The sequence below is a fragment of the Pan troglodytes genome, chromosome 5 (genome assembly GCF_028858775.2).
Source record: "Pan troglodytes isolate AG18354 chromosome 5, NHGRI_mPanTro3-v2.0_pri, whole genome shotgun sequence".
In the NCBI taxonomy this organism is placed as follows: Eukaryota; Metazoa; Chordata; class Mammalia; order Primates; family Hominidae; genus Pan; species Pan troglodytes.
In genome coordinates, this window is record NC_072403.2 from 13,623,895 (window position 1) to 13,912,252 (window position 288,358).

General features: G+C 43.4%; 2 protein-coding genes across 2 annotated transcripts; one reads left to right on the forward strand and one right to left on the reverse strand.

Moving 5' to 3' along the window:
- Positions 1 to 54,293: 54,293 nt before the first annotated feature.
- Positions 54,294 to 208,426, forward strand: BMP6 (bone morphogenetic protein 6). The gene is made up of 7 exons (XM_003950711.6): positions 54,294 to 55,812; positions 172,191 to 172,383; positions 188,213 to 188,361; positions 189,059 to 189,256; positions 205,780 to 205,856; positions 206,694 to 206,804; positions 206,897 to 208,426. Exons 1-7 carry the CDS (start codon positions 55,152 to 55,154, stop codon positions 207,044 to 207,046), a joined length of 1,539 nt encoding a protein of 512 aa, XP_003950760.3. The 5' UTR covers positions 54,294 to 55,151; the 3' UTR covers positions 207,047 to 208,426.
- On the reverse strand, positions 208,225 to 237,511 carry TXNDC5 (thioredoxin domain containing 5). Its single transcript, XM_016954874.4, has 10 exons — positions 237,211 to 237,511; positions 231,275 to 231,424; positions 226,275 to 226,380; positions 221,807 to 221,903; positions 218,286 to 218,401; positions 216,165 to 216,251; positions 215,363 to 215,506; positions 212,616 to 212,698; positions 211,047 to 211,176; positions 208,225 to 209,956 (listed from the first exon to the last, which is right to left on the reverse strand). Exons 1-10 carry the CDS (start codon positions 237,471 to 237,473, stop codon positions 209,834 to 209,836), a joined length of 1,299 nt encoding a protein of 432 aa, XP_016810363.1. The 5' UTR covers positions 237,474 to 237,511; the 3' UTR covers positions 208,225 to 209,833.
- Between the last annotated feature and the right edge of the window lie 50,847 nt (positions 237,512 to 288,358).

Below are 288,358 nucleotides of genomic sequence, written 5' to 3' on the forward strand. Positions count from 1 at the left end.
ATTGAGCATTTTCTAAATAGCTCTGGCTCAAGGTAAGGTGGTGAAGGAGTTGTTAGTTCTTTTGGAGCAAAATAAAGCTGCTCTTCCTTCATCCCCAACCACACTTCAACTTCATCCTAGGACAAACAAGAACTCCTCCAAAGAAAGAAAATGAAAATGCTGTTCTTGACTGGATTGCTTCAGAAATATGCTTGGACTTGAGAGTTCCAGCTTTTCTGGGATTCATTCTTACAGAGTCTAACCCTTGTGGTTTTTTGGTAGGAGGCAATTTCTGTGCTGGTTATGATTTGAAGGAGCTGGCCCACAGCTCAACCTTGCTTAAATTGGAACAAGATGTCACCAGTGGTCTTGCTCCCATAGTAGGTACTAGAAAATAGATTCTTGACGGATGAATTTGAGGCCATTCCGGGGACTCTTGTTAGTTTCCATGACTAGAAATGACACCACCATTCTGTCACTGCGTTTCAAGTGCCTTGTACCACGCAGGGAGTGTGAGTTGTAGTGGGTGTTTTTTTTTTTTTTTCTTTTCAATTTTTTTTTTTATTTCAAGCAATGAAGGTAATGGCAAAGAATTTTTCATAAAAACAAGTGACAAATTTCACTCGAGTTACTGACACATAGAAGGAAAAAATTAGTTTTTGCTTTGAAGCTAACCAGAAACAAATGGGACTGTTTCTCCAAAGGAAAAGTTGGAGTTTAGTTATGATACATCCCCTCCCAGAAATCTAGGAAATTATACATACTGTACCCTCTGTTTATAAGAATATGAATAACATGATTGTGTGCACAGGGTCAATTGCAGTTCAGATGAGAATTTACCGCTGCTGAGCTGCAAATGGATAAAGACAGAGAGAGCTGCTGTTAACCCCTTATTAACACAGCCCAAATGCCTTTCTTTAAAGGAAAACTTAGACCAAAGGCTCCCTGAGGCCAGGAAAGATGTCTTCAATATCTTTAGATATTTCCCCACCTCCAGTGTGGGTCCCGGTGGTTGGCACACAGTAGCTGTTCAAGTGAATGAATGAATCACTTTTGATCAAAAGAAGAAGCAGGGCTTGTTTTTCAAATTGAGAAATGGGAGTGGTTGTATTGTAGCTGCATTGTTGAGTCTCCTGTGTGCCACGTGATCGAGCAGGAGAATCATAACCGGGCTGAGCCCACTCTCTCCCATGCTGACAGTGCTCTTAGCAGCCGCGGCCACAACATGACCTCAGTGACAGCAGCCACGGCGGGCCAGGATCTGTGCTAAGGGTTTTCCATGCCTCCGTTGCACGTACCCTAACAATCACCCAAGGAGGCGGTGTTGTCTTTGTATCCCAGAACGGTTAAGCAGCTTACTTGGGATCACACAGTAAGTAGCGTGGCGAGAACTTGCACTCAAGCTTGTCTGAGTCCAAGAACCACTCCAGCACACTGCTCACCATGGTCTTCCCAAAGGGATCGGGCTTGTTCAGAAAGCCGATCAATTGGAAGGACCATGTAATCACCGTAGAAGAGCTTGGGAAGAGTGTCAGGCAGTCTCAGGGGTATTTAGGGTCTCCAGGGTCCACTCCCTGGCATTCCTGGAGGGCTCTAGTGAAAGCGTGATTATCCCGGGCAGCCTTCAGCAGTGGAACAGCAGGGAACGCCAGGGTTAGGAAAAGCCGTGGGAGGGAGGAAGAAGCTGGAAGGGAGGGCATGCCCGCCTGAAGCCTGAGTAGCCTCGGGGTGTGCAGGGGTGGGGAGTGGTGTTTTGGACGCCGGCCTGGCCCCACCCTGCTGACTGCCCCTGTGGGAGGAGGGTGGGGCCGTGAAGGGAGGGTTGTTTATAAGCACCTCTGGCCTTTTTAAAACACCAGCTGATGGCGCCACTTCCTTCACTTCTAGTGTAAGGCCCCTCGGAGTCAGTGTCACTCCAGCCACCTGCAGTCCCCAGCCCAGGCTGGGGCGGAAACGCAGGGCAGCAGAATGAGCGCGGGTTTTGAAATCCAGCTGTGATTTGGACGAGCTGTGGGCAGATTACTTAACAGCTCTGTATCCTTCTTGGGAGTAATAATACCCACCTTATGCAGTTCTTGTGAGAATCAAAATGAGTCCAAGCACGTGAAATATTTAATGCCTGGCATTTGAGAAATGTTCAATAATAGTTTCTATTCCAAACTCGCCCATCCTCAGCCCACAGTCAGGGTGGCTGTTCCCCATTGTAACCCTCTTGAGTGCATTACTGATATGCTCTAGGGTGTGCTTGAGAGAGGATATGGGAATTTTCCTGCCACTCTTCACCTAGGTTTTTACACATGATCCTTATTTGTGGAGTGGTAGCAGTAAATCCTTGAGGGCATGCATGCCCACGGTTCCGCTCCATGTTTATTAAAGACCTACTATGTGCAGACACTGCTGGGGACAGAAAAATGAATATGACATAGCCCTGCCCTCAAGAACCTTATAGTCCAGCTGAAGAGATAGACATACAAATAAGCAATTTAAATATTAGGCGTTAAATGCTGTGATGATGGTGTGTACTGAATGCTAAGACAGCACAGAGGAAGGACAATGAGCATAATCTTGGAGCTGAAGATAATGTCCCCAGGAGGGTACGGTCTGAGATGAGTCTTAAAGGACTCAGGAGAAGTTAGCCAAGGTGGTGACCTTGGACTTATCCAATGAACTAAGCTGGAACCGCATTTCCCAGAATTCCCTTCCCTGTGTGGCTCTGGGCTCAGACTGACCCCATGAGAAATGTGCACGAGGTCTGGAGGGTAGAAGGAAGGCAGCAGCTGTGTAGATGTTCTTTGTGTCAATGTGGAGCCGGGTAGCTCACGCTTGTTTTTGCAGATCCACAGACTTCCCTTGTTGAGGTGAGGCAGCGCCTTCGATGTCTCTGACTCCTAGGCCAGGTGTGTGTCTAGCTCCGTGATGGAAGGTGCCAGCTTCCCTTGTAAGTGACCAGCATGGGCTCTGCTTCACCCTTCCGGGCTCCCAGCTTACCCAGGTGAGTTCTGGTTTGCTCTGGCTCTCCCCACTTCAAGCCTCTTTCCTTCCTAACTTCCTGCCCTGCTGACTTCAGGCCCAGAGCCAGATGCAGAAACAACAGATGTGTGTAAACTGTTGAACCAGCTCCTACGATTGCATGGGTGGGGGTGGGGAGTCAAATCCTGTAATAAATCCTTTGTTTGAGATCATGTTGAATGATTCTACTTCTCTGATTGAATCTCTTTTTTTTTTTTTTTGAGACAGAGTCTCGCTCTTGTCACCCAGGCTGGAGTGCAATGGTGCGATCTCAGCTCGCTGCAACCTCTGCCTCCCAGGTTCAAGTGATTCTCCTGCCTCAGTCCTCCAAGTAGCTGGGATTACAGGCACCTGCCACCATGCCTGGCTACTTTTTGTATTTTTAGTAGAGACAGGGTTTCACCATGTTGGCCAGGCTGGTCTCGAACTCCTGACTTCAGGTGATCCACCCGTTTTGGCCTCCCAAAGTGCTGGGATTACAGGCATGAGCCACTGCCCCCGGCCCTCTGGTTGAATCTTGATGGATGGACCAGTTAAGGATGGCTGAGGAAAAAGGTCCACGCAGGAGGAATAGAACGAGCAGAGTTATGAAAGGTGGGGCTCATGCAGGGAACCACAGGTGGCTTGGCATTTCTAGAAACAGAATGAGAAGCAGAGAGAGCAAGAAGAGGCTAGAGAGGGAGGAAATGGCTGGGCCGTGGAGGAACTGAATGGCATACCGAACGTTTGGCCAGTGCAAGATACAGCTGAATGAAGGCGGCTTCTGTATGCGTGGCAATGCTGCTGTGAAGTTTACGTGACCTGTTACGGTATTTGCTGTTCTCTGAATAATGCCACATGACAAATTTACTTCAGAATACAGTCCTTTTAAAAATGTTGATTCCTTTCTACAGTTAGATAGCAAGAATTAGGTGATATAATCTATCAGGACAGGGTAGGTTATACTGTCTAATAAATAAACCACCTATTTCAGTGGCTTAGTGATAAAGGGTTTGTCTTCCTCATGTCATGCTGGGCAGATGTTTTTCTTTGGTGACTCTTTATCAAGCAGTGTCTCAGGGCTCCAGGGTCCTTTTATCTCGTCACATTGCAATCTTAAATGTGTGGCCTTTGAGACTGCCAAGAAAATGAGATCGCAGATTGTGGACAATCTTGCCGGTCGGGGTGGGGTGGGTCACTGCTGGGCCTGAGTGTGGCTTCTGTAACTTCCAACAGGTCCTCACAAGTAGCAGCCGGTCACCCGTCCCTAACTGCTAGCAGGCTGGGGAATGTGGGCTGGAAAAAGGAAAATAAAATGAGATCTGATAAATACATAGCATTGTATCTGCCGCTATTATCAGTTTGGAAGCTTTTCTTTACGGCTCCATCCCAGTAAAACAGTAACTGTGCTGGTGCATAGTTGCAATGTGTGGGCTTCCTTTTCCATTACACCATTTAGATCTTCTGTCCTTATTTCCATGCTTTTAGGTATTCAAAGACAAAAAACAACTTGAATTTTTCACATCACAAGTGAGTGCTTCTATTCTTCCATTTTAAACTACTCCTCTACTTCTATCTAGACAGGTGGCCCTAGCTTAACAAAGAACCTTTATATGAAAACACATGGTTGAAGGTTCTCTTTTTTCTTTTCTTTTCTTTTTTAATTGAGACAGAGTCTTGCTCTGTTGCCCAGGCTGGAGTGTGGTGGCATGATCTTGGCTCACTGAAACCTCCACCTCCTGGGTTCAAGCGATCCTCTTGCCTCAGCCTCCCACGTAGCTGGGATTACAGGTGCGTGCCACCACACCTAGCTAATTTCTGTATTTTTAGTAGAGACGGGGTTTCACCACGTTGGCCAGGCTGGTCTCGAACTCCTGATCTGAAGTGATCCGCCCATCTCGGCCTCCCAAAGTGCTGGGATTACAGGCGTGAGCCACTGCACCTGGCCCCAAGGTTCTCTTTCTAGAATGCTTTTCTTTTGTGCCCTGGGATGAATACTTGGGTTCCAGGATTGTTTGGATTACAGAATATTAGCTAATGAAAATGTAGAGTGGTTGCTTTTTATAATTATGCAAATATAGAGAGCAAACAAGCTACAGGTGACCAAGCGCATCATCATCACCCTTCCTATGTCTGTTTGTCTTGAGTCTCCCCAGTCAAAACTCATTTACGGGGAGACCAGCACAGGCAGGATATTACTGGTGTTTTGATTCATGGTTTAGAATGTATTTCCCCTTAGACATAGGGTTACAAACAATGATTAGGTGTATCTGAAAGAGAACCACAAGTCTTATCATCTTCAGGCACATGATGGATTAAGCAGGTGAAATAAAACCATTTGTTACATTAACTGTGGCAATTGTATTACAAGTTCCAGACAAAGAACCTAAACTTTTGGAAAAGGTTCTTTATTTATTTATTTTTTTCAATTTCCAAGAGGTTCTAATTGCAGATTTTCAGGCCATAATGTTTCAAAGATCAAAACAATAATGTAAAATGCTTTGAATTATAAGATATTACACAAAAGATAATTCTGTTCTAATTTTTTGTAGAGAACCTCAGATTGAGCATTGTGATATTGTGATGGTTAATTTCATGTGTCAACTTGGCTAGGCCACGGTGCCCAGATAGTTGGTCAAACAGCAGTCTAGATGTTGTTGTGAAGGTGTTTCATAAATAGATTAACATTTAAATCAGTAGAGTATGAGTAAAGCAGGTGACTGTCCATGACATGGGTGGGCCTCATCCTATGAGTTGAAGTCCTTAAGAGAAAAGACTGAGGTTCCTCGAGGAAGAAGGATTTCTGTCTCTAGGCTGTCTTCAGACTCAAGCTGCACTGTTATTTCCTTTCTGGGTCTCCAGCCTGCTGGCCTTCCCTGCAGGCTTCAGACTTGCTAGACCCCACAGCAGTGTGAGTCAATTCCTTAAAGTTATCTATCCATTATCTACCTATCTATCTATCTATCTATCTATCTGTCATCTATCTACCTACCTACCTACCTACCTACCTATCTATCTATCTATCCATCCACCTATCTACCTATCATTTTCCTACATTCTATTGGTTCTGTTTCTCTGGGGAATCGAAATAGAGACATATTTTCGAGCAAAGGAAAACAGCCAATATTTACTAATTTGCATCTAAAAATGTTAAAAATTATGCATCCACATACAAAATGCTCTGAGAAACCCAAATCCAATTGATGATGGAGTTTGTTATTTCTTTGTCGTCAGCCATCTTCCATCTTCTCCTATTTTCTACAAGTCCTTTCTGAGGTCCCCCCTGCCCCCCACTTCTGGGTTCTTTGCTTGAGCGCACAGCAGGCAAACACTTTTCGATGGGAGAACCCATAGTCCAGTAATGAATTTAGGACTGTTCACTTTCAAATCTATGGAGAGGATTATTCTCACTTCCTCCTAACTCTTATTTCACCTCTGATAAGGAAGTCAGTTCACGTTAGGTACACATTCAGTACCTTCCCAGAGACAAAGGAAATTGGTGCTAACAAATATTAAATAGCATTTAGGACACAAGCCGATGGAAGAAATGAAAATTTAAAATATGACTGACACCGTCTCTGACCTACCCCTCTCCATCCAAGTTTGGCTGGACTCCTGACGCTCTGTGTGATGTTCCACACTTGGGATATGGTTGGATATTTGAACAAGTAAGGTTGCACAAAGAATAAAATGTCAGCTTTCTGAAGGTGATTTGTATTGCGTGAGGTCTTACCTCCTAACGAGGTACGTAGGAGAAACAATGTCCTGTGAAGAACTAACGCTGCTCATGTAGCTGTCCTTGTGGTGTGTCAAAAAGCGCTCATGTCTGTTGAAAGAGTCCAAATGAAACAAAAGGAAGAAACAGTGAAGAATTACACATAACAGAGGTCAACTTGCAGATGTCCAGTCTAGGATGCGTTTTAGGAAGCGTTCCATTCTTTTCCTTATTATGTTGGAAGACAATAAATGAGAAGATTAAAAATGAGGGGATGTGGGGGAGGCTAGATTAGGAGTTCAAATCGTTCTTGCTACTCCTTCTCTTTCCTTGTTTTAGAAGCTGGGAAGATAGTGTATATCTTCTAAATTGAAATGGCCCATCATAAACCTCATAATGTTAGAAATTCAAGTCCTATTTATCATCCACATTAAAGACAAAAGATATCGAGTATGCAGCTGTCACTTGGGCCAGTGTTAAAGAAGTTAAAAGTAAAAGCAGACGGCAATGTAGGCATTGACTTGTGTTTCAGAAGGCACAGGAAAGAACAATTAGGGGAATGAAAATGAAATTTGCCTATACAGAAGAAATATGGTTAGTTAAACCATAAACACTGAGTAACACTGAATCAGGGAATGAGGATCTCTAAGGTCCCATGCAGCCTTGCAGTGCGGGATCTTGGGAGAATGACAGTCTACTTTCTGCTTTCCTACAGATAACTGTCTCAATTTTTTTTTTTTTTTTTTTTTGAGACAGAGTCTTGCTCTGTTTCCCGGGCTGGACTGCAGTGGTGCAATCTCAGCTCACTGCAGCCTCCACCTCCCAGGCTCAAGCAATTCTCCTGTTTCAGCCTCCCGAGTACCTGGGACTACAGGCTCATGCCAGCACGCCCAGCTAATTTTTATATTTTTAGTAGAGATGTGGTTTCACCATGTTGGCCAGGCTGGCGCCGAACTCCTGACCTCAGGTGATCTGCCTGCCTTGGCCTCCTAAAGTGCTGGGATTACAGGCGTGAGCCACCGTGCCCAGCCAACTGTTTCAATTCACATGTTTGTAAGGCAGGAGATATCCAGGGGTTCTTGTGGGTTCCCACCCCTGGAGCGCAGTGCCTGGGACCCAGGAGGCTCTCCATATATTGCTGAGAAATCAATTCCTCAATAGATATTCTAAAATTAACATATCAAGGTTGTGCCTTAATACGCAATAGGATTGTCAGAATTAAGTCCTAGGGAACTTGTTCTTAGTCTCAGGTTTTTGTCTCTAATTGTGTGTCCTTGGGCAAGTCAGTAATCTCCCCAGGCCTCAGTCTCCTCAGCCGCACAATGAGGTGTGTCAATTACATGGTCTTTATATTGTCTCTGGTACAAGCATTCTATGACTCTGTGAAACTAGCTTAGGTTACCCAAAGCTTAAACCACATAAATCCTACTTTACAATTCAATCCAGTTCAACCATAAACATTTAAACAAATATTTATTAAGTACCACCTATGTGCAAGACACACCATCATCTGCCTGAGGTACGTGAGGATGAAGGCTGCCGTCAGCTCTTGTCCTCAAGGAGCCTACCCTCAGCAAGGGTGGAAGACAGGACATGAAGTGAGTACTGGAAGGTTCCAGAACTCCTCCAGGGCAGCACTGTGTCCTTCATATTGGGATGGTCATGTTCTTAGAACTGGGGGAGGGGCTGTGAGCTAAAAAAAGGAAAGTCGAATGACATTCAAAGGGTAGTGAATTCACCTATGGCCAGAGCAGGAGCAGAGCTTCTCCACAGAGGGAAGCTCAGTGTGTGTTCAGGAAAGAGCAAGTGTTACTCTCGAGCTGAATTACAGGGCATGTGTGGAGAAAAAGGGAAGGCAAGATGGAAATGATAAGTGTTGGCAATTTGCAGAGGGTCTTGAAAAATGCAGAACACAGAGACTGTACTAAATCGCTGTAAACGTTTCCCAGGAAGGGCAGGAAAGGATGTTACATGACAGATCAATCAGAAAACAGAGGGAGGGGGATGGGGGCATATCCATTCAGTTAGACAGAACTTGGGGATGGCTGGGGATAGGACAGCTTCCTTACTCTTGACCTGGTTCAGCCACAAGGTCATGCTGTAAAAATGGCAAATGGTGATGAATGTGTTACTGGAAAGGGGTCCAGACCCAGACCCCAAGAAAGGGTTCTTGAATGTCACGCTAGAAAGAATTCGGGGTGAGTCTATAGAATAAAGCAAAAGCAAGTTTATTAGAGAAGTAAAGAGACAAAAGAATGGCTATTTCATACACAGAACAGCACTAAGGGCTGATTGACTGAGTACGTTTATGGTTATTTCTTGATTATATGTTTTATGAGTTTTCTGGGAAAGGAGCAGGCAAGTCTCGGAACTGATGGTTCTTCCCCTTTTTAGACCATATAGGGTAACTTCTGGATGTTGCCGTGGCATTTGTAAACTGTGAGGGTGCTGGTGAGAGTGTCTTTTAGCATGCGAATGCATTGTAATTAGCATATAATGAGCAGTGAAGATGACCAGAGGTCACTTTTATCACCATCTTGGTTTTAGTGGGTTTTGGCCTGCTTCTTCACCGCTGTGTTATCAGCAGGGTCTTTATGACCTGTATCTTGCGATACCAGTCCTGCTGACCTATCTCATCCCATGACTAAGTATGCCTGGGAATGCAGCCCAGCAGGTCTCAACCTTATTTTACCCAGCCCCCTTTCAAGATGGAGTCACTCTGTTTTGAATGACAAAGGCGGTGATGGGACGTAGCTGCTACTCAGACCCTGTGCTTCTGAAGGTGTTTCCTCGTTTTGCTAAGGTCTCCCCTGGAAGTGGTTTTCCAAGCCTGTTATTGATGCAGCCTGTCGGGGGGAAATTCGGCTCTCCTCCTGGCTGATTGCCCATTGCTGGGATTTTGACCATCCAGCAGCGGTTTGGGACACGTCGGGGTGAAATGGTTCTGAAGGGAGTGGCCGTTGATGATCCTTTTTTTAATTTTGTTTTTTTGTTTTTTGTTTTTGTTTTTTTGGCTCCAGCAGGGCATATCACATCATAAGGCAGTGTTGGAAATGGGAGAGCCAGGATTATCTCTGGCTTTAATTGTTAACTTAATTGCTTTTTCATTTTTTGGCTAGCCTAGATGGTGAAGCAAATGGAGTCGAAACATATATTCTTTGCCATTTATTAGAATGGTGATAATGAAACGTTCATTACTATTAGACCAGAAAGATAATGCTACAAGGAATTTCATTTCCTGGTTTCTTTATTTCTTTTTAACCTGCCTCCTGCCTGATTTGTTCTTTGTTTGTTTGTTTTAAGCAACTCCTAGCATTTTGTATGCCTTTTTGACATGGCAGCCCCAGAAATTTCATATAGCAAGCAAACTTCACGCAGGGCAACAGTCCTGGATAGTGAGACTTACGCTGCAGCACACTGAATAGTACTGGGGAGTGGCTCTGGTAGGGAGACTATGAAAGGTTACCGTCCTCCTGTTCACTCCTGGCTGCAGAGCTCCTTGCCAACTCCGTCAGTTTAACTGATCCCTCCTTCTTTTCTATTTTTGTTTTTGGGCAATTGACCCACTGAATGGCCTTTCCTCATCTTGCCGCTTTCTTCCTCAGGATTTTTGTTCTCTTGTTGATCTTTGGCAAAGTCTCTGTGTATATGTTTGAGTTTTTATCCAAAGATTTCTTTTTTCCTGCCTTTTTTATACCGTATTTTCATTTACATTACAAAGGAGCTTGCCCTTTTGCCGATTAAACAATGGATCATTCATACTTCAGTTTTAGATGTTTGGATATCTCGACACACATGTAAGAACAGATGTTTTCATGCAAGTATGACTGTCAAAGTTAATTCAGCTTTATTTGCAACTGCTATTTTAATAAAATTTGGATTTTTTTCGACTGTCACTCCTTCCCACTTGTGGCATTTTACTTATTTGGAAATACAATATTCACTACATAGTAGAATTATATGTTATTCCCTTGTGGTTGATATCTTTGCCTCTAAAGCAGACTTTCTAAGTTTTCAGCATTCTTGAATGTAATGCTTCTGCAGTAGGCAGGAAAGCCCAGTGTACGGTAGTTATAGTCTTCTAAACAGCTGCCCTAGGAATGATGTACCCACAGTTTTCAGTAAGGTTAACATAGTGCTTTATCTGGTGGGTCTCATGCACACACACACATATACCACAATGCAAACCTTATGCTCAAGAAAGAAAAAGTTATGGTGCACAAGAAAACAAAACCGAAGAGATAAAAGGCAGAGCAAAAACCTCCTCAAAGTAGGGTATTTGTTTAAAGTTGCTAAATTACACATTTTGGACCCTAAAAATGTTTGTGAAAAGTGCTCTGAAATGATCAGACCACAGTACTCCTTTTGAGTCTGAAAAACATCTTGAGGTTGGGTGACATGGTGCATGGCAGCTGGGCTAGCCAAAGAAGGATGTGTAGTCAAGAGTGTTGATGGGAGACAAGAGGGTGATGGAGAACTGAGGATCTGTCCCTGCGGGTTTACAGACTGGGCATGATGGAAGCAAGGGGGCGACAGGGCTCACAAGATGAGCACTTTGGTCAGAGAGAGGAGATGTTGGCTATTTAATGCTTCAAAGGAATCTCAAAGTCTTGTGTGTGACATTGGGTGTGGGTAGAGTTGGCAGGGAGTGAAGTGGAGGTGAAGGTGGCTGGAACTGAGGTGATGAGGGACCAATGAGGTGGGCAGACTTCTAGATGGTCTGTGTGGATGCTGCTGTTACCCATCACGTTAGCAGCTCAGGATAGAGGGCAGAACTGTGAGCCGAACACTGTGCCTTTTCCCATTGCCTTCCTTAACTAATTGTCAATCCATCATTCATTCAACATTCATTCAAAAATGAATGTGCATTAATTGTGGATCATATGGCATTGTTCATTACTGAAGTTACAAAAATAAATCTGGCCAGGCACGGCGGCTCACATCTGTAATCACAGCACTTTGGGAGGCCAAGGCAGGCGGATCACCTGAGGTCAGGAGTTCAAGACCAGCCTGTCCAAATGGTGAAACTCTGTCTCTGCTAAAAATACAAAAAATTATCTGGGCGTGGTGGTGCATGCCTGTAGTTTCAGCTACAGGCTGGAGGCAGGAGAATCGCTTGAACCTGGGAAGTGGAGGTTGCAGTGAGGTGAGATCACACCATTGCACTCCAGCCTGGGCTACAAGAGCGAAACTCCGTCTCAAAAAAAAGTAAATACATTTAAATAAATAAATAAAATAAATAAATCAGACGCGGTTCCAGAGCATGGAAAGCTTACTGGCCGACTGATAAGGGTGAGCATGTACTAGTTATCTCAACCAGAGCCTGTAAACCCATAGGGCTGCAGGGGCCAGGTGGGGCATGGAAGGATGAAGCCAGCAGGTGGAATAAGGAGGAAACGTTTGGCAACTGTAGTGAACCGGAGAGCTCATAGCTCACTTAAGGCAGGCAGCCATTATCCATGTTGGTGAATCTTTCAATTTAAAAAAGAAAAAGCCAGACACAGTGGCTCATGCTTGTAATCTCAACTAGGCTGAGATAGGAGAATCACTTGAGCCCAGGAGTTTGAGGCTGGAGGGAGCTATGTTCATGCCACTGCACCGCAGCCTGGCTGATAAAATGAGAGCCCATCTCTTAAAAAAAAAATAAATTTAAAAATAAAAGAAATGCAGATTTCTGGGAATGAAATTTCCCAATTTAAAAACTTTAGCAAGCAATTAAACAAATAAAAATATAGTTAGTATGGGCCAATGGTTTGTGTCTTCTGATTTAAATAACTGGAGCTGCAGGCCAACTTCGGTTCTTGTTCTGATTCTACCCCTAACTTGCTAGTCAATCACCTAACATCTCTGACCCCAGTGACCTCTGAAAGGGGCAGGAAGCTGTAGGGCATGAGCTCTAGGGTCTTTCCCAGTTCTCTGATTGTAATTTCAGTGTCCAAAGAGACTGCTGATTAATTTCCTTCTGTCAAGAAGGGTGAAAAGTATGGGACCATATCTTTTATGTTTCTTCCTCTGAAATGTGCAGTGTCAACAGAGGGCTGTCACTCTGGGGGAGTTCATTACAGTGACTAATATTGGCCTCACTGGACTCTGAGAAGGAGCTAGGTTTGGAAGCCACCATGATCAACTTCTGTTTTCCTTTCTCTCTCTCATGCCTGTGGTCAAGAAGGGAGGCAAAGGAATTGTTTAGACAGACATATACTGGAATCCCAGGTCTGTAAGTTAATGATCTTTGTGATTGGGCAAGTCGTTTCCCCTGAGCCTTAGATGTCACTGGCTTTAGAGCTAGAAAAGAGAATGCCCTCCCATAAACACGTGGATGCTTCCCTCTTCCAGGGGAGAAACATATCACCATATGTCTATTTGTTTTTTTGTTTTGCCTCGACTGCTAGTAAGTTGACCAGAAAGCAAAATATCTGGAACAAGTTAGTTTGATTCTCTGAAGAATTGCTTTGACTAAATTATAATTGAATGTCATCTCAGTATGTGTGTGTGTGTGTGTGTGTGTGTGTGTGTGTGTGTGTGTGTGTGTGTGTGTGTTTTCTCCATATTGTCTTCAAAATTGCAGTCAACGGCATTTTTCAAAATGGTTCAGCCTGGTCAACGTGACAAAACTCCATCTCTACAAAAAATAGAAAAATTAGCTGGGCATGGTGGCATGTGCCTGTAGTTCCAGCTACTGGGAGGCTGATGTAGGAGGATCACCTGAGCCTGGGGAGTTTGAGGCTGCAGTGAGCCATGGTGGTGCCACTGCACTCCAGCCTGGGTGACAGAGGGAGACCCTGTCTCAAAAAACAAACAACAAACAATTAAAATGTTTGCTCAGTATTTCTTACATGGTAAGATAAACAGAGAGCTCCTGTGAAGGAGGCTGGTGGAGTTATTTGGTGGCCGTCTGGCTCCCCGCTGAGCTTTTGTTTTGCTGAGTGAGGTCTGCAGGGGAGCGCACTGAGCTGAATTGCTTGGACCAATAAAGAGGATTTGTGGAAGCTGTGTGAAGAGTGGAAAAACAGGAGGAAAAGAAACCTAGTTAAGGGCCACTGGAAAAGAAGCCTTGGGATGGATAAGGACAGAGATACCTATTATGCAGTTGGATGAGGTTTTGCCATGTGGTATGTGACATTATCCCCTTCTTCATCTCCTCACAAAAAGACACCACTTACCAGTGACTTTTGGTGTTTTTTGATGAGCCAACCTGAAGGCATGCTGGAGATGAACAGAGGCCACCTAAATGGTCCAACCACCCTTGGTTTACACTGAGAGAGGGCTACCATAATATCTTCTTGCCAAATAGTGTTACCAGGAAACAGTATGTCTTACCAAATAAAAGTATATGCTTCCTTCTGCCTAAAGAGAGCTATGTGATTCATTGAATGTTATGTTTGTTTGTTTAGCTTTGGCTAAACAAGGTTAGAACAAGATGTAGTGCTCAATTGTATATCAGATTTCTTTGTTCTCTCTCATATAATTTCTGATCTCTCTTTGCTATGTTTTTTAAAACTGCATATTTTGTATGTTTTCAAGACATCTTATATTTGGGTGTTCTAAGACACCCCAAATGGTTTGTGGAAGCCAAGGAGGGGCTAACCCAGCGCTATGCAATGGAACTTTCTGCGTGATGGAAATGTACTGTATCTGTGCCATCCAATATGGCGGCCACCACCACACGCGGCTCTTGAGCACTTGAAATGTGGCTAGTATGACTGAGAAACTAAATGTTCAACTTTGTTTAATTTTAATTAACTGAAATTTAAGTTTAAATAGCCACCTGTGGCTGCCCTATTGGACAGCACAGTCCTACACCATTTATAAATAAACAAATGCTTCTGAACACCTGGAAAGGGTTTCTTCTCAAGTTCAAATGTTCTTTACATGATGGATTTATTTAGAAAAATCTTTTTGTGTAATAAGAAACAATTATTTGTATTTGTATAATGAGGAATGATAAGGAAGTTTAAACTCCATTTACTTATAAAAGTAACAAAATTAACTGAGTACTTTATATTCACTGGAGCTTTGGTAGTTTCATTATCAATTTACATTCAAACTTTTACTAAATAACTAAAAATAGGGTTGCCTAACCATCAGAACTAGATGATAGCTCTTATTTTAAATAGGAAGTCTGTGAGAGACAACTTTAAAAAAATAAATTTTAGTTCTATTGCTTGACCTGGGTGGTATTTACCCAGGTGTCCGACTTTATAACTATTTGTTTAAATGTTCTTACATATCATATGCACTTTTTCTGTATCTGTTAATTTTCACAATAAAATATAAAAATGACAGTCTCTTCCAATTTTAAAAGTATAATGTGTTGAAATTGTAAAAGTATTCATGTCATAGGCTGATTAAGGAAAAATCATAGAAAATCTAGAAATAAACCAAGAACAAATGGGAACTTAGTATATAATATATGTGGCATTTCAAGTTAGTGGAGAGAAATATGAATTTTAACAACTGGTGATGGGAATATTTTTATCTATTTTATAGAATAACACTATGCATTGGAATTTATATTTACTGGAATCAGGTTGTTGCCATTTGAATTTGTTTTTCTTAATTAAAAAAATGGTGTTAAGATATTGTTATAGCTATTAAAGATCAAACTATGCCACTTACATTTAAAGCCAGGAGCAGTGGCTCACACCTGTAATCCTGGCACATTGCGAAGCCAAGCCTTGAGGATCCCTTGAGGCCAGGAGTTTGAGACCAGCGTGGGCAACATATAAGATCCTGTCTCTAAAAAAATTTTTTTTAAATAAATTTACATTTACATTCAAATATGTAAGTTAAGAGCAGGCATTGATATCACATTTCCCCAGCAAGTCTGTATTATGTTCAGTTTTAATTAAAACTGAAAAAAGTAAAAGATCTTAAAAGACTATAAAGTTGGAATGTGGCATCATATGAAAGTGATTTTACAAACCTAAATTTAAATTATCCCTTTGTTAATCTTAAAAAAATGTTTTTCAGCTGTTACCTGCAAATTTTTTTCTTACTTAATTTTAATCTCGTTAGGTTGAGATTCTTACTTTAATTAATTATGAATCCCAAATTAATTCTAGATAGAAAAGTGTTTACACAGAAGAAAGTGAAGTCATAAGAAAAAAAAAGGAAATATTGGTGAGAACTTTTGAATAATCTTTGAGTGGAAAACAGCTTTCTACCATACTACCAAACTCAGGAACGACAGTGGAAAATAATCATAAATTTGACTATAGACTTAAAAAAACTCGTTGTAGCAGGAATCTTCATAAAGTAAAAGCACAAACAAATGTATTTACAACATAATGGCAATAAACAGTCTGATTTCCATAAACTATACAAAAAGTTCTTTTAAATTTGTTTTTAAAATAATAGAAAAATGGGAAAGGGAATTCATATATGAAGAAATACAAATGGCTAATGAATATAAGATACTCAGTATCAATTATTAAAGAAAATCAGATTAAAGCTTTACTTTTGAAAATAAGTTAATTATTTACAAGGAAGTGTAATACTTTCAATCAACCAGCCGAATTATTTTATCTCTTCCTGAATTTTCAACTTGCCATGCACACCTTTAGCAGAATCTTCAGGAAACGATTTCTGTGAAAATGACCCCTTCAGCAATTAGAATGACTAAAAAAGAGAAAAGATGATCTTATAGGTTCACAAGGGTGCAGAGCAACTGGAAGTCTCATTCATTGCTGGTGGGAACGCAAACAGCTCAACGACTTTGGAAAACACTTCGGCAGTTTCTTGTGAAGTTAAACACACATTTACCACACAATGCAGCAATCCCACTCCTAGGTGTTTACACAAGAGAACTGGGAACTTTTGTTCATATAAAAATTGTGCGTGAATGTTTCTAGCATATTTATTCACATTCATCAAAAGCTGGGAACAACCCAAATATCTTCAACTGTTGAGTGGGTAAACAAACTGTGGCATGTCCAAATAATGGAATACTGCTCAGGACTAAAAGGGAACAAATTACTGATTAATGTAACAACATAGATAAATTTCATACTAAGTGATAGAAGCCAAACTTAAAAGACACATTTTGTACAATTCCGTTTACATGACATCCTGGAAAACACAAAATTATAGGAACAGATCAGTGGTTGCCAGGAGTCCAACATGGGGGCTTGGGTTGATTACAAAAGGGCAGTGTGAGGAAATTTGGGGGGTGATGGAACTGTTCTGTCTTGATTATGGTGGTCTAACTGCACGCACTTGTCAGATTCACAGAAATACACACCAGAGAAGTTAATTGTATTGTACATAAATTAAGTGAATAAAAGGCTGATGTCTTTCTAAATTATTGTATTAGATTGAGAGCAAAACAGGTTGTTATTTCTCCATTTTTTGACTTAGATTTGATTATCTTTGTTCCTTTGTTTCTGAAGTAGACTTCTACATTGATGTATAACATACATACAAAAGTGCACAGATCATACCTGTAAAGCTTGATGAACTATTACAACTGTCATGTGTTTAACCAGCTGCCACCCAGATCAAGAGACAGGCTGGGCACAGTGGCTCACTCCTGGAATCCCAGCACTTTGGGAGGTGGCGGTGGGAGGATTACTCGAGGCCAGGAGTTTGTGACCAGCCTGGGCAACACAGAGAGACCTTGTCTCTACAAAATACAAAAATTAGCTGGGCATCGTGACACATGCGTGTGTTCCCAGCTACTCGGGAGGCTGAGATGGGAAGATCGCTTGAGCTCAGGGAGGTCGAGGCTGCAGTGAGCTGCAATTGCGCCACTGCACTCCAGCCTGGGTGACAGAATAAGACCCTGTCTCAAAAACCAGACCAAAAAGGACAAAAAAAATAGGACATTACCAGAAGCCCCTCCCTTACCCCCTTAATCTTCCAGAACCAGTATTCTGACTTCCAACGCTAGAGATTATGTCTGTTTTTGAACTTGGTGCAGATAAAATCATATGGTATTGAATATTGCACTCTTGATAGGTTTACTTGTATTTCAGGTTAGTTTTGTGTGTAAAGCAGCATAGATATGCCAAATAACAATAAGGAGACTAGACTGGTCAAGCACTATGATTACTTCTAGGTCTCAAATGAAGTCTGAGAGTTGAGAGAACTCTGACATATTTTTTGTTTGAAATACATTTTTGGCCAACAAAATAGCCTTTTTGTTGTTGTTGTTTAAAGCTAATCTGAATGCATTTGGGAAATGCACACCATACTGTTTCTTTCTGATCTCCAGAATTATATTTTTCTCCAGTATTATTTTCCGTAGTGTGGGTAGACATCAGTCTTAAAATTGGCCTGACACCCTGATCCTGTCATATGATACATCCTTGGTACTTCACCCAGTGATGATCTATGAACTTTTCCTGCTTTGTTCTTTGGAGATCAGGCTTGACTTTTGCTTGGTTATATTTAAAGCTGTGGGGAGAAGAGACTTCTTGAAAAATATGGTACTGAAGCCTGCTGTAAACTTGAATATTTGGAAACCTCCAGTAAAAGTAAATCCATATGGCAAGTCGGGTCCCAGCTTGATTCCTGCATAATTGGGTCCAAGATCCTTCATGAACTTGTGTGAGTGTGTGCGCACAATCTTGTATATGCTCTTTGTTGTGGAAGTCAGTTATGCTGGTTTTTGTTTTTGTTATTCTTTCCAGTGAGAGAACCTGGAGTATCAGTTCTGAGTTTCAGGGTTGGGGCAGGTTTTATTTTCTTAACAGTAACCAAGCCACAAAAGGGAAAAACAAAACAATCTCTGACAATCAAAAAATGTCTTGAAAAATAATATCAATAACAAATACTAACTTTTAAGAGATCAACAAATTCAAAACCTAAATTAAATATTATACCCTTGGATCCTTTTTACAAGCCTGATGGACCGGAGTCAGCCCCAACCACACAGCTCAAGTGAAGGATGCCCTCAAGCTGGGTGTGACCAGCAGGGCCACCAAACCATGGATTCCTTGGTTATTGTAACTCAAAAATAAAAGACTGGCCTTTGTGAATAGGGCTCAGCCAGAAGATTCTTCATTGTATTCACTCATTTCCTCTCTCCACCTTTTGTTGTTAGAATTCCAACTCTAACACTTCTCACTCTTCACAGTGAGAGTTTTAATGCAAAAAACTTTTTGTTTTCTGTTGTTTATTGTTGTTAGTTTCCAAGTTGAGATCTTGGCAAGATTCACTGATGAAATTATAAACTACCCCTATGGGACTCAATACAAGTTGGCACTAAGGGTCTACAAATAAAGTCATAGAATGTTAGTGTTGGAAGTCTAATCGGTTTCATTCTGCAAAGGAGTGACTGGGCTCAAAGAAGGTACATGGCTGGCCTAAGGTTCCATAGGTAATTAGTGGTGGAGGAGGACCAGTATCTTGGAAGCCTCCAATTTTCCAGTCAAGCACTCTTTTCCTGTTTTATTTTTCATTCTCCCAGAATGTACTTAGGTGGGTTGGATTGTTGCAGTTGGAAGCATGTGCGTTGGAGTCGTGTCTCAGGGATTTTAGTTAAGATGTTTAGTTAAAGGGATTTATTGGATCCTGTAACTGAATAGTCTGAGGGAGGGTGAACTTTGGGATTTGGTTTGATTTGGCAGCTTCATGACATCTTCCAAGACAAGGCTTCTCTTTCACCTTGCCATTTAGCCTTCATGGTGTCATCTCTTTGTGGTTAGTATATGGCTGTCAGTAACTCTCTGGTCTGCATGCTTCTTCATGAGGACCCAGTGAGTGCAGCAGTCATTCTGGAAGCTTCCAGAAGACCTCATCAAACCTTTCTCCACATCCCACTGGCTTCCATGGCAGATGGGCCCATTTCTGAAACTTCAGCTGCAGTCGGGGGATCAGGTTATACTGATTAACTTAAGCCTGAGTAAATGTATTGTTCTGAAATCAGTCCCCTTCTCCTGAAGCATGTGAATGGCACTAAGAAGTGTGAATAACAGTGAAATCAAGGTAGTTGCCAAGAAAGGGAAAATAAATGTCAGAAGGCAACTCAATGTCTACAATAGTTGTAAGTATCAGAAATCAACTCGAACTAGCTTAAACAAGGGTGGGAATTTATTACACAGATACAGGTGTGTCTCATAGAGCCTGAGGCCAGGGAAGCTGCTGGGTATGGGGGGAGGGGTGGGAGTCAAGAACCAGAGAACCATCAGGAACCCAGATCATCACTCTGCCCTGCCCTCCCTGCTCCTTTTTCCCCCTTCCCTCTCCTCCCTTCCCCTCCTTCCTCTGTCCACTGACTAGCTGTCTCAGAATTCTTTTTTCCTTCTTTGAATTTTTTTTTTTTTTTTTTTGAGACGGAGTTTCGCGCTTTTTGCCTAGGCTGGAGTGCAATGGCACGATCTCGGCTCACTGCAACCTCTGTCTCCCAGGTTCAAGTGATCCTCCTGCCTCAGCCTCTGAGTAGCTGGAACTACAGACACCCAGCACTACCCCTGGCTAAGATTTTGTATGTTTAGTAGAGACGGGGTTTCACCATATTGGTCAGGCTGGTCTCGAACTCCTGACCTCAGGTGATCCGCCTGCCTCGGCCTCACAAAGTGCTGGGATTACAGGCATGAGCCACCACGCCCGGCTGCTGTCTCAGATTTCTGATTCCTCATTCCTATTTGGCCAGCCTGGGTCAGGTGTCCACCTTGGGATGAGCAGAATGCACTAACACAGATAAGGCTGCCTGCCAGGCCCCTCCGTGTGGTGAGATGACGGCCTGGTAAGCACGTAGTTCTTAGATCATTGAGGCTAAGATGGCCCCCACTGAAGGCACCGTGAAAAGGGGATTTTCAGCCCTGGGTCATGATCCTGCTCCAAGGTGCTCCGTCGTTCTGGGTTGCAGCCTACTGGGGAAATGCCTCCATGGGCGAGACATCTGTTGCCAGTGCCACCCCCAGCTCCTCCCATGGTCCTCAGGTGTGGAGTGTGGAGGGAAAGATATCAGGAGGGGGAGAAGCAGATGACATGGGTAAGAAGAGAATTCTTACTTCTACGTGGCTCCAACGGAAATTTGCAGCCATAAAACCCAAAGGAGGTATTTGCTGAATCACAGGCACATTTTTCTGGCGTTGAAAGCTGAACTGGGCAAGGACGTTAATGAGAACTAGTCCACAATGATCTCTTTCAAACCCGAATCTCTGTGCTGATGATCTCCACAGGAGCCAGGGAGCCGCCTCCCCGAGACGAGATAGCACATTCCCAAGCTTCTCAGACTCAGGTGCCCCGTCTCTGTTGACTCTCCGCATCCCCACCCTTTCCTCCGGGAGGGTGACTCATGGTGCTGGGGCGGCAGTGTCTGAGGTCTGAGAGCAAAGTCAGAGATGACTCTTTTGGGGGCTTGAAACTGTCTGTTGCAGCAAGGAGTCCTTTCGGTCTCACCCTTGAGGGTGCATCTATCAGAGCTTTTGTCTGTTTTACAACTTCCTCCTAAACCTAGAACAATGGATTTAGAAAAGGGCAGGAAATCTATGCGTGTCTACTCCAGGGAAGGGGGCGTGAGTAGCATGGTTGGTGCCTTTTAGGTTAGGTCATTTAATACAGGCTGGGGCTAGTGGATTTGAAAACTGGAAAATTTCAGGAGGGTCTCACCCCAAGTGCCCTCAAACTTCCCACAGGAGCAGGATCATTTTGAGAGACTAGCAAAATGTATATAGGAGAGAAAAAAAAGTAAAATAATAATAATAATAATAAAGTATATAGGGTAAGTGGCTCAGGTTAGCCAAAAGTTAAGGGCTTATAAGAAAATGAAAAACCACAAGGTAGACCTCATTAAAGAGTGAGGTTTTATTAAGGAATTTGGCTTTAGTGCTAAAACCCGAAGGAGTTTGACAGAAGAGGAGGAAAAAGATGGGATTGATGACTGGCATTGTTAAGCATAAACTATGGATTTATGGATTGGATACCAAGAGCAACAGCTGTGCAGTAACTTTTAATAGTACGTCGGACTTTACAACACTCTTTTTTCACATTCGCAATATTTTATCCTCAAAGCCACATTCTGAGGCAGGCATTATCTCCATCTTGTGGATGAATAAAATGAGGCTTGATAAGGTAAGTACTTTGTTTCAAGTCTCCTACCTGGTCAGCTTTGGAGCTGGGATACAGATTCAGGTCTTCTAATGCGTTATCCATCCTAATACTCTGTCATTCATCACAATTAAGAAAGCCCTTCAGTCTTCATTATCCCACTCTATTTTCACGACACAATAGCACAGATATGTTTATATCTCTTCCGGCTAAACGGCAATGATATTTACCATGTAGTGACTCCTTATTCCTTATGACGTGTCAGGCTGTGCACTGAGTTCTCCACAAGTATGATCTCCTTTGACTCCTACCACAATTCCATGATCCTTCCTTTTAAAGGTGGGGAAACTGAGGCCTGGAGAGCCTGGGAAATTTGCCCAAAGCTGCCCAGCTGTGGAGTGTTGCAGCCTGAGTTCTCACTCCAGACCCATTGGTCATTAGTTAGGTCTGCCAAGTTAGGTCTACACAGGATGGTACTGAACCTTGAGTCAAGGTTTCCGAGTCTTCCTACATCCAGCTTATTGGATTACACTTTTTTTTTTTTTTTTTAAAGATACAGGGCCTTGCTCATTTGCCTAGGCTAGAGTGCAGTGGGGCAATCATAGTTCACTGCAGCATCCAACTCCTTGGTTCAAGCCATCCTCCCTTGTCAGCCTCCAGAGTAGCTAAGAGTACAGGTGCACACCACCATGCCCAGTTAATTTTTTAATTTTTTTTTTTGTAGAAACGGAGGGGGGGGTCTTGCTTTGTTGCTCAGACTGGTCTTGAACTCTTGGCCTCGAGTGATCCTCCCACTGCACCCATCAGAATTATACTCATTTAATGGACACTTACTGAGTTCCTCTTTAGTGCTGGGCATGTTGCTAAGTGATAAGGAGGAAAATTAGCACAGAAGATGTTTCTGTGCTCCTAGAGCTCTCGGAATAACGGGGAAGTGCCCCAGCAACATTCACACTGTGTGACATTCACACTAAGTGTGACAGTGGTGTGTGTGGAGTCCTGGGTGCCCGGGGTCACCGGTACACCGCTATGTGGAAGCATGTTTCTGAGAGGCAAAGGCGTCGTCATAGTCAGGGCCTGCTTGCACACTGGGTACGGGAGGCACAGTGCCGAGGGCCCATGGTACTTGGAGGAATCCACAAAAGGGTTTTTCTTTCTTTCAAAATCAGAACAAAAGTAAATTTTTAGGCCAAAGGCTTGGTCTTCATATGTCAGATTCATATATTTGTCTACGCCAATGTGGCTGCAAAATATAATTTATACATGTACACTATTTCCTTTTTTTGGTGGAGGAAAGGTCTAGGAAGACAGAAATGCCCAACGGCCCAGTAGAGTCCTAATGCACCCCTGATGATAGTAATTTATTGGGAGGCAAACTCCTGCCTGGATTCTGGACCTGGTTTCATTCTGTGCTGTGGGACAGGTGACATGGGCTATATGCTCCTTCAGTCCAACTTCCAGGTTCATCAGGGTATTTACCTTCAGGCAGTGCAAAGGCAGCACTCAGAGACAGCAATTTTTTTTTTTTCTTTGAGACAGGGTCTCACTCCATCACCCAGGCTGACATAGGAAGACACAGCCTTTGGCCTAAAAATTTACTTTTTTTCTTCTGATTTTGAAAGAAATAAAAACACTTTTTGGACTCCTCCAAGTACTGTGGGCCCTCAGCACTGTGCCTCCTGCACCCATTGGGTAGAGCGCAGCAGTACAGTGGCGCTATCTTGGCTCACTTCAGCCTCAACCTCCTGGGCTCAAGGAATCCTCCCACCTCAACTTCCCGAGTAGCTGGGACCACAGGTGAGCACCACCATGCCTGGCTAATTTTTTGTATTTTTAGTAGAGACGGGGTTTTGCCATGTTGCCCAGGCTGGTCTTGAACTCCTGGGCTCAAGCGATCCTCCCGCCTCAGCATCCCAAAGTGCTAGGATTATAGGCATGAGCCACGGCACCTAGCCGAGAGCAATTTTTAATAGCAACAATGATGGTAATGATGGTAGCTCCATACCAAGTGCTAGGCACTGCGCTGAGAGCATTCCAGTCATTATCTTTTCAGCACTTGCTAGGTTTCGGGTGTTTTCCTAATATTTCACAGCTGCATCGGGCTCTACTGCAGGGCCTGGCTTTGTGCATGGGGGTTGAGAAGGAGAGCCTGGTATACCTATCGTCATCTGATAATAATATAGGGTATATAGAGAGATATGTAGTATATATACTCTGTATAGAGAAGATATATATATAGTACATATAATATATAGTCAGATGACTATATATAAATATATTTATATAATAAATATAAATATATATCTATATAGAATCAGATGACAATACATACAAATATATATATATTTGTGTATATATGTATATATAGAGAGAATCAGATGACAATATATACATATATATATATGTATGTTTTTAATTAGAAACAGGGTTTCACCATGTTGTACAAGCTGGTCTTGAACTCTTGGGCTCAGGCAATCCTCCTATCCCAGCGTTCCAAAGTGCTGGAATTATAGGCACGAGCAACCACGCACAACTGGCCCCCTTCTCATTCTTAAAATATTTTTAAAAATCTTAAAAAGCACTTTTTCCTTGTAAGAACTCTACTCACAGTTTTTATTATTATTTTTTTTCTCAATGGCAGGACATCTTATGGGCGTGTCTTGGAGGCTTTAGCTGGTAGGAGTTGGGCAAGGAAGAGAGAGAAAGGCACTCAAAGCAAACACTTCCCAGGTGTTGATAATAATCCGGATGCTGGGACCTGCACAGGTTGATTGTGGAGGTTCCTGAGGAAGTCTGCTTGGAAAGGGTGGAACTTAGAGGTCTGCCATAGCGAGCCGACTGTCTCACTTTAGAACATCTGAAGGCTGTTTCACACAAGACAAAACGAAGCACCTGAATGCCTTCGTCCTGAGCACCCACTAGCCTGGGCTCTGTGGACTTGCTCTCATGCTTGCATTTCCCTGCAGGTGTTCCATTCAGAGACGCCCAAGACCTGAGGCCGCTTGGGTTCATTGGCCTATTGATGGCCTTGGATCTGTCTTGCCAGAGCACCTCCACAGTGTTTTGGAAACATGTGGGTTGGGATTGACCAAAACTGACATGACTAATGGCAAAGTGACCACGGTTTGGGTCAACGTTCTCTGACCATGAAAAGAAGAATCGTTGTCTGTCCTTGCTAGGAACCGCACATGTGCCAAGTTTATTTGTAATGTGTTGCTGGGGATATTCCTACCAATAATGAATAATTAAGCCCAGAATTCATTTTTGGGTCTTTGTTGGGTTTTTCTTTTCTTTTTTCTTTCTTTTTGTGACTCAACCATTAGCTTGTGTGGCAAATATAAAACTGAAATCTGGTAGTCACCCACTACTTAAAACACCTTTAATGGCTTCCTTCTTTTCTTAAGAGAAAGGCTTAAAATAATTGATTAGTGGCGCCCAGTCCCTAGGTAGTCTCTGTCCTACCCAGCTCTCCAGCCTCACTCCTGGCCCTGTACCCACTCTGGCCTCTGCTTTGCCCCTTGGACTACCCAGATCTTCTAGTTCCACAAATGCACCCATGCTCTCCTGCGTAGGGTCTCCCCATCAGAAAAGAGCAGTCCTCCACCTAGATGGCTCTTCCTCCCTCTTCACTCCCAATTAATTCTGTCTCACCCTTTAAATCTCTGCTCAGATAATCCTTGTTTGGAGATGCCTTTCTTAACCTCCTTGGTTACGTGGTTAGGTTCAACCCTCTTAACCTTATGTTCGTTCTTTTTTTTTTTTTTTTGAGACGGGGTCTTGCTCTGCCACCCAGGCTGGAGTGCAGTGGCACGATCTCGGCTCACTGCAACCTCTGCCTCCCAGGTTCAAGCGATTCTTTTGCCTCAGCTTCCTGAGTAGCTGGGATCACAGGCGCGTGCCACCACACTCAGCTAATTTTATATTTTTAGTAGAGACGAGGTTTCACCATGTTGGCAAGGCTGGTCTTGAAATCCTGACCCCAGGTGATCCACCAGTCTCGGCCTCCCACAGTGCTGGGATTACAGGCATAAACCACTGTGCCAGGCCCCTTATGTTCTATTAAAGTGTGTTGTTCCCCTTTATTGGAACCTTTATCCCAATTGTTTTCTTAAGAGAAAGGCTTAAAATAATTGAAACACAAAATTGGAGTGTTTATCCCAATTGTTTTATCAAACTTATTTTGTGATTCTTTGATTCATGTCAGTCTTTCCTACTAAATCCCCTGCCACAAGGGCAAGCACTATGTCTGGTGCCACTGACTACCGTCATCCTATAGGATGACAGGCATTTCATCAATATTTGTCCAATAAGTGACAAAATGACAAAATGAACAAATGACAAAAATGAATGAAAGATCGATTAGGGCAAACCAAACCCTCGTTGAGAGATTACAAAACAAAAAAATTACTTGAATATACAAGTTATTTATTTAGAGAAAAATAGGGTTATCACCATGATACCTAAATTAGTCATAGAACACACAGAGTTTTCTGGTGGGGAGGGGAGAATCCCATAACCAAGCAGCCTCACATACAAGATGATAGATGGCTATTATGTATTTTTTCCTTCTCTGTATTTTTCTTCACGGAAGCAAATGGAACTTTCCAAATATCACTGTAGGATTGGAAAAAGTGAAGCAGTCCGTAGTGCCATTTTGGGGGAAGGAGGGGGAAGAAGGGGAAAGGAGTCTGAAAAGCGTTTATGTTTGCTAATGGAAGTCAGATGTAGTACTCATTTTATGTTGCTTAAGCAACGTGCTTCATTTTCTCCATTAGTGGTCTTGTCAGGCATAGGATGTTTACAGGAAGTTGCACTAAGATAAGTGTATCCTTTAAATTCTGTATCTTTCAGACCTTAGCAGTCTGCTGACTCTAGCTTTCAGCAGAGCAGAAACAACGCTTTGGGAAGACTTAAAACAACTTTGAATAAGAACCTGCTTGAGAAAGATTTGCCTTACAAGCTAAATGTTACATTTCCACTCAACAGAAAGGTACTGCTGTGTGGCCGTAAAAAGCCGGCCAAAACCCTGTAACCTTTGCAGTTAGTCATGTTATTTTTGGTTCATGCCAACATGGATCACAGCTGTGACTCAACAGAGCCACTGAAGCAAGAATTCAAAGAGTTTAAAGAACAGCAAACTCAGAAATGACTTTTTTTTTCTTATGGTGTCATTACGCAACATTTCTTGTAGTTTACCTTTTCTAATTTACCAACTCGGTACAGATGAGCTCAGTCGTTGTTTGGCAAATGAAAATCTGAGTTGCGTCAGCACACTTCCCCAAATCCCACTGCAGGCGGAGGATGATGAAGCTTTCCTTTCTGGGGTGTTTGTTTTACGTAAGTAGTGACTTACTTTTCAGAGGTAAAAAAAAAAAAAAAATCTGTGTTGATATATGTCTCCCTCAAACCAAAAATAGGACTGGGAATTGATGTAAACGTTTGCAGTTCCCCATTTGAAGATGACAGAAAGCCCATATCGACTGGTTCTGCTTTTGTTTTTGTTTTTCACCAATTTATATTCACAAAATGAAGCCATAAGCTTAGACCTCACCGAATGGAAAACAGGCATGGACTTCAGCAGGCAATATATTAGCATATTTATCAACATCCTTCAGATTTTTGCTTTCATTTTTAAATTACCATGTAAACTTGAAGATAACCCCAGTTTTCCCATTTGTGGGAACATAAGAAAGGGAGATGAAAAAAAATAATATTTGTCCCCTATCTATGAAGTGCTTTTATTTTTTAAATTTTTTTTATTACCTGAAGAACTACATTATCGTCAATATGAAGTGCTGTTTTTTTAAGCATTATGATTAGACTTAAGGATTCTAAGGACTAAAGTATTAAGGTGTTTTTTGTTGTTATTTGCCAATCATTAATCAACTGTTTTACCTGATTAGTTTTCTCTTTGGGAAAATAGATTGAGATTGTGATCTGGGAGACCAAAGTGGACATTCCTTTATCAATGAAGAAGGACCTTAAGGTTAAAGAAACAAAAAGTTGGCCAGGTGAGGTGGCTCACGCCTGTAATCCCAGCACTTTGGGAGGCAGAGGTGGGTGGATCACGAGGTCAGGAGTTCAACACAATCCTGGCCAACATGGTGAAACCCCATCTCTACTAAAAATACAAAATTAGCTGGGTACGGTGGCACACACCTGCAGTCCCAGCTACTCAGGAGGCTGAGGCAGGAGAATCACTTGTACCCAGGAGGCGGAGGTTGCAGTGAGCTGAGATCATGCCAGTGCACTCCAGCCTGTGTGATGGAGCAAGACTCCGTCTCAAAAAAAAAAAAAAAGAAACAAAAATTTTACCTATGGATTCAGAGCTTAGGGCCCAGCTGGCCTTGCGAATTTCTAAATTCCTGTAAGAAAATCCACACTCTTGCTAAACTCCCTAACAATAGGAGCTATTGGGCAAATTACCCTAACTCCAATTTGCAATCCAGACCACTACTATTCTGATTGGACAGAGGACAGGCCTTACAAACATTCTTTTCTGATGAGCAATTGCAGACCTTAAGCCAGTTTGAGCCAGCTTATAGAGGCTGCACACACATTGTCTTTGTGTCCTATAGTTCACCTTTTGTCCCAAAGTGAATATGGGATGTATATTACATGTTTGTTTATTCATTGTTCCTGTGCTTGGCTCTCCTCATAAATATGTATAGCTTCCCCCCAAACCTGCTGAATATGTATGACTCTATTGTGTAATACAGACTCTCAGAGGAATGAGACCCAACCTGTCCTTCCCCTGTTTGAAGAGAGAGCATCTTTGGTCCATGCTGGAGACTTTCTCTTCCAGCTTGCAACTGATATCACCAATAAAGCTCTTCTTTCTACTATTTAGTCATCCTGGTGGTCTTTTGGATTACAAGTTTTTGTGTCCCATAGTTATACCCATTGCTTAGGCTTGCCATATAGAAAATGCCATTCATAGACACAGCTCTTCATTTGAGTACTTAAAGGTAAGTTTAAAATGTGGAAACAGGCTGGGCACAGTGGCACATGCCTGTAATCACAGCACTTTGGGAGGCTGAGGCGGGTGGATCACCTGAGGTCAGGAGTTCAAGATCAGCCTGGCCAACGTGGTGAAAACCCATCTCTACCAAAAATACAAAAATTAGCTGGGCATGGTGGCACGCACCTGTAATCCCAGCTACTCAGCAGGCTGAGGCAGGAGAATCACTTGAACTTGGGAGTCGAAGGTTGCAGTGAGCCGAGATCATGCCATTGCACTCCAGCCTGGGTGACAGAGCGAGAATCCATCTCAAAAAAAAAAAAAAAAAAAGTGGAAACACCATTTTGGAGGTTTTCTTTCAATAACAAAGATGTTGCCCAAAAGGAAATACATTTCTACGATACCCTTTGGGTGTGATAGGGAATTTTATGCACCTCCATAAGGAAAGTGTATAACATTCTTGGGAGCTACCTTCAAGCATTTACTGTACAGGGGAAATGGAAGATGCTCTACTGAATGAGTGTCTCACTGTGGATTGGTCCAGGAACCAGTTCAGCACATGGTAGCAGCTATTCCTTTTTAAAGTAAACTGATGGAACTTCTGTTTCCTTTTGTTTCCTGAAACCTTTTGTTTCCTGATTCTCTTGTTTTTGGCAAATTCTTACGTGAAAATATTTTTGAACTAGAATGTTTTGAGCTCGGAGAACCTGCAGAAACCATCTTATTTATGGATGCAGAAGGTAGCACAGAGAGGTTAAGGAACTTACCTAAAGTTACACAGCTAATTTGTGGCAAAAGTGGGATTCACTTCCAGGTTTAGTATGTCATTTGAATCACGTCATAACCTGCTTTGGAGAACAAATTGATCTAAAGAATTGACTGTTCCAAAGAATTTGGCTCATAAATCTTAAAATCATTTAGATCACAAAAGGTCATGAGAGAAAACACTGAGAATATAGAGAAATGTTCAGAATATTAGAACAAATTGAAGTTGTACCTATTTCAAGAAAAATAAAATCTTTCCTATATCTTTATGTGTATAATGATTTTTAGATTATTTTTTAAATTGCCAAAATTCAATTTGGCAAAGCAATGAACTTTGAAACACATGTTAATAAACTGAAGTTTTATTTACTGATTTTCTATAAACAAATAAACACTGAAATGTTATCTATAATAATGAATATTCTTGTGTTCCTGGAACACATTGAAATATTGTGTTGTAATAAAATAAAAATTACAGTGCTATAGAGGTTAGCATTGGAGGTTAACGTATTATTTCGATGTATAAAATATAGTATTGAACAAAACAGACATAAATCAGCATATTGTGGGATTCCATTAATATGAAATGCAAAAATGGGTGTATTAGTCTGTTCTCACATGGCTATAAAGAGATACCTGAACCTGGATGATTTATAAAGAAAAAAGGTTTAATTGGCTCACAGTTTTGTAGGCTGTACAGGAAGCATGGCTGAGGAGGCCTCAGGAAACTTACAATCATGGTGGACGGTGAAGGGGAAGCAGGCTTATCTTATATGGACAGAGAAGGAGGAAGAGAGTGAAGTGGGAGGTGCTACCCACTTTTAAACCACCAGATCTCCTGAGAACTCACTGTCACGAGAAGAGCAAATTGGGAAATCTGCCCCTTTGATCCAGTCATCTCCCACGAGGCCCCTCCTCCAACACTGGGGATTTCGGCTCAACATGAGATTTGGGCAGGGACGCAAATCCAAACCCTAACAATGGGCAAAACCAATTTAGACTGTTACAAGTCAGGATGGTGGCTGTTCTTGGGATGGGTTCCCGGAATTGCTGGAACTGGGTGTGAGGGGCTGGTCATGTTTCTTGATCTAGGTTCTGGTTACATATGTGTGTTCAGTTTGTGAAAGTTTATCAGATTGTGCATTACTACCTATGTAGTTTTCTGAATATATATTATACTTCAATAAAATGTTTTAAAAATATGTATATCATTTCATCTTAGAAACAGAACACGTTAATAAGTGACTAGTTTTTGGAAGAAATTATTATAGCATAAGTTTTAAAAAAAGATGTTGGGGTGGGTAACTTTCCATAATGCTGTAAAGTTTGCAACACTCACACAGTCATAGAACAAATAGAACTTTGACTTTGGTTTCAAAATTTATGCAGCTGCCTCCATATACTTTTGACAGTTTAATCACATATTTAACAGTTACAAAGCATGTTTTAGACATCAAGAGGATACATGGAGATGGTGGTAGGGCTTATATACCCATGGTCATGTAAAACAGGAAAAATGTCAGCAAAAATAAACTATTATGCTGGTCTATTGAGTGACTCTGTCAGCTTTATAAAGCAATGAATACATAGTGTTGAAGGATAATCTTTCTGAAATAGTAAGTTATTTTTTAAAAAGCACATCTAAATCAATACCTTATTTCCTTATTTTAGAAGAAATGTAATGTTAGGCATACTAACATGTATAAAACATAGTTTTTGAAAGAAACAGCTGATACCCTTTAAAGCTTACATAAGACTAGAAATAATCTGACTTCCAAATGCTCCCCTCTTTGGTTGAAGCAGGAATATTCTATGAGGCATTTAAGGGAAGAGAAGCAGGGATTGTGAGTAAAAAGGGTGTGGACAATTTCCTCAAGTGAAACTTGCTTGGATAATCGGTGGCTGAACTAAAAAATTCACTTATTTAGACTTTTTACCAGTTTCATAACTAAGTTCTTCTCCAAGGGAGGCTGATGTATATTTATGTAACCATATTTTAGGGCTTAAAAAGTTTACAATTTCAAAAGACTCCTGCAAGGAAACAGGCCCTATTTTTTCTCCCAAATACCCTGAACTTTGGAGCTAGATAGCTTCTTAGTCTAACTGTAACAAAGGAATCCTTTTGTTTAAGATCTTTGTTCATTCGACTTTTGATATTTCTTGCTTCTGTCAACAAGTTAAATTCTATGTGAATTCATATCCCAGCATGATGTTCTCAATAAGCTGATCCAATTATTGCATCAAAAATGCTCCTTTTAAAAAATAGAGACCTGTCTCAATTTCTTCTCAATGGAGTGTGCAGTGTGTATTTCTAAATGAATTGAAAAAATAGATGTCAAGTAGAAGCAGGTGGCTGCTACATATTTTTGCAGTACTTAAGCAACTAATTGGCTTATTTCTTTTTAAGAAAAACTGATGAGGAAAACATCCTTTTCTAAAGAATTAAACAGCAGCAGCATCATGTTATGTTTACTTAGCACTTTCAGTTTGCAAAGCATGTTTCCTATTTTTGTCGTTATTCAATCATCACAATAATTCCATTAGTACTAGTTAGGTATGATTGTTACTCCTGTTTTACAAATGAGAAAACTCTGACTCAGAGGGCAGAGCCAGGGCTGTCTGCCTGTGTGTTTAGCTGGGTTACATCCTTTCCACGACATCATAGGGACTTGAGATCAGAAAAAGGAAGAATTTTTTTCTAAGTTTTTTTTCTGAAAACAAGAATTTTTGCAAACGATATGATAGAATATAATTGAATTTTAAAATTAGACAAGGTTTTTCAAAATAATTATTCACTTTATTCAGCAAATTAATTTTATTTCAAAATAGTAATTTCTTTTATTCGACAGGTATTTGTTCAGTAACTCCTGGGAGCCACAAATAATTCTGGCTTCTGGGGTGAAAATGCGCGTGGTATAAGTTGTATGAAAGGTATCATCTGCCCTCTTGAAGGTTATGGAGTTCTCAGCAAGATGCCCATTAAACAATCACACACAAATGGATAAATGTTTAAATCGATGGTACATACTAAAACAAACTTCAGAGGGAGCTGTGAGAGTTGATTACCTGGGAACTCAATTTAGACGGGGAAGGCCTCTTGAAGGAAGTGGCATTTAAGCCTTGAAGTAGGATACAGCTGGGTGAAGGGTTGGGGAGGCGAGGGAAGAGCATTCTAGATGGAGCAAACAAAGTGTGCCAAGTGACTGAGGCAGAGACATTGGGACCTCTAGGAGATGGAAGCAGCCCAGATGTGAAAACAGCACAGCGGATGATGAATGATTTTGAGGCTGCTGAATGTGGGGAGGCTATTAACATTTTTTGAGGAGGGGTACAGTTTACATTTTAAGACCATCATGCCTGCTGCTGGAAAAAGGAGGGGCGAGGAGTTGGAAGAAGGGATAGGATAGACCTGGAAGAGGAGGACTCCCTCAAAACCATGCCATGAGAAGCTTCCAAAGCAGCTCTTGGACCTGACAACGGGGGGCCAGTGATGACCCCACAGGGTGTGGGGTGGAAGCTAGTTGGGGTGAGTTGACCTGGAGACACTACTGGCAGACCCACTTAATAGGAATTTAGTTGTCAAGGGAACGGGAAAGATGGAGAGGGTGTTGGACCGTCTGAATGTTTATGTTCCTCCCTAATTCATCTGTTGAAATCCTAACCCCCAAGGTGATAATATTAAAAGATGGGGTCTTTGGGAGGTGCTTAGGTTGCAAGGGAGAGCCCTTGAGTGGGACTAGTAACCTTATAAAACAGGCCCAAGGCAACTTCTTTGTCCCTTCCACCGTGTGTGCTGGCAGTGAGAAGATGGAGGTCTACGAACCAGGAAGCAGGTCCTCGCCAGACACCGAGGCGTCCGCTGGTGCCCTGATCTTAGACCTCCTACCCTTCAGAACTGTGAGTTTCTGTTGTTTAGAAACCACCCAAGTCTAGGATATTTTGTTTTTTGTTTGTTTTTTTGAGACGGAGTTTCGCTTTTGTTGCCCAGGCTGGATTGCAATGGCACGATCTCGGCTCACTGCAACCTCTGCCCTTTGGGTTCAAGCGATTCTCCTGCCTCAACCTCCCTAGTAGCTGGGATTACAGGTGCCCGCCACCACGCCTAGCTAATTTTTTTTTTTTTGTATTTTTAGTAGAGACAGGGTTTCACCATGTTGGCCAGGCTGGTCTCGAACTCCTGAGCTCAGGCGATCCACCCACCTCAGCCTCCCAAAGTGCTGGGATTATAGGCGTGGGCTACTGCACCCAGCTCTAGGATATTTTTGTTATAGCAGCCTGAACAGACTAAAGACAGGGTGTACATAGGGCAGGGAATTGAAGGAAAGTGGTGGTGGTGGTGTTTTCTCGTTTTTTTTTTTGTTTTTGTTTTTGTTTTTTTTGAGATGAGATCTTGCTCTGTTGCTCAGACTGGAGTGCAGTGGCACGATCATGGCTCACTGCAGCCTCAACCTCCAGGACTCAAGTGATTCTCCCACCTCAGCCTCCTGAGTAGCTGGGACCACAGGTGTGTGCCACCACACCTGGCTAAGTTTTTGGTTTTATTTATTTTTTGTAGAGACAGGGTCTCCCTCTGTTGCCCAGCCTGGCTTTAAACTCCTGGGCTTAAGCCATCCTCCTACCTCAGCCTCTTAAAGTGCTGGGATTACAGGCCTGAGCCACCATGCCTGGCCTGAAGGGACGATCTTGAAAGTGGAGCACGCTGAAGTATCTGGGCACAATAATGAAAGTCATTCATCAGTGAAGGAGAGAGTGATGATGGTGGCAGTGGTGGTGTGTGAGAGAAAGAATCTCAGACAGACATACGCTGTCAGCTAATCAAAGAAGGAAAGCCCCTGGGCAGTCACAAGAAGATGTGGCCAGAATGCATGCAGAGCATTTTACACTGTTTTACGCTGCTCCTGGGATAAGAGAGACACTTCCATTGTGGTAACAAGAAGGAAAGGCGGAGAAGATGGGTTTCCAGATTTGGTTTGGGAGGATGAAGACATTTCATTCCAATGGTTGTTTTTTTTCCCCGCCTTTAGGAAGCATGAAGTGGGGTCAGAGTGAAGGGCAAGAGGAGAGCTGGGGTTGGGCAGACTGAGGCTGTCTGGATCGATGATATGGCCTTAGTGTGGAGATGAAGAGAAAGCTTGCTAGGCAGTGTCCTTGGAAATGGGTGAAGATGATCTTGACACCATTCCCCGTACTGGGTATTTTTCCTCAGCAGCATTTAGCTGTTCAGTGTATGGGGTTCATCTAGTTTTGGGAGACTATTGGAAGAGTTATTGGTTGATTCAGATGATTAATAATTGAGTTGGGCATGCTTTCCGAAATGCTTACGATTTCTATCAAAATATTCGATGTGAATATGATGCCACAAGGGGAACCCCTGGAATCCATGGCACTTCCACAGCACTGACATGGCCTTCCTGGCTTCTGTATTTCTTTTATTGGTAGCAAAGGTAGAGATGGAGACAAAGAACTGGAATTTAGACATTGGAGATTTAGTTTCTGGCTGCTAAATTCCACTGCAGTGTTACATAGTTCAGAAGGCTGGTAAGTAAAGTACAGTGAGTCCCATGACCAGTTTAGAAGTGTGCCTCTCTGGAACTCACCGTCATCTCAGAGCACACAGCTGCAGGAAGCTCACAGAGTCACTCTCAGGTCACTTCTCTGAGTTAAAGTGGAACCACCTGCCCACCCCTTGCCCACACACACCTTCCTTCCTTGACCCTGCACCCCTCCGGTTTTCTTATCTCTTTCTTCCCTTCACAGCAGGCCTTCTACTTCTTCTGCCTCTCTTTTCTTCCCTTTCCGTGAACTCTTCGGTGCCTTAAATGCCAGCTTCTACCTCTCTGCAGCTGCACCCCCCAGGCTCTCAAATGACCTTCTGGTGGCTACAGCCGGTGGAAACTCTCCAACTGCCATCTTACTTGATTTGTCCTGTATTATTTCCACTGCGCTCTCTCCTGCTTAGTGAATTCTGTGGGCCTATTCTCTCCTTAGTTTCCCACCTATCTCAATGGCAAATTCTTCTTAGTCTCTTTTGTGGGTTCCTCTTCCTCCTCTCACTCCTAAAACATCATAGGTCCCTCAAAACTCTGTCCTGAGTCAAATTCATGTCTCCAGCCAGGCTGACCCAGAGGGCTATTCCTGTCTAACTAGGCAGCTCCATGTGTGTGTGTTCTATAAAGGCCTCAAACTTCATATGTTCAAAGTTGACCTCATCATCTTCTGCTGAACTCTGTTTTTGCAAATGTCACTGCTGTTCACCAGGTTCCTCAAGTCAGAAACCAATGGATCATTGTCCATTTCTCCTTCTCTATTTTCCTGTACATCTAATTAATCACAAAGCCTCATCCAGTGTGTATCTTAAACACCCCTCACCTCTGTTTGCTTCCCACAACACAACTGCCATCACTCTAGTACAGGGGCTTCTCCCCTCTCACCTGAAACATTAGTAACACCCTTCTTTCCTTCCCTCCTGTTTCTAGATTCATCTCCATAATCTACCCGCCACAATGTCAATAGAATCACCTTTCTAGCATGCAGATTGTCTTGTCACCTCTTTGCAAGAAATTCTTCAGTGACTCTGTCTCACCTATGGCACATAATTTTTACCCTTTTAGAAGGACACAGAGGTGTCTTTACAACCAGGCCTACACTTGGGACCCAGGTCTTGGAGCCCTTGCCAATGAAGCATTTTTATCTACTTCTCAATAACCGTGATCTTGCATGCCTCTTGGTCTCTGCATATGCCATTCCCATCCCCTGGAATATCCTCCCATGCTTGTTTGTCACACTTGGTGAAACATTTGCCATTTTCCTGGCTCGGTACCTGGAGGTCCAAAATGGAGGCTAGAGAAACAATAAGTACCAGAAACTGCCCACATTTAGAGTCAGACACTCCATCAAGGATTACTAAAGAGTCTGCACAATTTCCTTACAACCCTCAGCCATGACTCTTATCCTTCCCTGTGTTCCCAAGGAGGGTAGAGAGAGGGAATCATTGGAGTCAGTTGTCACTGGCCTGGTGGGGGAATGCATGGCTTTTCCACTTCCTCACCATGGGGTAGGGAGGGCTGTTGCCCTTAAAGCCGAGTGTGTGTGGTGAGCAGCAAGAGAATCACTTGCAGAGATGAATCACAAGAGGGGAAGGCTGGTGTCACGCTCCCTGACTGCATGCCCATGAAGCTGGAAACCTATCGGCCCACTCTTGTGCTGCCAAAGAGCAGAGGGGAGCCTGGGGAAGGGATTCCTGGGGGAGCCTGACATGTGTCGTGGGAGTTTAGGAGTACACGTGTATGTATGTAGAAATGGATGCCTCCTCTGCCTGGAACTCTAAGGCATGAGTCTTTCTGGAATAGCCCTTGCCAGGAAAGGGAGTAAGAAACACACAGTTTAGTGTGTTTTATCAAGCTTGCCCAACCCATGGGCCACATGCGGCCCAGGACAGGTTTGCCTGCAGCCCAACACAAATTCATAAACTCTCTTAAAACATTATAAGATTTGTTTATGAATTTGTTTAAACTTATCATCTATCGTTAGTGTCGTTAGTGTTAGTATATCTTTTTTTTTTTTTTTGGTGAGACAGAGTCTCACTCTGTCGCCCAGGCTGGAGTGCAGTGGCGCTATCTCGGCTCACTGCAAGCTCCGCCTCCTGGGTTCACGCCATTCTCCTGCCTCAGCCTCCCGAGTAGCTGGGACTACAGGCGCCAGCCACCATGCCCGGCTAATTTCATGTATTTTTAGTAGAGACGGGGTTTCACCGTGTTAGCCAGGATGGCCTCGATCTCCTGACCTCGTGATCTGCCCGCCTTGGCCTCCCAAAGTGCTGGAATTACAGGCGTGAGCCACCGCGCCCAGCCCAGTGTTAGTATATCTTATGTGTGGCCCAAGACAATTTCTTCCAGTGTGGTCCAGGGAAGCCAAAAGATTGGACACCCCTGCTTTAAATGAAGAGATCTCATTTCAGTTCTCTTTGGCCTTCGGGGTACGTGGAAAATGACTTCAGAGACTTCTATGGGTATTGAGCACAGAAGTTAGGTGAGAAACAGAAAGGAGAGTAATTAGGAGACATCTGAGGCAAAAACAGGCCCAACTTTGAGAGGAGATTGAGAGTATGGGCCACTGTCAGAACCAGACACATGGCTGCCCCTTTCTGAAGGGGTCATCAAGGATGGGGAAGGCAGAGGTGAGCCTGAACTCGCCCCCTAAAACCACACATGCTGCGTTTGTAGAGACCACCATATCAGTAGAGGGCACCAGCATCAGATTGAACCAGAGTGGACCAGAGATGCATCCCATCACCATCACTAGTGGGACAACAGATGCTCAGCATAGCCTCAGGTTTCCTGTATGTTTCCTCCAGTCTTCATTCCTGCCAGAGGCAGACTCAGGAGAGGGAGGAGAAGCAGGTGTTCCATGACTAGATCACACTCTTCTGTCCAAGTCAAGGTGCTGGCATGGGAGGGTACAGAACGGAAGAAGAGGTTTAAATTGCACATGTGTGCATGTGCCCTACACCCATACAAACACACACACAGAGTTTTAGGCATCAAGAAAGGACTTGGAAAGATAAAATTAAATGATTCTGGTGCTTGAGAGTTTCTATAGGCCAACCTATCCTAGGCTTTCTTAAATCAGAACATACTGATATGATAAAATGATACAAAATTAGCAAGGACACACAGGATATTTTGCAAACTTGGACTAATGTAGTGAAATACTGGCTCACTGACTAGTTAATTCCTCTAAGAAATCATTCCAAATGTATTCATATCTGTGTTAGTTCTTTCAGGCTGCTATGACAGAATACCATAAACTGGGTAGCTTATAAACAATAGAAATATATTTCTCAGAGTTCTTGGGGCTGGGAATTCCAAGATCAAGGCACCAGCAGATTTTTGTCTAATAAGGGTTTGCATTTATCTAATGAGGATCATAGATGACACCTTCTAGCTGTGTCCTAAATTGGTCCAAGGAGTGAATGAGCTCCCCCGGGCCTATCTTACAAGGGCACTAATCCCATTTATGAGGACTCTGCTCTCATAACTGATCACCTCCCAAAAGGCCTCACTCCCAATTACCTTGGAGGTTAGGATTTTAACATAAAAATTTGGGGGGAACATGAACATTCAGACCATAGCAATATCCATTTAAACATAAGAGATATTAAAGGAAGAATAACATATCAAAAGGGTTGAAATTTTGAACAAGATATCTAATATAAACCAATGATCATCAAATCAAAATCAAGATGTACATCAAGGCAATAGTAAATTAAGAAACATCTATATTCACCAGTAAGCAGATGGAAAGCTGTGGATTCATGCACCAGCCGATCAAACTCAGTGATTCTCAGCATTTTCTGATGAATCACAGCATTTTTTAAAGGCAGGCTATCAAGAATTAAGAAACACACAACTTTATAATGCAGTTAAATATTTTTCTTATAGTTGTACTTTAAATGCCTTCTAGAGAAAATAAAAGTAGTGTGAGATTGTTGCTTTGTTTTGGCAGAATTTTAAAAAATAACTTAAGGAGCTGTACTATTCTGTGAGATACCCTCTGTGACCCATTGTGTGGTTTATAGCACTGATTACCCAAGTCGTGGCCCAAACAATGGGTTTGGGATATTCCTTCAAAATCTTAGTCAGATGTTTTAATGAAGAAATCAGACGGTTAAATAGTATGGACTTTTAAACTGAAAGCGAGTGGCAACTTACTAAATCTTCCCCAATGTGTTAAGAGATGGGAAATAGGGATTTGAGAGAGAGTACAGTTGAATGCACAGATTGGAGAAAAATATAACATGATTTACAGTTTGACCCCCCCAAGTTAATACTTCTAAATAAACCAGTTATTTAATACTGTTTGTCAATAGTTCTTTAGTTAACTGAATTTCTTGTTGTTCAAGATTTCTGTTCTTTGCTTTTTCCTCTATATTAGTTTTCTATTGCTGTATAACTAATCACCCCAAAATTTGACAGCTTAAAACAACAAGCATTTATTATCTCATGGCGTCTGAGAGTCAAGAATTTGGATGCAGCTCAGCTGAGATTCTAGGACTCCACGTCTCGCTTGAGTTTATGGTCAAAGTGCCAGCTTGGGCTGCAGTCTTATCTGAAGACTCAAGTGAAGGGAGATCTCTTCCAAGCTCCCTCATGTGGTTGTTGGCAGGATTCAGTTCCTCATGAGTTGTTGGGCTGAGGGCCTCAGCTCCATGCTGACTGTTGGCTAAAGGTCTCGCTCTGTAATAGGTGGGCCTCTCTACAGGGCAGCTCACAACATTGTGGCTAGCTTCCTTCAGAATGAGTGAGTGAGAAAGTGCCAAAGAGAAAAGTCACATTTTTTTCATAACCTAATCTCAAAAAGGACATCCCATCACTCCTACCATGTTCTATTCATTAGAAGTGAGTTAGCACATCCAGCCCACACTCAAGAGGAGGAGACTGCACAAATTCATGAATAACAGAAGGTGAGGATCACCGCAGGTCATCCTAGTGGCTACTAAATCCTCTCTCCCATACCACTCCCTTCCCTCCACTCTTTTCTCCGTAACTCCCAGTCTCACCCAGTGACCTGGCCTCCTATTCTTTAAGAATAGGAGGTAAGGTTTTCTTTTATCTTTTTCCAACTAAGTCTCAAATCTTCTTCATCTTCAGCCATTATCTTCTTTCCTGTTGTTATCACTGACAAATTGCCCTTCTTTCTGCCCTCACCTATCACAAATAAAAATGTCCCTAGGCCTCCTTGTTCTCCTTAAGCTATCATCTCATTATTCTGCTCCCTTGTATGTAAACCTCTTTGAGCAAGTTGCCTTTACATGTTCTCTCAACACCTCAATTCCTATTCACTCATTTGCCTTAATCATGCTTCTGCCTCATCACTTCATTGAAATTAGTTTTGTCAAGATCACCGATGATTTCTATGTTGCTGTATCCAAAGAGCATTCATCTGTCCTTGATGACATTCAACATGATTGGCCGTTTCTTTCCTTCTCTCTTGGTTTCCATGACACCACACTTACGTGGCTACATATTTTTTTTTCTAATGACTCTGGTCCCTCCCTTCTAGACTCTTTTGTTGGCTTCCCTTCTATCCACGTTCTAAATATTGGTATTTTTCAGGGCTCAGCCTGTGTCTTCCCTCTTTCCACAAGTGACCTCATTCATTTCTGGGGTGTTAAGAACCACTTAGATGTGGATGAACCTGAAGTTAACTTATTCAGCCAATACATCCTCTGAACTGTAGAATGGGTTCTTTAACTGTTTACTTGATAACTCCATTTGGATATCTGAAAGGGACCTCAGACTGAATGTCTATAATAGAACTTCCGGGTTTTCTAACTTCCCTCTCCCTAACTTGTTTCTAGAATTCCCCGCCTCCATAAATGGAGCTACCAGCCAACTTGTTTGCTCAAGTATAAATCCTTGGTTCCTCCTCTTCCTCAATCTTCGATTCCAATCTATCCACCAAGTCCTGTAATTTCCCTATTTTCTAAATATATGTCCAATATATTCCACTATTTCCGTCCTAATCTAAGCCATCTTCTGTCACCTGGCTCACTAGAGTAGCTCTCCATTGACATTCCTGCTTTTGTGCTCTGCAAAGAAGCCAATTAAATAGTTTAAAATAATTTATTGGCTTATATTTCTCTTGGTGAAAACCCTTTGGTGCCACCCCTCTATCCTTTGAAAATCTAAATTTCTCAAGGTCACATATGATACGTCTCTTGCTGATCATGCCAGCCTCAGATCACCCCCATTAACCCTGCACTTACTATGTGTTAGCTATATTAGCTTTCAGCAGTTCTGAAGCCCACCAAGTCTCTATCATTTCCAGGCCTTTGCACATGCTATTCCTTCAGCTTGAAATGCGTTGCCTCCTTATTTCCCCATGGCTGGCTCATGCATTTACCAAAATAAGTAATGTTAGATTTATTCATTGTTTATTTATTGCTCACCTCATTAGACTGTAAACCCCATAAAGACAGAGACCAAGTATGCTCTGTTCACACTTGTATACCCAGCACCAAGCACTTAAAAAGTATTCAAAAAATATTTGAATAGCCAAACAATCTCACAGTCTCACATTCATGCTCCAGGTCTCAATTCAAATCTGCCTCTTTAACAACCTTCCCAGCCCATGAAGCCTTCCCAGATTCCTTCCCAGACTGACCCACGGATTCCCCTCTTCTATATGTTATTTATATATTTTATGTGCCTCCACTGGAGCAGTTGCTATGGTGTTGAGAGTTCCTTGTACGTCCCTCTCCATGATAGCCTGTAAACTCATTGAGGTCAGGGGCCTTATCTTTTCATCACTAAAACCCCAAGCCTGCTTTATAGTGCCTGGGGTCCACCCAGCAGGTGCTCCACGCATGTTTGCCTAATGGTGTTCTGAGGGTCCTTGACAGCAGCCCTCTTCTGGCCCTTGGATGAGAAGAAGGAAACTCTTTTCCTGGCTCAGGCATGAAACCCAGGCCCCTGACTGCTGCCAGCTGCCTCCCTCTGGAACCTGCCGCAACCTGAAGCCAAGTCTGAGCTTCTCTGGGAAGTGCCCCTTTGAGGCCCTGAGATTTTGCTGAGTGAAACATACTTACAGTAGGAAAGAACATAGTCTTACAAAGAATGTTTCTTGAGTGTCTCTGCTAAAAGGTAAGAGAAAATAACCTAGGGCAAAGGTAATTATTGTAAATGGTTGACATGGAGCACACACTTTCCTAAACTTGTAAGTGATAATAACATCACTTTATTAATTGGATTCAAGTAGCATCTTTCTTTTCCTTTGGTTCATTTCAGATGACAGGGACAGACCCCACTCTTTCCTTAGCAAAGTGTGCCCTGGTGACCGCAGCCCCATCCTTCTGGCATCATCTGGAAGAGCTCCCTTTAACCAATGCTGGGGAGTCTGAATTTGAAGCAGGTGTATGAATGCATTTGAAAGAATCTCTTCCAGATGCCAGAAGATTCAGTTCTGGAGAAGGAAGTGAAGGAAAATTATGAGAACAAGTGTCCTATTCACATGCTAGGAAAATAAATGTTTTACTAATCCTTAAATAACATTTTACTCTGAGGTGTATTGGCAAATTTTAGTTTTATTTCGGTATGAAAGTCTCATTTTTAGGAGTGTGATTTATACACATTTAAGCAGTAGAGGTGACTCCTAAAATTAGCTTCTGTCATCCCATGCTAATGTCTGTATGGGAAGAGAATAATATAATTTTAAAGTCCTGACATTTTTGTTATGTTTAGTGGATAATTTACTATTTATTATCATTGGATACAATGTAGTTTAATCATTAAAAATGCACACACTTTCCTACGTTTCGCAGCCTTCTCATGGTAGAGGAAGTATGCCATCAGAAAGATGGCCTATGTGTTCTGTTTCTCTACTCAAGGCTTAATGAATAAAATTCCATCATTAAACAAATATTTGTTTAGCACCTTTTCGTGTGCCAGGCACTGTGCTATGTGCTGGGATACAACAGAGCTTACAGTCTGGATTTTTGGCTAGATGGAAAGTGGGGTGTGGTGGATTCTCACCTGTACAAATCAGACTGGATATCTGAGGAGTGACTTAAAAGTTAGCTATGTGTTACCTGTTCTACCCCATTCATTTGTTTATAGAGTAAACTCACAAGCCTCCATAGGAAATTTGGGAAAATAATACCATCTAAAAGCCCAAACAGTAGTTTCTATTTATATGGAATATACCATATGGATCATATTGGAGTAAATTTGGCATATTGAATGTATTTTATTCAAGTAAAAGGAAAAATCAGCATGTACTCATCAATGCAGAGAAATAGTGACTGCATTCATTACATAGTCATTAGAGGAAACTGTCCTGGGACTAAAATTTTACTGCAATTAATAATATGATCTGTAGATAGTAAATTCTCCCTGGACAGTAAATTATCTGGGTATTTAGAAGTTGACTCCAGGGAAGCCCCTCATCCCTGAGGGCCTGACTCCCCTCTCCTATCAAAAGACACCTGGTGGCCTGGGCTGGGGAAGGCCCTTCTGTCTCTTCAGGCAGCACCAGCAGGAATCAGTGGGAACCCCAACAGCAGCAGAAAAACCAAGCAGACCAAGATAACAACACAAAGCCTCTGGAAATTAAATTGCCTTTGGAACCATCACCCACAAAATTAGGCCAGGACCTGCATGCAGAACCTAAAAAGGACAACTGCCTGATAAAATACAATATGTAAATATAACTCCGAGACTGTTAACATAATAGACAAAACATCCAGGATACAATAAAAAATCACCTTGATACCAAGAACCAAAACTTCCCAACTTAAATGAGTAAAGACAATCAACTCTTCACATCATTAAGTCATCAAGGAAATGCAAATTAAAACAACAATGAGACACCACTACATCCCTGTTAGAATGGCCAAAATTCAAACAATGACAACACCAAAAGCTGATGAGGATGTGGAGCAACAGGAACTCTTACTTATTGCTGCCAACCACTGTGGCAGACAGTTTGATGGTTTCTTACACAACTAAACATTCTCCTACCATATGATCTAGCAATCACACTTCTTGGTATTTATCCAAAGGTGCTGAAAATTTATATCCACACAAAAACTTGCACATAGATGTTTATAGCAGCTTTATTCATAACTGCCAAAACTTGGAGTCAATCAAGATGTCCTTCACTAGATAAATGAATAAATAAACTATGGTACATCCAAACAATGAAATATTATTCAGTGCTAAAAAAATGAGCTATCAAGCCATGAAAAAACATGGAGGAAACTTAAATGCATATTACTAAGTGAGAGAAGCCAATCTGAAAAGACTATACACTGTATTGTTCCAACCAGATGACCTTCTGGAAAGGCAAAATTATGGAGACAGTAAAAAGATCAGTGGTTGTCAGATGGTGGGGAGGAGGGAAGGGTGAATAGGTGGAGCACAGAGAATTTTTAGAGCAGTGAAACTACTCTGTGTTATACTATAATGGTGGATACATGTCATTACACATTTGTCCAAATCTGTAGACTGTCCAACACCAAGAATAAACCCTAATATAACTACGGCCGTTAGGTGATTATGATGTGTCAGTGTAGGTTACTCAGTTGTAACTTCTGGTGCAGGATGTTGATGATGGAAGAGAGTATACATGTAGGGGAGGTAGGGAGTATATGGGAACTCTCTGCACCTTCCTCTCAATTTTTCTATAAACATAAATACTCTAAAGAATAAAGTTTAAAAAAAGACAATCATCTGACGTCAACACCAAGAACAATCAGATGTAGGCGTTATCCCACATTATCCAAATCATCAGGAATTTTAATGCAGCTGTCATAAAAATGCTTCCACATTTAATTACAAATTGTCTTCAAACAAATGAAAAAGTAGAAAATCTCGGCAAAGAAACAGAAGCGATTAAAAAAATTGAAATTATGGGGGGGAGGGGGGAGGGATAGAATTAGGAGATATAGCTAATGATAAATGACGAGTTAATGGGTGCAGCACACCAGCATGGAACATGTATACATATGTAACTAACCTGCACATTGTGCACATGTACCCTAAAACTTAAAGTATAATAATAATAATAAAAAAATGGAAATTATAGAACTGAAAAAAATATAATTACAGAAGGAAAAAAATCTTCTGGATAGGCTCAATCGTAGAGTGGGACAACAGAGAACAGAATCAGCGCACTTCAGAACATATCAATAGAATTCGTCCAATCAGAAAAACACAGAGAAAATAGATGGGAGGGGCAGTGTGTGTTGAGGGGAATCAATAGAAACTCAGGAACGTAGAACAATAACACAAGATGCAACAATTTACTGTCAGAGTCTCAGAAGGAGAGGAGCAAGAGAATCAGACTCAAAGAGTATTTGAATAAATAATGGCTGAAAACTCTGCACATTTTTTGAAAAACACACACGTACATGTTCAGGAAGCTGAGCAAATCCTGAACAAAATAAACCCAAAGAAATCCATGTGAAGACACATCATAATTAAACTTCTGGGAACTAAATGTAAAGAAGTCTTGAAAGCAGCCAGGGAGAAACAATTCGTTACTTCCTAGGGAAAAAACAATTAGAATGATGGTAGATTTCTCATCTGAAACCATGGAGGCCAAACAAAGTGGCACAACATTTTCAAGAACTGAAAGAAAAGAACTGTCAACTGCAAATTCTATATCCAGTGAAGCTATCCTTCAAGAATGAAGGAGAAATAAGCTAATTCTTAGACAAAAGAAAACTAAAAGACTTTGTTGCTAGTGTACCTACCCTTAAAGAATGGCTAAAGAGAATTCTTCAACCAGAAAGAAAATGATAAAAGAAAGACTCTTGGAGCATCAGGACGGAAGGAGGAAGAATTTACAGGGCAGAAATATTGGTACATACAATCGAATATGAATTTCCTCTTGAGTTTTAGAAATCATATTTAGGCCAGGCATGATGGCTCATGTCTGTAATCCCAGTACTTTAGGAAGCCAAGTTTGGGCAAATCACCTGAGCCCAGGAGTTTGAAACCAGCCTGGGCAACATGGCAAAACCCCATCTCTACAACAAATACAAAAATTAGCCAGGTGTGGTGGTGCATGCCTATAGTCTCAGCTACTAGGGAGGCTGAGGTGGGAGGATAGCTTGAGCCTGGGAGGTTGAGGCTGCAGTGAGCCATGAGCATGCCACTGCACTCCAGCCTGAGCGACAGAGAGAGACCCTGTCTCAAAAAAAAAAATCATATTTGATGATTGAAACAAAAATATAACACCATCTTATATGTAAGACAATGAGATAATAATATTCAATAATGGGAAAGTAAAGGGAACTAAGTGAATTGAACCTCAACTGAGGTAGAAATATGTAGAAATATGTTGATACCAATAGACTGTGATAAGTCACAAATGCATATTTTAGTAACCTGAGCAACCAGTATGAAAGCTATACAAAAAGATAACTAAAAAATGCTATCAATCAGTCAATTAAAGTGGAATCCTAAAAACAATGTGCAAGTAACTTACAGGAAGGCGAGAAAAGTTGACACGAAATTTAACATCTTTAGGTAATCCCATCATTTTGAGTTAAAAATGAATTATGGAAAAACTCAACACTAAGTGGCTTGAGACAATGTGTAAGGAAACAGTAAATTGGGAGCTAAGAAGCTTGGCTTTAGTAATAATTGATTTAATATAGATTAATAAATTCAATCCTGAGTAAAAACTTAGCGATATAATTTTGTCATTACTAATCTAATTGGAATAAAGGCATGTATTACTTTTTTTTTTTTTGAGACAGAATCTCACTTGTGTTACCCAGGCTGGAGTGCAATGGTGTGATCTCAGCTCACTGCGACCTCTGCCTTCCAGGTTTCAGCAATTCTCCTGCCTCAGCCTCCCAAGTAGCTGGGATTACAGGTGCCCACCACCACACCCGGCTAATTTTTGTAATTTTAGTAGAGACAGGGTTTCACCATGTTGGCCAGGCCGTTCTTGAATTCCTGACCTCAGGTGATCTGCCTGCCTCGGCCTCCCAAAGTGCTGGTATTACAGGTGTGAGCCACCGTGCTGGCCCAAGCATGTATTACTTTCTACAGCAAAGGAGGTAACTGAGCTTGAATTATTACATCCTAAGATTAAAGCTACAAGAATGCTTTTTAAAAAAATTAGCTTTAATTTTAGCATAATTTTAAATCTACAGAGAAATTGCAAAGATAGTACAGAGAGTTCCTGTATATCTTACACCCAGTGTCTCCTATTATTATAACATGACATTTTACATCATAATTAATGAATCAACATTAATATAGTATTACTAAGTAAACTCCATACTTTATTTCAATTTGATTAGCTTTTTCTTAAAGTTCTTATTTTTCCTTCAATAACTCATCCAGGATACCACATTTATAGGAGTCCTTTGAAAATGAATACTTAACCATCCTGGCTAACACGGTGAAACCCCATCTCTACTAAAAATACAAAAAATTAGCCTGGTGTGGTGGCGGGCACCTGTAGTCCCAGCTACTTGGGAGGCTGAGGCAGGAGAATGGCATGAACCCAGGAGGCAGAGGTTGCAGCGAGCCGAGATCACGCCACTGCACTCCAGCCTGGGCGACAGAGCGAGACTCCGTCTCCAAAAAAAAAAAAAAAAAAAAGAAAATGAATACTTAATGGCTAACCTTCATATCTTGGAAGAAATTTTTTGTTCAGAGATGGAGCTATTATGTTACTACAGAGGGAATCTTGTGGGAAGGCTATTAGGGGACTTGTCTTGAAGCTGTTCTTTCCTAGCAAGCCCTCTGAATGTTTATTATGAGTATTATGAGTGGGTTTTTGTAGTGTGGGCGCTGATGCCAAAGCTCCTCCAGGCCACTTTTTGGCATGGTCAGCATATTAACCCACAGTCATTAGAGCATGAACACGATCTTCCTCAGCCATAGTAAATTCACCCTAGTACCCCAGGCTTTGTGCAGTGGGAGGGACCTCTACAGAAGGAGAAGTTGTTGCATGGCTTGTTTTTCCATGCAACGTGCACATCCTCTTATCATCGGGGTTTGCCTTCAAATGTGTCCAGAATCCAACTACTTTTCTGTACCTTCACTATTTCCATATGAGGTCCCCTACGAGCCGTTATCATTTTTTGTCTGAGCATAAACGGTTTCCTGACTAGTGTCCCTGATTCTGCCCTGGCAACTCCATAGTCTGTTCTCAACACAGTGACCTGAGAGACTCTTAAAATTTAAGTTGGCTCCTGTCACTTGTCGCTCGAAACCATCTAACAGCCCTCCCATCTCACACTTGTTTGTTGTTGTTCTCATACTTATTTTTTTAAACCAAAGTTTTTATTGCAAAGTAACATACGTACAGAAAGCATACAGAGCCTCTGTGTAGCACTCATGAAATGATTAAAATTAACTACACCTGTATAACCACCACCCAGGTAAGGAAATAGACCAACTGTTGGGAAACCCCACGTGCTGTCATTCAATCAATACTCCCACTTGTCTCTCCAAAGGGAACCACTACGCTGTCTTCTAGATTAGGTAAGCCTGTTTTTGAATTTCATGGAAATAGAATTACAGTATGTGTTGTTTCTTATCTGGCTTCTTTTCCTCACTGTTATGTTTGTGAGATTTTTCCACGTTGTGCCATCCCACGCTTTTTTAAAAGCCCAAATCTCCTCCAAGGTGTCTGGTGTCCAGAACTCTATAGCACCTTGGCCCCAATTCCCACCCTCCCTTGGCTTTCTGATCCGATTTCCTACTGTTATTCCCTCTCATGTCCTCTGTTCTAGCCTCATTGGCCTTCTTGTTCTTCTCAAACTCACCAGGCATGCCCCTGCCACAGGGCCTTTGCACTTACCATTTCTACTGCCTAGAGAGCTCTGTCTGAAGGTATCCCCATGGCTGGCTCCACAGACTCTGTCAGGTCTCTGCTCAAGTGCTGTCTTCTCTGTCAGGAGGTGATGCCTTACCTGACCATCCACACACTCCCTAGCCCCCTCCCCTGTTTGAATTTTCTCCGCAGCACTTACCACCCTACTATATATGTGTTAGTTTCCCATTGTTGTCAAAGCAAAATATCACACATTTAGTGGCTTAAAACAACACAAGTTCATTGTCTCAGGGTCCCACAGATTGGAAGACCAGTAGGCTAGGCTCCCTTCTTCGTTCTGGGTCTCACCAGGCTGACATCAAGATGTCACCTGCCCTGGCTCTTATCTGGAGGCTCTGAGTAAGAATCTGCTTCTAGGCTTATTCAGGTTGTTGAAAGAATTCAGAATTAAGACTGGGGTTGCTATTTTCTTGCTGGCTTCCAGAGGTTGCCTGAATTCCCTGGCCTGTGGCCTCTTCCCCTTCAAAACCAGGGGCAAAAATCATGAGGGCCAACATCCTGCCTACCACAGTGTACATTCCTAGTTATTTTGTTTACTATCCATTTCCCCATCTAGAATCTATGTGGACAGGGATTTCTGTTTGGTATCCCAAAACCTAGACCACTGCCTGGCACATAGGCATGGAAAGATGTGTTGAATGAATGAGTGAAGACTGGGTAATTAGCCTTTCTCTTCTTTTTAAAAAGCTGTCAGAGACTTTCATTTTAACCTGATTTTACCACCAGTGCGCTTTTCCCCGGCTCCACGTGCCACTGGTTACGGCTTTGCTAGTTAAGGGGATTACTAACAGGATAATGTCATATTTTTATGTTACCTCCTAGTGACACAGAGACACATCCTGGACAGGAGGTACAGAGTGGGGTCACAAAATGGACTGAAGCTCAGAGGCCAGCACAGGCCAGGGAGCCTCATGCACCCCAGTTGAACTAAGTGTCCAATCATTTCTTGGAATAAAACTCTTCAGGGATAGTAAAACTAGTCATGGAAATGTGTTAAGCATTGTTTTGCTCAGAAAAAAAATTGAAGACTTAGTCTGCACATGTTAATTACTCAATGAAAATTTCACAAACAATTTAATCATCTGGATGTCTCGAAATATTCTGTTGCTTAATATTACGTAGACAGCCTAAATCCTAGGATCATAGAGATCTGAGCTTGTGTGAAAAGCTTGAAACACGTACAAGTAACAGATTTGCTATTTGGGTTATGGTGTGGAAAAAAATCTCTGGAAACAGATTTATGTATTAGTTTTTCACTTTGCCACCAGATGTCCTTCATGAGTAGGAAAATATGATGACTTGAATGATATTTTGAAGTGTGAATGCCCAGCATTTTTGAGTAGACAGTGAAAGCGGAGTGTGACTGAATGTAAATGTTACCACAGACTTTTGGGTGAGACACGACTTTTGAAGGCTGTCTTACAGGTGTAGCTTTCAGAAGCAATACTTATTTCACTTGCAAATTTTCATTTCTCATACTCTACAACCATTTATCTATTTTCTTTTCACTCAACTCTAAATCGATATTTTTAAAATTTGATCGAATTATTATACTTTGAAATTAACATTAAGAAGTACTCAGGTCCTTATGCTAATAGTAAAGATAAAAAGTTGGTCTTTGGAGTGGAACGTCTCAAGAATTCAAGGAGGCTAGACCTCAGTCTTTTAAACATGACAGCTATACAGTTTACAAGATTTTTTTTTTTTTTTTTTTTTTTTTGAGACAGGGTCTTGCTGTCACCCAGGCTGGAGTGCAGTGGTGTGATCTGGTGATCTGGGCTCAATGTAACCTCCACCTCCCTGGCTCAAGCGATCCTCCCACCTCAACCTCCTGAGGAGCTGGAACTACAGGCGTGCACCACCACACCCGGCTAATTTTTTTTTTTTTTTTTTTTTTTTTTTGTAGAAACAAGGTCTTACTATGTTGCCCAGCCTGATCTCGAGCTCCTGGGCTCAAGTGATCTGCCTGCCTCAGCCTCTCAAAGTGTTGCTATTACATACCTGGCCAAGATATTTTTATTAAGTTAATTCTAAAAGCAGCAACTTACATCTTCAGGAAATGCAGTTGAAAGGGACCAATGTAAAATTTAATATAAAATCCAAGACTGAAGTTGCAGTTTATTGCTAATAAGGTAATATAGAATATGTGTTCAATATGTCAAATTAATAAACAGCATGTTTACAAAATTGAAGCTATTTGGTCAAGTGTGTTATAAATGTATAACAGAAACCCTCAGAATATATAAGGAACAAGGACAACTACAGGTTTAAAGGATTTGTTGCGTGAATTACATGGTGCCTTAATAAACACTTGGAGACAGAATTCCCGTCCTATTCCCACTATCACTGGAAGTATGGGATGAACCTGTGCTTTTTGGTGAGGGCTCCTCATTTCTTCATTAAGTGGGGCAGGGAGATGGGACAGGCAACGTATTGCCAGAAAACTGAAGGCCATCTGCATGAAATGTCAGCCAAGCAACCAGATGTTTGATTGGATTGGCTCCCACATCCGGCTTCTTGATCGAATTCCTCCTCTTTCCACCCAGATGTTTTAGAAACACTCACAGAGAACTTCATGAAGCTTGTTCTGGGCCCACAGAGGAAGGGGCGGTAATATTTTGGTGTCCTGCAGGGGGCGAAGTTACCTCTAATTTTATCAAGTCGGTTCATACATTCCAGCAGACTTCAAAGCCAGATCTGCTCCTGTCCCTCCAACTCCACCCACCCCAGGCCTCCTCCTCTTGAATCACATGTGGACGTTTTCTAGCTCCCTGTCCTGAGGCTTCCAGGGGAGCACTGGGGCTGTCTAATGGGGAAGGGTCCCAGAAGCAGGGAGTAGACAAGGTGGGGGTTAGGGGATTTTTATCCACCTAGAGATCCAACTGGCTTGGAGAAAGAGTAGTCCCAATTTCAAGGTTATTAAAATCCTAGAACTGTATCTCTTCCTGTCCCCTTTGTCCCAATGGATACAAGGGCTTGCCTGCATGTGTCCCGCAAACATGATGTGCACATGTTGGGAGCCACAGCGGACAGAAGAGGAGCACATCCTCAGTTGGATGTCACTGTCCTTATGATCATTGTAATGTCTCACTGCACATCTTTTTTAGGAGCTTCTTCTGGCTCTTAAGGGAGATGTGCGTTCTCATGTTCATCACCTGGAGGTACTCTCGACACCTCCTCATTCTAGCCCCATTAGACAGAAACTGAGAATCCATCTTGGTGGGGTGAGGAGCCCGCAACAGACCTGAATCAGAGTTGCTGCTCAGATGTTTAGTTGATAGTCACTTTAGACTCATGTCACATGAACACATCTACTTCTTAGTGTCTAAGGAAAGGGAGAGATGGCGTGCGTGTGTGTGCGTGTGTGTGTGTGTTCTGCACTAGGTCCACCCCATAGATGCATACACAAGTTGAGTATCCCTTATCCAAAGTGCTTGGGACCAGAAGTATTTCAAATTTCAGATTTTTAGATTTTGGAATATTTGCATATACATAATGAGATACCTTAGGGACGGGATCCAAGTCTAAACATGAAATTCATTTATGTTTCGTATATATCTCATATACATAGTCTGAAGGTAATTTAATACAATATTTCAAATAATTTTGTGGATGAAAATTTTGACTGTGTTTTGACCATGTCCCATCCTATGAGGTCAGGTGTGGAATTTTCCATCTGAGGCATCATGTCAGCTCTCAGAAATCTTTAGATTTTGGAGCATTTTGGATGTCAGATTTTTGGGTTAGGGATGCTCAACCTCTACAATAGGTGGGTCACGCCTTGATTTTGTGTTTTAAATGACAGCCCCACCAAGGTGCCCTCATCCATGCTTGAAATGTTGAGTTTCCTGTGTCTTCCCCACTGCCCTCGTAGGTAGAAAGTCTTTTACTCTGCCTGCATCTCACCAGAAGTCTTATGAAGAAGGTGCAACTAGGTTTAAAAAAGGAGGCTCTTGGCAGGAAGCCTAGGTGTATTTGCTGAAATTTCAGATCTTCTGAGCAGAGCTCTTGGCTGCTGTGGGGCACTGCAATGAATTTATGTCCCTAACATGTTCCCTACAGAAAAAAGAAGTGACAGGGCTCTTGAATTCTAAGGGTCCTGGCATCCCAGACGAAGTATCGTATTATCTTTTCGGATGGAAGAAATCCCTGTAGAGATGGTTAAAGACTGGCATTCAGGGGTGCTAAGTTTTGTGCCCTGAAATTAATAGCTTTCAGATATTTGTAGAAATAAAGACTCTTCTAAATGACCACTTGTGTCTGGGCCAAGACAGAACTAGAAAGAAGGACTCAGTGGGTAGTTGGAGTCAGTGGTGTTCTCTATTTACCCATGAGAAATAGATTCTTGGAAATAGGATAGGAATGCTTATAAGATTTCGACCAACAGAAAGCCTATGATCTCATAAATTCATGAATCCCACAGTCTATAATCTATTTGACTTCACTCTCAAATGCCTAGGACCATTTGGACTAAGGCTGGCAGTCAGAAAATTGCAGTTTTTATTTTCAACTCCACACAATTTTCACCAAGTAAAAAACCTTCATGTTTTACGTGAATTTGCTTCTACCATCCATAGATGACTGGATGTTCTTGGGCGGGGTAAAGGCAAATGAATTTGCGTCCTCGTTGGCAAATGGTGTTGGTGGTGGTGTTATCTTGTCTAAAATCCACAGCAACCTGTGTTTCAGGACCCTGTCTATTGTCCTGACCATTCAGAATGCATGCCAAGCCCCTGCTCTTCCTGGAGTTATCTTTATCACCTCTCCTCAAGTTTTATCTTGCACCATATAAGTCACATTGTATTTCAATATTAAAATGCAACATTAATAGATAAGCTGGAGAATCAAGACATTTCCAAGAAGACAGGGGACGCTTTTTCTAATATATTGTCTGATTACACCCTCTTTCTTTAGCTTAAGAAGCCAAACCAAAGCACAAATGAACAGATAAGTCAACACATCCGACCCCAAACTCTCAGGACGCTGGCTTGGGTTACATGTGGCCCTCTCTGTGGTCAGTTTGTGAGTAGCCTCCCCGGAGGGTGTGTCCCAACTTCCAGCAGCTGCCGTGGAAAGCCACGTGTCCGCTAAACGCCTACATTACATCAATAAGAGAAACTAAGGAAGGGATGGAAAAGCTATCATTTTTCTTTTCTTCCTCAGTTCTGGCACTATAGTGATTTAATCGCTGTTATTATTTTTATTTAGTTAAAGCATCAACTTAGGCCGTTTAAATGATGGTAAAAGAGAAAGCTTCAGATCGGGGTATTGGTCAGATCATTCTTACTAGCGATGACCTCTTCGCCTTTGGCACCTCGCGGCTCTTTGCATGCCTCCAAGACTTCCCGGGTCTTGAAACCTACGCGCGGCGGAGGCGACGCCTCTCGGGAGAGGGAGGGTGAAAGAAGGGGCGGGGCTATTTAAATAGCCCGCGAGCTTCGCGTCCCCATTGGCTGCCAGCCTGTCGGTTACCGCGGGGCGGGGAGTCCCAGGGCTGGAGTGCGGTACCTGAGCCGGGCGCGCAGCAGAAAGCCCACGTTGGCCGCTGCGGGGAGCGCGGCGTGGAGAGGCGGGAGACCGAATTCCGGCGCCGCCGCCGCGGCCGCTGCTCGGTGCACTAGCCCCCTACCTTCCCATCCTTTCTGCCAGCGGGTTTGCTGGGCAGCCGGGCGACCGCCGAACGGAAAGCAAGATCCTCGCCGCCTCCGCTTGAGGAGGCGTGCGGCGCGCGGAGATTTTGAGTGGGAGCGACGGTGCTCGAGAGCTCAGGGGCGCGGAGTTCGTGAGCGAGAAGGAAGTTAAACCTCGCGGAACAGACTGGCATTTCGGGACGCCTTGTCGCCGCAGCCTGGGCCCTGCAACGGGGTAAACTTCATGGTGGCCCTGCGATCCGGGGAGGGGCGTGCGCCACGGTGATGCCGGGCATCTCCCGCAGCTCGTGAGCGGTCCCGCTCCCCGCTGCCCCGGGTCCCACTCAGTCGCCAGGGAGAGCGCGGGGCAGCGCACGTGTGCGGCCAGCGAGGCCCAGAGTGACCGCGCCGCGACTCGCAGGAGCCAGGGCCGCAGGCTGCAGCGCAGCCCGGACTCGGACGCACCTGGCCTGGACCGCGCGCCTCTAGAGATCTGCGCGAGGCTGTGAGGCTCCGCTTCCTCCCCTCCAAGCGGTTCTCCTGGTGATCGCCCCTTCGCCACCTCTCTAGCCTGGGCAACTGGGGGCGCCCCGGACGACCATGAGAGATAAGGACTGAGGGCCAGGAAGGGGAAGCGAGCCCGCCGAGAGGTGGCGGGGACTGCTCACGCCAAGGGCCACAGCGGCCGCGCTCCGGCCTCGCTCCGCCGCTCCACGCCTCGCGGGATCCGCGGGGGCAGCCCGGCCGGGCGGGGATGCCGGGGCTGGGGCGGAGGGCGCAGTGGCTGTGCTGGTGGTGGGGGCTGCTGTGCAGCTGCTGCGGGCCCCCGCCGCTGCGGCCGCCCTTGCCCGCTGCCGCGGCCGCCGCCGCCGGGGGGCAGCTGCTGGGGGACGGCGGGAGCCCCGGCCGCACGGAGCAGCCGCCGCCGTCGCCGCAGTCCTCCTCGGGCTTCCTGTACCGGCGACTCAAGACGCAGGAGAAGCGGGAGATGCAGAAAGAGATCTTGTCGGTGCTGGGGCTCCCGCACCGGCCCCGGCCCCTGCACGGCCTCCAACAGCCGCAGCCCCCGGCGCTCCGGCAGCAGGAGGAGCAGCAGCAGCAGCAGCTGCCTCGCGGAGAGCCCCCTCCCGGGCGACTGAAGTCCGCGCCCCTCTTCATGCTGGATCTGTACAACGCCCTGTCCGCCGACAACGACGAGGACGGGGCGTCGGAGGGGGAGAGGCAGCAGTCCTGGCCCCACGAAGCAGCCAGCTCGTCCCAGCGTCGGCAGCCGCCCCCGGGCGCCGCGCACCCGCTCAACCGCAAGAGCCTTCTGGCCCCCGGATCTGGCAGCGGCGGCGCGTCCCCACTGACCAGCGCGCAGGACAGCGCCTTCCTCAACGACGCGGACATGGTCATGAGCTTTGTGAACCTGGGTAAGGATTTGGGGTAACGTAATGACGAGAACATTTCCCCCTTTTCAGTGTCCCGGGCCCAGGGGATGGAGTGAGGGGGTGGAGGAGCTCCCGGCGCGCGGGTCCTGCCTGGTACGCCAGAGAACGCGGGGACAGGCAGGCTGTGCTCCCGCCACCTGCGCGGCGGTGGGGCGGCACATGCGCTCCCCCGCGCCGCGGGCAGGGCTGCGCGCCGAGGCCCCCAGAGGCGGCTGGCCGGTCGGGCCGCGGGGCTCCGGGAGCGCTGTCCCCAGCGGGCGTGTATTTGCGGACTCCCTGAGCACGTTCCGCGCTTTTTTTCACTTCTGCCCAGCTCTGGCCAGGTTAACTCAATTGCAGCAGAAGAGTCCAGCCCGAGTGTGGCCATCCTGGGAAGAGGGCTCTTCAGTACGATTTTTCCCTCTAAACTGCCTTCTTTTGCCCCTTAACTTGGAGTGCAGTTTTCCCACCGAGACTTTTAGGGAATCCGACAGCGGCTGGGAACTTTGAAAACTTGCCATGAGTCTGTTTAGAGGTATCCACGGCACTGGGGGAGGTTGCAGAGGGAAGTTCCGAAAGCACCGCGGAAGGCGCTCGGATCCCGGCCGGGCGGGGCTCGCTTCTGTTTGGGGCGGGATGAAAGCTCAACTGGGGTAATCCGTCCTGTGCCCCCGCTCACATGCCCTTGGCCATTGTCCCCAAAGGCTGAACCTTTGATCAATGCAGCCCAAGCTGCACGGGCAGAGAAAGGGTGCGGGGTAGGGGCCGGGGTTGGGCGCTGAGCTCCTCTGAACCGGTTGCCAGGCAACAGAATGGAAATTCAAGGGCGGCTAAATCGAGCTCCGCCACAAATGTTCTGTGGCAAACCCGGACCGAGTCACATCGCCCTTTCTCCCCCCTCCCACCCCCCTGAGTCTTCTCATCTGTAAATGAGAAGGGTGCAGAGAAGACTCTTTTCTTCGGAGTCAGTGCCTCCGGTTTGCACTGCTTTTCATTCATAAGCTCACTTAGTTTAGCGCAGACATAGCATGGAGGGACGCGCTGTCAGCGGACAGATCATGGGTGCACTGGCTACGCCCGGGATGGTTGCAGCTGCGCGGCGGGGTGGGTCTTCGCGGGCCTCCTTCCCATGTGAGACGGTGGTTGTGCCCAGGCCCTAAAGTGGGTGAGCAGACACTCGCCAAAGGAGCACACGGGTCTCCCAGCCACGTCAAAGACGCTCGTCTTTTAACGGCGTTACTTACTGGAATGATTCCCGCGTAGACTGGGTGATTTCTTTACCAGCCTATCTATGATTCCCAACTCCACTGAGCTTTGAGGGAGAGAACATGGGGGGTAAGAGCCATGGGAGGGTGTGGAGGCAGGGCGATTGGCATCCAAGTGGTGCAGAAATCCTCCTGGGAAATTCGTGAAACAGAATCTCACAGGAGTCCAGGCTCAGGGCCTGCCAATCTGGCTGCTTGCACTGCCCGGGGTTCTGATTGGACAAGAATTTTCACAATTTATTGGAACCAAATCCAAGGTTGAGCCACCTCCAGGAAGCATTCTAAGGAAATTCTCATGCCAGTCAATAAAATTTGTAGTGGGTGGGGGCCAGGGTGGCAGAGGACCAGCGCTGTTCCTTATCCTAACTTTTCTGCTGCTTCTGACTTAGTAAATCCCTCCCCTTGCTCTCTTCCTCTCCTCTCCTTCCACCCTCGCCCCCCGCCCCCACCCCGCCTCCAGGTTTCCTGGCAGCTCTGGGGAAATGTTTTATTGCCTTTTGGGGGTAGTCCTAACCTGGACAAAGGGGAGGAAGACTGGCACTCCTGGCTACTTCACAGAGAATCGTGTTACAGTCCCTGGGAAAACAATTCCTGGGCTTGAACCGAGGTTCTCAGCATTAGCTGCCCTGTAGTATCACCCGGGGGACTTAGAGATCTAGGGTTATTAGGGCCGCTTCGTGGGCCCAGATCAGTTAGGTCAGAATCTTTTGAGGGTGGGGCACAGGCATCATTTTTTTTAAGTACCTTAGGTTTTTCTAATATGCTACCGTGGTCAGGAAACACTGGCACAGGAGATCCCAATGTCTGAAGGAAATGGATACATTGTCCCAGTAAGAGATGAAGAGCAAAGCTTTCAAACATTGCTACACATTAGAATCACCTGGGTGTTACGTGGGAGGTAGGGGGAACGCCTTAAAAAAATCCAGATGCCCAGGTGGCACTCCATATCAAATCAGAATGTGTGGAGGTGGAAACCAGGTAGCAGTATTTTTTTGTACAAAAATAAAGAGGATCTCCCAACGTTGCCCAGGCTGGACTCAAACTCCTGGCCTCAAGCAATCCCCCGCCTCAGCCTCCTGCGTTGCTGGGAAGATAGAAGTGTGCCACCATGCCCAGCAGTGTCATTGTTTTGTCAAGATCTCAGGTGATGTCAGTGTTTGGAAACCACTGCCTTAGATGGTATTTGAAATTTCAAGAGCCGGGCCTACGGCGAATTTGTAAAGTACAGTCATATTTACTGTATTTAGTGACCCCCCAAATTCCCCTTATTCCTTGCTTCTCTGACTTTTCGTGGGCTACAGGGACACACTGCCTCTGAGTCACACTGCTTAAAGCTGGCTGTCAGCTAATCCTTACTAGGGTGATGGTTTAACATAGTATCTCCCTAGGGATATTGACATTTTTCATAAAGGATTTTGAAAGATCTAAAAAAATCCCCTAAAAATTTTCAAGAGAACTCACCCAGTAGTGCAATTCCAGGCCCCAGGACAGGCTGACACAGAACCGAAAGAGAATTCTAGGATGGGAATTCTATCCTAAGCCCCTCATATTCCTATCACTGGGCTCCTTGTACAAGTTATAGCTACTGTAGGTCCACTTCTGGACTCTATACTGATAGTATGAAGAGAAAACCTTTCGCAGGTAAGTAGAATCCAAGCAGCAAGCCATGCCACCTGCCAATGAAGCAATTCTATTTCATCTTAATCCATTTAGCAGTAGGAAAGGGGTATTTCATCATCAGAGGCTAGAATGGGGTAAAATCTGATTGCCATGACTCTGAACATAGGAAGGACAGTTCATTTGAACAAAGTTATTGCGTACCAATGTTGGATTCTCTATATAGGGATGCTAGAGAATTACAGATTTCCTAATTGCTGTCAATGCCATGTCAACTGCCACATTACCTGACTCATCTATTAAAGAATCTACAGAAAGATAAACATGCTGCGTTTTAAAGTACGCTTATACCTACTAGGTTAAGTAAATTACACACTGGAAGTACAAAGGAAAGTATTACATAGTTGTAAACATCCGACTTCCCTGGGACTGGGGGAATAATTTACTCATGAAATACATTTGAAACACCCCGAGCCTTGTAAGCCAGCCGGACTATCAGGAAGTATGAATCAACAGGATAAATTTCTCTCTCATAGCGCAAGTGCTGGTCATCCAACCAGCTCATTGTTGTTTATGTTGACTGTTTCAAACTCTTTCTGGGTGAATAGGCTGGGATGTGTCACCTTCTAAATGCTAACCGTCTGCTGCCTGGGCTGCTGGTGTGCAGAGTGCCTGGGTGAGCTCGTGAACTTGCATTCACTCAGGGCCACAGATGCCATTTTCTATTTGTTTTCTAATGCTAAAAATGTCTTGGCAGCCTAGTCAGCATCCCTGCCAATTTGGTGACCTTGGAGAGGTATCCTTCAGGTCTTAGCTTAAAATTCACCTAAGAGAGACCTTCTCTGCCACTCTATATAAACTGGTCATGCCTCCATCCCACCCACTTCTGTACCATGACAGCACTCTGCTTATTTCCTTCCTTGTACTTATCACAAGTTTTTCTTTTTTCTTGTTAAATTTGCTTACTCATTTGTTTGTCTCCCCTGTAGGATGTCAGGCTCCAAAGGCGGAAACCACACTAACCCACCACAGTAGCCCAAGTGCCTAACATAATGCTGACCACATGGAAGATGCTTTGAAAAGGCTGAATTAGTGAACATATAGACATTGCCCATGCTTCAAATTCATATTTCACTGATTTGGAAGATTTGATTATTTAGAAAGGGTATACCTGATTTTTATTGAGTAAAACGTTTAAAGTGAAGACATTTAGGACAGGGAGGTTCACAGTATTTGAGGTAAATCATCGTGCTTTATTAATACAGCTTTTTTATTAGTCACCTATATGTATATTAATTTGTAATATGCATTACATTTGAGAGTAGTAAAAACATTAAATATCTACATTTCAGATTTCACTTGTTTATTTGAATTCATGAGGTATTTATCTCCAAATGCTAGGATTAAATGGCAATTTAAAAAACTCACATTGTGTTCAGAAAAGGGAATCAGTATATATTAGTACAAGCAGCAAGAAACTTGTGCTAAAAATACTGGCAATCTTCTGAACAAAATTACTCCTGGGAAACATAAATAAGAAGAAAAATGGAATACTCCCTACTTGTATTTGTAACTAGATATAATGCGCTATCTCTTTCTCCTAAACATAGCATCAGTAGTACTGTTTTTCATTTAAGCTACCTGTACTTAAGAAGATTTTTGTTAGCAGAAAATAAATCCATGCCTGCAAGCTACTCACAGCAAAAACAGTTTGGAGAATTTGGTTGCAAGAGTGTGATTCAAAGAAGCAGTAGACGTTCTTCTAAAGAGATTACAAAGAGTAAATTTGAAATTCAGTGGCATTTCAACAAAAAAAAGTTGTACAAAGTGTTCTTAAACTAAGATCAAAGGGCAAGCAGATACTATTGTTCAGACCTCAGATGGTGTTTCCTCTGGGTGTCCTAAGAATGGGTATAAATCCTTTTTAAATGTGCTGAATCATGGTTAGTTCCTCTATTTGAGAGCTTACCTCTGATCAGCTTGGAGGAGGGCTTCCCTGGGATAAGAATCTGTTTAAATACAAAAACAACGCTCAGTGCTTGCTTTAGCATATAATAATTTGTTGCCTCTCTGTGTCTTCAGAGAGTAACTACTTTATATGTTGGATTTCAAATTGATATTTTACTTGACTATGAATACTGGCTAAATACTGGCTATCAAATGTAGTATATCAAACGTAGCAAACTAAAAGATAGCAGCTCTGCTGTCTTTGCCTCACTCCTATTTATGAAGGTGAGTTAGACAAGGAAAATGAAGAGGGTACAATGTCTTGCATCATGAAGCAGCTTTCTGTAACTTTTTCACAAACCAATCCTTCACTTTCTGCTTCCCATCTTATATCAAAAATGAACTATTCTAGGGAATGATTTTTTTTTTTTTAAGACAGTATCTTTTTCTGTCACCCAGGCTGGAGTGCAGTGGCGAGATCTCGGCTCACTGCAACCTCTCCGTCTCCTGGGTTCAATCAATTCTCCTGTGTCAGCCTCCAGAGTAGCTGGGATTACAGGTCTCCGCCACCACACCTGGCTAATTTTTTTTTTTTTTGTATTTTTAGTGGAGCTGGGGTTTCACCGTGTTGGCCAGGCTGGTCTCAAACTCCTGACATCAAGTGATCTGCCTGCCTTGGCCACCCAAAGTGCTGGGATTACAGGCTCACGCCACTGCGTCTGGCCAGGAATGACTATTGTTTAACTTAGCACAACGTCATTACAGTTTTAATTTTTCTACTTTGATCTTTATTCTATTTTTCTTCCTCTTCTGTTCAAAATTTTAGTCATTTTGCCATCTTTGGTGCTTCCAGTAGTGGGAAGAAAAGTAGACAATATTTTAATTAGACAATTTTGTTTTTCGCTAGTTTTCATAAATATCTGAGTAAAAGGAGTAGAAATCACTGCAGAAACTCCCTAAGATAGGAATAGACAATTTACCAAGGCCCCATTCATGTAAACAGCTGTTACACATTAACCATCCTGTCCCACCCTCCCTAGGCCACAGCACAACCCAGCCATGTGCCCAGCAGCTGGGCTGCTCCAGCCGCAGGGTGTCACCTGGGGGGCAGATATAGGTGATAGCTGGCATCTTCTCTTGTGTTCCCCACAAGGAACCAGTGCATTATGTTGTTCTTATTTCCCTGTTTTCATCACGACAGCGGAGTTAACTTTATTCAAATACACTTTCTTTTCTGATCATACCCTTACCTTCTCTTCAACACCCTCACTCCCATCTCTGATCCAGCTTTTACCCACTGGAAACGTGTGCGTCAGAAAACGGCACTAGTCTCTCCTGGAATATATGAGAAGTGGTGATAGTTGTATGAAGGGGAAGGAAAGCCATCACCACTTCGGTGAAAATTAGAGTTAACTCTAATTTTTCAGTGCCATTAACCTCTGAAGTTTCGAGAGTACCAGAAATTCTCAGAACCTGCATTCCCCCGTTCACCTTTTACTACAAGCATTAGAAATCAGTAACACATTGTGGGTCGCTGAAATTTATCAGATTCTGTGTTCAGTCACTAGTGTTTTGAAGATTTTGTTCTCTATACTTTTTTCCCAATGTGAATATATAGTATTTCAGCACCCTATGCATAAAGTGAAGGGTCTGAAGCCAGGCTGGGAACACAGCTACCATCCCTAACATGGTTTTTCTGGGGACACGTATGCCCCAGCAACAGAAAACCCATTTGGGGTTTATTGGTTAAATGAGTTTGGGATGACTGGTGAATGTATGTTCGCCATAGATCATAGAATTTAGAGCTTAAAAAGTTCTCGCATATCATCTAATCTATTTGTTCGCAGTTAAATTTGTTAGATGTTTTCACCACCATTTTCTCTTTACTGCTGTTACCTCTTAAGATTGAGGGACAATCCATGAAAACACACAGAGATCCTAGTGCATCAAAGCAATAGGGCTGTTGGCCAGGCTGGAGTGGATAATGAAGGAGAAATTACAAAAGCAGGCAAGAGCACAACCCTGGAAGAGCCGAGGAAACCCAAATCTGGAATTGTTGGGGTTTTCTCTTAGTGGATAGCATCTTCTCCAAGAACTCTGCTTTTAGAAAAGAAAATGCTATGTATATCTATAAATATCCAAAGGACTGTTGACCCCAAAGAATTGTTTTCTGCTCCGAAATTGAGTTGAAAACCACGTTGCTCTGAGCAGCATTGTTCCACTGATAGCCACTGATTCTCTTCCTGCCCTTCCCATCTCCATTATTAAGCAGATTGGGTCCATAATAGAGATGATATCTAAATTACATCAGTTAATTCCTTGATGGGTCCCCACGGTCTCGTTATCTCAAGCACAGTCCCAGATGACTGGGTCGAAGAATCTCCTTCAAACATTTTTGCAGGATGAGGTTCTGGTTCCAAGTGGGAGAGCCTTCCTGACTTTCAGATTCATAGGCATACGCCCTTGATGACTGATGCTCCTGCTGGCCAGGTCAGGATTGTCCTAGGCCTGAAATGTCCTTGCCACACAGTGCCGATTATATGTTCAGATTGTTTTCTTATCACCAAAGAGCTCAGCTGGCCACCGGGGGGAGTGGAGTGGAGTGGATTCACAGGGCGCAGAAAACAGTGCCCCTCGGAGGCAGAGCCCCGGAGCCCGCTCCACCCTGACCTCCGATATCCGCCACGGGCCTTATTATCACTCTCCTGCCGCTTGCCCTTTCACCGTCCAGAACGTCTGCGTTTGTTGATTGTTGTTGCTGTGTTTACAGTCCTGTTGGTTTCCTGTACATGAACATGGGCTGGAAAAAAAATTCTGATTTGTGTCTCAGCAGAGCATGAGTGAACCATATCATTGGTAAGAGCTGATTAGGCCAGGAGATTTCTTATAATATTAGCCTTGCTTATTCTCTGAGACCAGTTATTTTCCCTCCCTCCTTTTAAATCTATGAATTACATTTAAATAGTCCAAAGACTGAGTTTTGTAAACTACAAAATTAAGGACTAAAAGTTTTTACTTAATTTTGATTTTTATTCATATTTTATTTGTAGACTCCCATATCGGAATAAGTTAACAACGGAGAAGCTGTACATTTTTTAGAAAGAGAGGGTTTTTCTTTAAGATCAGTTTGAGGTTCACAGCAAAATTGAGCAAAATTTTGCAGAGATTTCCCAGGTACCCCCTGCCCCACAGGTGCACAGACTCCCCCATTATCACCCAGCAGAGTTTGGTATCTTTGTTGCAATTGATGAACTTATATGGACACATCATTGTCACCTAAAGTCTGTAGTTACATCCCGGTTCACTCGTAGTGTTGCAGATTCTGTGGATTTGGACAAATGTGTAATGATGTTATCCACCGCTATAGTATCATGCCGAGGAGTTGTGAAACTACTCTGCCCTACAAATCCTGTGTGGAGAAGCTGTACATTAAACAAGGAAAAACAAGTCAATGAAAGTATAAAAATTCAAAATACCCAGAGTTCGGGGAAAGAATTATAAAATACCTCAGTTGAAGAATATTTTGTTTCTGGGGTTTTACTAAAGTGGTCCCTAAAGAAGTAATTTTGATAGTCTATGACAATGTGGGATTTATTTTATAGTGCTTCTATGTGTTGACAACAAATCCATCAGAAATCTTTCTTTTTTCTTTCTTTGTTTTTAAGTCTAGGAGTTTAAAAATCTTTTTTCCTCCGCATAGTTTCACTGAGGTGTCTGTCACCATAGTACCTAGACAATCCCTCAGGCAGAGATATGAGTGATTAAATTTCTCCCTGGCTTGTGCCCTGTTTGATCCATGCTAGGCAGGATTTGGGGGAGTAAAATAAAGAAGCCTGAGGAATGAACAAGAATTATAGGAATTCTGTGCTTGTGAACTATTAAAATTTGGGGGGGTTATTAGGGGAGAGGTTAAATATTTTTCCTTCCTTTCTGAAAACTTATATTAAAACTTAATGTGACTTTAGAATTGAGAAACTGGCAAAATATCGTACTGGCCCTAAGGGCAGGATCAGGGGACCTTAAAAGGCTTCCTCAGGAGAGACTATTTAGATCAGAGTAAAACTAAATTAACAGGGACTCCATCAATCCAGAGGTCTTTGTAAGTGATATATCGAATAGGCTTATTTGCCTTTGGACTGTTTTCTATGACAAAGCTACACAGGTTAATGGTAAATAAATATGAGAAGACAATAATGGAGACAGAAATGTGGTAGCTGAAGAGCAATTCGTTTGAGGGATATTAGGGGTTTGTGTTTATTCCTTTACAAATATTGTGCAGGTGAGACATTTAGTGAATTCTCTCCATCTCTCTTCACGTCAATTACTCATTGTAGGGGGGTATTACTGAATTCTAGCTAAATTGCCCGCCCGTTATCTCCCACCCTATTCTGCTCCCTTACAGAGGAAACCTCTTAAAAATAGGGAAGAGGGCCGGGCACAGTGGCTCACACCTGTAATCCCAGCACTTTGGGAGGCCGAGGACGGTGGATCACTTGAGGTCAGGAGTTCAAGACCGGCCTGGCCAACATGGCAAAACCCTGTCTCTACTAAAAATACAAAAATTAGCCAGGCGTGGGAGCACACCTGTAATCCCAGCTACTTGGGAGGCTGAAGCAGGAGAATCGCTTGAACCCGGGAGGCAGAGATTTCAGTGAGCCAGGACTGCGCCACTGCACTTCAGCTGGAGTGACAAAGCGAGACTCCATCTCAAAAAAAAAAAAAAAAAAAAAAGAGCTTGGGGTCATGGCACTGTCACTGGGCTTGAGAAATTCAGCCTTGTCTCATAACATCTGACTTAGGATGTGCTGTGGTTTAATACTTCTCTGTGGGAGGATAGGTGTTTAATGGAGCAAAAAGAGAAGTGATATCCATGGGCAGGACTAAGGTGTATGAAGGGAAGAGTAAGAAAGCCATAGGTGCCTGGAGCCAAAGATATCTGGAGAGTTGCCTTTCTCCCCATGGAGAAAGGCCATGGAGCAGGCCTTTGCATTTTTATGGGGTCTGTTTAGGGCAGCGCCTTCTAACACCAACTCTTGATTTGTTGAGATTGTTTGACCCTGTTGTTATGCATGCACATACCTGTCATCATTGTAGGATGATCCCACGTGGCTGCAGGGGTGAAGGAGGTATCCAGTGGATGTTAAGAGTCCCTTTCTGTCTTGCTTTCCCCCCTTTTTTTTTTCTCTTCTTTTCCTCCCATTAATAAAATTAGCAACTCCATTGCACTTATTTCCACTTTCGTATGTGCTCTTACCTATAGTTTTGGAGCCTTTACTATGGATCTAGCAGAGCAGATTATACACGTCCATGGAGTCCGGGAGTTTTCTACCACAGAAACGACTCATTTTCACCCACTACAATGGTTAAGTAGCTGGTTTTCTTGACGGTGCTGGAAGATGCTTATGATCGGTTTATTATAGAGGAAAGAGAACTGGATTAATATCCAGGAGGCTTGAATTTGGGCTCTAGTTCTTAGTATTATTCTTTTTTGTAATATCTTCTTCTTTTTTTTTTTTTCTTCTTTTTTGTAATATCTTGTTCAAGCCACTTAACCAAATTTCTAGGTCTCTTTCCTTGTCTGGAAACTGTATTGGCTAGATCAGCATTTTTCAAAAAGTTACTGCTTTTCCAAAATGTTCTGCAAGAAAAGGCCGTAGAAGCACTTTCTATTCTATTCCTCTCTTTGAGGTTTACAAATCTTTCTCCTGTTAATGCCCTGACAAGGCCAGAAGTAAAGACGCCTGCTGACTTGGTTCAGCAGAGTTTGAACTGACTTTTACTCTCTAACCCCTTTTGGCTGAAACCCCCTTGTGTCAGACCCAGGCCTCTCTGCCCCCACACCCACTCCTGAACCTTCTCCTGTTGTCCTCATAGATCAGGGGAGGGACCCCAGGAGGCTGCGTTTCCAGCTGCTCTGCTCTTCTGTGGCTCCAGCTCTCTCTGGTCCCCACCTTATGCTAGGGACCCCTTGGCTCTCCTCCCTCCTTCATAAGAGGGAACGTGGCTTCCTGCAGTTGCCAATCCATGGGCTGCCTCACCACGTTTCCTGCTTGGCCGTGTAGCCCTCCCGCTTCTGTGCCACCAGATCCCTGCATTAAATCCCCTCTGTTGTAAACTCTTGCAGAAGGTTCTCTGTTCCTGGTTGGACCCTCATTGCTAAAGGCTCTTAATTCCCTGGAACACAGTTGAGAAACCCCAGGCTAGATAATTCCCAAGACGATTCTTTTTAAATTTTTTGGTAATGCAGCTTCATTTGACACATTGACGTATAAGGAACAGCTTAAAGTGTACAGTTCGATAAACTTAGACATAGGTAGGCACGGCTGCAACCATCACGGCAGGGAAGATGGTGAACACATTCTGACCTACACTTTAAAGCATCTCTTGTGCTAGGGAATGAAATCATCACTCCCAACACACAGGAAGTGCTGTGCAAAGTCCCATCTTTCATCGACACCTTGGCTCTTCTTGCTTTTCTCTTATGGGCTTTGTACATCCTTAAGAATGGAATTTGCTGAAGATCCTCATGGCTTGTTTTCTTGGATCAGAGAACCATGGGGTCAAATCTTCATAGGGTCAAGCCTGCTCTTGGCAACTGTGATTGACCTTTACCCCATGTCTCACTTTCCACATTGATTTTGGGAAATAATAATAAAAATAGGCAGACCTCTTTTCTAATTTTGGAAGCAAGTGTCTGGGGGTAGTTTTGCGTTGTGGTGACCCCGTCAGCATTTTGTTTCTAAAGACTGAAATTTAGAAGATTTGGTCCCGCTGGAACACAGGACAAAGATGCTTCCCTGTGTTTCTGTTTTAAATTTGGGCAATTTGGGTAGGGCACAAATCCAAGAACTCTAGGAAAGTAGACTCCAATTTACCCCTGACATTTTCCCTATGCTCATCCTTCTCCAAATGTTCTGGAAGCTTAAATAGAAACTGCATTTTTTTCTGCACAAAAATACAAGTACTGTATTTCTTTATGGCCTTTTGCCTTAAAGAGTGGCTGATGTCACTTATTATTCTATTATCTCAGCAAGGCAAATACTTACACTTTTACAGCTGCAGATACATAAAAGTTCTTACTTTTACAGTAAGAACTAGTAGATAGTAAGATAGGGGAGAATTTGGAGGTTTTTGGAGAAAACTAATATTTAGAGCAATGTTAACTGAATGTTCCAAATAGCACCCAGTCATGTAATAGAACAGTTTTGTGAAATAACTTAACTGTCCCCTACCTGCCCACCATTCGGGGAGGTTACTTTTTCCTTCCCACTGTCTTCTCTGCCCTTGTGGTCTGACTTCCATCCCCATCCCTCTGCTGAAAGTGTTTTGTTGAAGGCAGCTAATGACTGTCCTGAGTCCTCATCCTCCTTTCCAAAAGCCTTGATCATGTTGACGATGCTTTTTTCCCTACTGGGCTATTTTTTAGTGCTTCTAAAAAATCCTCTCCTTAGTTTCTACAACACTGCCTGCTCACTCTTGGTTCCTTTCCTGTCTCGAAGACTGCTGCTGTATTTGGGGATATTTTCTGAAATACAACAAAAGATTCAGAAGGGTTGGCCTGTGTCATGAGACCTGCACACTGGACTGAGACAGGACACAGGCAGGGAGCTGGGCATAGGGAGGAGGTCACACCCAGTTGCAGGAGTAAAGAGAGAACATGTGGCCATAGGTCAGGATGATGGGCAGGTACCAGGCTCCCAGGTGACTTGCCACCAAGGCTCGGTGGCCTGGTGGTAGCTGTTAGGTTCAGAAAGTCAGATGCATCTGCAGAGATGTCCCCCAGCTGTGAGTGCCTCCTCACGTGTTTGCCTTCTCTCTTATGACCCATCTGTTCAGAGCATGCCCCAAGTGTGGTCCCATCCCAGACTCATGCAGCACAGCTTTTCTCAAACTTTGTGCAACAACCACTTGTTTTTCAAATTTTTTAGTTTTTGTGGACCCATACTTTTGGGTCCACAAAAATTCATTACAAATGCATTCGTAGAAAAATGACATGGAAAAAAACCCGAAATATGTTCAAAATCAAGCCTCAACTTTTAATCATTAGATTCCATTTGTAGAAAGTTGTCAGTCAGCTTGCTGTTAAACCATCTAAACACTCCATTTCTGTACTCTCATTGCAAGCTGGTAACAAAGTTTGTGGATCAGCACAGATCTATTAACAAGCAGCTTCTTGGACCCCACCCTGACTCGGGGGATTTGGGTGTGGGAATCTGCACTTTGACAAGCGGTGACTGAGGTTTGGGAACCACAGTGCTAGTTACTCAGGCTTAACTTCAATCTTTGCCCTCTTGCCCACATCAAGTCAGTTGCCAGGCTTAGTGATCCTGCTTTTGAAATCTCTTACTCCCATCTTCCCATCATCTTTTCCATCTATCCCTAAGTTCCCTGCAGAAGGTCTTTATAATCGTTGGCCTTGACTTTTGCACTGGTCTCTCTGCTGTGAATCCATCCCTGCATCCCTGACAGGCTGGCTTTTCTGTGGTGCAGGTGTGATCTGTTAGTCCTCCTCCATCACCTTCATTGGCTCCTGTGGCCACTAGATTAAGCTGATGTCTCTGAGGTCCACCCTGTCCATCTCTTCTACTCATCTTTCCATATGCTGTTATCCAGCCAGCACACTCTGCTCTGTGATTTTGCCTATTTACCTAGTGAAACTGCCCATTGCCACATTCTCAATTCTGTTTTTTAAACCCCAGTTCAAGTGCCATCTCGTCAAGAAAGGCTTTCTGAAATTTGCTTACCCATGTGCCATGGCTCTTTAGAAGAACATTTGGAGCCAAATGACGGGGGACTTGTCCTATGCAGAGAGGCATGGAGCAGCATTCTTTATTATCATCATTATTATTATTTTTGTAGAGACAGGGCCTCTCTGTCACCCAGGCTGGAACGCAGTGGTGCGATTATAGGTCCCTGCAACCTTGAACTCCTGGGCTCAAGTGATCCTCCCACCTCAGCCTCTTGAGTAGCTGGACTACTAGGCGTGTACCACCATGCCTGGCTAGTTGTTTTAATTTTTTGTAGAGATGGGGTCTCATTATGTTGCCCAGACTAGTCTCAAACTCCTGGGCTCAAGCGATCCTCCTGCTTTGGCCTCCAAAAGTGCTGGGCTTACAGGCATGAGCCACCAGACCCAGCCTAGAGCAGCATTCTAATTTCTGATGCCTGTTTGCAGCTGAGCTGCATGAGGCTTCAACGAAGGAGTTGGAGGTCTGAAGTTCCAGCGTTGGCTCTGCTACCCCTCAGCTGTGGGATTTGGTGAATCACCTTCAACACTGACTTCTCTGATTCCTATCCTATTAAAATGTTTTATTCATCTTTGACACATCCCTCCTCCCCCCAAGTGCCTAGCATGGTGCCTTTCCTTCGTCGATACCCAATAAGTGCACATTGAATAAATGTCAGTTTCTCAAAAATAAAACTGGTGTATGCCGTCTCCTTCCATTCTCTCATTACAAATAACATCAAGCATTTGAACGAGAGAATTATAAACTGTGAAGCATGTGTGCTATTATAAGAAATGCTTATTAAGTTCTGTATGTGGCAGTGGTTATAAAAAGGGAAAAGAGAAGTTACCTTCTTGCAGGGTTTATGTTCTGTGACTTTCTAAATTTTTTTAAAGGCTTTGGGAAGAAGAAATATTATTTTCCTTCTATCTGATGTCATTATGACTTTAATAAGTATGAATACAAGTCAGAAAGACATGCCGCTGAGTCTAAATTTAAATTTCCTGGTTGTGCCAGGCAGAAAGCTTCGAGCTTTCGTGCATGCAAGGAGGCACGACTCTTCACGCAGGTGCCGTTGCAGAATACTTATCTTGTCAGCTTCCACTTCAGGCTGGCAGGCTTGGCATACATTGTGAAGGTGTTAGACATTCTGTTTACATAAGGACTGAGGGGTGACATAATGTCTATTGAAGCAAAGTCACTTCGCTCCCCACTAGGCAACAGGGAGCATTTAAAAACTGAAAACTGATCAAAGCCATGGGCAGGATTGAGATACCTTTACCCAGGGGGCGGGTGGTCTCTTGGTTCATTGCCCGAAACAGATGTGCATTATTGCTTCACTGTATTTCCAGACCATTGGTGAAATGAATCAGGCAGAATTAAACCCTGAGTGGCCAATCCGGAGGGCCTGCTTAAGTGGGCACAAGTGCGTCCAAATAGGTTGGAAAAAATGTCAAATCAGAGTAGGCACATACAAGATGTGATGTTTCTCTTTTTATAGACTGCTATAAAAGTTGTTTAAAATTAAACAACCCTTCAGTACTTAAATTATGTATAATGAGACAGGTAGGTCCTGGAACAGAGATCTTCCCCCCCTTCTTATCCCACTTAAATTTTGCACTCCCTACCAGAGTATGTGAGATATAAACACTTTCATTTCCAGGATATAGTGTAGTCTTAGGATGGAGCAAAGGGAGAGAGAGAGATGGCTTGACATAGACCACAGAAGTAGCAAATATCTTTCACATTTTATTCCATGAACTTCAAGGATGTAGCCAAGGGAAAAATGAAAATAATTTCAGATGCATCTGTCCTATCAAGTGGTAATCTTCTGTATTTTACACTTCCAAAATATATGTAGATATAGAGGAAGGTGTATTCTATAGTGTATACTCCCTCTACCCCCCTCCCAAATAAGTAGTTTATTGCTGTTTTGCTTTTTATTTTGGGGGGCTGTATTTAGGAACAAACAATAGTATATAATGTTGCATTATTCAGGGTTGACAAGGTTAATGTGTCTTGACAATTGAAATATCTGTGCCCTTTTTTTCCATTTGGCCGGCTTCTGTTAGAATCATTTATCTTGTGCCTGTAGGATGCAATCTAACTAGGGCACTGCTATTCTCCTCTCAGTGTTGGATGACATGAGATGCTCTTTTCTGAAGCCAGTGGATTGGGCATCTCTGATTTCTTGTTCACCTAGAGGACTTTGTTTTCAGGGCAGGATAAATGCTTGTTTATTCTCATGCATGCATGCTCTCCCTCCCTCTCTCATTGAGCGTGATGTTTTCGTGGCCCCTTGGTGCTTGAGACCTGGCTCATAGGAAGCTGAACTCAGAATCAAAACTTCTCCTGAGGTGCCACCTAGCATCACTAACCCCAGAGATGACCGGGGTAGCCCTGTTAACACTACACAAATAAAATATGTCACCAGAACATTTCACTGAGATGAGGAATTTATTTCCATGATTCTCTAAGGTTCAACTATAGTACATGCTGCTTTTTCCTACTGGGCAGCAAACATGTTTTACTAAACTCTTACCTAAGTGCTTTCTGTTTACAATTCCACAATGAATTCCTGGCCTCCTTCATGTTGATTTCTACAAATATTGTGATTTACTTCCACACCTTTTTGAGGAAGCAAATTCCAAGTTGTGATGCATCTTTTAACTTTTACCAGCATTTTATTGTGAACAAAATTTCAACATATGGAAAAAGGGGAAGATTTTACAGCAAATGTCTGTATACCCTCCACTTAGATTCTATGATTAACATTTACTGTATCTGCTTTATCGGGTATCTATTCTGTTTATCCATCCATTTTCCCATTCAGCTGTCCATCTTTTTTCTTTTTTGATACATTTCAAAGTAAAGTTGCAGACATCACCGGACACGGTTGCTCACGCTTGTAATCCCAGCACTTTGGGAGGCCGAGGCGGGCGGATCACCTGAGGTCAGGAGTTTGGTCTCAAACGTGAAGCCTTGTCTCTACCAAAAATACAAAAATTAGCCTGGTGTGGTGGCGGGCGCCTGTAGTCCCAGCTACTCGGGAGGCTGAGGCAGAGAATCACTTGAACCCAGGAGGCCGAGGTTGCAGTGAGCTGAGATCGCACCACTGCACTTCACTCTGGGCAACAGAGTGAGACTCCATCTCAAAACAAAAAGTTGCAGACATCAGTACACTGCTTTCTAAATAATTCTGCTTGCCTGCCATTAAAGTTCAATGTTTATAGATTTTTGAGGTAAAATTTCTATACAATGAAATGCACATTTCTTAAGCATACCATTTGATGAGTTTTGGTGTGTGTATACACCACTGTAACCCAAACCTCTGTCAAGATACAGAACATTACTAGAAAGTTCCCTCAGGCTGCTTGTTATCTGCCCTGAGCATGGGTGGTCCGGGAGTCACCCAGAATTTAGGACCATACCTCTCTTCATCTTTCCTTTCTGAGGTTCCCTTCCTTTCTGGGATGCCCCAGATCTGTTCTCTGATTCTCCAGGCAGAAAGACTGTTGGTTTCCTGTTGGCATTCCTGCTGGCCAGCCTGGTGCAGACCAGGCCCTCCCTTTCAGCCAGGAGTCATGAAATTGGGAAATACGTACCGTGCTGTTTCCTGCTTCCAGTGTCAGTGCCCAGAATGTGCCTAGTTTTGGTCAATCTCCAGTGCCTTCAGGTAGCTGGGTGTTATTTTTTAAAAATCGTTTTTGCCAGAGTTTATGTTTCTAATCTGTGGGAGGGTCAGTCCAATAGGTTCTTATTGGCCATTGCCAGAAATGGAACTCTGTTCATTGTTTTAATAATTTTCTGTGTGTGGAATGCCCAAAAGATCTATTTATAAAAGGATTTCAAATAGCCTATGAAGGAAAAAGTGTATAGGTCCTGTTGCTGCATTGTGTTATGTTCTGGGAGATGCAGTGACAGTGTGTCTCTAAAAAAATGGCATCTAAGGACTACTTGACACACCCTGAACAAAGAGTCTCACTCTGTCACCCAGGCTGGAGTGCAGTGCTGCAATCATGGCTCAAGGCAGCCTCAAACTCCTGGGCTCAAGCGATCCTCCCACCCTAGCCTCCCGAGTAGCTGGGGCTACAGGCGTATACCACCACACTCAGCTATTTCTTTTTTTGTAGACATGGGGTCTCACTATGTTGCCCAGGCTGGTGCCTTAATTCCTGGCCTCAAGTGATCCTCCTACCTTGTCTTTCCAAGGCACTGAGATTACAGGCGTGAGCCACCATGCCCAGCCTTGAATAAAAGGTTTTTAAACTCAGGGAGTGTCTTCAGTGTTAGACATGACAGAGTTAATTTGGTTGTCCAGTGTTTATTGATCCCTTTCAAGGCACTGCGGTGAGCACTGGCTGCAGTAGGGAGGGGGCAGGATGAGGATACAAATGACAGGAAGATGTGGCAGCTGGCTTGAGGGAAGGAGGAGATGCACAGACGGCTGGCCCAAACAGAGCATGATGGTATCTATGATAGAGGTGAAAAAAAAAAGAGGCCGGGTGTGGTGGTGCCTGCCTGTAATCCCAGCTATTCGGGAGGCTGAGGCAGGAGAATCACTTGAACCCAGGAGGCGGAGGTTGCAGTGAGCCGAGATTGCGTCACTACATTCCAGCCTAGGCGGCAAGAGCAAAACTGTCTCAAGAAAAAAAGGGAGAGAGAGAATATTGAGGGAGCACCAAGGAAGGTATGGTTAAGTTCAGGGTACGTGACATTCAGGCTGAGCGTGGAAAGAGAATTTGGATTTCCCTTGGTAGGTAAAGAGGCAAAGGCATTCCTGCCGGAGGAATGCATCAGGGGCAGTGTTGATTCGATGGTGCTGTGGGAGCCCTGAGAGGTCTGAGGTGCCTGAATCCGAGCGTGAGTGGCTACTGGTGCTGGCACAGGACTCGGCAGGGGAAGAGATTGCAAAGGTAGGCTGACGCCAGATGCTGAGGGATAATGAAGCCAGTCTAAGGAGTTTGGACTTTATTTTGTAGGCAATGAGGAACTATTTACAACTTTTTAGTAAGACTGTGGAATGACTGATGTGCGCTTTGGGAGATATTCCTGGCTGCAGTGTGGAAGAGGCCTGAAATGGGAGACCAACTGGGGCATTTTTGCAATTGTCTAGGTAACATCCCCCCTCCCATTTAATCTGTATTTATAGCATTTGAGGGTCTTTTTGAAATTTTAAAATAGTTTACATTTTTTCTTTCCTGCAATTAAATTTAGACTGTTTAACCAAGAGGGGCAATTAGGTGACAAATTCGTGAATCGCACCCAAGAGATTAAAACTTGTGGAAAAAGTACTAATTCCAGTAACTAAAATCTGAAAGGTTACGATTTAAATAGACATTTAAATAGACTTAACCTGGTCCTCCTGGAACTCTTTCCCTCATTCCTCCTTACAATTAAAAACACACCTTTGTGAGCTGGTTGCTTAGAATTAGGAGTGTCATCTGCCGTCACGGTGCAGACGGTATTCGCGTCTTTGAAGCTAGTTGGCCCACGGGAAACTTCATCAGTGAGCTGGGCCTTGTTCACAGGTGCTCAGCCACCTGAAATGACCAGATTGAAATCCAGCTTCATTTTCCACCTGGTTTGTCTCCACTCTGTTGGCCAACTCACACCTGTTCCAGGTAGCGTGAGAGAGAGCTGTCATCTCCTGGGGGTGGGGATTTGTCAGTGCCAGTTCAAACCGGTGACACACTCTCCTCCTTTCTACCTTCTGAACGAATCCCATAAGGCCTGGCTCTTAAGAAAGTTTTATGTACCGAGGACAATCCGCAAAACTTCATTACCTCGGTTCACAAAAACAAGGGCAGCCCTGCGTATGGGAGATGATTTAGAGAAGTTTAGATGTTCGACGTCAGTGTTTGCGGTAGGCAGGATTCCAGCCCCGTGGGCTTTGCCTCCTGGTGTTACATCTGTGAATATGCCACCTTATATGGCAAAAGGGAATTATGGTTGCTGAGCAGCTGGCCTTAAAATAGGGAGATTATCCTGGATTATTAATCACATAGGCCCTTATAAACACAGAAGAGGAAGGCAGAAGAATCAGAGGGATTTGATGGAAGAAGAGGCAAGAGGGACTTGAAACATGAGCACCTTTGAAGATGGAGGAAGGGGTCCCCAGGCCGAGGAATGCAGTGGCCTCTGGAAGCTGGGAAGGGCCCTGAGCTGACAGCCAGCAAAGAAATGGGGAGCCCAGCTCTGTACTTGTGAGGAGCTGGATTCTGCCAACAACCTGAATGAGCAAGGAAACATATCCTCCCTCTTCCCTCCAGATAGGAGCACAGTCCTGCTGACACCTGGTTTTCAGCACAGGGAGACCCCTGTTGGACATTTTTTTCTTTTTCAGACAAGGTCTTGCTCTGTTGCCCAGACTGGAGTGCAGCGGTACAATAATGGCTCACTGTAGCCTCAACATCCCGGGCTCAAGCAATCCTCTCGCCTCAGCCTCCCCAGTAGCTGAGAGTACAGGCATGCACTACCTTGACTAGCTAATTTTTTTTTTTTTGTAGAGATGGGTTTCTCCATGTTGCCCAGGCTGGTCATGAACTCCTGGCCTCAAGCGATCCTCCTGCCTCAGCCTCCCAAAGTGCTGGGATTATAGGCGTGAGCCACTGTGCCAGGCTATGGACTTCTAACCTGCAGGCCTGTGAGAGAATACATTTGTGTTGTTCTGAGCTGCTCAGTTTCTGAAGGCAGCAATAAGAAATGAATACAGTGTTATTTATACAGGGCTTTGTTCCCTTGGAACCTTTTAAATTGGAGTGATCTGGGATGCTGGCATTTGATTGGCAGGTGCTGGAGTCAGACTGTGTTTGAATATGGGCCTTACCCCTTAGAGAGTGTTTGGTTTTCGGTGAGTTTTCCTCTCTGTGCTCCAGTTTAGCACTGTGAAATGGAAATAATAACTGCATTGGGTTCTCAGGGTGGTTGGGAGGATTGAGATAATACATGTAAAGAGCCTAGCCCAGTGGTTGGTACCTCTTAAGTACTCAGTAGTTAGAAGCTTTTATTAGAGTTGTTTGCAATAAGGGGCCATTAAAAAGATCTTCCTGTTCCATACCTGTCATACTATTTCAGACATCATTCTCTTACGCTAAGAGCAGGAAACCATCAAAAAGAAAACTGGAACAGTTTAGGCAGCACTTACTGGGTTTCTGAGGTCTAGAAAGCACTTATATATGATGGACCCCCTGGCACTTGAGCAGCTCATGCTTATGAGAGAAACCTACGAGGCTGAAGCATTATGTCAATGCAGGGGAAAATGAAGTAGAACCCTTGGGGGCTATGCCAGTTTGGAGGACCACAAATACCCCGTGAATAAGCTCAGTTCCTACAGTCAGCTTCTGACCGGGGCGGAGACGTTTCCCATTATTAAGCTTGCCGAGGTGAACGATCAAGATTCATTACCAGTGTCCAGATAATCATCATGTCCTGAAAAATATTTCCAATTCCTTAGTCGTGCAATTTCAGAATTTCATGCTCCCATAATTTCCATAGTCCTCTAATGTTCTTGCATCTCACCATACCCCCATCTCTAGGATTGTGAATTTCCTGCTATGTGATGATGATGTCCTAATCCTGGAATCAGTAGAGGATGAATCTGTCAAAGCAAAAAATCGGGAAATCCTGTATTATTTAGCAGCATCAGGTGTCTTGGTAAAAGAGGAAAGACCTGTAGTACCACCATTTTGATCTTCCACATTGATGCTACTAGTATTCTACCCTTCAGGACAAGAGCTTAGTGCTTTCCTGCAGATTTCCATTGTCCACAGTGTGTTTCATCTACAAAAGGCTATCACTGATGAACCCTTGTACCTCCACCGGGGAGGGGTGGAGGTCAGGATTCCACGTCACCAATATGATTTGCAGAGTATGAAGCTATGCTTAGCTCAGATTGCCAGTATCAGGAAAATTCAGTATTTTTCTAACCAACTGTTGTTTTATCTTATGAATATTGAGACTGTTATAAATGATCATGTTTCTATATTCTTTGGTCACTTCAAAAGACAGATCAACCTCTCTTTATCATATGGTATTTAGTATCCTATATTAACTGTATCTTATTTTCTTGCCCCATTTTCCCTTCATTCCTATTTCCACATATGTTCAATGTTTATTCCATAAAATGGTATTTCTGTAAGTTGTCTCAGATCTATTTTCAGAACGAGGCAGGAGCAAAATGAATTACTGCTCAAAATCAATAATAAATGGTCAAAGGAACTATAGCCTGTTGTCATGGGAGCCAGTAGGTCCCACACCTATCTCTATGGTCATGCCTTTGGGACTCTCCTCTGAGGATGAGCCTACACCCTGTATTATGTCACCATGTGTGTGGGGCTGGAGTCTTTTGCCAAGTGGTTATGTGTCATGCACAGCCCTGAGTGCAGACGGGACACCGTGACATTGCCTGGTTGATTCATTGTGAAGGCATCACTACCAGGTTTGACTTGACATTAAACTTTCTTAAAGTATGGTTCATGGATAATGGGCATCAGAATCAATGGAGGGGCTTACTCCCAGAGATTTCAATTTAGTATGTCTGATCTGGGACCAAGGAATCTGCATTTTAAGAAGCATCCCAGATGGTTTTTAATCAAGTGGTTCATGGGCCAGATTTTGAGAAGTACTGCCTTAAAGGGTTGGTAGGATTTAAAGAGGCAGGGGTGTGCACTTCAGAGTATAGAACGGGTGGAAACAGAGGCACAGATTCTGGCAATGGGCACAGTGGGTGAGACAGGATGCTTAAGGGTGGGTGCCATGAACCCTGAGGGTGCTTTTACTCACTGTCAATGCCATTTGTAGATCTACATCAACATTGAAACATTCAACGTCAACATTTGAGCGTGCTAGCTCAAACATTTAACATGTTGTGTGCCCTTGAACATCTGGGTGCCTACTGTGTGCTGGTTGATTTGCCAGGTGCCAAGGATCCTGAAATACTAAGGCCACATTTGTCTAAGAGCATGCTGTTCCAAAGGAGAGGCTGACGTGTAGATACATGGAACTTCCGAACTGCAGAGGTACCATGATAGAGATATGTTTGGGGGAGTATCAATGAGGAAACGATAAGGGCAGGATGAGGAAGCAGAGGAGATCTGAAACTGAAAGCTGAGCAGATATTTTTATTCTTTGGAGTTTCTGAAATTGTGCAGTGCAGTGTTTTAGCTTAACATTCTCACAGTGACTTTTGCAATAACAATAACTTTTATTTTTATTGGATGGTTTGCTTGTGTGTTACCTGTCTTTTTGCTGCTTAATTAAATGACCTATATAAATATAGCAGCCATGACTAGGTGTATCTTGAGATTTTTCCAGCTGGTTCTGGAACTTGAAATTTTTTTAAAAAAAGTTAAAAGTCCTCTTTGACTTTTTATTCCCTAGTCTTAAAAACAAAATGACCTTTATTTGAAAGATTTAAAATGGCAAGATTTTAAATAACTTGGCTATTTTTTATTTCTTTTTAAGTCAGGTTTCCATGGTCATCAAACACTTTATGACTAAATATAAGATAACCTCCTCACTCTTGTCCACTTCTGCCCCATTCTGAGATGTTTGAGCTGTAATTCTGCCCACCTTGCTTCTTGTCCTGAACTGTATTAGCAGTGATGTTGGATGGATCCATCTCAGGATACAGCTTAAGTGACTCTAATTTAGAGTGAGAGCTAAAATTCTCAACCTACTTATCCTTGGCTACAACCCAAAGTTTCAAATGTTGTTGGATTACTCTCTTCCCGGCCATATTAAGCTCAGTGCCTTTGATGTAGCTTGAAGGCAGACTTGACCAAGTGGTATTGCCTCCCGCTGATATTTAGGTGGAAGCCAACACTATAAAAATGAACGTTTTACTAAGAGTGCTCACTCTACTACCTGCAAACCCAGCCAGTTGCTCTGCCAAATTGGTCAAAGAAAGAACTGGCTTGAGAATTGCAAAGTGTGTTCCTCTGGCAAAGAAATGGAGCTCAGATCAATCTCATGGGGCTCCCTAACTAAAATGTAGTAGACATGTCAAACACTTTAATTGGAAACTTCCCAAAAATACCCATCCCAAATGCTTAGTTTATTATAAAAGCAATTTTGTTAAGAAATGAATAACAAGGATGAATCTTTGATATCTTTTTAAGCCTTACTTTATTCTTCCACTAGCCCATGCACCTGAATTTCTAGGATACAATACCTAACAGTGCAGCAGATATTTCAGAGTATATAATTGGGTTGACACATATACTTTCTGCTTCGGCATTCTCTATAAGGTTGCAGAAAGATCTGGCGATCTGGATTACACAGAAACATCACTAAATTATATTTACAAATCTCTATGGAACAACCGTAGCATGTTAAGACCTATAATGGCCACAGAATTAGACGTGGCTTCTGTCCAGTGGAGTCACTTCATTGGGCCAATTACAGATGAACTGGCAATCAGAAGATGCCCAGGGATCTCCGTAGAGAGCCTAATTTTCTTAGTTAGAATGTAAGATGTTTTCTTTGTTAGTCAAGTGAGACTATTTTTCAAGAAGTCTAATCTGGACCTCTGAGTAATTGATGACATAAAATGATGCAGAATCTCAGAAGTTATTTAATGGTGTACCTTTGAATGGTGTATACATCTCCTTCAGCACAATTCTAAGCCGGGGTCCTTTAAGAGCTGCTTAAACTCTTCCAGCTACAGGAAACTCACTACTTCACAAACACACTTCATTTGAATTTTGTACTGTGATAGTTGATAGCTTTCTACTCAGTGGAATAATTTTCTACCTCCTTAAAACTTATTGGTCCTTGGTCATCCTTCTAGAGCAGGAGTTGGAACATTTTTCTTAAAGGGCCAAATGGTAAATATTTTCAGCTTTGCAGGTGTGATCTTTGTCTCAGCTACTCAACTCTGTCATGGCAGTGCGGAAGCAATACTTCAGCAAACAGACATGGCTGTATTCCATTGAAACGTTATTTATAAAACTAGGTGGCTGGCTCATGAGCTGTAGCTTGGTGACTCTCATTTTAGACCTGTGTAATCTAGGTCCTGAAAATGAATTACTCAAACTCTTAATTCCAGGTGGGTTCCCTGACATATAAGGGGCACTTGCTCTCTTTTTGTATAGGCTTGATGAGTGAACTAAGAAAGTCTATTTAATGCCATTCAACTAATCTTATCAAAGTTTTTAAAGTCCTAGTAGAAATGCATTTGTAACTGGAATTATCTGTGGTTCTAAATATGTACCTCATGTTATTATGGAGTTCAACATAGGTTTTTTTTTTTTTTTTTTTTTTTGCTTTTTAGAAGGAGGTCATTTTAATGCTATATAATTTGTTGTGTGTGCCAGAAAGCCATAACTTCAGGAAGGTGCTTTTAGTGTTCCATCATTGAGCTTTCTGGGATGGGAGGTGGCAATCTGGAGGTGAGAAAGATACAGGTGAACAAAAATCTTTGCCCTAAAAGTGTAGACTATTTTTATGGTTCTGAATACAGCCCTCCTTTCAGAGCCGTGGATTATAATTTAGATATCCGCACAGAATAGCTATCTGAAGCATTGCTCATGTGTTTTCCCCCTTTTCTCTTGGCTCTTCTATAGGGCTGTGGTAGTGCCAGCTTATTATCTGCTGGGCATAATAAACACCTACACCTAGCCTCCAGGGATCAAGAAACTGGGTCAGCCAGGAGTCAGCCTATCATGCTGCAGAAGCTGGTAATATTAAGCCCAGAACCAGCCTCATTTTAAGATTTTACATTATATAATGGTAAGAGCAATGCTGATGTTAAAAAAAAAATACTGGTTGGAGTTCAAAGTAATTTTAGACATTAAAGAAAGGTTTCAGAACATTTTAAGTAATGTTTATTAAAGCTAGCCCTGACCTCAATCAAGCACCTGCTACTTAATTGATCAAATGGTCACTGGTAAGCCCTGTCTCTTCTAAAGTGACTTCGCCCCAGTCACCCACTGACCTTTGCTCAGCACTTTCTCCAGAGAGGAGAGAGTGCACAAGAGGAAATGAAAAAACCAGATTTGGTGGGAATTGTTGTTCCTGGTTGAAATGAAATGTATGTATCCCTGCTACCCAAATGTGGTCTGTGGACCAGCAGCAGCTGCCCCACTAGGGAGCGTGTCAGAAATGCAGCATCCCAGGCACCTTTAGATTAGAAACCTGCATTTACAAGACCCCTAGGTGATTCATAGGCACAGTAAGGTTCGAGAAGCACTGATCCAACCCACAGCCCTCCTTCTGCACAGCGGTAACCCAGCAGGGCCATCTTTGTTTCAGAAGCACCCATATTACAAAGAGCTTGAGTTATTCTGGGGAGGTAAGGTAAAGGAGAGAAGTCATACTTCAATGGCAGTGAGACTTTGCCCAGAAATCTACAAAATAACATTACTCTGAGTGCTAGAACTGTAAGTACTTCCATCACTCTGCTATACGGCCTTTTCTAAATAAGCATTAAAGGATATAGGTTTTCGTCTAACATCAATTTTTTTTGATATGTTGTGCTTTCTATTTGCATTCAGCTCAAAATATTTTTAAAATTCCCCTCGTGATTTCTTCTTTGACCTGTGGATTATTTAGAAGTATGCTGTTTAATTTCGAAATATTTGGGGATTTACTGATTTCTAGTTTAATTCCGTTGTAATGAGAGAACACTGTATGATATCAATCATTTTTAATTTTGGTCTTATTTTAGGGCCATAATATGGTTGATCTTGGTGGATGCTTCCTGTGCCCTTCAAAAGAATATGTGTTCTGTTGTCATTGGGTAGAGTGTTCAATAAATGGCAGTTAGGTCAAGTTAGTTGATAGTGTTGTTCTTTATTGTCTTTTTTTCTTTCTTTCTTTTTGAAACAGAGTCTTCATGTGTCATCCAGGCTGCAGTGCAGTGGTGCAATCACAGCTCACTGCAGCCTCTCCCTCCTGGGCTCAAGCGATCCTCCCATCTCAGCCTCCCGAGTAGCTGGGACTACAGGCACATGCCACCATGCCTAATTTTTGTGTCTTTGGAAAGATCGGGTCTCTCCATGTTGCCTAGGTCTCAAACTCCTGAGCTCAAGCGATCTGCCCTCCTCGGCCTCCCAAAGCGCTGGGATTAGAGGCATGAGCCACCACGCCCAGCCCAAATCTTTATTGGCTTTCTTTGTACTTGCTCTATCAATTACTGGATGTTGAAATCTCCAACTATAATTAAGGATTTGTCTACTTCTTTTTTCAGTTATGTCAGTTATTTTTCCCCTTCCTGTGTTTTGAAGCCCTGTTCCTGGGAAATCCACATTTAGGACTGTTATGTCTCTGGATGAACTTGATTATTCTCTTTGTCCTTGATAATAGTCTTTGTTCAGTAGTCATCTTTGTCTGAAATTAATATGACCACTCTAGCTTTCTTTTCATTTGTGTGCACATGGCATAATTTTCTAACCTTTTTTTTGTTGTTGTTTGTTTGTTTGAGACAGAGTCTCGCTCTATTGCCCAGGCTGGAGTGCAGTGGTGCGATCTCGGCTCACTGCAAGCTCCGCCCCCCGGGTTCAAGCCATTCTCCTGCCTCAGCCCCCTGAGTAGCTGGGATTACAGGCACCTGCCACCACGCCTGGCTAATTTTTTTGTATTTTTAGTAGAGACCGGGTTTCACCGTGTTCTCCAGGATGATCTCCATCTCATGACCTCGTGATCTGCCTGCCTCGGCCTCCCAAAGTGCTGGGATTACAGGCGTGAGCCACCGCGCCCGGACTAATTTTCTAACCTTTTTAACTTTTAACTTATCTGTGTCTTTAGTCTTTATATATAAAGTGGGTTTCTCATAAATAACAGAGTTAGGTCTTGTTTATTTCTTGAAGCAATCTAACAATTTCTGCCTTTTAATTGGTGTGTTTAGAATATTTACATTTAATGTGATTATTGATGTGTCTGGGTGTAAATCTACCATCTTGCTATTTGTTTTCTATTTGTCCCATCTGTTCTTTGTTCCCTTCCCCCCTTTTTCTGCCTTCTTTTGGATTGTGTATTTTTTGTGATTTTATTTTATTTCCAGTACTGGTTTATACCTTTATGTTTTATTTATTTTTAGTAGTTGCTCTAAGGTTTATAGTATACATGCTTAACTTACCACAGTCTGTTTTTAAATATTTTACCACTTCACGTAGAATGTAAGAATTTTACAACAGTATACTTCAATTTCCTTCTTCTGTTCTTTGTACTATTGTTTTCATATATTTTATTTCTGTTTATGTTACAAAGCCCATAATACCCTGTTAGTGTTTGCATCAAGCAGTCAATCACGTTTTAAATAAATTAAAAATGAGAAAAAATCTCTTACGTTTACCCACCTATTTACCATTTCTCACACTCTTTATTCCTTTTTGTAGATCAACATTTTTTTTTTTAATCTAGAATCATGTTCCTTCTGCTTGAAGAACTTCTGCTAACTTTTCATGTAATACTTGTCTACTGGTGATAAATCCCCTCAGCTTTTATTTATCTGAAAAAATTCTCTATCTGTATTGTGGAAAGATATTCACTGGGTCTATAATTTGAGATTGACAGTATTTATTTCCCTTGCAGCACTTTATAGACAGTGTTTTACTGACTTCTACCCTGGATGGCCTGATGACATCTTGGTTCCTTTGTACATAAATTGTCTTCTGTTACATGGCTGATTTTTAAGATTTTCTCTTTATCACTGGTTTTCAGAAATGGTTTTATCATGTGCCTTGGTGTTGTTTTATTCAGGTTTCTTCTGCTTGAGGCTCTTTGAGTTTCTATCTGTGAGTTTATAGTTTTATTTAAATTCAGAAAAATTTGGTCATTACTTCTTCAAGTCACTTTTTGGCTTTCCTCTTTCGTCACCTCCTTCTGGATTTCAAATTACCCATAGGCTGGACTCCTTTATATCTCACGCTTCAGTGTTTTGTTTTCTTTTGTTTCCTCTCTGTGTTGTCTCATTTGGGCAAGTTTCTATTGCTATGACATCAAGTTCACTAATATTTTCTTTTTCAGTATCTAAACTGCTGTTAATACCATCTAATGCATTTTTCATTTGACTAAAAGTTTCATTTGCTTATTTTGTGTGTCTTTCATGTATTTCCTTCTCATGCTCATGCTTTTCTTTGTATTCTTGAGCATATATTTATGATTTATAATACCAATTGTAAGGTCCTTGCCTTAGTCATTCTATCACCTCTGTTATTTCTGAGTCTGTTTTTATGGAATGATTTTTCTTTTAGTTATGAGTTATTTTCCTACATCTTCAAATGCTCACTAATTTTTGAGCATGCAAAGATGCTGTGTGCTGGATTTTGTTATATTCCTTTTTAAAAAGTGAGCACGCAAAGATGCTGTGTGCTGGATTTTGTTATATTCCTTTTTAAAAAGTTAGATTTTATTCTTCTGTGCAACGAAGTAACTTGCAGATCAATTTGATCCTTTTGAACTTTGCTTTCAAGCTTTGTTACGGTGGATTCAGACAGGCCTTTATTTTAGGATTAATTTATCCTCTCCTAAGACACATTCTTTTAAGAACTCTACCTAATACTCCATATATTATGAGGTGACTACATTCTGGTTCTGCAGCACACAAACTTTCCCCAGCCTTGTGTAAACTGGTAATTTTTTTTCCTGCTGCTTTCCCATAGTTCTTTCCTTGCCTTGGAGGTTTTCTTTGTACACAAGCAGTTCAGAACTCAGCCAAAGGTTAGAGAAGACCCCTCTGTAGATCTTTGGAGCTCTCTCTCTATGTAGCACTCTCTTTTCCAGTATTTAGCCCTGAAAATTTAGATGCCTTGGCCTTCCCAAACTCCAATCTCTGTCTTCTAAACTCAATGAGATTGTTGGACCCTATTTGGTAGCCCTCTCCCTGGGCTGCCACGTAAACATATAAGTATCCTTCCATTTGTGAAATACATAGCATAGTGTGTTAGTTTCCTAAATCCGCCACAAGTGGATGACTTTAAACAACGAAGTTTATTCTCTCATAGTTCGGGAGGCTAGAAGTCTGAAACCCAGGTGTCAGCAGGCAGTGCTCCCCCTGAAGACTCTAGGAAGGATTTTGTTCATGCCTTTCTCTGAGCTTCTGGTGTTGCTGGCAATCCTTGGCAATCCTTGTCTTGTAGAAGCATCACTTCCATCTCTACCTCGGCCATCATAGGACATTCTCCCTATGCCTGCTTATGTGTCTCTTTTTCTTCCCTTATGAGGACATTAGTCAGATTGGATTAAGGGCCCACCCTACTCCAGCATGACCTCATCTTAATTATATCAACAAGGATGCTATTTCCAAATAATGTCACATTCTGAGGTTCTGGGAAGGACATGAATTTTGGAGGGACACTATTCAACCTAGTACCTATGGCAACTGTGAGTCCCAAAGTTGCTTTGATCCCTTGATAAGGAAATTCTTTATGCTGAGATAAGACTAGTTTCAGATATGCTGCCTGCATCATTTCCAGACTGCTCTCCCTACGTCTCTGCACCCTACCTGGTAATCTGTGAGTGTTCTTTCATAATTATACAACGTATCCACAGCTTCATCTTCATAGATCTGGAATGCCCATTTCCTTGCAGGTTCCCTGTCTTTTCCTGAACTTCAGGGCAGTGAGAAAATTCCATCTTGTGTGCCACTGAATGCCCTTCGTAGCTTCAGTCATAACTGTTCATCATCACTCTCACCCTGCTAAAATGCCCACTCTGAAAGTTTGTCTGTTTTAGAATCTTGCCTCTAATAATCTTCACAAGTTTCCTTTGTGATGCACTGCCCTAGAAGTGGCTCCTTTTCCATATCAAAGTTCTGCAGATGAGAAACAGAATTATAGTAGATTACTCTTGCTAGTAGAGAAGAATGCCCCTGCATGGGGAAGATGCCAATCAAACATAACATTTTCCGCAAACGTTTTGCATATTGCCTTATGTTATAGTCCAGCTTCTTTCTGGAAAGATGACAGTCCATACGGGCCCCAGCATCTTTGTGAATTCGTACTGAGAATGTGAATTCGCAGATTGAGTAGCCACCAGACTTAGACAAGTGATCTCCCAGCTATCCAGGCAAGGAGCTAGATAAAGAGATGATGATGGTCACCAAGGTTAGAAATAACTGGCAGAATCAGGAGTAGATTCAGTGAGTTTTGGCTCACAACTCACCACCAGGCATTTTTTTTTCAAGACAAAGAAATCCATCTGGGTTTCTGTTGGGTCCTTGCAGGACCTGACTAGATTTGTGTTTGGAAAATTGCCATACCAACAACTACGGTTTGCAACCAAGCCTATTTAAAACAAGATCAACAAAACCCCTCTCTTCCCTACAGTGCCTTGTGGTATTTGAGTGTTAATTTTGACTTCTTTTGAATAGCTGTGGTGGCAGTGGCTAAAGGGTGAAGCTTTAAGATGCCTTAGAGGATCAGTCATAGAAGGCGGCTTGCCAAGCCTGACACCGAAGAAAAACGCAGCCCTTGGGTCCGGCTGTGCCTCGCAATTCTAGCATCCAGTCTTTTCTCTGACCCAACCACAAACCCCTTCACCCTCTCTCCACCCCCTTCCACATGCTCACACGCACACGAGGTGCAGCCACTGTCCCCTTCTCTGTGTGCTCCCTTGTCCCCGGATGCATTTGTGGTTGGAGGGGAGTCGGTGCAGCCATGGTAGAATAGAGGTCCTCGTGTAAGACTAACATGAGTGGTCTATTTACTCATCTGTGCTTCCCACTAGACCAAGAGCTCCTAAGAGCAGAGACTGTCTTATTCTTGTTTATATCTTCAATGTCCAGCACAGTGTCTGCTCAGGACAGCCATTGAATTATCTCCTGAATGGTTAGATGGTACAAGGAAGGCTTCCCTTAAAGAATATCTTGCCGCTGTCTTGGGATTTGACATTCAATGAATCAGGAGATGATTCTTGAAGTTTCATATCCGTTAAGTTCCTCATTACAATGTATGTATGTATGTATGCTTGATACTGGTAATATCATCAATCTTACCAGGAACCTGGTGTCCCCAGGAAGGTCATACATTGCCACAGAATCTGGCCAAATGGTTCCTTGAGCAGTTCCACGTGGAGGGGACGTCTGTGCACATGAGTGGATAAAAAATGCAAGCAATGTTGTTGAAAGTTAGAACTCAGCTTTTTTCCCCTTGAGGTCCTCGGCCACCACTCAGCTGCTGAAATCCAGAACACTTTGGTTCTAGTCCTGGTTCTGACATGAATGCCCTGGTGACCTTCGATTCACTTAACCTTTCCAGACCCTAGTTTTGCCTCATCAGCAAAACACATGCTCTTTAAGGCCCTTGTAACCCTAAACTCTTGCCTTGAACCTGCTGTGAGTTTTAAGTAGTGAACACATGAGACTAAACAAATCAGATTTTAAAAGCTTGAGTGAAATAAAAGAATTAAAAAAAAAAGAAGTGAATTTTAAAGACTAATTTCTTTCTTCTTCTTTTTTTTTTTTTTTTTTTTTGAGACTGAGTCTCACTCTGTTGCCCAGGCTGGAGTGCGGTGGCACAATCTCAACTCACTGCAGTCTCTGCCTCCCAGGTTCAAGCAGTTCTCCTGCCTTAGCCTCCCAAGTAGCTGGGATTACAGGTGCCAGCCACCATGCCTGGCTAATTTTTGTATTTTTAGTAGAGATGGGGTTTCACCACATTCGCCAGGCTAGTCTCAGAACTCCTGACCTCAGGTGATCTGCCTACCTTGGCCTCCCAAAGTGCTGGGATTACAGGTGTGAACCACTACACCTGGCCTCTTTCTTAATTTTATCTAAGAAAGCAGAATTTCACATCTTAATTTTTATTTTTCAACTTTTTTTTTTTTTTTTTTTTTTTTTTTTTTTTTTTTTTTAGATACAGGATCTCGGTCTGTCACCCAGGCTGGAGTACAGCGATTATAGCTTACTGCAGCCTCGAACTCCTGGCTTCAAGTAATCCTCCCACCCCAGTCTCCCAAATTGCTGGGATTACAGGAATGAGCCAGTGTACCTGACCTTCAAGTATATTTTTTGAGGTGGTATGATAGACTAGTGAAATTGAAACAGGAACTGTGAAATTATAATTTATTTGTTCCTTTTCCTAAATACCTTTGTCAGTCTGCATGTGAATTAAAGTAATTATTTACTTTATATCAGAGTAGAGCAAGGAACACCGTCTTTCCACCTTGACTTTGCTGCTCTGGGTGACTTTGGGCAAGTAGTTTAGCTCTCTTGGACCATAGTTTTACTTATTTATTTATTTGTTTGTTTCTTTGAGACAGAGTCTTACTCTGTCACCCAGGCTGGAGTGCAGTGGTGCAGTCTCAGCTCTCTGCAACCTTCACCTCCCGGGTTCCAGCGATTCTCCCTGCCTCAGCCTCCCAAGTAGCTGGGATTACAGACGCCTGCCACCACACCCAGCTAATTTTTGTATTTTTAGTAGAGATGGGGTTTCACCATGTTGGCCAGGCTGGTCTCAAACTTCTGACCTCAGGTGATCTGCCTGCCTTGGCCTCCCAAAGTGCGGGGATTACAGGCGTGAGCCACCGTGCCTGGCTGGACCATAGTATTTTAACATGTGAAAGTAGATGTCTGGTGAATAAAAGTTAAAGTAAAGTTTTGAATGCATCAAAAACGTCCCTTTGAAATAAGTGCTGTTATGCGGAGCCTCCAAAATGAGTTTTCTTCACCTTGTGCTGTAATTAGTGAGTAATTTTGTAAAATATAAGCCATTACGGACATTGTTCTTTCTCCCTGGATTAACAACTCCAGCAGATCTGAATGGCAATAGCACATATTAGTTGAACGAGGGTCAGTTTGGCCTTTGCCTTATATTCGGCATTATCGTTACAATGCGATACAATATCCTCTTCAAGATTCAAGCTTTCTTCTCTTATTTTATGCTTTTCTATGTCACATTTCTCCAAGACTATCTTTGGATTACTTATACACACAGCTGTTTTATGAGACTCTGTTGGAGCTTATGAGTCAGATTACTGTTACCAAAATGTTTGTGAAATCACTTCTTAAGTCATATATTTGCATCATGTACAACCTGTTTGACAATCAAAACATTATGCCCTTCAGCACTTGGCTGGTTATGATAGTAAGTTTTCCAGTAGAGTGTTCCAGCAGAATATAATTGGGCAGTAGACAGAAGGAGCACAGTATATTATTTTAACATAGAATTCCAAGTGCATTTCTCTTCTTGTAAGATTGAGAAGGACACATAATATTCTGTAATAGACTCAGGGTGATCAATTAATAGCATAGAGAAATTCCAGTGCAGCTGGGGCATTACCAAGTGCAGCCCTGGAGCCAACAGGGGTGGATGGAAGGATGGAATGGCCGGAACACAAGACGCAGACGTGGCCACTGACACAGCACTGCCTGTCTGTGCTGGTCGGTATCTCAGGCACCTGCTGACACTGGCTGTTCTTTACCTGCTCTTGGCCAACCTTCAAGGCCCATCTCAAATGGTGGCTCCTTCAAAAAGGCTTCATTGATATCTTCAGAGTAGACTTAGAGACTCCCTTTCCTCAAAGTCTTTATGGCATTTTCTTTGTACTTTCTGATTGCTCAGTTGTCATTTGTCATTTGTTATTGTCTCATTGCCCCCACTTGTCCGTAACTTCCTTGAGGACAAGGAATGTGTCTTACTCCCCTTGGATTTCTTTTCTTTTCTTTTTTTGAGATGGAGTCTGACTCTGTTGCCCAGGCTGGAGTGTAGTGGTGTGATCTCAGCTCACTGCAACCTCCACTTTCTGAGCTCGAGCAATTCTCCTGCCTCAGCCTCCCGAGTAGCTGGGATTACAGGCGCCCGCCACCATGTCTGGCTAATTTTTGTATTTTTAGTAGAAATGGGGTTTCACCATGGTGGCCAGGCTGGTCTCGAACTCCTGACCTCAAATGATCCACCTACCTCAGCCTCCCAAAGTGCTGGCATTACAGGTCTGAGCCACCGCACCTGGCCAACCTTGGATTTCTTAAAAGGAAGGGGTTGTATCTTGATTAAGGTGTGAGTGGTCAAATGTCAATGCAGTGTTATTATATGTCATTTTTCAAAGGACAAATCCAAATTCAGCCAGTGACTTCCCGGGTTGACACTCGAAGGTCTGCTTTAATGATCTTGAAGGTTTGCTTTAATAGTCTTTCGCAGTAGTACTGGGCACTGACTTTTGCTAAGGCATGACGTGGGGGAATTCAAACTTTTATGCAGTCAGCCTTGCCCTCTTGGAGTTTATGATATTATCAGGGACAATATACAAATATATAACATATATACATATGTCCTAGGTGCTAGCTGAGTAAAACGGCACATAAATTCTATAGAAATATAAGCTTCATCCCCAGCTTACTAAATAAATATTCTTTCTAGCTCTGAACATAATTGCATCTGTAACAATGCTTATATTCTGATTAAATAAAAAGATGCAACTCAATGTGCATGTCTGAGTGTGTGTCCACACATTTTAAGTGTTTTTCCAGTGGCCATAATATGTCTTATCAACATATTGATTTTCTGTCCATATTCTCGCAGTTCTTCTCCAGGGGATAGGAGTATGTTGCTAGAGGGGATCTTAATAGTTGGCTTGATGTTTAAGCCGCCAGGCGATGCAGATGTGCAGCCAGCTGAAGTCCATTTTGCAATGACGGTATCCTGGGAGTCTGGAGGAGAAGCCTTTTAACGACTGTGAGATGTAGCCACAGCCCATAAAACGTGGCCGTGCGGCAGGGGCCCAGCTCTCCACCTGACCTCTAAACTCCTATGCGCCTTTGCATCCCCACACTCTGCTTTGCAGATACTCTTATGAATTCTGCAAGTCTTGGTAAATAGGTTAGCTTTTAGAAACCTGTGTTTTAAAGTACAAAGCATGCATCTCAGATGCGAGTTTAGAACTTGGAGAAAGTTCTCCTGTGTTTTCAGCCTCCACTGTCTGCAGCCAACCCCAGGGGAGGAATAGTATGGAAGAGAACTCAAAGAAATGAAAGCACAAGATACCCCTTTACTTTGAAACAAGAGGCCTGTAAGTATTCATGTAAAAAGTCATGGTAAAATTCTGTGTTCTTACAGAATGATCCTCTTATTTTCAAAGTTGTGGGGAGGCACTCTTATGGGAATAAAAAGACACCAAAAACAAAACAAGAAGAAAAAGTATTTTTCTACACAGAAAAACTTCAAGAAAACATCCCATCGCCTTTTATGTCCTAGCCTTTTATCCTTATTCTTTTAAAACACCCATTAAAAAGAGGCGGGCGGGTTTCATGCTAAAAGCGATTTGCTACAGGGGACAATTTGCCAGATAGGAAAGTGTGGTTTGTGGGTGTTGACATTCGGGTTTGTCCTATCATGGCTGGGCAGAACCTCTGATGGACTCCACTGGGCTGTTTACTGGGCTGACCCCTCTGAGAAGTGGGGACACTGCCCCTCCATTTTAAGGAAATGGCAGGCTCAGATGGTGAATGCAGGTGCAGTCCTTGGCCCTGCTAAAAGGAAAGAAAAAAAAATCTGTCTGTAGAATGTGGAGCAAATAATACAAGTTTGCCCTCCATGGTGACCTTCTCTCTACCCACCCTCTTGGCTCACATCAATGGCAAGTTATAATTGGACTACAAGGACCAATATATTGTGTAGTCTAGAGGGGAAAATGCCAAAAGAAAAACTCTGTTGGATCAAGCGTATGTGTCCTGCGTTCATTTCTAGGTCTGTAAACAAACACAGCTGTTGAGTGAAGGATCCGTCTTCAGAAATGGTGAAAAAACAGCCATGCCCTGCCAGTGAGAACGCAGCAGGGGAGAGTTGTTCCAGGGCTTGGGAGGAGCAGGCGAGGCGCAGCAGGGCCGGGACCATGTGTCTCCTCCGTATTCCAGGAGAGGCCATTCTGTGTTTTCAGCTGAGGCTGTTGGAGCATGGAGAATGATGAGTGTGGGAAGATTGGGAGGGAAGAGGATTCTGAAATTTCATCTGCTTTCCTCAAATTAAACCTTTGTTTAACATACAAGACCTTGGCTGCCTTTTTCTGGAGGTGGTGGAAGGGAACTTGTATCTTTTTCTTGACTAATTTTAAAATAATCTGCAACTTGGAGCAAAAGACATTAGAAACTCACGGGTCCAGCAGCTTGTATTTATATCAGTTATTGCTAATTTATATCAATTACTGCTAAGATGACGTTTTGGGCCTCACTCCTGTCTCTTTTCTCTCTCTACGGCTAAAACTTAGGTAATATCTATATTGTGTAGGGAACGTGCTATTGCGATGGACCTGCCATTTGCACATCAGATGTTCGTTCTCATGGTGTTATATGGAGGTCAGATTTCTGCACCATGATGGACCTCTGGCTTTTGGTTGCCTCCCAGTCCCCAATTCTTTTTATTAAAAAAAATTTTTTAGGGGCAGGGTCTCGCTATGTTGCCCATGCTGGATTCAAACTCTTGGACTCAAGACATCCTCCCATCTCAGCCTCTGGAGTAGCTGGGACTACAGGTATGCGCCCCCATGTCCGGCTGCCCTTCACATTTTTATTACCGGAAGTGCAGGTCCCTCAGCAGTAGCTGATGCAGGACGAGGCCCAAGGGAGAGTAGGGGAGTGAGGTCGAGGAGGGATTTACTTTATGCCTGGAGATCTTCTTAGCTTGGCAGTTGATGGCTTGAGGCTTCCCTTCATGCCTTCATTTATATAATAGACATTTTCATAATACTTACGCTGTGCAGGTAATTCGTTGACTTCCTGGCCAAATTTTTTCTCGATAGTGGGAGGCTGGTCGAAAGTTTGAACTTTGGCTTTTTGCAGTTGTATTCCTCCCTGCTCCCACTTGCAGTGTCGTTTTGAGTGAATCACTGCCCAGGCATGGACCATTCCCGAGACTTGTAGGCCTCGAGTTTCCCAGTGATTGGTTGATACTTCTGCCTTCTGATTGGTTGGGCGAGTTGGCTGGTGCAGGGATGCTAATGAGCCCAGGATTGTGGATTTATTCCCCCAAAAGTTTAAATTAGTTTCCCAGAGAGGGGGAAACCCCAGTTTGACCACATTTATTATTTTATTTGCTGCCTCAGGATTGTAGGAGGGACAATGTAATAATGTAATAATCTAATAATTGGACCAACTCAGCAGTACAGGTAAAGAAAAAAAGATTCCCCTCAAAAACAAAACAATACAAAGCTAGGTCAATCCTTGCTTGGTGCAGTTAGGTACCTTGCCCCGTGACCACACCTGATATTAATAAGGGATGCGTAAGTGTATCAGAAACACACGTTAACCAAGGTACATTTCTCGCCATGTCAGCAGCATCATCTCCCAGGGGGAGGGACCACCCTGATTCCTGCTTCTCTATCACTCATTGGCTTGACCCTCTTTTAGCACATGCTGGTAGACGGCAAGCATGTTTCTTGTGGCTGTTGTCACAAATTACCACAAACCTAGTGGCTTACAACAATCCACGGTTATTCTCTCACAGCTGTGTAAAGCAGAGGTCTGGCATGAGCCTCACTGGATTAAGATCAAGGTGCCGGCAGGGCCGTGTTCCTTCTGGAGGCTCTAGGGGAGAATCCATTTCCTCGCTGTTTCCAGTTCCTAGTAACCGCTTGCATTCCTTGGCTTGTGATACCCTCCTTCAAGTTCAGATCTCTCTCCTTTACTCCCACTTCCATCACCACATTTCCTTCTCGGACTCTCCTGCCTCCTGCATTCCCTTTGTGGGCCCAGCTGAATAATCCAGATCCTTTCTCCATCTCAAAAATCTTACCTTAAGCATTCCTGGAAGATATTCACAGCTTCCAGGGATCCGGATGAGGACATCTTTTTTTGAGCGGCAGGGAAATGGCCTTTCTCCATCGGCCACAATAAACTTAATGTCTTCACAATGACCCACAGTTTTTAAAGGGGAGATTCTTTCTGCATTTAGTGTGTGCTTCCAGTTTTTTGTTTGTTTGTTTTTTATTTGGCAGATGGAAGAAAGATTCTATGAATGTTGAGGACTGTATCTTGTCTGCTGATTTTCTGAGTGGCTTTGCAATCTACCTCTAATAATGAGCTAAATAAAGTGGATTATAAGAAATCACTAGGCTGGGTGTGGTGGCTTACACCTGTAGTCCCAACATTTTGGGAGGCTGAAGTGGAAGGATTGCTTGAGACCAGGAGTTTGAAAAACAGCCTGGGCAACATAGTGGGACCCTGTCTCTACAAAAATGTTTTTAAAAAATTAGCCAGATGTGGTGGTGCACACCTGTAGTCCTAGCTACTTGGGAGGCTGAGGCAGGAGAATCACTTGAACCTGGAAGATCAAGGCTGCAGTGAGCCAAGATCGTGCCACTGCACTCCAGCCTGGGCATCAGAGTGAGATCTTGTCTCATAAAAAATAAAATAAATAAAAAGAAAACACTAATTAGAAGGTATGTAATTCATAGACAATTTCCTTGCTCCTAAGTGTAGACTTGTTTTAAAGAATAGCCTACATCATTAAATAAAATCAGTTATATATTTTGAAGGCCTATCTTCTATGTCTTCATGGTACATGTGAAGACATTTTAGCTATCATTCCTATCCTATTGGTGAATTTATTGCTCTATTTCAAAAAAGTCAAACAAAATCAAAAAGAATCAAATACCTTCAGACACTTAGGATTGGCCCAGTAAGGTATAAATCAAATGGACATGGAATAGTATAATTTTTATTTTTATTTTTTATTTATTTTTTTAAATGATAGTTTTTTTTTTTTTGAGACGGAGTCTCGCTCTGTCACCCAGGCTGGGGTGCAGTGGCGCGATCTCGGTGCACTGCAAGCTCCACCTCCCGGGTTCACGCCATTCTCCTGCCTCAGCTCTCCGAGTAGCTGGGACTACAGGTGCCGGCCACCACACCCGGCTAATTTTTTGTATTTTTAGGAGAGACGGGGTTTCACCGTGGTCTCGATCTCCTGACCTCATGATCCGCCCGCCTCGGCCTCCCAAAGTGCTGGGATTACAAGCGTGAGTCACCGCGCCTGGCGGAATAGTATAATTTTTAAAGATGTTTTATGCTTATTGTGCTTTTTATAAAAGATAGCAACAATCTTCCAATGAGGTCATTCATTTCTGTTGGTACAGTTAGAATGTGTGTCTCTGGGTTGGTCTCTTTGAGTTTCTTTTGGCATAGAGCAGTATTCTCACCCTGCATGATCATCAGAGCACCTGAGATGCTTCGTAAAGTGTAGGTCTGAGCCCCACCACGGAGATTTGGATGCAGTAGGTTGTGAGGGGGGAGCGTCGAGCTTCTCAGGAAACCTAGTTCTCAGCTGTTTTTCTCCAGATACAAATCTGTAACTTTTTGTATTTATCTTAGGGTGAAGCTTTCATACTGTGAGCTCATTCAAGCCAGAGATAATTTCTTATCCAGGAACCAGTTGGCAAATCTTTTGTACCTGCAGTTAGTCCTACTTATTTTAATTTCCTGATTTGATAATTCCAACAGCCCTGCTACGTCTGAGTCTGCTTTTGGTGCTTGCTGTGTCTCTTGTGTTTTTTGCTCTTAGTGTGCCTTGTAATTTTTGTTGAGAGCTGGACATGATATCCTAGGTGAAAGGAACTGCTGTAGCTAGGCCTTTGGTGAAGTGGAGGTAAGGTGTTGTGGAGGGGAAGCCCTCTGTGGTCTATGATTAGGTCTGGGTCTCTTTAATGAGCCTGTGCCCTGGGCTCAGCCTTTTTCTTTAATGACCCTGTGCCCTGGGCTCAGTGGGTCTCAGGTTTTTTTCTCCCCGCTTGGGTGGGACAGGATGGCTGGAGATAGGTATTTTCCTTCTCTTCCTGGGGAGGCAAGAGCGGGCAGGAAGTGCGTATGTCCCTTCCCCCAGGTGGTTTTGGCTCTGGTTTATTAGTTTTTCCTGAGGGCAGGCCTTATTAAGAAGAACGGAGTGCTCTGGTGTATTGCAAACCATTCCCTTTCCTCTCCCACTGTGAAGTATGAAAGGATTTTTCTCCCACATTCACTTGGAGGACCTGGTTCAGCTCCTGGAAGTAAAACTTGTGAAAGCATGCCCCTCCCATGAGTGGGTCGCCCTGGAGTTTTTCACTCTCAGTCTTGTCCACGCTGAGCCTCCAGCAATTCGCCACTTAGGATTCAAGGTTTCTCTGGCGTTGGTTCCTTTGGAGGTTTCTGCTCTGGTAAGTTTGAGTCTTTGTTTTGCCCTGGGCAGAGCGGGGTCCTCTGGGTGTTTCCAGGCCATGGGTTCTGGTCTCTTTGCTTCTATGTCCCAAGGCTGTCTTCTGGTATTTGCCACCTGCTTCTGAGCATGGGTCTCAAGCCTCGAAATGGCCTCACCTCAGCGTCCTCAACATTTGTGTTCACCATTCTTATTTTTCCCCCGTTCTTATTGACTGTAGTGGTTCCTCTGAAAGTCACTCCACCCAGCCTGGCATCTTTTTCTCACTTCTGCCCAGTCTGCACAGGGGCACAAGGTGTTCCTCTTTATTTCAACAGCTTTCTAAGAGTGCCGATTTAATCAATCCTGCATCATTACTTTGAGCGGTAAAGGAACATTTCTCCCTCTCTTGAATTCCCCTAACACTTTGTGGCTTTCTTGTTGTACTCATCACAGCTTGCCATGATCTGTCATATATTATAGTTATGTGTGTCCTTTTCTACCACTTTATAAACTATAAAACCAGGAGGCCAGAGACTGAACCTTATCCAATTGCTGTTACTTCCAGGGCCAGAAATGATATATTGCAGTCAACTTGCATAACAGCTTTACTGACTAGATACAACAGTTCAAAAGGAATATACGCTTCTCCCCAAAACTAAGCACATTCACTGAGTATGTGACGTGTTAATATGCTAATGCAGGTAGGAAAAACAAAACCTAAAGCAAACAAGTTTTGCAAATGTCCCAGGTAATTTCTAAATGAGACTGGCTAAAGGTAGGGGAATTGAGCTAGCTGTTGGGAAGGACAAAGCGGAACTACACCGATCAGCTCTTCAGAGCCCAGACTTGCCAAAATGATGAGCAACCTGAGAATTGTTTCAGCCAGTGCCTCCCAAACTTTGTTAGAATCACCTGGAGGGCTTTGAAAAGCCCAAGTTACACCCCATCCAAATCAGGATGCCTGGGGGGTGGGAGTTTGACATCAGCATGTTTAAAAAGCTCCCCAGGTGATTCTAGCATGCAGCAGAGTTTGCTGTCGCCTGGCTTTTGCATCAGATGCATTGAGTAGGGGTCAAGTTCTGCACAGGTGTATTTGACCTTATGCCCTTGTTAAGACCTCTGCAGTGTTTTTGTTTTTCAGCATTTTCTGGCCTTTGAATTTAAAACTTGAAAGACTTAACTGGAAGGATCACACGTAAATCAAGCATGGGAAAACCCTTATGGTAGTTGCCTTAGTGTTTTGGAATTTCAGGGGGAAGAAACAATTTAGAAAAACAATTCTTGTTACAATGTGCCAATTGTAATTTCACAATTATTTCTAAAAGTCAAACAAGACAATCTATGATGCAAAGAGGTTGATCTTGAATTTTTGAGTCCTACCGCATGTCTGCAAATGCAGATAGTTTTCCTTTCCAATATTCCTAACTCTTGTCTTTTCATTGTCTAGAACCTTGTCAAATAGATCATAATGACAACAGGCATCCTTGAAAACAGTGACTTGTGTAAACAGATTTTCTAATGTTGAGTCATTCTTGCATCAAAAACCCTTAGTCATCATATATAATTATTTTAGTAGACTACTATTTTAGCATCTTTGGATGTAGTCAGATGACGTTGCCTATGTCCCCTCCTCCAACACCACCCCCCCGCACCTCTCCTCGCCCCCTTTTTAAATGCTGCTTGTCAGGTTTTGATATCATGGTTATATAACCACTTGTAAACTTCAAGAGTGAGCTTGGAAACTGCCTTTTTCCTTTTTTTAAAAAAATGCAGTGGAGCATTTTAAATGATACAGTGTAAGATTTATTTAAAATGGGAAAATAAGCCACATCCTGTTTTTAAGCGGTCGAACATACTTTCAAGTGAATTGATATCTAAATGCTTCTTCAGTGATGTGAATACAGCTTACATCATTGTTAAATACTAGGTCCTGGTGGTTTGGTTCAAATAATAGTGAAAGAAAAATCCCTTAAGGAATGACTGGAACCACATGTAACAATTGGTTCTGTCTCTGGGCCTTGTGACCTACCCGGTAAAGATTGCATAGTCTCGGGACTGGGAATTTTTTTCACGATTTATCTTCATCTGAGTCCTGGACATAGGTTGGGACTGGAACAAAACCTCAGTTGGAGGGATTCGGGATTAATAGATGTAAATATGTGTACTTGGAGTCATTACTGTCAATTTAACATCCCTGTTGATTTTATGGTATTACCCACACCCTGCCCTAAAAGCGCTCCTTGTTTTCTGAACCTTTTGATTCTGTACGTCACCTGGGGTGCTCGTAAGGATTCCTGAGCTCCTTTCCAGATTTACCAACTCAGAAGTTCTAGGAAAGGGGGCTGGGAAATCTGTGCAGTCAGCAGTTACACCAGGTGATCCCTATTATTTGAAGTTCATCACAGCAGTGACTCCTAACCTTGCCTTGCATTACAATCACTTGGAGTGTTAAGAATCTTGATGCCCAGGCCTCCCTTATTGAGTGAATCCATCTCTGTAGGTGGGGCCTGGGCATCAGGATTTTGTAAACATTCTGCTAGCATTGAGAGTCACTGAGTCTCAGCATTCTTAGGAACTGAGTGGTATTATTTGAGATAATTGTCAATTCCTTGACTCGTTGGAATTTCAAGACTGGGTATGACTGAGTAGAATCTGTGTTTTTGCTTGTAACAGAAATGAGACTGAGATCCTCTTTCTGCTCTGATTTTTATTTTTTACCTCCTCTTCTCTCGGATTTAATTCTACTTAAAATCATACTGGTCAGTTAAGCCGCTGCAGAAAAACAGATATGTACCTGACACGTAGTAAATGTTTGATAAACGTTAATTACTGTTACTGGAATCCAGATGTCAGCTGGGCTTGTCCAGCTCCTTAAGCTGACTGCATTGAATCTCCAGTCCGTGTCCTCAGAGCATCTGCTAATTTGATGTTTGTGGGACTCTACTGGCCTCTGCCTTGGTGTCTGCTGCTGTGCCTAGAGTTGTTCTGCACTGAGTTGACCCAGATGTGAAATCACCCCTCCTTCACACAAAACCCTCATAATAATACCATGTGTATATAGCACCCACATAAGGTAATTGCTGTCATTATCCCCACTTTGCAGATGAGGAAACTGAGGCAGAGAAGTTACATAACGTTTTTCCTAGATTATCCAGTAAGTGCGTGGTGGAGCGGACATTAAGCCCAGGCATATTGACCCCACAGCCTGTGTTGAGGTTTCATGGTTGTATTTGCTGGCCTCTCAGCAGCATTCTACTGAAGACTTTGGCAGGGCATGGAGGGGTGTTACACAGAGGGTGGTGCAGGGCAGGCTGTATAGCAGAAACCCAAAACTGCGCATCAGCCATTCCTTTCCTTAGAAGTCCTTTTAGGTCAGATGCGGTGGCTCATGCCTGTAATCCCAGCACTTTGGGAGGCCGAGGCGGGTGGATCACCTGAGGTCAGGAGTTTGAGACCAGCCTGGCTAACATGGTGAAACCCTGTCTCTACTAAAAATACAAAAATTAGCCAGGCGTGATGGTGGGTGCCTGTAATCCCAGCTACTTGGGAGGCTGAGGCAGAGAGAATTGCTTGAACCTGGGAGGTGGAGGTTGCAGTGAGCCGAGATTGTGCGATTGCACTCCAGCCTGGGCGACAGAGCAAGACTGCCTCAAAAAAAAAAACAACAAAAAAAACAAACCCAAAAAAACCCTTTTAGCCGTCATGCTTCAACCTCTTAGGGTCACCCTTGGGATCCCCACACTCCCCTCCCTCTATTTTACAGACCACTCTGCTCTCAATGTGCATAACCAAACTCATTCAGGTCCTAAGCCAACAGAGTGGCCTCCAGTTAACGAGACACCCTGTGTCTTCTTGTCATTGTTCACGGAAAAGGCATGGTCCTGTTCGTTACTTTTCTTGCTTTCTCACATACAGAATTATACCTGTTGGGATCTTTTCGTTGGTGAATTTAGAACCTGTCTTAAAGGCCCACGGCCCAATCTGTCAGTAATGAATTTATTTATTTATGATAAAATTATAAGGACTGAGGGGGACCAGACCACTCTAGTCAAACAGCCAGAACACTCTCTCCCTGTAGATGGGGCCAAAGCAAGCCAAATCCCAAACTCAATGCCAGTTTGTTGATTTACAGTGAGAATGACAACTGCCAATGGGACCGAGCACCATGCCTTTCTGCCATTGCATCCTCTCCCTCAGGGCCAGTGCTATGGGGGTAAAATTATAACCAAGAGCTGGTTAGGCAAAACCAGAACCAGGATGCAAGAATCAATGAGACTTCCAAAGTTTAGATTTCTTCTCAGAATCCATGAGGCTAAGTCTCCTCTCCCCCTGGACACCGCTTGGGGAGAACGTGTCCTGTCTTTGTCTCTGGACCCTTCTATCTAAGGTCCCATGGCTGGCAGGTGACAGATTCCCCTCCCCTAGTTGGTGTTCCCATTCTCACATTTCTTCTTTAGCTATTTTACTGAACATTTGATCTGATTGCTTTCATGCTTGACAGGACTGGGACCCAATCTATCTCCTTGTGGTGCTTTAATTTGTCTTAATTGAGTTCATTAGGGGTTGATTTTAAAATGCAATTTTCTGAGGGCAATTTTCTCTTATTTCCAGAGTCTTGGAGGGGACTCTTCCAAGGCCCTCCAAGGGTCCTATGTGCCACTAACAGTCAGGAAAATGGCAGAAGAAAAATGCTTAGATGAACACAGCAGATGCTCTGTTATGAAATTTTGCCCAACTGATGCCTGATGCTGTTTCTGTAGTGCTGTTTCTTGTACCTGCTCCCAAATGGTGCACCTAACACCCCAGTGTGACCCTCCCTCTGCCCTTCACCTCCATGTACACACATGTATACAGCCCAGAAGAACTAGTTCTGTAGATTATGCCGTTTTAGGCAAAGCCAGATGAGTTCCCATATTCCAAAAGGAATTAGGGAAGGGCCAGAAGAGCAGAGAACACCTGTTGTTAAGTGTTCATTCGCCCCGGTGCATTTTCCTAGTGAAGGTGGTTAGGCAGGGTTCTAGGGAGAGGCTGGAAGGCAGAGGTCACTGTGGAGAGTATCCTATAGACAAGATCAGAAATAGGGGAAGGGATAAGCCAATCTCTATGTCGTGCATAAACATAGGCTCAGAAAGGATATGCAAATGACTCATACAATAGCAGAATGTGCACAGTAGCTCTGTTTCCATTCAATGTATTTTCTTTCAGAAAAAGCATCCAAAAGTTTTAAAAGGAAAGGGATAAAGAAAAATTTGAACAATGGTTAAATTTAAGCACAGGATTTAAAAATTCCTGCTCTCTGCCTTCCACCCAAGAAAGCATAGCAGGCTGGGTGTGGTGGCTCACGCCTGTAATCCCAACACTCTGGGAGGCTGAGGAGGGTGGATTACTTGAGGTCAGGAGTTTGAGACCATCCTGACCAACATGTTGAAGCCCCGTCTCTACTAAAACTACAAAAACTAGCTGGGCATGGTGCTGGGCACCTGTAATCCCAGCTACTCAGAAGGCTGAGGCAGGAGAATCACTTGAACCCCTGGGAGGCAGAGGCTGCAGTGAGCCAAGATCGCTCCACTGCACTCCAGCCTGGGCAACAGAGGGAGACTCTGTCTCAAAACAAAACAAAAATTAGCCAGGTGTGGTGGCACATTCCTTAGTCCCAGCTACTCGAGAGGTTGAAGCCCCTCTTGAAGCCAAGAGGCGGAGGTTGTAGTGAGCCCAGATCGTGCCACTGCACTCCAGCCTGGATGACAGAGTGAGACTCTGTCAAAAAAAAGATCAACACAATACATTTTCCTGGACGCTCAGCTTTCCTTCCTTATTGAAACAAACATGGATATTGCCTTAGTTCTTTTTTGGTTGCTATAACAGAATGCCACAGGCTTGGCAATTATAAAGAAAAGAAAATTGTTTGACTTACAATTCTGGAGGCTGGGATGTTCAAGAGCATGGCACCATCATCTGTTTGGCATCTGATGAGGGCCTTCTTGTTGTATTATTTCATGGCAGAAGGTGGAATGGCAAGAGAACACTCAAAGGAGAAACAGAGAGGAAGGGGGCTGAACTTACTCTTTTATCAAAAACCTACTCCTGAGTTCACTAACCTACTCCCACAATAATGGCATTAATCCATTCATGAGGGCAGATCCCTCGTGACCTAATCACCTCTTAAAGGTCCCACCTCTCAACAGTGTTGCGCTGGGGATTAAGTCTCCAACACATGAACTTTGGGGGACACCTTCAAACCATAGCAGCTATATTGAGGAATACAATGGAAATTAAGATGAATGTTTGAGATAAGGCACAAGGTGTTAAAAAAATTGTGGACTTTTGGCTAAGCTGGAGATCTCTAGGATATATAAATTCTCTCTCCTTTGCTCCAAGGATGATGACCTTGGTAGTGAATGTTGAAGGTCACAGAGCTGCTGAAGTGGTCCTGAATGGCTGTGGAGACCAAGCTTTTATTTTGGAAAGATACAGAACACCCATGGTGTTCACCATGAGCTTGTGATTTAAAAAAGAATCTCCCGCATGCTCTCAAAGCATCATGCAGATTTTGGTTTTTATCCATAATACATCCCTGTTTATTGTAATGTAAGAATAATGTTTGTAATTATCTCCTAGTGATTAAAATAGGAGGAAGATGTGCTCGTTAGTCTGTGTGTCCGCCTGCCTGTTGTCAAGTAGTCAAGGGACCGGGTTCATGTCCCCAGTTGTAGAATGTGGTAAGGTCAGCTCTCTGATTCTGTTACCCTCTCCCTTGCTTGCTTCCCAAGTCAAAATTTCTTTTTCTTCCAGGCGTCTGGGGTCAGGTTAGTTCTTCTTGATTGTTGGAGATAAATTTGCTAATGTTCTTCATCAACTCCAATGACTTAGTTCAGTATTTATAATCTATTTTCTGTGATTCCAAAACTAAACATTTGGGGTAGCAACGAATATACCATTCTCTACCTTCTAAGAAGAAATTATGTTTGTTTTCAAATAACTTTACTTCGCACTCATTCTACTTACATTAGAATGAAATAGCACTTCCTCTACGTCCATACCACCCTGAATGCACTTGATCTCGTTAGAATGAAACAGCACTTCAAGTACAATTTCTGTGCTTTTCTTTAAATAAAACAATTAACTAAAACACTAGATGATGTTTGTTTTATAAGCAAGAGAGAGAGTAGAAGGTAAATTTTGCAGCGCTTGGAAATTGTTTGACTTCTTAGGGGCAGTTACCTAAGTTGAAGCAGAATTTAGAGCTGAGTTAAAGAATTTAGTCACTGAGATAGTTGCCCAAGTTATACATGCAGACGTTGAGCTCAGAACTTCCATCACTGCCTCCCTTCCCTCAGTTTTCTCACTTTGGCCCAAGGGCTTTATCTAGTTGATCCTGGACTGGAACATTTAAAGGAGATTTTATAGAGACTTTGATATAATAAAAGATGAATCAACAGTAACATGAAGCAAAGTTGTCTGGCTTAGATGTATAGCTTCTTTCATGGGTCTCCAATAAAAAGGTTGGTGCCCAACAAATCTTTTATTTAGTCGGCAAGTCATGTGCCCATTTCCAGTCTTCTAGGAGGAAGAACCTCATGGTGTCATCAACCATCTAGTCACTAGGGTGGCTTCCTCAACTTGTTCCTATGTGTGTCATTCCCCCACTTTACTATTGGTAGTTGTCAAATTAAGAGAGTATTAGGTACGAATACGTGTGTGTGTGTGTGTGTGTGTGTGTGTGTGTGTGTAAGAGATGGTCTTGCTCTATCACCTAGGCTTGAGTGCAGTGGTGCAATCATGATTCACTGCAACCTTGAACTTCTGGCCTCAAGCAATTTTCCCACCTCAGTGCCCCAACCAGCTGGGATCACAGGCAGATAGTATTTTAACATTTTTATTGATATGGGAAGCTGCTTAGCTCTGTACCCCAGTTTACCTTACAATAATAGCAATGAAGAAAAGGTGAGAAGATATAAAAGAAGACATATAGTAGGGTGAGAATTGGACTCTTAGAAATACTGCTCAGTCTGGCTGCAACTCAACTATCTACGCCCAAATGTTTTCTCTGAAGATCAAGCAGCTACATTACTACAATATGGGGAGGACATAATGAGAAACTTTGTGGTATAGAGCTGAGAATGGCTCCTAAGCCTTCTAAATCACAGCCCTTAGGGCTCCCATGGGGAAGTGGAGTTCATATGCCATGATCTAGCAAGGATATCTTCCACCTGAGAAGGTCATCCTTGGAACTGGCAGGTGCCTTCTGGATCTGTGCATGTGGTGAGGGGAAGGAGGTCAGAGGTGCTGGCTGAGTCATTCGGATTAGCCCTAATGGTGGCAGGTGGCCTTCATGTGTGTTTCAGCTGCCAGACCTTAACAGACGTGCACATTCAGGCACATAGGTCAAACAGGCAGCCTTCAAGGCAAGGGAGAGGGGAGTGGATGCACTTTTATGCACTGTGGTTTTCAAAATGTTACAAGTAATACATGAATACTTTCTTCCAAGTATTCTAAAGCTCCCTCAGAGTACCTCTGTGTCAGTGGAATGCCCCCCTCTGGCTCCAGTATGGGGACTGGAGAATCGAAGATACAGAGGAAATTGAACTCCCTTGAGGCCAGTTGGGTAAGAAGGAAGTGCCATATTTCTTAGAAGACTTCTGGTGTTTGTAGATTTGAGAAGGGAGGTGGGAGAGGACTTAGGTGAATATTAAAACAAACACATAAACCAAATGAAGACCTCTGTCTTTCCGGCATCACTCATGAAAAAAGAAAAAGGGGAGAAAAAGCTGAAAGTAAAGCATAAAACCCCAGTAAACACATCAGAGCTACCAAATTAGTCCTCTGCACAAACACACCTTTATATTTAGAGCTGGAACCACTTTGGGAGTGACCTTTCTCGGAGGTTGCTGGCTTGGGCGGCAGTGGGACTCTCCCAAGCGACAAACCCTCTTTAGAGCCCCCGTCTGGGACACCACTGTATACATTAGTTCATGTTTTCTTTGGCTTAAGGAATAGTGATGGCATTGCCCTTCTGTTTTTCCCCCTTTCCCAAAATGAGTGCTAATAACTTTTATATAAGGAACATTACCTGTTCGTTCAGAAGTCTGGTTACATACTCCCAGGCAGAAGTGCATCTCCCTGGAGAGGGAGACTGTGCCATTTGGAAATTATTTTAAATTACTGTTTACTGACTGTCGGCGACCATCAGAGCACAGTAGGAAACTTTGTAGGGAGAGGTGTGTCCTAAAAGGCGTGACATATCTTTTACACCCTCCTCTCAAAGCAGTGGGAGTACACAGGATAAATGCACGTTGTAGAGAAAGAAGGTGTATGGGTGCAGAACTTTGAAACAAATATTACAGCTCACATGTATTGAGGGTACTTGTTCCAAACATCGTACTCTGTTCTTTAAAAGTGCTTTCTCATCAAATTTCCTCAATCCTTGAGGTAGTTGCTGTTATTCCTATTTTAGAGATAAGGAGACTGAGGTTTTAAAGAAGTTCAGTGCCTTGCCCGAAGTCACACAGCCAGCAATGGCAGAGTCCACGTGTGTCTGACTCCAAATCCCGTCTCTTGGCCACAAGAGGATTCTGCCTCTTTCTAACGGAGCACATATGGGGAGCTGCTTCCTAGACATTGTTTCTGTGGTGGTAAACTTTGGAGTTTCAAAAACCGAGGCACAGGGTAGACTTGAAGGAGAAACTGGAACTGTGTCATAATTTTAGGGTTTCAGACCTAGAAAAGAGTTTGGGATTATCTGGTCTTCACCTTCACTGTTTTTGCTGGAGTCTGTATGAAGTGACTTCTGAAAGTCACTAAATGAGTCAGTGGCGGAACTGGAATCGAGTCTGGACACCAGACACCACCTTTCTGCCATTTGGCCTTCATCCTTCCCATTCCCGGAGGGCACTGTCTATCATTTCTGTTACCTCTATTCATCATTTGGTGTTTACTCATCTGGCCTCACTGATTATTTTCTCCAGTATTCGTATCCTATTTCTCCAACAAGATTATGCACTGAGGACAGGTGCTGTGCAACTTTTTCACCAAGCTCACAGTCCACTGCCTCAAACAGGTAGGCATTCAAATCCTGTGATTTTAGTGTTGCATTAGGTGTGCCATACAACTGTGCCTTTCGGGAAGCGGTGTTTCTGGACTTGGTTCTGGATCCTGAGGGTCTCCCTAAGGAGCCGAGTAGGAGGACCCATTCTTGCCCTGTGGCCCAGGCTATAGCCCAGCAAATATTTGTGGTGGGTGCCCAAGAAATCCAATACGTTATTGAAGTGTCCCCAGTGCCAGGCAACCATGGTGCCCCCCTGGGGGATGCTCAAGTTATTACCTCCACTCTACACCTGGGTGGATTTAAGCTCTAGTAAGATTTTAATTTGTAAACTTATTTATTTTTTTAAATTTCTTGAGATGGAGTCTCGCTCTGTTTGCACATCCCAGGCTAGAGTGCAGTGGTGTGATCTTGGCTCACTGCAACCTCCACCTCCCAGGTTCAAGTGATTCTCCTACCTCAGCCTCCCGAGTAGCTGGGATTACAGGCGCCCACCACCACGCCCAGGCTAATTTTTATATATTTGGTAGAGACGGGGTTTCACCATGTTGGCCAGGCTGGTCTTGAACTCCTGGCCTCAAGTGATCTGCCTGCCTCAGCCTCCCAAAGTGCTGGGATTACAGGCGTGAGCCACTGAGCCCAGCCAATAGTGCACTTATTAAGAATGATAATAAAAATGCCATTACTCTTACATAGAACGTTCTCTTTGCCCAAGTGTTCTCAGGTGCACTATTTCATTTCGTCTGTACTGAGCTCTCATGAGGCCATTATTCTTATTTTAGAGACAAGAAAACCAAAGTGAAGGGGGAGAGGGGTACTCAAATAGCAAAGAGATGCCATCTGAGGTCAGGAAGGGATTGATGAGAAATAGCCTTTTCCTGGTACCTCCTTGGGGCTTGCTGTGTCTTTTTGTGGTGTCTGGTGAGTGTGTTTGGGTGTGTATGGGCTTTCTTCCCTGAAACCACAGGCCACCTTTGGGAAACCAATTTACAGCTCTGGTTCACCTCACTGTACCTTACTCCGTGGGCTGTGTGGTTGAGGATGTGTTTGAGTTAAGTAGGCTCTAGATAGCACACACACTCATTTATTTCCGTGCTTCCTTCACTTCACTGTAGTGCTCATTTGTCCAGGCTTATTCTAGGGAAGCAGGAATAAATGTTCTCGCACTTGTGTTGTGTTTCTGTGATCAGTTTAATTCTGCATCTCCTAGTGGGTGTTAGACTGTTCACCCACCACAGTGGCACCTCTAATTCTTTTTAAAAAGCCAGGGAGGCTGGGCACGGTGGCTCATGCGTGTAATCCCAGAACTTTGGAAGGCCGAGGCGGGTGGATCACCTGAGATCAGGAGCCCAAGACCAGCCTGGCCAACATGGTGAAACCCCATTTCTACTGAAAATACAAAAAATTAGCCGGATGTGGTGGCTGGCCCCTGTAATCCCAGCTACTCGGGAGGCTGAGGCAGAAGAATTGCTTGAACCCGGGAGGGGGAGGTTGTAGTGAGCCGAGATCGCGCCATTGCACTCCAGCCTGGACAACAAGAGTGAAATTCCATCTCAAAAAAAAAAAAAAAAAAAAGCAATGGAGACTCTTCAAACTTAGTTTCTTTTAATCCTTGACTTAATATACATTTTTTTTACATGTCCCCCAGACAGCTTCTAACTTAGTAAGGGATCAATATATATTTGTTAAATGTGACACAGACAATTCTATTTTTATTTTATTGTTATTATTATTATTATCATTATTATTTTGAGACAGTCTCACTCTGTTGCCCAGACTGGAGTGCAGTGGTGCAGTCTCAGCTCACTGCAGTGTTGATCTCGGGGCTCAAGCCATCCTCCCCGTTCAGCCTCCCAAGTAGCTGGGACTACAGGCACCCCCTACCACACCTGGCTAATTTTTGTATTTTTTGTAGAGATGGAGTTTCAACGTGTTGCCCAGGCTGGTCTCAAACTCCTGAGCTCAAGCCATCCTCCTGCCTTGGCCTCCCAAAGTGCTGGGATTACAGGCATGAGCCACTGCGCCCAGCTAACAACTCTTTTTTTCAATCTGTACCTCTTAACGACTTCCTAGTCCACACAGTACAGTGCATCGTGTTGCTGTCCTTTATTTGCCCTAACACTATCATTAAAGCTATGTCCATGGTTACTTCTTGTCCCCTCTTATTGAATATTTAGTATTCAGTAGCCAAGAGACTGTTTATATTCTGCTTAATCCTCACCAAATTTCTGCAAAATAAGTAGTATCGTTACTTTTATTACCACTTTACAGATGAGGAAGCCAAGGCACAGAAAGATTGAGTGATGTGCTAAAGTTCACATGGCCAGTAAGTGGCAAAACCCACGCTCGTTCATACGTACCATGCCACTGTCTCTGTCAGCTTCAAGGTGTGCTCCTTGGGGATGTGGGCTGAGGCTTAGTGAGCTCGTCTATTTTTGCTGTGTTTGTACAGATTCAGCCTCAGCAAGCACACAGCAGGCCTGGCTGTGGGAGGCAGTGTGGTTTAGAGCAAAGAGTATGATGGCCTTTAGCATTTGTTAGATCTGGCTTTGGCTTGTACTCTGTCACTCACCGCCTCACCACATTATTTAATTGAGTCTCTCCATTCATTCATTGTTTCATCCCCGTGTTCACTGAATGCCTATTGAGTGTCAGGAACTATGCCCAGTGATACACTTAAATAAAAAACAGACATGGTTATCGATCAAGTGATCATAGTTCTGAGTATAATGACAAACTGAGTGAAGTTCCCTGAACGAGCAAAAGCCAATAAGGAAGACTGGGAGGTCTGGGAAGGTTTCCTGGAACAAATGGCGCTTGGTCAGAGGCCCCATGTCAGTGGGGGAATATGAAACTCTCGGAGAACTGAAAAGATGGGTGAGAAGTGCGAGGTCTTTCAGGCCATGTTCAGGGTCTCCACCTTCTTTCCAAGAGCTGTGAGTAGTCATGAAACGGTTTTAAGCAACTGTGGTGAGGATGGTAGGGGCTGCCTTGATCACACTTGGAAGGGATGGAGTGGACACAGGGGGCCCATTTAGGAAGCTTTTTAGTAGCTGGGTTGAGAAATGGTGGTGGCTTGAATGGCAGAGGAGGTGGAGAGAAGCAAATGAACTTGAGAGAGATTCAGGAGGCAAACTGCCAACAAGACATGGCGATGGATAAGATGTGAAGGAGTGCCAGAGGGGGAGGCAAGATGCACAGGCTTCCAGCTTGCCAACCTGGAAGGAGGGTACCTTCTTCATTGAGACAGGGAACTCTAGGAATCCCCCCACACCAGATTGGTGGAGGGAGATTGTAACTGGGGCATGCTCATGTTGAGTTTGAGGTGTTTTTGAGACATCTGAGGGGGATTGTTGAGTAGGCTTTGGTTGACAGGGTTCTGGAGGCTGAAAGAGAGGTGGGGTAGGGACAGGACTTGGTGCTCTGTGTGTACAAAGTAACTGAAGCAGGCCAGGCACGGTGGCACACGCCTGTAATCCCAGCACTTTGGAAGGCTGAGGCGGGCAGATTACCTGAGGTCAGAAGTTTGAGACCAGCCTGGCCAACATGGTGAAACCCTGTCTCTACTAGCAATATAAAACAAGCCAGGTGAGGTGGCCCACGCCTGCAGTCCCAGCTACCTGGGAGGCAGGAGAATTGCTTGAACCGGGAGGCAGAGGTTGTAGTGTGCTAAGATGGCGTGACTGTACTCTAGCCTGGGTGACAGAACAAGATTCCATCTCGAAAAAAGAGAAAGAAAAAAAAGTATAGATGAACTTGCCCAGGAAAGGAGTATAGAGCAGACGAGACAGCCCAGGACCGAGTTTGCAGAAGAAACTAAAAGGGAGCAGCCAGAGAGGTAAGAGGAAAACCGGAGTTCTGAGAAAGGGCTTGTCAAGAGGAAAGGCAATTAACAGTTTAAAATACTGCTGCTGAGATCTCGGTAATATGAGATCCTAAAATATGAGAACTGAAACTTGGTTATTGAACTTTGCAACATGGCGGTCACTGATCATTGAGATCCATTTGGTAGAGAGATCTAGGCAAGAGTCAAATAGGAAAGGGTCAGAGTAAAAATAAGAGATAGGGAAATGCAGACATAGGGGCAAGACAGCTTTTATGAAATCTGGCTGTGAAGGGGAGGAGAGAGAAAAGGTGTGCACTGGAGAGGATGCACAGCAAAGAAGCGTTTGTGGCATTTGTATGATTAGAGGAGGAGAGATCTGAGTGTATGTAAATATTCCCTGGGAAGGAACCAGTGGAGACAGAGGAGCTCACTCTCCAGGAGAGAGAATGGATGATTGAAAATGTAAAGTGGAACTATCTTCTCCATAAGACTGTTGTGAAAATTAAATGAGATAACATGTAAAGTTATCTGGAGCAGTTGCTGTTTCTGTCCTCTGTGATGCTGTATATTTTTATTGGGTCACTTCTAAGGTTCCATTTTTCTGGGTCTGAAAAGTCTTAATTATTTTTTATTCCTCTTTGCCACTTATTTTCTTTGTATAGAAACATGGTTTCTTTTCATTTAATTAGGTGCATTTTAATAAAGGGTATAGGAGTTTACAACTCAAAACAATTCGTAAGAACTATCAGATACGTATGATAAATCACACCAAGGGCGCAGTAACATAAATCCAGTGGTCTGCAAATAAGAGGTATTGTAAAAATTGTTAAGATTGACTTTCATGTTTTCCCCCTCCTTTCTCTTGTTCACAGCCCGAGATTATGTACATGTTGTTTTCTGAGGCCTGATGACCTCAATACTCCTTCTGGCTGGGGAGACCTCCTCATTCAGTCCATTCCAAATAGTCAGCAGAGGGAGTTCACCTCTTCTTCATGGAATGAGCATGGTCCTTGTCCTTTATTATTTGGTTTCTGTCTCCTAACAAATGACATTAAAACATCTTGCAGGCCTTGTGGAATTCTGGTCACCGTTGCCCTCCAAATGCCACACATGAGCCCTCAGGATGAGCCCTACAGAGTTTCATCCTTGTGGATAGGAAGATGTGTATTTGGGAACGAGGCTGAAGCCATGGCCGATTTCCCCAACATGCTTTCTATTTTCGTTAATCTTTTTAAGTTCAATTTTTAAAATCATCTAAATGGATCTAAACATTCTTTAGCAATTTGCTTAAATCATCTTGTATATTATATAGAAATGTTAGATGCATTTATTTCTAGCCTGCTTACTCTGTATTTCACATAGGAACCAAAAATAGTCTTTCCTTCTTCCCAGTTTCCTTTTGTGATTGTTGACATTTTTTTACGTTTCATCATTAAATTTATGACTTATCTTCTTGTACCTCTGCCCTTCTTATTATCTAAGTCCATCCTATCTATTTTTAAGGAATATGAAAGTATGAAAGTAATCTTTAGTACCAGTTCTTTCCAAATGAATCGACTGTCTTTTCATGGTGCTCGATGGGTGTGTGTGTAGGCGTCTGAGTGTGTGTAGGCATCTGAGTGTGTGTTCGGATCACGTGATAGTAAAGTGTTCACAGTGTTATCACAAGTGTTATTGCAAAATAAAGCTTCTCTGCGCCAGGATAAATTTTTTAAAAATTCATGTCTCAATTCAGATATTTTTTCCAGAGTTGCTTTAAAAAAAAATTAATACATTTGGCAAAATTCATTTTTTCTTGCAAACTCCTTTGAACTTTAAATGACAATGTTTTATATGAGCAAGGGGGAAGATCAAACACAAAAGAGAAGGAAGTGTAGTAAGTTGATCTTGGACCATACTTTGAAGTGGTCTGTTTTCTCAGTAGGATGCTAACCTACAGCTAATAGGAGCAGCTGAGGGAAGGAGGGACCAGCTGTCCCCACGGAGCTTGGCAGCCTTCTACCTTGGGATTGCACAGTCACCTCCTCCTTGCTGGGGCTGCAGAGTTTACGCTGAGGAAGTGAAAGAAGGTTTTGTGTTTATTACAGTTTGAGGTGTACTTTTTCACTCCAGGAAGGGGAAGACCCTAGAACTTTTCCCATTTGGCAAGGGGTAACCAACGCTTGCAAACCAAAAAGTGTAGTCATGGAGATGAGAAAGTTTAGATGAATTCTGATCTCCCAGCCCCAAGCACCTGTTCCAGGTAGCTAGACGCAGGGGGCCCCTCAAGATTGAAGGTGTATGGTAGTACACCAGATAGCTTTTATGGTGGTCCGCTTTTAGCATTTTATAAAAAGTGACTAGTACTTGCCTTCTACCCACTAGTGTCATAAGAAGCAAAGAAGATAGCGAGTCTACTAAGTTGGGTGTTCTTCAAATAGATGATATTTTAAAATGCAAGGAATTATTGCTGTAATTAATATAGCTGGAAGTGTGGTGGCTAATTTGCTTGTTTCTCTCAATTTCTTTTCATGTGTCATAACTGAGTGCTTGTTTATAGCTTCCTTTGTAAATCAGAAGAGTTATTTGGTGTTAGAAACTCAGAATTGTCAGACACAGTAAGATTGGTTGTTTTATTTTAGGATTTAATGTCAAGCCTGTCATTTTGAGTGATGAGAAACTGGGAAAGGCGTCCTTCACTGACATAGGAGGAGAAGGAGGCACTTTTGTTTTCAACTCCAATTTGGTCTGAAGCTATTAAAGGAATAAATGGAGGTCGTGCAACATGTTGATTTTAGACTCTTCCCATGTCTGCTGCTAGAAGGAACGTGAGGAGCAGCTTAGTATTTTGTTGTGTCTTGCAGACTTCTTTTGCCTTAAAAAAAAGTCTGTTTATGGAGGGGGAGGACATGGCTGAAAAAACACTTGTACATAAAACAGCTGTTAAGCGAATCTCCACACACTGAGATCAAGAGAACGTGAAGAAATATGTCCTTCCGAGGACCCTTTTGCCAACTTGGAGCCTCCTTCAGAAAATAAATACAGCCACGCTACAAGTTTCTGGTAACTTAGTTACTGAAAAATAAATTGAGCTACTTAGACCCTTGAACCTTTATTTAAAAAAAAAAAATCTCTGAATTCTATTGCAGTGATGCAAATGAAGCCAGAGAAACTATGCAGAATGTTTCTTTGCCCTTTTATTAACGAATGTGCCCCTGAAGAGTCCTGAAAATGCAGGAGGCAGAAGCCCCGGCCTCCTAGTAGAGGGAAAGCAGGTACACACTTCTTCGGTCTCTAAGCTCCATCTGCAATAAGGAAAGATTTCCTGATAGTGAAGTTTTCTCTGGATTTTTTTTCCTTCTCCGTGACTTGCTGTGGTGAAGGACAGTTGTGCTCAGTGGCTTCCAGAAAAGCTGGACGTCCCACCATGATGGCACATCTGGGCACACCACACCTCTCCTCTCCACTACTGGGAACACTGGAGAGGACTGACTGCCTGTGGCATATGCTTTGTGCTTGGAGTGTTGCTTATGAAAGATGAGGCCCCTTTAAAACCTCATGCTCACACTTAGAGAATTCTGGTCGTGTGCTACAGATGTTTTACAGTTTATTTCCAAACAGCTGCTTTTCCCTTCTTTAGTCTGTTGTTTTTTTTTTTTTTTTAAATAAAATCCCTCTGGAAACCTTTCAGCTCACATCCTTGGCAATGCTTCCTTAGTACAAGTCCTTACATTCTATGCCATGACATTCTCCCCAACCAGCACCTGTTACTATAGGCAGGCCATCGATTTAGCAGGTTGCTGTTCTGTGAGTTAGAAGTACTGTTGTGTATGTGGATCAGAACTGTAGATTCAATCAGCCTAGAACAGACAGCCCCCAGTGACAAGCCCTCCCTAGCATTTCATGAGAATACACGGAAAGAAGAAGGAAAAACTTGACTTATAATGTATGTCTCCCTCGGAACATCAAGTAGAAAAGCCCCATGCTGGTGACTCAATCCAGGGTCAAAGCAGGGAGGGTTTCCCTGAGGGCACAGCAATTTGACAAGTTTGTCCCATTTCAAACTTCCCCAGCAGCCAGCTGTCAATAATATCTTTGACCTTCAGAGGTAGGAAGAGCAGGAATAATTAAGATCCACAGATGATCCCCGAATCCTGGTAATGATTTTCACATCCTTCTTTCTCATGATCCTTTTCCCCAGAGCTGCCATTTCTCTAAACTAAAGTGACGAGTGTAAGTTCAGCCTCCTTTAGTTTCTTTTCCAATAATCCTCTGATAAAGATATTAGGAAGAAGTAAAAGTCCAATTGAAGAGGGCGTATCAGGGAGGGAACAGAAGTAAAGAGTTTGGGAGATCATTCCTTGAATAACTAAGTGTTGATCGGCTCTTGGGAAAATGTGTTGATTTGTCTTCTGGCCAGTTGTACATATGCAGATACACCATCTGTACTGAAAAATATGCATGAACTTCTCTGGAAGAGCCTGAGTGAGTCAGTGTCTGAAAAGGAGCTACACCTCTAAAACAGTTATCAAGTATTTAGGGATGAGGTGCTGCAAAGCCAAGAGAGTGAAAACAATCCTTAAAGGCGTGTTTGGCCAGCTCTCAAAAATCTTAGACAGTTGCAACACAGTCCTTGGCTCAGACACTGGATTTTTCCCATTCATGTACTTTTTTGACAGATGAATTGTTGCAGGCTGCAAAAAAAGCTCGAAGAGGAATCTGTTAGACTCCTCACTCAGAGCAGGGATCTATTTGCTTGCAATCCTGTTAGCAAACCAAGGTGCCATTTGCTTTGTGTGGTGTGCTACTTGGCCACTTTTTCTTAGCCATGGCTGCGCTGTCTGAAACGGTCATGGTCTCATTCAGCTCTAGCATATTTGCGTGTTAGGTTGGTATGAAGATTCTCAATTTAGTAAATGCTAGACACTAGTATAACTTCCCTGAATTCCTGCCTCTCAACTCCTATGGAATGTTTATGGCTTTCATTATAGTAATAACAAGATTTCTTGCACAAAAACTCACTTGACCTTGGCACTTTCTTTCTAGAGCCATCCTTCCTTTTTGCTGATAGGTGGGTTTGCATTTATTTTTGGCATGACTTTTTCACCTTCTGAATTGCTGACTATGGTAGATTGATTTTTTTTTTAAAGAAACGCAAGTCATTTTGATGAAACGATCAACCCAGCCCGATATAACTTTAAGTATAGTTTCACACCACATGTAATAAATGTGACCCTTTAGAGATATTAGAAACTGATGATGAATGTTTAGTTACAAGAATAGTTCAGACCCTCAGGTATGGGTATTCTTTGCACAACTCTGGAATATATGTCTTGAATCACTGGAAGAAGATGGAGTCCTTGCAAACATGTTGTCAGGGGCTCAATTACCTTTAGACCTTTAAGTGTTCTTGGCCAAAGGCTTGGTAGTAATTATTTGAGGGCATTAGTGATAGACCACATGTTAAGGCTGTAGCTGAAACCAAGAGTCATCATAAGCATCCTATATGGAAAGAACTGGGGATCATACTTCAGTCTTTCCAGCCAAACTATGTGTGTACCATCAGTAACTTAAGAAACACAGTGTATGCTATTGTGTGCTGGTACACAATGGGGAAAATGACTGGCTGCCTTCAAATACTGTCTTCTATGTCTAGGCTCAACAACGGTGGACCCCTCTGTATGTTTTTATGCCGAGAACTAAAGAATTTTAAAAATAAACTTGGATAGTTTTAAAGGGTGTAATATCCTATGAATTGTAACACTGTATATATGCTTTAAGTGTATTATCAAAGAGTCAAAGTTATGGACTTTTCTCCTTCATACTTGGAAAATGTTCATCTTTGTAAAACAAATGGCAGCAAAACCAGTACTTAGGATGAAGCAAATCAGAAGGAGTGACTTTGTTTTTAAAATTTAAGTAAATGTGTTAACATGTCATTTCAAATAATCATCTTGCTTCTGAACTAAAATTCCTAAGATACGTAGATAGAAAAGGCAGTGAGTTTGTCACCTGGTAGAAATAAGATCCCTCCCACCCCTTATTCCATCCTATCTCTGTTTTTTTTTTTTTTTTTTTTTTTTTTAAGTGTTCTGTGCTTTGCTCTCCAAGGCGCTTCCTCAGGAATGCATTCTCAAATTACTCCTTGTATTTGGCAACCCAAGGAGCTTTTTCCTCCAGCTTTATTGAAGCATAGTTGACAACTAATTGTATGTGTTTAAGGTATACAACTTGATGATTGGCATATTTATACATTGTAAGATATCCAGTACAATCAAGTAACATATCCATCACCTCGGTGTTGTTAACTATAGTCAGCATGCTGTATGCTAGACCTTCAGAACTCGTTCATCTCGCACAGCAGGGATTCTGTACCCCTAGCCCTACGTCTCCCCAAAGGCTTTACTACACTGGTCAGTAAAGGGGAGGAGGAAAGGAGAACTGAATGAGCAATCTCAGGCTAATCGGTTTCAGGAAAGAGTTCATATGGAAACTGAGGTTCTGGAAATGTAATCTACTTTTAAGAATCAACCACACCTGTGCCTCCTCCAGAAAATCTTTGTAGTGCATGACTCTTACCAGGCGTATATGTAGAGGAAGAGGTCAAAGAAAAACATTTCCAAAGATACTGTGAAAAATAAAATTGTATTTTATCATAGAATTATAAAAGGTATAACTGGGGAAGTTTAAACATGGGTAGAAAAATGGAAAGAAGAATGAGATCCATGAGACGGTAATTCACATGAATCATTGATGTGAAAATATGTGGATGATATTGAGGGACAGACGGACAGACAGGTTGGCAGGTGCTCCTGGAGTCTCATGGAGAGGGGGTCACTTGCTCCCAAGCAGCCAGTTCAAAAAGTGTCTTGACGGCTTCCTTTCTGGAAGTACTCGGGGCTGGTTAGTAATTATTTCCCAGCTTATGGGATTTCTTAGACTCTCCCTGGCTGGCCTTTTAAAAATGAATGACCCTCCTATCCTTTCAAGATGAAGCAGGCTCTTTAGGCGCTCTGATACCCCTTGCCAGCCCACACTGAGCCTGTGGGACCTAGAGACAGGCAGCTTTTCACACCTTCTGGATTGCTGATTATGGTAGACTGATTTTTTTTTTTAAATAAAATCAAGTCATTTTGATGAAATGACCAACTCAGCCTGATATAACTGGGTCTGCTGCAGGAGCAGGCTGGCTGGGTTCTGTGTCCAAAGACCTGGGCCTGCTCTGTTGCTCTTTCTCAGGGTTGCCAGTGCTGCTTGGCACTGTTCAGTGTCTGTGGAGGTGTTGTCTAGGGCTGTTCCCTCTGTCCATTTTCTGTGAGCAATACATGCCCCCTGCTCCTTTCCAGAAACCACTTGTATTTTACTAATTGCTACAGTCAGCTTTCTGAACGTGGGCCGCTTATTTTGATACTGGCTTGAGAACACACACAAGGCTGGGTGCAGTGGCTCACGCCTGTAACCCTTGCACTTTGGGATGTGGAAGCAGGCGGATCTCTTTAGCCCAGGAGTTTGAGACCAGCCTGGGCATCATGGTGAAACTCCATCTCTACCAAAAAAAATACAGAAATTACCCAGGCATAGTGGCACACTTCTGTAGTCCCAGCTACTTGGGAGGTTGAGGTGGGGGGATGACTTGGGCCCTGGAGGTGGAGGTTTCAGTGAGCTGAGATTGCACTGCACTCCAGCCAGGGTGACACAGTGAGACCCTGTCTCAAAAAAAAAAAAAAAAGACACACACATATACAGCTGTTCTTGTTGGGGTGTGTGTATATTAAGTTTGTTTTCAAGTAAGCTTCTCTGCCTCCTGCCCTTCTACTGGTTGATAATTTTTCTAGTATCTATCAGGGACAGCAGGTTGATGGTGTTGGCAGAGTTTGTCCGTAGCATCATGGTCCTTGAGGCTTTTGTAGTACAAACAAAACAATACCACACAACTACCAGTTCTCTCACTCCATAGGACGTCGCCACATGGCCCAATACTCCTTCTTGCAGGTCTGTCCTTGTCACACGGAGGATTCTAACATGATTGACTCTGTTGGGTCAATTTCTACTCCCAGCTCTTCTAGCCTCACAAATCCACTTATCTCCCTTTCCATTTGCATGTTTGAGTCCACCCTTTCTGTAGGCTCCTTCCCATGAGCATTTATACACGCTTGAGTCTGTCTGACAGAAACCTCCCTTGGCCCCTTCACCCTAAAGCACATGTGTTCTCTCCCCTCTCCTCAGACAAAATCCAAAAGTATGGTCTACACTCATACTTCCCTTCCTTCTCTTCTGCTCCCCTTGACTCCCTTGCCTCTGGTTTACCCCACCAGAGGGTGGAGGGGGCATGGTCACTTGTATGAGAGGATGGCAAAGTTCCTTCTTTCTTAAAATATGTGACTTCTACATCATCCCAGAGCAAATCACATCCTGTTCCACTACTTATTTAACTAATGTCAACGACTTTGGACGATCCTAAAGCATTTTCAGTAGACCTGTGAGTCCCTCCTCTGTGTTTGCGTCCACTCCCACTGCTTCGGTGAGATGGATCAGTGACTCTCTCATTGCCACATCTTCCTGTGGGGAGCAGCATCTTCCCCTAGCTTCTGTGCCACCCTATCTCTGTCTGTCACCTCTACAGTCACTGCCTCTGGCCCCTTAAATGTTCGTGTTTTTCAGGCACTGTCCTTGGCCCTCTCTGCTTCTCCATCTTCATGGCAACCTCACCTCCTCCCAGTGCTTCAGTTGGTCCTTGAGCTGCTGCCCCTTAACCCAGAATTCTGTCTCTGGAACTTTTAACTCTCCTAATGGCGCTCTGAACATCACTACCTGGAAGTCCCAGAAGCCCCTCAAATTCAGCATGTAGGAAACTTATTTCATTGTGACCCCCATGCCTGCCACTCTTTCTGTGTTCCCTCTCCAGCGAATGACATTGCCATGTACTCAGCTTCCTAAGCCAGCAAAAAGGGCTTTATCTTAGATTCCTTCCTACCTGTTGTCTTATCCCCAGTTTCAATTGCCAAATTACATCCATTCTACCTCAGTATATTTTATATCCATCTACTTATTTTTATCCTTTCCCACCCTTTGCCTCCTACTTAAGAATCAAAAACCCTGTAAGACTTCCTTGACCTCATAAGAACAGGTTAGATTCTTGTATCAGTCAGAGAAACAGGACCAATTGGATGGATGGATGGATGGATGGATGGATGGAAACTTATTTTAAGGAATTAATCGTGAGGCTGACAATTCAAAATCCATAATTGCGGGAGGAGGGTGCTAATAATTCTGAATCTGTAGGGCAGGCTGTAAACTCAGGCGGGAGGTGATGCTAAAGTGTCGAGGTGGAATTTCTTCTTACCTGGGAAACCTCCGTTTTTGCTCTGAAAGCCTTCCACTGGGTGGATAACACCCACATTATCAAGGGTGGTCTCCTTTGCTTAAAGTTAACTGATTGAGGATGTTAACCTCATCTATAAAACACCTTCACAGCAACACCTAGATTAGTGTTTGATTACATACCTGGGGACTGTACCCTTGCTCAGTTGACACGTAAAACTGACCCTCACAGTTCTCCCTCTGGGTGGATGTTCCCACACCACACATCTTCTAAACAGTATTTTACTATATTGAAGTGTGCTGTGTACTCACCTGTGTCCCCCACTGGACTTCAGGCAGGTATTATGTCTTGTCCACCTAATGGCTGCATAAAATAGGAATACACACAGACATACCCAACTCAAACAGATGCAAACACATAGACAGGCACACAGGCATACCCAGATGCGTGTACGTATCTGAAAGTGAATGAATGAATGTTCTTAGCCTTCTGTTTTTTCATGGATGGTCTGTAGGAAGCAACATTCCAACAAGGCAGAGCCAGTAACAGAGGACACCTGATGGCAGGGAATGGTTGTCAGATATGAAAAATGTTTCAATGGGCCTACAACCAACATGTGGAAGTTTACTCTAGCCTAGGTCTTGATTCAGCCATAGCAGACAAACTGCAAGAGGGAAACCAAAGAAAAGATGAGCCCCTTTGCAGCTAAGTGTTTCATACTCAAGGGTCTAGTAACATAAACTAACTATTGTCTACCATGTATCAGATGCTCAAATATAGTTACGTGATTTTTTCATTATGTAGCAACTATGCATCTTCATGTCACAAACTTGCAAGAAATAGAATTTCTTTATTATCTTATAAATTGGTTTGTCTCACGTGTCCCACTTCTGCCTGATGGGAGAAACTTAATATACAGTTAATGCCAGGAAAACTCAGTCAATTAAGAGTTTTTTTCAGGTAAGTCTTAATATTCCTGTAGATGAATGGATAAACAAACTGGCACATCCAGACGATGGGCTATTATTCAGCACTAAAAAGAAATGAGCTTTCAAGCTACAGAGCGATGTAGAGTTTACTCTACATATTGTTAACTAAAGAAGCCAAACTGAAAAGGTTACATACTATATAGTTCCAACTGTACGACATTCTGGGAAAGGCAAAACTGTAGAGGCAGTAAAAACATTAGTGGTGGCCAAGGGTTTGGGGGAAGGAGGGATGAATAGATGGAGCCCACATGATTTTTAGCACAGTAAAAATACTGTATGATACTACAATGGTAGATGCATGTCATTATACGGTTGCCCAAACCCATAGACTATACAACACCGAGAGTGAACTCTAATGTCAACTGTGGACTTTGGGTGATAATGATGTGTCCGTGTAGGTCCACCGATGATAACTAATGTACCACTTTGGTGCAGGATGTTGATATGGGGGAGGCTGTGCTTGGTGGGAGGCGGACAGGGGGCATATGAGAACTCTCTGTACCTTGTGCTCAGCCGAGCTGTGAACCCAAAAGTGCTCTAAAAGATAAAGCCTATTAAAAAACAAAGTCTTATTAGTCCTCCTCCATGGGGTTGCTTTTCATTTATGGGGAGTTCACATGGCTTCAAAGAAGTGAGAGGCGTGTGACCATCCTCAGTCGCCATGATTCCAGATATCCACGGGCTGTCAGTCTTCTCATCTTGTCCCCAGGCACTGCCTTCCCTCCACCCTGATGCCTGCTGATGTGTCTGTGTTTCTGCCTGAGCCCCAGCCACCTAGTCCAGGCTCGCATCTGCTGCTTTCATACTGCATGGCATTTTCAGAGCTGCCAGCTGCCTATTCCCCAGCACAGGATCCACAGGCCTATCTGGGAGTTCTGTTGCTCTCATTCGCAAGCTCTGTCCATGGGTAAGGCTCGTACTCAGAGGCCTGTGGCACTGATGCTCTTCACTCTTGCTCCTTATGGCCCTTGACTTGGAGATTCTTTTTGTGTCTGGGAAGGAGTGGAGGGAGGTACACCTGGCTCAGCATGTGTTCTGTCAAACCTATTACTTATCAAGGGTCTTGACTCTTGAAACTCGAAAGCCAAAAGTTGGGCCATTTGGTTCTCTTGTTCTGCTGTAAGGATTTCTGTCTGGAATAATGGGTTGCTTCATGTCTAGTAGCCCAAATAGAAAAGTGTCATGGGGTAACAACAAGAATGTTCACTTTGGGAGAGGCCAAGGCAGGAGGATCCCTTCAGCCTAAGAGTTCTAGACCAGCCTGGCAACATAGCCTCTCTACTAAAAATTTTTTAAAAAATAGCTGGGTGTGGTGGCTCATGCCTTTAGACCCAGCTCCTCCAGAGGCTGAGGTAGAAGGATTTCCTGAGTCCAGGAGTTCCAGGTTGCAGTGAGTTGTGATAGTGCCACAGCACTCCAGGCTGGGTGACAGAATGAAACCCTGTCTCAAAAGAAAAAAAAAAAAAAAAAAGGAGAAGAAGAATGTAAAGGGTGTGGGAAAGTAATATGTTAGTTGATACCTTACAATAAATTTGCCACATTTACAACCTTAGGAGATCGTATTCTCAGCCCTAGGTTGAAGGTGAGGAAATGTGAGGCAGGGAGTTGGAAGAGCCTTCACTTGCCCAGGGTCGTAAGTGGTAGGACAGGGATTTGGACACAGGTTGGTCTGACTTCACTGTGCCATACTGCTCATAAGAAGAGAACATGGAGGAACGATCACTTTCTAAGGGATACCCAACAGTGTGAAAAGACCCATTTATAGTATTTCTGAATCCTGGAAAGACTCTCCCTATTCTATAGAGAAATTTTCCAAGACCTCAGGATTCCAGTACTATCCATGGGAACACAGGAGTCCTTGACAGGAAACATTTATGTTTTTCCAGTTTATTAAACTGCAAAATAACAGCCACCCAGTTAAGGAAGGAAAGCACGTTGAACATCTCTTTGCCAGGCACTGGAGATAAAGCTCCTGCTGTGTGCTGGGTTTTGCAGACATAAAGGAAATGAAGCATAGTCCCCGTGTCTGTAACCTTTCATGGGGAGAAACACAAGGGCAGACAATTTTCATTCATCCCCACTCTTGAGATTTTGAAAGAGGCGTGTGCAAGGGTAGCCAGAACCACAAGGAAGGACCCTGGCCTGGTCTGAGATGGTCAGTGTGGGTTTTTGAAGGACAGAGTCAAGTCCTAAGAAGAAGGAATTGGCCTGGGAAGATGATCTAGAGAGCGTGACTGGGGAGTGCTCCAGGCTGAGGGGATGGAGGAACAAAGCAAGGCAGTGGTAAAACAGCCCTGTTAGTTCAGGGATCCCCAAGGCAGAGGGATGTGGCTGGACAGAGAGGCAAGGTCCTGGCTACAAAGGGCTGGTTTGTCATGAAGCCACTTAGATTCAACCCCACAGCTGATGACAAGCCATTGAGGGAGTTTAATCAGGAGCGATGTGACCAGACTTGTGTTTTTAGGTACACTGCTGGGTGGCAACGAAGAGAGTGCATGGGTTAGAACTTGGAGAAGGAGGGCCATCACATTGTCCAGCGGAGAGATGAGGGACTGGGCTAAGGTAGGGTTGGAACAGAAGGAGAGCAGAAGACAAAGCCAGAAAACCCCGGGGAAGTCAAATGAGTGGAACTTAGCACTGATTGGAAAGGGGAGAGCAATGGTAGGGAATGAGGTGTTGAAGATGACTCCTGGGCACCCATCTTGAATGTATGGGTGGATGGAGGCGCCTCTAAATGAGAGAGTGAGGAGCAAAAGTAGATTTGGGGGAAAACATGACGAGTTCAGTTTGACATATGTTGAATTTGAGGTATCCTTGGGAGACAGCAAGTACACAGTTGGAGTCAAATCTATCATTTGTAAGAAAGGTGATAGAGATTTAGGATTGGAAGTCTATAGCCTGGAGTAAGAGTTAACACCATAAGGGCAGATGAGATTGCCCAGGGAGAGCACCCAGGGTGAAAATGAAATAGTTCTTGAGATAGACAAAGAAGCAAGCAGTGAAGAGGATCCTGGGGAGGAGGTTGGACACAATCAGACATTTATGGAATCTCAAAAATGGAGGAGGCCAGTGGGATCAGTAATGTCACATTCTGCAGAGAAGTCCTTAAAAAGAAGAGTGCCATCTGGATTGCCAGAGGGAACACATTGGTGGCCCAAGGGAGGAATGTTTTGGCAGATTTTATGAGGATGAAGCCAAACTGCCACCCTCGTGGCCAAGATGGCCTTGATCCTGTCGCAGGAAAGTCCCTTCTGCGCTTGGTAGAAGAATAATATTTTTTTCACCCTGTTCCCCACACTATTGCATTAAGCATGCTAAATAGCATCACCCCCTTCCTCATCTATAGGAATATTAATTTTAGGCTTTGTCTTGCTGTCACAATATTTTAACTAATTTTTCCTAAGTTCTTATCAGGTACATAATGGACATTCTAATTAGAAAAAAACCATCCGTATGCCCTAAACCTTAACTCTGAGGGTATCTTCATAGTGAAGAAGTTTCTATTTTGCCAGAAAAAAAGCGATACTTATAAAATAAATGTTGTCTCTTTTACTACTTAGTAGAACCAATACATAATGGAATTTTAGTTTCATTTCATAAAATATTTACTCTGTAAGCAAATTAAAGTGACTTTTTTTAAACAAAAGAAGGTTGCTGTATTCACCATTGAATCAAATCTTTAGATTTCCAAATTAGTGAACTAATTCTGTGAAATAATCATCTTATTCATAGCTATTCAAATCTTTCTGGATAATTCGCTTTGTTTCCCAGGTATCAGCACAATCATAGGCTCATAAACAGAACTCCAATGCGTTGTTTCTGTTTCTCTTTGTCATGTGATTTAGGGTTTATTTTTGTTTGTCAATTTAAATTCTAAGAATCTAGATCTCAGTGTCTCCTTGAAAGAATACCTTATTAAGTACTCCCTATTTGTAATATGTTTCAATGTAGACTAACCAACCCAATAATGAGTATTTGGTAAAGCAATAGGAAACTTTGCAGTAACTACAACAAATATACGTCATCATACTCTTTGTGGAGATGACACGCTGGAAATTTCAGGTGGTGCTTATTTTTAAATGTATGCTCTATTTAATGTGTCCCTAAGTTCTCAGTCTCCAAAATAAATCTAACACGGGCAGCACCCCCCTCCCATCCGCCACACAAAACATGAGCTGTTACACATCCCGAGCAATGAAGTGTATAGTCGCTTCAGCTTTCTCTTGGCATCCGAGGCTAAGGAGCTAATATTCTAAGAGGTGATGTATTTTAATCCTAATAAGCACCTAAGAATTCATTGAGTGAAAAGTTAAGGTTAGCAATCAACCTTGGCAAACTGATGCTTATAAATTATACCAATGTGAAATTGTGTTTGAGGTGAGAAACAAGAGTGGGTGCTGAGAGGGAGTAATAAACCATCCGACTGCAAATGGCGACATTTCATCACAGCACTGTTCTCATTGGACATTATTCACAAGCATACTTTTGATTTATTTTTCTCAGTGGGTCTGTAAATCTCTTTCTTGGAGTGCAAATTGCATGAGTAGTAAGTTCCATGTGCCAGGAGATGGCTTGGTTCATCTCTTAGACCTTGACTTATTAATAACAGCAACAAAAAGAAGAGACTGATGCAAGTTTTAGAGAACCTCAAAATGAAAAGCAAATTTATTCTAGATTCTACCTTTTTGTTTTATGTGTGTTTTTCTTCTACTAAACAATCTTATCTGGTAATTTGTTCCATCATGATGCTTTGAGAAACGTAGAAACTGGTTATTGAAAAGATCAGACGTATACGTTGGTTTGTCCTTCCCCTAAGATAGGGTGACTTCTACTGCCATTGTGTTGTAGATCTTGTGCCTCTGTCATTCTTTCCCTTAAGCTAAATATGCTCTAGTACTCTCTATGAGTCTAATCTTATAGTCTGTTAACTAGTTGACTTGTTTGGTGGGGTGTGAAGTACCAAGGAGACCAAGTCTTGGATTTAATGATGACAAAAGTCAACCTATATTCCACATATGTCCTTATCTCTGTAGAGTCCATTAGGCTTCTTGTATTTGAAGGCCACAGGGTATACCTTTAGGCCACTCAGCCAAGTTCTTGCCATGAGTCACAAAGTAGAACCAGATGTAAGACCAGAGGGTGAGGACTTCGAGCCCAGCGGGGACCACAGGGATGGTCTGGACCACTTTCCTCACCTTACTGATGGTCAACTGAAGCCAAAAGAGGTCAAGTCCCTGTTCGCAGTCATGCAGCCCCTTAGAGTTGGTTCTGGGTGGCCACCCTTCCAGTCCAGCACTGTTTCTGATACAGTGCGCATGAGCATCTCAGCAAGTATCTCACATCATTTTTGCAAATGAGCAAAACCACACTAATTTAGGGTTCGTGTTCTACCTGTTCCCAACAGTCTGCTTCCTACTTCCAATGCCAGTGACATTTTGCCAGTCCCATTCATCTTGGGGACAATCCTCAGATGTTCCTTCCACACTCACTCACTTGGCACTGCTGCTTGCCACACACTGTGCTTTGGTTGCAGGAACAAGGGCAGACCTCCACCTGTTGAGAAAAACTATTTCAAAATAATCCTCGCCACCACACCACATGTAGCATAAGGAAAATTATAAAGTAATTCCGTTAGACTTAGACTTTGTAATAACCAGCTCAGGAACCAGAGAAACCCCTTCTAGGGTTAGAGGTGGCTTTATTTCACAGATTCCATGGCCAGACGCCAGAGTGATACAGAGAAACTCGGAACGTGGTCACCAGTGGGCCTTCTGGCAGGCCTAGGGAGATTGGATCATCTCATTACATCATTTTTAATTATTACCTCTTGACCTCACTCACTTTCTCTCACCACATCATGTACTGGTTTTAATTGGTCAGTAGCCGAAGAGTAACAAGCTTACTCGAACTTTCCAACATAGAACATGAAAACTTTGGCTACTGCGAATTCCAAGGTTTTGGATGGCAAAAATCTGGCAATGACTCCAAAGGAGGGAGGGAGGAGGGAGCAGCTTGTTCAATGGAATAACCTCATTTTAAGGCTGGAGTGCCAAGCTAATTTGTTAAAATTACTATACTCCTTTCTCAATTATCCATCTCAAAGTTTATTTATGTTGTGGATTTGTGATGGTCGCCACATCTCAGCCAATCAAAGTAGGGGACAGGGTCAGGTGCTAAATCAGTAATTCTGTATAAAGTAGAATTCAGAAAACTGCTAGTCACTTGGATTAATTCAGGGAAGTCCTGTTCCGATTATTGAAAAGATCAAAGTTATGATTTCTTTTTTCGAGGAAGGGCTATTTGATTCCAACTGAATGTTAGTGTGCCAGTTATTTAACTCTTCTGGGCCTTCCTTATAAATAAGGAGTATAGACAATGATGAAATTAAGGTCTCTTCTAGGCAGGCATCCTATAAGATTAGAACTATTACTTTGAAATACCTACAGCAACTGGTAATGAGCTGGCAGAGTAGTCCTCACCACTCAGCTTACTTTAATAAATAAGCAGCCATGATTTATAGTTGACAAGAGCACCAGCCAAAATCTATTCTCCTTGACTTATAGTTACACTGATTATATATATAAAAAAAAGATAATGTCTCTGGTGCTTAAAAGCATATTATCATAGAGTCTTTAAAACTTGAAAGGATTTTGATTTTATTCTCTACTCTCATTCACAGTTGAGCCTGTGCCCTGACCTAGGTGTCATCTGCATTTGCTTAAGGAACCAATCACTTATTGATAGGTGCAAATGTTGAAGGGTCAGGTGTCATCAATAAGCATACATTCCAAAATCATGAAGTCCTGAATTGATGAAGTTCTACTGCACGGTTCTTTTGGAGTTGTTTATATTAACTTTATCAGGATATCTTCTCTCATCCAAAAGAGATGAGTGTTATTACGATAAAGGAAGGGGTGTGTGTGTGTGTGTGTGTGTGTGTGTGTGTGTGTGATCTAAAAGAAGCCACCCTGGCATATGATTTCTTCCCTCCTCACATACCCACTTCCAAACATGTCAGATTTACTGCAATTCTTCATCTCAGATGCCTCTACTATAAAATGGGATAATCCTTATCTTTGCTACTTCACAGTGAGTAGTGGAGACAAATGAGATAGTAAATAGGAACATTCTTTGAACTCTTATGGAGAGAGCTTATAAATACAGACTTTAAAAAAGAGTCAGATAATTCCAGTGGAAAATTTTGTAGATAATCAATAATGTCCATAAAATGTTACATTAGATCTCACATCTCCTTCACAGAATGGCCTTTGTCCCTGTAGCCTGAGTGTCTCACAAAATCTCTAACATTTATATCCTGAAAAAGCTCTTCTTCTGTCCCTCCCCTGCCCATGGCGTCTGGGAGGCCCAGTCTAAACCATGTCTGGGTGGCAAGGTCTTTGTTTTCTTCTTATTAAGCTCTGGGGGTTTGATTGTAGCTCTCCCCTACTATGAAAGCACCTTTCTTTTCCTCTAGGGTTTGGGGATGGATTGATATATTTACTTCTAGTTATCCTGGGGTTCCTTTTATTGTTCTGTCTTATTTCCATATGCAGGAGCATGATAGAAGTATTTATTGGACTTTGTTTTACAAACCAACCAATAAATTGATTCATTAAAACTTCATTAATTTAAAGAAATTTAACCCACATTTTCTAGGGTTCTAGGGCCAATGATTTGTCATTTGAACTGGCTAGGGTTAGGTATTCAGGCTGTGGTCATAAAATAAAGCAGGAGGGGGCCACATGTCCTTGACCTTGGCTACAGTCAGTCAAGTTGGTCAGTGCCACCATGTGTACTTCCATGAGAGCTTGCTGCAGGTACCTAAGTTTTTCAGAACTGAGACTGTTCTCATCTGGCCACTTAATTTGGAGGAAGATATGTATCTCAGTTCCAGAATGTAGTAATGAAGGCAAAAATTGATGCTCTCTCCTGCACAAATGAATAGTATTCGTTCACTTTGGGTGGCTTGGCATCAACTTTTTAAGACAGCATTTATTAACTCGAACCGAATCCTCTTAAAAATTTTCTTGCATAATTTCCAAACTGCTTTGTTTACTGTTTTCTTGAAGACCAGTCCTCTTGTTTTTGGCATTGGCTGATACTATTGGACTTCAATCCAGTGCTTCATCGCTGAGCGGTGACGCACTGAGAAACTTGATAGAGAAGCACCTGCAGTGAGTGACGCTCGGGTGGACTCTGCCAGGCTGGATCTGAATAAATCCTTAAGAGCAAACCCAGGTGAACAGGAAATCATTTCCTTCTGGTCAACATTGAGCTCTGAGATCCATAGTGATCAAATGCTGAGGTCCGGGACAATTGGGTGCTGCCAAGTCACGTTTCATCCACAGGCTTGGCATCACCTTGTGACCTCATTGGGTTCTGTGAAATAGCTCAGGGGCTGAAGAAGTCTGTCCAGATAATAGAGTAGTGTCAGAGAAAAAATTTCCCACCACTTTTCCCTCCCAGTCTGGGAGATGTGTGCCAAATTGGGGTGGGTGGGAAGCTGAAGTGGCTTGCAGAATGCAGCATGAACACAGATGCCTTCTGCCTCTTTGCAAGGTTTATGGAGAACTGAGACATGGGGGTGCTGCTCATGATTTAGTGGGCTCCTGAGCCACAGTAGACACAACAGATGTCGTTCTTGTTGGCAGAAGCAACGGCCTGATATCAAGCAATATGGGGTGCAGATGGTCCTATACTACAATTGATGAATCCGGTCAGCTTGCTCTAGGTCAGGGAGACATAGGCACTGCCCAGAAATTCATAGAAGGCCCCTTCTGTCAGGGAGATGTGGAGTGCCCCCAGCCAGACAGAGATCCAGAGGGTACATTCCAAATCTGCTTCCTGAACACAGAGGACCTGCCAACAGGCCATTTAGAAGGCATTTGGTGGAATGCTCAAGAGAAATGCAGCCTGGATGAGAACCTTATGTGAGCCATTTAATTTGCTACCTCACTCAGTTCATCTCTTTGTGTCTGTTATTAAAGAAAAAGCTCTAAAGAAAAGCTTACAGATATTTTGGATTTAAGAGAAGAGTATGATTGATTATATAATGGAGCCCAATGGGAAGAGTGTCTTATTTGATGTTTTCCCTCATTCAATCATTAAATGTTAATTGAGGACCTCTGTTCTCAGCACCAGCTATGATGGTAATGAAACAGGTATGATCCCTCACCCCTCCCTTGAGGCCCATTCAGTCATATGATGGAGCAGCATTCAGAGACCAATGATGGGCCCAATAGCTGTTCTTTATTAAACTGTTTCCCAGACGTTGTAATCCTCACAAGTAAGGGGTTTCTAATAAGGCAGTCAAAATTAATGGAACAGGCCCAGTGTTCAGCATGACACTAGATTTGTGGCAGGATTGAGTGAGGACAACACTATTTGATGGGCTTGCATCAGGGAGGGAGGAAGACAGGGCAGTCACTTGATGAGGAGGGAAGGGTGCTGCCATCACCAACAACCTATGCACCTTCTGAGCAGGTCACTGAAAGGAGAGGGAGGTGGCAGTGTCCTTGGATGGACTGAGACTTGTCCTTTGATTGTCACCTGACAGTGAAGGGTTTCCTCATCCCAGAGAGACATTCTTAGGCAATTGCCTTCTTTCCAGATGGTGAGACTGAGTAGGTCTGGGGCCCATCTGGCCTTCTGGCTTAGAGCTGAATATGCGGTAGGGAAGGAGGGGGTCAGACACTCATTTATTCATTCACCGAATGCTCATAGAATGCCTGCTCCCTGCAGGTGCTGTGGGATACAACAGATGCTAAGAGAGATATGGTTGCTATACAGATGAACCTTTCTTTCCAAGGAGGGAGACAAAAGCAAATCGACCTGGGAAGAAAAACACTTGAAGCTGTGATGGGTGCTAGGAAGGAAGCCTGCAAAGGCTTGAATGGGAAAATAGTAGACTCGGGATGGGGTTGGCCAGGGCAGGTCCCTTCCTCCCAGGGAAGAGTGGCGCAGGCAGAGGGAGCAGCGTACATCCACCTCAAGGTAGAAAGACCGTGACTGGCTCAAGCTTGGCTAGACCATCCGTGGTCAAGAGCGGTGGGACAGGTTGGAGAGGGAGGTGACGGCCAGATCATTGAGAGTTTTAGCTTCCTTGAAAAAAAGTCTGGGTTTGGTCCAACTCAAATCCACTGAAGGGTTTGAGCATAGCTGTGATGTCATCCTAGACACCACTACCACATTAATGGTCTCTGTGGGTTATGATACAACACTCAAATCTTAGGGGGTTCCCCACTGCCTTCTCGTTGGCATCAGCTTGTCTTAATCTTTCATTTCTTCCCATCCTGCACCTTAAGCTCTAACCTAATGGCAACCTCTACTCCCTACACATTCACAGTCTACTTCAAGCCTTTGTCCATGCCACTGTCTCCACCTACAGAAAACTCCCCACCCTGCAAGGCCTGGTTCACGTGGCATCCCCTTCACCATGCCTCCTTTTTGTAGTTTTCTCGGCCCAGATGTGATCGCCCTTCTCTGCCAGCCCTTTGTAACTTATGAATACCGCTATATTTCATTGATTTCAAGATGCACCATTTTTTTTTCACATTTAACTTCCGAAATCAGGTCGGGCCTAACAATTGCTAGTGTATTGTTTAATTGGCCATGCTTTTCCTCTCTTAGCAGTTACATAAATGAACGCTGCATTTTACTATCTCTGGCATATTAGATTGGATGAAATATGGTAATTAATTTTTACCAGGTACTACGGTAATCAATATAATTGCATTTTCCCCTCTTGAAATCAGGTCTCTGAGCATAGGAGCACATGGTCCCCCTCTCAGTATCCCAAGGTAAGCACACTTTTTGACATGCAAAGTTGGTGCCCTCCAATGAATATAAAATGCTAAATGAGAGGAAAATGTGCAGGAAACAATAAGGGATTTGTTCCAGCTGGATCTGACACACTAAATTGGAGCATTATAAGAGATGGAAACGTCTAGAGTGGGATGGGTGACCCGTTTAGTAGTAAGCCCAAATGTCAAGCTAAGGAATTCTGATCTCTCAAGGATTATCCCACACTGTAAACTGCAGGCAAAGCCATCGGGTAGGAAATTAAAGCAGAGGTTAAAGTAACCTTTTTTTTTTTTAAACTCTCACTTGAAACTTACATATTTTTAAAAATTGCCTCCTCTTCTCATTAGCCATCTGGCCATGCGAACTGGCTTTCACACTCCTTTCTCTCTTTCCTTTGCTTTTTTCTTCATTATTCAGTAGAGGTGCTTGTTTATACGTAGTGATTGTCAGGACAGAGTTTTCAGGCAGCTCTATGACTATTGGGACCAGTCGCCAAAGTCCTTCATTTAAATGACCAATTTCACATTCAGTCTGGACTTCAATGGGGATGAAGATTTTAGAACCCGAAGACACATGGGTAATGCTGGAAGTCTTTTTCTCTTTCCCTATGAATGGAAAATTCATTCATTCATTTAGCAAACATCTGGTGTCTTTTACGTGCCAGTCACTGTGCTGGGTTTGAAGAATACACAGATAAAAATATGCTCGGTCCCTTCACATAGCTTCTATTCTAAACACAAAGAGAGTTTGTTAGTAGATTATTTATACAGTGTCATGTATAGATGTATAGACTACCTTCTGTACTGGATTGGTTTAAATTAGATGATTTCCATGATGGGACTAGAGGATTTTAAGAATATTTTCCAACTCTTTCTGCAACTGATTTTTTTTTTCTTAGTGTATTAAAAAACACAGCCATTGCACAGAAATAATCTCCCACTTTCCAAACAACCTGATGCTTGTAAACTCCCTCTCAGGTCACACCAGAGGGACGAAATCATTTATAGAAAGCAAATTACTATTAAATCCTAAGCAATTTTATTGTTGAAAGTTTAACCCTATTTATATAATACTGTCACTGATGTGACGTAAATTTCTTTGCCCATTTCAATGTTTTGTCCCTAGTCTACAGATCCTGTTACATCCAGTAGACAGTGACGTGAAGGATTATGAATCCTCCCTGAGGTCTTTTCCGTGTAAAAGAGCTCTGTTGGTTGCTCATCTGTCATCTTTTCAGTGCAGCCAGAATAATCGCTGAGCTCACTGTCCATATCTTATACAATGCGGACTTCATAAATGTTATCTTTTGGATTACAGAGCTGCACACTGACACACAGGTATGTGAAGAGATCTGTATCTGTTCAACACACACACGATTATTATCTTGGTTGTAGTCACCTTAAAAAGTAGAATGAAATTTGTCTTATTTTAATGAGAGATACTGAGATGCTGCTATTCTTTGTGGTTTTCTATTAGGTTCATTTAAAGAAGCAAGCCTGTCCTGCTGTCTTATTTTAATGGTTTAGGATGGATGGAATTTTAATTGTATAGATGCAGCAGATCCTTTGGAAGGAAACCGGATCTACCCCATTAGAGTTTCATAGAGGTTTCAAATAACAGAAATGAATCTGAATCAACCAGCGCCTATTTCATTATGACTGGGGAAAACAAACAGTGTCAATATTTGGTACAAGAGCTCTTCCGTTTTAAAAGAGCAACTTGTAAGAGCCATGTAAGGCAAAATAAAACCTCACAAAGAGAATTTTGAGGGTCGGTAGAGATGATAAAATATTCTAGCACAGAAATCAAAAGACCATTAAAATCTTAAATATGCCATGATTTCAAAAACGTCCCAGTGAGGCTTCCCACACTAAGCGAGGTCATCGTAGAAGGCACGTTTGAATCTGGTTATCTCGGGTTGGAATGACACATGACTGCAGCCACATTCAGGCTCATTACTGCTGAAGTGTGAAGTGTCCACTTGGAAAGAATGCATTCTTTCACACATAAAGATTGCTGCATTCTGAGATGAGGGGTCAGCAATGTGGTTGGATGTTTTTTAGGAGATTAACATCGAACATATTTTCTACAAAGCCTGCTCAACAAGTTAACCACTTGGTGCCAGCCTCCTGGGGGCCCAGGGGACATGGGGCAAGCACTGCTCTGGGGATTTCCAGCATCCTGAGACTCTCCCTCACCCTCACACATAGCGGATCAGGGTCTTCAAGTGCAGGTGACACATACATTGTGATCCACCTCAACCTGATGAAATTGATTTCTCTTAGTACCTATTGCTTCTACATGTGAATAGGCAATCTATAAGTTACATTCCCTGTGTCCCATTTTTAGGATTACTAACCAGCTGATTGCCCATGTGAAGACATCTTTATGAGTGTTTGCATTATCCTGGTGAGAATTTATGTAGCTCTTCTAATGTGTAAATTGCTAAACTTTTTCTTCCCCTACCTGAAATTTTGACTTACATGTGTATGGCTTTTGTAATTGCGTGAATGTATTCTATTGGCTATTGATGGTTTCTCTGATTCTAAGAAACACATACTTCTGCTGATCCTGACAACCAGAAAAAAAACAAAAACAAAAACAAAAAAAACAAGTGATTTAAACAAAGCAACTACAAAGTCATTACAGAGATTTCTTTTTTTTTTTATTATGGACTATTCTTAGTTCTCTTTTTCTTTTCTTGGGTTGGAGAATTTTAAATATTTTATACATCCTAATGAAATTAATATTTTCCACTTAAAATAGCTTATCTTGTTGAACTGTGATTGGATTGCTAAATAATTTTTAAAAGAAGATTAAAGTTTCATGCCTTGTCAAGAGGCCAATTAATGTAGCACAGCTAGGCAGGTAGGAAAGAAAAACTTCACCTATCACAAGATAGGAATGTGTTGGTTGATACTCCCTGTCTTCCTTTGAAATCATACCATCGAAATGAAAGTTGTCCCTAGTTTTAATAACCTCCTGACAAGAGGATTCCACTGTTTCTCTGCTATCCCATTTCAATATTTAACAACTTTCTAAAAGTCTGAGCATCTCTTGCTTCAGATTGTCAATTTTTCTGTTATTGTTAGGAAACAGAGGGTCATTCTCTTATGTAATACTCTCCTTATGATTGTGGTCGGGGAAGAGAATGGTGCCCCACAGGAATCTTAGACCTCCTGTTCCATCTCCATCCTTTCGATATACAAAGGGCAGCAGTTCTCAAAGTGTGGTCCATGGACCAGCAGCATCAGCATCTCCTGGGATCTCGTTGTTTTTTGTTTGTTTGTTTGTTTGAGACAGATTTTTGCTCTTGTTGCCCAGGCTGGAGTGCAGTGACGCACTCTCTGCTTATTGGAACCTCCACCTTCCAGTTTCAAGTGATTCTCCTGCCTCAGCCTCCAGAGTAGCTGGGACCACAGGCCACCACACCCGGCTGATTTTTGCATTTTTAGTAGAGATGGGGTTTCACCATGTTGGCCAGACTGGTCTCGATCTTCTGACCTAGTGATCCGCCCACCTTGGCCTCCCAAAGTGCTGGGATCACAGGCCTGAGCCCCCGCGCCCGGCCGGGACCTTGTTTAACATGCACATTTTGGGGCTCCATCCCAGACCTACCAATTCAGAAACTCCAGGAGTGGGTCCCAGCAGTTTGTGTTTCTACTGGCCCTCCAGGTGGTTCTAATGCATGCTAAGTTTGAAAACCCTCGTTATGTTGGAGGTTAGAATCAGTCAGAAAGAAGACAGAACAATTCAAACTACCCAAAGAGGAATGGACAGCCTTCACCTTCCATTACACTTCAGGTACACTTTGAAGACAATCAAAGAATGCAGACATAGGCCTGCAAATGCCTGTGCCTGCAATTGATCGCAGTTCTTTTTGTATTACTAACGGGAAGTCTTTACATTTTTTTTTTTTTTTTTTTTGAGACGGAGTCTTGCTCTGTTGCCCAGGCTGGAGTGCAGTGGTGCGATCTCGGCTCACTGCAATCTCCACTTCGCGGGTTCATGCCATTCTCCTGCCTCAGCCTCCCAAGTAGCTGGGACTACAGGCACCCGCCACCACACCCGGCTAATTTTTTGTGTTTTTAGTAGAGATGGGGTTTCACCGTGTTAGCCAGGATGGTCTCGATCTCCTGACCTTGTGATCTGTCCACCTCGGCCTCCCAAAGTGCTGGGATTACAGGCGTGAGCCACCGCGCCTGGCCTTAAATGTTAAAAGAAAAGAAAATATGCATATAAAGAGATTGCACTTAAAATTAGTCAGCTTGTACTTTGGTAGAAAACAAACTTCTGCAAAATCTGAAGATTTACTGATAGGTGGATGAGGAAGTATTTCTGAAATGTGTTAACCACTCATTTCATTTACCAGAAACTGCTCAGAGCCTCTTGGGGGGGCGATCATTGCAAACTTAACCAAACCAATCGCCTGACATTTCTGCATTGCACATAACTTCTTAAGACTGCCAGTTCTGAATTGTCCATTTTAAACTTTGCATTTATTCTTAGGACATGGGAAGTCTAAAGAAGATTTGGATGTTCCCCGAAACGCTTTCCTTCTTCATTTCCAACCAGCACCAAACTTTTGTCCGATTTTATTTACCTTCAAAAAGTCAGGCTGGGCACAGTGGCTCATGCCTATAATTCCAGTGCTTTGGGAGGCTGAGGTGTGAGGATTGCTTGAGTACAGGAGTTTGAGACCAGCCTGGGTAACATGACAAGATCATGTCTCAAACAAAAAATTTAAAAATTAGCCAGTGTGGTGGCATGCTTTTGTGATCCGAGCTACTCAGGAGGCTAAAGCAGAAGGATTGCTTGAGCCCAGGAGGTGGAGGCTGCATTGAGCTATGATAGTGGAACTGCACTCCAGCCTGGGCAACAGAACAAGACCCTGTCTCTAAAAAAAAAAAAAAAAAAAAACTAGGTGAACATTCACCTACTCTGATCAGAGGCATCCGCTTCCCGTGAGCACTTCTGTGCCTTGAGGATCCTGAGCACATGTGATCATAAGGAAAATTTAGGGCTAATTTTTAAAAACATAGGGGTTTGGTGAGGGCTCCATTTCTTCCAATGGGCGTATAGTACCCCCCCCCCCAAAAAAAACGCTTTTTAAATATGTTGACTAAAAAATGTAAAAGTGATAACTTCCTTTAAAAACTTTGGGCTAGAGTTTATTTAAGTGGAACTTTCTGGTAGCTTTTTGCAACCTGTAATAAACTCATCGGAATGAGTGGGAAATAGATATCATGTGTTTCCTGAGCCTTTCTTGGATCCGTGGCCAGGAAAACAAGCTGCTGTTCAAGGGGTTAATGGTATCCAAACCTTATTTATATTTGTGTGATTAGGGATGTGCAAAATGTGCCTCTTGCACTCAATCCAGGTTTGTGGAAGATTAGCTGTTCTAAACAGAAATGGAAGAACAGCCCAGAAGAATTGTAAAAAGAATGCGTAGCATGAGCAACAGGATTTTTTTTTTCCCTGTGTGTGGCTATGTAGAGGCAGAAAAGGATGAAATGCGGTTTAAAAATTAAATGCAGACTAACTGCTTTCCTCCTCTGAAGAATGCCAGAAAACATTTAATCCAGGAGATACTCCTGACCATTGACCACATTCCACCCACCACCATTCAGTCGGAAGCTTCAGACTCTGTAAAATAGGCGAACGTGGTTATTACTGCAAATGCTATTTGTTGATTTTTTAGGGTCGACAGCCCAATGGGTGAACAGTGCATGATTGAGTATGAATTCATACTGCGTTCAGCTTGTAAAAAAGACTTGCTATGTACAAAGTAGCCTCATCGGTTTGAATGCTTAGGAATTTTTCTAGGGAACAAAACATTATCAAAGACAGCAAAATTAAGGGAACTGAGTAAGATTATTAAAATAGATCATATTAATGCCAAAATCTCTTGTACAAAGAGACCACTTATTCATATATTTATTCACTGAGCAAATATTCATTGTTACCTATTATGCACAGCTAGAGACTGTTAGCTCAAAGTTTTCAAACCATTTTTTTAAAACAAAGATGTTTATATATCCTCTACAGATTCCTAAAGTTGGATCTTATTTTCTTGGTTAATTGTATGTATTGATGGGGAAAATTTTTTAAAGTTATATTCAAATAGATTTCTTTGATTCGCTGGAGAATAAGAATTGGACATTTGCTCCAGGCCAATTGTTCATCTTATCCATAAATACAAAATGATATCACTCAAGTTGTGGGATAACCCCCCAACCCACCCTCAAAGTTTAAGAAAACAGCTACGTAGATAGCATTATGGAATTCTTAAAGCTCCGAGGGGTATGAGAAGACATCAGTTCAATATCTTGAATTTGCAAAAGAGCTCACTGAGGCCCAGTAATCGTAGCTCAAGTGACTTTCCCAAGGCTCCAGAGGCAGCTGGTGGCAGAGCCAATCCCGGCAGCCATGGTCGGTCTTTTCTTGTGTTTCCCTCCAGGTCTTCTGTGTGCATTAAACTGTTACAGAGGTACTGACTTGGTTCCAGACATGTACATGTACATGGGAAGTCCCTGTACTTGGGTAGCTCATGGTATTCATATTTGTCTTAGATCTTTCTTCCTTGGATATTACAAAGTGGAAGCTTATGAAGTGTGAAAATTAACCAAAGGATCTTAGAATCCTTCAGATTATTTTCTGAGTCATTCATTATACTTAATAATTGCATTCATTGTATTTTACTAAAACTATGTGTATGAAGCATGAAAATACATTTGTTCTTGAAAGAAGGGAACACTCAAAGTATATGCTACATTTGGCTCTTTCTTATCTTGCTTCTCTGCTACCTAGGCCAACACTGATTCTTGGCGATGGGGTCTCTGAGAGGAAACATCCTTAGCTACACGATCCTGTGGGTATGACAACAGTGGAGTCAGGTGGGGCTGTGATTCAAACCCCGCCACAGCCATACTTTGAAGCCTGGGTCTGAAACTGGGCCCTCATTGAAGTATCTTCAATGTGTAGGGCCTGATAGGTACCCCCATGTGGCCCCCAGGGCCCCCACCATGGCCTGATAGGTGCCCCATTACCTCAGGACAGCTCATGCTTTGGGACGAATCAGTCCCACTTGGTAAATCTCAAGGCTCATACTCAAGGGCATCAAAGGCCAGTGTGTAAACTGGGGCTATTCTCCTCTTGAGAAGGCATCCACCTGTCACTGTGTCACAGGCTGCTGACACCTCTCAGCCTACATTCTCAATGACTGTAGCAATGATTCCCAGGTGAACAGAGCTGCTCCCCCAGGCCCCTTTGCTTCTGGCCCCAGAAGTCCAGGACACCTCTCATAGGTGCACGGCTTCCCAAGCTCCTCTGGGGGTCTTGGGTTGGGATATACTTGCTTGGGGGAGAAAATGGGAGACTATCTAGAAGGAAGGTCTGATTTGGAGGGATGTAGCGCTGGCATGGTAGTTGCTATGTCCGCCTTTCCACTGGTTGCTATGGGGTTGAGCCCCAATTCGGGCAAATGTATGTTCCCGGAGAAAAGCATTTTCAGTCGGCAATTTCTGACCCACCCTTTGAAATGACTTGATTCAGATACTGTTTATGAAGCACTCTCCGTTCTGAAATGGGGCCTAAGTTCAGGGTAGTGTTCTTTTCTGCTGTTTCATTTGACTGTAACGGGAGTTACACAAGTAACACAGGGTATAATTTGACCTAATTGATTCCAGGCCTCTTCATTGTCTCTCTAACATCTTCCTCCCTTTATTAAATTCACATCAGTTCACATTTCCCTTCGTTAAACTTCCAGTTAAACTCTTGCAGAGATGAGAATGCTTTCTGCAGATAACTTCAGTAATGGAAGCACCTAATTTTCTGTTTGGGTGATAAAAAGCCTCTGGTGATGAAAATATTTACTTTAAAAAACTGGGATTCTTAACTAAGTGAAAAATGTATATATGAAAATTACTGTTCTGCAAATAGTTAGAACAGGGTAGCGCCTCTGCTCAGAGCTTTGTATCAACATAGGCAGGTGTTCAAATGGAGAGAGCAGGGTGGGGGGCCCAAAGCGAGGAGACTGAGTTTCCAAATTCAACATTTAGCTGTTTTGGGTTAGGATTGAGTTAGATCAAGGCTTGTACATTTTATATACTTTGACAGAATTGTGTTATAATTGGATTGAGAAAAATGGAAGGACTTTAGGGAGAGGGAGTAATCAGTGAATCCATCTGCGTGTTCTCAGAACTCAGTGAATTAATTCCATATAATAACTATTTTAAATTTTCAGTCTTAGAAAAAGGTTCCTTTGGTTTGCTTGAAGAATACTATCCATTCCAGTTATTAGGAACATTGGCCTAGACACATTTGAAATTCAGTAGACTTTGGGCAACTGAAATTTACAAGATTAAACTATTACAAACTAGAAGAAAATAAAGGTGATGGTTTTAACTGGTCTCTCAATGGAGAAAAGCTTTCTGGCTATAAGTAATAGGAGACTATAATGTACATGTACACATGTAGATACATTTCTTACACATACAGTATATGTAAAGAAATACCCAGATATTAGATGACATAAAATTTTCAGACACATGTCAAAATATAAACAAAACTAACATATTCACATTAACCCTCTGGTATATTTGTCGCAAATATGATAGACGACAAATATGGCAAAGACCTATTCTTATATAAAAAGCCCATATAAATCAAGAAGAAAAATATCAAAGTTGAATTTAAAATATGTAGAACACATGAAAAAGAAACCGAGAAAGAACTATAAATGCCTGTGGTGTATTTTCCACAGCTCTGTGAATTTCATTATTATGTTTCTGAAAGTGCCGTGGTGACCTCACCCACATGATTGACATGGTGCCCATTTGTGAGGACCCACAGCAGGATTTCCCCCAGGTCTGGGCTTTTCCTGGGCTACCTTTCTCTGAGTTCTGTAACCGGCCACGTATCTGTGTTTTCAGTGATTTCTACAAAGGTGAGAAAAAAAAACATGCTGGGTCAGGTGTGATGGCTTATGCCTGTAATTCCAGCACTGGAGTCTGAGGCAGGTGTTCAAGATCAGCCTGAGCAACATGGCAAAGCCCTGTCTCTACAAAAATATATATATATATATATAATTAGTGGGCATGGTAGTAGATAAGGGATCTTCATGACACATAATTTGTATATCTCTGATTGTGTTTTCTTTTCTCTCTTTAGTTTCTCATTTATTTTTATGATGATATATTATTTGATTTTTATAAAACACCTCCAATACTTTGTGGAATGACATGGGTTTTAAGTAAATCATTACATAAAAATATATTTGAGGCCAGATATGATGGCGTATACCTGTAATCCCAGCACTTTTGGAGGCCAAGGCAAGAGGTTGCTTAACCCTAGGAATCTGAGACCAGCCTGGGCAACATAGTGAGATCCCTGTCTCTACAAAAAAAAAAAGACTATTTAAAAAACTAGCCGAGCATGGTGGCATGTGCCTGTAGTCTCAGCTACTAGGGAGGCTGAGGTGGGAGAATCATTTGAGCCCAGGAGTTCAAGGGTCCAGTGAGCTCTGATCGCACCACTGCGCTCCAGCCAGGGTGACAGAGTGAGACCCTGTCTCAAAAAAAAAAAAAAAAAAAAAAAAAAAACCAACAAAACCCAGTATAGAAAATATATATTTGAAAATTTCTATAGATACTCCATAGCATCTCCTTGCAATTTATATATATATTTGAAAATTTCTATAGATACTCCATAGCATCTCCTTGCAATTTATTTATTTATCTTTATAATTCCCTTGATTCTGAATACCTGAGTTGGAAACAGTCACTGTATAAGTAGCCAGCTAAAGAGTGACCTCCTCACCCCTACTGCCCCATCAGTCACTCCCTTTTCTGATTTCCTCTACGGAGGGAAAGCCCAGCTGTTCTTAGATGTTGCGACCACTGGTGGCCAGCTTGGGGACATCCACGTAGTCCAATCCTTCCTTTCAGGTTGTTGGAAGAATTCAGTTTTGCAGTCATAGGAACAAGGTGCCCCTTTTCCTGCTGACTGTCAGCCAGGGCTGCTCTCAGATCCTAGAAGCTGCCTGTATTTCTCACCAAGTGGCCCTTTCCATCTTCATAGCCAATAACAGCTCATTATGCCTGGGATCCCTCTGCCTCTCTCTTCTGTTACCAGCTAGAGAAAACTACGTGCTTTTAAAGAGCTGCTGAGATTCAATTAGGCCCACATGGGCAATCTCCCTTCTGATTGTACTCAAAGTCAACTGATTAGTAACCTTAATTATATCTGCAGAATCCCTATTGCCACGTAACATAATCAGGACATGACATCTCATCATGTTTATACTCCTGGGAATTAGGGCAAGAAATCTTAGGAGTCCATTTTAGGAATTTGCCTAAAACAGCCAGATGTCAAAAACTCTTAACTTCTCTTCATTCATAAGGTTGTATTTCTTCCACTCCCCGATTTCTGTCTTCCTGTTGTTTGCAGACTTTTGCTGTTCTTTAGTTTGAGTGTTTTTTTCTTCTTTCACAGTGTACAATATCCTTTTAAATCTTATCCTTTGTTACAGTCTCTGAATTCTTCACTAATAACTGTAGGAAGTATCTCTCTCTACCTTTCTCTTCCTCTCATTCTCACTCTTCAAGCCATTGGCAGGAGACATGTAATGATGTGAGGGTCAGGAGGCCAATACACCAGTTCCTGTTCTGTCCCTACATTAAGTATGTAGCTTGATCTTAGTGTCTTGGTCTCCTCAATCAGTAATAACTAATAATTCTCTCTATTTAAATGAAAACACATGGACACAAGGAGGGGAACATCACATACCGGGGCCTGTGGGGGTGAGGCAGGGGAGGGAGAGCATTAGGACAAATATCTAATGCATGCAGGGCTTAAAACCTAGGTGACAGGTTGGTAGGTGCAGCAAACCACCATGGCACATGTATACCTATGTAACAAACCTGCACATTCTGCACATGTATCCCAGAACTTAAAATAATAATAATTTTCTCTGTTTAGAGTATAAAATGAGCCTATTTAAATGTCTTTCAAAATATTCAAATTGTGTGATGCTAAGTTCCTAAATCACCTCTTGTAAGATTATTCTTCCTTTTCTGGGATCCCTTCTCTCATGATATGCCCAAGAATTCCTGGGACTTAAAGGGTCAGCCTTGGTTTCTCTTACCAAGCTATTAGAATCATTACTCAAAATACCTCCTAGAAGCTGAGGGCTCCGGACCTCTACCGAGTGCTGTGGCACCTAAACACTGATGAACTTGGAGATATTTTTGGATGTGCAGCAACTGCCTCGATGTGTGCAGAATAGCAGGGTGACTAAGAGCAAGAACTTCTGAATAAAAAATATCTGGGCTTGAATCCTGGCTCTGCCACTGATAAGCTTTAAGAATTGGAGCAAGTTTCACATCAGTAAATTAGGATAATAATTGGGATTGAGAGAAATAAATCAGATGTTTATAAAAAGCTTATCACTGTGCTTGGCACATAATAAATGTTTAATAAATAGTACCTACTGTTACTTGCGCTGCTAAGAATTAACATGGCAGTGGCAAAACCTTAGTCTTGGTTGAAATTACAGTATTATGAAAATATTTTGGAGGTTAAAATGATCATAGAAGGATCACACAGTTGAATTACAAATTCAAAAAGTTTTAAATACTAAAATTTAAAAATACAAAATACCAAATTTTAAAAAATAGAGAACACACACTGTAATTAGACCCCTAAGAAGGGAAGAAAATGGCTTAATTCATTCCCGTTATAATTAACAGTGGGCGTTTAACAGTAAAGATGTGCTTCGTGTTAACATTTTCCTTTGTCTCCAGTTGCTGGACTTCCTAATACAACCCATTTATCCAAAAATAGAGCAAGAGGAAACAGAACATAGTAGCACTGTAGAAATAAATAGTCGTTCTGGCTGGAAACCAAATGGTTGGCAGGGGCATTTTACTAATCACTGGTGTATTGATATGGCCTAAGCTGTGCTTGTTGGCAAAATTGTTACAGTCTGACTTGGTGACTCTTCAGGATGGGGTTGTAATTTTATTTGAGAATATTTCACACAGTAAAGGACTAAGGAAGTCCGGCCTCCTAGGTTGCAAAGCCATCAGTTAGTAGGTTAGAAAATTGCTGGAGAGGCTTGTGTGTGCACTTACACCATTGTTCAGCATTAATTGACGATGTATTCTGACAAATGGATTAAGAAGGGAGCAGGAAATAGTGGAAACAGAGAAATACATGGAAGTAGTGGAAGAGAATGGAGTTTACATTTGTGTAACTTGTGGGCTCTTCGTTAATCCCCTCCGTAATCCACAGAACAGATATCCTCTCCGTTTTAAAGGTAAGCAGCTTGGGGGTCAAAACAACTCTTCAAGGTCATGCTCATTGATAAGCGGTAGAGCTGGAATTTAAACCCAGGTCTGTGTGACCACAAATCCCATGTATTTTCCACTGATTTGACTTTAGATTTGAAGCAGAAGTAAAATTGGGAAAGTATCAGTACCTTCAGCCATGGCATCACCGGTGGGGGAGATGAAGTTAAAGCAAAATTTGAGAGAATCCCTTCTGGTGGAAGGGCTCTCAGTTAAAGCCCCATCCATAATTGCTTTCTGTTCATGTTGACCTTTATTTTAGACTAATGGTTTGTTTATTAATTAAACTGTGAAAACTAGTTTTACTTGATTAAAGTGCACAGCAGAGTATACTTTGTTTTGGTAGTGATTGTTTTTTCTTCTATTTTTTAACCCTTAAATGTCAGTTTTCCCTTGGAGGGATAATATATTAGATTAAAAAAAAAAACACTATGACATTAGGGGAAAATAGTATAGAATGCTACGTAGGCAGAAGTTATTACTCTACTGTTTTTCATATGGCTTATTAGCTGGTCGTTCTTTTTTATTGTGGCAATATTTCAGTTACTAAGATCAGATCCTTCAGTTAACCAGGATTGTCTGTTGTTCTGAACTCTACTTGGAAAAGAAAGAGATCAATAAACTCAGAAACAACGGCAAACAAAGATACACGTCCTCACCTTCTCATCACCAGTCCACTCGAGAGAAACCAGCTTTCAAAACATTCAGTCTATTTTTTCAATACCTTGCTTTTTACCTTTACAATTTGTAACATGCTTTTAAGTGTGTTAATGAGCTCCTTTGATTATCATGTTTTTTTAATGTGAGAAAAAATAGGCATATGCTGTTCTTCCCAGGTCTTCTGGTGTTCAAAGTTCTATCAACTAAACAACACTGGACTTCTTATCTTTTCAGTGGATGCTTATGTGGAGGTGGTGCAGGATGCTCAATTATTAAAAAATGATGTGATTATATATTAAGGTCAAAAACTGCCTGATGCACATATACACCATGGAATACTATGCAACCATAAAAAAGGATGAGTTCATGTCCTTTGTAGGGACATGGATGAGGCTAGAAACCATCATTCTGAGAAACTATCGCAAGGACAGAAAACCAAACACCGCATGTTCTCACTCATAGGTGGGAATTGAACAATGAGAACACTTGGACACAGGGCGGGGAACATCACACACGGGGGCCTGTGGTGGCATGGGGGGTGGGGGGAGGGATAGCATTAGGAGATATACCTAATGTAAATGATGAGTTAATGGGTGCAGCACACCAACATGGCACATGTATACATATGTAACAAACCTGCACATTGTGCACATGTACCCTAGAACTTAAAGTATAATTTAAAAAAAAACTGCCTGATGTTTTAAAGCTGAATTGAAAGTGTATTTTTAAATTTAGATTTGGCCTTTTGCTAACCAGGATATTAGATTATCTAGAACATCTCCTGTAATGATGGAAATGTAGTGTTGCGAAGGGCTTTGGGAATCATCTTGTACAAATGCCTCACATTGCAAAGTGAGAAAACTGAGGTCTGTGGATGGCAAGCCATCAGTCAGCTTGTCTGGGATGTCATGTTGTGGGCCCAACAGGTGGGTAAATTTAGATCAGGTCACACATTTTTTAAAAACACATTTATAATTGGACTGGATACTTGAAAACTTTTAAAAAGCATAAAATAGACCAAATCCATGGCTTAGACTGTTTTGTTCTGCTGATTTTTCTCAGAATTTACAAAATACAGAGGATTGCAGCAGATCAAAAATAAGCAAATACATACGAATTAGAGCCGGAGAAGCTTTCCAGATTTCCTGATCTTACTGCCCTACAAGTATGAAAAAGCGTTTCTAAACATGTCTTTTTTTAATGTCCAGATGAGCGTGGCAACCTCGTGTTTGTTTTATACTTTTGGACATTTTATATTCCACTCTGCTAAAGGTGACTTGGGGTGAAAAAATAGAAAAGATTTTGGAATCTTTAATACTCCCTGTAGAATCATGTTATTTAACTTACGGCCACAACTTGTGGAATATTTCAGCACTTGTAATTCTGATTTGGAAAGTGTTTTTGTTTTTTCCTTCCAACTTGCTAGCAGCTGTAGGCAGTAACTGACATCTTTATATAAGTTGCACATTGTCGACATAGATAACTGGACAAGTTCTTTAGAGTGGCCTGGCACTTTTAGAGGTTTCTTTTCCTGCTAGACGGTGTTTAATCATGAAACAGCCCCTAGAGGGAAGTGCTTCTAGCTGTCTCCATCACAAACAAAGCCAGCACATTGGCTGAAACCAAGGGGCCTCCTCCAGAGCCTGAGGTCCTGGAGCCTTGCCCCGTAGCCCTTGCTTTCAAACGAACAGGGGATGTGTAGCCACCTACGATCTGACGTCAACTGTCAGGTCACACGCCTCATGCCTAGGTCAGAGGTACATCACTTTTAGACACGTTGATACTATCAAGAGAAAGGAAAAGACCATCAGGATCTGGGGAAAGGAGATTCTTTTTGAGCCAATGATTGCATTTTATAAACACGTGAAATTGGCAAGACATTCTTTCCAGATTTCACAGAGGGATATCCCATGTCCAACCAGGATAAGACATGAGGACATGAGTAATTAGAAGGAGAAACATTGTTCATAATGACAAGGTGGAATGTGAAAATTGGCTGGAGCAGAAAGGGGGAAAAAGACAAGCTGCAATGTGAGATTTAGGCACACGGACAGGCGTGTGGTGTCTTTGTGTGTGAGTACATATGTGAGTGTGTGACTGTTCACGCGTGCACATGTGACCTCTAGCCTACCAGATCATGTGAGGCTTTAATGAAGAGATGTTCTGTGACAGTAGGGTGACCAATTTGTCCTAGTCTTACCAGTCTGTCCCAGTTTTAGCAGCTGGAGAGGATGATCGGATGAAATTCAAACCTGAGTATACTGGGTATAATTGCATATATACTTCATTGTCTCCACAATGAGTTTGTGTAACTTGTAGGTTACACAAATTGCTGGCTGAAGTTCATCCAGGTCAATTTATGTGCTAATGTTTTAGGGATTGCATGACTGATAACAGTATTTTTTTTTACTATCAGATCCAGAAAGCAATTGAATTTGAATTTGGCAAACGGAGATAAACAGGGAGAAGGAGAAGTAAAAAAGGGATGTAAGGTGAGAGAAATGAAGAAAGGGCAGGGGAAAAGGCCTCTAAGCCTCACTGGGAAGGTCCTGGTAATGTCACTGAACCAACATGAGCCCAACCACAGGGACCAAGAATCTGCTCTGGAAATCCTGTTTAGTTGTATTTAAGTTTTTTTCCCTCCAGTTACCATTTTCTTCCAAAACTCGGCATGTAAGTGAAGATGGTCTTTAAATCCCAAATGTTGTTTTTCCATCTTCCAGCTGGAGCTGAGGTAATACTGTGATATTCAAACAGAAACAGAAGCTGCATTTTTTGGGTTATTTTTTTCTAGCAGCATTACCATAAATTGGACTGCAGTGAGTAATCTTTTAATCAGATGGAAAGAGGCATTCCAAATATGTTTCTAGTCATCTGAGAGTATTTAACAACTTCTTTAAGAAATAAAGTTAAGCGTTGGTGAAAGTGGGGATATTGGTGGTCTGTTTAAGTGAAATACTTTTAAACTTTTTGTTTTAAATAATGTAGGTGTGTTTTATTACAAATAGAATGTACTTAGTATGAAGAATTTATAAAATAGAGATAACCAAAAATAAGACAATAGAAATTATTCATACTCCATCATCCAGCTAACTACAATTTTGTTTCAGCCTTTTAAAAAGTATGTGTATATACCTTTTAAAATGTGTGCGCATATACAAATGGCATCACCCCATACATGTGATTTTGTAAGTAAATTTTTAAAGGTTTGCTCTCTTTTGTTTTGAGATTGCTTTGGGTATTGCAGCATTCCTAATACAGGACTAAAACTTTCACCTCAAGATGATAGATCCCCACCCAGGTGCATTGGTGATGGTTTGGGAAGCTGTGACCAAAACTCCACAAACCTCGCAAATCGAAAGCTCTGAGAAAAGTGTTTTTCTGGCTCTCAGGACTTGCTGATGACTGCGCATTGGCTCTTTTTGCTTCACGTGACCCCTTCTGTCCCCACCAAAGGGAGTTCTGCCTGGGGACCTTTATAGTGCTCCAGTTGCCTTATGGCCTGGGAGTCCTCAGCATCTTTCTGTCTGCCTGCCTGGAGGAAATTAGGTGGGGACAGTGAACTAGAGCCTGGCCCAGCTGCTCATTCCCCGAGGCAGGTGAGCATGCCCTGGGTGGAAGCCTGCAGCACATTTTTCTAGGAGCTGAGTTGCTCGTTCTTCATCTTTCCCTTATCCCCTAGCACGTGTGTCTTAGGCCGCAGTCCCAACCTTTTTGACACCAGGGACCAGTTTTGTAGAAGATCATTTTTCCATGGACCAGGTGGGGAGGGGGGTGGTTTGGGATGAAACTGTTCTACCTCAGATCACCAGGCATTAGATCCTCATAAGGAGCACGCGATCTAGATCCCTTGCGTGCCCGGTTCACAATAGGGTTTGTGCTCCTATGAGAAGCTAGTGCCAAGGCTAATCTGACAGGAGGTGGAGCTCAGGCGGAAATGCTCATCGCCAGCCATGCACCTTCTGCTGTGCGGCCCAATCCCTAACAGGGCACAGGCCAGTGCCTCGGGTCTGCAGCCCTGGGGTTGGGGACCCCTCTTCTATGGGACATCATTCTGCCTGTTGTGGGCTGTTTCTCCAGTGGTCCCTTTCTTCCAGGGCAACTTCAGCCTTCTTGAGCTGAATATGACACCAGCCTTTTAAAAGCTTTCCTCCTTGTTCTATCCAGGTCTGGCAGTTTGACCCAAGAACTGTGGGGATTGGGGCCCTAAAGGACTCTCTTGTCCCCACCCAGGGGTGGCTTCACCTAGGCTGAGTGGCAGAACTGATGTTTGCTTCTGGGTTCTTGCATTGTGCCCATGACTGCTGAGCCTTGGGCCAACTCTTTTGTCATCTCTGCTCTCAGAATTACTCAAGTGAGCTGGTCATGGTTGCTCACACCTGTAATCCCCGCACTTTTGGAGGCTGAGGCAGGAGGATCACTTGAGGCCGGGAGGGCAGCATCGTGAAACCCCATCTCTACAAAAAAACTTAAAAAATAATAAAAGAAAAATTAAGGAATGACTCCTGTAGTTATCAGTAGGCATCATAGTGTAATGATGACTGTGTGGGTTTGGGATCATGTCCCAGTTCTGCCCTCATCAATCACATGACCTTGAGTAAGTTACTTTCTTCTTTGAGAGTCAGTTTTCTCCCAAACTGCAGTGGGTATAGTAATGGTGACTACCATGTGTGGTGATTATAAAGATGCAGTAAGATCGTGCACGTATGCCACTTTGCAAACCATTTGGCTTACTGTCAGGAGTCAGTATATTCATTCTTAAGCAAGACATTCTCCACTGTCTAAGACTATTCAACACAAGGCACACTGAAAAGGTCTATACAAAGGGACTTTGGCTGTTCGGAATGTGAAGGGGAAAGTTGCAGGGAATGAGATTTAACCTAAAATAGGGCTTACGGTTATGAATTTTAACTATCCACATTCCCTCTACCCAGTGAAACCATCAACTGACTGCACATTGCCATGGACTGCGGGAAGGACTTTTTCTTTTTTGAGACAGAGTTTTGGTCTTGTTGCCCAGGCTAGAGTGCAATGACACGATCTCGGCTGACTGTAACCTCCGCCTCCCAGGTTCAAGCAATTCTCCTGCCTCAGCCTCCCGAGTAGCTGGGGTTACAGTCATGCGCCAGCATGCCCAGCTAATTTTGTATTTTTAGTAGAGATGGAGTTTCACCATGTCGGTCAGGCTGGTCTCGAACTCCTGACCTCATGTGATCTGCCCGCCTCGGCCTCCCAAAGTGTTGGGATTACAGGCGTGAGCCACCGCACCTGGGAAGGACTTTTAAGCAGCCCCAGCATTTGAAATGGGACGTGGTCTGCAGAGACGGGGTGCATTCTTTTCTCTGTCATCTTTGTGCAGTTGCCTTTGCGCACTGGATCAGGTCCCTGAAAATCTTCTTTCCCCTCTTCCCTCCTCATGCCTGCAGCCCAGTTCCTGAACCACCTTGTCTGGCACTGATTGCAGCCAGCAGTGGTGCCACCTCTCTGCTCTATTTCTGTGGGTTCTATTTCTATCCCAGGAGCGTGTGTACAAATACCTTCTTCCCCTCCCTCAAGCCCACCCTGGCTCTGAGGTCTCCATCCTCTTCTTACGGTGCTATCGAAACCCAGGTGCTCTCCTTTTTCTCACTACCTTTTAGATGCTCCATCCTAACTGTTGGGAACAGCAGTACAAAATGAGGGAAAATGATACAAGTGACCAAAAGGGTGATGAGACTTTCAAAAACCTGAGTTCCAGAAGGCACCAGCGTCAGCAATTCAGAGTGTTTTGGATCTTAAGCCATAGCAAGTAGTTCCTCCAGGCCATTCCCTTGTGGAAACCTCAGCAGGACCCCCCATGCTACAGTAGGATTGGTGCTGGGGTGTGTGTGTGTGTGTGTGTGTGTGTGTGTGTGTGTGTGTGTGTGTGTACACTGGTAAATAGGGCTCTTTTATTTCTAGCACTGGTCTATTCCGAAGTTTCCGAATATAGAATTACATATTACAGCAGGGCTGCTTAGCATTCTTGTAACATTCTGAACCCCAAGATTTTCTGTGTTATATTCTCCCAGATCCCTCACTTTCTTTTTCCATGGAAAATGTTCTGAGTTGGGGGATTGCAGTTACCACCACGACACATCCCAAACATTTCCTGAGCATCTCCTGCAGATGATGATGAGGCTGACCGAATTGTGGGCTCTGCTTTGTTCCAAGGCAGTGGACAAACAAATTACAACTTCCACTTACAGAATATTGTACTGATACTCCTTGAAATGCTTGCACGTATATTGCTTCATTTTAGCATTGGACAGCTCTTTGAGGCAGCTGAGTCGTTATTACCTCCCTTTAGCCAGTGAAGAAAATAAATTTGAGAAGGTTACTTAAAGAATTATTGACTATCAGCTATGTGACATACACATGGGATATTAAAAGGCACCACACGAACTTCTTGCACTCATGAAACGTGCATTCTAGTGGAAGAAGTAACAATAAATTAATAAATTCAATGTAATGCCAGATAGTGACCAATGCTATGGAGACATGTATTTTAAAAAGCAGGCATTTTAAGAAGATGGAATATGACCAGACACGCTGTGTTAGGTGGGCAGGTCTACCTAACACCGAAGGTCTCTCTGAGGAGATGATATGTGAGCAGAGATGTGACAAGGGGAGAGAGAAAGCTGTGTGGCTGTCTGGGGTAAGAGCATCTGCACTGAGGAAATAGCATGTGCAAAGGTCCTGTGGCAGGAGACTGGCTGGGGCCTTCAGCGTTTCCCTGCTGAGAAGCTGCATCAGTAGAATGAAGCTAGGTCAGAGAGCAAGCCAGGGCCCTACGTGGGTTAGGCTTTGTGCACCACCCTAATGATTGTGAAAAATATCCTGAAAAGGTTTTTGCTCTGAGGAGGAGGACTTTTGAGGGTTACCTACTGGGAATGATATCATCTGGTTTATATTTTAAAAGGATCCTTCTGGCCACTGTGTAGAGAATAGGCTGGAGGGGCAAAGTAGAACGAAAAAGGCATGTTAGGTGGCTGTTGCAGTGGTTTAGATAACACGTGGTGATGGTTTAGTCCACAGTGTTAGTGGTGGAGGTGGTGAGCAGATTGGGTTCTGATAGATTTTGAAGACAGGGCAGGCAGGGTTTGCTGGTATCGTGGAGGCAGGTGTCCAAGAAAGACAGGAGTCAGGGGGACCCTGAGCTCAGAAGAATTCAAGAAATCATATAGTCATGTTGTGGTTGGCTGAAGATAGATCTAGACTTCCTGATTGGCCCAGATCTCCCGGCGATCTTTCCAGGGCCACTTTGAGAAAAGGCAGTGAGTAGCAGGGGTCTCCGTCTGGCTTGGCACGTTCTCCTTGAGGCCATTGTGAGTCCTCTAAGAAGGGACTCTGTCTCTGTCAACCCACCTTTGACCACAGACGTTTACTGATCCTTTCTGATTGATAAACAATAGAGGGAGGAGGTTGTGTGATCTTTTAGTTTATCTCAAGGATATCAAAGGGGAGGGGAAGCCCTAACTGAATATCTAGCTAAATAGGAGATACCATTCAGTCTATTTGTAGTGTATTTTAAAGCCTGTTTCATGTGCAAATGTGAACTACACAGAGGTAATCTGATAATCCCAAAAGGGTAATCTGATAATTCCAAAAGGGTAATCTGATAATCCCAAAAGCTTATTAACATACCTTGTAGATAATAGATATCCAGTTAGTATTTGTTGCATTTGGTGATTTGTGGTTGAATATTGAGTGTTGATATTTTCTGGAACCTTACATTCAATTCTCTTCCCTATATTTGTGGTTAGAGTCGCACTTCACTTTCAGATGGGATGAGTGTCAGTGTTTCCAGTATTTTCCAGATGAGGAAACTGAGATGGGAAAAAGGGAAAAGGTAGGCGTTTAACAAAGGCATTTCACACCACTGGCTTATTGTCGATGGAACAGGCAGAAGAATCTTCCTGCTGTATCCCAGGCATTCACTATCGGGATTCACACCCTGTTGTATCATTGAAAAATGCGCAGACTTCAGCTGGATGAGGTGCTCATGCCTGCAATCCCAGCACTTTGAGAGGCCGAGGCCAGAGGGTTGCTTGAGGCCAGGAGTTCGAGACCAGTCTCGGCAACATTGTGAGACCTCATTTCTACAAAAAATATTTTGAAAACTAGCTGGGTATGGTGGCACACACCTCTAGTTCCAGGAGTTCAAGCTTACGTGAGCTGTAATCACATCACTGTGCTCCAGTCTGCTCAACAGAGCAAGACCCCATCTCTAAAAGGAAAGAAAAAGAGAAAGGAAAGAAACAATGAATGAAAATGTGTAGACTTTAATTCACACTGACCTTCTAAGTTTTTCTTTGGTCTTTATTGACATTGTTATGTCACAACAAAATCTGGCCATCTCTGAGAACTTATGAAACTTTAGTGGTTTTAGGCCAGGCGTGGTGGATCACACCTGTCATCCCAGCACTTTGGGAGGCTGAGGCGGGCGGATCACCTGAGGTCAGGAATTCGAGACCAGCCTGACCGACATGGTGAAACCCCATCTCTACTAAAAATACAAAATTAGCCAGGCATAGTGGCGCATGCCTGTAATCACTGCTACTCGGGAGGCTGAGGCAGGAGAGTCACTTGAACCTGGGAGGCAGAGGTTGCAGTGAGTCGAGATCGCGTCATTGTACTCCAGCCTGGGCAACAAGAAAGTCCATCTCAAAAAAAAAAAAAAAAAAAAAAAAAAACCAAAAAAAAACTTCAGTGTTTTTCAGAGACATAGTGTTTCCCCAAGTTGTCATTTGAAGTACACACCCCTTCTTCCAACCACATGGGCGTCAGCAACTCCACTGTGATCAAAAGGCAGCCTGTCTGACAGAATATTCCCCAGTCTTCTTCCCTATCGGCATTTTGAGGCAGGGACACACTACAGCAAAATCAGTCCAGACCCTTATATAAAATAACTCTTCCATCCACCACAGTGGCCAATATTTCCTTTTCCTGCCTTGGCCCTGCCTGATCACACACACCAGCTCTGCAGCCAGAGGACCCCCATGGGTGAAGTGGGCTCCGGGTACCCTGTGAGTTGAGACCACGGTCCCCCAGGAGCATGCAGTGGTGCCTGAGGGTGGTTGGCAGTGTTGGTGGCTGTGTTATGTGTCCTCTCTCTGTCTGCGAGTCTGGTTGGGTGGACTTTGTCCTTGGTTCAAAAAGCTTTCAGGAATCAGCTCCCTGTTCTCTTACTCACAGGTCGCTTCTAGTCAAGTTTCTTCTGCTGTAGTATTCACGTTCACTTTCTCCTGTTCTGACTGTCCTCTGTGGCATACACCTTTGATGTATTGATCTCCCAGGTGGCTTCCTAATCCTCAGGGTGCTGCAGAGGTCAGAGGGGCAGTGTGACCACACACCTGGAGGGGCCTGGGGAAGTGCCTTTTGTCAGCCCAGGTTTGAATGACCTGCAGGCTAATTATGTTACTTACGACTTATGTTGCACTGCGCTCCTTACTGCCAACCTCTGGGCGTTTGAAGGTTATAAAAAGAGAAAAATCAAAACTCAGACCATCAATTGCGCTGATTACTAATCACTTTGGTGGGAGATTTTGTGGGAAAGACACTAATAGTCAAAGGTGGTTTGAACAATCACCTGTGACTTAACCTCATTCCGACTTTTCTTTTGACTACTTATTGCCAGCACCAGACAGGAAGAGCAAAAGGCAGAGCAAAGCGTCTGCTGCAGGTGAATCAAGATGTAGCATGATCTTGTCCCAAATATGCACGGCCACACAGTCACCTCTCGTGGGAGCACAGTCCTGTGTGTTTGCCTATCCACGCTGCATGGCTGATTCCTTTCTTGATATATGCTTCCTGTCTTTTGTGGGGGGAGGTGCTCTTTGGCATCTCCAGACAGACCCCTCTCCACTCCTCTCCTATCTCTTGTCTTCTTTTGCCCTATGAGCCATGATGTTTTAGAATTTCCATGCCTCATTGAGGCTGGAATGTTGGTACAGATCCACCACAGCCCAGCATCAACCTGGAAACCAATGCAGCTCTCCTTGGGGGCTTGCTGCCCGTATCTACAGCTTTCTTCACTTTTTCCCCAACCTGCGGAAAGGCCTGTTTGCTGATCTCATCAATCTGTGATTTGAGATCTTGAAAGAACCAGGATCTTGTGACTTGGCAGGGGGAGCTACCCGCCATGTAGCCCCACCCTGTGCCCTCCCTGCCCCCGTCGCCCCCTGTGTGGACCTGCTGCGCTTCAGGGGAAAACAGCATGTTAAGTGAGCAGTTTAGCTTGGACTTAATCCGGAGGCAAATCAAGTAACTTTATACTGAGATACTCTCTCCATTGTGTTCTCAGGAAGATGAAGTGAATCACCAGAGCAAAGAATGTGCTCTCTGGTGCTACACCAATAATAAAGTACAATGTTTTGAATTAGAGGAGGGAGAGAGAGTAACTGAGAAACCTTTGGCTGGTCACTTTGTTGTTCCTTGTGGCTCCCCCTTCCCTTCCCTCAGATATATACTTGGATAAGAATTTCCTTCTCCAGCCCAGTATTTCCTAAACTCAATCCTGCAGTAAAATGACAAGGCCGTGTTAGACATGGAAATTATTGCAGAGCAACAAATCCAAGATTGTTATTTCACCAAAGGCCCCAGGAAGTGGAGATGAAGCACTGTGAGAGCATAAGCCTCCAGCTCAACCCAAATGTGTTTTTCTTGCCCCACTTGTTAATTAGTAAATCAAAACCAAATGAAAAATGCAAATAAGTGCATGCCACAAATCTGTCATACTTGAATGTTTCCCAGTTTATTTCTGTCTTTCTGACTTTATCCTGTCCATCATTCTCGTCATCTGTGAGTAAAAGCACCCAAAAGCACCTTGGTAGATTGGAGTCAATTTGGGTCTTATACATAAAACTCCCTGACAAATGACAGCGTTCAGGTAGGGATTATTTAGTTAACTCAGAAGTTATGTGATTTATATTTTTTAAGAACAGAAAGATGGGAGTGATAAGGCACTATTTTTCCCACTCTTTTTTAAGTTTCTTACAGGTGTTTTCTGTTTTTGTTTTGTTTTGTTTCTAAATCATACATTCAAATGCTTGAGCCTGGTGAATTTTTTGTTAGCTTGCTTGTTTTTGGTCATTTAGGAAGCATTGCCTATTCAGATAGACATTTACAATCAAATAGGGCTGAACACACCAGCACAGCTGTTGCTCAGAAGGGACCAGGAGGCCTGGTTGCCCCAGAAAAGGAAAGATATTCTCCAAGAACAGTCCTGGGAGAAGCATTTTGTTGTGTTTTTGCAAGGACGTGGGGATCCAAGTTTTGTCTATTAAAGGAAAGGAATGGCCCTGTTCTGTTTGTGTGTTCAGAGCGCACGACTGTGCTCAGAGACGTTCGTGCACCCTGCGGTGGTATTTTTCCATTCTCTTGTTTAGAACCCCTGGGCATTTAGACACATGTCCTGCACACAGCTCAGCATCTGTGATCACATGGTGGTTTAGAACTGAGGTCTTGGTTCTAAACCAAGGAAAGATTCAAGTGTCTGTCCCTTGCTGCTTCCAGGCCAGGCCAGCCAGCTCTTGAGAAGTGTGGCTCCTTCAGGTCCGGATGGGTGGCTCCCTCATTCAACAGACATATACTGGACACCCGCTGTGTGCAGGTACTGTTTCGGGCACTTGGACTGCATGACGCAACAAAACAAAACTCCTTGCCTTCCCTTGTGGGGCATACGTTGGAGGGGAGTTTAGCCCTCAGCAGGAGCATGCCTGTTTTCTTTCTCGCTGGCTACCGTTTCGGTGTTGTTGAGGTGAAGAGGGACAGCCGTGTGCAGATGCCCCCAATTAGGGACATGTTCTGACCACGGCTGCCCAGGGCTCAGGCCAGCCTGGGCCCATCACGCGGACCAGAGGTTGGACGGAACCATGAGAAAAGACTCTCCCCGTGTCCCAGGGCTTGGCACAGTGGTGCTGTGCCGCGAATAATAGGTCATCTGATGCGGTGTAATTTAATAGGAATATGAATCCCCAGTAACCCTGGGAACCAAAGCAAGGAATTGGCCTCTCAGTTACTTTTAACTTTCAAAACTTGAACGTTTCCTTAAACCAAATAGCTCCATCGTCATGGTCAGAAGTCCACTGTGGAGAAAGGCAGGATTTAGTGTTTATTTAAGCTGCCACCCAATGAGAGAAACCGTTGCCCAGTGGAGTTTGACTCTCAATTTTTCAAGGAACGATTTTCCATCTTGTGGATTGTTTATGTATGTCTTCTCTCTCTCTCTGTCTTTCCTTCCTTCCTTCCCTACCTCCCTCCAGAAATGTTGATGGGAGCAGGAAAATTTATCGGCCAGGTAAGGGTGTATATGAAGAAAAACCTTGATGGTAGGGATCCTGATAAGTAAGGCTCTTAAAAAGAATGCAGTTAGCCAGGCACAGTGGCTCACACCTGTAACCCCAGCACTTTGGGAGGCTGAGTCAGGAGGGTTGCTTGAGGCTGGGAGTTCAAGACCAGCCTAGGCAATGTAGTGAGACCCCATCTCTACAAAAAAAATAAAAAACATTAGCTATGCATGGCGGTGTTTGCCTGTAGTCCTAGCTACTCAGGAGGCCAAGGCAGGAGGATTGCTTGGGCCCAGGAGGTCGAGGCTGCAGTGATCTGTGATTGCACCACTGCACTCCAGCCTCGGCAACAGAGGGAGACACTGTCTCAAGTAAAAATGCACCATCTGGTGCCATGTAGCACTGTTGGGCATCTGCAGAGCATTTTGGTCACAGGGTCTTCTTTGCCTCCCGCCTCTTCATATGTAGATGTTACTACCCCACAAGCAGAGGGAGGTTGGTCACCAAATCCGTAAACATGGGCAAACCCACAATAAATGGGTTATTGATACTACATTCCAGTATACAGTAAGATACTCTTGTCTTTGTTTCCAGATTTTATGGCCACTCTGTAGAAGCTTCAAGGAACTGAAAATAGTTAAGTCATTTGGTGCAGCTAAAAAGAGACATTGCTGCCTTTTGATCTCACATCTTCAGCCTGATGGTCCTGTGTTCGCTTCATATTAGACTCCTGACTTTCAAAAAAGAGACAATCACCATTTGACTAGGGCTCATCACTTTTCGACTTTTTCAGGATTTCTTTTGGCAAGAGCACACCGTCTCTCTCTCACATGAGCTCACTCTCTCCTCTCTCTCTCATATCCATGCTCCTCTTCCTACAGTGCTGACCTGTGAGGTATCCTTTTTTCTTTTGACTCTCATCAGTCTACAACCTCTGTCTATTTCTCCTTCTCTTAGTCTCTCTGTGACTCCCCTGGATTAAACCTTGTTTCTGCTCAGACTCAGCAAATATTCATTGTGAGCCTACTATGTGCCAGGTGCTGTGCTGGGCGTATCACTCAGTATTCACTGATTCCCCAGCCTCTTTCTGCTCAGAGGTCCTACATAGCCTTGGGGTGAGGGTGTTTAGCTAATCCCCTTGTGTTTGGGGTGGGCCGTAAATGAACTCTGATGGACCATCCTCAGCCCCTCCAGAATGACCTCTGATGAATCAATGGCTGAGAAGGAGAGATGGAGAGTGTATTAGTCCATTTTCAAATTGCTGTGAAGAAATACCCAAGACTGGATAATTTACAAAGAAAAAGAGGTTTAATGGACTCACAGTTCCACATGACTGGGGAGGCCTCACAATCATGATGGAAGGCAAAGGAGGAGCAAAGGTACACCTTATATGGCGGCAATCAAGAGAGAGCACGTGCAGGGGAACTGCCCTTTATGAAACCATCAGATCTCATGAGACTTATTCACTATCACAAGAACAGCACAGGAAAACCCACCCCCACGATTCAACTGTCTCCCACCAGGTACCTCCCACAACACATGGGGATTATGGGAGCTACAGTTCAAGATGAGATTTGGGTGGGGACACAGCCAAACCATATCAAAGAGGAAGAGCAAAAGAGAATGGAAGAGGTATATGCCCCAAAGAACTGAAAACACGTACTCACATACAAGTACATGCATGTTCATAGAAGCACTATTCACAATAGCCAAAAGGTGGAAAGAGTCCAAATGTCCATCAATGAATGAATGGATAAACAAAATGTGGCATGTATCCATACAATGGAATGTCATTCAGCCATAAATAAGGATGGAGTGCTGACACACGCTACAACATGGATGCACCTTGAAAACATGACGCTAAATGAAGCCAGTCACAAAGGATCACATGTTGTGTGATTGTTTTCATGTGAAATATCCAAAATAGGCAGATCCAGAGAGGCAGAACACAGAATGATGGTTGTTACCAAGGCCGCGGGGGAGGAGGAAATGGGGAGCTTTTGCTTCATGGGCTTTGTGTAGAGGCGATGAAAATGTTTTGGAATCATTTAGAGGTAGTGGATGCACAACATTATGCATGTACTAAAACGCCACTGAATTGTCCACTTCAAAATGGTGAATTTTATGTTATGTAAATTTTACCTCAATTGAAAAGAATGAAAGATAAAGGAAGGAATGTGTTAGGGGTCTATTGCTTTGAATTAAGGATGCAATTTAGAAATCTCGCCTGACTTTCCTATGCATGGTGACCTTGTGATGTGGCTTGAGTATAATTGAAGTAATTTGAGTAGATTAATTTCCTTCCTTGGCTTCTTAAAATTTAACGTGCTTGAAGTTTGCATCCTGAATTTAGAATGCAAAGCAGTATGTGGATGAGTATTCTGGGCCAATAGTGCTGCTGCTTAAAACAACAAACCCGGACAGATGTGTTCAGCAGGTTCTCCAGCTTAGCTGTTTGCATCTTGGAGAACTGTTCCTGGGTCCTGGGGAAAGACCACTGGGGCTGGGGTCAGAAGCCTGAGTTCTGTTCTGCCTCGTTATGCCCATGGGGGATACTGCAGAGCTCAGGAAAGAGCACGAAGCAGGACCCAGCCCTGGCTCACACGTGCATTTAACACACATTCTTGGGCACCATGTACTAAGCCTTCTATGGGATATATGAAGGTGAACATGACATGGACCCTGCCTTTGAGAGGCTTGCAGCCCAGCAGGTAAGGTAGACACGCAAACAGCTGATCGTTTTGGTATAAGGTAGGGGTTTGATGCTGAAGATCTTCATGGGACCTTATAGAGGTCTAGAGTTGAGGGTACTAAAACTACCTGGGGGTGAGGTTTGGTGGAAGAAGGCAACTAAGGAAGGCTTCCTGGATTCAATCTTAAAGGAAGATTTAAAATATTGCTGAATTACTGCAATAAACCAAATGTTTGTTTCCACACCCCTGCAAATTCATATCTTGAAACCTAACCCCCAAGGTGATGGTATTAGGAGGTGGGGCCTTTGGGAGGTGATTAAGCCCTCATGAATGAGATTAGTGCCCTTATTAAAGAGACCCCAGAGAGCTGCCTCACTGCTTCCACCATGTGAGGGCACAGCGAGAAGACAGCCATCTATGAACCAGGGAAGAGGCCCTCATCAGCACCTTGGTCTTAGACTTCCAGCCCCTAGAACTGTGAGAAATACGTTTGTGTTGTTTGTGAGCCACCTAGTCTATATTTTGTTACAGCAGCCCAAATGGACTAAGATAATTACCCATTGCGTATTGCAAGTAGGTGGTTAGAGGAGCAGCAAAACAGGAACTGTTAAAACTGAGTGAAAACATGCTTACGAAGAGTTTGTTTGTTATTTTGCACCAAAGCATTAATAATTAGAAATAAGAACACTGATGTACCTACCCTTGTTTTATGGCTTTAATTATTTAGGATGATGTAGGGGCACCAAGCCTTTTCAAAATTTGGGTTCTGTAACAGTCTCAATCCAGGAAGTAAGAGAAGGAAAGCTCACTTCCAGAGCAAGTATATTGTATGAGGAAGGCGAAGTCACGAGATCCTGGGCAGTGTGGTGGGACAAATAGAGCAATTTAAGACCTTCAAAGGTAGAGTTTAAGGTGGAAAAGGGTGAGGGACGAGGGTGGGAGGTGGCTGTGGGGTACAGGCTGAAGGGCTCTTGGCAGGCCTGTTACAAGTCAGACTTGTGGCCCTGGTACTAGCTGCAGTGTGGAGAGAGTGGATGGACATGGGGCAAAATGCGAGGCAGTGGGGCTGAGGCTCTGCATGAGGGCAGTGGTAGTGAAGGGAGTGGGACCCACTGGGTTTGAGACACTTCTAGAATGATGCTGTCCAGTAGAACTCTCTGAGATGATGGAAGCATCCAACGATGTGCTGTCCAATACAGGAGCCACCAGACACGTGTGACTCTTGAACACTTTCAACGTGACTGATGTGACAGGAACCAGATTTTACATTTTAATTTATTTAAATTTAAATAGCTCCCCGTGGCTGTAGCTTCTATATTGGACAGTATAGTTCTAGAAAGTAAAAGCAACAAGAGTTGATGATTAATTGGGCAATTTAGGGTGGCAGGGTAGACAGAGCTAGAGACAGAGGGGCAGGTTAATTGTAGAGGGGGGAAAGATGAGTACCACTGTGTGCATGTTGGCTCCAAGTGCGAGAGACATCTGGGGGAAGAAGTATGCCCAGCAGTAAGAAACACAAGCCTCTTTGGAGAACGCTGGGCTGGAGATAGAAATTTGAGAGCTTTCACTGTTAACTATGATAGGTGAGATCATAAAACTGAGTAGCACAGGGAAGCCACTTCACTGCTTTTGGCCTCAGATTCCTGTTGATTTGATGGTGGTCATAATATTTGCTCTGCCTACCTTCTGGGACTGTTCTGAGAAATTCAGATGGGATTACGTGCATGAAAATGCTTTGTAAACTCTTCAGACATTAGGCAGAGTTTATAACGTCTTTAGGAGTGAGAGGAATGTGTCCCACATGTTATTTTCCAAACATGAAAGATAAAGACTTCAAATTCTGGAAGTATTGCAGAGTAGATCATCTGCAGGGCCTCCTGCTAAAAAACAACAAGATCCAGGATAAACAAAAGCAAACTTGCCTAAAGTATGAGTGTCACGGGCTCAGGGACAGCTTTCAGGACTCCCCTGTGGGAGTTTCCATGAGCAAACAAACATAAAAGTTGGGTTTCTGTGAATGCAAAGACCAACACTAGCGCTGATCCTGAGACCAGCTTGGGGTCTGGGACAGGGTAGTGGGGAGCTGTCCCTGAGGTTCCCACATTAAGCCGGGACTGTCAAAGGGAGATAAAGTGGTTCTGGCTGGTGGTGTTCCTCACAAGAACAAATGCTTATCTTATCTTTTTTTTTTTTTTTTTTTAAGGAAAAAAAAGTAACCCAATTTAAATATTCAGGATGAATTTCAATTAAAAACTACCAAAAAATCAAAAATCTTCAAACACACAAGGAAATACACCACCAAAATGTGTATCATCAGAGTGACAGGAGAGTAATTTCAGTCCCCCAAGAATTTCACATATTGGAGAACAGGCACCAAGTTAGAAAATGCAAGACAATAATATAGAAATACAGAAAGAATGATAGTATAATAAATAATAGTAAATATATGACAATTTACCATTGAAAATGATAGCACAAACCAAACAAAAAGGGAGCAATTTGAATTTTTTTTTTTTTTAATTATTGAGGTGGAAAAACTAGAGTATGGTGACATGTACCTGGTGACATGTAGTCCTAGCTACTTGGGAGGCTGAGGTAGGATCACTTGAGCCCAGGAGTTCAAGACCAGCCTGGGCAAAATAGCGAGGTGCCAACCCAAAAAAAATAAGAACAAATAAACAAAACTCACTAATAGATGATTTAAACTACACATTAAACAGTGAAGGAGAGAACTGGTAAATGTGTAAATAGAAGATATTACCTAAATCTAGTCCAGAGATCGGGAGATAAATGGTGTAAAATCAGTAGCTAAGAGTTGTGGACATTAGAAAGTCTAATATATATCTAATTGTCATTTTTGAAGGAAACTCTAAAACAAATGGCAGAGAGGCCGTAATTGATGAATGAATGGCTGAGAATTTTCCAGGACTGATGGGAGCTAGGAACCCACAGACAGATGAACTACGACGGCATCCGAGCCGGGCAGAATGAATAAAAAGAAACACACAAGTAGGCACAAAACACTGTAGCAAATGCAGCGTACCAGAAGACAATGGCATTGTCAATGGGACCACAGAACCCAGATCACCTGGGAAGGAATGCTGAGTCTGAAGGAATGAATACAGGCTGAGAGTTGTTCTTAGTCACGTGGAGGATATTGTGCCTGTTGTTCCTCTGCAGTGGAAATCAGGTGTGGGAAGATCTTTCGTTCTCCCTTTAAGCTGGCCTATCTGTGTTTTGACTGGAGATGTAGCAGTTTTTCTCAAGTGTGAAAAAAGGCATGTTATGTAGATTGATTTTTACTAAATGTGGTCTGATTGCTTCTTTAAGGCAGCCCTTGTAAGGGGGTAAAAATGCGGTTATTTGACATTAATGGAACTCTATCAAGGCTGTGATCATTCATTTGAAATCTTTCTTCCCGACGCATGTTTATTGACTGAAGTGCCTGAGTGTGCTCTCATAGAAGCCAAGGTCCACTACTAATTTCCATAATGAGACATGTATAGTGGTAGCTAGTGAGCATCTCCCCAATTTTTTTTTCTTTTTTCGAGATGGAGTCTTGCTCTGTCACCCAGGCTGGAGTGCAGTGGCGTGATCTCGGCTCCCTGCAACCTCTGCCTCCCGGATTCAAGCTATTCTCCTGCCTCAGCCTCGCGAGTAGCCGGGACTACAGGCATGTGCCACCAAGCCCTTCTGACTAACTTTTGTATTTTTAATAGAGGCAAGGTTTCCCCGTGTTGGCCAGGCCGGTCTCAAACTCCTGACCTCAGGTGATCTGCCCACCTCGGCCTCCCAAAGTGCTGGAATTACCCGTGTGAGCCACTGCGCCCGGCCTATCTCCCCAATTTAAAGTGAAATTAATACCTATATTTGGGTATGAAAATGGTTTTAACATGATTTTTTAAAAAAATGACTATTAACCCTTTCTACTAATAATATGTAGGTGCCTAGTGTCCTAAAGCTCTTTACGATACATGTACTGGATATCTTCTTAAAAAGTCATTTGGAATAAAAGGGTAGCCTCAGAGAGTTTTATTGTGGCAACGGAGGATTTCTGGATCTGGATTTGGGTGGTGGTAACATGGATCTATACATGTGATAAGGGGTCATAGAATAATACACATACGTACTCAAACAGTGCTTGTGAAAACTGGTGAAATCAGAGTGGGTGTGGTCTAGTGAATGTATTGAGCCAATGTCAGTTTCCTGGTTTTGATCTTGTACTTCAGTTATGTAAAATGTTACTATGGGGGGAAGCTGGGTGAAGGGTGCATGGGGCTTCTCTACTGTTTTTTCAACTACTTGTGGGACTTTAATTATTTACAATAAAAAATAAAGTTTAAAAATGTCATTTGGAGCATGGCAACCAGAAAAAATAGATTCTTCTTGATATTTGTGATTCTTATAGAATATGAATACAAATACTTAGAAATAGTTGATGAACCCTGGAGGGTAAAGTCTTTTGTTTCACCTCGGTCAAAAGTGAATTGGAAAGTTTAGCTCAGTGTTTGTATTACAATTCAAGGTTATATGCTTGCAACATGAAAGTCAAAAGGCCGCTGTCGTTACAACCCTTGGAAGTCCAGCCAGAAATGTCCTTGTTGCCTAAAATTAAATAAGCTTGTGCCGTAGAATGAAAAATTGCTTACATTAGTCAATGGAATGACCATGTTTCAAAAAAAATTTCAAGTTTGGTGTGTAACTGTAAATGGAAACGTGAAATATTTGGAAAATGTAGGATTTATTGGGAATTATTGTAATTGCCTTAACTAATCTAGACTAAATTAACCAGAGAGTAAGTCCAGTTAGTGAGAGAATAATGAATATGTGATTACTTTTAAAGTAAATATGTTAAATCGATTGCTCTGTTCTTTTTCCTCTCTGTTGTTCCCCTTTTTATTTTATCTTTTGTGTTTGTAGTTTGAGATAGGCAGTGTCTTTGTTTTTCTCTGGACAATTTTAATTGAAATAATTCAGACTTAGATACCATTCAGAAAAGATATATATTAAAATATCTTTATTAGCATCAAACAAAGCAGTAGTGAGAAAAAAAGAAAAATCTTTAGTAAGATCAAGGAAAAGTGAACGTACAAATTCGGATGAAAAAGGAGAAACAACCATAGATAGAGCAGAGATGAAATAATGAGAGGATTCTATGAAAAATTTTATGGTAATAGTTCGCTGCAACCTGGATGGGGTTGGAGACCATTATTCTAAGTGAAGTGACTCAGGAATGGAAAACCAAATATTGTATGTTCTCACTTATAAGTGGGAGCTAAGCTATGAGGATGCAAAGGCAAAGAATGACACAATGGACTTTGAGGACTCGGGGGAAGACTGAGGGGGGCTTAGGCATAAAAGACCACATATTAGGTTCAGTGTACACTGCTTGGGCGATGGGTGCACCAAAATCTCCGAACCCACCACTAAAAAACTTACCCATATAACCAAACACGACTTGTTCCCCCAAAAGTATTGAAATAAAATAAAATAAAATTTAAAACAAATTTTGGCAATAAACTTGAAAAATTAAAAATGGACAGACCTCTAGAAAACAGACTTAAAAAGAAATAGATTCAATATTTCTATGTTTAAAGGAAAATGAGTAATTTAAAATGTCCCCCAAAAGAAAACACCAGAATCAAATGGTTCTACAGATAAGTCTGCCAGATTTTCAGGACGTATATTACTTCTTGAAAAGAAGGAGCAGAAAGGCTCCCCAGCTTATTCCAAGAGAAAGTGCGGTAGTTCCCCCTTATCCACGGTTTCCGTATCCACAGTTTTGGTTTCCACAGTTTGCTCTTGAGGTCTGAAAACAGTTGAGTATAGTATAGTAAGATATTTTGAAAAAGAGAGAGAGACCATTCTTCATATAACTTTTATTATAGTATATTGTTGTATCTGTTTTATTATCATTAATCTTACTATGCCTAATTTATAAATTTAAATTTATTTTCCTAGGTATGCATGTATAGGAAGAAACATAGTGTATATAGGGTTGGCACTATTCACGGTTTCAGGCATCCACTGGGGCCCTTGGAAGGTACCCCCTCGGATAAGAGGGGAAAATTGTATAACTTGAAACCACACAATGCCATAGGAAATGAGAACATCGCCAGTCTCACTTACGAACTCACACATAAAAATTCCAAATAGTAAATATATGAAAGCAACCCTCTAAACTTTCTCGTTAGGTCCAATGCTTTGCAATGTGTCTCTTCTTTTCCTATTATTTAATCTTAATAGTACCGAACTGGACTCCAACATCAGACTGAAAGTCAGAGTCCTTGCCGCTCTCCTGATTTTAAAGGCAGTGATGTGAATGTATCACCATTAAGAATGTCCTTAGCTGGCTGGGCGCGGTGGCTCACGCCTGTAATCCCAGCACTTTGGGAGGCCGAGGCGGGTGGATCACGAGGTCAGGAGATCGAGACCATCCTGGCTAATACGGTGAAACCTCGTCTCTACTAAAAATACAAAAAATTAGCCTGGCGTGGTGGCAGGCGCCTGTAGTCCCAGCTACTCGGGAGGCTGAGGCAGGAGAATGGCGTCAACCCGGGAGGTGGAGTTTGCAGTGAGCTGAGATCGCGCCACTGCACTCCAGCCTGGGTGACAGAGCAAGACTCTGTCTCAAAAAAAAAAAAAAAAAAGACTGTCCTTAGCTGTAGGGATCTTTTTAATATACACTCATTATCAGGTTAATGGAGTTCTTTCTATGCCTGGTTTGCTAGTTTAAAAGAGACTTAAGAGGTAGAATAATCAAGTGTCATGAGTGAACACTGGCTCCTGATTTCAACAAACAAAATTTAGACAGTTTTTTAGATATTTGAGGAAATCTGATCACTTTAACAATTTTATTATTATTTTACAGAGACAGGGTCTCACTCTGTTGCCCAGGCTGGAGCGCAGTGGTGTAATCATAGCTCACTGCAGCCTCGCAGTCCTGGGCTCAAGCAGTCCTCCTGCCTTGGCCTCCCAAGGGGCTGGGACTACAGGCAATGCCACTGCACCTGGCTGCTTTAACAGTTTTTAAGTGTACGGTTCAGTGGCATTAAGGACATTCACATTGATTGTGCCACTATCACCACTTCCTCTCCAGAACTTTTTCTTCTTCCCAAGCTGACTATTTGGGTACTTACTAAACCTGAACTTCCCATTCCCCTCTCCCATAGCCCCTGGTATACCATTCTCCTTTCTATCTCTATGGATTTGACTAGGCTTGGTACCTCATATAAGTGGAATTATACAGTATTTGTCCTTTTGTGGGTGGCACATTTCACTTCACACAATGTCCTCGGGGTTCATGTGGTACCATGTGTCAGAATTTCCTTCCGTTTTAAGGTTGAAGAGTATTCCATCATAGGTCTGTACCACATTGTGTTTACCCATTCATCCGTCAGGGGACATGTGGGTTGCTTCCAGCTTTTGGCTATTGTGAATAATGCTGCCATGAACATGAGTGTACAAATATCTGTTCAAGGCCCTGCTTTGAATGCTTTTGCATATATATCCAGAAAGATAATTGCGGATCAATGCTAATTTTATGTTTGTTTGAGGAATTGCCACACTATTTGCTACAGTGCTGCACCATTTTGCATTCCCATCAGCAAAGCACAAGGGTTCTAGTTTCTCTAAATCTTTATCAACACTTGTCAGAAAATGCCCATATTTTTAATAGATCTCTATGAAGTAGGGCTGAAGAAGGAGAGGAGTTACTGGTCACCATTGCCTGCACAGCGGCCATGCCCACCTATGATACATGAGCCATTCACCCGCTGACAGGCAGACGACCCTCCACAGGCTGCCTTGCTCTTAACCATAACCAGGCCTACGTTTTCCATGTGAGCCTGCCTGTACAACTTCATCATGTCTCTAAAAAGGAAAGGGAAAGGAGGAGAACACAACAGTGTATGATTTAGTGATACACACATGCAGTAGAATTGTTAGGTTTTAAAGGGCAGGGGAGTGATAAACATTATTCCTGATGTGAGGTACCTTTGGAGAGAAGCAGTTGAAGAGGATCAGGAAAGAATACAACAGTCTCAGTCACTTTCTGGTTTTCAAGTTGGGTGATGGTTTCCTTGGTGCTTTACTATTATGCTTCATTACCTCCGTAAATTGCATACATCCTTTTGTATGAATAATTACATAATTTACATTTTAAATCTTAAACCAGTGACTTTTATTCCTTAAGGCTTTTGTTCCTATGTGTTGGCCAAAGGTCTAGGACAGGTGAGAAATTTCCACTGGGATAGTCTGAGCAGAAAGGAGAGAAGGAAGTGAGTTTTATAAAGCTTCATTTGTTCAGTATGTCTTCTCTATTTTATTTAGTATTAAAAAGACTTTTAGAAATGCAGCGGTAGAGTTAGAGCATGCAGTTTGTTGTTTTGTTTTTATTGTCCTTAACAACGGCAAACAGAAGAAGCAGATAGCCTTGTGTAAGGTCATTATCATTTCAAAAACTGTCTTGACTGGTCCTTGAAATTTAAAAATTCTAGGAATTATTGCCTCAGAGAACACAGCGCCGCATTCAGGAGCCAGCCACCAAGGCTGATGCTCAGTGAGATTTCGCTTACTGGCCTTTCACAGAATGCCTCACTCGAATTGAAAAAGCTAATTTAGAGGGAGTAGCCGTCAGTCCTATCTGTAGACTCGTGAATAAATTTGAATTACTCAGCAAAGACATACTCCAAGCTCCGAGGACCTGGATTCTCAAATAACAGCCAATGATTATCACAGCTAACATTGATTGGGCATTGACTCCATGGCTTTGGCTATTTTGTATAGATTGTGTCACCTAATCTTTAGAAATGTTATTATTTCAATTTAACTGATACTGAAACTTTAATATTACTTAACTCAGCATCATATAGGTAAGAAAAAAGCTAGAATTCAACACCAGCGTCTCAGTTTGACATGTCACCAACACTCTTAACTATGACTTAATTGTGACTGCATCTGGCCCCATCATCAGTAAGCCAAATGCTAATGGGTATAAAGTAGGTTCTGAGGGCTGAATTTGGAACTCAGCCCTCTCCCTTTCTCTCCCATTCATATTTCTTGAACTGTCTGGCATTTGAGGAGTCTTGACTCATATAGCTTGAATTGCTGCGCTCATTGGAAACATTACTGTTTTACCATTGTGGCGTTCAGGTGCACATACAGGCAGTAACCTAATTGTATTTATTTCTTATATCCCTATGAGACATTAGCAAACAAGCTGTGTACATTCAATCGCAGGCAAAAGAGTGGGGGGAACAGAGGAGTTCTGAGCAAACTTCAGTGATCAGTGGCTGAGGTATGATGAGGAGAGTGAGGAAGGTGGTACAGCTTTGAGGTAAAAGGCACAGGAGCAGCTTAGAAGACCAGACGGTAATGGGATGGGCGTGAGAGTTTAAAAGGTTGTGGGTGGCAATCAGAGACTCGTGGATGACACTAAGGAAGCTGTGCATCTTTTCTAAGAAGGATAAAGGAAAAGAAAGTTCAGAGTACTTCATGATATTGTTGTTTTGGTAGAGGAAAAATTGGAAAATCCACATATGAGGCAATGGGTTCTATTTTACATTGTAATAAAATGAATGCTTTGAACTGTGCTTCTGTTTTCTCATTTTTAGATTTTTTATCTCCTCACATCTTCAAATCTGTGAGCATTTGCCAAGATTCTTCCTTAGTCGTACATATTGGCTCCCAGCATTGCACAACACTTATCCTTAAAAGTTACATGCAATTTATCCCCTTCCTGGCATGGTCAGACTTCCCTTCTCTCTCCTCCCTCCTCTTTTCCTCCCATCCCCCTTTCCCTTGTTGTGTTAGTTGCCTATTACCGTCTGACAAATCCCCCAAAACATAGTGGTTTAAAACAACAACGAGTTACCATCTCTCACAGTCTTGTGGAATGACCAGGTTCAACTAGGTGGTTCTTCAAGGCCTCTTGTGCAGCTGCAACCAAGTGGTGGCTGGGGCTGAGTCATGCAAAGGACATCCAAGATGGCATCTTCATAACACTTCTGGTGCCTCAGCTGAGGTGCTTGGGGACAGGCTGGACAGTTTGTGTGTTCTGTCTCTCTCTTCTCCCACCCACCCCCATCTCTGTTCTCCTCTCCCACCCCTCTGTGTAGCTTCTCTACATGGCTAGCTTGGGCTTCCTCACAACATGGAAGTTTCAGGGTAGTCACACTTCTTAGATGACAGCTGTCTTTCCTCAGACAAGCATTCCAAGAAGTCTAAGTGGAAGGAAGTTCAAAGCTTATGACCCAGCCTTGGAAGTCACTCAGCACCACTGTTGAAGACTTTCGTTCTGTTGGTCCAAAACAGGTCATAGAGCCAGCCACAGAGCCAGCTCAGAGCCACCCGAAGGGAGCAGACCACCCACGGGCATAGATGCTGGGAGATGTGGTTTATTGGGAATGGCATACCTCTCAGAAGACCAGCTACCACATTTCTCCTTTGTTAAAAATGTCTGTCTGTTTCTCTGCTCCTTATAACTGAAATATCTTAAAGTTACTGTCTTATGTCTTATTTCTTATATTTTTTCTAAGGAAGTTTATTGAAAGACTTCTTTGAAAATTCTTACACATGCTCTCCAGCGAATCTTAAAATATTATTTTCATTTAGTAATATTACAATTAGGCCTCCAAAAAGCTCTATAGAGAAAAGCTGTGTGACTGTTTTTTAGAAAGTCTCTTTGGAAAATCAGATTTGATTCACTTTTTAACCAACGATGATAACATATCAAACTTAAAAGGCAGATCGGTTTTAGGGAAAAGTGATACACCGTCCTGTGTGGGTGTCCTTGGGTGAACTTCCCAACAATATTGCTTTTCATGCGTAGCCACTAATTAGAAAACCTGCTCTCTTGTTGCGGCTAAACTGTGGTTTACTTTTCTGGTTGGACTTCTTTTTGCTTATATTCAAGCTTTTACAGAAGCCAAAGCTTATTCTTTTTTAACCCTCAAAATAAAAAAAAAAAAAGAACTTGAATCTAAAAAATGTGTTGTGTAATTACATGGCAGTTTCAGAAATTCTTTTTAAAAAATCTTGTACCTATAGATGGCTTAACTTAGCTTCTGCAAATGCCATTGAGGACTTAGATTCTTCTGGGGAGTTAGCTCTTTTTTTTCTTTTCTTTTCTTTTCTTTTTTTTTTTTAAGAAGCTAAATCTCCAAAGCTTTTCTCTGGTAATTATGAAAAACAACATGTGTAAGAGAAAGTGGGAAGTTGGAGGTGGCTAATAATTTGATATTTTTTCTACCCACAAACCTTGGGAAAACTCTGCTATAAGGATTAATTTGCTCATGAGATTTCACTTTGGTTGCCATTAAGGAAAAACGAACAGGAACAGCAAGGCAGAAGTGTTTCTTGACTCTAGGGAAAAGAGTCAAGGGTTTATGGTGGGAAACAGAGCACTCCTTTTTTCCTTTTACAGCAATTATAAGTGAGGCATCTGAAGTTTGATATCACTTTTCTCACACAGGACTTTGTATAGACACCTAAAATCTGACTGAAAAATCATCAGTAATTGCAATTTCTCATTTGTCTTCATGCGGGAAAAAGATTTTATTTTAAAAACGTATTTTTTCTAGCTTCATTGTGGTGTAATTGACAAATATTGTATGTATTTAAGGGGTACAATGTGATTTGATATACTAGTACATATACATTATGACATGATTACCACTATCAAGCTAATTAATGTGTTTATCACCTCACAGAGACACGGCTTTATTTTTTTTGTGGTGAGATTGTCCCAGTTCCTGGTAACCTCCATTCTATTTTCTGCTTCTGTGAGTTCCACTTTTTTAGATTCTGCATATGAGTGAGGTCGTGCAGTGATTGTCTTTCTATGCTTTGCTTATTTCACTTCACATAACATCCTCCAGGTTCATCCATGTTGCAAGTGGCAGAAGCTCTCCCTTTTTTAAGACCAAATACAAATGCATTTATGCACATACCACGTTTTCTTCATTCATCTTTCAGTGCACAATAGGTTGATTCCATATTAAAAAACCTTTTAGATTCTATCCTTTCCCCCCAGTTTTTTTTTTTTTTTTCAATGTAAACCATGAGAAAATAGCAGTGGCTCTGCTCTGTTGGTGATTTCCTTCCACATCTTTGTGGCATCTACATGCAGATTAAATGGGGGTTCCAGCAACTTCCCAGTGTGGAGAGTCCCCCACCGCTCAGAGTCGTGGAGCCTTCAGGTTCTACCAGTAGGAGGAAGGCATAAATATTTCCACTGAACAGGCAAAATGTGAAGACCCTTTACACTTCAGGCCCAGGCAAAATGCTTTGCCCACCCCCCTTCCCCACCCGCAGCCATCCCCACCAATGTTCAGCTCAGGGCTGCCCTTGGTTATGTCAACTGCTGATGGTGACACGTGAACCAGCCTGAGGAGGGAAGAGTAGCCGGGAGGAGAGGGGGCCAGGAGGACATAACGGGGCCAGGATGGGCAGACGGGTTCTTCTTCATTGCTTCATTAATTCTCACACCTTTTTCTGTGAAGTCATACTCTTCCCATTTTTGCAGATGAGAAAACTTTAACACAAGAGTTTTCATAACTTGCTCTCATGCAAATTCATTCAAATAAGTATATAAGCAGAAGTATTTAAACTAAATAAAATCTAGGAATTTTGCTTCATCTTGGGTAACATGAAGGATTTTCATCTCCTCCTCATGGGCCAGCCAGTGGTCTGTTCACTACCCGATCCCTGTAGTAAGCAGTGGGTAACTGGTAATCCACCTATGAAGTCAAACGGGGAAACTGGTGAGGTAAGCCCGTAACAATAGTTGTCACTCTCTCTTGTTTAATCTTATAGTGGAGTACGACAAGGAGTTCTCCCCTCGTCAGCGACACCACAAAGAGTTCAAGTTCAACTTATCCCAGATTCCTGAGGGTGAGGCGGTGACGGCTGCAGAATTCCGCATCTACAAGGACTGTGTTATGGGGAGTTTTAAAAACCAAACTTTTCTTATCAGCATTTATCAAGTCTTACAGGAGCATCAGCACAGGTATGAAGGCTCGAGAAAGCCCCAAAGGTGGGGCTGGCCCCTGTTTCCCACGAGAAAGCCCCAAAGGTGGGGCTGGCCCCTGTTTCCCACCTTTTGTCATGACAATAACCCCAGCTATGTCTGTGCAGGGTGACCTGGAGTTCAGGGGCAGCATGTGAGTACGATGAGGTGGGTGTTGTAAATGGGAGTGTTTAGCTGGTGAGATCTTTTGCTATTTGATTTTCCAAATAGCTATCTTTTCCTAAGAAAGCTAGTGAATGTATTTATTATAAGCATCTTTTGTGATCAGATAACTCCATAATTTATTAGGGTTAAAATGTTCCCACTATTGATTAGTCCTCATTTTAAATGATAGGTGAGGGTGGCTAAAATAAATTCATACATTAAAATTATATGATGCTTGTAAGTGATAATAATTCCAGTGAATACAAGGCAGTGTATTTGTGCACATAAGATACACATACACACATGTATCTTTGAGTAAGCTTGTGTGTGATGTATTTTTTTTTTTTTATCACTTGGATACAAGGGAGCAGTAGACTTTTTCCATGTCTGTATTACTCTCGTTTCCTAAAACAAGTCCAGACTATTTTACAAAAGAACTTCAGTGAAGCATGTGCATGGAGCTGCCTAGCAATACAGAAAAACTTCCATGGAACAATTGCTGGAGGACTGGAAGGGCTGAGGGATGAAGTTTTAGAGTCGTTAGTATAGAAGAAGCCAATACACAGAAGCCAATGACCTCGAATTTTGCTTAGTATTTAGGGGTCAGTTTAGTAAGTCAGTGAGAATCAAGGCCTTTATGCATAGTAGATTAGTATTACCGTGTAGTTCTTAGTGTGTACAAGGTGGAAATTAAGCAGGTGATATGACGGTCTGGCAATTATATGGCAGCTACAAGGATAAAAATGAAGGGAAGTGAACATATGGGGGAGGGAACTCCATGCTTCCAGACTCCGTAAGGGATTTGTCAGCTTTGGTTTTATAAACCAAGTCCAGGTTCCCACTTTTGGTCTTGTGAGTCTATTGATTTCCCAAGAATTTCCAAAGGCTTAAGAATGACTTTGGTTTTTCCTGAATGTATTGATCTGTGTGTGGGTCTGTCACAAATACACACACTGAACTCATAAGCAACATTAATTTGTCCGTGAAAGGTTCATTTTTGTTTTGAAAGCACCATCAGCATCCAGCCCTTGTGCATATTTAGGTCTGTAATGGGGAAACACAGAAGGAGGAAGGACAGATGCCATGCTTTGGGACATTTCATGGTATGAACATACATGCTGATAGTTGTAGGTAATTCATAGCTAGGAGAGCTAAATAATGAGTAAAATATATCCATTGTGGTATCTTTATAATGGGCCACAATTTTGGAACAAAAGGGAAGTTTTCTGATATCTGATTCTCACTCCTAAATAAAAATATATTCAGTGGCTATACTACTGAGGGCCTCTTTTGAAAAGTACATTTTTTGTTGCTAGATTTTTGTCTGTTGATACTTCAGAGATAATTGGTATTCACTGACTCTTTGGAACTGTTTTAGCCATTGATTTTCAGTCTGCCTAATTATTTATTTCATTATGTTTCTCTGGTTAGAATAACCTACTGGTATCTTTTTGGCTCAGAAATATATTGGGAATATATGTTTTTCTCCGTCCTGCAGGAAAACCTTTACAGTGAAAACCCTAGGCTGGGAGTTAAGTGACTGGCATTTTAAAAAATTGTTATTTGTTTTAAAAAAGAGAGAGAGAAAGTTAGCAGAACATTTGTAAGGTTTATACTGAACTCCAGCCAAAAAAGAACAGCTGCCCTGTGCTTAGGATGGTGGTGTCATACTTCCTCGAGGCCAGCAGTGAGTTTGGAAAATAAAATCCTGAATGGTCCCAACCTTTGATGACTCTCTATCAAAGCAGAGAGTTGTAGTTTCTTTGCCTTCTAGGATGGGAGCATTTGGCACCTGCGTGTGTTTCGTTGTTGTGCATAGGAAAGGGGAAATTCTGGGAGAACTGGGAGAGTTTCATGCTTTTGAAGGGCTCCAGTTTGGCCAGGAAGAGATTTTCTTTTCTTATCTGTGGGCCAGGAGCCCAGGCCTCCTGCCGCCTCCTAGCGTTCTTCCAGAGGCCTCCAGATTCAGCTGCAGGACTCCTTTCGGGGGAAGGTTTGATCTCCCCATCTGTACCATCTTGGGGTGTCTTGGCTGAAAACAATTCTCCAGGCTTGTGAAGAAATGTATTTGTCTAATCTGTGTTTAAGTGAAATTTGTGGTAGTTGATGGATTAACTCCATTTAACAAGGGTTTGTGTTGCAAAATAGTTGGCCTCCTTGAAAAATTAAAAACAGAGTCAGGGTTTTAAATGCTGAGTCACACACTCAGCTGGGGTGGCAGAAGTTGTGTGTCAGCCTTCTGATATTAAAGACAGTTAGGAAGCCTGACCCAGGGAGGGTCAGGGAAGATTCTTGCAAGATGGGCTTTTGCTGTGAACTCTGCACAAACATGTTCCTTTGACTGAAAAGAAATGACGGGACCAGGTAAGTTTAAAAAGAAAAAAGGTGGCTACTTGAATAGACGGTACTTTTAGTAAGAACAAGCAAACACTTGATACTTTACTCAAAAGTTGAGAATAAGGCCTTAGATGGAGTCTTAAGTCATGGAAGATTTGATTGAAGCAACTCATAGATTAGAATGGAATCAGCAACCTAATAGGGAAACAGTTTTTGCAAAAATTACATTGGCAAGGGAAATCTGACTTAACTGACTCCATCTTGCTTCTACTTGGCTAAATTGCTCTTGCTCATTCTTGTGCAGAGGCCATAGTGGTCCTTTCCTTGAATGGATTCCCTTCATGTTTAAAAATGGAAACTATATTTGTAAAGAGGTCACAAGGTTAGAATTATGGAAGGGGGTCAAGCTTTGCTAAAGAATAGGCATAAACAGTGACTTGCCATTGATCAGCTTACTTGTCTATAAGTTGCTGACTGCCCCAGAATCATGTAACTGGGGTTCACAAAGTGTATGACTTCCCCAACTACACCTACAGATAACATCACTATTGTGAAAGCTAAAGAACTTGTCTTTGAGATATTTTTCAGAGTTAGCATTTCAGCAGACCACGACATACCACCTGGTCCTGAGATTCCTTCCTAGGAACTGACTCAGCTATGTGAAGACAGATTTAGACACCCCTGTGATTTCATCCTCGGTCAATCAGTGATTTCAGTTCCCCAGCTCCCTGCCTGTCAAAGTACCCTAAAAACCCTAGCCTCCAAATTCTCGGGGAGCCATATTTGAGAAATACCTCCTGTCGTACTAGTTGGCTGGTCCTATGATTATTAACCTCTTTCTTTGCTGTAATACCTGCTGTTTTCAGTGCATTGGCTTTTCTGGGCAGTGGACAAGAAGAACCCATCAGGCTGCAACAATAGTCTGCATCATTAAGCTTGAGTAACACATGATGCCTTTGTGCTTTATTTATTTTTAGAAGTTTACTTCATGGTATTGCATGGTGTTTAAAAGATGACTTTGGTGTTAAAATTTGGTGTTATAAATCATTGTGTCCTTGTGATGATGCAGGTAGAAAAAATTGCATTCATATAGTAGTTACAGTTTGGAAAAGGCCTTCTCTTATATTTTCTCATTAGGGTTTTACCATGACCTTATCAGATAGACAGGGCAGGCATGTTATCTTTGAGAGAACAAAGTATGGCACATACGAATTTTGCCAAGACCAAATAATTCCTAAACTATTGTCTGCTATGCTTCCTAAAAGTCACTTCAATTATGTGGGTACAGTCTCAAGATAAAGATGAAGTACCGGAAAGAGGTAAGCAACCTCCTTATGCCACATCCTCACACCTCCATGTCCTTAGATTTGAAGCAGACACCCCAAGAATGCTTCTGTTTGAATGGCAAATGTTTTCATAGGTAGTGAAGATCTGTGTCTGTTAGAATTCAGACTCTGGTACTTTGATGTCTAAGGCCTTCCTACAGAAAACCTTTGCAAAACTTTGTTGATCTCTTGACCAACCACTGATCTATTAACAGTTTTTCTAGAGGAGGGGAATAGAAGGGAAGAAAGATTGGAATAAATTTACACAAAAGTATTATATATTTGTCAGTTTACTTCTTTACTATTTTTTCTGTATTGCATACATACTAAGCTGACTTCACACCGGGAGTATAGACTGCTCTGAATGACTTCTGACCTTTCATAGTCACGCATGGTAGCATCATGAGTACATGCTTTTCACAACATGCACTCATGATCTTTGTTCTGTAGCACCCTTATATGAATAGTGACATTTTGAGGTCTTTAGAGAATATCATTTTCTTCTACGTTTTTTACTTGGTTAAAGGCATACTTTTACTGTTGTAATTGAATTTTGTATACCTAGAAGTCAAAGAGCATCTCTTGAAAGCCAACCAGAAATTTTAACAGACACGTTCAATATCTGAACCGTGGTCCTGTTTGGTCCATGAAGATCGGCCACACTTGTCTCTGCTAGTTTTGAAATTCCGTGTTCTGCTCTCTGTGTTTTGGCATTTGCATTGCTCGGCAGTGATGGTCTATATTCTGTGTGTGTATGATAACTTTTCTTCTCCATGTTCTATCATGGTACAATCTTTTGGGAGACATTTGAAGAATTACCAGATTTAAAATTTATGTTCCATATAAGCAATATCCCAGGTTACTCCTCTGTTTAGAAATAGGCAAGGATGTTTTTTGTCATTTGATTTTAGAGTTTGGTTTATATATTCATCGTAACTTCAGAGTCCTTAGGCTTTGAAGAAATGCATCTTAAAATCAAGGAGGGAAATGCTGCTCTGTAGTTGGTTTCCATGTTTTTGTTTTTTGTTTGTTGGTTGGTTTTCGAGGCAGAGTCTCGCTCTGTTGCCCATGCTGGAGTGCAGTGGTGCGATCTCGGCTCACTGCAAGCTCCACCTCCCGGGTTCAAGCCATTCTCTTGCCTCAGCCTCCCGAGTAGCTGGGACTACAGGCGCCCGCCACCATGCCTGGCTAATTTTGGTTTTCATGTTTTTAATACATTTTTATTGAAGTTAAAGCTACATATAAAATTTACCATCTTTACTATTTTTAAGTGTGTAGTTCAGTGGTAATAAACATATATTCTTTTCTTCCCCCTTCATCCCTCCCTCCTTACTAAAACAGGAAGATTTCCTCAGGCAAGCACAGGAGGCTGCTGTTGGAGTCTCCAGGAACAATCCCAGACTGAATTATTGCTTTAATTTTTGACAGAATTCACAAAATCTTACCTATTTTACAGACAGAATATAATTGTCCCAGGAGAGAAAAGGGTAAAAACACATTTTCCAGAATTTTTAGTTTGATACTGCACTCTGAACCATTCACAGAGATCGGGAACACAGGAATAAGCAGAGTTCAGATTTGCACGTTTGAGTCATGGTATGAGTACCCGAGACGATATGAGATGTTTTGAGCTCAGCAGAATGAGCTAAACTACAGTAGGAGATTGTTGAGACCACAGGCGAACCACTGAAGTAGGTCACATAGACCAGATGTGTAAGAATAGAAAACCTAATTGACCCTGTACCATTTATTGAAAATACTATCTTTTTCTCATGTGCTTTAGTGGCAACTTTCTCATAAATTAGGTGACTATATATGTGTGAGTCCATTTTTTGGATCTTCTGTTCCCTGGGTTAATTTTTCTCTTCTTGCACCAATACTCCACTGTCTTAATTCCTTCAGTTTTATAATAAGGCTTGATATCTGATGTGTAACCTCAAAATTGTTCTTGAGACTTTCTTGGCTATTAATGGCCCTTCACATTCCCATGTAAATTTTAAAATCAGTTTGTTTCCACAAAAAATAAAAACAAACTTGCTGGGCTTCTGATTGGAATTGCACTAAATCTAGAGATCAATTTGGGAAGGATTTACATCTCACCGATAATGAGTATTTCAGTTCAAGAAAGTGGTATTTACTTAGGCCTTCTTTAATAACTCTCAGTAATATAGTTTTTTATATGTCTTGAACATTTTTATTAGATTAATTTTAGGTATTGAAGTTTCTGATGCTGTTGTAAATGGTATTAATAGTTTTTTAAAAATTCAGTGCCGAATTGGTTTTTGCTCACATATAGCATACCATTGATTTTAATTTGTATCCAGCAACCTTGCAAATTTACATGTTAATTCGAATAGTTTTTTTGCATGGCCTTTTGGAATTTCTGTGAATATAATCTATAAATACTAGTTTTATTTTTTCCTTTTCAATTCTATTTTTTATTTCTCTTTTTCTTGCTTTATTGTGCTGGCTAGGACGTCCAGTGCAATGTTGAAATTGTTCAGATTTCCATCAGATTTTTTAATCTCAGGTAAAGATTTAATATTTCATCATTAAGAATGATGATTGCTCTAAATATTTTTGTAGATAACTCTTTAGTAGATAAAGGAAATTCTTCTCTATTTCTAGTATTCTAAGAGTTTTTTAAAATTAGGAATGGGCATGGATTTATCAAATGTTTTTTCTGAATTTTGGGACAATCATATAATTTTTCTCCTTTATAATGTTATGTGTCTGCCATATTAAATGACTTTTAAATGTTAAACTAACCTCATATCCCTGGAACAAGTTCAACTTGTGCTTTATTATTCTTTTTATATAAGGCTGGATTCAAAGACCATATCTGATAACTTTGCTATCTGGATCACCTATGGGTCTATTTCCACTACCTGTTTGTTCCTTTGATTTTTCCTTGTTTGGTTTTATTTCCTGGCAAGCCTGCTAATTTTCCATTTATGAAATTCTGGACATTAAGAAAAAAGTTCTAGATACTGTTATCTCCTTCCAGACTAGATTCAATGTTCTTCTGTAAGGCAGACAAAATATGGCCAAATCACCTTTTTCTTTTTGTTCCAGGTTAGGCAGGGTTTAAGGATGTATTAAGGCTTATCTGTTTATGGTTTTCCCTTTCTCCTAGAGTTTAGCCCTTTCAGCTAAAAGTCTAGGATGCTGGGCACAGCGGCTCACATCTATAAATTCAGCACTTTGAGAGGCCAAGGTGGGAGGATTGCCTGAGCCTAGGAGTTCAGGACTGGCCTGGGAAACATAAAGAGACCCTGTCTCTACAAAAATAAAAATAAAAAAATTAGCCAGGCTGGTGGCTCATGCCTTTAGTCCCAGCTCCTCAGGAGGCTGAGGTAGGAGGATTGCTTGAGCCTGGGAGGTTGAGGCTGCAGTGAGCTATGATTGCACCACTGCACTCTATGCTGGGCAACAAAGCAAGAACTTGTCTCAAAAAATTTTTTTTAATTTTAAAAATCTTAGAAAAATAAAAAACCATAAAAATCTGGAATGTTTACAAGAGCCCCTCTTCCTTGGTGGACTCTGTACTCGATTTTTTAGCTCCTCAGCACTGTGAGACTGCCAAACCCTCTGCTTTGCTTTTGAGCCTCTAAACAGTTTCTTTCTACTTGTTTTCTCAACTCCTCGTCCCATATAAACACAGCTTAATATCTGGTAAATACCTCAAGTGGAAATGTTGGAGTTCAAGGAGGCCAGGACTTGAAGAGCCAGAGTCCTAGAGGAAAGGGACTACACAGAAGTGACCCAGGCTTCTATGAGATCACTTTTATGAGCTCATTTCCATGCAGCCCCCTTTTTTTCTGGGACTTTAGCTCTTCTCACGCACTAGCTGCCTTGAATTTTGATTTTCTCCCCAGCTGGTGATACTGCGTAAAGCTCTAGGCCGCTACCAATTGCTGCTTGGTGTCTGTGCCTCGTACTAGAAATTATCAAATGCCCTGAAAGGAAAAGGCAGCAGCAAACACAAGGCTCACCTTAATGCATTTCCTTTCTCCCGGAGGTCTTGACCCATCTAGTGTTGCCTTGCTTGGTTGCTCTAAGAGAACTTCAAACAAGTGTGTTTTTTAGTTAATTCAGTATTTTTTTTAGTGGGAATGTTAGTTTGATACATCATGACCAGAAGCTTAAGTCTTTGAAGTATAGTGTGTTTTATCATTTTCATTTGGAAATCTTTTTAATGAATCCCGACAAATGTTGACATTTGATTCAGTAATGAAATGGCATAGTCCTGGAAACAAGATCGGGACCCAATGTTGATCCATTTCCAGGATGGAGAAGAGTGGTTTCTTTAGAAAAGCATTATCTATGGACTGATTGCTCTATAAAATCTGTTGGATTTTCAGTGTTGCCTGCTGAAATGAAGACAAAAGTTCACCCTTTTTAGATACCTGAGACGGGTTTCTTTTTTGAAGAGAAGGGCAAATTTGAGAAAGCCAGGATGGGAGAACACTATTATAGTTTGGGCAGAAGAAAACCAAAGCCTTTTATCCCCGTGCCCAGCCACACCTTTTTCTCTTTCTGTGTCTGGCTTTCACAGGCATGATCCTTAGGGACTCCTGAAATCTTACTGCTGACTTGATAATCTCTGGCTCCCTCTGTGTGGGCCTCGAGAGGCAAGCAGTGAGCTTTTCAGTATTTGTTCCTTTGCCCCTGAAAAAGGGATAATATAAGTGACCCATGGTTCAGGTTATGTAACTGGTTAGTTTCATCTTCCTAGTCAAGGGCATATGACTTATACCTAGAACGGTCTACTTGGGGAGAAAAAAAAAAAAAAGACTGCTCAAGGAGCCATCAGACCTTCTTGTTCCCCAGCCTATGTTCTGTTCTTGGTAAGGCACAGGGTAGAAGAGAATGTTATGGAGAGGAATTAAAGTTATAAAGAATCATATACACTCAAAAGAATGCTAAAACATTTTATGCTGGCGGGAAGAGCCAGTGGGTGGTGGGCAGGAGACGCTGTTCTTTGGGAACTGCTTATCTACTTGGTAAACATGAAGAGAAAAGAAAATAGGTTTTTATTTCTGGAAACTATGCCTTATATATTTATCATTCATGCCTCGAAACAGATCGCTTTGGTTACGTGTGTCTCCATACTATGTTGTCCAGCTTTGTGGGAGGCAGGCCATGCCGGTGGTTAAGATTACTTTGTAACCCCATAAATAGGTAAATCTACTATATATACTCATAAAAACTAAAAATAAAAAACTGGTTTAAAAGATTACTTTGTAAAACATCTTTTTTAAAAAAAAAAATCAATAGCACTTTTACTGTTTCATTTCCCCACCTTGGACGGGAATGTGGAAATGTAGGGTTGGTGATGAGAACTAAAACATGTAATATTTGCATGTCACATGTTTAAAAGGTAGCGGGGGCTGGGTGCAGTGGCTCACGCCTGTGATCCCAGCACTTGGCGAGGCCGGGGCAGGCGGGTCATTTGAGGTCGGAAGCTTAAGACCAGCCTGACCAACAGGGTGAACCCCCATCTCTACTAAAATACAAAACTTAGTCAGGCGTGGTGGCATGCACCTGTAATCTCAGCTACTCAGGAGGCTGAGGCAGGAGAATCACTTGAACCCAGGAGGCGGAGGTTGCAGTGAGCCAAGATCACGCACTCCAGCCTGGGTGACAGAGCAAGACTCCCTCTCAAAAATAAATAAACAGACAAACTAACTAAATAAAAATAACAGGTGACAAACTCCGCACTTGATCACTAGTGAAGATTAGAGTATACCCCAGTGTGTGGAAGCATTGTTGTGTTTATGTGGCCAAAGAGAGCAGACTGGGTAGCCGTCAGTTTGTATAAAGTTTCCATCCTCTTTCCCCCTCTTACCCTGCCTTGGACATATAGAACCAAGACTTCTAATAACACTGATACTTTGGACTCGATCTCACCTGCAGTTCTGTTTATTAGCCTAATTCGATGACACCCTGAGGGTCATGCCCATCCATAAGACACACTGACTTGTGGAGCAGCCTACATTTGGTTTGCACTGTTTTAGGGAGAGGAGCAAGAAATCTTGAGAGCAGATAGCTTTCAACTCTAAGTTCACAAAACAGGCACAGGTAGTACTGCTCATATTTCATGGAGAGGTAGTCTGGCTTTAGGTCCTTGGCTCACAAAGTGTGGTTCTTAGGCCAGCAGCATCAGCATCACATGGGAACCTGTTAGAAATGCAGATTCTCAGGCCCCTCCCCAAGCTTACTGAGTCAGAAGCCCTAGGGGTGAGGGGCAGCAATCCATGTGTTAAGCCCCCGCAGGGGATTCTGATGCAGGCCACACTTGAGAACCACTGATAAAAGAGCACGTACAACACATGAGCCAAACTGCCTGGGTTCACATTCCAGCTCTGTCCTTGCTGGCTGTGTGACCATGTGCAAGCCACTTAATCTCAATCTCTCTCTCTCTTTTTTTTTTTTTTTGAGATGAGTTGTGCTCTGTCGCTCAGGCTGGGGTGCAGTGGCACAATCTCAGCTCACTGCAACCTGCACCTCCCAGGCTCAAGAGATCCTCCCACCTCAGCCCATGCCCAGCTAAATTTTTTATTTTTTGTAGAGGCAGGGTTTTGCCATGTTGCCCAGTCTGGTCTCGAACCCCTGGGCTCAAGTGATCTACCTGCCTCAGCCTCCCACGGTGCTGGGATTACAGGTGTGAGCCACCATGCCCTGCCCACTTAATCTCTTTGTGCCTCAGTTTCTTCATCTATAAACCTGTAACAGCATTAATAGTATTTACCTCTTACGGTTGTTGTGAGGCATTAATATATGTGAGAGTACCTAGAACAGTCGCATAGTAAACACCATGTTAAGGTTTGCTATGTTAATATTCTAACAGCAAAGTGATTTATATTGGTTTTTTAAAGATGAAATAGCCCCTACAGAATCAAGGTGCATTTGATATTTGAAACGTCTCTTCATACCATGCTAGCCATTGGGTGAAAATTGAGTAATATCAAAGACTGTAAAAAAAAAAAAAAAAAAAAAGCAAGTGTAGCCAAATAATGTTCATTCATCTTTGTTACTCAAATTTGTATGTGTACATGTATGCAGCAGTTTACTCTTTTTTGTAGTACTTTATTTTCAAATATATGATGCCTTTTCTATCTTTCTAATGGTAAAAGTTTAAACATAATCTATACTGTACCTTACGTAAGGAAAAAGTAAAAAGCATGAGCTTGACTCCTTAATTTTCTAAAATGAAAAGGGATTTTTTTTTACTTTCATTCTATTTGAAAAATGAATTTTTCTTATTGCAGAAAGTCAGTTCCTCCATGTATGAATGTTGTTTTGTATTTTAATTTAACATCAAGTCCAGACGTACAAATGCAAAGGAATGTGTTATGGAGAAATAAAGAACAAGACCGCAAAATCACCTTACTGAGTATTTCATAAATCTGCTTACTTTGAATATATAAATGCCAGTTTATCAAGAGCATTTTTCTATCAAAATGGTTAGTAGTAAACACTGTTGTACTTTGACCCCGGCATTGTGACCTTGATGGGTGTGTGGTTTGTCAGGAAAGGGTCGCGAAGCCTGTCCACCAGGAGCTCAGGCACCTCCTGCCCTTGTCCGAGGGCAAAGGAGAGAAAGGCCTGCTGTATTTTGGCAATGGTAATCTCTGTCTGTCAGCCCAGTGGTGTATCACTGATGTGAGCATGTGCCTTGGAGGCTGTGTGATGGGAGGGATATGCAGGGATAAATCTTGCCCACAAACACCAATTCTACTAGTCTTTATGAGTGGCTTTCTGATTCATCAACTCTAAAGCCAGGGTGAATTTTTGAAATTTTCCAGAAATATCTTACTAGCATATTAATTTGTTAAGAACCTCATTTGCCCAGGATGACCACAATATGAGGAATATCATGCTCTGAGGTTGGAATAACATTGAGAAGAGTAACACTGTTACATCCTTGAAGATTGGAAGCGTATTCATCATGCAAATGTAGGGTCTGAGTTAGTTGAGAACAAAATAGTCAATAACTGCATTAAAAATTATCTTCCCTTGTTTCAAGATTTTCTTTTGTGGTATGTCACCTCAATAGGAAGGTCCAAGTAATCTAGGCATGGTGATGATTTTGGCCAGTCTCTAGGATTCTTTATCAGTGACACACATTTTAGGTGAGAACATCTCTTCTGAACTCTGCCAAAGTGAGATTTAGAAGGGAAAGCTTATTTTTCACGTGGCAAAATCAGATGCATCTTCTTCGAGGCTACACTTTTACAGTCCGCAGACTAGGAAGGCCACGTATCCCTGAGGAAACATTAGTACATGTGGGTCAGACCAGAACCGTTTTAGTGATTTGTCATCAACAGCATCTCTTCAATATCTGAGTTGTTGGAAGCTTTGAGGGTGAGCCCATAAAGTTGTGTCTTAAAGCTTCATTCCTTTTTCAAGTTCCTCTCCCTGGTGGTGTGAACATATTAGTGATGTTCCCATGCTGGGCGCAGCATATTCTGCTTGGAAGGAGCCGAGCAAGATTGGGAGGGTCACTGGGGCTCCACCACAATGCCACCATCTACAGCTGACACCAGCCACCTCGGGCGCCTTCCTGCACGCACTCTCATACCTACCTGACCCTGATGGGGGAGGCCCACTGGTGATCGATTTATTTATTTATTTAGACAGGGTCTCACTCTGTCGTCCAGGCTGGAGTGCAGAGGTGCGATCATGGCTCACTGCAGCCTCCACTTCCCCGGACTCAGGTGATCCTCTCGCCTCAGCTTCCCGAGTAGTTGGGACTACAGGAGTACACTATCATGCCTGGCAAATTTTTGTATTTTTTTGTAGAGGTAGGGTTTCGCCATGTTTCCCAGGCTGGTCTCAAATTTCTGGCCTCCAGCAATCCTCCCGCCTCAGCCTCCCAAAGTTCTAGTATTACAGGCATGAGCCACCACACCCAGCCTTCCCAACCGGTGATTTTTAACCTGTGCCTGTCCTGTGTATCTTATTGTATTTCCTGTATCCAGCTGACTTTAGCATTTGTATGTGGTAGACTTTGGTCCCTTACTTTATTCTGAGCCCTTGGACAGTACTTTCAGCCTCTGCCCTGTCTGCTTCATGCCTCTACTTTTTAGATATGTGACGGCTAAGGACCTGGGCCCCGATTAAATTCCATTTGCCCCACTTAACAGCCATGTGACCTTGAGACTCTCTCTGGGGGCTCAGCTGTAGAAGAGACGACATAGGTCCTGCCTTTTCTGGCTGTCCTGAGGAATAAAGGCTGTTGACACAGTCAATATTCGCTGTTCCTCTGTCCCACTTGGCCCAATCATCTTAAGTCCATGCTCTGCCTCACTTCCCTTCCAGAGGCCCCGAGCATCCTAGATCTAAACATTGAAGTCCAAGCCTTCCTCGCTGCCATAGGACCACATAGAGTTTTCATCTTTCAAGGCTCGGCCACTAGACTGCACTTGTTGACCTCACAAGCTTCTTAAGCAGTGAGAACAGTCAGTGTTCTCATTGTACGATTACAAAAGTGTGCCACAGAACAACGCAAATTCATGGGGCCCCAGAGTGACTCGGTAGCAGAGTCGGGATGGAAACTGGGCTCTCCACATCCACGCATCTGCACTGACCCCGTAGGTGCAATTGCTTCATGTCATGACGGGTAATCCTCATCTTCCGCCTTTGCCCCAAGTTTAACTTTTGATTCATGTTCTCCCTCTTTAATTCATTCCTTCTCTTTCTGCTCTTCTCTGTTTTCCTCCTCCTCCTTGGATGATGTGCGTCTGTCTCATTCCCCACATTCTCTTGGCGAGGCTGCCATTTTCTTTATCACAAACCCTGATCTTTAAAAATAAAAGCTCATTCTGCCAGCCGTGCTACCCTCACGCTTTGAACTGTATTTCTCTGTATCCTTATTATAAGTCTTTAAAATATAGGTGCCTAATCTAATCATCAGAGGTAACTCGGCATGTGCTCACGGGCCCCGCCTTGAGGGCAGCCTTACCCCCGAGATTCCCATTGGGTCTTGGTGCTAGAGAGTGCCAGCCACATTCTGCCCGTGACACCGATGTGTGCCGTGCTTCCTCTGGGACCGGGGCTACTTTCCCACAGTGCTGTCTGTACTGTCTGTGTTATTGCTGGATAAGGGTCTTCTGTGACCTTTCAGAACAGAATTGATGTCCTCTTACATCTGACTTCAAAGCCTTGGCCTTCCAATCTCTGCTTGCTGTTTTCCATGGACACCCCCCGCACCCCCCACAATCTCCCTGCTCACAGTTGTTACCTCAGTGATGGGGGGTAATTTGTCAACAGGGGATGTGACGCATCCACATCAGAGAGAGCTTTCAACTGGGCAGGCCAGAATGTGGCCTCCTGCAGACTCTGTTAAGCAGCTGAGTAAATGACTTTTAACTGTGCCTACTGTTTATACTTGGGAAAGACGACAATAGAGTTCCCTTCTCACTTTAAGTGGCCATGGAGGCAGGAGAAACTGTTCACTCCTCCTCTGAGAAATCTAACCATTTGAACTTGATGTTTCACCGGCCTCATAAGTATTTGATGGATTAAAGAAGAAGTTCATTCATTCATCACAGGTCGTCTTTGGTAATCATCTCAATGAGACAGTATGTTATTATGGAAAGCTCTTTGAATCCAAAACTAGGTCCTGTTTTTTCACTTGCTAGCTTGAGATCTTGACCACATATGACGGTAGCCTTGTGTCTGAGTCTCAGGTTCCCCAGCTGTAAGGTGGAGACCGTGACACTCTGCCTGGCTTTTAGGATTGGTGTAAGGACCAAACAAAGAGAAGTAGATGAAAGCACTTTGTAACTTATGTAAATGTATGCTTATCTTAAACTTAGTATTTAATTTTAGTCGTTTTTCTATCTCTGTAAGATATTGCAGCAAAATATTTCCAATACCAGGAGCTTTGAGTCTTTCCATGGCCAAAATATAGCCCTCCCTGTCATGGGAATCCCAGGCCATCTCATTCTAGTGGCCATGGGATGGATACGCAGATTCAGATTGTCCCTAAAACACACAAAGATGACCATCTCCTGGCACTGACCTATCATAAAATGCAGGTGAGCAGAAGGAGACCCTCACACCATCATCCCACAGCCCCTAGATTATGTTAGTTCAAAACTGTGAAAAATGTCAGTCTTCCCTGAAGGGCCTAATGGAAGGAATGGATTCTCTGACTTTGCCTCAAAGAACCCCAGCTGTAGCTCACCACTGTGCTGGGATGAACTTTAAAATCACTCAGCATCCACCCTCGGCTACACAGTCCATATGGGGAAGGACTGGGTACTCACTGCAGACCATTCAGAGGCCTTAATTAAAATAGTAGATGATTACTTAGGCATGTGATGTGGCTTCTTGTTTCTCCTTATTTCATAGGAACAAACGAGAAGATTTTCAGTCCCAATTTCAAAACAAGAAAAAATGAGCAAAGCCCAGTTTATAAATGCTCATATGGATCCTGATTTTTATCTTTTCTCAATCCTGTTTCTCGCTGTCTCCTACTTTCCCTGTTTTTAGAGCTTATTAGCCATAAAGTAAGCTAGTCACTAATAGTATCATAAATAAATTTTTAAAACATAATAGAAGTATTAAAATGTAAATGCCACTGCACTACAGCCTAGGTGACAGAGTGAGACCCAGTCTCAAAAAAAATAAAAATAAAAATAAAGTTTTAAAAAAATCATTTATTTGTAATTTATCCTAATTCACAAAAAGATCTGTCATAAGCAGCACTAGCAAGATTTTTGGTAAAGTTTAGAGGGTCTGCCTGTGTCTGGGTGAAAGCTGATTTCTATGAAGCGCCTTATCAGATGTGCCTGTCTCTCCTAATTGTGTCATGCCTGTGTCCTGGGTGGTACCACGCCTTTCAGAGCTATGGCAAGTCACTATGCTTGTGCCTCACAGGTAGATGTGATCTGACTCGGGTATTTTTTATCCTGACGCTGAGACAGGAAAGAGTGGGAAGGAGCTTCAGGCAGTGCGCTATTTACCAGGCCATTTTTTCTTTCTTTCAGAGACCCTGACCTGTTTTTGTTGGACACCCGTGTAGTATGGGCCTCAGAAGAAGGCTGGCTGGAATTTGACATCACGGCCACTAGCAATCTGTGGGTTGTGACTCCACAGCATAACATGGGGCTTCAGCTGAGCGTGGTGACAAGGGATGGTAAGTTATTATCCGCAAGCCTCCAGCGTCCAGCAAGTCATCAGTTTCATGCATTTCCCTTACAGCAGTTGTGATAGAACCGTGGGCAACAGTCAAGTCCTCAGCTTCAGGATGGCCTCATTTACTGATCCCCCATGACTTGCATTGAGACCCAAAACCTTTCCCGGAGGCCTCCTAGACAGGAATTGAAAACAGGCTTGGGCAACTTGGAGACAGGAGAGTGGTAATGTTTCCAAGAGGATGGCCATGGGAGGACAGCTTTTCCAGGCAGAGGCAGCGGGGGATGCAGCGAGTAAGAGAGAGGCAGGCGCATCTGTTTAAATCCTGACGGATGAACAGGTTTGCAGTACCCACTCCTCCTGCAGCATCAGAGCCAGCAGCTTGAGGTCCCCACTGCTGATCTGTCCACCAGGGAGGGCAGGATAACTGCAGATTCATAATCTAGCAGAAACAGGAGAGCCCAGGAGTTCACGCCACTCCTTCATGTGATTCTGAAACTTTGAAAGGAGTGCTTTGATTCTGCCAAAAGATGCCATCCCATGGGTGCCAGGCAAGGTTTGGGGATACATGATCTTCTTCTTCACACTCATTCTTAATTATTAGCACTTAGGAAACTAGGAAGTATCCCTTAACTGTTGTAGCTACAGGAACAAGTTTCTGTGGAATAAAGAGATGCATGCTTTGATTTGCATTAAAGGAGTCCACGTTCACCCCCGAGCCGCAGGCCTGGTGGGCAGAGACGGCCCTTACGACAAGCAGCCCTTCATGGTGGCTTTCTTCAAAGTGAGTGAGGTCCACGTGCGCACCACCAGGTCAGCCTCCAGCCGGCGCCGACAACAGAGTCGTAATCGCTCTACCCAGTCCCAGGACGTGGCGCGGGTCTCCAGTGCTTCAGGTGGGTTTGTGGGGAGCCTGTGTTTCCAGAAAGCCTTGTTGGCCTCAGTGAGAACAAAAGTTGTGTCCACAGTCTCAGATGTTGGGCAGCTTCTGCACAGCAAATCCAAAGGCGAGTAGGTGTCATATGCATGATGGTACCTTGTACAGTCGCAGAACATCTGCGTGGGTTCTGAGGGCCCTCAGCCTGGAACACTTGTTACCTGAAGACTCAGGCTGCCCGCATCATGACTGCCTGTTGATCCAGACAAGCATCTTTCTGTTTGGTTACATTTCTCCAACTCTTTTTAAAATTCCCATCAAAACCCTGGGAGCACCTAGATTCTTTTTTCTAGTTGCGTTATGCTGGGGGGTTATGATGTGCAAGCGAACTTGGTACACTTGTGTAATATGAACTTGTATTTGTCAGTGCTCTTGGCTGGAAGGGAAGGAAGGTCAACTCAGCCCTCTAGGATGGATTTCTTTGGCTCATTTAATGGAGAGGTTCAGGGTTTTTTGTTGTTGTTGTTTGTTTTTGGGAGACAGAGTCTCCCTCTGTCGCCCAGGCTGGAGTGCAGTGGCACGATCTCGGCTCACTGCAAGCTCCGCCTCCTGGGTTCATGCCATTCTTCTGCCTCAGCCTCCCGAGTAGCTGGGACTACAAGTGCCTGCCACCACGCCTGGCTAATTTTTTGTATTTTTAGTAGAGACAGGATTTCACCATGTTGACCAGGATGGTCTCGATCTCCTGACCTCGTGATCCACCCGCCTTGGCCTCCCAAAGTGCTGGGATTACAGGCGTGAGCCACTGCGCCTGGCCAGGGGTTCTGTCTTTAGGCATGGCTGGATCCATGGGCTCAGATGATAATCAGGAATCTCTCTCTTTTTCTGTTTTTCTATTTTTCTTTGTTGGTGGAATTCTTAGTAAAACTATCTCTATATGGTGGCCAGGAAGGCAACCAGTGGTTCCAGGATTTTTGTTACCCTTGGCAACCTCAACCTCAGACAGAGCCCTTCTTCAGCAGAAATCCAGGGCACGACTCCGGTTGGCTTGGCTGGGGTTGCGTCCTCCACCCTGAAGCACACTGCTGGGTGGGGAGTGCTCTGATTGGCCAGACCTGAACTGTGTGCTCACCCAGGAGCTAAGGAATAAGGTGAGTCCCATTCTGCTCAGAACAGACACATTCAAAGGGCAAGAGAGAGAAACCAGCTCTGCTACCTGAGTGTCAGCTGAGTGGTCCTTCAGAAATGTTCTCCCTGGCAGGGTGCAGTGGCTCATGCCTGTAATTCTCACACTATGGGAGGCTGAGGCGGGCGGATTACTTGAGGTTGGGAGTTCGAGACCAGCCTGGCCAATGTGGTGAAACCCCATCCCTACTAAAAATACAAAAAATTAGCTGGGTGTGGTGGCATGTGCCTGTAATCCCAGCTACTCGGGAGGCTGAAGCAGGAGAATCACTTGAACCCAGGAGGTGGAGGTTGCAGTGAGCCAAGATTAAGATTATGCCTGAGTGACGAGCGAGACTCCATCGAAAAAAAAAAAAAAAGTTCTCCCCAGTGTGTTTTTAGGAAGTGGCATGGAAGTCCACCCATGGAAGCCCAGAGGAAGGGAGAGTGGATGTTCCCTCCCCACAGCCAGTCCCATAGCTAGTTAGGATTGAATGGAAACCCAGACACTTCTGACTCTAATGCCAGTGCTTGCAAATTCTGGGGTCCTTTGGCTATTTAAATAGCTTGAGAATCAACCATAAAGGTGAAGATTGGCAGTGGGATTTGCAGTCAGAGAACTTGTTTCCCTGGTTGCTACCCTGTGATTTTGGACACATTTAATCTGTTTCAGCTTCCATTTACTCATCTGTAAGATGGGGATGATGAATGCCTTGCAGATTTGCTGGAATTAAATGAAAAGCATCAAAATCTGGCTCATAATAGCACTCAAAGATTATTTATATGCCATTGTAGGAAGTAGGTTCTCAGGGCACATGTTGGGATCCCTGGAAAACAAGTAAAATAATTCTGGAAGATGCATTAATTCTTCCAGGTAATTGTACAGAAATGTCATTTTTGGTGGCCAAACATGTTGGGAAGAGTTAATGCAACTTCCCAAAGTACCTGTTTCTTCTTTGGGAAGCAGTGTCTCCATTTTGGGTTCCGACTTAAATCAACCGTCTATTTTACCAGTGACTTGGATGTGGAGCTTGAGGATCCACTGCCCAGTGTGATGTGACATTTTGCTTCTTGTCATCCTGGTGTTTCTCGGAAGCATTGCTCACAGCATGGGCGTTCCTGTATTCACCACTAGAAACAGTCAGGGTTGGGGTTTTTGAAAAAGAGAAGAAATGCTTGCTTTCCTTTATTCACTTCAGAGGCAGCCTGCTGAACAGAGTTAATAATCTCAGTGTTTTCCTTCGGGCTATGATGATGAAGTCTGCCAATGGTAGGCTTCAATTTATTAATGAACTGTGGTCAGTTTGGTACTGGGACCTCAGACACAGAGGCATCTCTTGAAATGTTGATTGCTTTTTAAAATTAAAACTTCACTTGATTTTATTCAGTACCCCCCCACCCAATGCACACACTAATGTTTTTAAATTGAGAAAAGATGTTGTGTCTGATTTTGATTTTAGCAATATCAACCAATTATTATTTTCCAAGTCCCTTTCAACTTTTTTCAATTTGATGAGTTTAAATTAAATATGGATATTCAAGTTGATCTAATTAGTAATAGGTGCAAATATCTCTGTTTTTCAGTGGTCTCCCCCCGCCCACCTCCCAAGCCAGTACTTCCAAATTTGCTTTGTCCCTTTCAGTAGTACAAAGGCAAAAGGGTTCATACGAAATCTCTCCGGTCTCACCTATTTAAAGGCCCCCAAGGAAGAATGACGATGAAGGATGCTCCCCCCTTCTCATTCTCTTCAAAGATCCTCTAAGTGATCTGGGAAATTGCTCATGTCTGGCCCACTGAAGCGCTTCTTTATATTTTTGGCTCTTTCTTCCTTATCTATTCTTCCATTAATGGGAGTGGACATGCTGAGGAAGAGATTCCCAGAAAAGATTTCCAGAGAGATGGCCTGCTACCTGGAGAAATGGCCTGTCTGGTGTTCCTCTCCCTCGGGGTCTCTGTGAGGCCAGATGTTGCTGGGCCTTCATGAACCAGGTAGACATTACAGTAACAGAAAAGTGGTGTACTCTGGCGTGACTGCAGGCAGACTTTCTGCTTGTAAATCTTTTGGAAGTTGGAAGGAAAAGATTGCATTGTCTCTGCTGCCCCCTTCTTCCGTGGCGTGCTCCCAGGGAGTTGATAGTTCTCCACCAAAACAACCACCACCAGAAGCAGCCCACCAGGGATCGTCCTACATCTGGGTAAAGAAGTTAGCATTCATTCATCAAATTGCCTGTCATCAGGGTGAAACGTGGCAAGGAAATAAGAGGCTATTTTTGGAATTGTGCTGTCAGTGCCTGAGACGGCAAGACTAGTGCACAGCAGGGGAGAGGCCAGGAGCCCCACCACCCACCAAAATCTACTCAAACATTTGTACTTGGCTTTCAAGCTGGACTTTCCAAACATGTGCACTGGATAGTGGTTTGGATCGACGTCTCCCTGGATGGCTTTCACTTGCCCTTGCTTCTCTGCAGCTGGCTGCTCTAAATGAAGGCTGGATGTTGGCTCTGTTACACTTCTCCAGGGGCTTGGATAGCCTCTGCATGGTATCATTTATTGTTTTTACACATGTTTGACTAGTCCTGGTCCTAGCCGTCTTTGCCCCATTGGGGATTTTAACCAATCTACCAATTCTTTTTCAGCCTCCATTTCTTACCAGCCTGCTGCTCTTGCAACACCTGTCCTCAGGTTCTATAGCTCCAGTTTGGTGGTCTCCTTCTACTTGTTATCATTCACTCTCTTTTATGGTAGCTCTCACTTGGGGTTCACTATTTTATCTTCTGGGGGACTGTGATACCACTTGGCCAATCCATGACAAGGTCCATGAACAAATGGCCTTGAAGTTCCATTGGGTGATTCTAAATTTTCATTTGGCTAATTTTCCGGATCTTTCCAAGACCTCTTTTGAGAGGGTGTAGCTAAAGGAATTTCAGGTCAGCTGGTAAGTCTGAAGTCTGCTCTGCTGCTGCTGCTGCTGCTGTTGTGAGGCAGAATTGGTCTTTGTTTTGATAGATGAGTTTGGAAACATTATCTGCACTTTAATGATCCATGTGAAATTGGAGTAGTCTCTTTCAGTCTTGATGTTTATGTTGTCACTACCCAGCTCTGCCAACCATCTATGACCCAGCAGCCTCTTGAGACCCTGTCCGTCCTTTGGAATGAGTCTGCCATTGTATCAGTGCCACCTATTAGCATTTCTTTTTTGTTTGTTTGTTTTTAAGACAGTTTCACTCTTGTTGGCCAGACTGGAGTGCAATGGTGCCATCTCAGCTCACTGCAACCTCCTCCTCCCGGGTTCAAGCGATTCTCCTGCCTCAGCCTCCCAAGTAGCTGGGATCACAGGCATGCACCACCACTCCTGGATAATTTTGTATTTTTTTAGTAGAGACGGAGTTTCACCATGTTGGTCAGGCTGGTCTCAAACTCCTGACCTCAAGTGATCCACTTGCCTCGGCCTCCCAAATTGTTGGGATTACAGGTGTGAGCCACCACACCCGGCCAGCATTTCGTAGAGTAAGTTCTCCTTCCCTCCTTTTCCCACCCCCAAACATGTATCTTTAAGGACCTTGGGGGAAATTGTGGCTCTAGTACATTCAGGGATACTCCTGACCTTCTTCTTGATGGTTTATATCTTCTGTCCTTTAAGCTTCCCGGTTGGGACTATTCAATAGGCTTTCAGCGTAAATTAACCAGGAGTCATCTCTTGCAAAACAGCTGTTTGAGTACTTTATTATAACTGTGCAATCTTGTGCTATACATTTCAAGGAAATCCAGTCCAGACTGGAGGTCTCATTGTTACAGTGTCCTCACTACTTCACCATTGGCTTCCATGGATTGGGGATAGCCAGAGCTGACTGGGTCGGTCCACCATGGACATTCAAAGCTTGGGAAGAATAGACACAGGTCAAGACTGTGAACTAGCAGTTTCTAGTTCTCCAGGAAAGTTGGGAATTGTGATTTGTCATTGTGATCTTAAACTTTTAGGGCCTGCAGCTTGGCTTGCAGATGTCTTGTTTAAGTAGAGTTTGGTTCAGGGCTTCCTATATGAAATCAAACCTTAATTCTCCATAGACATGGAGGACAGTCATGGCAAATAGTGATCTAAAAGTTAGAATCACCAAAAAAAAAAGTTAGAATCAAAAGCTTCACTTCTATCATGCACAACTCTTGTTCGAGGATAATGGCTATCAAAGAATGGAACAGACTGGAAAGTTCCCTTCTACCTCCTCCCAAGGTTCACTCCTTGCAAATGTGCAAATGGCAACAATTCTAAAAGGCAATAAGAAGCAGCTTATGCAGGTACCGTGAGATGCCTAAGTCATTCCCAATCATTGCCAACCCTGGGAGGGCACTGGGGCCAGGAGACTCAGTCTAGGAATTGGCAGAGAGTATAGAAGGTGCTTAGAGCACAGAAGGTCTTAGAGCTAAGTTTTTAAAGGAAATCTTTGTCTATTTGTAGGACAGTTCCATATTCTTTTAGAATCAAGACAAAGGCTGAAAAGAGACCAAAGTCCCACCCAGATTAAATGGGGCCTTATGAGATCCTGAAATCTCCTGGAGCAACCAAAAAATAGGGCCTCACTGTTGCTTCTCAATGTTGACCATCCAAATTATAAACAAAATCTAGACTGTGATCAAACTGTCCACCCCCACCCCAGCCCTATCAACTGTTAGGAGATTATTGACACCAGAAATCAAAACCCCAGTGTGGTCCCTGGCCTCCCGTAGTGTCGGTGACACAAGGAGCTGGCACCTGCTGCGCGTTCTTCAATGGCTGTATTGATTCTGCTGGGCGAGTGGGAGCGAGAGGCTTGTTTTGGATAAGATGGGGCCGATAAGGCCCAGAGATATGGAAAGAGCGGCCAGGCCCATGAAGACAGAGGTGCCACTTTAACGACCTCTATGTGGCCCTCACCCTTGTCATTCTAGGAGAGAAGGGAAATTAAAGTAGTGAATTATTCCCTCTAAAAAACAAGTTTCCTTTGGGAAGAGTCTGTAGCCTGAGCTCAGGAAAGCTGGGAAATACATGTGGAGCATGCCGCTTTGTCCAGTCCCCTGCCATGCTGGTATTTTCTTGGCTCTGTGTGACCTGCTGAGCGGGGACACCCGGCTGAGCTGGCAGGGCCTGCAGGGTCAGCCCAGGGCAGCCAAGTGGCCCCTCTGCAGAAGCCCTGGTGAGGAGACGACTCCCTGCCCACCTCTGTCCCTCTCCCTCCCCACCTCTCTCCCTCTCCCTCCTTCTCACCTGCTTTCTGTGGTGTCCCTGACATTCTCTCTCCCCTGCCTTTGTTTCCCTTCTCCCTGTCTTGCCCTTTGTTTCGCTGTCCTCCTCTACTGAAGTTGCAAAGCACAGCAGGCAGGGTCACTGGGACCCAGGCTGGCTCTGGCTGCCGTGACTCAGGCGCACCCGCCCTGGGAGCCCACAGGCTTGCTGCAGCGCCCTAGCCCCGTCATGCTCACAGCAGCAGCTGCGTGGTGGCCCTCCAGCCCCGCGGTGCAGCCTCCCCGCACAATGCCTGCCTGAGAGTCAGGATGGTGGCTGCGCCCTTCCCTTCTCCTCTGGGTCTCATACCTATGGGCCTCTCCTGGCCTCCAGTGCCAGGGAAGCCTGCCTGTCACTGGCCCGTCATGGCATATAGGGATTGAGCTTCAGAGCTAACCAACAGTGGGCTCCTTTGCACTTCGCTGTGTGCGTGGCTCTTCAGGAGGGCCAGATAAAAAGGATGCTGGATGGAATTAACCCAGATGTTATGCTTAGTGTGGGGTATGACCCCTGCATTGGGGGTATAGGCAATGTATACAGTGCATGTGCCGCTGCCTGGGGACATGGCTTCTGTGAGGAAGTCCCAGCCCAGCTAGCCGCCTTCTGTTGGGGCCAAGGGTGCCCTGTCCTCACTGCACTGGATGAGAGAGCTATTCTGCAGTTTTCGGTTTGCCTTGGGACGATTAGGATGCCCTGCCCCGTCACTGTCACATGGGCCCCAGCAGCCTTCCCATTTGTTTTCTCCTATAGATGGAAAGTCTCCTCAGTCATCACAGGGGAGACCAGGACTTAAGGTCGGGGAGCAGAGGCTATCAGCAAGGAAGCTGATTGTCAGGTCCAAGGCCTAGCAACTGAGATGAGAACTCCCCACCAGAACTGAGCAGACTGTAGGAGCTCAGCAGAGCCTGTGTGGAACGTGCACCTGCAACAGGAGGAGCAGGGGCAGGAAGATGCTAGAGGACAGAGAAAGGGGATCAGCCAGAGGCGTGTGTGCTGGGAGCTGCAGCATGTACCCCTGATGGCCCCCAGGAAGGGAGCTATGGCCCCTCCACCACCACCCTCAGAACAGGACTCTCAGATGTGAAAGCTCAGTTGTGTCTCAAGGACAAGAAGACTCACTCCATCACTGTGTCCTCCCTCCCATCCGCTGGACTCCAGAAAAATGCACCTCCATATGGCTCCTTTCAAGTTAGCCCCCAACCCCTCCCAGGTGTACTGGCCCCCAGGTAACATGGAGGAATGACAGATAATGAAAGACACACCTGGGGCTTGGGAGAGGGATGTCAGAGCCATGGCTGGACCTGATGCTTTATTCCGAGGTGAATTCTGGATTGGAACACCCCGGTCTCTTATGGTAGAAAATGGCAGGTACTTCCACATGGTCCCGCCATCGGGAATGGATGGGACACTTCTACCTGTTTCTCTACCACTGATTTCATCGTGCAGAAGGCCTAAATGAGATGCAAGCCTCCCTTTGGCAAAGTGTTGGAAAAATGAAGGCAACGTATTGGAAACATAAAGGCTTCATAAAGACACGCTTTGGGCACCACAGCTGGGACCTCTCTGCCCAACTCTGTTCTCCTTCTGAGGGGGATGGTGCCTGTCTCTGCCACCTTCTTTTCCACTACAGATCATGGAGAGTCTTGCTGAAGAACCTTCCTTAGGGGAAACAGGCATGTCTGTCTTGGATCTTTTTTTTAAAAAACAACAACAACAACAACAAAAAAACAGGTCTCACTCTGTTGCCAGACTGGAGTGCAGTGGCACAATCTCAGCTCACTGCAACCTCTGCCTCCCAGGTTCAAGCGATTCTCCTGCCTCAGCCTCCCGAGTAGCTGGGACTACAGGCATGTGCCATCATGCCCCTCTAATTTTTTGTATTTTTAGTAGAGACAGGGTTTCACCATGTTGGTCAGGCTGGTCTCAAACTCCTGACCTCAAATGATCCACCTGCCTCAGCCTCCCAAAGTGCTGGGATTACAGGCGTGAGCCACCGCGCCCGGCCTGTCTTGGATCTTTAGAGTTCATCTCCATCCCCGAAGGGAGTTTTAGAAGCTTCCTGTATCATGGGCCCCACTTGCCTGTCCCACACTGTGAGAGGAAACCCATTTACATCTCATGTCCAAAGCCATTTTTTTCCTACAAATAGTTTTGTGTGTGTGTGTGTGTATTGAGGGGTTATAAAGGAAAGCAGAATATTTTATCATGGTTTTTGCTTCAGTGGCTTTAGGACAAATTAGAAGTCAACTCTGGTGCTAGAAAAGAAAAATCTCCACTTAAAACCCATGTTCAAATATCTGTAATGTTCATTTGGAGAAGAGAGGAAGGATTTGGGCTTTTTAATACTAATTGTACCTGAAGATTTCCCTACGGAAGCAGTTTATTAAATGGGACTGAAAGCCGTGCTGCTGAAGGCAATTAACATCTGATATATTCTCAAAGCTCAAAAATCTTTGGCGAGAGGAATGTTTCTGCCTGTGTAAGAGCAGGCCAGGGAGTTACCTTCTGCTTATGGAAGGAATTCGTCCTGGGGGGCTTTTATGATTGTTGGATTTTGTCATCTGTGTCACCTGATCACTCAACAGTTTTTTGCCCAAACCCACCTATGGCTGGGCCCTGCTTGTCCAAGTTGCCCTGGATGAGCACCTGGGGCCTTGTCTTGAGGGGGAAAATTGCCTCTGGGCGGCTGGTGCCCCTGCCCTTGAGGGGGACCAGATTTCACTGTGTATTCAACTTTGAAAAAGCCAGAGCCCTTGAAAATGTCTCTCAGGACCAATATTGGGCCTTGACTGCAGCTGTGTCTGGGGATGCTGGGGAGCCTTGGGGTCCCAAGACAGACTTTGTGTCTCAGCAGGGCAGTAGCGCTACCTGTGTGTGAGCCTCTTGTCTAGAGGGCAGCAGTTCCAATTCTGGTGTCACAGGCGCATGTGGACAGCCAGGGGCCTGATCTCAGTGGCTCTGACTCATGGGTCTGGGATTGAGCTGAGAACTCCGCACTTTAGAGAAACTCCCTGATGATCCCCAGTATTCGGCACAGGCCACCTACAAGTCACACACTGAGAGCTTCTGTCCTGGCGGCGGGGGTGGTGGGGGAGGCTCCTCTGTCTTGGGTCAGCTTCTCTGGTTTTTGGTTTGTTGCCTCTCTCTAGCTGTCTCACTTCCTTTCTCTGCCCTGCCCTTGACTGGTGAATCCATTGGGGCAAAGCTGTGTTACCTCTCTTTGTCCCACTGGAGTGACCATGTTCCTGTTGAATTGTCACCACATACATTTCCACTGGCCCTCTTCAGCCCATTCATCAAAACCAATACCAAGGGCAGTGGGAGTGAGGGGAAAGGTTTTTCTGTAATCTGTCAATCTGTTTAAAAAAAAAAAAAAAAGTGTGTCAGTGTAATTCCATGCAGAACCCAGGGTACTGACCCTGAGTGGCAGACACAGGTATTCCAAGGAGCATCAACCTTCACAAATATTTATACGTTCTTTGCCAGCACTTAACATGGAATTATAAGGAAATTTAAGCATGGCCTGAGAGTATCTGTAGGAAGAAAAACAGGAGAGTTGAATTCCTCCTTTTCCTCTCTCTGGCCCTGATCCTTACTTAACAACAAAAATGCCAGTGTCTGGCGCTAAAAGAAATAGCTGTTCTTCCAGAGAAGGTTCTCTTTGTTGAGCATTGAGAGAGTCAAATCAACAGCAGGTTCACAGAAACCCAGAACTGCTGGTGAAGTTAGAAGCAAAGCCCTTTGACTATGTCATCTTGGTTCCATCCAGCAGAAAAAGAAACTGGAAATCCAGACATGAAGTGGTGGTCTCTGCCTGTGTTCTGCCAGCAATTCTTCAACACCAATTAAGTGTCCTGCAATTCAATCCAATTCTTTTTTTTCTTTTTTTTTGAGACAGGGTCTTGCTTTCTCGCCCAGGCTGGAGTATGGTGGCATAATCAGGGCTCATTGCAGCTTCAATCTCCAGGGCTCAAGCAGTCCTCCCACCTTAGCCTCCCAAATAGCCGAGACCACAGGCACACACCACTATGTCCAGCTAATTTTATATTTTGTAGAGACAGGGTCTGTGTTGCCCAGGCTGATCTCAAACTCATGGGTTCAAACAGTCTTCCCACCTTAGCCTCCAATAGTGCTGGGATTACAGGCATGAGCCGCCACATCTGGCCTCAGTTCAATTCTGATGCCACCTGGAGTTAGCACAGGCCCAAGTGAAAGGGCAGGGTCCCCAAGGAGACTACTGTCATTTCAGACACCAGGCACAAGTGAGGTCCACAGGGCAGCCATGCTTCTGTCTGTCTTGCCTACAAATTTGGGAGTTCACATTACCGCCCTTCATGTTTGATAATTTGCTGGAACAATTCACAGAACTCAAGAAAGTGCTATACTTACAATCATAGGTTTATTATAAGAGGTATGACTCAGGACCAGCCAAATGAAGAGACTCTTAGGCAAGGTCAAGGGGATAAGCATGGGTGGTTGGAGCTTCCACACCCTTTTGGGTGCACCATCCTCTTGAAACATCAGTATGTTCACCAACCTGGAAGCTCCACTGAGCCTCAGTGTCTGGAGTTTTTATGTGGGGTTTAATTGCTCTGCACAATTGAATCATTGGTCACATGATTGAACTCCATCTCCAGCCCCCCAGAGGCCAGGCTAAGCCAAAGTTCCAACCCCCTAATCCTGTGCTTGGCTTTTTTGGTAACTAGCCCCCATCCTGAAGCTAATGAGGTCCTAGAGAGTGTGTGGGGTTCACCGTGTACAATCTAGGGCCGCAGGAGCATAACAAAGACACTCAAGAAAATCCAAGGGTTGTCAAAGCTTGATGCCAGGAACTGGGGACAAAGACCAGAGATATATTTATTATTTTCACACTGCCCATGTCTGCTTGACCTGGGAAAGAAAGTTGTTTGTAGAAATCTTTGCTTTTTACATGACCAAATGATGCCAAGATGGTCTTCATGGAGATTTTGGTCCCTAGCGCGAGACGGTATTTTGGAGGAAGCTTACTTCACAAGCAGAATGAGGTTGGATGGGGAAAATCCCAGGCTAAGACTGTAAGTAGTGTGATCATGCAGTTTATCATCTAATCTAACCCAGGACACCTTTAGGAGCGCAGGGCGTTAGGACCTTGGGGTCTTCAGGAGACTCCCCTGCTGCACCCAGCTGGCAGGAGAGGAAAGAGTGAGTGGAAGGCTGATGGGGTAGGGGGCAGGTGGTTAGGAGGGCCAGGCCTGGCAGCACCACACATCCCTTCTTCCCCACATTCATGGGCAGAATCCAGGCACATGGCCACAGCTAACTGCAGTGGGAAATGTCATCTGGCTGTGTGCTCAGGAGGTTGATAGAGGATGTGGGTTGCTAATAAACACATCACAGCCGCCGCATGGTTGTTCCTGGAATAGGTGAAGCAGGCTGCTTCCTCGGGGCCTTCACATTGTCATTCCCACTCTAGGAAATTCTCTCACCCCAGATGGCCTCATGCCTCACTCCCAAGGCTCCTCTTTTGCTTAGAAGATACCTTAACAGAAAGACAAGGCCAGGCGAGGTGGCTCACGCCTGTAATCCCAGCACCTTGGGAGGCTAAAGCAGGAAGATCACTTGAGCCCAGGAGTTCAGGACCAGCCTAGGCAACATAGAGAAACACCATCTATACAAAGTATTTAAAGAATTGGCCAGGTGTGTGATGTACACCCAGCTACTCGGAAGGCTGAGGTGGGAGCATCACTTGAGCCCAGGAGTTGGAGGCTGCAGTGAGCCATGATCACACCACTGCACTCCAGCCTGGGCAATGGAATGAGACCCTGTCTCAAAAATTTCTTAAAAACCCACAAAAACAAAAAAATCCAGACAAGCTTGTCAACGCTATGTGAGATAGCACACTGCCACCCTGTACTCTCTATGCCCTAACTATTGAATAATAATTTAGCTAGTCCGGGTTTTTACTAGTCAGAATTTTCCAGAGAAACAGAATCAATAGGATATATAGAGAGATATATATATAGGAGGAGATTTATTATGGGAATTGACTCAGGCAATTACGGAGGCCAAGAAGTCACATGAGCTGCTGTCTGCAAGCTGGAGAACCAGGAAAGCTGGTGGTGTAATTCAGTCTGAGTCCAAAGGCTTGAGAACCAGGTGAGCCAATGGTGTAAGTCCTAGTTGGAAGTCAAAGCCCTGAGTACTGGGGAGGGCTGCTGGTATAAGTCCTGAAGTGCAAAGCCCTGGGAACTGGGAGCTCTGATGTCCCAGGGCAAGAGAAGACAATGGCCCAGCTTGATAAAAGAGAATTTGCCCTTCCTCTGTCTTTTTGTTCTCTCTGGGCCCTGAACAGAGGAGATGATACCTATCCGTGTTGGTGAGGGCAGGTCTATTTTACTCAGTCTACTGACTCAAATACTTATTTCTTCCAGAAATACCTTCACAGATACACCCAAAAATAATGTCTTAACAGTTGCCAGGCTCAGTAGCTTACACCTGTAATCTCAGCACTTTGGGAGGCCAAGGCAGGAGGCTTGCTTGAGGCTAGGAGTTCAAGACCAGCCTCGGCAACATAGCAAGTCCCCATCTCTGCATTAAAAATTAGTTTGTGGTGGCCCATTCTTGTAGTCCCAGCTGCTTGGGAGGCTGAGTGGGAGGATTGCTTGAGCCCAGGAGGTCAAGTCTGCAGTGAGCCATGATTGTGCCACTGTGCTCCAGCTTGCGTGACAGAGCAAAACCCCATTGCAGAAAAAAAAAGTTTTATCAGCTACTTGGGCATTCCATAGTCCAATCAAGTTGATACAAAATTAACTATCACAGTGCTCTAGATTGCATGCAGTAGAAGCAGACTGTAATGAGAGAGAAAAGCGTACCAGGGAACTTACCCAATCAACAAAAAGGCTGGAGACTTAATTCAGGAAATCAAGGCTCAGATCTAGTCATGGAACAATGTGCTTTGGATCCCTCCAATGTGGTCATCACCCTAGACACTGGCTGCCGTACTCCCCATTCTTGATTTCACCTTTGAGTCACTCCCTCAGGTTATACACTGCAGGGTGGAGACATTTGATTGGCTTTGATGAAGTCATGAGTCCGTACTTCAGACGCTAGGGGACAAAGAGGGGAGCTATCTGTCGTGGGAAATGGGGCTCTGAGTCCCACCTATCTAGGCATTCCCCCACATGCGAAGTGTTGCCAAAAGCTGGGTAGCAAAAGCAGTAAATATCCACTACAGTTGGGTATGGCATTCTAGGTTTGATGGCATCATTTTCATATTATTTAATTTTTTAATGTGTATTTTTGTTAAGTTTGCTATCCATTTTGTGTTTCTTAGTAATTTTCTTTTTATCTCTGGGTTACTTTTAAGAATTTATGTGTTTGATATAATTTCACTACATGTGGCTAGATAAGAATTTATCTGATCCTCTTGGAACTCTTTGGCCTTTTCAACTTAAAGATGTTTGCCTTTCTTTAGTTGTAGAAAATTCCCAGTCATTATGTCTTCAAATACTACTACTCCCTATTACTGTCTTCCGAAATTCCTATTAGAAATTTGTTGGACTTTTCATTCTCTCTTCCATGTCTCTTTACAAAGAGAGAGTCATGTATTTTGGCCAATTGACTGTGCTATATTTGAAGAGATTTCAAATATACTGTTGAATTTCTTTAATTCTGTCTTCAGTTATGTGTAATTTGATGATTATCTGTTTAATGTATAACTAATCTGTTAAGTAATCTGTTTAATCTGTTAATTAGACAACTAATGTTTAACCTGTTTAATCTGATCTTTAGTTATATCTAATCTGATTTCATTGTTATTTTCAATGGTTATGGTTTTTATAAAGTTCTATTTGACTCTTTTTACATCTACCTGTTCTTTTTTCATGTTTTTTCCCCATAATTTTGCTTTAAGGTTTCTAGTCCTTCTTTTCTTCCTTCCATTATTTTAGGTATTCTTCCTTTTTTTTCCTCTAGTTTTTGTTTTTAGTTTTGTTATTGTTTTGTTTTGTTTTGTTTTGGTATTCTTCCTTTAGAGCTTAGTCCAGATGACTCTTATCCACAGTCTCTGGGGTCCTCTGGGTCTTCCCTTGCATTCCAGCCATCCTCTTGAGAGACTTTGTGTGGCTGATTCATTTTTGTTCAGGGGTTCTTTTCAGTAGGAAGTTTCTGTCTCATGGTGATAGTTGGTTGATTGTTTTTACTGAGAGAGTCCTTGTCCTGCATTGTGAAAATTTCCCTCCAGGGCTTCTCTGGGGTCCTTAAAGTTACAGGCAGGGTGGTTCTGTTGGGTAACATAGGCAGGTGGAGAGGATAAATAAATTTAGAATTATAAACCACCTAAAAAAGTTGCCCCATCTCTTCTCCCAGTATAGGCCACTGGCCTGAGTCACTGTTTGTCTCTTTTCCTTAAAAAATCATGAAATCTGGTGGGGCATGGTGGCTCACACCTGTAATCTCAGCACTCTGGGAGGCTGAGATGGGCAGATCACTTAAGGTCAGTAGTTCGAGACCAGCCTGGCCAATGTGTTGAAACCCCATCTCTACTAAAAATACAAAAAATTAGCTGGGCATGGTGGCTCGCGCCTGTAGTCCCAGCTACTCGGGAGACTGAGGCAGGAGAATCGCTTGAACCCAGGAGGCAGAGGTTGCAGTGAGCCGAGCTCGTGCCATTGCACTTCAGTCTGGGTAACAGAGCAAGACTCTGTCTCAAAAGAAAAAAAAAAATTAATGAAATCTGCACGCTCTCTCCTGCTTCAGAGCCAGGAAGACTGGGAGGTAGAAGTTAGAAAATCAAGTTCAAACAGGCTTTCAACAATTAGGTGACTTACTGGCTTATGTAGTTGAAAAGGGAAGGGATAGCCTGCAAATGACCTAGGCTCTTACACCCACTGACATCCCACATTAGATGACCTTTCTCTAAAGCCTTCTCCTTGCCTTTTCTCTCTCTGTCCTCTCTCGAACTCTCCAACACAACTCCAGATTGATTAACCCTTTTGAATCACAGCGGGAAATGCTGCTCTGCAGCTCAGAACCCTGCAAAGGCTCACTTTGTGCCTCTGGTGGGAAGTCCGAAGCATTGTGGTTGGCAGCCTAGGCCATTCATTTTTCCAGCTTTATCTCATCTGACCCTGCTTGACACATCCTTAAATCCATTCCAGCAGAACTCCTCTCTCTTCCTCTCACTCCCACTCTGAACTGTCCCTTCTCTGAAGGGACATTTGCCTATGGCCCTTGCCTGTGTGATATTTGCCTATGGCCTTTGCCCGTAGCATCCATGTTCTGGTTTGTATTGGAGTTATTTGTGTGTCTGTTTTACACCACCCCTTCATTCACTGAGTTCTTGGAGGGAGGAAAGCCATGTCTGACTTACCGTCTATTGGCCGTCGTGCCAGGCAGAAGGCATGTCACGTAAGAGTCGCTCCAGTGGGCCTCAGTGAATCGGGGCACCCCCAGTGCTCTTGCTGGTGATTCAGTTAAGCCAGGCTAGTGGCCCCTGTGCTGCACAGGGTGGGTACATGCACTTCAGCAGAGTCTCCTGAGGAACCACTGGCTTAGTGTTATTGCATCAGCACACAAGAGCTCAACCCTGGCAGTGAGGTGGGAGTACAGCCAGAGAGAGCATTGCCCCTGCATGGTGTCTCCCTCTCCCCCGTTCCTGGGCCTCCTGGTTTGGCCCCACTCCACCATTACTCCTCCTTCAGGATACTCTTCTGGCCCGGCAGCTGTCTTGAAAGCCCCTGTGCAGTTTCAAAATGCTCCCTGTTTGGACTGCAGCAAATCCTGCCTAGTAGCGTTGTCTGATCATGTGAATGTGATGCCTTCCCAGTCAGGCGCCTCCGGGGTGTACTGGGCAAGTCGGCCCACGCCTCCATAGGCCTTGCATGCAGCAGGGCTCACAACACACCTCTGTTGCTTAAGGGTGTCCATTCAAGTCACCCTGCTCCCAGTACTGACCCCAGGGTAGACAAAACGGACTCCGTAAGACATTCAAGCCAACAGTCAGGAACCTGATGTAGCTGTTGGGTGACCACACTTGTATCTAGGAGGCTATCCTGAGCCTAGCACAGAGCCTGGCATGTGGTAAACTCTCTATGAAGGAATTAATGAGTTGATGGGTGCATATTTTGATCTCCTCCAACAGATTACAACAGCAGTGAATTGAAAACAGCCTGCAGGAAGCATGAGCTGTATGTGAGTTTCCAAGACCTGGGATGGCAGGTGAGTTCTCCGGACACGGGGGACAAAGGTCCTTTCTCAGCAGTTTACTCTAATCTGAATGGTGGCAGCCATCACCAAACACCCAGAGCTTGAAGGCTGAGCTGCTTCCTTCTGTGGAAGTCCTGAGGAGCCCTCCCAAATGCTCAGGCTCCTGGAGTAAGGCAGAGGAAGCTTAGTCTGTGGGGCACCAGGCGCTCCAACACCTTCCTAGGGTGCCTGAGCTGTGTGATCCCTCAAAAATCAATAGCCGCATTTCCCAATATTCTCACCTCATCCTTTCAAAGCCCATAGGACATACATTTATTTGGGCATTTAAACAAATTTTAATTCAGACAGGGTTGGAAAAAAAATTACCTAATGGTTAACATCTCCAATGGCTGCAAACCAGCTCACCAAATGATGCAGAAGAGCACACGTTTGCCTCGTACCTGAGAACCATCACTAGTTTGTAAGAAAGGCAGCAACTTTAATCACAGGTGGTGAGCAATAAAAGGTAGCTTCCATATGCAGGTGGCACTACTTCCGCAGGAGCACCGTGGGCTCCTGGAGAGGCTTGCTTGGGTCCAAGCACCTATTGCTGGCAACCTACGTGCTTCCAGGTAGCAGCTGAGGCCCTGTGGGCCTCTGCAAGGAGCAAGGGCTCTGGGGTCAGATGGACCAGGTTCACTTCCCAGCATTGCCACTTGAATGTGAACTTGGACAAATTCCTAAGCCTTCCTCCATCTGTATCCTTGCCTGTGCAATGTGAAAAATACCTTTTCACAGCATTCCTGAAAAGCACAAATAGTGTGAGAAGTGCATGCTCATCTTTTGTTGCTTCCTTTGCATGAAATTAAGGACTGGATCATTGCACCCAAGGGCTATGCTGCCAATTACTGTGATGGAGAATGCTCCTTCCCACTCAACGCACACATGAATGCAACCAACCACGCGATTGTGCAGACCTTGGTGAGCTCTCGGAGACTTTGTTTTGTAAGTGGGAGTAAGCCAAGACCAGGTGTCATTTCTAAGGTACCTTCTCCCCTTCTGTTTTGGAACAGGTTCACCTTATGAACCCCGAGTATGTCCCCAAACCGTGCTGTGCGCCAACTAAGCTAAATGCCATCTCGGTTCTTTACTTTGATGACAACTCCAATGTCATTCTGAAAAAATACAGGAATATGGTTGTAAGAGCTTGTGGATGCCACTAACTCGAAACCAGATGCTGGGGACACACATTCTGCCTTGGATTCCTAGATTACATCTGCCTTAAAAAACACGGAAGCACAGTTGGAGGTGGGACGATGAGACTTTGAAACTATCTCATGCCAGTGCCTTATTACCCAAGAAGATTTTAAAGGACCTCATTAATAATTTGCTCACTTGGTAAATGACGTGAGTAGTTGTTGGTCTGTAGCAAGCTGAGTTTGGATGTCTGTAGCATAAGGTCTGGTAACTGCAGAAACATAACCGTGAAGCTCTTCCTACCCTCCTCCCCCAAAAACCCACCAAAATTAGTTTTAGCTGTAGATCAAGCTATTTGGGGTGTTTGTTAGTAAATAGGGAAAATAATCTCAAAGGAGTTAAATGTATTCTTGGCTAAAGGGTCAGCTGGTTCAGTACTGTCTATCAAAGGTAGATTTTACAGAGAACAGAAATCGGGGAAGTGGGAGGAACGCCTCTGTGTTCAGGTTTCATTCCCAGAAGTCCACAGGACGCACAGCCCAGGCCACAGCCAGGGCTCCATGGGGCGCCTTTGTCTCAGTCATTGCTGTTGTATGTTCGTGCTGGAGTTTTGTTGGTGTGAAAATACACTTATTTCAGCCAAAACATACCATTTCTACACCTCAATACTCCATTTGCTGTACTCTTTGCTAGTACCAAAAGTAGACTGATTATACTGAGGTGAGGCTACAAGGGGTGTGGTAACCGTGTAACACGTGAAGGCAATGCTCACCTCTTCTTTACCAGAACGGTTCTTTGACCAGCACATTAACTTCTGGACTGCCGGCTCTAGTATCTATTTCAGTAAAGTGGTTCTCTGCCTTTTTACTATACAGCATACCACGCCACAGGGTTAGAACCAACAAAGAAAATAAAATGAGGGTGCCCAGCTTATAAGAATGGTGTTAGGGGGATGAGCATGCTGTTTATGAACGGAAATCATGATTTCCCTTGTACAAAGTGAGGCTCAGATTAAATTTTAGAATATTTTCTAAATGTCTTTTTCACAATCATGTACTGGGAAGGCAATTTCATACTAAACTGATTAAATAATACATTTACAATCTACAACTGTTTGCACTTACAGCTTTTTTTGTAAATATAAACTATAATTTATTGCCTATTTTATATCTGTTTTGCTGTAACATTGAAGGAAAGACCAGACTTTAAAAAAAAAAAGAGTTTATTTAGAAAGTATCATAGTGTAAACAAACAAATTGTACCACTTTGATGTTCTTGGAATACAAGACTCGTGATGCAAAGCTGAAGCCACTCTTGACAGTTGTGCTTCTCTAGGAGGTTGGGTTTTTTTAAAAAAAGAATTATCTGTGAACCATACGTGATTAATAAAGATTTCCTTTAAGGCAGAGGCTGGTCGAGATGCTGCTATCTTCTGCCTCAGACAGTATAAGTAAGTGGTCTTGTTTCTAAGATTCCTACCACCAGTTACTTTGGGCCAAGTATCCACATCCCCTTGCGTATGGGAGGTGGGTGAAGAGTGTTGGATGCAAAGTGGTGGTTATGGGAAGTAGCTCGATGGTAAAAGGACAAACACCTGTCTTAGAGCTTAATCCTGTATGTGCTTATTCCCAAGGGAGATAGTAAAAGTGTTTAATCACAAGGATAGCATGAGTTAGAGGACACTGGCATCAACAGCTGCCACAGCCGTGCACACCAGGGCCAGAGCAGCCCGCTGACATCTGTCTTTGGTCTTGAGATCAAATGCATCCCATTCTTCATACATTAGAAGGTCGACCTCCTTGAAGCAGACCAAGTATAGCAAGCCTCTAAAAGGACTACTGAGAAACAGAATCAGAAACTCTAGAACTCTAGTTAGGGCCCTTCAGCAGGGCTGCAGAGCCTCCCTGGATACCCAGGCCTGGGAAAGCCTGTCTGGTCTTGTCACCCCAGGTGACAAATACAACTGGAATCTTTCAATGAGTTAATGAGATACTGAGAATGAGCCTCGTGGAATTTTCCATGCCTACCCTTTCTAAGGAAGACATCCAACAGTTCATGTGGGCCCTGGCTTCGTGTTAACATGAGGAACTAAAGACATGTTTCACCCCGTGAGAAACAGAAGGATCCCCTGAACAGTAACTGATTTGACAAGTATCGACACATAAAGTTATGGCATCAGCATTCTCTTACTCAGGCACGGTCAGAAGTAACGCTGCTTTCATCACGGCTAACCTCTCACACTGAGAGAAGTATTCACAGAAACAGAAGCTCCAGCAGCGGCCGCGAAGGTATCTTCCAGAGGTGTGGGTTTTTGCATTTCAATCTGCTCCATGCTACGGACCAACCACAGTATTGAGTCAACTGTGACCTTAAGATCAGAGGAACGTCAATACTGCCATAAGGCCACCTTTCCAGAACTCGTGGGCAGGTAAACTATGCTTTGGATGTGCTTTCTTTCACCGAAATCACTCAACTCAGGAGCCACAAATAGTCCAGCAATTTGATTTCCCTCAACGCTATTTTAGTCTCAAAGGAAACCATGTAAATTTCATCAAGAGAAGGTCAAAGGGGATATATCGCCACTGAAAATGTTTACACAGTGACCATGAGTTACACATTTACTTAGAGAAACTTAATAAAGAATCTGTAGAGTGTGTTGGCTTGGAAAACACACACACAAAGAAGATACCTCACGCTTAGTATGTTCTGCTTTCTGAACAGCCACCACTGGGAACCCAGTGGCCTCTGTGGGATTGAACTCCTAAACGCAGGGTGCGGGAGCTGGGCAGGAGAGGTGACTTCCAACTGTGTTCCTAAAGTTCGTCTTTCGCTTGGCCCAGGACAAAGCGGTGTAACGAGTCAAGGTCTCTGCCTCCACTGTGCTCACTGACTTTCTTCCCTCCTCGGAAAAGCAATAACGTGGGGTAGCCTCGTACCTTAAAACAAAAAAGAAAAAAGTTTGCAAACCAGCGGTCCAGATCACATGCAAATTGCTTCCTAAATAAAACCAGATACACTCCTACCGTTGTGGCTGGAAAATTCTGTGGCTAATTTTTAAAGGTGTATATTCCATTAAAACAGGAGCAGACTACTGTTTAGAAAGCAAAGCCGTGGGGCTGTGTGTTCACTTCTGAATTCAAAATGACATCATTAAAGATCAGCCTCAAAGGAACGACTTTACCCTAAAGCAGACCCTTTCAGTCTTTACTGTGCACACGATCACCTGCGGATCTGCTGAAGATGCAGATTTGGATTGAGCAGGCCTGGGAGTCTGCATTTCCAACGACCTCCCTGGCGATGCCCTGGTGGTCTGCAGACCAGACCATGAGAGCAAGATCCTCTTGAGGATACATTTTTCAGTGGCAACTCGTTTCTAAGAATTTTAGGGCACAAAAAACAACTGGTATCTTTTAATGATAAGGAAACTATGTCTGGGTTACGTCTATTCTCCATCTAAAAGGCTCCAAAAGTGTCTGAATAACAAAGAAGAAAAAAAATGACAAATCTTCCAGGCCATCAGACTGTGCTAACAGCTTGGAATGAAGAAACTAGTTAACCCAAGCACAGGACCGACTTGCTGGCATGGCCCTTTCAGAAAGGAGGTTATGTTGAAATGATTCTTAGATTCAGCCACTGCATTTTATAATGCTGGCTTACGTGTGAAAAATGAGCGACTCGGGTATTTATGGCAAAGGCTACAGACCACTGGTCAATCATCAAGAGTCGCGGTGTGGGAAGCCCCACAGTCTATGGCGTGGGGTCTGTTACTTCACGGCCTTGTTACTCAGACAGCAAGGCCTGAAAACCTGCACTGAAACATGGATACTAACTACAAAGCGGGCGGAGAAGAAGAATGCCTTCCCTTTGAGAGAGGATCTCTTTTGCTTCTCCAAACAACTCAAAGGGACATAAAAACCACATTGTTGAGAAGATGAGAGCAGAGTGAGTTATCGTGGTTGAGGCACAGTTCCCTTGGGATCTGCCCCCATACTGAGAGCTCCCATAAGCATCCATCCAAGTACCCACCGAATACTTGCTGCAGATATTCCGTTCAGCAGTGCAGTCTACTTCGGCGATCTTGACCCCCGCCAGACCAGGGAATTCCTTTTTAGAGAGTTCCTCCCAAGTAGGAGCCAGAGTCTTACAATGACCACACCTAAGACGAGAAAAATGGCAGCTTCGTTGAAATCCTGGGTCGAGATCATTCACCTACACTCTGCTGCCAAGACAAGCTCTGTTTCTTCTGTATGGGACAGTCAACAATTGCCTAGAAATTTGTAAAATACCAAATTCTCCCACTGGGTGCACATTAACTCTTCCTCCTCCTATCCCAAACGAAGAACCCAAAAGTTGATCCAAGGTAGACTTTCAGATAACGTGACAGAAGCAGGCCAGTCTGAAAACAAGTTGAGATTCTGAGACCATTTCCATGCCATGGTGAACTGTGCTAACTGGTTTATGAAAGCACAGGAGCAGAGGAACAGGGAACAGGGCAGATGCCACACAATTTCTAAAAGGTCACTTGAATGCCAAAGACATTTTAGATTTGATTGCTTATGGTCTCACAATTTCAAAACCATTTTAAGGCCTCCTTGGTACTTCAGCGATGTGGGGTGAGCATCAAGGCCATGATTAAGTTTGGTTCAAACCCTCCCTTCTACCCGACTCCGTTCCCTTGTCTCTTCTGACCCCCTCCTGCCGTATGGATGGCTCCCCTTCAGCCAAAGGGGATCCTCTTTTTTGATACTTGATCTGTGAAGCTTTAGGTTTTTAAATGTTGCAAATGATTTGAAAGGCATTGCTATGGTTCGTTCAAGTCCTGTGCTTATTAACTTTTTACCCCTATGGTTAGTTTCTCAGGAACATGTGGAGTGTAACAAACAAGAAAAGTGACGCCTTTATCATGTTTAGATAAACAATCTACTGTTGTCCTAACACTCTGCTTTTCCAAATGGATTGTTTTATTTGTGAAGACAAAAAGTTACTCCCATTTTTCAGCTGAGGGAACTGGGGTTCAAAGGAATTAAAGGACATCCAAGTTTACTATACAGTCATTCACGGTAAGTCTTAGAACCAAGGTTGTCTGGATCTCACACTACCTGCAATCCATTTCTGCTCTGGTCTCCAAGACCATGTGGCATGCAGGTTCAGGAAACTGCGTAGCATACTGAATGGCTCTAACAGACTCTACTGGATTTCTCTACAAAAGAAATCCGAGTACTTAAAAGAACCGAGGAGCAAAGCTACATCATGACACTCATTGTTTAGCCAAAAAAAAAAAAAAAAAGCCATCTATTTGGAAAAGTGCAGATACCACAAAACTGAATATGGCCATCATAATTTGCCTCCATTTTTATGTTTTCTCCAAAGTTGATATAACTTTAGCCTCATTCTCCATATATAATTAAGGCCATTGAAGTTTAAAATATTTGAATATAGGAGCATGATAACGGTTCCTTATTTCCTACAACATGACCTACATATAAATGTAACATGTGCCCAACATTGAGTCTGGAGGGGTGGCAGATGAGCTGAAAAACATGATGTGACTTAGTACACATGGACAAAGTAGTTTCTAATTAAACAGCCACTTACCATGGAGCATAAAACTTGATGAAGGTTATTCCTTCTGCAATGGTGTCATCGAAGTTATTTTCAGTGAGTGCCAACACAGTGCCCTTCAAGGGAGGAAAAAGCCACAGTTCAAGTACATCCCTTAAAGTTGAGCAGGGCCATGCTTTGGGATTGCAGATACACGAATCAGTAATTTTTTAAACATGCAGTTATGTAGGCTCCAAGGTCACACAGAAATACCTACACAATCTGCATTTCATAGGCTACACACAAAGGGAGGCTGGCAGCCTCTGAAGGGCAGAGAGATCAATGCAAGTCCCTGGGTCCCAAGCCTGGGAGATGTGGTGAGGAGGTGGCTGGACACTGTACAGGGGGTGAAGGTGGGGAGGGGGACTGTCTTTTGGGGATGAGGCAGGTTGAAAACTCTCCAGGGCGCTGTGGTGTGGACCAGGCAGCCCTGGGTGTCCGACACTTGAGTCTGCACCTCTAAGCCTGGAGTCTCCAGGATACCCACTGAAGTCTCATCCTCAGCCGCTTTTCTCACTGGCCACCCTATTCTCCTAGCACCCTTTGTGACATCCTCTCTATGCAACAGAAAGAACCTAGTTACAATAGCAAAGGCAATGATACGTGTTTTACATTGAACATAAAAATGGAAAGCAGCCTGTTCTAAGTCAATGTGAAAAACGCTGATGGAAGCTCTGGCTGGAGAATTTAAGGGAAAGGTGCTACATGGTAGTCTGCTTTAAAGCCATTCTCCCTTGACAGTTCTTTACAGAATGACGTCTATGTGTTTCTCCAAAAATGGATCTGCGATTCTCTCCTGAGAGCAGGAATGGGATGATTTATCACGTGGCTAAGTGTACCAGGGCTGCTCCATCTGAGTCTGGCATCGAGTAACATGTCAGTGACGGAGGCCAAGGGGGCCATTGTGGAACACTACCATCTTTATGTCCAGAAACATGACGCCACACGCACTGAAAAGACCCACTTCATGGTGGAAAACTGCATTATAAATAGAAATGGTGCTGTGATGAAAACATCCATGGTATATAATTATACTCAATTTGGGATGACCTTTGTAACCACCAGGACACATACACTCCTCTAACATATATGGTCCTAACAACTACAAAATCAGCTGTTTACTTCTTCAACCAAAACATCAACTTTTAAACAACACTCAGGCCATCCCCAACCTACAAGAGTCCAACTAGGGACAGGGTTGTAGGGGTGAGGAGGCCCGGTGTGGCCCCACCAGGGAGGAGGGGTTGGTGGCTCCACTGGTTTTTCCAAATCCAAACTCCTGGCCTTCAGGCATGACTTCTACCTGAAGAGGATGACACGGGCACTCTCGTCCAGTGCAGACCTCCTGCCGCAGCCCCAGGCTCATGGTTGGAACTGCCACTGGACACTGCCACCTACACAGCCGAAAACCTTGAAGATCAACACCTTGAAAACCAAGCTCATCCCTTTCCTCGAGCTCTGGCCCCGCCCCTGTGCTGGGTACCATCCTCCACCAGATATGCAGGAATCAGACTCGCCTCGGACCCTCCCTCCCTCTCCTCTGCGCTGCACAGCGGCTGGACTCCTTATGCTGGCTTTCTCCTCCTCGCCATCGCACAGTCACGGCTGCAGCATGAGGGAACTCATCATCTTTAAAGGCCTAATAGAGCAGCTTCCCACCTCCAGCACACGTGCATGCTGGTCATTTTCCTACAACTCCAATCTGCACAGAGCCTCCGTGGGCTCCCTGTCAATATGGGATACAGTTCATAATCCTTGGCCAGCTGCCCACAGCCTCTCAACTCCAGCTCCTCTCTCACTCTCAGGGATCCTACACCACACCCTGACCTGTCTCCCACTGTGTTCCCCCAGCCCCAGCTCTGGCCCTGCAGAAATGCCGGCTGATTCTCGGGTTGTGCCTCTCCTGGTGCAGCCCCTCAGTGGCAGCCCTGCCCAGCCTATCTGTCCAGCACAGATCCCGTCAATCAGCTCCTTAGGGACACTTCTTGCCCATTTGCCCCCACTTCTCTCTAGCAGCCAAGCCCTGCACACATTTCTGCCCCAGCCCCCTGCCATTGGCTTGTGTGTCTTCTCACCATTTGCCTCAGAGACCTGTATGCTTCAGAGGCAGGAAACCGGTCTTATTTTTATTTCCTGGTGGCCTAGAACAGTGCCTGTGACATAACAAGGGCTTGATAAAGCAGAACAAACGAATCTAAAACCTCCTGCTACCTGAGTGAAGGAAGGAAACCCCTCAGTGCATCAGGACTGCCTAGGCAGGTTACAGCTACAGTCACTGGCCTGATCGCTGCGGATGCCCTCTTGGCTACAGGTCTTCTAGGGGCCTTTACAACGGGTAAAGGAAAATGCCCGGAGCAAGGTCAGGAATAGAATCAGGGCCCCGGGGCCAGCAGCCAAGATTTCATAGCAGAAACATGCCCAGCATAGTCATTCTTTAAAATGAATGAAGCGGAAAGGAAGGATTCTCTAGAGATTTTTGACACCAAATATTGTCTTGGGATTTGTCTCACATCCATTTCATGTTTTCAAAAGGAAAGCTTTTGTTTGCATTCGCCCCTGAAAGCATGTGAAAGTCGATGAAAAATACGTGTTGAAAACGCAACTGGAGCCAACCATCAGATGACTGTGTCCCCAAACTGTCATTTTGTCCAAAGCATTTGAGGAGGCCTCTGAGGGTGGGGAGGTGGGGGGCCGGGGGCCACGGGCCACTTATGGGGATCCCGACTCCAGCAGGCACCCACCTTGTCAGCCTCGGGCTCAGCTGCCAGCACCGGGGCCTCTGAGGGCGTGACGGTCTCCGTCGCTCCAGTCGCTGTGCGCTGCAGCTGCGACTCCACGTACTCCCTCAGTGACTCCAAATCCCGCTTTCCCTTGTACTGATCCACCTGGCCGAGACACGGGCACGCTGCTGAGTGAGTCCACTGAGGTGTTCTGAATCACTTAAGCCTTCCTGCAACCCCTGCTTGCCCGGGTCAGAGCTCCCAGATGTCTTAGCGGTGGTGCAAAGTCTGCACGTTCATATTTAGATGGGAATGTAGAGAGGATAACTGAATGCCTCGGCTTTGGTGAGAGAACTGTACAGGCCCCTCTTCCCTCCACAGGGTTACACATCATAGAAGTCTGGGGCAGAGGCCTGCCAGCGAGCTGTTGTGCTGATGGGGAACTCTGAGCTGCTGACCATCGGCCAGAGAAGGAGGGAGGGAGGCAGAACCAGACCAAGTGCAAGCCTTAGCTCTGTTCAAAGGCCTGAAGGTTTGTGTTTACGACCAGAGCACAGTTACCCTGTGACTGTAAGATCTGGGTTATTCTAGTGATAACCTGGGCCACTGAAATGTTTCAAGGTAGTATAACAAATGAATTCATCTCCACAACCCAAATCTTATCAATTAAGAGAAAGACGTTTGTTTCATTATACACATTTCTCCAAACCAGTGCCCTAACAATCAAGATTGGCAATTCACTGTGCCCATTAAACCACTCAGTAGCTCAGCCTGATGGGGTTAAGAGATGAAGAATTCTCAGTACTAAGAAGTGCAGACGTACCTTTTTCCCATCTCGGAACCAGAGAAGAGTGGGATAGCCACGAACCTGGTTTCCGGAGCAGAGTTCATAGTGCTGTGTACAATCAACCTGAGAATAAAAGCAGATCAACTTCCCAGTCAGTTTCTTCATGAACCTTCTTGCTAATGGGGCTACTGGACACTTTGTACGTTACAAATATTCTTTTCAAAATCCACATTCTGTAGCAACTCTGCCAGCAAGGTGCAGTTTTTGAAAAGAATGTTCCTGAAAGCTATGCTAAAACATACCTGAGCTAAATGGAGTAAAGGAAAGACTTTAGAGGCAAGATTTATTGTATTAATAGCTCAGTTAAACATGCCGGTTTTTAGGAAGCAACATTTTAACTCGAGCAAGTAAAGTCAGCACCTGGTAGCTGGAGTCAGGGCCCTGGCTTGATATTTGGTGGTGGTGGGAGAGGGGTTAGCCTGGCTGTCGGTGACTGGGACCCAGACCAGTTCACATGCCAGCTTAGAATTTACTCTCATGCTGAAGCTTAGAGGGTTTTAAAATCAACAGGGAGCAAGAAGTGAATTTTAAACAGGAGTAGTTGGTATATAATAAAGGTAAGACTGCAAAGATGTCAAGATTATAATCCGTCCTTAATTTTATAAACTTAATTTACCAACAAGCACAGCTCTTCAAGCTTTTTCTTTCATTTAAATCTCATAAAGCTGCTGCTTGCCCAACATTTTCATGAAACATCTTGTTCTAAGTCATTGCTTTCTTTTTTATTTTCTACCAGCACTAAAATAGGCAGGACTAAGTTGTTACTCACTATGTCAGCAAACGGGGGTAAAAATACTATTTCAACACCTAAGACCCGTCAGAGAGCAGCTAAGGTGCGGAACGGAAGTACAAGAGGCCTCAGCCCAAGGTCGGGAGAGGACAAGCATTTTTAAGGGTCCAGTGTAACCCAGCCACATGTGCCAGGGATGAAGGGCTTCAGCATGGTCACCTAGGCTTGTGTCTGCTCACGCCTGGGTCTGCTAGGATCCTCTATGGATATAAACCTAAAAGAATCTCCCATAAAATTTCATACAATAATTAAGTAAGGATACAAGGAATGGGGTAAGACAGTAGACAAGATTATAATTACTTCCCCAAAATGTTCAATAAATATAAACTGATAATAACATGTATAATTAGTATATATTATCGTAAGCGTTTAAGAGGCAACAGTGAAATATCCATTTAACTGACAACAAAAGTGATTACAATTTACTAAGCATCTGCCCCATGCTAAGCATCACACTAAGCAGTGTACTTTCATCTGCCCAGACACCACACAGTAGATCTTAGCTCAGTTTTGCAAAGGGGGAGACCGAGGCGTGGAGAGGTTTTGCCCAAGGTCAGCCAGCCAGGTCTACCCAACCCCCAAGTTTACGCTTTTGACCATCTCACCATCCCAAGTAGATCATCCTGTTAACCATCATTCAGTCCTAGACACGCAGCATTACTTTTGGATACAAATCAGCCCCATGGCAAGGTAGAAAAATGAGATTTTTAAGAAAGGAAATCTATGCATGGTGTCTGGTGGGTGCTGGAAAGTGGACAAGAATAAAAGTGATGTCCCTGGAGCTACACTGGATATTTCCAGAAAATCCAGTTACACAGAAGTTGTCAGACACCACTCTTGGCTTCTCTGTATAAAGTAGGAAATGCTGGAAAGAATCCCAGGCACAGTGCAAACTGAGGGAGGGTCTTCTGCGTGCCTGGGGGAGCACAGAGCCAGGGTCCTTTTAGAGAGAGCTCTTGGGTGAGGTCGAACGTGGACGGTCTCCAAGTTCGTCCAGTGAACATTCTACAAGGCTCTACCCCATCTCTTTGCAGAACGGGCTCTGGGGCTGCCAATTCAGATTTGGCCATCTCTTCAAAATAAACAAAGCAGCCGAGGCCATAATTTATCTCTAGGCTGTGGAAAAGCCAGCAAAACTCAAAATCAGACTGCCATCTGTGAAGGTGAAATGAATTATCAAGTGGCACACTAAATGGAATTAATAAATCAAGTTTGCGACTTTGCACACAGAATGAATAATGGGCCACTCTGCTAATTAATCCAGCCCAAAGCAGTCCATTTCCAGTTTAATAAGGGCTTTCACTCACCTTGCCAATCTTGACAGTTTCGGAATGTTCAAGGCCCAGAGCCAGCTGCTCCCAGGTTGGAGCCAGGGCTTTGCAGTGACCACACCACGGAGCGAAGAACTTGATAAAGTGGTCGCCTGGAGTGGAGAGCCAAGGCAGAGACGGGGGAAAGAGGAACTGTAATTTATGTCAGACCTCACTAGAGAGTTAATTGAAGAATCAGATCTTTGTCCTGCTTAGCAAATCTTAGTTCGGCATGAGCACTTTAATTGGTACAAAGGGACTCCATCAAATGTGTTTCTGTTCATGAGTTCATAACAATACTCAAAACCAAATTTGTCATCTTTGATGGACAATCAGCAATCAACTCATTATTTGGAAAACTGTAATAAAAGGAAAGAATCAGGCATTTCTCCCACCTCTCCTATATGCACTGTACCGCTGAATAACCAGGTGATAAATGAGGGTGAGTTTCTCTTGGTTAAAAAATGAAGGGACGCTTGAATGAGTCTCGGCACTTGGCAGCCCTAAGGAATGAATGGGCCCAGGCCCTGCCTGTCATGGTCGCCCACATCCCAGAGAGAGACAACCGGACGTTCTGTGCCCCCACCAGCTATGAGGTCTTCCTATGCCCCCAAAAAACATCACACTGAAACTGATTTTGTCCCCAGACCCAACTACCAATTTCCAGGAAACAGAGAAATCAGGGAAACATGTAGACCACACTACGGGGACACAATTAGCAAAGTCTGGACCACGGGGAGCTCTACAGGTCAAACCACCTGTGTCTTCAGCAAGAAAGATAAAGAGATGTCTGGAGAACATGCAGGTCAAAAGAGCCTTAAAAGATATATAAACACATACACATATAAAACTATAGTGCTCAGGAATGTGCACTTCAGTGCACATAAAGGAGTTGATATGGTTTGGCTGTGTCCCCACCCAAATCTCATCTTGAATTCCCACATGTTGTGGGAAGGGCCAGGTAGGAGGTAACTGAGTCACGGGGACAGGTCTTTCCCATGCTGGTCTCATGATAGTGAATAAATCTTATGAGACCCGATGGTTTTAAAAACGGGAGTTTCCCTACACAAGCTCTTATTGCCTGCTGATATCCACGTAAAAAAAGATGTGACTTGCTCCTCCTTGCCTTCCGCCATGATTGTGAGGCTTCGCCAGCCACGTGGAACTGTGAGTTCTCCATTAAACCTCTTTCCTTTGTAAATTGCCCAGTCTCGGGTGTGCACTCATCAGCAGTGAAAACGGACTAATACAAGTGGTTTCCACAAATGTCAGGCAAGTGCCTTCTTGGAGAAGGGAGGGTGGGCTGTGCCCTGCATGGGACACGGGAAGCTGGCAGTTTTATTTCTTGAACTGGACAGTAGTTACAGTGTGACCACGCTATAAAAATTCATTAAGCCCTACATTTGTTTTCTCGATCTGTATTATATTTTATCATTAAAAAAAAGTTTAAAAAATGAAACATCACCCCCTTGGCTAGGGGGAAAAAAACAAACAAACCCTCACAGCATCATTATTTGGACAGAGAAGGTGTTTAGCTGTTCTACCCTGACATTGGGCTGATAGCAAACTGAAAGCAGGCTGTGGCCGGGGAGAGAACTAACCAGTGGCATGTGGCCTGGCGTCTGAGCAGGACTCTGCCACACTAAGGCTCACAGCTACTGCCTCATCAGCACAGCAACAATGCACTTGAAGAAAATGGTGAAAAACTTCCTTTAAAAGTTAACAAACTTCCATTAAAAAATGTGCAAAGCTGAAACCATGTGCAGGTGCACGGTAGATCCTGCGCTGTAAGGTGGAGACAGGCTCTCTGGGAACCTAATCAGAGTACTGATGGGAAGCCAGCAAGGGCAGGAAGCCACCATGGTACCTACACGACACAGCTGTGTGGCAGCGACCCACTTAGGGAGGCGCTGGCTAGGCCTGCCGGAGTCGGTCTGTCCTGCGGAGTCGGTCTGTCCTGCCGGAGTCGGTCCGTAACAGGTGATTTGGGAAACACACCCTGCTCAGAGCCCAAGACAATCCCAGCTGAAAATGCATTCCCGTAGCAGAAAGCATGCTGCAGTTCTGCCGTCAGGGCACTGGTATGGATGAAATAACTTTTAGTAAAAGTGGGAAAAGGCTGAAGGCCTCACGATAAGTTACTGTAGACAGTAAGTGTGGTGGGGGAGGGGCTCTGACCCCCAGCAGGCACAAGTCACAAGGCCAGAGGCAATCCAAGCCATTTCTCACGTTTCCAACCCAGTCTTCTAAGGGGATTTCTCTCCATGGTAGCATTTGGTAATGGGAGCCGGCCAGGAAGCCAAAATTGCTTTCAAGTCATTCGGTGTTGGGCCAAGTTTTCTGAAACACATCTATGTGTGAATAAAGGGAGACTTATGTATTCACACTGGAAATTTTATGGGGATCATTCTGATATTAGGAGACCATTTTCAAAAAATGGGATGTGGTATAGAAAGATCTTTTAAGTGTAAGGAATAACTAATTTGATTCATGTTATAACGGTGTCATTAAATTCTGGGTTTTGTTTGGTTGTTTTCTGAGACAGGATCTCACTCTGTCACCCAGGCTGGAGTACAGTGGCATGATCACAGCTCACTGCAGCCTTGACCTTCCAGGCTCAAGTGATCTTCCCACCTCAGCTTCAGGAGTGTGCTTACCATACCCAGCCTTTTTTTTTTTTTTTTTTTTTTTTAAATCTTCTGTAGAGACAAGGTCTTGCTTAGGCTGATCTCAAACTCCTGGGCTCAAGCAGTCATCCCACCTTGTTCTCCCCAAGTGCTGGGATGACAGGCATGAGCCACTGTGCCCAATCTAAATTCTGTTTAGACAGGGAGAAGCTTTTGTTTCTGCCTGAGGTCATTAAGCATATGATTACCATTAATACACAGGCATACTTCCGAGATACTGTGGGTTTGGTTCCAGACCACTACAATAAAGATAATATCACAATAAAACAAGTCACACAAATTTTTTGGTTCCCTAGTGAATATCAAAGTTATGTTTACACTATAGTCTATGAAATGTGCTACAGCATTACTTCTTTAAAAACAATGTACCTTAATTAAAAAATATTTTATTGCTAAAAAGATGCTGACAGAGGGATACAAAGTAAGCACAAGCTGCTGGAAAAACCGCTAGACCTGCCAGATGCTGGGCTGCCAAAATCCTCAATCCATAAAAAAATGCAGTATCTCCAAAGTGCAATAAAGTAAAGAGCAATCAAGCGAGGTGAGTCTGTCAATAAACACTCTTAGCCAAGGATGCACTGTCCAGCTAGTGTGCGGGTCACGTGTGCTTAGCATTAGACTCGGCGTTTCCATAAGGGCACAGACAAAAGGAGAACTCATGTTTTAGAGGAGGTGCACTCAACAACAGTCCCAACAGCTCCTCTAGAGTGACCCTTTGTCAGTGCCACTGATGCTGCTATCTAAGAGCCCTTGAGTGGCAGGAAGGAAAAGCCCAGCACGCCAAGGAGTAATAGTGATTCTCTGAAGCTGGCATCAGGACGTCCCCCTTACCTTGTGCGACGTGCAGCTCAAAGTTGCTTGCTGAGAGCTCATACAGCCCTTGCTTGAGCTCAGGGGCACTGGGCGGTTCCACTTCCGGCTCTGGTGTCTAACAGGAGGAAATAAAACAGTCATGGGTGTGTCAGTGGAGACACAGGGAAACCATCCAGGAGGTGACTGTGTCTGTGGGGAACCGCCTGCAGATGCCTCCCTCACCCAACAACCTGGAACCTTTGTACGATGCTGCTGTGCTGAGTGAGGCCAGGTCAGGAACTGATCTCGTCAAGCCCTCTGGAAGCTTCAGCAAAAAGCCCCTCGTCAGCCTCACCCTCGGTGAAAGCTCTAGGTCTGAGTCTCCAGGGCAGCCAAGTGATAGCTGTCCCTACCCCAAAACCCAACCAAACAAAGCAGACAATGCAAAGGACAGTCTTACCCCATACCCTGTCCTCCTCTTTGAAACGTACTTGGATACTTCACAAAGAATACAAAATACAACGCCCGATGGACGTATTCTGAAGGGGTCAGCACTTGCAGACACCAGAGTGCCCAGCGCAGTGGCTCGTGCCTGTAACCCTAGCGTTTTGGGAGGCTGAGGCAAGAGGACTGCTTGAGCCCAGCAGTTCAAGACCAGCCTAGGTGACAGCCTAGCATTTTGGGAGGCTGAGGCAAGAGGACTGCTTGAGCCCAGCAGTTCAAGACCAGCCTAGGAAACAGAGTGAGACCCCATCGCTACAAAAAAAAAAATTTTATTTACCTGAGCATGGTGACGTGCACCTGTGGTCCCAGCTACTTGGGAGGCTGAGGTGGGAGGATCACTTGATCCCAGGGGGTGGAGGCTGCAGTGAGCTGAGAACATGCCACTGCACTCCTGCCTGGGCAACAGAGTGAGACTCTTCCTCAAAAAACACACAAACAGACACGAGGGTAGCAAAATGGACAAAGCTGAGAATGAGAAACTCAGGGACCAGGAGGGCCTGGTTATCCTTACTTCACACAAATGACAGGGAAAACTGTGAGGAAGACGCAACTGTGGAAGACTGATCAGAGAGAAAAGGAGGTGATGAGAAGGAAAATGCAGGTGAATGAAAGGCAACAGAGAGAAAACCATGGCATGAACATAAGCTGCACCTTCAAGAAAGAATGTAATTCATATGACTAAGTCTCGTACAGAAAGAGGGGGAAAGGGGCTTTTCAAAAGATGCTTCTGCCAGGACCCAAGCAGACAGCAATGTGTGCAGCTGTCTAGTCACAATCCTACATTTCTCAACTTTTCAGACCAGGTACAGCTGTGGCTTCCAACCAAAGTAACCAGAAATGAGGGAAAGATAATGGAATCAGTGTTCTGCTGCAGACACATTAAGTGTATATTACTCAGCTTTTATCTGGGGGTTCATATTCCTATTAAAAAGAATATCCAAGCTAAGTTGTTAAAGGCTTTAAAAGTGCTGACAGTTCAAAGCTGTGCAGGGCTGGAATCATAAAGAACCATAAAGTTTCCCTTCTGCTGCCAGCGCGTCAAGACTTTCAAAGTGCTAAATACCCACACAAAACAATGCCCGAGGGAAGAATGGCTAAGTGAACAGTCAATGAATGCACATAAGGTGAAATAAAATACCGTGTGCCACTCTCCATGAGATGTTCAAGGGCCTTTCAGTATGAAGTGTTCATTTATGGCACGTGCGGGGCCTCTAGTTGCTTCCTGGGTTCCTGGCAGACTCCAGAGCAGTCCCCCGGCACGGGAACACCACAGTGCATCCCAGAAACAGGTCACGTCTCGCCCTACAGTGGCAGCATAAGCTGATATGGTGCTTAAGAAACCTGGCAATATTCATCAAGAGCCATAAAAATGATCTTTTTTTTTATTCTTGGCCTTATAATTTTATGTCTGGGAATACTGTATTCTAAAAATATCACTCAAAAGAAGGGGGGGTGGAAAGTCCTTTACAAAGATAAACTTGTTCCCTACATCATTACTGATGATGGAAAAGGTATAAATAACCTAAATATCCACTGACAGAATTAGAGTTGAATTATGGCAAATCCACATGATAAAATAATATAAGACATGATCAATATAAAGACCACATAAATATATAAAATCATTAATGAGATGAAACATGTTTGTATAACTGTTCAAGAAAAAATACAGAAGCAAACATGGAAATACAAAAATTGCAGTAGAATGTACAAAGTGACAAATTGTCTTTTGAGTTTCTTGAATATTGCCACAACACTTAAAAAAATCTAAATTTATCCCACGTGAATATTAAAAAATGTATGTACTAAGTTACTTAGGTATACAGATAAAGAACTTTTTTTAAAGTTTTCACTTAAAAAGCTAAGAGAATTCTGGTTTGCAGTATAAAGTGTATATACTTAAACTTTTCCACAATAAGGCGCATTGTCATTGTTTCTGGCAATTATCTGGGGCCTGCTATTGCTGGAGACACTAAAATATGGCAAGTTGGTGACTGTGGTTCTGGGGTGGCATGGGGGGATTACACGCGGCCATCCTGCTCCCACACTGAGGAGATAGAAAGTCCCTTGCAGAGCCTGGACGCAGCCTCTCAGCCCTTTCCAACCTGCAGGTGAGGCCGCCACCTCCACTAAGGGAAATGGGCCGTGAGATGAGGTCTTTCTGCCGTCCTGATACTGGCTGCTGGTTTCTTGAATAAAGCCATCATAGAAGACTGGCTTTTTTGGTGAAATTTATTTGAGGCTATTAACTCCTCCTTAAAATTGGTTTCCTACCATCCAATATACGTGTCCCCACAAAGAGAATATTTTCACAAAGGAAACAATGTCCAATTGAAAACTATGAAAGTCACACGTGCTCATTCAGCTTTCTTGCCAGGACAAAGATGCAAATTTCCTGAGAGGTCTGTGGTTCTCTCTTTTAGCTAAAGTTAGGTAAGTCTCTGGTTCAATGACATAACATCACACACCAACAGTCTCCACCATACAGTTCAGAGAGTTTTTTTTTTTTCACGATAGTTTTTGCTCTGTTGCATAGGCTGGAGTGCAGTGGCATGATCTCGCCTCACTGCAACCTCTGCCTCCTGGGTTCAAGTGATTCTCCTGCCTCAGCCTCCCAAGTAGCTGGGATTACAGGCGCCTGCCACCTGGCTAATTTCTGTATTTTTAGCAGAGACGACGTTTCACCATGTTGGCCAGGCTGGTCTTGAACTCTTGACCTTGGGTGATCCACCCGCCTCAGCCTCCCAAAGTGCTAGGATTACAGGCATGAGCCACCACACCCAGCCGAGTTGAGAGAGTCTTTGCAGATGAGGGATGGAAGCACTGAATCAGCAGCCAAGTTTCTGATTAGGTCATCAGAGAAGATGGGGCAGAGCAGAAGAGCCGCACAGACACACTGGAAACTGGCAACAGTAAGCAGCAAAGCTCCAAAAGGACCACCACAGACCACCTTCAAATCAGTGGGCGCTTAGCTGATACAAGAAGGTAGTCTTCGGTATTTGTTGAAATTGAAATTACAAAGACTTCAGATGCTCTTCCTAGCTCATCAGGATCCTACAGTGTAGGAACACGGGTGTTTTTCCAGTCCCTCTCCAACACAGCAGCATGACCCACCAGGTCTACCCGGCATCCAGGGACCTGAGCACTCGGCATTAATCAGAAGGCACCACCCACAAAGGAACACTTAACCAGTGGTTTATGATCATGATGATTTATAAAAAAGTGAAGACTTCCAACATCAACTGGGGAGGGGGAGGATTATAAATCCTTTTTAGTACATAATATTCTAAGAGTCTACAATCTCCTGATATTAGCCTTAGTATGGGAAGTGCATTAATGGTACAAAATGATGTTATAAGCAAAGCCCATTAGAGACTCGGGGACTGAGCACCGAGAAGAAAAGGAAGGATCCACCCTACGGGTACAGCTGTCGGGCTAGGCCCGAGCCAGAGGGCTGCAGGTGGTGGAGGGCAAAGGTTGGGGGGATGGGAGGAGGCTCCAGTGCTGGCTTGGATAGGAGATTCTAGGCTGGGCCCAGCCCTGACCCCAGGTGGTCCAGAGTCAGTCTCTGATGCTGGGGTACAGTTGTGAACTGTATTACCTGTGACAGTGGCACGGTGGCAGTGTTAACAAAGAGTAAGTGCTTATCTGTGAGGCCACACAAGTGACTTCCCTGAAGACTGACTACAGCCAAACAAGGCGCAGGGTGGCGGAGAAGACAAACACCAAAATGGTGGTAACTGCTGAAACTCAGGGTTTAGCCTTCTCTTGACTTTTGTGCACATTTAGGTATTTCCACACCAAAAAGTTTCTGTAAAAGTTCATCTTTACCTATAATATCAATAAGCTCCAAAAAAAGTAGAGTTGCTTTAAAATGGCAGCCTTAATCATTAACCTCAACTGGCCTCTGCCCCGTTACATATTACCCCAAAGATGTAGGCAGGGAGAGAGAGAGGGAGGGAGGGAGGGAGGGAGGGAGGGAGGGAAGGAGGTAGACACTCACCACTGGCTCCTCGTTCAGTGTCTGCAGCATCCAGTTTTCCAGTGTCTGGAAGTCCCGAGGACCCTGGTACTTCACAGCTTCTTGGCCTGGCTTGAAAAGCTTTAAGCTGAAAGAATAACAAAGGATTAGACAGAGCAAAAAGAAAGTTGTCTTATCAGAGAGCAAACTCATTTAGTGAAACAATCAGAAAATGAGCTGTCAAGGGGCTGCAGCCAGGCACGTATCTGCTCCTCTCTGATAAAAAGGAAACAAACATAACGTTCCAAGAGATAATACATTCAGTTAATCCTAAACTTTCAGAAGTTTCTGGTTTTATTCAAGGAAAACTAAAATGAGGTGAAAACTTCCAGCCCGCTGCTGTGACTGAGGCCTCAAAAGCTACAGTATTCAGTGCTCCTCTGCAGCAGCCTCGGGCCTTCCCTGCAAGCTACTGTTATGCTTTCCCGGCTTCAGCAGTTGTTGTGTCTGTGTTCAAATTAGGACTGGAGCAGATACGGTGTTGTTTTGCAATTAAGGTATTCTTCCAGGCCACCTGGCAGGTATTCAACTCTTACAAGGCCTGAATATCTAGTTACTGTGAGAATTCAAGTTTCCAGCTATAAGAACATCCTTGACATTGACTGATGCCGTCCATTCACCTTCCCATAGAGAAGGAATCTTTTCTTTTTCCTACAAATGTTGGCCTCTGAAGGAATCTGCAGAGAGGATACGGGAGTAGGTCCTTTAACCATAAGCAAAAGACATCACCAGAGGATGAAATTAACACTCAGTTCCTGTATCCCTCCAGCAGTCACGGGAAAACGTGCTCTAATACTCTAGATAAAAATTCATAGGTGTCAAGGATAGGCAAAAATGTGACTACCAATAGAAGAAAAAAGAAATACAGAGTACCATTTGTTGGCAAGCCTGCTCATCTAAACACCCCTGCCACTTCTACAGCACGTATGTGGATTTTGTGAGTAAATGCCCAATGTACGGTAACAGAATTGTAAGACGGCAACATATGTAAAATCTGACATGAAGGTTTGAATAGTGTCTTAGTTCAACGGCTGTAACAGAAGACCACAGACTGGGTGTCTTAGAAACAACAGAATCTATTTCGCCTAGCTCTAGAGACTGGGAAGTCTGAGATCAAGGTGCCAGCAGAGTCAGTGTCTGGTGAGGGCTTTCTGGTTCACAGATGGTGTCTTCTTGCTGTGCCCTCACATGGCAAAAGGGGAAACAGAACTCTCTGGGGCCTCTTTCATAAGGTATGCAACCCTATTCATGAGAGCTCCACCCTAATAACCTACTCCCTCTCAAAGGCCCCACCTCCTATTGCCAGCATTGGGGATTAGGATTTCACCTATGAATGCTGGGGGACACACACACTCCGTCCAAAAAAAAAAATGGCTAATTCTCCTTAAAATGAAGTCACATGGCTAGATTAGGCTTTGAAATTAAAATCAGCATACTGGCCTTACCCAGAACCTAAGATAGTATGATGGGGCATAGGTAGGGTCCCTAATGTGTCTCCAATGCAGAATATACACCCAGCTTCCTCAGCAGCTCAGACTCTCATAACCACAAAAAACAGCCAAAACTTAACTAGATTTGGCCAGTACACCGGCTACGTCACGAAGTTCAACATGATAAGCAACTGCAACGTCTGTGGTATCAAAGATGATTGCCCTCACCTAGCCTGGCACCTCCCCAGGCTCCCACAAGGTGTGTTCCGCACCTGGAAACAGAAACTGCTTCCTGCACGGCTCTGCCTCCCGCTAACGCTCTTCAGGAAGGGAAATGGGTGGATCCTCAAGACATCAGAAAGGACCAGGGACGGTCACACTTGTGTCTTTGCTAAAAGTAAAATACAGTAAGACCTAGCCTAGGATTTTTTTGTAATTTGCTATTCATTTGCAAAACAAATAATTTTTAAAAAACCATCTTCTTCTTGTTGGACTGATAATCGTTCTAACCTGCCCAGGAAGTCTGAGATTCTTCCTCGGTAAGTTCACAGAGCCCAGGGACAGAGCGGACACTTCTGGTCCAGACCTTGCAGTGAGTTTGGGACATCTGACTTCAATTCTCACTGTCGACAGGGGTGAGGGAGGTGATGGAGACTGGGCCACAGGGTACAAGCCCAAACAAAGTATTGCCCCAGATTTCCGCTATTACCAAGCCTCCACATGGGCATTTGAGTCTCCTTTTTCAAGGAGACTGCAGGGAGAAAATCCCCATGTAGGTACTGCCTTGGCAAACAGCATGATGAAAGTTCTACTACCGTAGACAGTGTTATCAGTTGAACTGTGTCCTGCAAGACAGATCTGTGTAAGTCATAACCATCAATCTCAGAAGGTGACCTTATTTAGAATAAGGTCTTTACAGAGATATTCAAGTTAAAATGAGGTCACTAGGATGGGCCCCAATCTAGCATGACTGGTGTCCTTGTAAGAAGGGTTTGGACACAGAGAGAGACACACACACACACAGAGAGAAGGGCATGTGAGGACAGAGGACGGCAGTGATGCATCTACACGCCAAGGAACGCCAAAGATGACCAGGAAACCAACAGGAGCCAGGATGAGGCAAGGGAGGATTCCCCTACAGGTTTCAGAGGGAGCATGACCCTGCTGGCTCCTTGATTTAGGACCTCTGGCCTCCAGGACTGTAGAGAATACATTTCTATTGTTTCTGGCCACCCGGTTTGTGGAACTTTGTTACAGCAGCCTAGGAAACTAACACAGGTAGTTCCCCCCGTCAGTCCTGCCCTGCTGTAATGATTCATGACTGGCCCAACAGGAAGACCTCAAAACATTTTCCTGAGCACAGCCAGCCATCTCTAGGGAGCATGGGAGCCCAAACTCCCTGCCCCTCCAATCCTTTACTCCAGTTACACTTGCCAGGAAAGAATAACGTGAAAGCTCATGTCCTGACACATGCCTGGACTCAGGCAGGTACAGTCGTCACCTGCCTCGGGCCTCACAACCACTCTATGGGATGGGCACTTGTCTTAGAGGAGTCAAAGCTCGCTCAAGTCAATCTACAGATGCCCCAGTGCGACCACATTGCACACAGCACATTCCACCTCCTGCATTCTCGGGGGGAAAATAATCTGTTCTCGGAGCTTCTGCAGGGCAGTGATGGTCACAGAGGTTCCTTCCCAAACTGTGTTCAGTGTGGTGTACGTTCATTTTTGTTCTTTTTAATAACACAAAACCAGCCATGGTTTACTTGGGGAGACCAGATCTTCTCATTAAAAATCTAAACACATGATCCAACACGGGCCTTTTTAAATTTCTGACTTTTTACATTTGTGACTTTTTAAATTTGTGATGGTTTTTGGTGAATACCAACTATGGAGTAGCTGATATTGCAGCTGATAGCTGTTATGGCCAGGCTGAGGTGGAAGCCTTCGCTTCCTTCTCTGAAGCCCCATAACACATACCACTCTCAGCTCCATTACAGGTCCTGTGTCACCTTCCCTGTGGCATGGTGTGTGGTGCACATAGTCTCAGGCCACAGATGGTCAGCAGGTTAAGAGGAAAGACACCACAGCCAGTTCATCCCTGCTGCCCCTGAACTTTGAAAGCAACAGTCTCTCAACCGGTAAGCATTCACCTCCTCGCCCTCATCTCTGCTCACTACCTGCTTCTTTGGGATGCTCTTGATCCATACTTTCAATGCAATACTATAAAGCATAGAATAGTTAATGCTTTTACGTAGATACAGATAGTAAGCAATTTTATCTCCATTGATCTGATTTAAAGTAAACCCAAATTATGGCACTTACATTAGCAAGCAGTCACCAAAGACCAAGAATTCCAGAGTCCTTTGTGGAAACGCCCACATTTCCAAATGGTAGGGAAAACCCTAACATGTATTGGGTGTGCTCAGATTGGTGTCTGCACACATTCCATGTAAGTCCTGTAACAATGTTTGAGGGATCACCTTACTTACAGGTTAAGTGATGACGTCAGAGCTGGGTGGTAAATAAATGGTAGAGCTGGGATTTGACTACGACTTCTAGGTTGAAGCCTGGAGCTCCCTCCACTTTTCTGCCTCCCAGGTTTGAATATAAGCTCCAGTTTTATGCTTTATTGATGGCCCCCTATATTATTCAATTAAGCAATAAATTGTATAGAATTGACTTCACTCCTCAATTGAAACAAACAGCAAGGAAGTGACCGTGGCAATCCCTCCACCTCCTTCAGAAACAGCTTCTTCTCTTTTTTGAAGAACTGCTTTTCCCTCCAACACTTGGCACATGGTGTGAATGGGCATGTGTCTTGCTATAAGCTCCTGTTTCCCTGGCCACAGTGACTATTCCTGGAACGAACATTCCAGCCAAGCAGGGCCAGTCAGTGGTGGGCCCTTCTGTGCAAACAGAGATACAGGCCTGGAAAGCCGTCATCTCAAGGGAGGCGCAGGAGAAACAGACCCCAGGCCCCTGGAGCTGGGTCTCAGAGGTTCCTCCACAGCCTTTTAAATAGTCCTTCCTTTCTGTTTAATAAGAGAACAATTCTATTTCTAGAATTGAGAACATTTCAATTTCTATTTCTTATAACCAAAAAAATTCTTAACTGTCAAGGAAGTAAGTATCATCGTCTGTCAGACTCTATACTTCTTTCCAACAGGAACAGCCCTGTGGGAGTCACACGGGAAGGAACTATAGGAAGGGTGTTTGCGAATAAGTCACCAGCAAAAGCAAGCCAAAACTGATGACAGTCCATGCACACTGTGTAAAATGTACCGGTGAACATCTAGCATGGCGGGACCGCCATTTTTGTCTTGCAAACACATTCTCTTATAAACAGGAAAACCCAACACTGATGAATTAAAGGTTATCCAAGTATAAAAGCCATCTAAAACAGACACAGCATTAAATGCAGTTTCTCCCTAATGACAGGGACTGCCTGCTTAAATTTAGTATCTCTTCACACCTTTACCAAAAGTTTAACTAGGACTTTCTTTGTAGCCAGGAGCCACCTAGGAAGCGTGCCCCCTTCCTTCCAACTTACGTGGGGTATCCTCGCACCCCCTGGGCGGAGCACACGTCGGAGTGGGCCGTGCAGTCCACTTTAGCCACATAGACTTTGGCATCTTCCATGCTGTTATATTTGTCTCCCAGGTCATTCCAAGTCGGCTGCAGCCGCTGGCAGTGTCCACACCTGGAACAAGGCAAGAGTACAAGCACACTGAGTATCAGGTCACAGGGCAGCAGGCCCACAACTTCAGCTCTGTCCAGGGGACAATGGGGCTCTCAGTCCTTTCTTTACACCATTGCAGATGGCAGCTCCTGGACCAGTACTCCAGGACCTCTCTCCCCCGCTCCCATCCCTCCAGAGTCGCTGCCCTGTTCTCAGCATGAAATCTTGGCCTTGTTCCAGTATTAAACTTAGCAAAGTGTTGTTGTGGATCCTAGTTGTTCTGGCCCTGCTGACCTCCCGCTTGACTTCTATCCCAGAGTCCACCCTCCTTCCCTTGTGGCCTACTCCTGAGCCCTACTGCAGCATCTGCAGTGTTCCCAAAGGACTATAGCTTGGCTGGGCCCTGGGACACATTCTCTCTGACACTTCGTCCCTAAACTCCACCTAGCTAAATCTATCTGCCCTTCAGGTTTAGTTTGGGTGTCACTTCCTCTAGCAAGTCGGCCCTGACTCCCCGGGCTGTTCAGCACCCATTCTCTTCTCCTGCCCTTCTGGAAAGCCTCTCTACTCCTCCCTTGGACAGTAGCTTAGCACTTCCTGCTGTATCTGCTACTTTTATTCGTCGAGTCTCCTCCACTATATAACCAAATGGCTACAAACATAAGGCAATCTCAAAATTTAATCAACTGCAATTTTCTCCAATGAGAAGGAAAAAAAAAAGTTTGTGGCCACCTATACTTCTAGGGTTGAAGTAAGCAAATGTCTATTCTTAGTATTCATTGTATGAATTCAGTTATGTATAAATATTTTAAAATCACCCATCATTTAAAATAGTATCTTAACTAGGCTTCTTGCCATGCTTCACATTTCATGAGGATATCAGCATCTTTCCCAACACTAGACCTTAAGTCATACAGCTGACCACAGCTCTCGCTGTGTTCTCTGGACAGTATGTCTACAGTGCCATACTCGAATTTTGAATGAGACAACCCTAGAAACTTTATCCCAGGTTTCAACTACAATCCCATAGCATTATGACACATGGGTTTGTTTGCTATTTAATATGGCAGGAACACACTGATGCCTACAATGTAACCACTTTGCTGTATCGCTTTTTAAAATGCTTTTTTTTAAAACACACTTGCTTATATGAACACTCAACGCTTAGAATTGTGACTTCTTCCTCAAAATAATTTAATAATCTGTTAAATCTCCGTTTATTTTCTGACAGATTACCTGAAAAATAAGCATTTAAGTCAGATGCAGTGGCTCATGCCTGTAATCCCAGCACTTTGGGAGGCCAAGGCAGGAGAGCTGCTTGAGCCCAGGGGTTCAAGACTGGCCTGGGCAACACAGTGAGACCGCCATCTACAAAAAATTTTAAAAAATTAGCCTGGTGTGGTGGCACACACCTGCAGTCCTAGCTACCTGGGAGGCTGAGGCAGAGGGATCACTTGAGGCCAGAAGGTTGAGGCTGCAGCGAGCTATGATCACACCACTGCACTCCAGCCTGGGTGACAGAGTGAGATTTTGTCTCTTAAGAAAAAAAGGATTTAAGCCGGGTGTGGTGGCTCACACCTATAATCCCAGCACTTTGGGAAGCCGAAGCAAGCGGATCACAAGGTCAGGAGTTCGAGACCAGCCTGACCAACAAGGCGAAACCCCATCTCTACTAAAAATACAAAAATTAGCTGGGCATGGTGGCACACGCCTGTAATCTCAGCTACTCAGGAGGCTGAGGCAGGAGAATCGCTTGAACCCGGGAGGCGGAGGTTGCAGTGAGCCGAGACCATGCTATTGCACTCCAGCCTGGGCGACAGAGCAAGACTCCATCTCAAAAAAAAAAAAAAAAACAGATTTAAAGGTAGCACTGAAAAAGTCTGCTTCAAGTTAATGTGTCTTCCCTAAACAGCACTTTCTTGGCCAGCTAAGAGAATCCCTGCTTTATGAGATACTCAGATACAAAAAAAAAAGCACAATGAAACTATACATGCAGATTTAACTTCTGTAGATTCAACAAAGTGAGTTTATGTGGGGGGGGAAAGGAAACAAGAAAAAAAAAGGCAATTCCCACAGAACCCTGAAGTGTGTGCAAGCTGGGAGATGTGAGATTTTTGTTCCTCAGCAGGCCTTGGTTCCTACATGCTTCTCATGGCATGAGCATCTCTCCGACTACATGAAGTGTGACCCTGCTGTCTAAAGGCACAGGTTTGAGAACTAGTCCATTTGGTGTTTAACCAAAGAAGCCATGATAGTTCTAATGCTGGAGGAAACGCTGGCAGTGGGGACTGACTGACTGACTGGGGCGGTGTCCAACAAGGCACCTTCCTAAGGGACTGTCAAAGGCAGTTCTGACCTTTAGGGGACTTTGATCAGATATGCTCATTCTGGAACTTTAGAACTCCTCTGCAATCTTGACAAGGTTTTGTTTTGCTACTGCTTTTTTTCCCCCCCCTTTTTTTTTGAGAAAACACAAGATTAGATTAAGAATGAGAATAAACAATAAATAAGTTTGTGGTGCGCTAAATCAAAACTGACCATTCTGGGCCATCACCAAGTTGGGCGTGCCCTTGCTCCTGGCTGTGATGGGGCCACAGGTGCTATCTAGTCGGCCCTGCGGCTACAGCACCCAACTCTGAGACAGGCAGCTGCACTCAGAAGGTAGCCTGTGGCCAAGAAGTAGAGCAAAGCTACCTGGTCCAAATCTTGACCTCACTGTCACCAGGTTCAGGGTGACTCACAAACTGGCCATACAGAAGTTGTGACCTGATGTTGGCACAAAATCTACAGCAGCAGGATAACCCTGCAGAAGCCAAGTGCAGGGCAAAAATACACAGATCGATGTTTTTGTTACAGGGGTCCCAGCCCCTTAATCACACGTGGGCTTTCACCATTCCACGGCAGCTGAAACTGGAAAAAGGTATGTGTGTGTTGAGGGGGAGTCCACTGAGTGTTCTATCTGAGCTCCAAACGCTCAGCTCACCACTCCAGGACCTCCTTCCCTCTCCTGCATAGACCCCTCCAGAGTCACCACCTTGCTCTCAGCCTTATAACTTACCAAAGTGTTGTGCCAGGTATTGTTGGTCCTACTTGATCTTGCCCCTGCTGACCTCCCATTTGACTCTCCGCCCACTCAGCCTCCTTTCCTGGCAGCCTATTCCTGAGCCCTACTGCAGTATCTGCAGTTTTCTGAAAGGGCCCTCTTAAAAGTCCAACTTAAACACCATCATAGAAACCCACATATCTCTGTTTAAGTATTTGTAGTAGACTATCAAGAAGTCAACAAATATGCCAGGTGCGGTGGCTTACGCCTGTAATCCCAGCACTTTGGGAGGAAGAGGCGGGCAGAACACAAGGTCAAGAGATCGAGACAATCCTGGCCAACATGGTGAAACCCCATCTCTACTAAAAATACAAAAATTAGCTGGGCGTGGTGGCACGCACCTGTAGTCCCAGCTTCTCAGGAGGCTGAGGCAGGAGAATCGCTTAAACCCAGGAGGTGGAGGTTGCAGTGAACCAAGATTGCGCTACTGCACTCCAGCCTGGCAAGAGAGCAAGACTCCATCTCAAAAAAAAAAAAAAAAAAAAAAAAGTAACAACATAAAGCTAATTATTCTGGAAGCATCCAGCTAAATGTCTACAAGCCACATATAATGAAAAAGGAATTTACTTAATACCAAGTGCCCAGATGTGCCAGTTTTCTCTCACTCAGCCCAGGACTAGCTGGTATTTATTGCAAAGATTCTAAACTTAAAATTCCTTTGGCACTGTGGGGACTTATTACATCTGCATGTCAGTTTTTCTTTTAAAAAAAAAAAAAAAAGTAAAGAATGGGATGCGATGGCTCATGCCTGTAATCTCAGTACTTTGGGAGGCCAGGGCAGAAGTACTGATTGAGGCCAGGAGTTTGAGACCAGCCCCGGCAACATAGCGAGACCCTGTTTCTACCAACTACAACAAAAACAACAACAACAAAATAAGCTGGGTGTGATGACCTGCGCCTGTAGTCACAGCTACTTCAGAGGCTGAGGCAGGAGAATCACTTGAGCCCAGGAGTTAGAGGCTACAGTGAGCTGCGGCTGCGTACCACTGGTTTCAGGCTGGGTAACAGAGCAAGATCCCATCTCTAAAATAAATAAATAATGAAGAAAGAAAAAAGAAAACCCATCGACAGATGTATTCCACTGAAATAGGCTCCAATTAAGTAGTACATTTAATTAAAATAGTTGCTGAGAATACTCCCGAACAGAGAGAAACTGTTAATACTGCCTGATTGTTTTATGTTACAAAGTAATTTCTAAACCATTGGAGTTCTAAAAATTCGAGTCAGTTGGTTCTTAGGAATGTGAAACATAATGTACTTCATATATACATTGTTAATAAACCCACAGTGGCCCAAAAAGTTGATTTAACTCCAAATGAACTGAAACGCAGTAATAACCTGAATACAGGGTTAAGAGAAAAACGTTTCTCCCAGTTTGAAAGGTACAATTTCTGAACTGGCCATTTTTCTTAGGGTACGTTTTCTCTATGCCTCCCTACATCCCTTTCCCAAGTGAGCCTCTACTGAGCTCTGGGGAAGAATACCAAGTTCTGCAACAAGAACCTGCAGGCTATTCCAACCTCTCAAAGGTCTTGTGTCCTAAAATTATGGCTTTCTGCTCTGGCCTGTGGTCACTTCCCTTCCTCGGGGCATCCCGGCACTGGCAGGAAAGCTGTGCACATGCTTGTGTGAATGACAGGAAGCTCTTCCGTGGGATGAGTGCCAGGGTAGGGGTCTCTCAGGTCAGCAGCGAGGCCCACACCAAAGCCTCGCCCAGAGAACCAAAGCAAGAGGGACCATCTGCTCAACGGAGGGGCTTTTCCGATCTCACACATAACAAGTGACCTGGACCCGAGAGAGCAGCGCAGCAGGGAGGTGACAGGACAGCCTGGAGTTGAGGACCAGTGGGCTCCGTTCAGAGAGTACATCCACCCTGAGCTGCAGGGGGGCGCAGGGGTTCCAGAATTCGCACTACCTTGGTCTTCCCGGGGTAGCTCAGCAACCCTCCTCTGCCTGGACCACTCCTTCCTATCCCACAAAACACGCACAAAGTGGGAAACCACACCTTCCTGGGTTCTATTTTTCAACTAAAGCCTCTGGAAGGGGACGTGCCCGCAGTCTAAGTGTCCCAGCCGACCCCGGTGGCCGCGGCAGCAGCAAGGCCGCTCTGGTGAGTGCACGTGGCCCACGGGCAGGCCGCGCGTCCGGCCGGCACAGGAAGTTTGGGGCGCTGGGCAGGGACCGCGGGGTGACATTTGGACTCCCGGCTGCCCGAAAGGGCGACGACCCCACCTTCCCCTCCCTCGGTGCCGAGGTGCAAGAGGCGGTTGAATTCAGGAGCGCGGCGCAGGGCGGGCTTTTCCCGGCTGTCCCCTCGGGGTCCGCCCCCTCCTCCCGCACCGCCCCGGCCGCCTAGCGCCACGTCAGCCGCGAGTGCCCGGCCCGCTGAGCTCACGCCCCCCGACCCGGAGCCCCAAGCCCTCGGTCCCCTGCAGTCCCCGGCTCCCGGCCCCGAGCCGCGGCGCCCGCGCCCCCCGCCCCCCCCCCCAGCCGGAGCCCCGAACCCGCAGGGTCCCCGCGCCCCCAGTACTACACCCCGCACCCCTGAGCCCCGAGCCCCGCGCCCGTAGCACGCACGCCGCTGACCAGAGCCGTCGGCGTCCACGTGGCCCCGGGCCCGGGACCCCCCGCCCGCGGCGCCCAAGCGCCCCACGCCCCCCGAAGCGCCAAGTGCGGGGCAGAGCGCCGGTCTGCGCGGCGTTACCAGGGCGCGAAGAACATGACGAAGTGCGCGGCGCTCTGGATCCCGTGCGTGAACATGTCGGCCGTGTACAGGTGCTTGCTGTGCGGGTCCTGTCCGTCCTCGCCGTCTGCCGCGGGGGGCCCGTCCGCCGCCGCCGCCGCCGCCTCCTGGGCCCGGGCGCCCCAGCGCCCGCCGCCGCCATGGCCCAGCAGCAGCAGCAGCAGCGCAGTCAGGGCCGACGGCCGGGCCAGCAGCGGGAGGAGGCGTCCTGGGCGCGCGGGCATCGCGGCGGGGCTGGGCGCGCTCTCGCCGCGGCCTCCGGTCCCCTCGCAGCGCCCGCCCCGCGCCCCGCCCCCGAGAGGCCGCGCCCCTTCCTCTCCCCGCCCGCCCGCGCCGGCGCGCGACCGCTACCCGCCCGAGGCCCGGCTCCGCGCCCCGGCAGGGAAGGGCTGGAGCGAGGGACCGAGTCTGGGAGAGCCTTCCGAGTCCGGCCTCCTGCCTTCCCGCCATGGGACGGCTCGCCCCAATCCCGCGAGGCTCCTGCGCCTCCGCAACCCAGGCCCGCACCCCTTTCCCCAGGGGCCCGCTCTGCTCAGAGCGGCGGTGAACACACGAAGTAACGATGAGGCCAGCGGGAAGCCACGGAGGGGCAGGTCAGCCTCGGCTAATCTCAGCTCACACAAGCACCCCGCGATTTCAGGCCAAAGGAAGGAGAGAGCTGCTGTCAGCAGAATATAGGAAATCGGGCAAAAGACGGTGGGGTTTGCACCTGAATTAGTTAGATTCTTGGCCAGAGCTCAACTGTGATTCTCGACCTGGGCTCAGAGGGGTGATGAAACCCGCTTCCCAAGTGAACCCCTTGCTGGTTACCCCTGCCCGGCCTTAACTCAGGGATGAAGAGGAGAGAAAGTCAAAGCGGCCTCTTCTAGACAAGACGGCACCTAGCAGGACTGACTGGGGTCCTACTGTGCCCTCATTTATCCCGGTTACTAAAATGAATGACAGCACGCCTGCTATGGCTGAACTCAGCCTGCGGAATGGCCCGAAGGCATCCCTGCCCGGCGACTCATAACTCGCACCTGCACACACACCTTACAGCAGATGGTAATCGAAAGCTCCAGCCCTGCCCCGGGGATCTGAAGCTAAATTAGAATCACCGGGTTGCTTTCCGGGATCCTGCCTGCTCTTTGATTATCCTCAGTCCAGGAAGCCCTAGGTAGTTAACTCCTGGCTTGGCAACAGGGGACGCGCCCACTGTCTCACCTGTCATTATTCTGCTCCCGCCTTAGGCCCAGCCACTTATGAACCTTTAACCATGGGTTGCCAAACACCAAAACCATCAATCTCCCTCCAAAGTCTGTTCTCCCAGCCACCTAAGCTTGAAACATGGGAGGCATCTTGCATTGCTCGCTCTTTTCCCGTGTGTCTCAAAATTCAACCGCATTTCCTGTAACCATGATTTCCTTCCAGCATTCTCAGTGTTCATACCCTGAACGGAGACTAAGCCTGGCCTATTGCAGTAGCTTTCTAAGAGTATCTTTCATTCACATGGCTGGAAAATTAATTTTCCTAAAGCCTGCCTTTGACCAAGACAGTTTGCTGCTTAAACTTGGACCAAAACACCACCACTGTCCCCATGGCCTTGGCCGATGGGGTGAAATAGTAATTCCTGGGGCAGCCATTCAAGGCCTTCCGTGATGTGGTTGCATCATGCTTTGTGTCCCTGTGAAACTCACTCAACACTAGAAATCCAGGGATTCTCTCCAATAACTGTTATTGCCAAACTCTAATCCCTGTGTTCTCCAACACCTCAAACCTCCCAAACCCTTCCACGGTGCTGTTGGGAAATTCCCGCAAGCATCGCCATACACTCTTACAGCATCAGTGTCTTTCGTTTTTAACTGAAACACAGTTCTAGGAGCTCTCTCAAGTGGTGGCTGCTCATTCTTTCACAGCTGGAGTCCCTCAGAGCCAGGAAGTAAAGCTGATGCCTTCCTGGTTCCCCATTGCTCCTTCCAAATCCTACAAAACCTTCAGTACTCCTTAAATTGATGCCACTGGGCATGGCACCCTCTGCCCTGCCAGTTCCTGTCATTCTTCCACATCACTCTTCCTGGTTCAGTGAAGACTTTGGTTCCCGGCTCACAGTGTTCCTGGCCACCCCTTTCCTGTCTTTCATTCCTGGCATCTTCAGCATCCAGGTGGATGCTCCATCTACCTTTCCCTCAGTAACTCACACCCAAAAGGGAGACCCTAGCACTTGTCATCACCAGCATCTGCACCATCTCCAAAATCTGAAGGCATCCACTCTGCCCAGCACCTCCTCGACTGTTTGCTCAAGAAACCCATTTCTGCAATGCTTCTTTCTCATCATGACCTCTGAGCTACCCACCCCACCATCTTCTACAATCCCCTCACAGCCCAACAGACTGCTATGTCTTCTCTTGCCTCTTGGCCAAGTTATAGCCCATGGAGTCTCACCCTTCACTTCCTGCCCTGCCACATTCTCCCCCCAGATGCTGGTGAGCTTTGTCTCTCTGGGTTCCCTGTGCCTTCAACCAGGTAGCCAGACTCTGCTGGAGAAAAATTGCACAGTCAAGCAGCATGTCTCCTTCACACTGGTAAAAATAAGCCTTAAATTCCTCCTCACCCCTGCCCTAAAACTGACTACCTCTCCCTAGGCAGTGTGCTGCCCCACTCTCTGAGATGCTTCCATACTTCCACGGACACTGCTCCTCCTCTCCTCTCCCCACCCCACCCTGTCAGTCGCCATCCTCTCAGCTGCCAGCTTTATCTCATGTTTCTAAGAAAAATGAAGCCAAAAGCATGAGCTCCCTTATCCCCCCCCCCGCCAAATCTACACACCCCTGCACAGGCACCTTTCCCTCTGCCCACAAAGGAGCAAGTCAGTATATCCCTGCCTAGCAAAGCCCAGTCCTCCAGAACAATGCCCCTCACAGATAACCAGGTCCTAATTCCTGAAACATCTGATTGTTTCTTTATATGGCAGAAGGCTTTGCAGGTGTGATTAAATTAAGGGTCGTGAGCTGGAGAGATTACCCTGGATTATCTCGGTGGGTCCTAAATGTGATCACAAGTGTCCTCATAACAGAGGGGCAGAAGGAAATTTGACTACACAGCCGGAGGCGACGTAGCAAAAGCAGAAAGAGATTTGAAGATGTTACACTGCTGGCTTGGAAGATGAAGGGGCCAAGAGCCAGGAAAAGCAGCTCTAGATGCTGGAAAAAGCAAGGAAATAGACTCCCCCTCAGAGCCTCTGGAGGGACCTGCAGTCCTGTGGACAATTTATAGTCCAGTGCAACTGGTTGTGGACTTCTGACCTCCAAAACTGTCAGAGAATAAACGTACGTGGTTTTATGCCACCAAGAGTGTGGTGTTACAGCAGCCCTAGGAATCTCATATGCCCTCCCTGCTCCCTGCTCAAAGGCTTTGTTCTTCAGCTCCTCTCTTTCTCTCCTGCACAAGTTACTCATCACTCCTTCCTACTGGACCATTTTCATCAGTGTATAACCAAAAAAAAAAAAAAATTATCTGTATTTCACTTTCCATTCATCCTTCAGCTTATGCCACTCTGACTCTCAAACCTGCCACACACCAAGTCTTCTCAAAGTCACTGAAGATGTCCACATTGACAAGTCAAATGAACACTTTATGTTCCTCATCTTCCAGGGCTTCTCAGCAGCGTTGGTACAACTGCCATTGGCCCCATCTGCATCCACCGTCCTTTCTGCTTCTCTGATCTACCTCCTACCATCCCCACGTCACTCCTCAGTCTCTTCAACCCAACCTTTGATGTCAGTTTTCAGCGCTCAGCCTCCAACCCACTTTTGTTTCTCTACACTCACTCCCTAGGTGATCTCATCCATAGCCATGGCTTTAACACCATCTATATGCTGGTGCCAAAGTGTACATTTGCAGCCGAGGCCTCTCTCTGAGCTCTCACTATCTACAGGATGCCTCCTCTTGTTTGTCCTGCAGGTGTGCTGAAGCTGACCTTGTGCTTCCCTGCAGCAATCTGCTTGTCCTCCGATTTCCCCTCCTCAGTAAATAGTTCTTCCTCGCTGTTGCACAAACCAGAAACCTGAGTTGCAAACTTTGTCTCAGACTCCTGGCCTCAAGTGATCTGCCTGCCTCAGCCTCCCAGAGTGCTGGGATTACAGGTGTGAGCCACCACCCCCGACCTCTGAGTTGTAAACTTTGTTACCCTTTTTCCTTATTGCAGTGCCTTGATCCCCGCCTCCTACTCCATCTCCCCATCAGCAAGTCCAATCATTGCCATCTCTGAGCCACAGCTCCCACTGACTGATATCTCTCCACTGCTGCCATATCCTTCTCTTCCTGTCTGCTACAGTAGCCTCCTGAATGTTGTTTCCACTCTTAAGTCCTTCCCATCCATCCTTCATCCAGCAGCTAGAATTGAATCGTGTCACTCCTTTGCTTAACTTCCTTCAGGGGCTTCCCTTCATATACAGTCAAATTCCAGCTCTTTGCCTTGGCTTGCAAGGGCCTTCAGGAAAGATGCAATCTCAACCCATACCACTCTGCCCTCTGCTCGCCTAGATTCTAGCCATTTGGGATGATTCTAGATACCCTCCCAGCATTCCCCTTCTCAGGCCCTTGTGTGTGGTGCCCTGTGCTTGTTCCCTTCCTGTCTTCTGTGACTGGACTCCCTGCACCCTCAGGTCTCTTGCCCCCACGCCACCTCCTCAGTGCCTGGCGATTGCCTTTCCACATTGACAAGTCAAAGCCCCTCTCTGCAGCAGCCTCCCTCTGCCCACTGAGCTCTCACCAGTGCCATGCTGTTTAATTTCTGCATAACATTTTTTGTCATTTGATGCCATTTTGTTGCAGACTTAGCTGGTTAAGGTGGCCGTCTTCTCCATCAATAAGCTCCCCGAAGGCCAGGGGCTATTTGCCACATTCACTACTCTCTCCCTAGCACCCAAATGCCTGGATACAGTCGAGGCTCAACAAGTGTTGGATGAAGGAACCCCTCTTTCTAACCACATCTCTTTCCCAGGCTCCACCAAAACAAACTGACTCACTGTGCCTGGCACCTTCTCTCACATGCGGCCTTTCCTGCATGACCCGGCCACCCCTCCACACAGGCTGCTCAGTGTCACTTCCTCTGAACTCCCAGCCCTCCCAAGGGACTGACATGTTGCTTCATATGGTAGCAGCCACACATGGTCCTGCTTAGATTCCCATCGCCAAGCAGCGTGGCTTCCAGCTCAGAAAGCCTAAAAGTGAAGATACAACTGAATTTGTGTACAGCGATGAAATAATACAATGTTCTCAGTAAAAAATTCCCTGACCTCCAGCTGGGGTTAGGCTTCCTGCACTAATATCTTGTCCTTTCTCCCCATATCCCTTCACAGAAGGGTAATTATTTGGTTGTGTAAATTTTGTTTAGCCTCAGACTTTCCCTCTAAACTGTAAGCCCCATGGCCTGAGAGGTGTTAACGTGATGTCTGGTACACAGCAGGCATTTAATACCTGATATGGTTTGGCTGTGTCCCCACCCAAATTTCATCTTGAATTGTAACTCCCACAATTCCCATGTGTTGTGGGAGGAACCCGGTGGGAGGTGATTGAATCATGGGGACAAGGTCTTTCCTGCACTGTTCTCATGATAGTGAATGAGTCTCACGAGATCTGATGGTTTTAAAAAGGGGAGATTTCCTTCATAAGCTCTCTTCTCTTGTCTGCTGCCATGTGAGACGTGCCTTTCACCTTCTGCCATGATTGTGATGCCTCCCCGGCCACTTGGAACTATAAGTCCAGTAAACCTCTTTCTTTTGGAAATTGCCCAATCTCAGGTAGGTCTTTATCAGCAGCGCAAAAACAGACTAATACGATACCTGTTTGTTGAATGAATGCATGAAGGAATGGATGAAAAGTCACATTTGTCTACCCTCAGAGGATGGCTTGCTTGAGAGAGACCCCCCTCAAAATCATGGCCTTTCCCAAGCAGAAAAGGCAATAGGTATGTTGGTCTGTATTGTTAGAAGTTAGTACTACTTCTAGCAAAATAGTATTGCTACACTGCCTTCTTTTTTTGAGACAGATTCTTACTCTGTCACCCAGGCTGGAGTGCAATGGCATGCTCTTGGCTCACTGCAACCTCTGCCTCCTGGGTTCAAGCAATTCTCCTGCCTTAGCCTCCCGAGTAGTTGAGACTACAGGCACCTGCCACCACACCCGGCTAATTTTTGTATTTTTAGTAGAGACGGGGTTTCACTATGTTGGCCAGGCTGGTCTCAATCTCCTAACCTCGTGATCCACTCACCTTGGCCTCCCAAAGTGCTGGGATTACAGGCGTGAGCCACCACGCCCGGTCTACACTGCCTTCTTATTGCAAATCCACAGCCTTCAAGGAGCTGCACTCCCTTCCGACAGCAGCCCTGTAGGTGCATGGCAAAGCCTCTCGTTGGAAGCTGTCCTCATCCCAGGGAGCACATAAGAACTGACATGGGAGGAATGGCTACTGAATGGGAAAAATACAGCTTTTGTTTTCCACCTCCAGAGGATAACACAAGACCCAAATGTGTTGTAACATTGTCAAGACGACCCCAGGACATTCAGAAACTGAAATGCCACCATTTGAACCACTTTAACAGGTGCATCCTGAGTTATTATTGGGCGAACAGTACTGCTTTTAGGAGGTACTGAAAGCATTTACATCCTGTTGTTCTAATTTGGTCAGAACACCTTGGTAGGTGCCTCTAAAGAAGAAGAAAAACTGTGTTTTTCTTGATGAGCTCATGTGACCATTCAAATGTGATTGTTGGGAAGTGGAGAAAAAGCTAGAGGATTGCTCTCATCAGAGAAAATCTAAAGAAAAAGACCAAAGTGAATTCCCAGGCTGGAGTCACACAGGGAGTAGAGCTGTTTTCAGTGTATCGAAATGGTTAATGGAAAGTTCATATTTACTCACTACTCTCACAAGCTCCTTGGGCAACACAGCCTACTAAACAATTAATAAGCACCAAAAACCCACATTACATTATAACATAACAGATTCGGGTATTTGGCAGATAAAAGCTTTCAAAATCCACGTGGGATCTGTGAGGTCTCAGGGGAAGGGGGGTGGAGAATAAAGAGAGTTTCTTTGTTGACTGGATCATGACCACTAAGCTGAATGATCTGTGCTGTTTCTCAAAGTGCACAGAACACTCACTCCAGCTCCCATGAGCTCATTCAGTCTGTGCAAGTGCTGGCTCTTCTCGTTCATGCCCCTGTCATTCTCCCAGCTCTTTGTCTGCTAGATGCTATTACAGGAGTTCTTATTTTTCCCAGAGTCCCCAGGTGCGGGGCCAATAGGCTGATCCAGAAGCTGATGCTCACCAGCACCTGGACTTCATAACAGGAGAGAAGACTTCTCCCTGATGCAGGTTGCTCACTGAGTTGTTCCACTCCTCTCTCAGCTGCGCTGGCCTGCAGTGATGGCCTTGGCCTTGGATCTGTGGCATTCCACACGGGCATGGGGACATGCCTCTCACAGCACTTAGGGGCCAGCTCTTCATAGCTGCCTGAATTTCAGAACACTATTCCAAGTTCAGAATCCAGGAAGATGTTTATCCTACCTGGGGGTTCTCAATTCTGGCTGCATATTGTAATCATCTAGGTCTTGAAAGCAATACTGATGGCTTTGTCCTACTTCCTAGGGTTGAGAATTCCTGGGATTAGAGGAGACACAGCCAGGATCTCAGTCCCTGGTGCTCCTGTGGCGGACTGTAGCAGGGCTCCGAGAGCACAGATGTGGAGCAGACCACCAAAGGAACGCTGATGTTTGCTGGAAGTTAATAGGTGTTTTCTTAAGAGAAAAGCTCTGACTGAGACATGTTTGAGGAACACTTGGTTAGGGTTAGGGTTAGGAGATAGAGAAGCCAGGAACAATGCCCAAATTAGACCACAATACTGCTCAAATTAGATTACAATACTGCTCAAATTAGATCACAATACTGCCACCACTGCTACCACCTCGACATGCAGATTCCTCCTATCCCACCTCTGGTACAGGACACTATATGTGACCATGGGAACCTCTGCAACCGCTGCCCTGCAGGATGGACTTTGCATGACCCCTGCTTCTTCGCAAAACTAGCTTCCAATGGAAGCCTCACTGCAGTAGGGCTCAATGGTCTCTGCTCTATCCTAACTTGTGGCGGTTAGGTCAGAGGCTCCACAAATGCAGGAAAGGTGTCCAGTGAAGCTGGGCAGCCTGAAAGAATGTCAACTGTTGATACATTGAGTCCTTTTTTTTTTTTTTTTTTTTGAGACAGAATTTCACTCTATTTCTCAGGCTGGAGTGCAGTGGTGCGACCTTGACTCACTGCAACTTCTGTCTCCTGGATCCAAGCGATTCTCATGCCTCAGCCATTGAAATAGCTGGGATCACAGGCGCCCACCACCACACCAAGCTAATTTTTGTATTTTTAGTAGAGACAGGATTTCACCATGTTGGCCAGGCTGGTCTCAAACTCTTGGCCTCAGGTGATCTGCACACCTCAGCCTCCCAAAGTGCTGAGATTACAGGCATGAGCCACCACACCTGGCCAACACACTGTGCCTTGAAGACTACTTAAGAATTGGCTGGATGAAGTGCTAATGGAAGAAGAAAGAAAGAGATAGAAACCTATTTCCTAAATGATTTATCAGAGATTTTTATTTGCGATTGCACCATCTGAATTCCTAAAAATATCCTATGCAGTATTTCCCAACTTATTTGATTGTGGACTCCTTTTTATTTGTGGTGTCTCTTGTGTTGTTAATCCTCTGCAGAACACTCTGTGAAGTATTATATATAGAAGTTTGGGTCGTATTTCACATGGAAGGATCAATGTCTGGTTTCCTTTGCTTATTATAGCTGCAACATCTCCTCTTCCATTGTGTGCATTTAATTGCAAGAGAATTCACTCAACAAATATTTATTGGATCTAGTCTGTGTCAGGCACGTTTTTAGGTGCTGAGGATCAGCAACAACTGAAATAGACAAAAACCCTAGTCCTAATGAACTTCCATTGTAGGTGGGGAAACAGCCAATATGTAAGATATAGAAGATAAACACTATGTTAGCCAGTGGTAGAAGCCCAGAAGAAAACAAGGCAAGGAAGGGGGTATGAAGTGTCAAGATTCAGATGGGATGTCAGGGTTTGGATAGGCTTATTGGGGACATGGCTTTCAAGTAAAGACGTGAGGGAGAAACACATGTGAGTATCTGGTTCCAGCCGAGGGATCAGCAACTGCAAAGGACTTAGAGCGAATGAATAAGAAGGCAGTACAGAATGAGAACACTGGCTTTTACGAATGAGAAGGGAAGTCATCAGAGGGTTTTCAGAAGAAACACGACAGGATCTGGCTTCCAATTATTTCTACAGCATGGCTCTGAGAGCTGTAGCGAGGAATGCGAAGGGGGCAAGGATAGAAGGGAGGCGACCACTCCGGGAGCAATTACAACCATCCCAGCACAAGATACTGGTGACTCACGCTAAGGCGGAGGTGGGAGGGTGATGAGAAGCAGGTTCCGGGTCTCTTTTGATGTATGTGCCAACAGGATTTGCTGACTCAGCAGATGTGGGCTGAGGGTGGTGAGAGAAAGAGAGGAGTTAAGGATGACACTGAGGCGTTCAGCCAGAGTGGCTAGGAGCACTGAGTTGTTATAATCTGAGATGGGAAACAGGTTTTGGGAAAGAGTTGCTCAATGTTGAACATACTACAATGGGGAAGTCTGCAGATACACAGAGTGGGCAGATGGCTATTCAAGTCCAGGGCAGAGATGCAGGCCAGATATAAATTTGAGAGTCGTTAGCATTTGATGGTATTTAAAGCCCTGGGACAGGAGGAGATCCCTGTGGGAGTGAGTGCAGAGGAGGGAAGAGGTTTAAGGGCTGAGTCCTGGGGCATCTCACTGTTTTGAAGACCAGGAGATTAGGAGGAATGGGCAAAAGAGACTGGCATGGAGTAGTCAGGAAGGCAGGAAGAAAACCTGATTACTGTTGTCCACAGGCCCAGAGTAGAAATGTTTCAAAAGACGGAAGGAAAAGCTGTTTTGAATCTGCTGATACATCATGGTTTGCCCCCAGACAATCCCAGTTTACACCTACTGACATGATCTAGTCATTACTCACAGCCATTCCCCCTCCCACGTGTCTCAGTTTGGACAATACATTGACAGGGCATCCTGCTGACAGTTCAGGTGTAATGAGCCCTAAGCACTCACCTTTGGATTTGGAGACTTTGGTAATAGTAGTTTTGGTGAACAGGTGGTAGAAAAAACCCAACTGGAGTGGCTTCAAGAGGGAGAAGAAAGGAATTAGAAACAATGAATATAAACAACTCTTCAGGAGAACTTGTCACATAAAGCAAAGGAAAAGAATACAATAGTAACTAAAGGAGAGAGAGGGGCCCAGAGGGTTTTGTTGTTGTTGTTTTTAACATGAAAGACAAGTCAACATGTTTGATTGTTTGATGATCCAGAAATAAAGAAAACATTGGTTGCCACAGGAGACAGAGGGAGAATTTCTGGAGTAGTGGCCTGAGGGAATGCAGGAGGATGTTGCCGATGAGTAGGGGCAGACGTTGGCTTTCCAAGGAGCCCCAGTGGTTGTCTATGATAAGAGGAGGGCAGGCACAGTGGGTGGGCACAGATCCAGAGAGGTGGGTCCAGGTGGCTAATGGTGGGAGCTGGCACCTGTCCCCTCCAGTGGCTTCTGTTTTCCACTGTAATAGAAAGCAGTATCATGGGCTGACACTGAAGATAGGGGAAGTGCTGGAGGTTTGGGGAGGGCAGTGAAGGTCTGAGATAGAGGTCACAGTGAGAACGGGAGAGGGAAAACAAGGCAGTTTGGTATTAATGCCTGGTGGCCTTGAGGCTCCACTTGATGTCAATGTGACATACCCGGATTTTCTCCAGGTACGTTCTGCTGTGTGGTTCAGTCACACAATAGACAGTTGGATTTAGTCAGGCCTATGATTTAGCTAAGTGAGGAAACAAAGGCAGAGGGCGGCAACAGAGCGAGAGTGTATGTAGGGGAGAAATGATAATACTTGACTATGGAATTTAAGCAGGGGAAATTATAAAACATTTATCTTAAGAAGTTGTAATACTCAGCCTTGTATACACACAGTACACAAGTTCGTTATCTCTTTGACATGTTGATAACTTCCAGTGGGTCACGTGTCAGTTCATTTATTGAGAAGTCCTATTCCATGCCTTCCTCTCTATGTCTAACATGACCATGTGGCTCAGGCCTTCACCACCTCCTTCACGGATTATCTCCACAGTGTCTTGGCCATGACTCCTGATTCCATGTGCTCCCATCCAAACAATGTGCAATTGTTTTGGCCAGGATCATCTTGAGACAACAGCTTTATCATCTCACTGCTCTGTCCCAAAATAAAGAATAGCTCTGTATTTCCAATTATATCATATCACAAGTCCTCTGCCTGGCTTCTGTAGCTCCCTCTACTTTTGCAAACTTGTCTCTGACATTGCATAACTCTGCTCCAGACAGGCTTGCTTTCCTATTGTCCCTGCCAGATGTTGAGTCATTTCCAACTCTCTTCCTTTGCTCATGCTGTGCTTTCTGCTTGAAATGCTCTCCTCTCTGCTTTCAAAATCCTATCCATTATACATGGCAGACAGCAATAGTGGTTGGTACAGGAAGAGAGGTAGGATTGGAGTGGGCCAGGAGTAAAGACACACAGAGACATATATATATATATACGTATCTATCTATATATATGTATATATACATATACATATACACACACACACACACACACACACATATATATATATACATTGACCCCTGAACGATGTGGGAGTTAGGGGCATTGACCCCCACACAGTCGAAAGTCCATGTATAACTTTTGACTCCCCAAAATGTAACTACTAATAGCCTAATATTGATCAGAAGCCTTACAGTTAACATAAACAGTCAAATAACACACATTTTGTAGGTTACATGTGTTATATACTGTATTCTTCCAATAAAGTAAGCCAGAGAAAAGAAAATATTAAGAAAATCATACAGAAGGGAAAACACATTTGCACCACTGTGCTGTATTTATCAATACCGTAAGTTTATGTCATCTGTTTACAAGATGCCTCATCTGTCTGAAATGGCAGCAACCACAGCTGCAGACCTCAGTGCATATCAAACAATTCAACTTTTTTCTTGTAATGTCATGACTTTTCTCTGCTTCCTGGGAACCCTTCCAGCATCCCTAGTGGTGCTTTGTATGGGTCCCCTGGTATTATTCCAGGTTTTGGTATTGCAACAAACACAATGAAAAATACATGAGAACCACAAGATCACTTTTTGCTGTGATATGCAATTTCCTGAAGAGAGGAACTGCTTGAAGGGAGATGATGAGCATCACACAGCATTTGAAGCTGATACTCACAACACTTGAGCTCACTGCAATAGCTATAGGAGGTGGCTGCAAAATTATTATAGTAGTACAGTACGTGCTACAGTTAATTTAATGCAGTTATGATTTAATACTGCATCTTTCTGTTTGTTTATATGTCTCTTGACTGAGAATGGTGCCATGTATGGTCTGTAAGTGTTTACATGCATGAGTTTTGATATATTTTAACTTTTTATAATAGCTTTGTGTATATTTTATGGTAGTAAATGATAAAATAGAATCTACATATATTTTATATATTCATGACATACCTAGTTTTTTCTTAATTGTTAAGCATTTCTAGGTTATGTGCATATAACTAACATTTACATTTGAATTTTTGCAATAAGCTTGTCTTCATACCACTTCTGTAATTTTGTCATTGAAGAGTTTAAATGTAATTTTTAAAGGACTCTTCCTAGTTGCTATTTGGCAGTAGGTATTTTAAATTTATATAAGTATACCTTTTGACCCAGCAATAGGTCCAGGACCTTATCCTTGGGAGATAACTTCACAATTTCATTGCAGCATTGTTTATAATAGCAAACCACGGGAAGCAAACTGCTACCCCTCAGGAAAGCATTGAGTAAATTAAAAATGGCATAGGTAGACCATGTGCAACATGCACAGTGGCGTATTTTAGTGGTTCATGGTGCAGCCTCTGCCATCAGACTACTGAGAGGCTTGAATGTCAGCACTACTCCTTCTGGCTGTATAACTTCAGGTGATTAAAATATTCTGTGCTTACATTTCTTCATCGGTTAGAGACTTTAGGGATTTTTTTTTTTTTTGTAAAGAAGAGATAAACTATTTGAAACCATGTCTGGTTCCATGTAGAGTGTAGAAAGCAGGAAAAATTATTCCCCTATGCTAATAACAGAAAAATAAACTACAAAAAAAAAAAAGACTGGATATACTACAACACGATAACTTTTCATGAACTCATCAAAGAGCTGAGGGCATGGGGCAACCAAATATCCTTAAATCCAAGAAAAGTCAGGCTTCTCCAAGGAAAGATGGAGCACCCTCACTGATTTCTCTGTAGCAGAGACCAGGAGGAAGAGATGCTGGGACTGTACAAGTGGGTAAGAAGAATTTGGCTAAACTTTACGATTAAGAGCAAAGGCCAAGTGTGGGCTGGTACAAGAGTATAGCACCCCTGAGAACTCCACACACAAAGGGAGTTTGCACTCACATTCAGGACCTTCTACTGGGCCTCCACTGGATGCTCAAGAGAAAGTCTGGAAGCAGAGCAATGAGACCAAGGGAACCTCCTTTGGTGGTGTGGACCTGAAGAATGGGAGTGGTTGTTGTTGTAGGAAAGTCACAAAATCCTGACTGAATTCTCTTCTATAAATATAGTTTAGGTTTCCAGGGCACTGGCAAAGTTGGGGGAGCTCGGAAAAAGGTAAAAAGAAAAGAGGTAACATCCTCTACCCCTGGAGAAGGGGCAGGAAAGAGTTCTGGGTCAAGGATCATATATATGACAATACGAATAGGGGTCTCCAACATGTGGGGGAGGGGTGAGGAACTGTCCTATTCAAGACCCAGCACAGATATGAGGCAGTTTGGCAGTCACTGGGAAGAAGAGCAGGATCACTGAGAAAGTCCCATTCCTAAGACCTAGGCAGACAGACTTGCCTAAGACTGAAGCTGGATCTGGACAAGAGAGAACCTCCCTTCCCTGTCTCCACCACCAAGCAAGCACCAAGTAACGAGCAACAGCAGTCTACTTCTGGGGAGAGGGCAAGAGCATGGAGATAGGCCTCCCAGTCTTTGTCACAGACAAACTGGTAAGACTGAAAATTGAGGGTGAAGCAGGAGCTCTGAGAAAAATATCCTGGAACCCCAGCCTCCACCCTAAGCACAAAGTAATGCTAGAAAAATTAAAGTCAGTGATGTCCTGAAGGTCACCATAGCAACAACAAAACTCAAACCCACCTCAACTCCTAAGTAGGTTTACTCAGGAGGATGTAATATCTCATAATATAGCATTGCCAACACTAGTAGGCTAGCACAGGAGGCATGCCCATTTGCAGGAATAAATACTATTTACCATAGTGTTGGTTTTTCTATACCTGATGCCCAACATTCAATCAAAAATTAGAAGACATACATGGAAAACAAGATAAAAACAACCAAAGTCAAGAGACAATGCAATCAACACAACCAGACTCAGGAAGAACCCAGATATTAAAGCTATCAGATGAGGAATTTAAAATAACTGTAATTCACATGTTAGATGCTCTAGGGGAAAAGTGTCAGCATGCATTAAGAGATGAACATTTTCAGCAAATAGATGGAAACTGTAAGAAAAAGTCAAATGAAAATACTAGGGGATTTAAAAAATATATTAAAAACGCTTTTTTAAAAAAGAAAATACTAGGGGAAAGAAAACCATTGTGACTTAGCTGACTCTTCAGTACACTTGAGAGAACCAAGAAAAGAATCAATAAACTTGAAGATAGGATATTAGAAATTACCCAAACAAAACACAGAGAAATCAGTTAAAAAAACACACACACACAGAACATTGAAGAGCTGTGGAACAATATCAAACGATCTAACAATGAGTGGTTACAATCCCAGAAGAGAGATATAATTGTTCAAAGAAATATTTACAAGGAAATTTTCAAAATTAACAAAATACATCAAACCACAGATCCAAGGAGTTCAGAGAATCCCAAGCAGAAAAATGACAAACAAATAACAACAGCAGCAAGACGGCCGAATAGGAACAGCTCCAGTCTGCAGCTCCCAGCGTGATCGACGCAGAAGATGGGTTATTTCTGCAATTGCAGCTGAGGTACCTGGTTCATCTCATTGAGACTGGTTGGACAGTGGGTGCAGCCAACGGAGGGCGAGCTGAAGCAGGGTGGGGCATCACCTCACCTGGAAGTGCAAGGGGTCAGGGGATTTCCCTTTCCTAGCCAAGGGAAGCTGTGACAGACTACCTGGAAAAACAGGACACTCCCGCCCAAATACCATGCTTTTCCAATGGTCTTAGCAAATGGCACACCAGGAGATTATATCCTGTGCCTGGCTTGGTGCGTCCCACACCCACAGAGCCTTGCTTACTGCTAGCACAGCAGTATGAGATGGAACTGCGAGACTGCAGCCTGGCTGGGGGAGGGGAGTCCGCCATTGCTGTGGCTTGAGTAGGTAAGAAAAAGTCAAATGAAAAGTGGCTGGGAAGCTTGAACTGGGCGGAGACCACCACAGCTCAACAAGGCCTACTGCCTCTAGACTCTACCTCTGTGGGCAGGGCATAGCTGAACAAAAGGCAGCAGACAACTTCTGCAGACTTAAACGTCCCTGTCTCACAGCTCTGAAGAGAGCAGTGTTCTCCCAGCATGGTGTCTGAGTTCTGAGAATGGACAGACTGCCTCCTCAAGTGGGTCCCTGACCCCTGTGTAGCCTAACTGGGAGACACCTCCCAGTAGGGCCCGACAGATACCTCATATAGGCGGCTGCCCCTCTGGGATGAAGCTTCCAGAGGAAGGATCAGGCAGCAATATTTGCTGTTCTGCAGCCTCCACTCGTGATACCCAGGGTGGACCTCCAGCAAACTCCAACAGACCTGCAGCTGAGGGACCTGACTACTAGAAGGAAAACTAACAAACAGAAAAGAATAGCATCAACATCAACAAAAAGGTCTTCTACACCAGAACTCCATCTGTAGGTCACCAACATCAAAGACCAAAGGTAGATAAAACCACAAACATGGGGAGAAACCAGAACAGAAAAGCTGAAAATTCTAAAATCAGAGTGCCTCTTCTCCTCCAAAGGATCGCAGCTCCTCACCAGCAACGGAACAAAGCTGGACGGAGAATGACTTTGTCGAGTTGACAGAAGTAGGCTTCAGAAGGTCGGTAATAACAAACTCCTCCAAGCTAAAGGAGGATGTTTGAACCCATTGCAAGGAAGCTAAAAATCTTGAAAAAAGATTACATGAATGGCTAACTAGAATCAACAGTGTAGAGAAGACCTTAAATGACCTGAAGCTGAAATCCATGGCACGAGAACTTCATGATGCACGCACAAACTTCAATAGCCGATTTGATCAAGTGGAAGAAAGGGTGTCAGTGATTGAGGATCAAACCAATGAAATAAAGTGAGAAGACAGGTTAGAGAAGAAAGAGTAAAAAGAAACAAACCAAGCCTCCAAGAAATATGGGACTATGTGAGAATACCAAATCTACATTTGATTGGTGTACCTGAAAGTGATGGGGAGAATGGAACCAAGTTGGAAAACACTCTGCAGGATATTATCCAGGAGAACTTCCCCAACCTAGCAAGGCAGGCCAACCTTCAAATTCAGGAAATACGGAGAACACCACAAAGATACTCCTCGAGAAAAGCAACCCAAGACACATAATTGTCAGATTCACCAAGGTTGAAATGAAGGAAAAAGTGTTAAGGGCAGCCAGAGAGAAAGGTCAGGTTACCCACAAAGGGAAGCCCATCAGACTAACAGCTGATCTCTTGGCAGAAACTCTACAAGCCAGAAGAGAGTGGGGGCCAATATTCAACATTCTTAAAGAAAAGAATTTTCAACCCAGAATTTCATATCTAGCCAAACTAAGCTTCATAAATGAAGGAGAAATAAAATCCTTTACAGACAAGCAAATGCTGAGAGATTTTGTCACCACCAGGCCTGCCTTACAAGAGCTCCTAAAGGAAGCACTAAACATGGAAAGAAACAACTGGTACCAGCCACTGCAAAAACATGCCAAATTGTAAAGACCATTGATGCTATGAAGAAACTGCGTCAATTAACAGGCAAAATAACTAGTGAACATCATAATGACAGGATAGACTTCACACATAACAATATTAACCTTAAATGTAAATGGGCTAAATGCCTCAATTAAAAGACACAGACTGGCAAATTGAATAAAGAGTCAAGACCCATCAGTGTGCTGTATTCAGGACACCCATCTCACATGCAAAGACGCACGTAGGCTCAAAATAAAGGAATGGAGGAAGATCTACCAAGCAAATGGAAAGCAAAAAAAAAAAAAAAAAAAAAAGGAGGGGTTGCAATCCTAGTCTCTGATAAAACAGACTTTAAACCAACACAGATCAAAAGAGACAAAGAAGGCCATTACATAATGGTAAAGGGATCAATTCAACAAAAAGTTAACTATCCTAAATGTATATGCACCCAATACAGGAGCACCCAGATTCATAAAGCAAGTTCTTACAGACCTACAAAGAGACTTAGACTCCCACACAATAATAATGGGAGACTTTAACACCCCACTGTCAATATTAAACAGATCAATAAGACAGAAGGTTAACAAGGATATCCAGGACCTGAACTCAGCTCTGCAACAAGCAGACCTAATAGACATCTACAGACTCTCCACCCCAAATTAACAGAATGTACATTCTTCTCAGCACCACATCACACTTATTCTAAAACTGACCACATAGTTGGAAGTAAAGCACTCCTCAGCAAACGTAAAAGAACAGAAATCACAACAAACTGTCTCTCAGACCACAGTGCAATCAAATTAGAACTCAGGATTAAGAAACTCACTCAAAACTGCACAACTACATGGAAACTGAACAACTTGCTCCTGAATGACTACTGGGTAAATAACAAAATGAAGACAGAAATAAAGATGTTCTTTGAAACCAATGAGAACAATGACACAACATACCAGAATCTCTGGGACACATTTAAAGCAGTGTGTAGAGGGAAATGTATAGCACTAAATGCTTACAAGAGAAAGCAGGAAAGATCTAAAATTGACATCCTAACATAACAATTAAAAGGACTAGAGAAGCAAGAGCAAACAAATTCAAAAGCTAGCAGAAGGTAAGATATAACTAAGATCAGTGCAGAACTGAAAGAGATAGAAACACAGAAAACCCTTCAAAAAATTAATGAATTCAGGAGCTGGTTTTTTAAAAAGATCAACAAAATTGATAAAACACTAGCAAGACTAATAAGAAAAGAGAGAAGAATCAAACAGACGCAATAAAAAATGATAAAAGGGATATCACCACTGATCCCACAGAAATACAAACTACCATCAGAGAATACTATAAACACCTCTATGCAAATAAACTAGAAAATCTGGAAGAAATGGATAAATTCCTGGACACATACACCCTCCCAAGACTAAACCAGGAAGAAGTTGAATCTCTGAATAGACCAGTAACAGGCTCTGAAATTGAGGCAATAATTAATAGCTTACCAACCAAAAAAAGTCCGGGACCAGATGGATTCACAGCCGAATTCTACCAGAGGTACAAAGAGGAGCTGATACCATTCCTTCTGAAACTATTACAATCAATACAAAAAGAGAGAATCCTCCCTAACTCATTTTATGAGGCCAACATCATCCTGATACCAAAGACTGGCAGAGATACAACAAAAAAAGAGAATTTTACACCAATATCCCTGATGAACATCGATGTGAAAATCCTCAATAAAATACTGGCAAACAGAATCCAGCAGCACATCAAAAAGCTTATCCACCATGATCAAGTCGCTTCATCCCTGGGATGCAAGGCTGGTTCAACATATGCAAATCAATAAACATAATCTATCACATAAACAGAACCAATGCCAAAAACCACATGATTATCTCAATAGATGCAGAGAAGGCCTTCAACAAAATTCAACAGCCCTTCATGCTAAAAACTCTCAATAAACTAGGTATTGATGGGACGCATCTCAAAATAATAAGAACTATTTATGACAAACCCACAGCCAATATCATACTGTAAGGGCAAAAACTGGAAGCATTCCCTTTGAAAGCTGGCACAAGACAAGGATGCCCTCTCTCACTGCTCCTACTCAACATAGTGTTGGAAATTCTGGCCAGGGCAATCAGGCAAGAGAAAGAAATAAAGGGTATTCAATTAGGAAATGAGGAAGTCAAATTGTCCCTGTTTGCAGATGACATGATTGTATATTTAGAAAACCCCATTGTCTCCGCCCAAAATCTCCTTAAGCCGATAAGCAACTTCAGCAAAGTCTCAGGATACAAAATCAATGAGCAAAAGTCACAAGCATTCATATCCACCATTAACAGACAGAGAGCCAAATCATGATTGAACTCCCATTCACAATTGCTACAAAGAGAATAAAATACCTAGGAATCCAACTTACAAGGGATGTGAAGAACCTCTTCAAGGAGAAATAAAAACCACTGCTCAATGAAATAAAAGAGGACACAAACAAATGGAAGAACATTCCATGCTCACGGATAGAAAGAAACAATATCATGAAAATGGCCATACTGCCCAAAGTAATTTATAGATTAAATGCCATCCCCATCAAGCTACCAACGACTTTCTTCACAGAATTGGAAAAAACTACTTTAAACTTCATATGGAACCAAAAAAGAGCCCGCATTGCCAAGACAATTCTACGCAAAAAGAATGAAGCTGGAGGCATCACGCTACCTGACTTCAAACTATACTACAAGGCTACAGTAACCAAAACAGCATGGTACTGGTACCAAAACAGATATATAGACCAATGGAACAGGACAGAGGCCTCAGAAATAATGCCACACATCTACAACCATCTGATCTTTGACAAACCTGACAAAAACAAGCAATATGGAAAGGATTCCCTATTTAATAAAGGGTGCTGGGAAAACTGGCTAGCCATATGTAGAAAGCTGAAACTGGATCCCTTCCTTACACCTTATACAAAAATTAATTCAAGATGGATTAAAAACTTAAGTGTTAGACTTAAAACTATAAAAACCCTAGAAGAAAACCTAGGCAATACCATTCAGGACATAAGCATGGGCAAGGACTTCATGACTAAAACACCAAAAGCAATGGCAACAAAAGCCAAAATAGACAAATGGGATCTAATTAAACTAAAGAGCTTCTGCGCAGCAAAAGAAACTACCATCAGAGTGAACAGGCAACCTACAGAATGGGAGAAAAATTTTGCAATCTACCCATCTGACAAAGGGCTAATATCCAGAATCTACAAAGAACTCAAACAAATTTACAAGAGAAAAACAAACAACGCCATCAAAAAGTGGGCAAAGGATATGAACAGACACTTCTCAAAAGAAGACATCTATGCAGCCAACAGATGCATGAAAAATGCTCATTATCACTGGTCATCAGAGAAGTGCAAATCAAAACCACAATGAGATAACATCTCACACCAGTTAGAATGGCAATCATTAAAAAGTCAGGAAACAGCAGATGCTGGAGAGGATGTGGAGAAATAGGAATGGTTTTACACTGTTAGTGGGAGTATAAATTAGTTCAACCATTGTGGAAGGCAGTGTGGCGATTCCTCAAGGATCTAGAACTAGAATTACCATTTGACCCAGCAATCTAATTACTTGGTATATATCCAAAGGATTATAAATCATGCTACTATAAAGACACATGCACATGTATGTTTATTGTGGCACTATTCACAATAGCACAGACTTGGAACCAACCCAAATGTCCATCAATGATAGACTGGATTAAGAAAATGTGGCACATACCCACCATGGAATACTATGCAGCCATAAAAAAAGATGAGTTCATGTCCTGTGCAGGGACATGGATGAAGCTGGAAACCATCATTCTCAGCAAACTATCACAAGGACAGAAAACCAAACACCGCATGTGCTCACTCATAGGTGGGAATTGAACAATGAGAACACATGGACACAGGAAGGGGAACATCACACACCAGGGTCTGTCAGGGGGGTGGGGGGCTGGGGGAGGGATAGCATTAGGAGAAATACCTAATGTAAATGACGAGTTAATGGGTGCAGCACACCAACATGGCACATGTATACCTATGTATCAAACCTGTACGTTGTACACATGTACCCTAGAACTTAAAGTATATATATAAAAAAAAGGCTTAGGGTAAAGTAAAAAAAAAAAAAAAAAAAAAAAAAACAACAAAATATATACCTAGGCACATCTTATTCAATAGGTAGGTTTTAAAAATGTATGCATAGCGTGGTGTCATTTGTAAAAACTAATTGGTCTGTGTTTTGGAAAGATGATCATCAGAACATTTACAATGATTCTTTGTGTATAATGATTCTTTGTGTATAATGATGTTTCTGCTTTGTATTTTCTATTTTCTTTATATTAAAGATGAGTAATAAAACTATTTTCAGTGACAAAAATCTGCCTACTTCTTTGAATAGGGAGAGTTTATCCCATTTACATTTGTTTTCACAAATAATGTGTTCTGATTCATTCTTCATTTTTTATTTCTTTATTTTTTATATTACATAAATTTTCTTCCTTTCAAATAGTTTTTTATATAGCTAATTTGTAATTTGGCATCATTCACCTTTAAAAGCTTCAAGAACATCATTGAATATATATGTCTACCAATTCCAAGAATACAACATCCCAAGATTAAGAACTCTATTGAATATCTTTGAACTAGATGACACAATAGGCTCATTTTATTTCCTGTCACCTACCCTTTCTTCCTCTCTGTTTATGTTAGATTTTGGACAATATTTATTTTCAAGTTACTATTTTATGTTATTGTGAAGTAGGTTCACTGTGCACTGGTTGCCAACTTGCCTGAGTCCAGTGAGACAGAACATGCTCACATGCAGCAAGTTATATGAAGTGAGTTTATTACTTGCAGATAGGCAGCAAGAGGCAACATAAGCCTAGGCTCCCTTGTGAGCTGGTCTCCCAAGGCTCAGGAAAGCTGCTTGGAGAGATGGAGTCTTGAAGCTACATGCTTCACTTGCACTGCAGCTGAGGGGCCCTGAAAGGCAGCCCTCCCTGGATTATATATCTCAGGGGCAATGTGTCATACTAGGCTAAAGCTTTGAAAGACATCCTGCTTCTAGGGAGAGAGGCACAAAGCCTGGGCTGTCCTGGGCAGTTCCTCCATAACTCAAGGTGTTACAGTCTCTAGGAGGGACAGGAGCAAGGCCCAGGCTGCTTCAGGCAGTTCCCTCCATCTCAGAATACTGCATTCTCAGCACATTCTACAATTATTCTTGAGAACCATAAGCAAAAAGCGAAGAAGGTTGGGTTAATCCAAAGCCACCAGAAGAATTGCCCTGCAATTATATTAACATACATGTAGACCTTCAATATACATTTATTAATATTTGATTCTATGGTTACTTAAGTTAAATGTTCACTACAGTCCTCAACTATGACTTCACTGTTTTGAGGGTTTTACAGTGTGATTAATTACTTGGTTTACTACAACAGTCCTTCTCAAACCTTAATATGCATATAAATCACATGGAGATCTTGATAGATTGCAGGTTCTGATTCATAGGTCTGGGGTGAAGCCTGAGTTTCTGGTTTTCTAACAAGCTCCCAGGTGATGAGATGCTGTTGCGCTGTGGTCCATAGTTTGAGCAGCAAGAGGTTACTTCTCTGAGAGCTCTTCCCTCCATGAATAATACATGGACTATTTATTCATGAGTCCTTGAATCTTTGAAAAGCTTTCTCTGTTCTTGGCAGGTGAAAACCAGCTTGGCTATGTAAGGAACTTTGGGTCACAAAGTTTCTCCCTCAGAATTCTACAAATGTTGGTTGCTTCACTGATTTTAGCATCTATATTATTTGAGACCAATCTATATTTCCCTTTCCAATCTCTCTCTCTCTCTCTTTTTTTTTTTTTTTTTTTTTTTTTTTTTTTTTTTTTTTGGTGTATGACCTTGTTTCAGGATGTTCTTTATTTATAAATAAATTTCAACTTTGATCAGGGTATGTTCAGTGTTTGACTCTCTTCATTTTGCCCAGTACCCAGTGAACTATTTTAATGGAAATATTTAGGTTTCTAGGACTTTTATATGTCTTTAAATATTAATTTTTATTCCATTTGTTCTGGTGTTTTCTTCATAAATACCAATTATCCACATGTTTTATCTCCATCATATGGCCATGAAATACCCCATATTCTTTTCTCCTTTTTTTGGCATTAGTTTTTTGCATTATGGCATATATTTTTTTTCTCTGGGCTCTCTTCTGTATGACTGAAATAGTTCTTGGCAGGGTTGATTCTGCTCTACTGGTTCTGATGCATTTTGAAACTTTAGTGTTATCTGTACAGCTCTAAAACACTTCTTCAGTGCCCCCTTACTTCCCTTTATGGTTCTGCTTACGTCTCAGCTGAATCTTCTGTTGACATGTCCTCTCACGGTTCATCTTACTTTAGTGAGATCATATTTCTAGAATGCCGTGGAGAGTAAAAAGCAGATGCTGTCTGAAATTTATTTTTTGCCAACAATATTTTTCAAAAATAGACTACAAAAATATTTCAAAAATGTTCCAGGAGTCTGGAATCTCTGAATCTTACTGGTGGGATGTCATGATAAAGAATCTTTTCCTAGACACCATGTTAGTTTTGTTCTTGCTTACTGATTATCGTTAATCCGTCGATCCGTTTGAGGACAGCAGACAGCATTTGAGCCACAGGCTATGCCGCGTAGGGAACTTTGTGTCATTGCCCCTCTGTTCATAGTGAAGCCACTCTGCCTAGTAGCAGGCTTGTTGTGGCCAGGCCTCCAATCTGGCACATATGTATCTACCTGTTCAGCCTCGTTTTTCTATATAGCTTTCACTGTGTCAACAAAGACTGGCCTTTCTGTGAGCCCCCATCCAGGGATGCTGCTCCCACCAGGACCAGCAGCTTCTTGTTCAGTGTGGGGGGTCCTCTCTCTGCAGCCTCCCGCACAATTTTACCAGGTTGCTCATCACCACAGTTAGGATCATCTTTACACTGGGAAAAGCGTAAGTTCCTCTCCCCAGAGCCACAGAACCACAGTTCTTCACTAATTGCAGTCATCTGGACCTCTGAGTTCCTGCATTGACCCCCAAAACAGGGATCCTGGCAGTCCACATACCTAGACTCCCTTCACCTGGAGCTTTCCAGGTATCTTAGTTCATTCGGGCTGCTGTAACAATACCACCAGACTGGGTGGCTTAGAAACAACAGAAAGTTATTGCTCACAGTTTTGGAGGCTGGGAAGTCCAAGGTCAAGGTGCTGGTAGATTCAGTTTCTAGGGAGGGCTTCTTGCTGTTTCACAGATGGTGCCTTCTTACTGTGTCCTCACATAGTGAAAAGGGGAAGGCAGCTCTCTGGCCTCTATTATAAGGGCACTAATCCCATTCACAAGCACTCCACCCTCATGATCTCACCACCTCCCAAAGACTCACCTCCTAATACCAGCACACTGGTGATTAGGTTTCAACATATGAATTTGGTAGGGACACAAACTTTCAGACCATAGCCCCAGGTGAGTTTCGCAGCCCACTCTTTCCTCCAGAACTCTGCCCTCCAAGCCTAGAGATTCACAGGGAACAGAACTTTGCCCATCACTTCCCAGGAGGCTGTGTCATCCCTCAAGGTGGGACTTCTTTCTGCCGTTTTAATGATTTTCTTCCTTAGATTTCTGTATAAGTAGAGGCTTTTGCTAAATTTACATTTCTTAGGTTATTTATGTAGAATTGGTTGTGGAATTAGTGTTCAGAAATAAATTGTGTCCCCAACCCAAACATCTTTACCTGAGAGACCAGAACATCTTTTTCAAATGAAAGAGCAGGCCGGGCATGGTGGCTCATGCCTGTAATCCCAGCACTTTGGGAGGCCAAGGCAGGTGGATTGCCTGAGGTCAGGAGTTCAAGACCAGTCTGGCCAACACAGTGAAACCCCATCTCTACTAAAAATACAAAAAAATTAGCCAGGCATGGTGGCATGCACCTATAATCCCAGCTACTCGGGAGGCTGGGGCAGGGGAATTGCTGAGCCAGAGGGGTGGAGGTTGCAGTGAGCCAAGATTGTCCCACTGCACTGCAGCCTGGGTGACACAATGAGACTCTGTCTCAAAATGAAAAAATAAAAAAGCATAATTATCTTAGGTGTGGTGATTACAATGGTTTTTGTTTTCCCTTCCTTTTCTCTTAAACTATATGAACCTTCCAAATTGCACATTCTAAACCTGAAAATTTAGAATTTTTATTATTTTTGCATTGTAGAGTATATGGACTGTAAACCGGACACTGCCTTCACAATTAATCTATTTGTAAATTTATTTGCTTTAAATTAAGAAGTTTGAGCAAACTTTAATACCTTCACTAACCAGTGAAAGACTCCACAGTCCCTATTGTATTTTATTTAATAAATAGCTGATTTAGAAATATCCTACCACTTATTATATGTACACTAATTCAGAGTAAATTAACACCTGTCTCTGAAAAAAGGCAACTTCTCAGTGCTTGACATTCAAATGTCTAAAGATGCATCAGTTTATTCCTTTTTACTTCCAAAGGATACTGCATCACTCAACACATCTATTTCACTTAATGCACATATCCAAACTTTCTTTGTTTGAGTCAAAATTTCTGGTACCAAAGACAATAAAATTAATTTCAAAGTTACTTATAAACAGAATCTCTTATGAAAAACTTACAAAAATATTTTTAAAAATTTAACAAGTATATTTTCTCTTCTCTCTTTGCTGTTTAGTGAAGTTATAACTCCATAGACATAAAAATCTTTTTTTAGAGAATTTTAGTCCACATTTCTTTTTTTCTTTTTCTTTCTTTCTTTCTTTTTTTTTTTTTTTTTTTTTTTTTTTTTTTTTTTTTTTTGAGAGGGAGTTTCTCTCTTGTTGCCCAGGCTAGAGTACAATGGTGCAATGTCGGCTCACTGCAACCTCTGCCTCCTGGGTTCAAGTGATTCTCCTGCCTTAGCCTCCCAAATAGCTGGTATTCCAGGTGCCCACCACCACGCCCAGCTAATTTTTGTATTTTTAGTAGAGACATATTTCCATCAGCTGGCCAGGCTGGTCTCAAACTCCTGACCTCAGATGATCCGCCACTGGTCTCCTAAAGTCCTAGGATTACAGGTATGAGCCACCGCACCCAGCCTTTATTCCATATTTCATCTCCTGTGGCTATGTCTTTGTTATCTTCTTTATCTTCTCTTTTTAATCCATATGTGTAAACATAAAAGGTTAAGAAACTTTAAGAACTGATTGCATTCAGGTAACAAAATCAATGTAATATCCTAATTCTTCAGACTTATTAATAATGGGAGAACTGTGAAGCCAAGTTCATAAAAAATCAGGTCTTGGATACCTAGTATTTACTCAGTTGTGCCTCCTCGCTCAGTGTTTAAACACAGAAGAATCCACAGCCTCACACACCTAGGTCAGACAGAATATAAAATATACCACATGCATTTAACGATGGACAAACCCCAGTGATGTAAGTATAATTTTTCTGCTCAATTAAAAAAACTCTCTGCAATTTTTCATAAACATAAATGTGATTCTTGTTGCTCCAGCCAAACCCTGACACCCACAGCAGCAACCTCCCTTTTGTATCAAAGGAAGACTCGTGGGGTTCTGAGGTGTGTTGTGTTGCTATGTTCAGCCGAGCAGCTCCAGGGTACCCCACCAGAAAGGGCTACTCGTCGGCAGTGGTAGCAGCTACCACTGCTCACATCTGTGTCACTGAGGCTGGAGTCTGGAATTTCTGAGTTACAGGGCTGTCTCTGCCAAAGACTTGCTGGCAAAGTTTTTTGTCTGCAAAACAGACACAATAATGAGGACCTCATAAGGACTTTAAGAAGTGCCCTACACCCTGGAAACTTCTGTTGGCAGAAGTGAAGGGAGAAATTAACTCTTCCCCTAGGAAAAAAATTTTCCATAGCAGTTCTAAACTTTGTCCCTTGTGTAGGACGATAAGCAGTTTTTAAATGCAAATAAGGTTAGTGATGGAATTTTACAGTCGAGCTCTAAAGACAAACCCAAATGGTGTCATCCTTGATATTCTTTTTTTTTTTTTTTTTTTTTTTTATTGAGACAGAGTCTCACTCTGTTGCCCAGGCTGGAGTGCAGTGGTGCAATCCCGGCTCACTGCAACCTCCGCCTCCCAGGTTCAAGAAATTCTTCTGCCTCAGCTTCCAGAGTAGCTGGAATTACAGGTGCGCACCACCACACCAGGCTAATTTTTGTATTTTTAGTAGAGACGGGGTTTCAACATGTTGGCCAGGCTGGTCTCGAACTCAAATGATCCGCTGGCCTCAGCCTCCCAAAATTGCTGGATTACAGGCCTGAGCCACGCACCTGGCCCGAGATTCTCGAGTGGTCCTTCCTAGTCACACCATGGCAATCCTGTCCGGTGAGGCCAAAAGCGTGCCTGAGTTTAGCTGCAGGAGACACGGACTCTGAAGATGCTCTCTGTTATGGGCTATGTTGTGCCCCCTCCCAAATTCAAAAGTAGAAGTCCTAACCCCCAGGACCTCAGGTTTTCTACAGAGATAATTAAGTTAAAGGGAGACCATTAGGGTGGGTGGGTCCTCAGCCAGTATGACTGGTGTCCTTACAAGTAGGGAATTAGGACACAGAATGACAGGGGGAAGACCACATGGGGACATGGGGAGAAGATATCATCTACAAGCCAAGGAGAGAGGCCTCAGGAGAAACCAACCCTGGTGTTTGAGCTACCCAGTCTCGCGTACTTTGTTATGGCAGCCCCAGCAAAGTAAACCACCTCCAAATCTTCCCCCACTTGGCAATACCGAGCCTCCGAATATCCTTCCATTTTGGAAGGAGACGTGAATCCCAGGAATGAATCATTGCTGGCTCCAACTAGATGGCTTCTGCCTAGGGATACACAGCTCTTTGAAGGAGGCGCCTTTTTTTGTTGCTGTTGTTTGAGACGGAGTCTCACTCTGTCCCCCAGGCTGGAGTGCGGTGGCACGGAGGCACCTTTTTTCTGCTGTCCTGGTGAACTTCCTTTTTTTATTCCCCTCTCTGCACTTTTTTAATACAACACAAGACAAGACCGAGGAGCTAAGAGAGCTCCGGCACTGTCCCGCTGTCCAGAAGGAGAACAACCTGAAGTCCTGAACTGCTCAGAACTCTCTGCCGGTGACTCTCCAGTATGTGTCTCAGAGGTCCAAGTGACACACTTTTTACACAAAGTATAGTAAAGCCATTTCTGGTAGCCACCAACTAGGCATCTTCTGTGAGTCAGGCAGTTTTTGCCATTTGTAGAATAAAGGAAGTAAACCTTCCTTTGGTTCACATTTTAATCCACAGTCAGTCATGTCAGCCTTTCCTGTTCATCTAGGAAACATCTTGTCAGCTGACCCTTATTCCAACATCAGGAAGCTTCTTCTGCTTTGCACTGTGAGCTGACAGTATCTGCTTATTATATACTGTTGTTACATTTATTTGATGGGATGCTTCTCCAGATGTGGAATTATTCATTGTCAAAGGTGCTTAGCCTTGCAGATCTTGATAGTGGTTATAGTAAATGCTGTCTTCAGATTGGGAAATAATCACTTGGTCCCCCATAGTTATCAGCTGGTGATATAAGTGCCCCCCAGCCTTGTGGACTAAGGGGAATTTGCATGGCAGGCCGGCGTTTGCTCCATGGGCTGTCAGGAGCACTTCTACCCAAGCTCACACTGGGCCTCCACGCAGGAACAAGACTCATGACAGGGGCTCTACTGACAGGGCCCAGTCACGGCACCCACGCCTGATCTCTCAGGGCCTCCGGAGCTCCTGAACTTCTCTCTGACTCACTTGCAGCAGCAACAATTTTGACATTATATTTTTGATATTACTTTTAAACAAGCAAACCAATTAGAATGTGCTTTGAGGATTTACTAAGCTCACAGCAAAATCTGTTTTGTTTTCACAGCTGTGCTCACACGCTTGAATGATGCCATTTCGAGGGAGATAGCATGATGTAATGTTGACGACAGCACAATTGTCATCCTGCTAAAGAGTATTGTGAACTCAATGGAAACGAAAAGTGAGGCTTTCATCTGTAAGCTTAGATCCCATTTATGGCAATCATCTCAACCTCTGCGCAGGGCTCACAGTGGAAATTACTACAAGCTGCCGAACACAGATGACATCATCTTGCCACCCACAAATGTTATGGGTTTGACAGCCCAGAAGATGGCATCCCCTAGGAGGAATACAGCTCTAACTAAGTTGACAAGTTTTGTGTGTTTGAGAGGAAATAGTTTCATAAAAGTTGTTCTCCTCTCCGTTTTCTCTTTGGGTTTGGCAACTGCCACTACAATGAAATTATGGTCACGACAAGGAGCCATTAGCTTTCCCCAGAGCCATGAGCCACAGCTCCCTCTGCGTGGAACGATGTGAGTTTGCAGCCCTTTCCTGTTAGAGCTTTCACAACTTGGAGCTCTGGAGGCTGAGATTTAAACCAGTGCCTATGCTATTGTGCTGTTACTCCTTTGCACTTCTCTCTGCTGTACTGCTAATCACCAGGGCTTTTCAGTTAGGCCACCAGAGCTCATGCATGCCACACAGCTACTGAAGTTGTCATGGATCATAAAGACAGTGTTTCCTGACTGCTAATTCTGCAACTGCTCTCCTGTGTTTGATGGAAGGCTGGACATTTTTTTTTTTAATGCTCAAATTATCTTCCATTAAAGGACACACACCTTCTTTACATGACCTGGAGCTGTTTCTACCTGCAGCTCTGGAGTCACGGTCATTCCAGATATGCTATTATATCCATATTATGGAACCATGACTTTCTAGTAATCATAAAAGTGGAAATAAAAGAAAAAGAGGCAGATTCCACAGAAAACAAAAAGAAAAAAAGAAGAGAGAGAGAAAGAAAATGGGAGAGAAGAAAAAAGAAATGAAGAGAAAGAATGAAAGAAAGAAGAAAGAAAAAGAAGAAAGAAAGAGAAAGAGAGAGAAAGAAAGAGAGAGAGAGAAAGAAAGAAAGAAATGAACGGAAGGAAGGAAGGAAGGGGCGGCGGGCAATAATAGAAGCACTAAAGCCATAAGCCACCCTGGATATAAATAAGGCACCAAGAGATAAAAAAAAAAAATTATCTGGTCTCTTATTTATTAAATCTCAGCACTTGGTCTGGCCAAAGTAGGGTTAGTGGAAAAACTGGTTTTAATTACATTTTAATCATCAGTGTCTTTCTTCACTATCCACAACTCTATTGGTGGCTTTAAGACCAATGTATTTCAATATCAACCACCCCCCAAAATGGGGCTTAGGGGCAACTGGCATTTCTGAACCCCCGCACTAGGTCTTTTCTGCCACAGCGCCACCTCTGGTAAGGAAGACTATCGACTCGCCATAGTTTGGAATGACTGGGCGCTGTTCCCCCAATCTTTACACCTTCAGCGTGTCTCATCACCCTGGGGAATATTTGGGGAATGCTGAATCCACAGGATCCCTTAATGCTCACAGAAAGAGTGTCAACAACACAATGCACTATTTAGAAAGAAAAAGGACTGAAAATATTGAGCCTTTAAACAATCTTCTCTCCCTCCTTGCTGCATGCAGAATGGATTCCGTCACCTTCCGGGCCCGGCCCTGGGCTCTCACCCATCTTTGTGATCTGATTATCATCCTGTTACAGCAGTGAACTCAATATACCTTGTGTTAAATTAAAATAGAAGTGTTTTCCCCACTACAATGCAAAATCCTTGGGAGCAGCAATCACCACTTGCTAGTCTTTATATTCCCATACAAAGAAACGTAGTCCATTTTCTGTTGCTTATAACAGAATACCTGAAACTGGGTAATTTATAGAGAAAGGGAATTTATTTCTTACAGTTATAAAAGCTGAGAAGTCTAAGGTCAAGGTGCTGCATCTGGTGAGGGCCTTCTTGCTGGTGGGGAGACTCTGCAGAATCCCGAGGCAACACAAGTCATCATGTGGTGAGGGGGCTGAGTGTGCTAGCTTACATCTCTCTTCTTCTGATAAAGCCATCAGTACCGCTCCTATGACAACCCAGTTAGTCCATTAACCCACTGATCCATTAATCCATGAATGGATTAATCCATTTATGAGGGCAGAGCCCTCATGACCCAATAACCTTTTAAAGGCCCCACCTCTCAATACTGCCACCTTAGAGATTAAGTTTTAACGTAATCTCAATAGAAGAGACAAACATGCAAACCATAGCAGAACCTGCTCAGTAAATGTTTGTTGTACTGAATTATGCTCTCGAAAATATTACCAGATCTGAGGCTCATAGATTTAGCCTGAATAAATCTACTGGCTCATAAATTTACCCTGAATAAAACTACTAGAGCATGTGTTTTATTCATGAACTTAATATACATATTCAGGTACGCACCATTCCTTATATAAAATCTGGTATATCAGAATTTTAAGATTTTCAAAAGTTAGTTCCTGTATATTACATAGCATGTTAACACTGTGTACATTTACAAAAAGTGTAAGTACAGAAATAAAAACTAGCCTCACATTAGCGAAGATTATATTTTATGATCAAATAAGCTTGCTGAAAATGTATGAAAAAAAGTCTTTGCTTTCAAAACTTTTTGGATTTCAGAATAATGAAGAATTGTGGAACTACAGCTGAAGAAAAAATGAGTTACTTCTTTTACATTAAACTTCTATAACTGATTTAATATTCCTTAAAAAACATCCTATTTTATTTCTGTACACTTTTCATTTTAAAATTACAAGTAATCTATTAAAACATGCTCATTACTTAAAATTCTACCAATGGAGATAAAGCAAAGTCCTCTTAGATGGCCCCCCTTCTCACCTCAATTTTCTTTCCACAGGAATCCCTTGGCCTCCTGGTTGCTCCACAGGCACTCATCAAGGCACGGAGCAACACCTTGTCTTTATAAAGTCCCCTCACAAAGCACCCTCACCTCATCTTCCCCCATGACCTGTCCTCACTGCATTCCTTGGAGGTCTATAAGGCAAATTGTGTTATTCTCCATGTTGAGAGATGAGAAAAATTAGAGTTAAGCACATCAAGATTCTTGCTTCCTGTGATAGCGCTAATAAGTGGAAAAGAAGGAAATAGAACCCAAATATTCTGACCTTCAGCATTCTTTATGTTTTCTGTCATCACAACCCCAAATTCTGCTATCATGTGTATTCCCAATACCGCATCTACAGCCAGGGGTCATTGGTGTATAAACAACTTTTCATCTAAAAGGGTGATATGGGTTGGCTCTGTGTCCCCACCCAAATCTCATCTTGTAGCTCCCATAATTCCCACATCTTGTGGGAGAGACCCAGTGGGAGATGATCGAATCATGGAGGTGGGTTTTTCCCATGCTGCTGTCTTGATAGTGAACGGGTCTCATAAGATCTGATGGTTTTAAAAACAGGAGTTTCTCTGCACAAGCTTGCTCTTTGCCTGCTGCCATCCACATAAGATGTGACTTTGCTCCTCCTCACCTTCCACCATGATTGTGAGGCTTCCCCAGCCACGTGGAACTGTGAGTCCAATTAAACCTTTTTTTTATTATTATACTTTAAGTTTTAGGGTACATGTGCACAACGTGCAGGTTTGTTACATATGAATACATGTGCCATGTTGGTGTGCTGCATCCATTAACTCATCATTTACATTAGGTATATCTCCTAATGCTATCCCTCCCCCTTCCCCCACCCCACAACAGGCCCTGGTGTGTGATGTTCCCCTTCCTGTGTCCATGTGTTCTCATTGTTCAATTCCCACCTATAAGTGAGAACATGTGGTGTTTCGTTTTTCGTCCTTGCGATAGTTTGCTGAGAATGATGGTTTCCAGCTTCATCCATGTCCCTATAAAGGACATGAACTCACCATTTTTTATGGCTGCATAGTATTCCATGGTGTATATGTGCCACATTTTCTTAATCCAGTCTATCATTGTTGGACATTTGGGTTGGTTCCAAGTCTTTGCTATTGTGAATAGTGCCGCAATAAACATACATGTGCCTGTGTCTTTATAGCAGCATGATTTATAATCCTTTGGGTATATACTCAGTAATGGGATGGCTGGGTCAAATGGTATTTCTAGTTCTAGATCCCTGAGGAATCGCCACACTGACTTCCACAATGGTTCAACTAGTTTACAGTCCCACCAACAGTGTAAAAGTGTTCCTATTTCTCCACATCCTCTCCAGCACCTGTTGTTTCCTGACTTTTTAATGATTGCCATTCTAACTGGTGTGAGATGGTATCTCATTGTGGTTTTGATTTGCATCTCTCTGATGGCCAGTGATGATGAGCATTTTTTCATGTGTCTTTTGGCTGCATAAATGTCTTCTTTTGAGAAGTGTCTGTTCATATCCTTCACCCACTTTTTGATGGGGTTGTTTTTTTTTCTTGTGAATTTGTTTGAGTTCTTTGTAGATTCTGGATATTAGCCCTTTGTCAGATGGGTAGATTGCAAAAATTTTCTCCCATTCTGTAGGTTGCCTGTTCACTCTGATGGTAGTTTCTTTTGCCGTGCAGAAGCCCTTTAGTTTAATTAGATCCCATTTGTCAATTTTGGATTTTGTTGCCATTGCTTTTGGTGTTTCAGACATGAAGTCCTTGCTCACACCTATGTCCTGAATGGTATTGCCTAGGTTTTCTTCTAGGGTTTTTATGGTTTTAGATCTAACATTTAAGTCTTTAATCCATCTTGAATTAATTTTTGTATAAGGTGTAAGGAAGGGATCCAGTTTCAGCTTTCTACATATGGCTAGCCAGTTTTCCCAGCACCATTTATTAAATAGGGAATCCTTTCCCCATTTCTTGTTTTTGTCAAGTTTGTCAAAGATCAGATGGTTGTAGATATGTGGCATTATTTCTGAGGGCTCTGTTCTGTTCCATTGGTCTATACATCTGTTTTGGTACCAGTACCATGCTGTTTTGGTTACTGCAGCCTTATAATATAGTTTTAAGTCAGGTAGCGTGATGCCTCCAGCTTTGTTCTTTGGGCTTAGGATTGACTTGGTAATGCAGACTCTTTTTTAGTTCCATATGAACTTTAAAGTAGGTTTTTCCAATTTTGTGAAGAAAGTCATTGGTAGCTTGATGGGGATGGCATTGAATCTATAAATTACCTTGGGCAGTATGGCCATTTTCACGATATTGATTCTTCCTACCCATGAACATGGAATGTTCTTCCATTTGTTTGTATCCTCTTTTATTTCCTTGAGCAGTGGTTTGTAGTTCTCCTTGAAGAGGTCCTTCACATCCCTTGTAAGTTGGATTCCTAGGTATTTTATTCTCTTTGAAGCAATTGTGAATGGGAGTTCAATCATGATTTGGCTCTCTGTTTGTCTGTTATTGGTGTATAAGAATGCTTGTGATTTTTGCACATTGATTTTTGTATCCTGAGACTTTGCTGCAGTTGCTTATCAGCTTAAGGAGATTTTGGGCTGAGACGATGGGGTTTTCTAGATATACAATCTTGTCATCTGCAAACAGGGACAAATTGACTTCCTCATTTCCTAATTGAATACCATTTATTTCCTTCTCCTGCCTGATTGCCCTGGCCAGAACTTCCAACACTATGTTGAATAGGAGTGGTGAGAGAGGGCATCCCTGTCTTGTGCCAGTTTTCAAAGGGAATGCTTCCAGTTTTTGCCCTTTCAGTATGATATTGGCTGTGGGTTTGTCATAGATAGCTCTTATTGTGAGATACATCCCATCAATAACTAATTTATCGAGAGTTTTTAGCTTGAAGGGCTGTTGAATTTTGTCAAAGGCCTTTTCTGCATCTATTGAGATAATCATGTGGTTTTTGTCATTGGTTCTGTCTATATGCTGGATTACGTTTATTGATTTGTGTATGTTGAACCAGCCTTGCATCCCAGGGATAAAGGCCACTTGATCATGGTGGATAAGCTTTTTGATGTGCTGCTGGATTCGGTTTGCCAGTATTTTATTGAGGATTTTTGCATCGATGTTCATCAGGGATATTGGTACAAAATTCTCTTTTTTTGTTGTGTCTCTGCCAGGCTTTGGTATCAGGATGATGCTGGCCTCAGAAAATGAGTTAGGGAGGATTCCCTCTTTTTCTATTGATTGGAATAGTTTCAGAAGGAATGGTACCAGTTCCTCCTTGTACCTCTGGTAGAATTCGGCTGTGAATCCATCTGGTCCTGGACTTTTTTTGGTTGGTAAGCTATTAATTATTGCCTCAATTGCAGAGCCTGTTATTGGTCTGTTCAGAGATTCAACTTCTTCCTGGTTTAGTCTTGGGAGGGTGTATGTTTCAAAGAATTTATCCATTTCTTCTAGATTTTCAAGTTCATTTGCATAGAGGTGTTTATAGTATTCTCTGATGGTAGTTTGTATTTCTGTGGGATCGGTGGTGATATCCCCTTTATCATTTTTTATTGTGTCTATTTGATTCTTCTCTCTTTTCTTCTTTATTAATCTTGCTAGCAGTCTATCAATTTTGTTAATCTTTTCAAAAAACCAGCTCCTGGATTCATTGATTTTTTTAAGGGTTTTTTGTGTCTCTATTTCCTTCAGTTCTGCTCTGATCTTAGTTATTTCTTGCCTTCTGCTAGCTTTTGAATGTGATTGCTCTTGCTTCCCTAGTTCTTTTAATTGTGATGTTAGGGTGTCGATTTTAGATCTTTCCTGCTTTCTCTTGTGGGCATTTAGTGCTATATATTTCCCTCTACACACTGCTTTAAATGTGTCCCAGAGATTCTGGTATGTTGTGTCTTTGCTCTCGTTGGTTTCAAAGAACATCTTTATTTCTGCCTTCATTTTGTTATGTACCCAGTAGTCATTCAGGAGCAGGTTGTTCAGTCTCCATGTAGTTGAATGGTTTTGAGTGAGTTTCTTAATCCTGAGTTCTAGTTTAATTACACTGTGGTCTGAGAGACAGTTTGTTATAATTTCTGTTCTTTTACATTTGCTGAGGAGTGCTTTACTTCCAACTATGTGGTCAATTTTGGAATAAGTGCAGTGTGTTGCTGAGAAGAATGTGTATTCTGTTGATTTGGGGTGGAGAGTTCCGTAGATGTCTATTAGGTCTGCTTGGTGCAGAGCTGAGTTCAATTCCTGGATATCCTTGTGAATTTTCTGTCTCATTGATCTGTCTAATGTTGACAGTGGGGTGTTAAAGTCTCCCATTATTATTGTGTGGGAGTCTAAGTCTCTTTGTAGGTCTCTAAGGACTTGTTTTATGAATCTCGGTGCTCCTGTATTGGGTGCATATATATTTAGGATGGTTAGCTCTTCTTGTTGAATTGATCCCTTTACCATTATGTAATGGCCTTCTTTGTCTCTTTTGATCTTTGTTGGTTGAAAGTCTGTTTTATCAGAGACTAGGATTGCAACCCCTGCCTTTTTTTGTTTTCCATTTTCTTGGTAGATCTTCCTCCATCCCTTTATTTTGAGCCTACGTGTGTCTCTGCACGTGAGATGGGTTTCCTGAATACAGCACGCTGATGGGTCTTGACTCTTTATCCAATTTGCCAGTCTGTGTCTTTTAATTGGAGCATTTAGCCCATTTACATTTAAGGTTAATATTGTTATGTGTGAATTTGATCCTGTCATTATGATGTTAGCTGGTTATTTTGCTCGTTAGTTGATGCAGTTTCTTCCTAGCCTCGATGGTCTTTACAATTTGGCATGTTTTTGCAGTGGCTGGTACCAGTTGTTTCTTTCCATGTTTAGTGCTTCCTTCAGGAGCTCTTGTAGGGCAGGCCTGGTGGTGACAAAATGTCTCAGCATTTGCTTGTCTGTAAAGTATTTTATTTCTCCTTCACTTATGAAGCTTAGTTTGGCTGGATATGAAATTCTGGGTTGAAAATTCTTTTCTTTAAGAATGTTGAATATTGGCCCCCACTCTCTTCTGGCTTGTAGAGTTTCTGCCAAGAGATCAGCTGTTAGTCTGATGGGCTTCCTTTTGTGGGTAACCTGACCTTTCTCTCTGGCTGCCCTTAACATTTTTTCCTTCATTTCAACTTTGGTGAATCTGACAATTATGTGTCTTGGAGTTGCTCTTCTTGAGGAGTATCTTTGTGGCATTCTCTGTATTTCCTGAATTTGAATGTTGCCCTGCCTTGCTAGATTGGGGAAGTTCTCCTGGATAATATCCTGCAGAGTGTTTTCCAACTTGGTTCCATTCTCCCCATTACTTTCAGGTACACCAATCAAACGTAGATTTGGTCTTTTCACATAGTCCCATATTTCTTGGAGGCTTTGTTCGTTTCTTTTTCTTCTTTTTTCTCTAAACTTCTCTTCTCGCATCATTTCATTCATTTGATCTTCCATTGCTGATAAACTTTCTTCCAGTTGATCGAATCGGCTGCTGAAGCTTGTGCATTTGTCACGTAGTTCTCATGCCATGGTTTTCAGCTCCATCAGGTCCTTTAGGGACTTTTCTGCATTGGTTATTCTAATTAGCCATTCGTCTAATCTTTTTTCAAGGTTTTTAACTTCTTTGCCATGGGTTTGAACTTCCTCCTTTAGCTCGGAGAAGTTTGATCATCTGAAGCCTTCTTCCCTCAACTCGTCAAAGTGATTCTCCATCCAGCTTTGTTCCATTGCTGGTGAGGAGCTGCGATCCTTTGGAGGAGGAGAGGCACTCTGATTTTTAGAATTTTCAGTTTTTCTGTTCTGTTTTTTCCCCATCTTTGTGGATTTATCTACGTTTGGTCTTTGATGATGGTGATGTACAGACGGGATTTTGGTGTGGATGTCCTTTCTGTTTGTTAGTTTTCCTTCTAATAGTCAGGACCCTCAGCTGCAGGTCTGTTGGAGTTTGCCAGACGTCCACTCCAGATCCTGTTTGCCTGGGTATCAGCAGCAGAGGCTGCAGAACAGTGAATATTGGTGAACAATGTTGCTGCCTGATCGTTCCTCTGGAGGTTTTCTCTCAGAGGAGTACCCGGCCATGTGAGGTGTCAGTCTGCCCCTACTCGGGGTTGCCTCCCAGTTAGGCTACTCAGGGGTCAGGGACCCACTTGAGAAGGCAGTCTGTCCGTTCTCAGATCTCAAGCTGCATGCTGGGAGAACCACTACTGTCTTCAAAGCTGTCAGACAGGGACACTTAAGTCTGCAGAGGTTTCTGCTGCCTTTTGTTTGGCTATGCCCTGCCCCCAGAGGTGGAGTCTACAGAGGCAGGCAGGCCTCCTTGAGCTGCGGTGGGCTCCACCCAGTTCGAGCTTCCTGGTCGCTTTGTTTACCTACTCAAGCCTCAGCAATGGCAGGTGCCCCTCCGCCAGCCTCGCTGCCGCCTTGCAGTTTGATCTCAGACTGCTGTGCTAGCAATGAGCGAGGCTCTGTGGGTGTAGGACCCTCTGAGCCATGCATGGGATATAATCTCCTGGTGTGCCGTTTGCTAAGACCATTGGAAAAGCGCAGTATTAGGGTGGGAGTGACCCGATTTTCCAGATGCCATCTGTCACCCCTTTCCTTGGCTAGCAAAGGGAATTCCCTGACCCCTTGCACTTCCCAGGTGAGGAGATGCCTCACCCTGCTTCGGCTCACGCTCAGCGCACTGAACCCACTGTCCTGCACCCACTGTCCAACAGTCCCCAGTGAGACGAACCCAGTACCTCAGTTGGAAATGCAGAAATCATTCGTCTTCTGTGTCGCTTATGCTGGGAGCTGTAGACTGGAGCTGTTCCTATTCGGCCATCTTGGAACCCAACCTCTTTCTTTTGTAAATTGTCCAGTCTCGGGTATGTCTTTATCAGCACGTAAAAACGGGCTAATACAAAGGGGGTCTCCTCAGATCAATGTAGGCCAAGTTATATAGGTGTGCTAGGGACCTCCCTGCTTCCCCTACCCCTTTCCTGATTTAGCCTGGGAGCTTCACAAATTCCTGGGAGTTCCGAAACTCTTCACCAACAGAGATTTGCCAGATTTCAATGACAACCCATCCTATCCCTCAGCCACCCCTTAACTGGACAGTCCATTAGTGCTAACATCACCTTTGCATTCTCACAAATGTGTGCAATTCACCAATTTTGGTTCTCCAAAATCACCTTTCTCAGGATCATATTTGTATTATGACTTTCAACAAAGAGTGCACATACCTTCACATATTGTCTGTTTGTTTGTCTTTAAACTGAATTCTAAGAGGAAGGGGGAGGCACTCTTATTCTTCTGCTATAGATAAGGTACATAAGTTTCCATGGCTTATAGTCTGTGTTTTCGTATTCCAGAAACACATCTGCTTGGCAATATAGAAAAGCCTTTCCCATTCAAGAAAGAAGTTTTCTAAACATATTCTGAAGCATAAACATCTTCAAATATAACATCTTTGAGGCAAGTAGAGAAAGTTCCCGGGAACAAAGGGTTATCATGAGAGATGAGAGCTTATTTCATTAATCCGGTATCACATACAGTCTGTTTAAAAGAGATTAGTACTTATTAAGTGAATCTGGTATCAGTAGCTGCCCTAAATAGAACACATTATTTGGCAAGAGCTCTTAAGGAACTTGTCCTACCTATACAAAAGCAAAGAAAGAGTAGTATTAGCCATAGTGTTCTTAGGAAATGGTTTCTCATTTTAATTATCTGTATTTTAGAATAAGTGCAATGGTGTAGAGTATTTGAATAAGCTATTTGCCATCATCAAAAGTAATCAATCCCTTGCAATCATTTTGCTTTTTTTAGAATGGATAATCACTTTCTTATACAATAGGGGTGACTTTTAAAAAATCTTTTATTCCTCATTAAAATATTTTAGCTTTTTCTTGGAGGAGATGAGGATAGAAAAGGACAGGTAGCTTTTTCATTGGCAATTTATTTTATTTTATTTTATTTACTTATTTTGTTTTGAGATGGAGTCTCACTCTGTCACCAGGCTGGAGTGCAGTGGTGCGATCTCGGCTCACTGCAACCTCTGCCTCCCAGGTTCAGGCGATCCTCCTGCCCCAGTCCCCTTGCAGCTGGGATCATAGGCACGTGGCACCATGCCCAGCTAATTTTTGTATTTTTAGTAGAGATGGGGTTTCGCCATGTTGGCCAGGCTGGTCTCAAACTCCTGACGACAGGTGATCCACCTGCCTCGGCCTCCCAAAGTGCTGGGATTACAGGCGTGAGCCACCGTGCCTGGCCTCATTGGGAATTTTAGAAGAAGCACTACTGTATATAATTTGGTGTGTTCTAGAAAACATTGTTATAATTCTATTACTAGACCAACTCTTATTCCACTAGAAATGATGGAGAAAATTATTTTTTTTAAATATTCCCAAACATTATTAGTTCTTTGCTTAAATCCCATCTTTAAATAGGAAGGGGTTTCACTTTCTCCTGTCTCTGATCATTCTTAGCACTAAGCAGGGCTAACAAGGATTTAAATGGCAGATGATAGAAAGAAGGGAGGTCTGAAGAGGTAAACTGAGGCCTGGTCAGAGCAGCAGGGGTGGTTTGACAGAAATGAGCCAGATTTGGGAAACTCCCAAGTGACATCAATAAACGACAGTGACCAGGTGGGGTTGAGGGAAAGGAAGGGGCTAAGCAGTATTCTGAAGTTTCTAGATTGAAAGCCACTCTGAATAAATAACTTAGCTTTACTCAGGAAGATGGGAAAGAGGGAAAAGGAAAAAGGCAAGTGAGAAGCGAAAGGATAGAAGAAAGTTGTGTGGGAGGCTTGAGTGATGGAGCTGAGAGTGGGCGCTCTGACTTGGAGAGTCCCTAGTTCCACAACTGAAGGGTGCAATGTTTTGTCCAGTCAGCTCTGAGCCCATCCATCGAACTCCTCACTAATTCTCAGAGCTCCTTCTCTCCTCTCCATCCTCGGCATCCGTGGCCTTGGTTGGGGGCCTTCAGCTTCCCTTGCCTGACTTTCCAGCTACATCCTTCCCCTAACCGATCTCCCACCATTCAGTCTTATCTACTGCCAATCCTTTAAATTCCAATTCCAATTTCATACCATCACAGCATTGCTAAAAACTGATCAAGGCCCAACTGCTCCAGAATAAAACCCAAATTCCCAATCTCCAACCTCTGCCTCTTTTGGCTCTTCCTACTCCCAGCCATTCACTCTCAGTCCCAAGATACTGAAGTCCTCCAGGTTCTCTGAGCCGGGATGGTTCTTTTTCTCTCATTTCCAGTTCTTTTTGCAGGCTGCTGTCTGTCTACAATACCCCTTTCTTGTATGGCCAGCTCCTTCTGTGGGACTCAGTTGTTGACTTCCTCCAGGAATGGTCCCTGATCTTCTGGCCTCACTGTCGGGCAGACACTTTTCTGCTCTCTATCTCTTCACACCACTGGGAGACTATTTCATTGTCACCTGTTGATTGTCTATCTCCCTCCCGACAGCGGAAGCTCAGAAATAGCATAGATTATGTTTTCTTCATTTTTAAAATTTTTTGTACAGACAGGGGTCTCACTATGTTGCTCAGGCTAGTCTTGAACTCCTGGGCTCAAGGGGTCCTCCCCCCTCAGCCTCCCAAAGCTCTGGGATTACAAGCATGAGCCACCGCATCGGGCCCTTCATTTTTGTTTCCCCAAGGCTAACACAATTCTGCCACTCTCCATAAAGATTTGTGAATTAAAGACAAAGGTGGCATTGCTTCCATTTCAAGGGGAAAAAGGCTCTTGCATGAGGGTGGAAAAGCTGCTTCTAGTTTACTACTTGTCCTTTTCCTTGTTAAGAAACAGCAATGAGGGGCAGGCAGGTGGCCCACCCCGTCTGCCCTTACATGGGAGAATAGCAGGCAGCTTTCACTTGAACGTGCCACAAAGGAGGGCTATGCGCAAGGGAGAGCCAGGTTTTAGGAAGCTGCTCACCCACCCCCATTTTAAAATTCTATCTTCCTTCAATTACCCAAATGTTTCTTGGAACTCTTAGTTATAATATAGTCAAGTATGGGTATATTTTACGGAGAGACCCTGAAAGGAAATCCATCAGAGACTGGAGAACTGTTCAGCAGGGGCACTTTGCAGCAGCATTGGGTATATTCAGCAGCATAAAATTTCCTACCATCCAGCCACCCAATAGGAATCTAGAGGAACTGAAAGAAAGGCAAACACCAAAAATATTAGTAAAAAATAATAAGAATTTGGAAAACCTGTATCTACCTTTTCCATGTACCTTGAAAACTGTTAGTAAAGACGTCTTTTTTTTTTTTTTTTTTTTTTTGAGACTGGGTGGCCCAGAATGGAGTGCAGTGGCGCAATAGTGGCTCACTGCAATCTCCAACTCTCCGGCTCAATCAATCCTCCCACCTCAGCCTCCCAAGTAGCTGGGACTCCAGGCATGTGCCACTACGCTGGGCTGATTTTAAAATTTTTTGTAGAGATGGGGTTTTGCCAGGTTGCCCATGGCTGGTCTGGAACTCTTGGGCTCAAGCGATCCTCCCACTTCAGCCTCCCAAAGTGCTGGGATTACAGGTGTGAGTCACCACGCTCTGCCTAGTAAAGATGTCTTTAAACATGGAAGCATTATAAATAACTAAAGCAACTTTAACTGCCGTTTTAAAGTTGAATGCTTAATTGCCACTGAAAAGAGCACAAGGAAGACTTTTTTCCAAGTTACTATCATCCTTTAACAGAAAAAAAATCTTTGTAAGGACTTGTAGCATATAGTAAGTGTTTGATACATGACTGACAAATGTTCTTGCTGAATATATATAAATAAAATATTGTTTTCAGTATTATATAGAGGGTATATATATATGCTATAGACAACAGTAAGAATAAGTTTAGGACTACTAAATATTATTAAATATTAAATATAATCACTTAATCTATACTACATGTTGATAGTTCATACCACCCAGGTCATAGTTCATTTAATGGAATAGCACTTTTTTTTGAAAGTTAGTGAGAAAATAAGTTTATGCTTATTTTATCATCAATAACTTTCTTTATAAAATTGTAGGTATATTCTAACATATGATACAATTAGGGAAGTACAAATCATAGTAAAGAAGTAGACAAATTGGGAAAAGTCACATTTTTAGTGAAAAACCTATTTGAAAAGCCATATCAATATTTATAACTCAATGTACAATACTGAGAGTTGAAATATTTTACCAAGAATTATATTCCCTTGGGCCCAGCTAAATCTACAGAAGCTGGAAAAGTGTCCTACTTCAAATTAAATTCATGATTTTATTTCTACCTCAAGGCCAAAAAAAAAATCATTTTTAAGCCACAGGCTTTTAAACCACAGTCAAAGGACATGTATTGAATGTCATACATTGATGGCACTAGTTTTTTTAGCCTTAAAAATATTGTTACCTAAGAAAATATTCCTGGCTGATGCTAATTGCTTTTTTTAAATGTGTAGATACCAATAAGAATTCAGGAAGCCCATTATAAATGACTCATGAGTAATAGGATATGGAACAAAATAAGACTCTCAGCTAGCATCCAAGGCAGACCAAAGTAAATATGCAACTACTTTCCCACCTTCTTAACTAACAGAGGAAATATGATTATTTCAATTTAGATAAGTTCACCAATGTACAGATGATATTTACCTTTTTTATTACAGCTTGATTCTGCAAAGAAGAAGGAACTACTATTGTTAGTCATCTACCAGTTAATTCCTTTTTTGAAGAACCCATAAATGAGTCTAATTGTTTATTAAAAAGGTAGGGAAAGATACTCAAATACTTGGTTATAATTAGTTTTTTTTTTTTTAACCTGCATTCTTGGTATTTTTGTGAAAAGAATTTTTTTAAAGTTTCCAATTACACTATATCATTTTCTCAAAGGGACAAAACAAACTCATAAATATGGTAGCATATTTCAGAATAAAATCCAAATCATGAGGCCGGGTGCTATGGCTTGCACCTGTAATCCCAGCACTTTGGGAGGCTGAGGCAGGAGGATCCTTTGAGCCCAGGAGTTTGAGACCAGCCTGGGCAACATGGCAAGACCTCATCTCTACAAATAATAAAAAAATAAACTGGGCGTGGTGGTGCCCATTTGTGGTCCCAGCTGCTCGGGAGGCTGAGGTGGGAGGATTATTTGAGCCCAGGCAGTTGAGACCATGATGGTGCCACTGCACTCCAGCCTGGGTGATAAAGCAAGCCCCTGTCTAAATCAACCAACCAACCAATCAATCAATCCAAATTATGAGAGAACTGGAAATCATGAGTCATACAGAGGCTTGAGGTCAAATCTGCCTTTACCAGCATTCTTCCTGTTCTTCCTTTTGTCTCTCTAGAAGGAATTTTTACAGTTCTTCCATATTTACCCAAGACTATCATTTTCCTTGGTCTTAAAGATGAATTTCCTTTTGAGTTAAGGGAATATTAGAGTTGACCTCTTTAGTTTTTTATTTTTACTTTTTTTTTTTTTTAAGAGATGGGGTCTTGCTGCGTCGTGCAGTTTGGAGTGGAGTGGTGCAATCATAGCTCACCGTAACCTCAAACTCCTGGGCTCATGCAATCCTGTGTCTCAACCTCCCAAAGCGCTGGGATTACAGGCATAAGTCACCATGCCCTGGAATTGACCTCTTTAATGTCCTCACTGCTTGATATGAACACTGCATATGATCTTGGTATTTTACCCATTGTTGCTGGACAGCAAGGACACATAGAGGACCTACATGCTCTCTTTGGTGCCAATGTTGAGAGTATCCAGAACCTTCTGGGGACTTTTCCAGGGATGGTAGTGGATACTGTATGTCTCAAGATGCCCACAGCTCCCAAAGGCATAAGGTCCCAAGATGTGATCTCCACATTCAGATATCCCCACACTGCCAGCTACACTTACTTCTCCTCCTAATCTTTCTTGATAATTCCTTAGCCACGTGTCTCAGAGCTTGCATGTTATGGTGAAGGAAGGGGCCTATGTAGAAAAATGTTGCGGTGTGGGTTTTAAACTATAAAAACGTTCATTAGGCATTTAAGCCTATAAAAACTTAATAGAATTATTCCTTTGAGCTGAAAAAAAGGCAACTGCATGGCCTCCCCGAGTGTTTTAAGTAGGTATCATGAGCCCAATAAAGCGTTCCACAATTTTGCCAGTCAGATGAGTTCCCGGCAACTCAGAATTTGTGGCTGCTGCAGAGGCAGCCCATGAGTGATGTCATTCACTCTGTGTACTAAATTAACTGATTGTTTACACTACTGAAAAATACCAGATAATCATTAAATCCATTTTCTTGTGGACATATAAACACTGAATACAAGAAGAATATCTCTTGTAATATCTAGTAATAGGCTAAAAATTGCCCAAATCCTGGTGTTCAGAACTCTTTCTAAGAATCGATCCAACGAAAACAATCTTGGAGGCCGGGCACGGAGGCTCATGCCTGTAATCCCAGCATGCTGGGAGGCTGAGGCAGGCAAATCACCTGAGGTCAGGAGTTTGAGACCAGCCTGGACAACATGGTGAAACCCTGTCTCTACTAAAAATACAAAAAATCAGCCAGGTGTGGTGGCACGCACCTGTAGTCCCAGCTACTTAGGAGGCTGAGGCAGAAGAATCGCTTGAGCCCAGGGAGGCGGAGGTTGCAGTGAGACAAGATCGTGCCATTGCACTCCAGCCTGGGGCACACAGAAAGACTCTGTCTCAAAAAAAAAAAAAAAAAAAAAAGTCTTGGAGGTAACAAAATATTTTCTTCCTTGTTGGGTTTTGTTTTGTTTGTTATTGCAAACAGTACATGTCATCAACAGTATTTATTATAATAGCAAAAAAAAGTTCAAAAAATAAAAAATTTGATTAAATACATTTATTTAAAATATTATGCAGTTACTTAAAGTGGTATCTTAGTAGAGTATTTAATGAAAAAAAAAGTGTCGCACAATTTATTAATTTAAAAACTGCCAGGAAACACATCAGAACCTGAGCCCATTAATTATATGAGACATTGCATGTGAGAGGCTTATATCATGCTGAGATGTTACTGTTGCTCATGCACATAAATGTTGATTATTATTGTAGATTATAAAAGGCTGGAAGGCATATACTGAAACAACAGTGGTGGTGTCTGAATGATAGGATTATGAATAATTTTATTTTCTTTTTGGTTTGTGTATTCTAAATTTTCTACAATGAATATGTAAAACTAAAACACTAATGAAAATGACTACTCCTCAGGACTGTATTTTTATATAGGATACCCAACTGAGATTCCTTTTTAAAAGTACTTGGAGCTGCTGAGCGTGGTAGCTCACACCTGTAATCCCAGCCCTTTGGGAGGCCGAGGCAGGCAGATCACCTGAGCCCAGGAGTTCGAGACCAGCCTGGCCAACATGGTGAAACCCGTCTCTACTAAAAATACAAAAATTAGCTGGGCATAGTGGTGCATGCCTGTAGTCCCAGTTACTCGGGAGGCTGAGGCACGATAATTGCTTGAACCCAGGTGGCGGAGGTTGCAGTGAGCCGAGATCATGCCACGCACTCCAGCCTGGGTGACAGAGTGAGACTCCATCCCCCCCACAAAAAAAAAAAGTACTTGGAGCTAATTTATATATATCAGTGTGTGTGTGTGTGTGTGTGTGTGTGTGTACTTGGAGCTAATATATATATATCAGAGTGTGTGTGTGTGTGACACACACACACACTCTGATATATATAAATTAGCTCCAAGTACTTTTTTATACATACTTTTTTTACACATACTTTTACAGTGTGTGTACATATATACACACACTGATATATAATATATATAAATTATAATGTTTATTAGAAATAAAGTTTCAGAATAGATATTTACTGTTTATCTTGCAAAGGCAAGATAAGTAAGTTTGATATTTTTAATAAGAAGGAAAAAATAAAAAGCTTACTTGTAGAATGTATGAGAATATTTGAATTTCATATGGCATCAGATTACTGTTTTCCTCTCAAAAAAGCCTGTATCTTCTGAACAAACTAAACCGCATATTAATCACATTACAAATTTTTTTGGGGGCCGGAATTATTTCTTATTGGCTTTTGTATTCTAAGAACTTGGTCCCAAACAAATACTCTATATTGATCAAATGAATATGTTAACAAAGACTTAAATACATTTTAGACAATCTAATTTTCCTACTACGTAACTATTAAAATACCCTCATCTACCTTAAGAAACATTTATCTCTAGAAAAAAACTTGTAAGTTGGACAAACCAAGAGGATAGACTGTATAATGGAATATTATTCAGCCTTAAAAAAGGAAAGAATCCTGCCATTTATAATAACGTGGATAAACTTGGAGGATGATATACCAAGTGAAATAAGCCAGACACAGAAAGACAAATATTGCAAGATATCACTTTTATGTGGAATCTAAAAAAAAGTCAAACTTAAGAAAACAGAGAAAGGTCATTTCCAGGGGCTGGGGGAGGGCAGAGTAAATGGGGAGAGGTTGACGGAAGGGTACGAACTTTCAGTTAATGAGTAAGTCCTAGAGCTCTAGTGTGCAGCATGGTGACTACACTCAATAATACTGCACCGTGTACTTGAAATTCACTAAGAGACTGACCTAAAGTGTTCTCACCACACATACAAAGAGTAACTATCTCAGGTGATGGGTATGTTAATTAGCTTGTTTGTGGCAATTATTACATAAGATATACTTACATCAAAACACCATGTTTTACACTTTAATTTTCTTTTCTTTTCTTTTTTTTTTTTTTTTGAGACAGAGTCTCACTCTGTTGCCCAGGCTGGAGTGCACTGGCACAAGCTCGGCTCACTGTAACCTCTGCCTCCTGGGTTCAAGCGATTCTCCAGCCTGGGTCTCCTGAGTAGCTGGGATTACAGGTGTGCACCACCATGCCCAGCTAATTTTTGTATTTTTAGTAAAGATGGGGTTTCACCGTGTTGGCCAGGCTGGTCTCGAACTCCTGACCTTGTGATCTGCCCGCCTCGGCCTCCCAAAGTGCTAGGATTACAGGCGTGAGCCACCCCATCTGGCCAATTTTCTATTTTTCAATCATATCTTAATAAGCCTGAGGGGAAAAGGATAGTATTTAGAAAGTGGCTTCTATGGGCTGTTTACCACTGTCTCCTTCTATGGAACCAAGAATATAATTGTATAATAGAAGTTTAAATGCTTTGGCTTTGGGTGAATTGGCCAAAGGTAATGCTTGTGACCACAGGTTAGAGTGTTTCCTCTAAACCACGAGAACTGACCTGAAAGGAAACAGACAGGGAATTCTTAGTCTGTAACCAACTGAACCAGCCAAGCAAGCTCACCAGTGCCTGTCAGCCTCAGTGGCTGAGAACTACTATGTGTCAGGTCATTGAGATAACCTGCAACTTGCCCACAATAGAAGGATGGGGCCACTTTTTACTCTCCTTTTTATTTTATTTTTTAAAGTTTTTTTTTTTTTTGAGATGGAGTTTCGCTCTGTCACCCAGGCTGGAGTGCAATGGTGCGATCTCAGCTCACTGCAACCTCCGCCCCCCAGGTTCAAGCGATTCTCCTGCCTCAGCCTCCTGAGTAGCTGGGATTACAGGCGTCTGCCACCATGCCCGGCTAATTTTTGTATTTTTAGTAGAGATGGGGTTTCGCCACATTGGCCAGGCTGGTCTCCAACTCCTGACCTTAGGTGATCCACCTGCCTCAGCCTCCCAAAGTGCTAGGATTACAGGCATAAGCCACCGTGCTTGGCCTCTGCTTTTTAAATGACAATGGTTTTGGGGACTGTATGTTCCTTGAGTGAAACATTCCTTATAAGCAGCCTACACCATTCGCCGCCACGTAGTTGTGGATTTTAGCATCCTTCCATGTGCACAGGCTTCTCCTGCCTTCAGGAGTTCACATCTGAGTGGAATCTACCCTGGTAGGTCCCCGGAAAGGTTCAAAAGCTCCTCTCAGAGCAGGAAGTTATCAACTCCTTAATTTCCCAGGCTAATTTTACAGACTAGTCTTAGGAAGCTCTTGATGTTGACAGCGACCATGTGGTTTTCTTATTGAAAACTCAAGTGCCCAGTAAATAAGCCCAACTACAAAGTAAAGAAGAAACGTGGTGCTCAATTCCAATGATTCAAAAGTTTAACCATTGCTTTTAGGAGTTAATCACTCAATGACATATTTCCTTTCCTAAATAAACATTGACTTCTTGACATCTGGTGTTGGATCTCTTATGTATATGGGTATGGCTCAGTTCCTGGAGAGAGTAGAGATAGTGACACAGAATGGGCCATCAGGCCACACCTCAGTGTACTTGCCACTAGGACGTTAATAAGGGATGCACAGTAGTGTCACAGATTCCAGCCCTGCAAGTAGGGCCACGAGAGGAAAAGTGGTTGTTTTTTGTTTCATCGTCAATATTCAATATAAGAAAAATGAGTTGGGCATGGTGGCTTATGCCTGTAATCCCAGCACTCTGGGAGGCCGAGGTGGGTGGAGTTTGAGACCAGCCTGGCCAACATGGCGCAACTCTGTCTCCACTAAAAATACAAAAATTAGCTGGGCATGGTGGCAGCTGCCTGTAATACCAGCTACTCAGGAGACTGAGGCAGGAGAATCACTTGAGCCTGGGAGGCGGAGGATGCAGTGAGCCGAGATCGCACCACTGCACTCCAGCCTAAGTGACTGACAGAGAGAGACATTGTCTCAAAAAAAAAAAAAAAAGATAAATGGTTCTTAAACATGAGAATGGCAGGGGAAGTTGGAAAATTTTTTTGTAGTGAATACAGATTTGATTTGGTTACTCCACGAGAGTCATTTTAGCACCAAGTATATTAAATGATGACATGAAGAAGAGCTTCATATGCTGAAGAGACCAACTGACAACCCGAACTTCCACAGGTTCTCACCTTCTGTGGCTTATTATAGTTCATTTTCCTTTCAGATCTTACAATCTCCCACTTTAAGAACTGAAATTCTTCGGAATTTCCTGTGATTATGTTTTCTAGTGTTACGAGAAGGAAAGTTATCTTAAGGGTTAGACAACATGTAAAGTTGAATACTGAATTCAACAGAGATCTTAAAATACAAGTCCAGGAATGAAAGGGATTAAGAATGTACACTGGGCATAATTAATGTAGACCATAACTAGGTTAATAAAACAATTGTAAAAATTGTCTTTGAAGAGAAAGTTTATTAACTTCATTTTAATATTCACAATACAGATTTGAGACATTTTATGGGAGAAAAACCACAAAGTTCTAATCCTCCTTAAGAACTAGGATGTGTCTCTTCATTGCTCACAGGCTGCGAATTAAGCTTTCAATTCATTCAACAGTGAGTACCTACTATGTGCCAAAAACTGTTGCCAGCAGTGGGAATGTTCCAGAGAATGCCCTTGTTCCCACGGGGTTTACAACCTAGTGAGTGAGACAGTTAATGTACAATAAAGAAATAAGTACAAGATCTTTATACAAGATTATAAGATTAGGCAGTGCCGAATGTTAAAAACAAAATAAAACAGGGCAGCATACATTTATCTAGTATAGTTGCTGCTTTGGCAACCATTTTGGGCCTGCGGTAAGTTATTGAAACCCAGTCGTATCCTATCACCTTTGGTCTAGTTAAAATGTTCCCTCCCTGTGTGGTTGTTTGTGAAACAGCCTGCTTGCTCTTCACCCCACAGCTGCTGACCACAGTAAAACTTAACGATCAACACCAGAGTGATGTAAGTTCCCCCTTTTGCACATTTTTAAATTTAACTAATTAATTAATTTGTTTGTTTGTTTTTTGAGATGGAGTCTGGCTCTGTCACCCAGGCTGGAATGCAGTGCTGCAATCTCGGCTCACTGCAACTTCCGCCTCCCAGGTTCAAGCAATTCATCTGCCTCAGCCTCCCAAGTAGCTGGGATTACAGGCGTGCACCACCACGCGCTACTATTTTTTTTTTTTTTGTATTTTTAGTAGAGACAGGGTTTCACTTTGTTAGCCAGGCTGATCTCGAACTCCTGACCTCAAGTGATCCACCAGCCTTGGTCTCACAAAGTGCTGGGATTAGAGGCATGAGTCGCCGTGCCCAACCACACGTTTTTTTAAATTAGCCAATCCACAACCCCCATGGGAAACCCTAAGGGATAACGTCCACGGATCTTAATAAAGGCATAATCCCACAGGTCCTCTCTCGCTCTCGCTCTCCCCTCTCTCCCTTACTCCCCTCTCTCCCTTACTCCCCACTCCCTCTCCCTGGTTGAGC

Coding starts and splice junctions, on each gene's coding strand:
- BMP6 (XM_003950711.6), top strand. CDS start 55,152: ATGCCGGGGCTGGGGCGGAGGGCGCAGTGGCTGTGCTGGTGGTGGGGG. Junction 55,813..172,190: donor CATGAGCTTTGTGAACCTGG/GTAAGGATTTGG, acceptor TTAATCTTATAG/TGGAGTACGACAAGGAGTTC. Junction 172,384..188,212: donor TTACAGGAGCATCAGCACAG/GTATGAAGGCTC, acceptor TCTTTCTTTCAG/AGACCCTGACCTGTTTTTGT.
- TXNDC5 (XM_016954874.4), bottom strand. CDS start 237,473: ATGCCCGCGCGCCCAGGACGCCTCCTCCCGCTGCTGGCCCGGCCGTCG. Junction 226,381..231,274: donor GGGGTGCGAGGATACCCCAC/GTAAGTTGGAAG, acceptor TTATTCTTTCAG/CTTAAAGCTTTTCAAGCCAG. Junction 221,904..226,274: donor CACTGAACGAGGAGCCAGTG/GTGAGTGTCTAC, acceptor TCCTCCTGTTAG/ACACCAGAGCCGGAAGTGGA.